At 38.0% G+C, this 252,448-nt stretch overlaps 6 protein-coding genes and 2 long non-coding RNA genes across 9 annotated transcripts; 3 read left to right on the top strand and 5 right to left on the bottom strand.

Annotated features, from left to right (window-relative positions):
- Positions 1 to 16,365: 16,365 nt before the first annotated feature.
- LOC119780460 lies at positions 16,366 to 18,010 on the bottom strand. Of its 2 annotated transcripts, none has more exons than XR_005280394.1 (4): positions 17,161 to 18,010; positions 16,944 to 17,064; positions 16,703 to 16,781; positions 16,366 to 16,619 (listed from the first exon to the last, which is right to left on the bottom strand). It is a non-coding gene; the product is annotated as an uncharacterized LOC119780460 (long non-coding RNA). The 2 variants fall into 2 exon arrangements; XR_005280393.1 differs by having other exon boundaries at positions 16,369 to 16,619; positions 17,146 to 18,010.
- An 8,851-nt stretch (positions 18,011 to 26,861) lies between these two features.
- Positions 26,862 to 31,320, top strand: LOC119780464. The gene is made up of 3 exons (XR_005280395.1): positions 26,862 to 26,912; positions 28,390 to 28,565; positions 31,171 to 31,320. It is a non-coding gene; the product is annotated as an uncharacterized LOC119780464 (long non-coding RNA).
- A 41,858-nt stretch (positions 31,321 to 73,178) lies between these two features.
- On the bottom strand, positions 73,179 to 96,683 carry syt8 (synaptotagmin VIII). The gene is made up of 10 exons (XM_038280465.1): positions 96,508 to 96,683; positions 93,764 to 93,823; positions 91,822 to 92,028; positions 89,345 to 89,508; positions 79,790 to 79,885; positions 79,390 to 79,557; positions 77,841 to 78,008; positions 75,955 to 76,072; positions 75,555 to 75,688; positions 73,179 to 74,407 (listed from the first exon to the last, which is right to left on the bottom strand). Exons 3-10 carry the CDS (start codon positions 92,015 to 92,017, stop codon positions 74,150 to 74,152), a joined length of 1,302 nt encoding a protein of 433 aa, XP_038136393.1. The 5' UTR covers positions 92,018 to 92,028; positions 93,764 to 93,823; positions 96,508 to 96,683; the 3' UTR covers positions 73,179 to 74,149.
- An 8,318-nt stretch (positions 96,684 to 105,001) lies between these two features.
- Positions 105,002 to 117,781, bottom strand: dldh (dihydrolipoamide dehydrogenase). The gene is made up of 14 exons (XM_038280506.1): positions 117,627 to 117,781; positions 116,239 to 116,314; positions 115,981 to 116,060; positions 115,756 to 115,824; positions 114,267 to 114,336; positions 111,579 to 111,679; positions 111,359 to 111,502; positions 111,149 to 111,250; positions 110,870 to 111,060; positions 110,609 to 110,779; positions 109,283 to 109,472; positions 108,627 to 108,764; positions 106,819 to 106,908; positions 105,002 to 105,701 (listed from the first exon to the last, which is right to left on the bottom strand). The coding sequence occupies exons 1-14, from the start codon at positions 117,663 to 117,665 to the stop codon at positions 105,636 to 105,638; spliced, it is 1,527 nt and encodes a 508-aa protein (XP_038136434.1). The 5' UTR covers positions 117,666 to 117,781; the 3' UTR covers positions 105,002 to 105,635.
- A 1,611-nt stretch (positions 117,782 to 119,392) lies between these two features.
- LOC119780419 (retinal guanylyl cyclase 2-like) lies at positions 119,393 to 160,280 on the top strand. Its single transcript, XM_038280455.1, has 24 exons — positions 119,393 to 119,492; positions 123,973 to 124,222; positions 126,741 to 126,971; positions 127,741 to 127,896; positions 128,692 to 128,834; positions 129,194 to 129,349; positions 132,454 to 132,603; positions 133,553 to 133,772; positions 133,980 to 134,055; positions 137,002 to 137,086; positions 137,618 to 137,734; positions 138,914 to 138,994; positions 140,740 to 140,916; positions 142,718 to 142,871; positions 143,928 to 144,071; positions 144,173 to 144,321; positions 149,088 to 149,251; positions 151,142 to 151,265; positions 151,333 to 151,401; positions 151,484 to 151,658; positions 153,638 to 153,736; positions 157,487 to 157,572; positions 157,680 to 157,765; positions 159,642 to 160,280. The coding sequence occupies exons 2-24, from the start codon at positions 123,985 to 123,987 to the stop codon at positions 159,727 to 159,729; spliced, it is 3,168 nt and encodes a 1,055-aa protein (XP_038136383.1). The 5' UTR covers positions 119,393 to 119,492; positions 123,973 to 123,984; the 3' UTR covers positions 159,730 to 160,280.
- Positions 160,281 to 168,043: 7,763 nt separating this feature from the next.
- On the bottom strand, positions 168,044 to 189,634 carry deaf1 (DEAF1 transcription factor). The gene is made up of 13 exons (XM_038280453.1): positions 189,384 to 189,634; positions 185,132 to 185,229; positions 181,751 to 181,877; positions 181,509 to 181,658; positions 179,053 to 179,192; positions 178,827 to 178,892; positions 176,655 to 176,699; positions 173,867 to 173,990; positions 173,010 to 173,144; positions 170,591 to 170,883; positions 169,862 to 169,960; positions 169,660 to 169,749; positions 168,044 to 168,628 (listed from the first exon to the last, which is right to left on the bottom strand). Exons 1-13 carry the CDS (start codon positions 189,574 to 189,576, stop codon positions 168,527 to 168,529), a joined length of 1,662 nt encoding a protein of 553 aa, XP_038136381.1. The 5' UTR covers positions 189,577 to 189,634; the 3' UTR covers positions 168,044 to 168,526.
- Positions 189,635 to 192,784: 3,150 nt separating this feature from the next.
- bet1l (Bet1 golgi vesicular membrane trafficking protein-like) lies at positions 192,785 to 199,137 on the bottom strand. Its single transcript, XM_038280535.1, has 4 exons — positions 199,066 to 199,137; positions 196,316 to 196,401; positions 195,398 to 195,454; positions 192,785 to 194,346 (listed from the first exon to the last, which is right to left on the bottom strand). The coding sequence occupies exons 1-4, from the start codon at positions 199,103 to 199,105 to the stop codon at positions 194,179 to 194,181; spliced, it is 351 nt and encodes a 116-aa protein (XP_038136463.1). The 5' UTR covers positions 199,106 to 199,137; the 3' UTR covers positions 192,785 to 194,178.
- A 3,085-nt stretch (positions 199,138 to 202,222) lies between these two features.
- LOC119780446 (plasma membrane calcium-transporting ATPase 1-like) lies at positions 202,223 to 251,546 on the top strand. The gene is made up of 21 exons (XM_038280505.1): positions 202,223 to 202,561; positions 208,617 to 208,908; positions 217,487 to 217,684; positions 220,562 to 220,819; positions 221,699 to 221,824; positions 225,103 to 225,273; positions 226,566 to 226,592; positions 233,796 to 233,942; positions 236,922 to 237,136; positions 239,209 to 239,451; positions 241,221 to 241,462; positions 241,543 to 241,780; positions 244,020 to 244,199; positions 244,335 to 244,422; positions 246,044 to 246,150; positions 246,369 to 246,560; positions 247,609 to 247,822; positions 247,926 to 248,137; positions 248,243 to 248,350; positions 248,641 to 248,829; positions 250,122 to 251,546. The coding sequence occupies exons 2-21, from the start codon at positions 208,713 to 208,715 to the stop codon at positions 250,506 to 250,508; spliced, it is 3,738 nt and encodes a 1,245-aa protein (XP_038136433.1). The 5' UTR covers positions 202,223 to 202,561; positions 208,617 to 208,712; the 3' UTR covers positions 250,509 to 251,546.
- Positions 251,547 to 252,448: the final 902 nt, after the last annotated feature.

The raw sequence follows: 252,448 nt of genomic DNA, 5'->3' as shown, positions 1-252,448 counted from the left end.
CATCGAAATTGGACAATAGAAGATTGGAAAAACGTTGCCTGGTCTGATGAGTCTCGATTTCTGCTGCGACATTCGGATGGTAGGGTCAGAATTTGGCGTCTACAACATGAAAGCATGGATCCATCCTGCCTTGTATCAACGGTTCAGGCTGGTGGTGGTGGTGTCATGGTGTGGGGAATATTTTCTTGGCACTCTTTGGGCCCCTTGGTACCAATTGAGCATCGTTGCAAAGGCACAGCCTACCTGATTATTGTTGCTGACCATGTCCATCCCTTAATGACCACAATGTACCCAACTTCTGATGGCTACTTTCAGCAGGATAATGCGCCATGTCATAAAGCTGGAATCATCTCAGACTGGTTTCTTGAACATGACAATGTGTTCACTGTACTCAAATGGCCTCCACAGTCACCAGATCTCAATCCAATAGAGCATCTTTGGGATGTGGTGGAACGGGAAATTCGCATCATAGATGTGCAGCCGACAAATCTGCAGCAACTGTGTGATGCCATCATGTCAATATGGACCAAACTCCCTGAGGAATGCTTCCAGCACCTTGTTGAATCTATGCCACGAAGAATTGAGGCAGTTCTGAAGGCAAAAGGGGGTCCAACCCGTTACTAGCATGGGGTACCTAATAAAGTGGCCGGTGAGTGTATATATATATATATATATATATATATATATATATATATATATATATATATATATATATAATGTATTACTAAAGCTGAAAAATGCAACAAAATACAAAAAAATATAGTTTTGCGGCGGACCACTGACTTTTGAATAATCAAAATGGAGAAGCTAAAGATAAAAGTACAAAAGTGTTATTTATCTGTTATGCATAAGTGTTATCGGTCTATATCTGGGGAAAAAAATGGAATCTTTTAAAATGCATGCACATTGCAAGAAAACATATGAGCCAATACGTTTTCTTTCATATAGTAGAGCCAATAAGTCAAATCTAGGTTGATCTCCGGTTCAATTCAATTCAATTCATTTCAATTCAGTTTATTTATATAGCGCCAAATTCACAACACATGTCATCTCAAGGCACTTCACAGTTCAACCAGATCATACAGTCAAATTGATACAAAGTTTTCTATCTAAGGAAAACCAGTTGATTGCATTGACTCATTGACTCAAATACAATCCCCCACACTAAGCATGCTTGTAGCGACAGTGGAGAGGAAAAACTCCCTTTTAACAGGAAGAAACCTCCAGCAGAACCAGGCTCAGTGTGAGCGTCCATCTGCTGAGGCCGACTGGGGTTCAAGGAGACAGAAGCAGAGATACAAAAAGCAGCTGTAAAAGGCGTCCCCGTGCAGGAAACACACAGCCAGGCAGACGAGCTCCAAGGCAGCTCCCATGCCAGAGGATGAAGAGAGCACATCCACTCAGTCACGGTCAGAGAAACAGGACCACACTGGAAAACAGGCCGATCTCCAACATCTATAAACAAGGGTGTTGATAGAAGCAGCACAGCTGATGTTTCTTTCCAGGATGACGTCACAGCCAAACAGGAACAGACGAGGCAAAGCTACTCTGAGGAAAAGCAGAGAGAGCAGAAGGTTAGAGATTGAACTAACAGATTCTGCAGAATAGGAGAACAGAGAGAGAATGAAGCAGAATGATGAAATGGGGGTCCCTATGTCCTCCAAAAGTCTAAGCCTATAGCAGCATAACTATAGAGATAGCTCAGGATAACCTGAGCCACCCTAACTATAAGCTTTATCAAAAAGGAAAGTTTTAAGTCTAGCCTTAAAAGTAGACAGGGTGTCTGCCTCACGGACTAAAACTGGTAGTTGGTTCCACAGGAGAGGAGCCTGATAACTAAAAGATCTGCCTCCCATTCTATTTTTAGAAATTCTAGGAACCACTAGTAAACCTGCAGATTGAGAGCGAAGTGCTCTGTTAGGAACATAAGGAACAATCAGATCTCTGATATAAGATGGAGCTTGACCATTTAAGGCTTTATATGTGAGAAGGAGGATTTTAAATTCTATTCTTGATTTAACAGGAAGCCAATGAAGAGAAGCCAGGATAGGAGAGATATGATCTCTCTTTTTAATTTTCATCAGAACTCTGGCTGCAGCATTTTGGATCAGCTGAAGGCTTTTAACTATAGTTTGTGGACTTCCTGATAGTAAAGAATTACAATAGTCCAGCCTTGAAGTAACAAATGCATGGACTAGTTTCTCAGCATCACCCCTGGACAGGATATTTCTAATTTTTGCAATGTTCCTCAGATGAAAGAAGGAAATTCTAGAAACCTCTTTGATATGGGATTTAAATGACAGGTCCTGATCAAAAACAACACCAAGATTTTTTACTTTATTATCTGAAATCAGTTTAATCCCATCCAAATGAAGTGACTGGCTAATCAGTTTCTTCTTCAGAGACTCTGGTCCAAAGACTATAACTTCTGTTTTGTCTGCATTCAGAAGCAGAAAGTTAAGAGTCATCCAGGTTTTTATGTCTTCAAGACATGCCTGTAATCTATGTAATGGGTTAGCTTCATCTGGATTTATAGACAGATATAGCTGGGTATCATCAGCATAACAGTGGAAATTAATCCCATGCTGTCTAATAATTCTACCAATTGGGAGCATGTATAAAGTAAAGAGAATTGGTCCTAGCACTGATCCCTGTGGTACTCCACAGGCAACCTTTGAGCGTGTTGAAGATCTATCAAAATATCTATTTATTTAAATATATTTAAATCCGGGAGTCAGCTTTCTATAAATAATCACCTCTTTTTAAGGAGAACTACATAGTCTGATACAATAAACAATGATGTAACACTGTCAACAATAGCATCAATTTAAAAAGAAAATTAATAAATTGTAGTCGTCAGCAGGGTTTTTCTGCCACACTTAAGAAATGAATTCAGGGACATACATTTTTATATATGTTCCAGCATCGTCTTATGATGAACAGCTAAAATTAAACCTTTTTTGGGGAAGAAGAACCCAGTTAAGTTCAATTCAAAGGTTGTTTAAAGGGATAGTTCGAGATTTTTGACATGAATCTGTATGGCATCCCCATCACCAGTGTCATGCAATCACACTGACTTACCCCTGGCAGCGTCCTGTGAGCAGAGTTCTCGTCCAGCTTTGGTCAAGCCGAAAGTAGTCCGGCAGGTTTGCTAGACCCAGCGAAATAAAACGTTTCTCTTCCCAAAACATTATGTGTTCAAAAGAGTGATATTTTTGCATCCCAAAAACATTGTAGTGGAAAAAGTCACACGTCGTTATCACTTGGTCCTATTTTCTCACTGTTCGTATCAGTGCGCGCAACACCATGACCTGACAGCTAGGGCCTGACAACAGCCAGGTGCATGTCTCGTTCCGCCCAGCTAGGAGCTAGGCGGAACGAGACATGCATCTGGCTGTTGTCAGGTTAGTAGGCCCTAGCTGTCAGAATGACGGCGCGCACTGATACGAACAGAGAGAAAATAGGACCAAGTGATAACGACGTGTGACTTTTTCCACTACAATGTTTTTGGGATGCAAAAATATCGCTCTTTTGAACACATAATGTTTTGAGAAGAGAAACGTTTTATTTCGCTGGGTCTAGCAAACCTGCCGGACTACTTTCGGCTTGACCAAAGCTGGACGAGAACTCTGCTCACAGGATGCTGCCAGGGGTAAGTCAGTGTGATTGCATGACACTGGTGATGGGGATGCCATACAGATTCATGTCAAAAATCCCGAACTATCCCTTTAACAGTGGTTCAACAGTTAAGGAAGCATGTATGTTAAGTCCCTAACAGCAACCCCCCACTTGTTGTTAGTCCCTGTCTCGTCTAATTGTTTGACTTTATTTATAAAGCTCCTTATAGAAAATACATCGTAATTTCAAGGCACTTTATATCATACTTGCCCTATATTTACAATATGAAATGACATTATTTATGTATCACAAACATTTCAAAATGACTATCCTATCCCTTTTCCCATAGGACCTATATCTGATTTCATAAATAATGTTGTAATTTGATGAATACCTTGATGAATTATATGATTTATGTAATATACAAAAAAAAACTCCCATACTCCCATATATATATATATATATATAATATAAATTTATATATAACTTATATATATAACTGAGTTTTCTACAGATGTCTATTTTTATTGGTTCTACACTAGTGAAACTTTGTTTGTTCATTTCATTTTATTTTTTAGATGTATATGAAATGAAAACATCACCAGAATACACAGATTCAATCAAACAGTTCTACCATTTCTATTTCGCCTTGCTTATTCATGACAGATTTGGCTCCAGCCAGTGAGGAATCTCATCACGATGTCGTTTATAACGTCTTAAATCTGTTCGGGCTTTTTTATTTCCTCTTTCTCAGGCAGGGTGGAATAAATAAGAAGAGAAAGTTTATGTTTATTTTAATTTCAAGAGGAGAGGGCGCGTCTTCTAGAAAATTCACGAAAATCCTCCACAAAATCTTTACTGCAGAGCGGGACACGAGTCCCTGCCTGTTAGAGAACTGTATGGCAGGCCATTTTGACATTTATTAGCTTGAACGAATATATATTCCAGGTGTTTCAAATGCATTTCTTTCTAGTCAAAATGAACATTTCAGATATCTGTAATGCAATTCTTACTAGTACAAATTACGACACTTGTCCCATTCATGCGTATTGGGCTTTTACTTCCAGATATCTAAAATAACTTTCTTCCTATCAAAAATAAACATTCTTCCTATCTAAAATGAATTCTGACTAGGATGAAATCTAATTTCAGATCTCCACAATAGAGTTATTGATCATAAGTCATTATTACTGCTTTGGATATCAAAAATGAATATAACATTACAGATATCTATAAATCCAATTCTTGACATTTAAAATATATTTCTGTGAGTACATATATAATTACAGATATCAACTAGTTATTTAACAACTAGTTAAATTAGAATTCCAGATTTCTACATTTTAATAATGCCTATCTAAAATTTTGTTTTAGATACTTTCAAAATGACATTACAGTGACATTACTCCTATCTGAAATATCTGAAATACAAACATTATATGTTAAAACGGTCACCTAAAATAAGTAAAGATTTGTAGATATCTGAACTTCATTTTTAGACATCCAGAATGTTTATTTTAGATAGGAGTAATGTCATTTCGGATATCTAAAAGTAACGGCCCAATACAGATGAATGGGGAAGAGTGACTAGTAACAATTACATTTCAGATATCTGAAATTATGTTTTTGGCAGCCTGAAATGTAATTTTTGCTAGCAAAAATGTAATGTAGGATATCTATATTTACAATTCTGCCTAGTAGGAATGTAGTTTTCACTAGGAATAATCTTATTCTAGAGATCAACAAATGGAACAATAGAGAGGACAGCGCTCCTAATAAATGCCAAAACGGCCTGCCAAAGCACAGTTCTATTACAAAGACAGACCGAAGTCCTCCTCTGGTCTGCGAACCATAGATATCCATAATAAAGGCTAGATGTTTTACGGCGGAGTCTCAAACGTCATCACCGGCGGCCATCTTGCCTCAGGCAGGCTTTCTGGTTTGCTCTGTGGTACCTAATGTAAGGTGAGTGATCAGCACGAACACAAATACTCTTATCTCATTGAATTCTTGACGGATTTACAAACAGTTTGGTTTCTTACAAACATTATGAACGTGGCTATAATTCTTGATGCTTGAACATGTCGAAATTGCAGATTTTCTTGTCGAAAAATGACTTAATCGTGCAGCATAGTTGTGCATCACGGCTACTTGCGCAAGTTATCAAGGCTGAGACTATTGGTCAATTATATAGGTTTTACTGACACCAATAACAATTGTATGACAATTAATCTTTGGTGTAAATTACAATCTTTGTGGATGTGGTTGTAGTTATTAGTTGGCTAATAACAATAATCTGAGTGCTGTTGTATTTTCATTATTAGCCTAACGTTAGCTGGCTAATAACAAGAAGCTACGAAGTGAGACCTAACGTTAGTAAGTTTAGCTAGCTGCTAACGTTAACCAGCAACTTTACATCAGTGGAAGAGGCAGAATTGCACCTGATTTCCAATCGATTTGGTTTGTCAAAACATCTTACATTATGTTACAGGAATTTGCTGGGTTTATTAAAAGGAAGATGCCAGACTTTTGCTATGACATAATAGTATTACAAGATTGTTGTTGACTCAAAGCTTTTATAAGTTTGTATTAGTTTCATTTGGACAACTTTTTATAAGTAGTTTGGTGTGGTTGTGTTATTTTCAAGTGCATACATACATACATACATACAATTACCCCAAACAAATTTCATTTAGGTGTGTCTTTTTGTGCTTATCCTTAATGTTGAAAGAACGAAAAAGGGTTGGAAATGTTCACAATAATTTATACATCTGGGAACATTTCTCACGTTTTTAAGGTTTCCCAAAAACAGAGAGATGAGGAGGCTGTGGGAACTTGCCCTAAGAAGGGACGGTTTTGTTGCAAATGACAGAGGTCTTCACTGCACTTCAGGAGTGAGGATTTTGACTGAACAGGGCAGACTGTCCGACTTAAAGATGGTGTTGTGCCAAACATTTCAGCTCATCTTCAAAGGGCATGTGTATCATTGAAATTTAAACACATATTGATATACCAATCTTATATACTGTGAATTGTTGTTGGTCACTTTTGTTTTTGTTTCTGCAGGTTATATAATGTGTAAGCAGGAGGAGAAGATTGTCCATCCCCGTTTGCTGACATTCCTGCGCTAGTACATGACCACAGCTACCTTCCTGTCCACTTTGATTGCCTTGTGGACAACGGTCTCTTGTACATTACACAGAAGCTCAATAAAACCTTCCTTTTCAAAGGGCATTAGGCAAGCTATGTTTTTTGGGTCATTTTTTAAATCTCTGTCTTCCATGTGTATACCATCACAGTAGTGTAGTTGGGGATTTCAACATGCTACATCTATATATACTTGTGAAGGGGACTATTGTACCAATTTTAATAGCAAATAAATGTCACTTTTATAATGGTTTAAAATTGGAACTTTTGTGTAATTACCCCTGATATATAATCCAAATAGTCTACATGAAACTTCAAAGTGTTACCTTTAATTTGAAACCTGGATTATGCTTCTACACCAAGAGGTTGCCACACAATAAGCCTTTTTTGTCAGTATTTCATATTTTTATTATAACAATAATATTCATATTATAAAAGTATGTATGTAAATATATATAAATTAGGACTGTGAAATAATTAATCACACCCAAATAAAAGTGTTATATATATATATATATATATATATATATATATATATATATATATATATATATATATATATATAGATATATCTATATATCTATATATAGATATAGATCTTTTTATATATATATATATATTTATATATCTATATAGATATCTATATATAGATATCTATCTATATAGATAGATAGCTATATATAGATAGATATCTATATAAATATCTATCTATATCTATATAGATAGATATTTAGATATATATAGATATCTATATCTATATATAGATATCTATATAGATATAGATATCTATATATATGTTGCCATTCAGTACACTGAGTTTCAATAGCATATTGATTTAACATAGATACCTTGTCCATGTGTATATTTATTGCACCTGTATGTTCTATTCAATGTTCTTTTCATATGAAATTCCATGGTTATAATTATTCATAAGTGTGCAGTGTCATAACTACACGTCTGACTTTTGTTTAACAAACCAAACAGTTTGAGAATCGTTAGACAATTGAGGAAGTTATGGTTATTTCAGTACATGCGCCCTTAAAAACACAATGTTACGAATGAGCGATATATATTAACTTTAGTTTATTACAAAAGTGCACTGTAAATTGTTAAACTTCAAATATAAAAAGTGAAATCTAGTAAATAATTAAACAATGTAGGAAGCCATATAAAAAATGTAATAGCCTTAACACATGCAGTGGAGATAAATTATACTAAATTAAATAAATAATTAAAAATTAGGCTCAATATTAGCGGGTTAGCTGCTAATATTGATGTTTCTTGTTAAGCAGCATTCATCATGATTAATTGTTAGCTACTGTATGTCCCTTTGGAGTCTGTGACAATACAGTAAGTCAGTAGGTAAAATGCTCTTACCACTGTCTTTCTTTCGTTTTTCCTCTTTTTCTTTTCTCTGTCTCTTTTTTTCTGCCCCACTGGGATAACTCCTCTTCATGACTCTCTCATGAAAGGTTGGGAAGCTTTACCATAAAAGTTCACCTTTTGCAGAGTCGCGCCAGCAGCGTCAGATGCAGGCTGAAGGCATGGGGTGGGGGCCCAACAAGGGGGTTTTTGACTACGGTGTCATTTCATTGTAAAGTAAATCCCCAGTCTTGTCGTTGCTGTGAAGTACAATTTGTCAGCCATTGGGGGCCCCCTAGAGGCCGGGGCTCCAAGCAACTGCCTGGCTTGCCTGTCCACAATCAGAATCAGAATCAAGTTTATTGCCAAGTAGGTTTGCACTTACAAGTAATTTGACTTGGTGTTGTTGGTGCAGACAAAAAACAAAACAAAATAGCAAAATAAGATAGAATATATATAAAAAATATATATATATATATATACACAGAAGCTATATACAAACAGTAGACTGCGTTAATGTAATGCAGAAATCCTGAATGGGGGAGAGAAACACAAGCCCCGCCCCTGGTGACGTCAGATGAGGGGCGTGGTCTGTGACGTCAATTCACATTCCAAGCAGACTAACAGTAGACTGCGTTAATGTAACGCAGAAATCCTGAATGGGGGAGAGAAACACAAGCCCCGCCCCTGGTGACGTCAGATGAGGGGCGTGGTCTGTGACGTCAATTCACATTCCAAGCAGACTATAGGCTCATTCGTTCCAGCACTTCAGTGAGAATACAACTGCTGAATTTTTCCACTAGTGAGTTCAGCAATACATATATTTAATGTATTCAGGATTAAAACCACAAACCAAAGGAGAAAAAGAAACCTGGCTTGGTGTCTTGTCACCAGAAATGGAACCTGTATGGGCAAAAGGAGGAACAACTAAGTTACCCAAGGGCACACGGGTTGAAATATTAGTGGAAAACCAGTCTGGTTTAACTTTAAATTTGGAAACCATTAAAACAGAACTGGACCGATTGTTTGAAAAACTCAAAGAGACATATGAATCTGAAGAGTTTTTGGACAAGAAAATTCTCAAGATGACAGCTTGTGGAGAATGCCAAAGATTTGCCAAAAAAATGACAACCAAGATATACTTTCAACTGAAGCACCATACCAACAAGCTGGTGCCTGTTTATATGGATGTTAAAAATCTGTCCTCGTCTAGCAGCGATGAGATAAACGATGCGAATGGGAGCTTGAAGAAGTCCGACTCTTCATCAAACCTTTACAAAATCGCAAGGAAAATATCCGAAACATTTACAAAGGTATTATTTAATAGAATGGTGAAATCAAAAGACAAGTGTAAAAGCCAAGAATTACACGGTGTAGTGAGGGAATTACAAAAAGAGGTTTCTGAAATCCCCACCATACTGGAATGCCTAAATTTTGACTCAAATTTATGCAATGATGGGCTTTCCAGATCAGTTCCTCAAACACCATGTCATTCCCCTAAGGAAGATGCACACAAGTCTTCTCTTCTAGAAGATTGTCCTCCAAATGAAACTTTAGCGACTTTGATCATCAAAGCATTTCAAGACAGCCGACCAGATATAGCTGGCTATCTTTCACATGCTTTGGTTAGCTCAGACAAAAGTTATCAGGAAGATGACAGGCTTTATCAAATTTTACCAGGAACATCTGGCAAATATGTTACCTCTGAATCCCAACAAATAGAGAAGAGGTACACCAAGCAATTTCAAGACAGCATGCCAGAAGTAGAGCCTGAAAAACCTGCTAACCATTTTATTAGTACAGACATGAGTGATCATGAAAATGACAGGATTTACCGAGTAATGCCTGTACCCTTTCGCCAACATGTTACCTTTACCCCCCACCAAATAGAGAACAGATACACCAAGCTATTTCAAGATGGCATGCCAGAAGTAGAGCCTGATAAACCTGCTAACCATTTTATTAGTACAGACATGAGTAATCATGAAAATGACAGGATTTACCGAGTAATGTCTGTACCCTTTCGCCAACATGTTACCTTTACCCCCCACCAAATAGAGAACAGATACACCAAGCTATTTCAAGATGGCATGCCAGAAGTAGAGCCTGATAAACCTGCTAATCCTTTTATTTGTACAAACATGAGTGATAATGAAAATGGCAGGATTTACCGAGTAATGTCTGTACCCCTTGGCCAACATGTTACCTTTACCCCGCAACAAATAGAGAAGAGATACACCAAAGAATCTCAAGACAGCCATCCTGAATTAGCTACTAAAAAATCTCCTAATCCTTTTATTAGCTCCAAAATAAGCGAGAGCCCATTGAAATCAGCCACCCCAAAATCGAAGAAGGTTGAGAAGCATAAACTTAATCCTTTTGAGAGCAGTGACTTCAGTGATGAGCAAAATAGGCCATCAAAATTAGCCTCTAGACAACCTAAGAAAGTTAAGAAGCATAAACTTAATCCTTTTGAGAGCAGTGACTTCAGTGATGAGCAAAATAGGCCATCAAAATTAGCCTCCAAACAACCTACGAAGGTTAAGGAGCATAAACTTAATCCTTTTGAGAGCAGTGACTTCAGTGATGAGCAAAATAGGACATCAAAATTAGCCTCTAGACAACCTGAGAAAGTTAAGAAGCATAAACTTAATCCTTTTGAGAGCAGTGACCTCAGTGATGAGCAAAATAGGACATCAAAATTAGCCTCCAAACAACCTACGAAGGTTAAGGAGCATAAACTTAATCCTTTTGAGAGCAGTGACTTCAGTGATGAGCAAAATAGGACATCAAAATTAGCCTCTAGACAACCTGAGAAAGTTAAGAAGCATAAACTTAATCCTTTTGAGAGCAGTGACCTCAGTGATGAGCAAAATAGGACATCAAAATTAGCCTCCAAACAACCTACGAAGGTTAAGGAGCATAAACTTAATCCTTTTGAGAGCAGTGACTTCAGTGATGAGCAAAATGGGCCATCAAAATTAGCCTCCAAACAACCTAAGAAGGTTGAGTATAAGTTACTATGCGTCTCCTGCAAGTGTTGTGTTGAAATTTCTGAGCTCTCAGACTCACTTCGCTGCTCATCGTGCATACACAGAAGCATCTTAAAACTAGTTTCTGCTGTGATTGATAGGCTGATAGAAAAATACCCCAGTGAATCTAGAAGCCAGTTGCTGGTGGAGAATTCTGATGAAATTAAAAAAGAAATCTGTCTCTACTTGATATCTAACTATGGTATCATGAAATACATCGACTTAATCGAACAAGTAGACACTGAGGCTCTTGCAAAGAAGGTGCATACCCATCTTCTTGGGATTAACAAGAAACCAAAAGACTTGATCAGAGAAGCAGTAAGACCACAGGAATGGTTTCAAGAGTACGTCTTAAAGTTTGTGCTAATTGAACTTGCACACAAAAGAACATATAAGGAGAAAGGCCCGTTTAAAAAGATGTTTTCTCAGTTCGTAAAACTCTTCCGATGTAAGTAAGTGGATTTATGATCATTGTGATTGAGGCACACAATTGATGTTAGACCTCAGCTGTGTTGGACCTTTGTTTTCTTAAATAAAATCAGAGATTGGAGGTTTGCAAAATTAGAAAAGCATGAAAAAAAGTATTACTTTTCCTAGCTTTCTTTCTTTCTTTCTTTCTTTCTTTCTTTCTTTCTTTCTTTCTGTCTGTCTGTCTGTCTGTCTGTCTGTCTGTCTGTCTGTCTGTCTGTCTGTCTGTCTGTCTGTCTGTCTGTCTAGCATGCATGGGTTCTCTCCGGGTTCTCCGGCTTCCTCCCATAGTCCAAAAAGATGTCTGTTAGGTTAATTGGCCTTTCAAAATTCTCCTTAGGTGATTTATGATCATTGTGATTGAGGCACACAATTGATGTTAGACCTCAGCTGTGTTGGACCTTTGTTTTCTTAAATAAAATCAGAGATTGGAGGTTTGCAAAATTAGAAAAGCATGATAAAAAAGGATTTCTTTTCCAAGCTTTCTTTCTTTCTGTCTGTCTGTCTGTCTGTCTGTCTGTCTGTCTGTCTGCATGCATGGGTTCTCTCCGGGTTCTCCGGCTTCCTCCCATAGTCCAAAAAGATGTCTGTTAGGTTAATTGGCCTTTCTAAATTCTCCTTAGGTGTGAGTGTGCGTGAATGGTTGTTTGTCCTGTTTGTTTCTGTGTTCCCCAGCGAAGGAATGGCGACCTGTCCAAGGTGTACTCCGCCTTTTGCCCGTAGACTGCTGGAGATAGGCACCAGCACCCCTCGCCACTCCGCTTGGCATAAGCTTGATGGAAAATGGATGGATGGACAATGACATATAATGATGATTTATTTCAATGAAGATTAAGAAAAAACTAGATGATTAGATGATAAAATAAGAATGGACAGACTGCACACAATAATGACAGGAACGCAAGAGAAACAGCATGCGAGGCCCATTTTAATATATTTTGAGAGGTGATTGTCTCATTCCCTGTCCCTGGTGTCTGCATCCAGTCAAAAACATTCTGTTCCACGTGCTTTGATTCATCACTGGAAGTATTTTCAGCTCATGGTTGAAGCTTTACATCAACTGCCCTCTGGTGAAGAAACCCTGCAGCTTTACTTCACATCTTTGGAAGATGTATATATAAGAAAATATCAATAAAGCAGCGTACAGGATTGCTCTGTATAAAAAACAGTCAAAGCATAACATTAGGACAAATAATAGCAGGTGATAATATTGTCTAATCTACTAATTCATAAGAATTCCAAAAGTTATTCTCAAACTACAAAAAACAAAATTTTTTACTTTCAGCTAAATAATACAAAATTTTATTTGTTTTAAATATACACCCTTTACAATTTTAGTTTTACTTAAATCGAATCCTTTAAATGTTATAAAACAATTTCATGCACGCCTTTACCGAGCTACAACAATAACCCAAAGCACACATTTAAATCTACAAAAGAACAGCTTCACTGGAATAAGACTGAAGCCTTGGAATGGCCCAGCCAGAGTCCAGACCCGAATCCCATCAAAGATCTGTGTGGTGATCTGAAAAGGGCTGTACAGAGGAGATGCTCTCACAATCTGTCATTTTGTTTTGGTGTTAAAACAGAAAAGTGGGCAAATATTTCCACATAAAGATGTGCCACACTGACAAGCATCTTACCAAATAAAACTAAGTTCTGTAATAACAGCAAAAGGTACTATTCGTTTAAGTAGGGTTGCCATCTCTTGGAAATGGAAATAAGGGATGCGTGGGTCCTAGAGAAACTTCATTGTCGCGGGGGTCTGGGGTCCTCCCCCAGAAAATTTACTACTAGTATTGGTCTGTGAGGCAGACACCTTGTCTACTTTTAAGGCTAGGCTTAAAACTTTACATTTTGATAAAGCTTATAGTTAGTGCGGCTCAGGTTATCCTGAGCTATCTCTATAGTTATGCTGCTATAGGCATAACTATAGACTCATAAAATTAACTCATAAAATTAACTCATAAGTGGGTTCTCTTCAGGTATTACAATACCATTCATATGATTTTATATAAGTAGCACCTATTTTAAACACGTGTGATCCCAAGACACTTTACAGAGACAATTTAATAAAAATAAATAAGCATTTTTTTATTTTCATTTTCAAGAAACGCAGCAAATTAAATGAAATAATTGAGTAACAGAATTTGTGTAGTGGCAGTGGACAGCTACTTGTATTGAGCAATTGACTTTGCATCAATCCCTCATACCAACCATGTATGTAGCAGTAATAGTAAGAATATAAACTCCCCTTTAACCAGAGGAACCTACGGAAGCGTACTGCATTCACAAAAGAAAAAAAATTCAGATGGCTTATCTCATAATTATGAGATACTGATCTCGTAATTATGAGATTTCGTAATCATGAGAAAATGTCTTATAATTAAGAGATCTTATCTATATATTTGGTCATGATTACTTTAGCCAGTAATCTAGCATCTCTCAGAAAACTCCATTTCATGATTACTTCTTAAAAATATCTGCATCTGTTCCTCTGAACAGTTCTCCGTACTAAGGTCTGACCTGATACGTGTTGGAGTTCTGCTCCTGTTTTTGTCTTCATCAATAAAGTACCCAGCTATAACCCTGGGATTATTACTTGTGGAGTAAGCATGCAGTCATATGACCATACGCTGAAATCTATCAACAGCTCCATTAATACAGATTAAGTATGGTTTTAGTTTCTCATATGAATCGTCATGCCGCATGAAGTTGGGACCTGGTCATTTTAAACGGTGCTGAAGCCTCAGTTGTACTCCTTGAGGATCAAGGATTTAGAGAATGTACTGGTGGACAGTTCTTTGGGACACCACCAAACCAGCTGGAATCTATTTCAGATGCATTCATTTATATCCATAAAGCATCCCATGCTAGTTTAATTGCTCCTGCAGGAATAGAGTGATTTCCAGCAAGTCAGAGTAGAGTGGGCTTTTTTTGCCTAAACAATTCTATGGACTTACTGTAAGGTACCTGCACAATGCTGACAAACTAAAACCAATTCCATCTGCATTGAGGCAAATCTGTATTTCCAGGTGTCGCATACCTAAAAGGAAATAAAAGCATATTAAATCTGACCATCCACTCATTGTTAATGTTTCATGCAGCGTAGCTCATCAATGGCTGTCCTTCCTGATCTCCTAAATATGATATATTATCTCATAATTACGAGATCTTATCTTGTAATTATGAGATAAACTGTCTGATTTATTTTTCTTTGGTGAATGCAATAAGCTTCCGTAGGAACCAGACTTGGTGGGACCTGCCATATGTCTAAACCGAATGGGTGCTGGAGAACAAAGACAGAGCACGGGCTCTTGCCAGCAACTCTCCACCTCGTGAGCCACCTTCACTCCTTAGGATAGATTAATCATATATAATACTGGGTAGGACATCAAAGGAATTAGGATAATTCCGTTGGGACCAAATCTAACATAAATTGAAGGTTTAGTTAAAATAAGTTTGATAAAACCAGTCCAAACATAGTTCATCCTTCTATGGTTTCCTATATGCTGGCTCACATTAATTAATTAGTTATATTTGGAAGGATGCAAATGATTTTATTTTATTAGAATCATTCCTATTTATTAAGAATCACATGAAGTCATTACTGGTCAAAGCTGGAGGATGGATGGCTAAACAGCGCTATGAAATTGTGATATATGTAGAGAAAGCTAAAAACTAAAAAACTAAAAATTGTGAATATATGTAGAGAAAGCTAAAAACTAAAAAACTAAAATTGTGAATAAATGTAAAGAAATCTAAAAACTACAAACTAAAATAAAATAATAATAATAATAATAATAATAATAATAATAATAATAAAAATAATAATTATTCAAAAATAATAAATAAAAAATCCGCAACTGCATTAAGCCGGTGGACAATGTTAAATGATTATAATAGATGGAAAAATTATGGAAAAGATTATGATAGCTAAAATATGTTGCCAATAAATAGAGCCCTGGAATCACATCTTAGTTGGCAAAAATATTTACTGTTTTTCCCCATGATGATACTTTTATGGTAAAATATCTATTTGCTGAAAATATAATTTTTAGTTCTTATCATTATCAGTTACCCTTTTTGTTTCCCTGGAAAGAGAAAAGTTCAAATCAGTCAAAACAATAGACCCCTTCATCTCTACAAAGCTTCATTAAAAGTAAAAAAAGATCAATCTCTATGCAAAATGTTAAAATCATAACACAAAGATGTTTCACGCAGATGACGAGTTCAGCTCTTCAGAATCAGGCTCAGTCAAAGCACACATTGAAAAGTTGGAGGATTTAATCTCAGCGCACCTCTTTCCCAATGGTAGCTGAGATGACCCAATCATCAAAGTTCATTCTCTGATCCAGAAATCTCTGCCAATACTGACCATCAGCCATCAGGTGGTCATCTAACACATGGACTTTCTTTTTATTATCAAGAAAAGTAATATCAAACACTTAGATACTAAAAATGTTAATCTTTGATTAAAATACAACACATCACAACACATTTCCCTTCTCATTCATGTTGTATAATTGAAAAATCAAAAAGCCAAAACTGATGTCAGACATCTTCAGGTGGTCGTCTTCATCTTTCTGTTGATGTTGGTCCCTTATACAGCTGCTTCCTAACTGTTTATCTGTGGTCTAATGGAAAAGTCAGAACTTCTGGTTCTGGTAAATTTTGGTTACAGAGATTCAAACGAAGGTGAACAATTAATGATGGAAAGATAAAGATTAAAGGTCAGACCACCTTGATGGGATGGTTGTATCTTTTAAATCTGTTTGTTCTGGATCTGTTTTTAATATCTCCACCAATACTGATGAACATCTGGAAGCAATAAAGGTTTGTTATCTTCTCTTACTGGGTGGAGCAGACTGATGGTTTAGCTGCAGGGTCGTCAACGTTTTTCAGTCCAGGACTCCAGCATGTTGGAGAGAAATAGAGGAGCCATGTTTCTCCTCCTTAGCGGTCTCTGTGCTCCGTCCTCTTCTTCAGCTCCTTTATCAATGAAAGCAAAGCGTCCTCAGAGTCTGAAACTGTCTGCATGTGATGCCTCTCTAGTCAGATAACAACCAACATACCTCCAAACACGTGTGGATGGACTCTGTTCCAATGTGATCCGGCTGCTAGAAAACTGCTCCCATGTTCAACCTGCTTTCCCTGCAAAAAGAAGACAAATGAATTTCCTGGAAACCAAGTTTAAATCTGGGCAGGATGTTGTTTTCATCATAATCTTGGTCTTTCTGTGTTTCAGTGACTGTTAGCTTTTAATCAGGCCTGGGAAGCTTGAGTTGTCGGTTTGTGGTGTTCATAAAGTCTTACTCCATGTGTTTTCTGTTCCAGTCTTTCTCTGTGCCGTCCTCAGGTGGGGACTGGGAAGCTCCTCACCATCCTGGATGTCCCGGTTCCTCACAGAAGTTCTGCTTTTGGACGTCCACAGTGTCTGAACATACATGAAAAACTAAGTGAGGCCACCTGAAATGTTAACGTTATATTTAAATGAAGGATTATTGTTGCTCCTTACTGAACATGCTCTCACTCTTTGTGAAGGTCAGCAGCTCAGATGATCCTCCTCTGGTTTGGTCGCTGCAGATCTCATCAGCATCTTCTGATTGGCCCAAAGCTTGTAGCGGCTCGGTCCAACATGGGATTCAAAAAACACAGAAGAGATCCACTGCGGTCAGAACAGGCCTAGATCATATGAAGAATATTTCTGCAGAGGGTTCCTTTCCCTCAAAGTAGGCCTGAAAACTAACTGACCAGAGGAACATCTAGAAGTAGACCAAGTCGCATCTGAAAGCTGTTTCTAACAGTCGGCTCCTCTCACAAACCAAATCCCTACATCAGTCCTGTCCTCTGTCTCAAACTGCTCTGAAATCAGTTTGTCCCTCCAAGCATCGTCTCTTTACCTTCTCACCAACATCCCAGAGACCAGTTCCACTGATGACCACCACAAGCTGTGCCACTGTTCCATTCTAGATCCAGTTTGTCCCCAGCAGCATCGTCCTACTCTAGATAATCTGTCTCCACTACAGCCTTGGCCCTCTGCCTATAGACTTTAGGTGACCTCCATTTTTAGACCTTTAAGATTTTTCTTTGACCTCCTGCATTGTCCTCAGCAGTGATGTCCAGCTGCTCCTTGGATTGGTTTGCCTCCTTGTGGTTCATCTGTTTTCAACCAGGATTCATTTTTTGTCTTTTGGTGTTTTTATTTTTTTGTTCATTTGCCTCCATGCTGTGTTTCTTCTTTTCAAATCTGGTTCTTTTATCAATCCTTTGTTTGTGTTGCCTTCTGTTAGCTGGCAGACTGTCCAGCTCTGACATAAGATGTAGAGCATGCTAGATTATGTCTGCCTTAGCCAGCTCTCATGTTCCACACCTTTTTTAAATGGTTGCCATGTCCTCAGTGCCTGCTCAAATGTCAGTGCTAAACGAAATTTCTAACATCTAAAACTTAAATCAAAATCTTGCAGCGGGGTAAATAAAAGCCACGGTGCAAGACGCTACCTAAGGCATCCCTAGACCTGCCAGATCCTGCCAGAATTCCTCTTCTTAAACATCCCTGTCATGACAAAGCCTCTTCCAGGGGAGCTCCTCTTCGTCGTCTTCCTCTCTTCTCCTCCTCCTGGAGACACGGTCTTCTTGGCACTCTAGGGACTCTTCTGGCTCTTCGTGGTTCAACGGGAGTCTGAAGTCGGGGGGAATCCTCTGGGTGAGCCGAAGATGTGGGGGAAGGTGGTCATCGTCTTCACCAGAAAAAGACCTGACTTCATCAAAATCATCATCTTCCCCCTCAAAAGACCACATCTCCGCCTGCTCATACTCGTCCACCACTACTCCTTCCACTTCTACCTCCTCATAGTCAACCCCTATTTCTTCTACTTCTATCTCCTCATTGTAACCGAGGAACAGATCTGTGACAATATGAAAAACATATTCATCACCTTGATCCTCTATCCAGAACCAGGGCTCCGGGTCAGGATCAGCTGGAAGCACAACGTCTAGAACTGTGAGGGAAAAAAAAAACATTAGACCAGGAACAATAATTAAGGAAAATTAAATGAAAAAAAAACTAAATGCTTTTTTTAGGTTGCTGGATGTGCCTGTGTGAGTTTTTCAGGTTTAAGTAGATCTAATCAATAAGACATATAAACAATGCTAACGGTCTGGTTAGTGTTAAAATAAAAAATATTAATATATATGTATATATGTGTTTATATGATTGTGTTGCCCTGTCCCCTGCTATTAAACTGTGCTCCCACTAGGGGGCACACATCCTCCTTTGGGAGCTACAGACATTTAGATTAGTTCAGATTAAAGAACATTTGAAGCTGTAAGTAAAAAACGTTTTTCATTAAACACAGACTACCAAATTAGAAATAGTTTTGAACTATTAGATATATCTCTTTACCAGAAAAAAGTTTCATTGGCTTACTAGATAATATAATCATAAATCTTTGAAGTTAATTTACTATAAGCAGAAAATTATCCTTATTAGGAGAAATAAAGGCTTAATAATATCAAGCTTTAAAGTTCAGATCTCTAATTTCTCAGAATCAGATTCTCAGCTTATCAGACCCTTCCTCAGTGCATCCTAGAGTAGAAATAAAGACCTTAATTAATACACATAGAAAGCTCAGAGCAGAAATGGACATTAGCAAACTTAATGCCAAACTATTTAGAACATTTTTCTTTTTCTAAAAGAAAGGGGATCCTATACAGAACATTTCATGGTTCAGAAGAAACCATCCAGTGTTAAATGTTTAGAAAATGATAGAGTCCTCTATGAACAAACTATTATTACTGATGATAGATGAGATTAAATGATTTACTTTCACCTGAAGATCCAAACAAGGGCTGCAGGAAAACCTTTAAATAATATATTGTTCTAAACTCATGTTTTAATTCTTACCTCCTCACTGTAAAATAAACATATCATCCTTCTTTCTGAACTCTTAATTAAACATTTTTTCTTTTATTTCTTTATCCTTATTATAAACTCAGTCAATTTCTAAACATGTTACAGCCAAAAAATGAAAAGGACCTGATTTTTGTTTTAGGAAACAAAAGCTAAAAACAAACAAATGATAATGTTTAGGGTTTTATTAAAATTAATAGTTTTAGTTTGTTGCTTAGTAGTTGCCTTTAAAAACATGATTTCAAAATCACCTTGTGCAACCTGAAAAAGTCCTAAAGTGGTTTAATGCATTCCACAAAGGTATCCATGGAGACCAATATGTTTACTACAGCATGTTTTAAAAAAGGCCTTCCTTTTCAAATTCCAATACCATCAATGAATCCATTTTATCCTAAAATAACTTATTTTCTATTTTTTCATCCATTTCCACATTAAAGTCACCATAGATTATTCTCTCAAACCAAACTTTGTTTCTGTTTTACATAATTGCATCTCTGTTATCATCCCTCCCATTTCCGATCAATAAAAATCTATTTAATACATAATACCCCTTAAAAAACTTTTTTGTATAAAAAACACGGGTTAAAAACGCATCATTTCCTAAACACATTTACTAAACTAAACAACTTGAAAATCTTCATCTCTTCTTTTTTTTTCAGCTAAAATTCAGTCAACTTTCAAAACACTACTTTTTATTAAATAGAAAAATAAACAGTTTGGCTTGATGATATATTATGTTAAATGTCCTTTAAATGTCTCTTTGTTTAATTTCTTTATTTAATGTATTTTCACCAACATTTCCATATAGAGCTAACATATTTTCAGGGCATTTTTTTTTTAAAAACAGACCTAGCTTAATCTAGTTTTCAAACATTTCACGTAAAATTCAACAAAGGTGTTTCTCTGAAATAAAAATAGTTTTTTTTTCCAAATAATTAAATGGCTGTTAACATTCCTAATCCGTGTATCATTCGTTCTTTCTATTTTCAATTGCCAATCAAAAAACAAAAAATAAAAAATTGACTGGTTATTTTGTTATTTGTTTTTTATGGTTAAACCAAAAACGAAAAAAGGATTTGTTTTTCATATATCAATTCTAAGCTCAGATCAAGAATACGAAATGGAAAAACGCAGAATTTGATTTTAATATTTAATCGGTACAGTTTACGTGACCCGGAAATAGCTCTTTGCGAGGCAGTGGGGTGATGAAGTGGCTACCATGGCGACGCTAGAACGCTGTTTGTTGTTGCTAGTTAAAAGTACAGTGCACAGAAAAGTTTCAAGAAAAAAGTTATACCTGGAAAATCCTGCAAATTTTCTCCGTTGTCATGTCCTCCTCAAGAGTCACACGCTTGGATCCTCGAAATAAAACGTAACTGTCCATGGCTGATAGGTCCGACTGCCTTATCTGGTGCAGTTTGATCGAACGTGGTGGGAGTAAGCCAATTGTTTTTTTAGCTAACGCTCCACCAAACTTCCGGGTCATGTAAACTGTACCGATTAAATATTAAAATCAAATTCTGCGTTGCTGTCCGTTTTTCCATTTCGTATTCTTGATCTGAGCTTAGAATTGAAATATGAAAAACCAATCCTTTTTTCGTTTTTGGTTTAACGATAAAAAACAAAAAACAAAATAACCAGTCAATTTTTGATTTTTTTTTTTTTTTGATTGACAATTGAAAATAGAAAGAACGAATGATACACGGATTATTCCTGACTAATTCAGTCGACTAAAAACACATTTAATCTCTGAGATGTCAAAGATGCTAGATGCTAAGCTAGCCTTCACAACTTCATGGAAAAACTTCAAAATAATCATTTAATCAAGTAACATTTTTTGAATTAGCATAGTAAAATAGTGATATTAACCTTCTAGCCGATCCTGCAACCTGTTCATCATCGGTGTGAAGCACATCTTTGGCAGGTTAGTAAAAACCACAGACTGCAGCAAGTCAAGCGTCCAGCTCAAGTTTAGAAAGTAACGGTTAAAGATGGCGGCGACGTTCAGAGGCCTCCGTTTCCATGGCAGCGGAAGCGCGTGCGCACGCACGCGTGCGTGCGTGAGAAGAATTAGGAAAAACTGGCTAATTGCACAAGCTAATTAGCAGAGCCTGTTTTTCTGCATTATTATAGTTCCATCCTGACCTAAAGGTGAGTTCAGTCAAAGCTTGCATTTAATAAGGCAAAGGAGCGAGTTCTAAAGCTCACTGGCCGCTTTCTAAGGTTTTCTACTGAAATATTTGACAATAAATCTGAATTTAGAAAGAAATTTCAATCCGAAGGAGAGTTGGTTTTTTTTCCAATCCATTTTGCAGCCATGTACACTGGAAAAACATCGAAATCTAGATAAGTAATTTTTTCTTAATTTGAGGAGGTAAGTGAGATACTTTGCCGACAGAATAAGATCATTTAAATACAAAAGAAAAAAAATTGCATTGTCTTATTTAAAGTGTATATTATCTAATTATCTTATTTTGAGAGTAAATAAATCTCGTTACATTGGAAAATCCTCTTATTTACCTGCTCAAATGAATGGTAAATACACTTAATTTAAGAAATGTTGACTAATTTCTTGATAGTTTTTCCAGTGTACACACCCATTCAGATCTTTGAAGTAAAATAATCTCCACTGCATATGTCCAGTTGTGGATTAAGTGCTCAACAGTAGTAATTGAGTAAAGTATTGCTACTTATACTCTAATCTTATTTAACTACAATTCAATGTTACTCGGTCAAACATCTACTCAAGTATTGAATTTTCTAAATATTCAAGTAGAGCTCTCCATGCAAAGCATTCTGGGATATATCTGCCCCTTCTGAGGCCTTCCTTTTATTCTCATACACTTCATAGACACTTTTTCTCTTACGACCTTTGGCAATTTTCAAGAACTGCAGTGATAAAGGTTAGCTTCAATGACTGAAACCGTACCTCACCACACATATGCGGCAGAAAGTACGCATGTGAGCAAAAAGATAGCTAACGGGTCGAGCATGTAGGATGGCCTTATGTAAACATGAAACCATAATTATGGACATTTAGGAGGACCACTTATTTAGATGATCCACAAGGAAATAAAAGAACGCCCTCTATGCCTTTAATGTATTTAAAAAATTGACTCAATTAACTGCATTTTTTTGATACATGCTAAAGTCCCTAGTGGAAACCTTTGTGTTTGCAAGCAACATCAGTGTTGGTCGGGTGCAGATATTTATTCTTAAAAACTATCTTAGTGCAGCAGAAGTTACTCCGTGATTTTGTGGCATCTATGTATCTACTTTGTTTTCTGACCTTAAAAATCAAAATTTCAAGTGTTATTGGAATCAGGACAAGATCTTATCACCTTTGTAACATTCAAAAAATATTAATATTTTGATGACAAAAATTAATGTCAATGTCATAACAAGAAACACCAACTTGCCCAAATATATTTAAAAAAATAACAAAAGTGCTTCAATAAAAAATTAATTTGAATTTAATGAATCTTTATTATTTTTCTTTTTAGAAAAAAAATCTGAAAACTTTCATCTAATTATAAATACATCTGTTTGAATACCAAGAAAAAAGGGCAACTTCATAAGACACAACTTATGATCACATAACTAGTATTGATTTTAATCCCCTTTTGTCTTTAAAGTGTCAAAAACATTCAACAGGGATTTGTACCATACTAACATTTTTTGTTCAATGGTTATTGATGGAGAAGCTGTTATGCTGCCATCTGCTGTGTCTTCCGAGTACTGCAGTTGTATTGTATAGGATTTCCTAAACGCGCGTTCATGAGTCTACGGACACCGCGGCAGACCAAACCAGATGAAAGTGCGCATTCAGCTCGGCAAAGAACTCATGCTCTTCCTCAACACTGAAGTCCTCAGACATTTTTCTTTCGTTGTTTCTTTCTTTGCACAGGTAAACAGCACATTTCTTCTTCCACGCTTGCATTATCGGCAGAGCAGCCGCTGAATGCGCACTTTCGTCTGGTTTGGTCTGCCGCGGTTTCCGTAGGCTCGTGAACGCGCTTTTAGGAAATCCTATACACGACTGTTTATGCTCTAAAAACATTCTAAATGACTTCGTTTCGAGTAAATTATGGACGCTACCCACTCAGGACACTTGGAATACATTGGACGAGCAGTATGGAGGAATATTGACACGTTTTTTGTGGACTTTTATGGACCTTTCTGTCTCGGGCACAATAGACCAAGGGACAAGGAAGAAGAGGATCCTCCATGTGGCTCGGGTCGTTTGGTGCATGGCGCGTGTTTTGAAGCTGCTCTGCTTGTGGAGAAATGTCCTGGGCCGTGAGTAGTGAGGAAACAGGAAGCGATTCTTGTGGGATGGAAGAGGGAAATAGTGACAATGAAGGTTGGAAGATAGCAGCATCAAAAAATGAGAAAAAGCGGAAAAAACAGAGATCAGTTAAAGGGGAATCTAGTTCAGAACAATCCAGTGATGATCAATCCATACATTCCACAGCACAACAAAATGAATTCAAAGTCATATTCAAAGTCGTTAATCAGGCAGACTCTTTTACAAACTGGAATCCGGTTCACTTAACAAAAACCATCAATAAACTTGTTGGAGAAGTCAGAGGTGCCAGAATTCTGTACAGTGGAGACCTGCTAATTAACTGCAGAGACAGCGCCCAGCAAGGCAAAGCAATACGTATTAACAAAATTGACGGGATAAGAGTTCAGTGCAGCCTAATGGAGAACAAAAAGATCAGCAGGGGAGTCATTGGAGGAGTTCCTCTGAAAATTTCTGAAAAAGAGATTCTGGAAAACATAAGCGGTGCAAAAGTAAAAGAAGTAAAACGGTTAAAAACAACAAGAAACGGAGAAAGATCTGACAGTTTATCTGTACTAATTAAATTCGAGGAAGAGCAATTACCAAGCAAAGTATTCATCGGTTACATCAGTTACAATGTCAAAATCTACAATCCACCACCATTGAGATGTTTCAAATGTCAAAAATTCGGACACATTGCAGCAGTTTGTAAAGGGAAACAGAGGTGTGGAAGGTGTGCAGGAGAACATGAATATGGTAAATGTGGAAAAGAAGCTAAAATAAAATGCTGTAATTGTGGTGGAGAACATACTGCTGCTTATCGCGGCTGTGAAGCAAGCAAAAGGTCTGAAGAAATAAAAAAAATGAAATTTGAGCTTGGAATAACTTATGCTGAAGCTGCAAAAAGGATCCCATCTCAGTCAGAAAAACCCAAACCTACAGTTCAACACACGGCAAATTTCAAACCTCTAGAGAAATCTCCAAAAATTGATGAAGACTCACTAATTGTTAAAAAGACAAATTTTGTTCTTTTCATGGTGGAAGTGATTAATTGTACTGCTCAGACGACAAAAAAAACAGAAAAAATCAAAATAATAGTGAAGGCTGCAGAAAAATATCTGGATGTTAAAGATATGAACTGGGAGATGGTTGGAAGCATGATGGAAAGACCAATGGGACCATCAGAAACTGGCAGAGGTACGATGACCTAGAGTAAATTAAAATTATACGGGCAAATGTAATTTAGTATAATTTAGTATTATGTGGGTTTAAGTTACACAGGTTATTTTATTGTATTTTTTTTTTTTTTTTTTTTTTTTTTTTGGGGGGGGTGAATCGTTTCCTGTTTCCTTGCTTTACTCCATATCAGTTGGTGGCGGTAATGCACATTTCACAAGTTTGCCAACCGCCATAAAATCTCATAAGAAGAAGAAGAAGAAGGGCACAATAGACCTCCATTATTTGAATGTCAGCAGACAGCAAGAAGCCTCCCAGATCTCCAGATGCATTTGAGATATCAAAAAAGTACTCCAGGGTGTTGTTCAGCATGCGGGGTGAGTAGAAAATGAAGGCTAATCATGTTTTGGGTGTACTATTCCTTTAATGTTTATAAATATTTATTTCACGTCAAAACTAGTGTAATTGGATGAGTCATAGAACGCAAACACTCATTGGTTAGCTAAAGGAAATCATCAGAAGCAAGCAGGTGTTCTTCAAACTGCAAACATGAATTGTCTATGCCATGCTACAATGTCGGATTCAGAAAAAGATGTTGAAATGTCTGAAAGGTCAGACACAGGCGAAAGCGTATCGGGAGACCAACAAGACCTCCCTCATCCTTGGCCCTATCTCAAAGAATTTTTCTAAATAGTCGAAAAATTGAGCTTTTAATTCACATATTAGCATCTGGCTGTTTTTTAAAAGGTTACTTTAAGTGGTTTCTGCAGCACATACTTTTCACTTTACTAACCATAACCCTTGTAAAGAACTTCATCATAAAAATGGCACAAAAAATAAAGACAGTTATTTTGATGATTATTTATTATTAAAAAACAAACCAAAAAGAAAACAGGAGAGTCTTGATTCTCAAACTTTCACTATTAAATCGAGGTTTAATGTTGAATCTATGATTCCAAAGAAACTACAACTCTGATTTGAGAGCTCATCTGAACAACCTGGCCACATGTCAACAACAAACGCTTTAATACAATTGATTAACTATAAATAATATCTGTTTCTCACATAAGGGACATTAAGGTAAGATGATTTATGATGATAGTATGTCGATTTTGTGGAACTGCAGTCCTGTGAATTCCTGGATGACTGCTAGTCACATCGGTAATAACATGAAACGCCAACTTGCCCAAATATATTAAGAAAAATAACCAAAGAGCTTGTATAAAAAATTTATGAAAAACACTCTGAGAGTAAGGGAAACATTTTTGTTTGGTACAACATAACCTTAGAGGCATTAATGCTGATACTGACACTTAAATTTTTTTAGTTAAACCTAAATATAATTGTTAACTTATTACATCTTTAACTTTTCAATTAGCTTTTTACCTTTTTTTCTTGCCTTGTGAACTTTTTTCCCCAACTTAATTTACAGTAATATAAAATTCCAGGGCGGGGGGTAGTGGGGGGTGCTCCATTTGTAAGGGGTATGCAAGTGATTAAAAACACTAACTTGCCCTATTAAGGGTTAGGGAGATCTTTTTAAATTGGGTTATGTTTTTAATTGCACTAAATGTTGCATATTAAATAGAAAGTGTTGAGCTCTGAACTGAACTTATTCAAATGATTGAGGGGGAAGCAGTCTCAGATATGTTCAAACTTCCCCCTCCTATACACCCTTTCCAGCACCTTTAAGGGAAGTGCAAAAGTTTTAAGACCCACAGTGAGACATAATCCATCACCCTGTCCTGGGCTGTCCCTGGGCCTCCTCCTGGTGGGAAGTTCTTGGAACACCTCCTGAGGGAGGCTCCCAGGGGGTATTGGAAGCAGATGTCCAAGACAAATCAGTGGACATGTGTCATGATTTGGTTAGAGGTTTTTGTGAGGACCCAAATGCAGAGGCAGGGAGGCTGAGGTGAGTTCTTGCAGATTTGATAGAATGATCACAGGTAGAAAAACAGGAATCCAAAAATCAAGGGCATAGGTCTGATTTAAACTTTGGTAGGGACACTATTGGTCTGGTGTCATTGGTGCTATGCAATATGCATGCCCTTTTTTATGCTCGATGTGAGCATCCGTACTGATAAGAGGAATTCATTGTTAAAAGAGAAAAGCAACATTTTGCTCCATTAATAAAAATGTTATATGCTCTACACTCATTAGATGCTGTTTATCAATGTTTGAAGTATCACCGGCTCTGATGAATGTGGAATTAGGACTGTTTTCCACTTTGAAAACGGTTTCATTTGAACGACTAAGAGAGAAGGTAAATACAGTATTTTCTTTTGAAGATACAGAATTGTGCAGAGTTAAACCCCACTCTAATATTTGTACCTACTATTCTCTCTCTGTATCAAGCAAAATAATACATTCATTAAAATATTTACTTCACTATAAAAGTTGAACATCTGGGCTGTAGTTACTCTGTGAAGCCAATATCATGTATTTCATCTGGGGCTGAAAAAAATGAATCATATTAATTGATTATTTCAATAATCGTCAACTAATTTAGTAAGTGATTCATCATTAACTGGAGTATAGAGACTTTAAAACATACAGTAATATAAATGTAAAATGTGCCTTTCCCCACAGAGCAACCCACTTAGATCAGTGATTATATCAAAATTGTAAAAATAAAAACAAAAAAAATGAAAACAGTAATATCAACTAAATATCGGTAAAAAGGAAACCCTCACATTTTCTTTTTTAGTTGGCTGTGGCTAAGAATCAGAAATGTTGATGGCTTACAGCCTTTATTTGCCCATTTTTCCAACAGTCTTCAGAACTCCTGGCTGACTCAGAATATTTCGTTTTATAAAAGAAAAAAAAAAGTTTTTTGTTTTTTAGTATACATGATATTCATTTTTTTATTGGGGCTAGTTTTGTAGCCTAATATTAATTGTAGTAACCGCTGCATTCTAGTGTGAATAAATTTTCAATGTTGTGCTCCAAGCACACGCGGACTAGAAAACAGCCAATCAGAGAGAGAGAAGGCGGAACTTAAGGCAGAACAACCAATGAGAGTTGAGTTAAACAGCGCAGCACAGTTCCATGCGCTGCTTCATGAAAGGGACAGGAGAGACCAGGCAGAGGAGCTGCGAGAGGAAAAGAAGCCACTGCTGCAACAACTACTGCTGTAAATTATAAACATGTTGCTCACATCCAATTATTAGGTCGGTTCAAAATTTTGGTAGGGACATGTCCCTATGGTCCCTATGCAAACCTACACCCATGCTCAGAGGTAAAGCCTGAGCTGTTTATATTTTAATATAGAGCTGACACAAATAGTGTTCTATGTGGCTGTAGTTGGTTCCTCTAAGTCTAATTTAATAAATGTTGCATATATTTCAGCAAATCAAACTCTACCCTCTATTTTTTTTTCTTTTTTTCAGATCAGGAGCTATTTGGATGTTCAGAATGAGTCGTCTGAGCTGAAAGTAACAGCCGACTGGGATATGGGGTTATGGTGAAAGGTTTCAGCTGCTGGGTCGATCATTTCTCCTGTAGACACGGTTTATTGGAAGCATGTGAGCTGTGACTGGATCGTTCAACAGGACATGGCGGTGAGGTGAGTTTAAATAAGGAATGTGGCGAGTTATATAAACATTCCTATTAAATACAACTTCTTTTTTTAATGATTCTATAAAGAAATGTATTGCCTCATTATAGATTTTGAGTGTTTTAGTTAAAAGCAAACGTATGAGGGTATGCATAAAAGTTAACACCCCTTGAACTTTTACCAGTTTTGCAAGAATCAATAATGTTTTAGTTGGTTTAAACCAAAATATATGTAATAATTAGTGTTGCACTGATGCCCTTTTTTGACCCCAGTACTGATACACGATACTTGGCTGTGCAGTATCGGCCGGTACCAATACAATACCGAGACCAACTGTTTGAAATGTATGTGTGTGTCTGTATAGGAAGAACTGCATGCTACTTGGATATAAAATAATTGCCATCATGGCTTTGTCAAGCTGCTGCCTACCTTTGTGAAGCAGAAAAAGACTAATACTGCCTACCTGGAATGGGTGACAATAGTTGAATAAACTTTTGGCTCTCAAAATGGCATCAGTGCCTTCTATGCCGGTGCACGCCAATACCGATACCACCACTTTAGTGCTGGATCAGTGCAACAGTAGTAATAATTAATTGTAATTTGTAGAATTTGGTTTTTCAGTGTAGATAGATGTCTTTTGAGGTGCGTCCCATTGGTTGACCATCAGATTCAGATTATTAATGGTAATTAAGTATATCCATTTCCAAATGACTGAATCTCATTTTGACTTGATGCTGGAGTTTGATAAGGCCATTATACCCAGATTTAGTTCTGGATGTTTCTTCTTGCGGGATTGCCCTGCATTTTACTACACCCATTATTTCTAACCAGCTCCTTGAAACAAATATTTCCACTGCATAATGCTGCCAACACTTTGCTTCATCGTGTTGAGGTAAAATTCAGAATAATGTGCAGAGTTTATTTTTAACCAGACATAGAATTACTGGATCTTATCCAAAACACATTACTTTGTGTTTTATCTGACCAGAGCATCTTCTTCCACATGTTTGCCGTTTCCTAAATGGTGTTTAACAAACTGCAAACAGGGGTTTATACCCGTGTTTACCCAAAATGCTGTTCTTTTTTTTTCTTCCTTTATTTACAAACACGGAAAATGCAGAGAAAATATTAATCTCAAAACGAGAAGTGATGCTCTGCACCAGTATTAGCTAATAGCTGTTTTCCATTTGTAGTCCTCTTCACTCTTTACAAAAGTGTTTACAACAGATTTGCAGCTTTCCCACCTGAGACATGAGTCTCTGCTGCTCCTCCCATTTAGATAGACCTTTAAGTAATTTCTCTGATTAATCCCCTTCTTCATCTGCCTGTCAGCTAAGGTGTAAAAACTTGCAGACATTTTAACTCTTAGCGTATGTTGTCCACAAATTTGAGAAGCATCCCGCTGCAGCCTGCAGCCCACATCAAGGACAGCCATATTGGAAATGCTCCCGTACCAGGGCAGGGAAGCACATAGACATATAAGAAGATATATATAAAGATATATGTAAAGATATGTTTTCATCTTAATTGTGAAAAGTTATCCCTCGAGCCCTGACATCAATAGTCCGTAAATTTAAACAAAAATACGCCGCACAGTGCTGAGGCATCATTAGTGTGTTCAGCTTGAATCAGCAGGTTTGAGTAGCAGGTCGACCGCCCCAACATGGCGGCCGTAATTCCTGCGCCGCAACAGCCAATGCGGGGTCTACTCATATTATATTATTATTTGAACTTCAGCACCAGCAAGTATTTGGTTATATTGCTTTTCGTAATCAACGCTGGAGATAGACACGAGCAACCCCCACGTCCCCATGCGGGATTAAGCGGGTCAGAAATTTGATGGATAGATTTTTTCTTAATCTGTGATGGACCGGGAATCTGTCCAGAATCCACTGCACCAGCCCTAACGACACCACTATAGGGATAAGTGTGCGTGTATGACAATTGGATAGATAAATGTGTCCTCAATGTAATGTTCATTTGTCTCTAAACTACCAATGTAATTTACGTTTTATGAAGTTTGTGATAGGGTTTGAGGATAGATAAATACATCTTCATAATAATTCCTTATTGTTGTTTATTTTAGACCGTTTGTTACTAATGTTATTTTAACATCTGAAAATTTAATAAAGATTTAAAAATAAAAAGGACATACCACGTGACAGACATACCATGTGACATAACACATTTTTTTGGCCATTTCTCTCGCCAGCGCCTATAGGCAAGAGCGGTCAGCATTTCCAATATGGCTGTCCTTGATGTGGGCAGGGCTTGATGTCAAGCCCCGTCTTCCCGCAGGCTGCAGCGGGATGTACTTGACAAATTTGGCCTTTATAGAAGAAATGTAAAACGAAAGCCAGTTTTGAGAGAAAAACATAAAAGATCTGGTTACCAGCTTCTCACAGCTTACAATATAATTTGAAAAACTAGATTTTACTGCTATTGGAATAAAGCAGGAAACATAAGTTTCAGTCTATCCAAAAATCCATCTAAAACCAGCTTCTGTTTGTAATATGACAAGATTTGAAAACATTTTGAAGCGTATGCAGACATATGTAAGTACATACAAACGTTCTTTCTGATCTCCTGTGTGGTTTATTTATCTCCTCTGCAGTCTGCCTGAGAGTCAGATGCCCACAGGCTCACCCGACGAGTGGGTGGACTGGTTCCTGTACCGTCTGCAGCTTGATCCATGGATGCTGGGCGGTTTGGTGGTCATCGGCTTGTTTGCAATGGGGACTCTTTCACTGGTGCTCTTTGCTCTGCTATACACTGCATGAAAAGTGAGATTTTCGTCCCCGTAAACTCCCGCAGATCTGCCTGATTTTCGTCAGTTTCCGACAATTTGCAACCCGTGCTTGTCCGCGTTTGTCGTGCCACAAATTGTCGAAAACGGACTCTGACGTATGTGGAGAGCGATCAGCTGTACTAATGGCCCTAATTAGCATATGAATGCAGCAAACCCGCGCGGCTGGCCAGGTCTGGCTTGAATAACCTACTCAGTATTGGCTGAAACCACTATTCTCAAACAAATTAAATCGCTCGTGATTGGCAGCAAAACCACACGTGGCCACGCCAGGCTTTAATTTTCTTACTGAGTATTGGACGGAACCACTTCTTTTTAAACAAGTAAAGTCGCTCGTGATTGGTTGGCATATATATATATTTATTCATATATATATATATATATATATTTATTCATATATATATATATATATATATATATATATATATATATATATATATATATATATATATTTATTCATTCATATATTTATTCATTCATATATTTATTCATTCATATGCTGTGTATTTATGTTATCCTACACTACTACACAATTATTATGCTACCATCAAGGACATGAATGAATTTATACAGGAAATGAACATTTGCCAGGAAGCTGTTTATGCAAAGAAAGAGCTTTATTGAAACACACACAACTATATACAACGCATATCCAAACACATGCGTTTCTAAAAATTAAAAGTCCGTGAACGGTCCGTTTGCTTCCTCGGGGTTGGAGGTAACTGGCAGCATTCCCTCCGAGGCAGGTCCGATGTGCAGACGCCTACTGTGCGTGGCCCTGTACTTCGGCATCGCTTCTAACCGGGACTGCAGCTTAACACAGAGTTCAGTGAGATCCGGCCTACGAAATGGTGGCGACCGGACAATCCATCCAGAGGCACCGCCGACGACGGCGGACTTCCAGAGTTCCACTTCCTCATCTGCTAGCACACTCTGCCTCGCTTTCAGCAGCTGAAAAAAAAAAAAACAATGAATCAGCGCACTGCGTATGGACACAACACATCTATTAATGCACCTGAAAAATAGTCACCAAATAAAGTCTTACCCTCTTTCTTCTGGCCCGACTCCGAGCAGATTGCCTCCGCACGCAGCGTGTTGGCTGGCTGCGTATATCTGAAGCTCCTGCGTACCGTCTGAAAATACGTCTTACAGGCAGCTGGAAAACAATTAAATGAGAGTGGTATAAATAAAAAATGAAATGCAAGTCACAGTAACAAGGAAGGAGAAAACATTAAAACAAGTCACTTACACACAATGTCGTCTTTATCAACATCGTGCAAATCTGGACTTGCTGATATGGCTCCGAGCAAATAGGAGGTCACCGCCTCATTGTGAGGCGACAGTAGTCTGTGAAAACAAAATGTAAAGCTATGATCGATATCTATCCGTATCCATTTCCTTTTACCGCAGAATGAAAGCATATTCTTTAAATCTTACCCTTGCTCCGGTTCATAGCGCCTGCAATTAGTCTCCGAGTTTTGAAGACGGCGTACTGCTTCCTGTGAATCACAAAAAATACACTTTAATAAAGCTTGTTCTTGCTAGGCTACTATTAGCCGTAGCTTAGGCTAGGCTGCTATTAGCCGTAGCTTAGGCTAGGCTGCTATTAGCCGTAGCTTAGGCTAGGCTGCTTTTAGCCTAGCAGGCAGTAATCAAACATATATTTACCGCTAGCATCTCTTCTTTGAGTTCGTCTTGTTCGATGCAGAGTCGCCATCGCGTCCAAGAGGAGTTTTACCCCGAAATCCAGACGCTCCAGACCGCCTGCACAAAGCAAAGCATGCATCCTCCACTGTGGCTCCAGAGCTCCGCTCTGAGTTTCTTGGAGATCGTAGGGAGCATGCGCGAGATGAACCAGGGTTTCCGCGGATCAATAAAAATAATAAAAAAATCATTCATTTTTTTAAAATCAAGGCCTTAATTGGCACTAAAATTTTTAAAATATGTTTATCGAAGTATTTATAATTCTTTAATAAAAAATGCTTATAAAAACAATTTCGTCAGATATATTATATCGCTGCAGGTGGAGAAAAAGCTAGAGGATATATATATACGTATATATGTGTGTGTTTACATACATACAGGAGTCATGGAACTGTGCTTACAGCTCCTTCATATTTCATGTACACTCAGGGGCGGATTTAGGAAATTTGGGGCCCCCTGAGAAGAAAACCCATAAAACAGACCAATTCTTCAGATAGAGAAATGTTAATAGAATAGACATCCATTATTTGTTCTAGGTTTTGTCCCTCTCTTCTTGTCCCTTTTTCCTCTCTATTTATCAGCGTTCTGATGGCATTTTAGCCAAAGGATTTTTATCAAAAACATAATTAATGTGCACAAATAAGGATTAGTTGTATTAACCATACATGGAAACAGAGTTTTATGGGGCCCCCAGAACTTGGGGCCCTAGGCAACTGCCTAGTATTGCCTAATGGTAAATCCCCCCCTGTGTACACTAATAACTTGTGTACATGGTTCTTGTTGATGGCATTAAAATCATTTCAAATAGCATTAAATTAGAGTCACTCATTCCTGTATGAACCCTGTGAGCGCTTAATTTAATATGACATATTAAAAAAATCCCACCATTATCCAGCATATGTTCAGTTTCTGCCCAAATATATATATATATTTTTGTAGATTTTTGTAACGGGGATAAGGATAATTCAAAACTGCTTTTTTTAAATAAACTTGTTCTCTTCTCCCAAACTCAGCATCTCTTTTCATTCCTGTAATAAGAAGTTTCTTTTGAATGGATTTGATTAAAGTTTAAGTCCCTCGGTATAAAATAAATATTTTGATGGAGATGAGAAATCTGCTTCCTCGTTGGTGAATAACCAATAGTTTGGATCCAATCATTTAAATAAACGGTGTTAGTTTTTTTTTTTTTATATATATATAAGAATTGTGCTATAATTTCTAGTCACCGATCTGTTGCTGCTATATTTTAATTTGACGAACCGGAATTTGTCGATGTTCTTTTTCCTGTTTGGTGCGATTGCAATTGCGGATCTTGACCTGGCCGGACCTTATGACCACAGTGTACCAATCTTCTGATGGCTACTTCCAACAGGATAATGCGCCATGTTATAAAGTGAATCATCTCAGACTCATTTCTTGAAACTTTTCCACTTAAGTTATTGTGAATTGAGCATATTGACAGACAACATTTAATTTTTTATCTTAAATGCAATTTTTTTTTTTTTATAATTACTGCTCTAAATGTATTGCTCTGTCAGCTAAAGATCTGTTTTGGTCTCTATACTTTAATTAAATAAATCAATTCAAGCTAAAATGTAAGAGGCTATACTGAGCCTGATCTCTTTGTATCAGAGATTTTCTTACCTTTTAGAAAAATGTCACTTGGAGTAAAACCCCCCCTGCAACCCTGATTTGCATTTGTATAGCTCACAGCATGTTCATTTACATGTTAAAGCCTCCCCTAGAATTCCATGGGGGGGAGGCATGGGGGGAACACTGCCTAACAAAGTCCACGTCAATTTCTGACAATTTACGGGAGTTTTCGGCGAAGCCTGCAAATTGTCGTAAACTGCCGCTAACCTGAAGTTCCACGACAATCTACAGTGCCGCATATTGACGAAAATCCCACTTTTCATGCAGTGATATGGATGCTGCTGTGGCTCAAAGGAACCCAGGCAAAAGAAGAGGAAACAGGGGAAGAATGCAGTGATTTAGTAATTTGGCTGGCTATCTTCACAGCAGAGGCATTTTTGTATATGTGGTAAAAAAAAAAAAATAAAAAAAAGAAAGAAAGGCCTGAGAACATAGAGGCTAAGTAATGTTTTTTTTTTTTTTTCTGTCAAATAACATTTAAAAACATTTCACTATTATTGTATTGTATTTTATTTGCACTTATTCCAGAAACTATGAATAGACCAAAAGCCAGTTATCTGTCAGATGGAACTCCTTTTGTCATATAAAAACATTATCCTAAGTCATAAGCAAGGCGGTGGCTGCATCATGTCCTGTGGATTCTTTTTCCCAGCTGGGAAGTTATGCAGAGGTCATGGGCAGACATTTGAGGATCAATACAGGCCATTGCTGGATATTCCTTTGTTGCAGGATGACTTCAAGCACATCCACAGATATATACTGATTTTTGTTTATGCTTTGGTAAAAATCCCTAAAGTCTACTATTAGAATTTGGAAATAAAAATAAATCAAGTTATGATTACTGTTGATCTTTTATACGCCACTGAAATAAAATGTATTTTATGGTAAATTTGTTTCCTCTCTTTTTAGAGCCAAAGCTTTAACTATTCATGATCTTAGTTCAAGTAGGCTGGTTGTATTGTCATCTGCTCTGTTACTATATGTAGCTTTAATGCTAAACATCCAAAGCCATCCTGTACAAACACATACATTTGGTGTACAGATCGATTTTTTTTATTTAATAATAAAATATTCTTTCACATTATGAGATTTAAAACGCATAACGAAGGACAACATCGCCAACTGGAACAGTTGCAACCAGGGGCGTTGCTAGGCACAAAGTTTTACTGGGGCACTGGCCCCCTGATGCATATGCCCCTCCTTCCATACATAAATACAGACAAGCACACTGCCCAACCCTGATACATTCCTACCAAAATTACCAGTTGAGATATTAATTAGTATAAGAGCATATTTGTTTTAACAAACATGAACATTTTCAACATTGCAGCTATAAAAAATAAGACATCAACAACTTTGACAAATAAAAAGTTTCCTTATACACATTCTGAAGTAATCATTCATTCCTAGGTTTCAGAGTTTTAGTTCGGGGGAAATTTTAACTCATCCTGAGCTAAGTTTTCCTTTTATTTTTTGAGCATTAAAGTGTACCTCCTATTTATCATTTTTGCAAAGTGGTCAATCACTTGTGACTCAGCTTAGAAAGTTCTTCCTTTTCAACTGATAAAATAGCAAGATGATGGAGCTTGTCTCATTGTGCACCTCAGCCAAGTGTGGATCTTTCTCAACACACTGAATGACCTTTCACAACTCCAGCTGTAGACTGGGATTGTGAGGTAGATCTGGATGACCTGCGTTAGTGTTGGGAATATGATGTTATCAAGCAAATTGAAAACACACTGCATATCCTTGATGACAAGGCTTTCTTTTTTAACCAGGAAAAGCTCAAACCATATTGTTTGTAACGTCCCTAATGTAACTGCTTAGCTTAAATCACTAATTCATTACGGGACCTTACCTCCCTCTCTCATATATCCATCTACAAACCAATGCAGTAATTTTCAGTTAGTAGCCTATAAATCATGTGGTTTCACTGGGAAAATAATAAAATTGACAGGTAAGAAACGTTACCAGAACTAATAAATGCGTCGTGGCCGCACAGTGTCCCATCCAACTCAGTTGAGAGCAGCGTGTTAATTTACCTGCAGTTCATGCAGTGACAAGCGCTGACGTGGGGGCGCTAATACATCCTCAATTTGGAGTTATGCTGCGTTCACACCGGGGGCAGCTGGCGCGACAGAAGCAGCGAGTTTACATGCAAAGTCAATGGTTGACGCGCGTCAAGGCGCAGCAAAAGGTCCCGCGGCGCGTTTTGAGCAGCAGGCGCAGCGCGTCTGAGCAGCTGAAGCAGCGCGTCGGGCGCGTTTTAGCATCTGACGCGCCGCAAACGCGTTGCTGCTCGAGATGGAAAAATTGAATTTTTGCTGCTCGACGCGCCGCATCAACCAATCAGAGAAGCTAATCTGGGAGCTGGCTGGGAGAGAGACACAGCGCTGATGACACAGACCGCTCTGATTACTCCTCTTAAACAGTTTATTAACGCATAATTAACTTAAAATATATACATCTGCCGGCAGAATATGTTTGCTTTTATTATTCTGGTGCCTGCAGATCGGATTATTTAGATGAAAAACACCTACCAGCCGCAGTGGTAAACCGCGAGGAGGCGACCCGGCCAGAGGCTGCTGATGAATGGATTCCTTCTGTCGGCGCACCGCCGGTATGTGGGGGTCTGAGCGGCTCCGACAGAAATAATATTGGGAGGCAGGATTGTAATCTGGATGAACTGACTGCACTGATGAAGTTTTCAGGTGTATTTTCTCACTTAAAAACATATTAAAACTACTTTATTCCCACTGATCACAGTAAATATAGCTGCAAGGCAGAGAAAGGATAGTGAAGCTCCGCCCAACGCGCGTCAGACACACTTTTGGACTGCGCAGCCAGAGCAGCAAAGCTGCTTCAGCCGCGCGTCAGAACTAACTGGTACAAGCAGCAAAAATGAAGCAGCAGACGCGATTTTGCTGCTTTTGCAGCGTCCGGTCTGAACGTAGCATTACCAACACACTTGCTGCGCATTTGAGTAGAAATATACGTCTCCTTCCGTTGGAATTATCTAAATTGATGCATTAAAAAAATGTAATACTGTTGCAAATATTCATGAGATTTATACTGGGGCACAGCTCATTTATACTGGGGCACGTGCCCCAGTAAATGGGGTCTGGCGACGCCGATGCTCTCATATCCATATGTATATACATATATATATATGTATATATATATATATATATATAAACATACATATAATGGCAAAATGTAGTTTTACTGATGTACTTTTAATGACCCGCGGAAACCCCGTATATATATATATATAGAGTTTCCGCGGATCATTAAAGAAAATAAGTAGGTATATATATATATATATATATATATATATATATATATAAAAACATACATATAATGGCAAAATGTAGTTTTACTGATGTACTTTTAATGATTTTTAATGACCGGCGGAAACCCTGTATATATATATATATATATATAGGGTTTCCGCGGATCGATATTTAATTTTTTGAGATTTTTTAATTAATTTCATAAAATAAAAAATAATAATTAATTTTTATGATTTTTATAAATTTTTTTATTTTTCTGTGTAACAATAAACATTTACCGAACCGAAAACTGTGACCACAGACCGTGAACCCAACTGAACCGTGGACAAGCGTGTAAGAAAATGGATGGATGGATATATATATATATATATATATATATATATATATATTGTAAAGGAAGAAAATATTCTAACATAGTTAACTTTGGAAAAAGATTGGCTTCTGATTCTTCCCTTCCCCAGGTCCACTCGGCGAGCTGCGTTTGGTAATAAAACCAACATTGCGTGTTGACGTCACAGAATTACAGAGTTTAATCCAATATAAGACAATGCATACACTTTAGAAATAAGACAATGCACAAACCTACACCAGAAACTGCAGAACAACAGAGACATACATTCCATTACCTGACATAGGAGGAAAGAAAGCAAAGACGTACAAGACATCTTTGGAGAGTTTGCAAGAGCAAAATCTGATCTTTTTCTTCTATTTAGAAAGCTTTATCCTCTTGTATCTAATCCATTCAAAAAGGGGCTGGCCCTCGGTCCTCCAACCAAACGCCATCTCTGACACTGCTAGGGCTTCCCCTTATTTACTGCAAACATCTGGGGTCATTTGCTTCTTTGTTTTAACAAGAAAAGGCGGAAAGCTTGTCCTGGCATCTAGAATTCCTAAAGTCATAAAACACAAGATAAGCTCTCACAGACAGCTTGTGGAATGCGGGGGGCCTCACCATCCCTGGTTGTTTATTCTGGAAGACTTTTGACCTTCTGTAAACCAAGCAGAAATCTCTCCTGCAGGCTTAACTGTTATTCACCCCCCAGGAGATACTCATTTTTAAGGCCTCCTGTGCTTTGAATACTTACCCATTAGTAGTTTTAAATCATTAACACAGCCTTGTTCAAAATTAAGAAATATGTTCAAGTGAGAGTGTTTACACATGCCATAAGATTAACTGTAATAAAGTCTAAAAAATAATCATTTTTCTTTAACAGTCCCCGTTTTGAGGTCTGAGACATACAGACCTCACAAATAAAATGATTAAGCCTTCTAATAGAGGAACCAAAAAACTATTTAGTATACTAAAAAACTAAAACATTAGCCCAATTTTATAACAGTCCCCTTTTTAAACAGCACCTCCTAGGTCCCCTGCCAGGCCATGTGTCTGAAGCTGAACTCCATAATCTAAACTTATCAAATGTATCTTGCGCTGTCCAACAATTTAATACTCACCTGATGAACCACAAAATTTTAACCAGTAAAAACTAAACTAAAAATACATTTCACTTATCAAACATGAAAAATCATAAAACTCAGTTATGTCAATAGAAGAAAACACACAATAGAAATATTAGCCCAAGTATAAAATTAGAAAACCAAAGCAAGATATCTCGAAATTACCAAAAAATGCTCAGCAGACTCAAAAGACAATACTCGCCACAAAAATTACAATTTGTCAATACAAAACAATAACAACATAAAAAATACATCATAAACACATAAAAATTACAAAAGACCTTTTTTTTCTTTTTTTCACAATTCAACAATAAGAAGTTAGAGTTCGTCTCTATGCTCCTTCGATAGTCTTTCAAAAATGAATATGAATTCTTCGTCAGGAAACGATCCAAAAATACGCGCAAAAAGAAACGAATGTTCTTGAAGAGTTCGCAAAAAACGAAAACACGCAATAAAAAGAAGATAAGTTAATGATGATCTTGTAGCTGGATCCTTCACGTGTTCCTCCTCGGTTGTAAACCTCAGGTTTTCACCTGAGTGTCCGTTGCTCACTGAAAATTGGGAGTATTATGCCAATTTAACAGTGAGTTTAAGGAGAGGGTGCAATCTCCTTTTCTCAATGGAAGGACACCGGAACAGGATTATTGTGCCTGTCTGGGCCTTTTAAGCCTTGTAATTCAGGAAAATGAAGTGGTTTTGGCAGACTTCTGCCCGGAAATGCAGATCCTCCTCCGCGCTGTGATGGCCCTCAGACACTCCTCGACCGCAGGTTGAGACTGTAGATTCTCCTGTATGCCCTGCAGCGTGCGCCGTGGCTCCTCAGCTGATGTGCACTGACTCCAATGGAACCACGTGTCTCCTTCTCTCTTGTAGACGGACAGCATGAGATGTACTCTCCACGACTCGGTATGGTCTGGCGAAGCGAGGTTCAGACCACTTTCTTTTGATGACCATCAGGCGCACCCAGTCGATTCCCCGAACTGATCCCGAGCCTGGACGTTCCTGTGACGTCTGGTATTTTGTAAATTCTGCTGCCAGGACCTGTAACTCATTGAAGAAATCTTTATGAGATAAATGTGCAAGCTTACCTTTCCATCCTGGAATGCGGGTAGCAGGTCCTGGAAACATCCGTCCTGTCTGGAGCTCATATGGAGAGAACCCTGTTGATTGGTTAATGATTGATCCTACACTTTATGACAGCTTCACTGTCTTCCTTTTGTATTATAAATCTGCTACTTTGGAGTTGTATTTTATCAATCCTTTGACCCTCTTTTTATGTAAGGCCTACATGAGAAATGAAAGTTTCCTATCATGTTAAACCCAAAACTTAACTGTATTTTAGAAGCAGTTCCATAACGGTTAATTTGTAAATTTCCAATTTAGACCAATTTAATTTCAATCATCATATTTTCTATTTTTTAAAACCTTAAAGAATGATCAGCCTGCTTTACATGAGTCACTAAATATCAAAAATGACCTACTTTATTCCAATCATATTTTAAATCCCAAAAATTTCAACCATTTTTACCTTTGATCCATTTATTCATTTGAAAACCTATTTATAAAATATTTAATTGAATAATGTATTACCCTTTTTATATTGTTTATCAATTATCAATGCCTTTTCAGTTTTGGAGAGAGATTCAATACAGCTAAATTTATTAAATGATGTAAATCTTTAGTTTAGACCTTCCTGGATGTCTTAGTTAAACAACTTATTTTAAAACATATGAATAGAGATACAACAATCCAATGATCACCTTCCTTAGTTTAAGAACACTATTTTATGTAAATTATTTGATAGTCAATATTTTGTTTAGTATATTCAATTTATACATTTTACTTATTTCATATCCAAATAGTTAGCTCATCTTTAATGCTGGTAATACACCGTAAAACATTTAATGTATTTTGATTTAACTTCAATAACCTCTTTTTCCGAAAAGTAAATGCAGAGATCCAAACTAAAAATTTGCCTATCAGATCAATTCCATTCATGTCCCCCTGTTTCTATAACAGAACAAATGTTCTGTCATAGAATACAATAAAAATCCTATACAACTCATTGAGATGAAATCCGCTATCACCACTAACTTTAGCCTCATGTAACACAGTTGGATGCAATTCAAACACGGTGTCCCAGATGCTGTTACAATCTGCACACCTCAAGCAAAGAATTTAATGTTTGATTAAATTTATGAAATCAACACAGAACTTGGTGTCATTTGCTCAGTAAGTCAGTCTATAGACACCCAATCCACTTTAACCCCCTTAAATTTTTCAAAATTCCATTTAAATTTAAATTTATTTTTTACTGAATGGTGCCACTGTACTATGCAAAAAAAAAATTTTAGATCATCTTCCTTAGTGGGATAAAAGCGTAACACAAAATTGCAAATTCAGTATATTTAAAAAAAATGAAATTTGCAATAGTTAGTCCCTCCCCATTTTTTTTCAGGCAGGAAGGGAAAAGACACCCCCTAGCATTTTGTGAGAAAAAACGGGAGGGGAATCATGGGGAATGCGGGTGCGAAAACAGTTGGTGCACCCCAAAACCCCTAACTGCATCGAAAAACCCTTGCCCCCAGGAGAGGGGAAAGTCCTCAACACCTTGAATTACACTGCGGGGGTTTGCGGGAAACGTGAAGAAAACAGGGCCCCCCCTCGGGTGCTATACTAAAAAAAGAAGAGAACAAGGCATCACCACAAAAAAAATTTTAAAAGAAAAGAACTTATTCACCACTACCAAGTTTTTTGTTGGAAACCCAATTTTGGTTAAAAAAAAACCTTTTGGGACTAAAGGGAAACCCCCGGGAGGGGGCCTTGGGGGGCCCGGGTCACATGACCCAGAGGTGAGAACCCAAGGTTTTCAAACATGAGAACCCCAAAAACAGGACCCCCGGCTGAGCAAACTTGCCATCCCCCCAATTTTTTTATTGCTGAATCAGAAGGGTTTTCTAGGGGAAGCAGTTTTTCCCAGCATTTGCAAAAAAACATCTGGATACAGTCCCGTTTGATGAATTTTGGCCAGCCTTTGGGGTCGACAAGCGGGACATAGAAACCAGAGCCCAGTCATCTATAAAGCCCCCTTTGGGGGGTTTTGTCAAAGGGATCTTTGTGGGCCCGGGCTCATGCTGTTTTTCCAGCCATAGAAGACTCCAAAATTAACCTGAGTCCCTTTTTTTTTCAGCCAGGCTTTGAAAAAGAAACCAGTCAAAGGAGACATCTGTTCCCGGGGAAAACAGTTCGCCTTCATGACCTTCGTAATGGCTAAAAAAGCTTTTGGTTTTTCATACGCATCCAGAGAAGATGGGCCACAGTTCAGAAACATCTTTTGTCTTTTTTCAGCAAAACAGGGGGCCTAATGCAGAAATTAAAGGGAAGACCCCTTTTAAAAATACTTTTCCCCATGATCTTTTTGAGCTCAAAAGCCCCTTTCCCCCCAAAAATTGCCATAAAGTCAGAAGGAAGGAGAACTGCCAGAGAAAAAAAATAAAAAGAAATTTAAAAAACCCAAACCCCCCCCCCCCCCTTAAAAAAAAAAAAAAAAAAATATTTCCCAAACATTTTGTTATTTTCACTACTATAAAAAAAATTTTATCTTGTGATGCCCCCTCCCGGTGGCGCTAGATTTGTTGTTTTTTATAGCACAAACCGGCCAACTCCCCCAAACCCCTGAACTCCCAAAAAAAAATAGATAGAAATTTTTTTTAAAATAGCCCACAAATTCGGATGTGCCAAAAATTTTTAAGGAAAAAAAATGGACATTTACTGTTCAAAATAAAATTAAACGTCAATACCTGGGATGCATTCACTCTGTTGTGCCAAATATCAATCAAATTTTTAAAAATCACAACCTAAACAAATCATTAAAAAATTAGAACAAAACTCTGAATTTTCCAAGTACTGATACTTTTTAAAATTTGTGAGGGAAATTCCCCTTTGGGGCCCAAATAATTATAAATTTTTTTATTGTTTCTAAATACCAAATTTCCTTATCATTGCCCCACGCTTCAAGACAAAGTCCTATTTAAAAAAATTTCAGAAACCCTTTAAAATTTTTATTAAATTTTCCCATAGCAGTTTTAACCAAAATTTTTCCTAAAAAAATCAAAAAATTTTACACCCAACTGTATATAATCAAAGGTCAGAGTGTTTTTCCAAAAATCTTTCAAAAAATTTTAAATTTTAAATAGACATGGCATAGATGTTATTTAAAAACCGGTTCAATTTGAGATGATCAAATCAATTTAGTAAAAGGGTTCTATATCACATACACCATATTGTAGTAAAGCAGGAAGGCCATATGACTCTACATTAAAGAAATCCATAATTCACTATTGTTGAATCGAAAAAATCAAAATTATTGATTAACTAATTTACCATTAACCATATCCAAAAATTTACCAGGAATTAGGGTCTACTTCTGCTTCTCCCCCTGTTGATATAATAAAATTCTCATTTTGAAAACAATTTGGAATCTATGTCACTTTTATATAATAATTTGCTGAAAAACCAAAATATCATAAGATGTTCCACCATTTCTCCAAATCTTCCATCTAGTATTCAAACTAGACTGAGATTATGTAAATTTCAAAGTTCCATCCGTAATATCTTATCTTTATAACATCCCCCTGTGTTTTCTTATTTCCAAAAGAAAAACAATTTAGAGGTGGAAAAACAAAAATGGAAGAACTTACCCCCATTATGCTAAAATTTCAACATGTCCAATCAGTCACCCATATGAAATATAAACCAAGTTTATTTAGTTAGAATTTAGGTTAGTTTATTAGTGTTGTTAGTCAAAGTGGATAACACAATTTCCTAATAACTACATCTATCTGCTTTAAGCCAAGGCTGAATTCTCGTTTCATATTAATTTCACTGCACAAGCAGAAGATTCAGCTTCAACCAGATTATGACACCAAAATATGAAATCGTCATTACCTTAAAATTGTCCCTTAAAGCAGTAATAAAAACATATTTATGAAACAAAACCTTCAGTGTACCTAAATAGTTTAAAATAAGAAAAATATCACACAGCTACACACTAAACTGAGGTCATATTTACATAGAGCATCCTAAAACCCATCAAAGGCCATCAGCCTACACATTCACTCTCATTCACACTCAAGCACTCATCAACACCCCATTGTAAGAAAGATGCAGGATGTTACCCCAGATTTCAAACCAAAATTCATCCTGTAAAAGTCTTAAACACAAATATTATAACACCATGGTTGAAAAAAATAATAAAAAGACATTATTATCCAATAGTTCTAATATTGTTCAGTTTTGAGTGAACCTTTTTAAAAACTCCAAATTATACACACAACCGTATTTCATGATAGCCCACTGTTATTAAATGGCTACCTAGACCCCCTGTAGGAAAACCCAAAAACCGTTCATGTGGTCATGTAATATGCGAAATGGGCTGCACACGAAGATCGTCCTACAAGAAACAAAGCCATTCATTAGCGTTTCAACATGTCCCACATTAACAGTGTAGAAAACACTGTTACGCAGAAAAACATCCATATGTTCTCATTTTTGTTCTCTTACAATCAGTGAGGGTGTTCCATCCTGTCAGGAAACCTAGAAATTTAAGTGATTGTCAATGTTACAGTATTATAATAAACAATTGGATCATTCCAGTGCTCAAGCCTGGAACTGATGCAACACATTTCACCCGCTGAGAAATTAAAAAACATCTGTAAATCTGTTATTTTGTACTTTTCATTTCAACACAAAACACAGTCCTAAAGCAATTCACATCAAAATCCAAGAATCCTGAAAGCGTGAGCTGGAAATAGCACAGAACTGAAGCACTCCCAAAATGCAAATAAGGGGGGTCAATCAGTCCCCCCGCTGTGAAACAAAACTTGCATCCAAAACGGAGACACCTCTGTCCCACAGAAGCACATTTTAACAGAAAGTTAGTAATACAACATCCAGCAAAAATATTTAACAATATTTCAGAACACAATCTTGAAACACAAATCACTTCCGCACAATCTCAGCACAATTCAGACACAGACAGACGAATAGACAGCAGCGCGTGGTGGGACATAGGCTACAGTATAACGGGGGAAGACAGACACACAGCCACAAACACAAAGAAACATACAAAACACAGAAACACAGACAACGTTGTAGTTCAGTCAAGAAAAGACAGAAAAAAAAGAAAAGAAAACGTCAGGAGCCGGCTAAAAGAATGTATGACGCATCTTTTAATTGTCCAATTTCAATTTTACAAATCCCTTTTATTCTCATTTCAACTTCTCAGTCCTACACTTCAGAGCTGGGTCAAGCTCGAGGCGAAAATAAGCCTCAATTTAGTTTATTCGATCACTCAATCCGCCCAGTGACAAAAGGTTTTTTCTTTTTCAGCTGGGGAGAGCGATTGAACCCGTATTAAATCAAATAATTTATTTTAGTCCTTTATACTATAAGCAACCCGCTTAAGGGTGCCAAAGAAAGGTGATCCAACCTGCTATTAGTCCTTTATTTCCCACGAGTGATACAACTCGGTCCAATTAACCTGCTATTAGTCCTTTTCCATGAGTGATACAACTCGATCCAATTAACCCAAATAATTATAAGTCCACTGGAGATGAGTCGAAATCTCCGGCTGATACAAGCCAAAACTAACCAATACACAAATTTCCAAAATACTTTTTCTAGAGGCCCAGGCATTGCTCCTCAGGGTAAAAAGAATAAATTAATCTTTATTAATTAATCAATTAATTAATTAATTAATCAATCAATAAAACCTTCTTTTAAAAAACCCAGCTTAAGTCAGAGTTAACGTAAAGGCTCTGTTTGAACTAGCCACAGTTCCCTGTAATGTGTATTTATTCAAATCCTTAAACAACCGACTCATTTAGGAGGGATCCTATCTACCTCTGCAGCTTCTGAATTCTGTGAGGCCGCACACAGCAAATGAGCCCCGGTCCGACCACACGGCGCTTCAGACAACTGAAAAAATAATCAAATACTGTCTTACCACACCGAAGCGTCGGGCCGAAACGGATCAATCAGGACCAAACAGCCGCGCGCCGAGATTCCAGAACCGGCACGAGCCCCCAATTGTAAAGGAAGAAAATATTCTAACATAGTTAACTTTGGAAAAAGGTTGGCTTCTGATTCTTCCCTTCCCCAGGTCCACTCGGCGAGCTGCGTTTGGTAATAAAACCAACATTGCGTGTTGACATCACAGAATTACAGAGTTTAATCCAATATAAGACAATGCATACACTTTAGAAATAAGACAATGCACAAACCTACACCAGAAACTGCAGAACAACAGAGACATACATTCCATTACCTGACATAGGAGGAAAGAAAGCAAAGACGTACAAGACATCTTTGGAGAGTTTGCAAGAGCAAAATCTGATCTTTTTCTTCTATTTAGAAAGCTTTATCCTCTTGTATCTAATCCATTCAAAAAGGGGCTGGCCCTCGGTCCTCCAACCAAACGCCATCTCTGACACTGCTAGGGCTTCCCCTTATTTACTGCAAACATCTGGGGTCATTTGCTTCTTTGTTTTAACAAGAAAAGGCGGAAAGCTTGTCCTGGCATCTAGAATTCCTAAAGTCATAAAACACAAGATAAGCTCTCACAGACAGCTTGTGGAATGCGGGGGGGCCTCACCATCCCTGGTTGTTTATTCTGGAAGACTTTTGACCTTCTGTAAACCAAGCAGAAATCTCTCCTGCAGGCTTAACTGTTATTCACCCCCCAGGAGATACTCATTTTAAGGCCTCCTGTGCTTTGAATACTTACCCATTAGTAGTTTTAAATCATTAACACAGCCTTGTTCAAAATTAAGAAATATGTTCAAGTGAGAGTGTTTACACATGCCATAAGATTAACTGTAATAAAGTCTAAAAAATAATCATTTTTCTTTAACAATATATATATAAATATATATATATATATATATATATATATATATATATATATATATATATATATATATATATATATATATATATTTAACATAACATTAGCATTGTTTTCAAAAACAGATGCTAAATGTCTCAGCTAACTCAGACCAATTCATACTAGGTAGCCATGTTTGTTGTGACTGTGGCCGGCGCAGCAAAAGGTCCCGCAGCACGTTTTGAGCAGCAGGCGCAGCGCGTCTGAGCAGCTGAAGCAGCGCGTCGGGCGCAGCAAACGTGCTGCTGCTCGAGATGGAAAAATTGAACTTTTGCTGCTCGACGCACTGCATCAACCAATCAGAGATGCTGATCTGGGAGCTGGCAGAGAGACAAACACATCGCTGATGACACCGAGCGCTGTGATCGCTGCTCTGAAACAGTTTATTGACGCATAAATTAACTTAAAATGCAGAAATCTGCCGGCAGAATATGTTCGCTTTTATTATCCTGGTGCCTGCAGTTTAGATTATTTAGATGAAAAACGCCTACCAGCTGCTGCGGTGAACCGCCAGGAGGCGACCGGGCCAGAGGCTCCTGTTGAATGGGATCGTCAGAACTAACTGGTACAAGCAGCAAAAATGAAGCAGCAGACGCAATTTTGCTGCTCTTGCTGCGTCCGGTGTGAACGTAGCATAAGACGCAGCCCTCCTCATTTGCATATTGAGGCAGATATACATACAGAAATGTAAATACGACAGGAAGAAATAACTAGCTTTGAAGAAATAAATAGGGTAAAAAATAAATAGGGTAAAAAAAATACAAAGAAAAATATTATTAGACAAAAATATTATAACATGCACATAAATAAAAAGTAATAAAAAAAAAAAAAACTATTATACGGAAAATATATATAGATATACATTACGTCTCACTGTGTAATTTAATTTATATTTACTTTTATTTATTTATCTTATTTTTGGGGGCACTTAATTGTATGTTTATTTATTTTTGGACCATTTATTTATTTCTGTACATATTTTTAATTATGGCAGAATTGGTCCTCCATACTCTCCACCTAAAATAAAAATTAACATGCACTTTCTCTTCTCATTTATTCCACCCTGCCCAAGAAAGAGGAAATAAAGAAGCCTGAAAGGATTTAATACGTTATAAACAACATTGTGATGGGATTCCTCACTTGCTTGAGCGAAATCTGTCATAGATAAGCAATGCGAAATAGAAAAGTCGAACAGTTTTATTGAATCTGTGTATTCTGGTGATGTTTTCATTTCATATACAACTAAACAAAGAATGAAATGAACAAATACACCGCAATAGACTACTGTAGAACCGATAACAATACACATCTGTAGAAAACTGAGTTATCAGCCAACATTTACCTTAGATAAACCTCTACTGCAGAATCTGTACCGCAAAATATGGCTATATATATGTTTCTACACACACACACACACACATATATATATAGTATTTTTTGTTTGCTTGTTAGCTCTGACCAGTAATGACTTCATGTGATTTTTCATAGGTAGGAATAATTCTAGTAAAAAAAAAAAATCATTTTCATCCTTCCACATATAACTAATTCATTAATGTGAGGCAGCAAAGAGATAACCATGTGAACTATGTTTTGACTGGTTTTATCAAAATTATTTTAAGTAAACCTTTAATTTATATGTTAGATCTGGTCCCAACGGAATTATTCTAATTTCTTTGATGTCCTACCCAGTATTATATATGATTAATCTATCCTAAGGATTGAAGTTGGTGAAAAGTTGCTGATGTCAGGCCGTGCTCTGTCTTTGGCTATGTTCACCCTGCTGGCCTTGATGCTCAATTCAGATTTTTTGTGAAATCCGATTTTTTTGGCCGTTCATAAATTCCAAATATATGCGACTTGTATGTGATCTCCTGTGTGAACTGTCATACAACGCAATTTCCCGCATGCGCAGTAGAGGACGCAATGACGTCACAGACCACGCTGGTCTGTGACGTCATTGCGTACAAGACATCTTTGGAGAGTTTGCAAGAGCAATCTGATCTTTTTCTTCTATTTAGAAAGCTTTATCCTCTTGTATCTAATCCATTCAAAAAGGGGCTGGCCCTCGGTCCTCCAACCAAACGCCATCTCTGACACTGCTAGGGCTTCCCCTTATTTACTGCAAACATCTGGGGTCATTTGCTTCTTTGTTTTAACAAGAAAAGGCGGAAAGCTTGTCCTGGCATCTAGAATTCCTAAAGTCATAAAACACAAGATAAGCTCTCACAGACAGCTTGTGGAATGCGGGGGGCCTCACCATCCCTGGTTGTTTATTCTGGAAGACTTTTGACCTTCTGTAAACCAAGCAGAAATCTCTCCTGCAGGCTTAACTGTTATTCACCCCCCAGGAGATACTCATTTTAAGGCCTCCTGTGCTTTGAATACTTACCCATTAGTAGTTTTAAATCATTAACACAGCCTTGTTCAAAATTAAGAAATATGTTCAAGTGAGAGTGTTTACACATGCCATAAGATTAACTGTAATAAAGTCTAAAAAATAATCATTTTTCTTTAACAATATACACTATATTGCCAAAAGTATTTGCTCACCTGCCTTGACTCACATATGAGCTTAAGTGACATCCCGTTCCTAATCCATAGGGTTCAATATGACGTCGGTCCACCCTTTGCAGCTAGAACAGCTTCAACTCTTCTGGGAAGGCTGTCCACAAGGTTTAGGAGTGTGTTTATGGGAATTTTTGACCATTCTTCCAGAAGCGCATTTGTGAGGTCGCACACTGATGTTGGACGAGAAGGCCTGGCTCTCAGTCTCCGCTCTAATTCATCCCAAAGGTGTTCTATCGGGTTGAGGTCAGGACTCTGTGCAGGCCAGTCAAGTTCATCCACACCAGACTCTGTCATCCATGTCTTTATGGACCTTGCTTTGTGCACTGGTGCACAGTCATGTTGGAAGAGGAAGGGGCCAGCTCCAAACTGTTCCCACAAAGTTGGGAGCATGGAATTGTCCAAAATGTCTTGGTATGCTGAAGCATTCAGAGTTCCTTTCACTGGAACTAAGGGGCCAAGCCCAGCTCCTGAAAAACAACCCCACACCATAATCCCCCCTCCACCAAACTTTACACTTGGCACAATGCAGTCAGACAAGTACCGTTCTCCTGGCAACCGCCAAACCCAGACCCGTCCATCAGATTGCCAGATGGAGAAGCGCGATTCGTCACTCCAGAGAACGCGTCTCCACTGCTCTAGAGTCCAGTGGCGGCGTGCTTTACACCACCGCATCCGACGCTTTGCATTGCACTTGGTGATGTATGGCTTGGATGCAGCTGCTCGACCATGGAAACCCATTCCATGAAGCTCTCTGCGCACTGTTCTTGAGCTAATCTGAAGGCCACATGAAGTTTGGAGGTCTGTAGTGATTGACTCTGCAGAAAGTTGGCGACCTCTTCGCACTATGCGCGTCAGCATCCGCTGACCCCGCTCCGTCAGTTTACGTGGCCTACCACTTCGTGGCTGAGTTGCTGTCGTTCCCAAACACTTCCATTTTCTTATAATACAGCTGACAGTTGACTGTGGAATATTTAGGAGCGAGGAAATTTCACGACTGGATTTGTTGCACAGGTGGCATCCTATCACAGTTCCACGCTGGAATTCACTGAGCTCCTGAGAGCGACCCATTCTTTCACAAATGTTTGTAAAAACAGTCTGCATGCCTAGGTGCTTGAATTTATACACCTGTGGCCATGGAAGTGATTGGAACACCTGATTCCAATAATTTGGATGGGTGAGCAAATACTTTTGGCAATATAGTGTATATATAAATATATATATATATATATATATATATTTAACATAACATTAGCATTGTTTTCAAAAACAGATGCTAAATGTCTCAGCTAACTCAGACCAATTCATACTAGGTAGCCATGTTTGTTGTGACTGTGGCCGGCGCAGCAAAAGGTCCCGCAGCACGTTTTGAGCAGCAGGCGCAGCGCGTCTGAGCAGCTGAAGCAGCGCGTCGGGCGCAGCAAACGTGCTGCTGCTCGAGATGGAAAAATTGAACTTTTGCTGCTCGACCCACTGCATCAACCAATCAGAGATGCTGATCTGGGAGCTGGCAGAGAGACAAACACATCGCTGATGACACAGAGCGCTGTGATCGCTGCTCTGAAACAGTTTATTGACGCATAAATTAACTTAAAATGCAGAAATCTGCCGGCAGAATATGTTCGCTTTTATTATCCTGGTGCCTGCAGTTTAGATTATTTAGATGAAAAACGCCTACCAGCTGCTGCGGTGAACCGCCAGGAGGCGACCGGGCCAGAGGCTCCTGTTGAATGGGATCGTCAGAACTAACTGGTACAAGCAGCAAAAATGAAGCAGCAGACGCAATTTTGCTGCTCTTGCTGCGTCCGGTGTGAACGTAGCATAAGACGCAGCCCTCCTCATTTGCATATTGAGGCAGATATACATACAGAAATGTAAATACGACAGGAAGAAATAACTAGCTTTGAAGAAATAAATAGGGTAAAAAATAAATAAATAAAATAAATAGGGTAAAAAAATACAAAGAAAAATATTATTAGACAAAAATATTATAACATGCACATAAATAAAAAGTAATAAAAATAAAAAAAACTATTATACGGAAAATATATATAGATATACATTACGTCTCACTGTGTTATTTAATTTATATTTACTTTTATTTATTTATCTTATTTTTGGGGGCACTTAATTGTATGTTTATTTATTTTTGGACCATTTATTTATTTCTGTACATATTTTTAATTATGGCAGAATTGGTCCTCCATACTCTCCACCTAAAATAAAAATTAACATGCACTTTCTCTTCTCATTTATTCCACCCTGCCCAAGAAAGAGGAAATAAAGAAGCCTGAAAGGATTTAATACGTTATAAACAACATTGTGATGGGATTCCTCACTTGCTTGAGCGAAATCTGTCATAGATAAGCAATGCGAAATAGAAAAGTCGAACAGTTTTATTGAATCTGTGTATTCTGGTGATGTTTTCATTTCATATACAACTAAACAATGAATGAAATGAACAAATACACCGCAATAGACTACTGTAGAACCGATAACAATACACATCTGTAGAAAACTGAGTTATCAGCCAACATTTACCTTAGATAAACCTCTACTGCAGAATCTGTACCGCAAAATATGGCTATATATATGTTTATACACACACACACACACACATATATATATAGTATTTTTTGTTTGCTTGTTAGCTCTGACCAGTAATGACTTCATGTGATTTTTCATAGGTAGGAATAATTCTAGTAAAAAAAAAAAATCATTTTCATCCTTCCACATATAACTAATTCATTAATGTGAGGCAGCAAAGAGATAACCATGTGAACTATGTTTTGACTGGTTTTATCAAAATTATTTTAAGTAAACCTTTAATTTATATGTTAGATCTGGTCCCAACGGAATTATTCTAATTTCTTTGATGTCCTACCCAGTATTATATATGATTAATCTATCCTAAGGATTGAAGTTGGTGAAAAGTTGCTGATGTCAGGCCGTGCTCTGTCTTTGGCTATGTTCACCCTGCTGGCCTTGATGCTCAATTCAGATTTTTTGTGAAATCCGATTTTTTTGGCCGTTCATAAATTCCAAATATATGCGACTTGTATGTGATCTCCTGTGTGAACTGTCATACAACGCAATTTCCCGCATGCGCAGTAGAGGACGCAATGACGTCACAGACCAGCGTGGTCTGTGACGTCCATGCAGTTACGCTGCATGAAACATGAAGAATGAGCGGATTGTCAGATTTAATATGATTTTATTTCCTTTTAGGTATGCGGCACCTGGAAATACCAATTTTTCTCAATGCAGATGGAATTAGTTTTAGTTTGTCAGGATTGCGCAGGTAACTTAAGTCCTTAAAATGAGGCAAAAAAGCCCACTCTACTCTAATTACACTAGCATGGGATGCTTTATGGATCAAAAATAACACCAAGATTTTTTACTGTATTATCTGAAATCAGTTTAATCCCATCCAAATGTAGACTGACTAATCAGCTTATTTTTCCAAATGTTCCTGTTTTGTCTGCATTTAGGAGCAGAGAGTTAAGAGTCATCCAGGTTTTTATGTCTTTAAGACATGCCTGTTATCTATGTAATGGGTTAACTTCATGTGGATAGTTTTTCTGAAAGTATATTATGATCAACTGTATCAAATGCAGGACAAGTACAGACACAAGTCCATTATCTAAGGCTATTAGAATATCATTAGCGACTTTTCCCAGAGCTGATTCAGTGCTATGATGAGCTCTAAAGGCGAACTGAAACTCTTAAAAAAGTTCATTATGGTGTAAGTGGTCGCGCACTTATTTGGCAATTACTTTTAAAAATTTTAGATAAGAAAGGAAGATTTGATATAGGTCTATATTTGATCAACTCATCTCGGCCAAGAGACAGTTTCTTAAGTAAAACTCTTAAGTTAAAGCTCTGAAAACAGATAACTTTTATTCAAATGATCTAAATTTAAACAAAGATCTGCCTCCCATTCTACTTTTAGAAATTTTAGGAACCACTAGTAAACCTGCAAATTGAGAGCGAAGTGCTCTGTGAGGGACATAAGGAACGTTCAGGTCTCTGATATAAGATGGAACTGGTGATGGAACTGATTCAGTGCTATGATGAGCTCTAAAGCCAGACTGAAACTCTTCAAAAAGTTCATTATACTGTAAGTGGCCGCACACTTGTTTGGCAACTATTTTCTCAAGACTTTTAGACAAGAAAGGAGGATTGGATATAGGTCTATAATTGATCAAGTCATCTCTTAAGTAAAACTCTTAAGACAACTTTAATTTAAACAATCTAAATTTAAAAAATGACAGCGGGACAAATAATTTCACAAATTTTTCCACCTTTAATGTGACCCTTAACCTGAGCAAGGCAAAACCTTGAAAGGTGACAAATATAAAATTAAAAACTAGCCTAGTTGAGTAAATATGCAAACCCTTAAGCTTAGGGTTGCAACGCCTTCCTTGAAATATGGAATCATCCCGTATTTGGACGTTAAATTACGCTTTTCGTACTGAACTTATAAGGGACGCTATTTGTTATGTATTTTCACGAATAACTAAAAAATACAGTAATTTCCGTGGTACTTGCGCACAGAACAACTCTAACTTGCGAGTGTGACCCATGTCTGCACATCCCGATTCTCTCACCCTACCTGTCGTAGCTAAAGCTTAGAGTTCTACTGTTCTTGATTTACCTTCCCATTTTGATGTCTGTCTAAAGCATTCTTCACGCTATAATCTCTCTTCTTGGGGTGTTTGTCAATGGTTTGCTTCAGTGAACGGCAGTATTGTCGTAGACCCTACAAGCAATAGAAGCTACAGATGAACAAACCAGTTACCAGCTGATCATAGGGTCTGGGGCCAAAGACCTTGGTGGGCCACAGCAGGTTGGCAGGAAAAGTATAGCACAACAAAGTGAGTCATTTGATAAACTGGATAACTAACAACCAAATTAAACCAAAAATAAGCAAAAAACAAAGCATTAATATGATACCGGTAATCTTCCCTATAGCCTAAAAAAATTCTACCAGGCCAAGCACACCATTGGTTTTTTAGGGGATTTCTATGCGCGATAATACTGTCCAAACCTAAAATTTCCATTTATTTATTATTTCAATTGGCTGTACCTTATTGCAAGACATAGAAGCCATACTCAAAAAACAAAATAAAAGTATTGTTTTGTGTTGAACTGAAACGGGACACAATTTGGTTAAAGTGCAGGAAATTGCATCTAAGAAATACAAAATTTTTTGGGGGAGGACCCCAGACCCCCGCGACAATGAAGTTTCTCTAGGACCCACGCATCCCTTATTTCCATTTCTGAGAGATGGCAACCCTACTTAAACGAATAGTACCTTTTCCTGTTATTACAGAACTTAGTTTCATTTGGTAAGATGCTTGTCAGTGTGGCACATCTTTATGTTGAAATATTTGCCCACTGTTCTGTTTTAACACCAAAACAAATTGACAGATTGTGAGAGCATCTCCTCTGAACAGCCCTCTTCAGATCACCACACAGATCTTTGATGGGATTGTAGCTCGGTAAAGGCGTGCATGAAATTGTTTTATAAAATGTAGCAGATTTAATTTAAGTGAAACTAAAATTCTAAAGGGTTTATATCTCAAAACCCTTTAGAAGTTTTTTAGCTAAAATTAAATATTTTTGTTGTTTGTAGTTTGGGAATAACTTTTGGAATTCTTATGAATTAGTAGATTAGACAATATTATCACCTGCTATTGTTTGTACTAATGTTATGCTTTGATTGTTTTTTATACAGAGGAACCCTGTACGCTGCTTTATTGATATTTTCTTATATATACATCTTCCAAAGATGTGAAGTAAAGCTGCAGTGTTTCTCCACCAGAGGGCAGTTGATTCAACCATGAGCTGAAAATACTTCCAGTGATGAATCAAAGCATATGGAACAGAATGTCTTTAACTGAATGCAGACACCAGGGACAGGGAATGAGACAATCACCTCTCAAAATATATTAAACGCGTTGAAGGTCATCTGACGTCACGGTTGGCAGACCAGAGGAGGACTTCGGTCTGTTTTTGTAATAGAACTGCACTGGCAGGCCGTTTTGACATTTATTAGGAGCGCTGTCCTCTCTATTGTTCCATTTGTTGATCTCATCGCTGCTAGACGAGGACAGATTTTTAACGTCCATATAAACAGGCACCAGCTTTTTGCTATGGTGCTTCAGTTGAAAGTAGATCTTGGTTGTCATTTTTCCAGCAAATCTTTGGCATTCTCCACAAGCTGCCATCTTGTGAATTTTCTTGTCCAAAATCTCTTCAGATTCATATGTCTCTTTGAGTTTTTCAAACAATCTGTCCAGTTCTGTTTTGATGGTTTCCAAATTTAAAGTTAAACCAGACTGGTTTTCCACTGATATTTCAACCCGTGTGCCCTTGGGTAACTTACTTGTTCCTCCTTTTGACGATTCGGGCTCCATTTCTAGTGATACGACACCAAGGCAGGTTTCTTTTTCTCCTGTTGTTTCTGGTTTTAATCCTGAAGACATTGAAGATATTTATTCCTGAACTCACTAGTGTAAAAATTTTAGTAGTTGTTCTTCCACTGAAGTGCTGAGAACGAGTGAGGCTCCTATCAGACAGCCCTATTATATAGTCTAAGTGTAGAATGTGAAATGACGTCACAGACCACGCCCACGCGTTGAAGGTCATCTGACGTCACGGTTGGCAGACCAGAGGAGGACTTCGGTCTGTTTTTGTAATAGAACTGCACTGGCAGGCTGTTTTGACATTTATTAGGAGCGCTGTCCTCTCTATTGTTCCATTTGTTGATCTCATCGCTGCTAGACGAGGACAGATTTTTAACGTCCATATAAATAGGCACCAGCTTGTTGGTATGGTGCTTCAGTTGAAAGTAGATCTTGGTTGTCATTTTTCCAGCAAATCTTTGGCATTCTCCACAAGCTGCCATTTTGTGAATTTTCTTGTCCAAAATCTCTTCAGATTCATATGTCTCTTTGAGTTTTTCAAACAATCTGTCCAGTTCTGTTTTGATGGTTTCCAAATTTAAAGTTAAACCAGACTGGTTTTCCACTGATATTTCAACCCGTGTGCCCTTGGATAACTTACTTGTTCCTCCTTTTGACGACTCGGGCTCCATTTCTGTTCACACGACACCAAGGCAGGTTTCTTTTTCTCCTGTTGTTTCTGGTTTTAATCCTGAAGACATTGAAGATATTTATTCCTGAACTCACTAGTGTAAAAATGTTAGTAGTTGTTCTTCCACTGAAGTGCTGAGAACGAGTGAGGCTCCTATCAGACAGCCCTATTATATAGTCTAAGTGTAGAATGTGAAATGACGTCACAGACCACACCCACGCGTTGAAGGTCATCTGACGTCACGGTTGGCAGACCAGAGGAGGACTTCGGTCTGTTTTTGTAATAGAACTGCACTGGCAGGCTGTTTTGACATTTATTAGGAGCGCTGTCCTCTCTATTGTTCCATTTGTTGATCTCTTCACTGCTAGATGAGGACAGATTTTTTACGTCCATATAAACAGGCACCAGCTTGTTTGTATGGTGCTTCAGTTGAAAGTAGATCTTGGTTGTCATTTTCCGGGCAAATCTTTGGCATTCTCCACAAGCTGCCATCTTGTGAATTTTCTTGTCCAAAATCTCTTTAGATTCATATGTCTCTTTGAGTTTTTCAAACAATCTGTCCAGTTCTGTTTTGATGGTTTCCAAATTTAAAGTTAAACCAGACTGGTTTTTCCACTGATATTTCAACCCGTGTGCCCTTGGGTAACTTACTTGTTCCTCCTTTTGATGACTCGGGCTCCATTTCTGGTGACACGACACCAAGGCAGGTTTCTTTTTCTCCTGTTGTTTCTGGTTTTAATCCTGAAGACATTGAAGATATTTATTCCTGAACTCACTAGTGTAAAAATTTTAGTAGTTGTTCTTCAGTGACGTGCGGTCAGGGGAGGCAGGTGAGGCAGTGCCTCACCAGCCATCATGGAAAGAAAGAAAATATATAATCATAAAGTAATTTAAATTGTTATATTCATCCGGTGGTTTGTACTAAAAAATATTCATTTTTCATGTAGCTTCACCAATTTCGATTTTTATTTGTTCAAAATCGCTGAATTTTCTTATTTTCCCATTCAAATGCTTGGAAGCGATGCCGGTGAGGCAGCAGCGAGCTCTGCCTCACCTTGGATTGCGCAACCCCTGGCTCTGCGCTGGCTGCAAAGCGGAGAGAGCATGTTGCTGTACGGCGTCAATAAAATGGTTTAAACAAATGTAATATGTGAACTTATTTCTAATAATTTGGCTTATGTATATAATGTACAGAGCTTTTTGTCACCAACTGTGTTTGTGTAACGTGTTTCGTGTAATGAGCGATTATAAACGGCAGAGAACAAGTTCGAGGTGAGGCAGGCAGTTCTCTTGCCTCATGGCAGGGGGTGCTCAAGAGACTGAAAACATAAGGCAGGAACAGGACGGATCAAGGAAGGCTTTCTTCCCTGGCAGTGATCTCCATTGAGACAGAGAGACTTTTAAAACTGAAGGAAGATAAGGAGGACTTCTATTCATTTATAAGTAAAGGTAAGACAGTAATAACGTTTATTTTGTTTTGTTTTTTAAGGAAATGTGTGTTTTGTGAGCTACAGTTTGTATGTGTAAGGATGCAGAAGTGAAACATAACCTGTAAACTGCTGTCAATCTATGCATCTATTTGCAAATCTGATTCTGATGACGTCAGTGCCTCACCAGCTATGAACCTCACCGCACGTCACTGTTGTTCTTCCACTGAAGTGCTGAGAACGAGTGAGGCTCCTATCAGACAGCCCTATTATATAGTCTAAGTGTAGAATGTGAAATTACGTCACAGACCACGCCCACGCATTGAAGGTCATCTGACGTCACGGTTGGCAGACCAGAGGAGGACTTCGGTCTGTTTTTGTAATAGAACTGCACTGGCAGGCCGTTTTGACATTTATTAGGAGCGCTGTCCTCTCTATTGTTCCATTTGTTGATCTCATCACTGCTAGACGAGGACAGATTTTTAAGGTCCATATAAACAGGCACCAGCTTGTTGGTATGGTGCTTCAGTTGAAAGTAGATCTTGGTTGTCATTTTTCCAGCAAATCTTTGGCATTCTCCACAAGCTGCCATCTTGTGAATTTTCTTGTCCAAAATCTCTTCAGATTCATATGTCTCTTTGAGTTTTTCAAACAATCTGTCCAGTTCTGTTTTGGTGGTTTCCAAATTTAAAGTTAAACCAGACTGGTTTTCCACTGATATTTCAACCCGTGTGCCCTTGGGTAACTTACTTGTTCCCCTTTTGACTATTCAGGCTCCGTTTCTGGTGACACGACACCAAGTCAGGTTTCTTTTTCTCCTGTTGTTTCTGGTTTTAATCCTGAAGACATTGAAGATATTTATTCCTGAACTCACTAGTGTAAAAATTTTATTTATTTTATTTTATTTTACTTAAATTTTTATTAGGAGCGCTGTCCTCTCTATTGTTCCATTTGTTGATCTCATCGCTGCTAGACGAGGACAGATTTTTAACGTCCATATAAACAGGCACCAGCTTGAAAGTAGATCTTGGTTGTCATTTTTCGGGCAAGTCTTTAACCCATTTGTTCATCTCTAAAATACGATTCTTCCTAGTCAAAACTACATTCCTACTAGCCAGAATTGTAAATATAGATATCCTAAATTACATTTTTGCTAGCAAAAATTACATTTCAGGCTGCCAAAAACATAATTTCAGATATCTGAGATGTAATTGTTACTAGTCACTCTACCCCATTCTTGTGTATTGGGTCGTTACTTTTAGATATCCGAAATGAATAACTGAATTAACTGAATTAAAATAAACATTCTGGATGTCTAAAAATGAATTTCAAATATCTACAAATCTTTACTTATTTTAGGTGGCCATTTTAACATATCATTTAATTGTATTGCAGATATATTTTAGATAGGAGTAATGTCACTGTAATGTCATTTTGAAAGTATCTAAAACAAAATTTTAGATAAGCATTATTAAAATGTAGAAATCTGGAATGCTAATTTAACTAATCATTAAATAACTAGTTGATATTTCTAATTATATATGTACTCACAGAAATATATTTTAAATGTCAAGAATTGGATTTCTGGATATCTGTAATGTTATATTCATTTTTGATATCCAAAGCAGTAATAATGACTTATGATCAGTAACTCTATTGTGGAGATCTGAAATTAGATTTCATCCTAGTCAGAATTCATTTTAGATAGGAAGAATGTTTATTTTTGATAGGAAGAAAGTTATTTTAGATATCTGGAAGTAAAAGCCCAATACACCTGAATGGCACATGTGACGTCATTTTTCCTAGTAAGAATTCCATTACAGATATCTGAAATGTTCATTTTGACTAGAAAGAAATGCATTTGAGACACCTGGAATATGTATTCATTCAAGCTAATAAATGTCAAAATGCCCTGCCATACCGTTCTCTAACCATCTGCCTGTTCTAAAAATAGAACAGGCAGGGACTCATGTCCCGCTCTGCAGTAAAGATTTTGTGGAGGATTTTCGTTTATTTTTTAGAAGACCCGCCTTTTCCTCTTAAAAATAAAAATGAACATAAACTTTCTCTTCTCATTTACTCCACCCTACCCGAGAAAGAGGAAATAAAAAAGCCCGAACAGATTTAAGACGTTATAAACGACATCGTGATGGGATTCGTCACTGGCTGGAGCCAAATCTGTCGTGAATAAGCAAGGCGAAATAGAAATGGTAGAACTGTTTGATTCAATCTGTGTATTCTGGTGATGTTTTCATTTCATATACATCTAAACAATAAAATGAAATGAACAAACAAAGTTTCACTACTGTAGAACCAATAAAAATAGACATCTGTAGAAAACTCAGTTATATATATTTATATATAAATTTCCATACATTGATGAATCATGTGATTTATGTAATATACAAAAATAAAAACTACTATACATATATATGTCATGATTGGGTTTCTGAGAGTAAAGCCCAAGATGCAGAACACACACGGAGACACTGGTAAAAGTCCAAAGAGTTTATTAAAGGGCACAAGCACATGGATAGTTAACTGGAACAGTTCAGGCAGGGGGCTGGTTCACTGGGGTCTGAGCAGGGAACGGGAGATGGTTGGTAAACAGAGTTTATGAGAGGCTAAGCTTCTAGCTTCAGGCTTAGCCTGGCAGTCCTGGGTTTGAGCTTCCAGCTCACTGCAGAGAACAACAGGGGAAAACACGAAGGATTTTTCAGGCTGAGCTTCCAGCTCACCGCAGGGAACAACAGGTGAAAATCCACATGGGAACCTCTAGGGAAACTCCACGAAGAAGTCGTCAGGTTTCATCCATGTAGGAATCTTCGGTTGGCTCACCAGGGCAGATTAGCAGGTTAGACTTTCCAAGAGCTTCAGGCTTGAGACTGGTTTCCTGTGATGCAGCTCTCCCAGAGCTGCAGACCAGAGACAGGGTTCCAGTGAGGTTGCTCTTCCTGAGCTTCACGAGGAGACAGGTGGTTTAGCTCACCCAGAGCTTCACGAGGAGACAGGAGGTTAAGCTCATCCAGAGCTCATCCAGACACCTCGGTGGTGGGACTCATCAGGGATGAAAGCGATCAGAACTACAGAGAGGAGGTGGAGCAGCTGGTGGACTGGTGCAAAGATAACAGCATGATCCTGAACGTGGAGAAGACGAAGGAGATCATCTTGGACCTCAGGAAGAACCGGCCTAAACACGCTCCACTGGTCATCAACAGCTCAGCTGTAGAGGCGGTCTGTTGCTGATTCATCAAGGTATGGAGCGTTCTGACTTGCTGTCTCTCTGTGTGGTGTGGAGGCTGCAGCGCCTCAGAATGGAAGAAGTTGAGAATAGTGGTGAGAACAGCAGAGTAGATCATCGGGGCTCCTTGTTGTGGGAAAATTTATATCTTTCTTCTATTATATATTAATATTCATATTTACTCACTATAAAAGTTTTCACTCAGTCTATTTCTCTCTCAAGGCCACATCATTCCCTGCAGAATGTTGTTTGTAGACCAGACATAGCTTCTTCCCATAACAATCCAGATTCTTTCTCAAGGTTTATGACTCTGACTGCTTTCCATTGTTGTAATTAGGGGGGGACGAACCCTGCCCAGATCAGAACAGAGCAGAATGCTATGTCATGAAGGCTTCATGATGACTGTTCTCTCTTTGCAAAGATTTTTAATAAATGTGCCGATTGAGTGAAATCCATCGATCTCCGTTTATTTAACTACGATGAATAGCTGAATACTTTTTTCCCACGACACTCCTCTTCCCTCCATTAAAGTCATCTCATCCCAGCGCTTCCTGTCCCAAGCCCGTAACATCATCAATGACCCCTCACACCCCCACCATGGTCTGCTCTGCCTGTTTCCCTCTGGAAAGAGACTTTGTAGCATCTCATGCTGGTCCAGCAGATTCCAGAACAGTTTCTTCCCCTCTGCCATTGAACTTGCTGAATGTTATGTAAAATGGGTTATTAAAAAACGTAGCATTAGATGAATCCTTAAATGCTCCCTTAGACTCAAAATGTGCAGAGACCTACACATTCATCCCTTTATACTTTGAACCTTAAGTTGACATATGGCATTTAGTGTGAAAAAAAATAAGAGCATCTTTTCATAACCCTGGCCAGGCCGTTTTTAAACAACCTTTGAATTGAACTTAACTGGGTTCTTATTCCCCAAAAAAGGTTTAATTTTAGCTGTTCATCATAAGACGATGCTGGAACATATATAAAAATGTATGTCCCTGAATTCATTTCTTAAGTGTGGCAGAAAAACCCTGCTGACGACTACAATTTATTCATTTTCTTTTTAAATTGATGCTATTGTTGACAGTGTTACATCATCATTGTTTATTGTATCAGACCATGTAGTTCTCCTTAAAAAGAGGTATGATTATTTATAGAAAGCTGACTCCCGGATTTAAATCAGAGCCGTATACCACACTAGCAATTTGAAGAGAAGTGGCAATCTGCACATCTATAGAAATCCTACTTAATCGTAAAAATTGTTTATTATTTTATTATAAAGACCATTCACAAAGCTTGAGGTATTTTTTAATAATTAAAAGAGGAGCAGAGCTAAAATCCAGTTTCTTCTACTTAATTTATAAACAGTCATAGCGCTGTTTAGCCATCCATCCTCCAGCCATAGGCGGATCTATTGGGGTGGCATAGGGTGGCAAATTCCACCCTAAAAGACAGCCTTGCCACCCCTGCTGCCACCCCAGTTGGTGGTAGGGGTGGCGAGGCTTATAAATTACCGACCGCTAATTTCCAATGTCGTACTGCAGTGAATGCAGCACGAGATGACGCGAGAGCGACTGAGACTGATTAGTTTTGAAAACCGAATGGGGCAAAGTGAGGGAGCCAGGGGTCATGGGGAGAGGAGACACGGGATGAAACAGGTAAAAACTGTCCAGAAATGACCTGTATGAACCTACTCACAAAATGTTTTGCACTTTTTCAGACTGGAAGCAAAATGTATTTTTAAGTTAATTCTTTTCAGATTTGTGGAGATTTTGATGTAACATACAGTACCTGCCTTTTTGTTGATTTGTTGATACAACAGCTCTATCTACAGCATATTGACATGCATGAAATGTCCCTTTCATGTTGCCTTAACTGCTGTATGTCAAGTTACTGAGGAACAAATGTGGTAAATGTGTGTTCAGAGTAAACAATACATGGATGTCTGGGACCGTCCAGTTAATGGCGGTAATGCACACAGGATGCAAACTGCCAGAAAACTCAATAGAAGAAGAAGAAGATGTTTTGCAAAGGAAAACAGAGACATAACGTTACCTGAACGCACGTGTAAGGTATGAATGATGCGTTTTTCCTCTGTGCTTGAGTTAGCCTCTCCTGGCGTCTCAAAGTGTTGCGGGCCTTGGCACGGGTAGATGGATAACATCAAATATATGGCGATAATGAGTCCAGTTGTTTGAAATATTTTGGTTGGTGTTCTTGATTTAGTCTTCTTGGTAAACTTCAGGGGAGGATCTAGGATTCTAGGAGATCAGGGGCTTAGCTCTGAGGGTGAAGATGAGAGTGCAGACTTTCTGGTAAATCCCGTTCTAATGTAAAATATGACAGATTACAGGATTAAAGAAATATTTTAGTATACTACATGCTATCACACATATTTTTTTTACATAATTTGGAAACAGTTGCTCTTTATTTCCCAAAGATATGTGAGGAGGAGAGGAGAGAATGGATATTACAGCTGCCTGAAATAATCCGTTCTCCTCCATAACATGGGATTGAATTAATTTACCTGCAAGTTTTTAGCTGTGTTTATTCCTCTCTTCATCAACAACAAACTCTGTGGATTTGGTGACATTTGATCATTATTTGCCAAAGTTATCAGAGGGAAATCAAATATTTTAGCCACCTGATATAATCTATATGATATATATCCCATAACATGGGAAAAAATAAACAAATCCTGTGAATTTTTAAACTATTATATTTCATATTTTATGTTTGAAACATTTATTTTATATTTTAAAATCCAAAATAGTAAAAAAAAAAATATGACTGTTGGTTTGATGATCTTTATGAAATGTATTTTAATTCTTAATTCATAATGTCTGCAGTAGCATTGCTTCAGGTTTTTTGAATGGAGAAATCTTTCTGGATGGAAAGCGAAACATCTTTAAATTTGGAAAACACAGTTCAGTGGTTTTGTTTTTAACTTTTATTTTGAATATGTGTTAATTGTTAGATTAACATTTAAACAGAAAATATATTCCATAAAGACAATAAAAGGGGGACAGATTATTTCAGTCAGCTAAAATATATTGTTCCCGTCCTTTAATTTTTGCAAATAACGATCTCATGTGATCAAATCCACAGGGTTGTTGATGAAGAGAGGAATAAACACAGTTAAAGACTTGCAGGTGAATGAATTTTCTCCCATGTTACTGTATGGAGGAGAACAGATTATTTCAGAGCTGAAATATCCATTACTATCTCCTCGCCTCCTCCCGTATCTTTGGGAAATACAGAGCAACTGTTTTTAAATTCCTAAAAATTGTTGTGTGATAGCATGTAGTACACTAGAGATGTCCTTAATCCAGTAATCTGTCATATTTTACATTAGAAAGGGATTTACCAGAAGGTCTACACTCTACAATCTCATCTTTGCATAAAGTTTTAATTTTTGTGTCCTGCTATCAATCCTTTTCCATCTTATATCACTAATGAACAATTATAAATACACACTACGAGTTGGAAAACTGAGGTTGGTAAATGACTTTTATTTCTCTCAGGCTGAAGTGACAGAAGTTGGAGAAAACTCAACAAAAAACAGCTTAAAATGACCTCGTCTATTTATTTATTTTAATTCAATTCAATTCAGTTTATTTATATAGCGCCAAATTCACAACACATGTCATCTCAAGGCACTTTACAGTTCAACCAGATCATACAGTCAAATCGATACAAAGTTTTCTATCTAAGGAAAACCAGTTGATTGCATTGACTCATTGACTCAAATACAATCCCCCACACTAAGCATGCTTGTAGCGACAGTGGAGAGGAAAAACTCCCTTTTAACAGGAAGAAACCTCCAGCAGAACCTGGCTCAGTGTGAGCGGCCATCTGCCGAGGCCGACTGGGGTTCAAGGAGACAGAAGCAGAGATACAAAAAGCAGCTGTAAAAGGTGGCCCCATCCAGGAAACACACAGCCAGGCAGACGAGCTCCAAGGCAGCTCCCATGCCAGAGGACGAAGAGAGCACATCCACTCAGTCACGGTCAGAGAAACAGGACCACACTGGAAAACTGGCCGATCTCCAACATCTATAAACAAGGGTGTTGATAGAAGCAGCACAGCTGATGTTTCTTTCCAGGATGACGTCACAGCCAAACAGGAACAGACGAGGCAAAGCTACTCTGAGGAAAAGCAGAGAGAGCAGAAGGTTAGAGATTGAACTAACAGATTCTGCAGAATAGGAGAACAGAGAGAGAATGAAGCAGAATGATGAAATGGGGGTCCCTATGTCCTCCAAAAGTCTAAGTCTATAGCAGCATAACTATAGAGATAGCTCAGGATAACCTGAGCCACCCTAACTATAAGCTTTATCAAAAAGGAAAGTTTTAAGCCTAGCCTTAAAAGTAGACAGGGTGTCTGCCTCACGGACTAAAACTGGTAGTTGGTTCCACAGGAGAGGAGCCTGATAACTAAAAGATCTGCCTCCCATTCTACTTTTAGAAATTCTAGAAACCACTAGTAAACCTGCAGATTGAGAGCGAAGTGTTCTGTTAGGAACATAAGGAACAATCAGATCTCTGATATAAGATGGAGCTTGGCCATTTAAGGCTTTATATGTGAGAAGGAGGATTTTAAATTCTATTCTTGATTTAACAGGAAGCCAATGAAGAGAAGCCAGGATAGGCGAGATATGATCTCTCTTTTTAATTTTCATTAGAACTCTGGCTGCAGCATTTTGGATCAGCTGAAGGCTTTTAACTATAGTTTGTGGACTTCCTGATAGTAAAGAATTACAATAGTCCAGCCTTGAAGTAACAAATGCATGGACTAGTTTCTCAGCATCACCCCTGGACAGGATATATCTAATATTTGCAATGTTCCTCAGATGAAAGAAGGAAATTCTAGAAACCTCTTTGATATGGGATTTAAATGACAGGTCCTGATCAAAAATAACACCAAGATTTTTTACTTTATTATCTGAAATCAGTTTAATCCCATCCAAATGAAGTGACTGACTAATCAGTTTCTTTTTCAGAGACTCTGGTCCAAAGACTATAACTTCTGTTTTATATTCAAGTCTTTCTAAAAGAATATTATGGTCAACTGTATCAAATGCAGCACTAAGATCCAACAGGACGAGCACAGATACAAGTCCATTATCTGAGGCCATGAGAATATCATTAGTGACTTTCACCAGAGCTGTTTCAGTGCTATGATGAGCTCTAAAGCCAGACTGAAACTCTTCAAAAAGTTAATTATGGTGTAAGTGACCGCACACTTGTTTGGCAACTACTTTCTCAAGAATTTTGGATAAGAAAGGAAGATTGGATATAGGTCTATAATTGACCAAGTCATCTGGGTCAAGAGACGGTTTCTTAAGCAGAGGTTTAATTACAGCAACCTTAAAAGCTTTAGGTACATATCCCTGTAACAGAGATAGATTAATCACATCTAAAATGGAGGAGGAGATCAAAGGGAATACCTCCTTAAATAACCTGGTTGGAACTGGATCTAACATACAAGTTGAAGGCTTAGATGAAGACAATAATTTTGCTAATTCAGAAAGTTCAACTGGATCAAAGCAGTCTAAACCCGGTTCAGATTCCATGACTACCTCAGGTACAATCACGGATAGAGGAGTGCTTATGATCTTATTTTTAATAAGATCAATCTTATTTATAAAGAATCCCATAAAATCATTGCTGCTAAGAGCAGGTGGAATGGACGGTTCAACAGAGCTATGGCTCTGGGTGAGTTTGGCAACTGTATTAAAAAGAAATCTAGGATTATTCTTATTCTCCTCTATTAATGAGGAGAAGTATGCTGCTCTTGCTTTACAAAGGGTCCTCTTATACAGCAGTAAACCATTTTTCCAGACTAGAAAGGACTCCCGCAGGCCTGTGGAGCGATATTTTCTCTCCAGTTTCCTAGCATTTTGCTTCAAAGTACGCAGCTCTGCATTAAACCAAGGAGCAAGCTTTCTATTTTTAACGGTTTTCATTTTCAAAGGAGCTGCGTTGTCTAAGGCAATACGCAGAGAACTAGCAACCCCATCAACAAAATCATCAACCTGTGAAGGGGAATAAGCTAAGCTTTTGCACTCTGCAGCACTGCTCAGTGACACAGAGGAGAGAGAAAGTGAAGCAGATTCTTTAAAATTTATAACTGCACTATCTGATAAAGATCTACTAAAATTGAACCTTCTTTTGGGGGAGGAGAACTCTGTTAAAGTAATCCTGAAGGTTATTAGAAAGTGGTCAGAGAGGACAGGGTTGTGAGGAAATACTGTTATTTCTTCACATTCTATGCCGTATGTCAGCACAAGATCCAAAGTATGAAGATGAGAATGCGTGGGACCACTCACACTCTGAACAAAGCCAATAGTGTCTAAGATAGCATTAAAGGCTGCTCTTAAGCTATCGCCTTCAATGTCAGCATGGATGTTAAAATCTCCCACTATGATGACCCTGTCAGTATTTAATACCAAATCAGAAAGGAACTCTGAAAACTCATCTAAAAATTCAGAGTAAGGACCTGGTGGACGATACAAAGTTACAAAAAGAAGAGGTTTTCTTGCCTTGAAATTTGGATCAGGGAAATTAAGGGTTAAATGTTCAAAAGAGTTGTAGGTATTAATTGTTTTGGGAGTAATCAGTAAGTCAGACTGGAAGATTGTTGCTACTCCTCCTCCTCGCCCAGAACTTCTGGGTATGTGAAAATTTAAATAGCTTGAAGGAGTTGCCTCATTTATGCTCACATAATCCTCTTGCTGCAGCCAGGTTTCTGTAAGGCAAAACAAGTCAATGTGATTATCACAAATCAAGTCATTAACTAGTAGACTTTTAGAGGAAAGCGATCTTATGTTAAACAGACCGCATTTAATTGTTTTAACTTTTTCCCCAATTGGAGTTATTTTGATTTTAATTAGATTATCATGATTTACTCCTTTGGGAATCTTTGCTAATTTATTAGATTTTGGTCGTGGGCAAGACATGGTCTGGATGGAGTAAAGAGTGGGTAACAGTAGAGAAGCGGCAGAGATGTGTGTTAAACTACAACTCTGCTTCCTGGTCTGCACCCTGGGTGGTCAGGGTTTTGGAGGACTAATAAATGTGGCCAGATTTTGATGTTTATTTTATTTTTAAATAAGAATGTAATTAAAGAATTTGATTTAAGAGAAGGAAACTGTAGCATTAACCTTTATAGCAACTAAATCTTTCTTGAGAATTACTATGATTATCTTATTAACAATATTATATGTATTCTTTAGTTTCCAACAATTATTTAGGTCTCGATTTTTATATAGATTATAAATTGTATTTCCTTGTTTAGACCTAATAATAGATCTGGTGTTTTTAGACAGTTGAATAGAATAGAATAGAATAGAATAGAATAGAATAGAATAGAATAGAATAGAATAGAATAGAATAGAATAGAATAGAATAGACTGCTTTCGTTGATTAGACTTTTTTTTTATATTCCCCCCTGCAATTTTTTCCACTAATTGAAATGTCTTTAAATACACATGAATTCAACACACTGAAGTAAACAGATAAATGGAGGCAGATGTCTCTCATTTATCAATGCACACATTCAGCGACACACAGGAGCTCTTTCAAGCTGGCCACCGTTTTATTCACAACACCTGACCCATCAACGAGGAATCAGAATCAGAAATACTTTAATAATCCCAGGGAGAAATTACTTTCATTACATTACTCCATCTGTAATAGAGTGACTATAGGACCAGTTTGATATAACACAATTTCATACAATATATATAACTAGGGGGTCCCTGCTCCATCTCGCCATCAGTTTAGGGGTCCTTTGCCTGGAAAATATTGAAGACCCCTGGAATAGAGAGTTCTGTCATGATTTTCATTTTGATTCAGTGCTCCATAGAACAGGATCCTAAAGCCTCTGATGCCAGCATATTTATTAAGACTTGAAAAAGTTGGGCTTTACTTTTTTTTTTGGAGTCTATTGTTGTTTGTCCTCCAAAATGGCCACTCAAAGAGGGTCCTGCTGCAGTTCTCTTCTTAAAGGGGGGTTGTTATTTTCCACTGTCATCACGTACTTGGTCAGTATGAGAGATTGATGCATAGCCACTGCCTTTTTGTCATTTTGCATACACTCTGTGCATGCACTCTGTGCACGCAAAATGACAATGAACATTGTCTAATTCTAAGTCTAATGCAAGCAAATGCCTGCAGTATTTTGCATGCTCCTTCAAGAGGATAGGCTGCTGCAATCAGCTCTTTTTCTAAATCACAAGAATATACTAAAACTGAATGCAGTGTATGATGACTAGAATCAAAGTGGATTTTATCTAGTTTTGGAGGTTGGATGGATGTTTTAAATAAAACAATATCACATCTGTTTTCTTTTGCAATGTGTCTTGTGATTACATTATTCGTAAATTGGCATTAAATAATAAACGGATATGAAAGAGGCAAATCCTTTCATATGCAAATGTTTTCGCCTTAATCCAAATAACTCATCAACATTAATCAAACCACCTGTTCTCTAAAATGAGTCCACTCCTACTTTCTGGGATGTAGTTTCTCTGATGTCGATCTGATGTTAAGGGCTTGCATCAAATGATGTCTCTAGATGTTTATATAAAATGGACTGTACATATTGCAGTATTTTGCTTCACACAAGGTGCCAGAATGTTCAGGAAAGCTTCAATGAAAAGCCCTTCCAAGTTAAATTCCCTGAGATTCAGCCCCCAATGTACCCAAAACCAGGAAAGGCCCCTGATGGCACAGACTGAATGTCAGCCCTGCTTCTGTCAGTGTTCCCCAGGGCTGTGGGGTGTAGCTTACCACTATCAGTGTGTCCATGAATGACTGAATGTAGAGTGAAGGGCTTTGAGAGTTTTGGACTCTGTAAAGCGCTCTATGCGTAAAGGCCAATTACCATTAGAACCAGTTGAACAGCTCATTTGAACTTGAAGTTTTAATGTAAAAGGCTTTTAAATGTTTTAAGGTGATCATTTAGATCTTACTTTGGTCCAGTTTTACTTAAAGGGTCAACTGACCGTTTCTTAATTCTGGAGCACATTTCCTAATTTCCTATGTGTTTAATTTATTGCAGAAAACATTAGAATCCTCTGCCATGTACAGGATTGAATAAAGTCCACAACATTTGATAGGTCGGTCTTCTGGAAGAAGTTCTGCAACCTGTTGAGGTAAGGGAGGAACCAAAGAGGACAGAGAAAGATGTGACCACAGCTACAATAATAATAATACATTGGATTTGCAATGCACTTTATATTTATACAAATCCCAAAAATGCTATATAGTAAATCAAGTAAAAAAAGATTAAATAAACAGACAATAAGTAAAACGGCAAGAGTTGATCTAAAAGCTCTCCTAAAAAGGTGGGTTATAAGGCCATGTTTAAAAGCATCCACAGGCTGTGGGGTCCTCATGTGGTCTGGGAGAGGATTCCACAGTCTGGGAGCAGCTGAGCAGAAAGCCCGATCTCCCATTGCACTTTTCTTTGTCCTTGGTGGTTTCAGCAGATATGTTGAGGTAGATCGGTGGGTGCGTGTTGAGGTCTGTGGAGTGAGAAGTTGCTTGAGGTATGGTGGGACTTCACCATGGATGCACTGGTGGGTAAAGAGGGAGACTTTATGCTCAGTTCTGAGTGGAACAGACAGTGAAGTGAATTGAGTATGGTGGTGATGTGGTCAAGTTAGCGCACCCTCATCAGGATCCAAACAGCGCTGTTTTATATCTACTGCAGATTCTGAAAGCTTTTCTCAAGGGTCCAATAAGCAATCTCCCAAGACTAACCTAACCCTCACTTTACTCCATATGACCCCTCTGGCCCCACTATAGTCCTCTCTCATGGATTTCAGTGAGGAGAGTTGATTAAAAACAAATCAAATTTCTGCATAAATATGAGTGAGTACATAGATAAGCCTAACAGAACACCAAAGCTTTCATTTAAGGGCCAATATCTGCTTTCTTAATATTTAGGTTAACAGGATGTTTCAGTGTTTCCAGTTTTTTGCTTTGACTTCGTTTTATTGTGTTTAAAATCACAACATTGGATACTAGTTAAAATCGTAATTCTCAGATTTCCACATCCATAATATAAAAGTGAATATTAAAGGTAATGAGGATGATCCTTTATTTCTGGGTGGATCATCTACATAAGTGGTCCTCCTAATTGTCATTCTGGTGACATGTTTACGTAAGGCCGTCCTACATGGTGGTCCAGTTAGCTATCTTTTTCTACGCAAGTCTCTACGAAGTGTAAGAAAATAAAAGAAAGACCTCAAAAGAGGCAAATATATCCAAGAATGTTTTGCATGAAGAGCTCTCCTTGCAAAGCATGATGGGATTTGCTGTTACAGCGACCCGCTGTCGCCATAGGCTGTCACTACCAGAGAGCAGCGACTATTAACAAAGCTGGCACAGGCACCACGCGGGGGAGGAGGAGTTACTTGACCAGTGAAGCAAAAAGCAGTGATCATCTGTCCGAACAGTAAGTTCAATCTGAAAAACTCACACGAAGTCCACTATATAATCCACGCTCTTTAATAGTGATTGAGGGATTTAGGGGTTAGAGCAGAAGGCAATAGTTACACAGGTTTGGGTAGAAAGTAGTTGTTAGTTACACCATTATTAAGTTACAAATTTATTACATTATTGATAAGATTGGATAATCAGATTAAATTTACTTTTAGAAGTATTCCTGGTTAAACTTGTGTCGAATCTCATTATATTATGTTTAAAAATGAAGCAGCTTAGGATAATAAATATTTTTCTCTCATCTCGGGGATAAGTCTTCAAAGCATTTTTAGTGTGATGGTGATGTTGCTGGGTCCTCTTTGTGGAGTTCGATCTCCATTGGTCATCTTCCTTTATACACCGGCATTGAGGTCCAGGCCAGACATCTTCCTCCTGAAGTCAGTGATCATCTCTTTGGTAGTTTTGTTTGATGCCCAAGTTATCATTATCACATCAAACCACCATCCTGTTTACCTTATCTATATATTCTGTCCTGTCACCCCCGAAGATGAGCCTAACCATAGTGGTGTTGTTAAGGTGGCTGCCAACATAATCTGGTGTTAGGGCTTGATAGAGCTAAAAGTTAAACACATTTTAACCAAAGCTTTGTCCATCCAGAATTAAAGTCAGTCAGTAGGGTTAAAGGAAGAGGGAAAGACAAAAAAGATTCCAAAGATGATAGATGTTAAGACTTCCTTCATTGGGAAAGAAATGTAAATATCAGCACATAAGCTGGAGGCAGACATGGGCAATGTGGAGTCAACAAGTCATCTCCATGTCATGTATTTGTTCTACTCAGCCACTGAAGCAGGTGAGTCCAATCTTCACCATGAATTAACCTGTGCAGATGGGACTCACCTGGTTAATTGGCTGGGTAGATTAAATACATGACATGGAGATGACTTGTTGACTCCACATTGCCCATGTCTGGCTGGAGGTGCATACATGAGATATGCATGGGGCTATATACAGTGCTATCCTTGTGTAAACCTGTTAAGAGCTGCAAACCATTTAAAAGTTTAGTGAAAGGTTAACCCTCCAGGATAATAATGTCCCTTTACACTGCAGCTCTAGCAACAAAAATTGTTTAAACAAGAGGTTAGAAAATAATTACAGAAATATCCTGTTACAATCCGGCAATGATTCATAGGCATTCCCAACCCTACTAACTTACTAAAATAACTTTGAGTTATTTTGCAAAGAAGAATAAGCCCAGATTTTTGTTTTTAGATGAGCAAAGCTAGTAGAGATATACTCCAAAAAAATTAAGAAGTCGTTCTACAAAGAACACTGTACACATGCATTAAGCACCTTTTGGATAAATTGTTAAAAATCTACAAACAAACAAATCTTATCCATGCATTATGTTTGTACTTCATAACCCCTTTTGTTGGTCTGTCACATAAAATCACAACAAAATACAGGCTGTTGTATCTTGGTCCTTGTAACTTTATAGTGTAAAACTGGTTAAAATGATATGGAGTATGTTAAATTAATTGTAGATATAATCCAGGGTATTTTCACAAGTACAAAATCTGGTGATGCAAACATTTTTTGCCCATAGTTAATTTAACTAAACATCAATCCATCTTCTCCCGCTTAGTCCTCATCAGGGGATACACCCTGGACAGGTAGCCAGTCACACATCTAGGGACAATTTAGAGGAGCCAATCAATTTTGGACTGGGGAAGGAAGCCGGAGTACCAAGAGAGAACTCACACATGCACAGAGAGAACATGCAAACTCCATGCAGAAATCAAACCCAGGAATCAAACCCAGAACTTTCTTGCACAGGGAAACAGCGCTACAATCTGCACCACCGTTTAGCCGTGAAAGCTTGTTCTCTAAATACAATTCATAAGTTATTATAGTTGAAAATGAATAACTTCACAACTATATCATAAAATGATCTTCTAATGACCTTTTTTTAGTTTATTTTCTATAAATTTGCTGGGGATTGGGAATTTGTTTTTCAGCGAAAGGGTGGAGTTAACCTGCTCAGCTGACAGCAGGCTGTGCCACTGAGCAACCGGACGACGGGGGTTGGACAGCATGTCAGCCCAGTGCCTCAGTTGATTTCCTGTGGAATCGCAGCCGAGGAAAACCTTTCCCATGGGATCATTCCTGCTAATGGCATCATGGTCCCACACAGAGATCACCAGGTTCGCCCTCTGAGCACAGTGGACAAAAATAACACAACACCATCAGGGATGAAAAATCACATGGGATGTATTGCTGCTTCAATACTGATACTGCCTTTGGCCACTATCTTTACAAAAAACACTTCACCTGGATTAACGAGGATCAGACTGGGTCTGTGTATGGCAGCCTCTCTGTGGTCAGTGTACCTCAGGGCAGCCATGAATGTTGTGTAAAGTACAGTTGGCCGATAAGGGCTCAGCAGCAATGATCCATACTTTCTTCTGATTTTGTCCGGTGTATGAAGGCCAGATCAGGTAAAGGATTTCTCATAATCTACTATGATTAGCTCTGTAGTTTAATCATAGATCCTTACTTTCAACTCCCAGTCAGTCTCAGCAGAAGGCCGCTCACAACGAGCCCAGTTCTGTTGAAGGTTTCTTCCTGTTAAATAGGTATTTTTTCTCTGCAGTGTCACTGCATGCATGCTCAGTGTGAGGTATTGCTGCAGAGTCATTGAGACAATGCAACCAAATGTCTGCTGTCGCCAAATGCTCCTCTAGGAGGAGCAAATCCTGTAAAGTCAGTGAACTCACTTCATTCAATCAGCTGAATTACCAATCTGACAGGATGATTTAGTTGAATTTACACTGCAAAGCACCTTCAGATTACATGAGTTCTATACGGTGCTGCATAAATAAAATTGAACTGATTTATCTTTGCTGAGTTCCAGTCATGTTTTTGCTTATATTCTGCCACATCAACAAGTTCTATTTACCACAGAACTGGGAGCTCATATTCTCCACTGATTGCTCAGGACTGCCAAGGCCACCGTTACAACAAACTGACTGGGCATCATCCCTGAACGTATGTTTTTAAAAGCTATATAACCTGACCCTGTGTTTGAAGGTGTTTCTTCTTGTTTGATGAAAAAAGCTTCTTTCCTTCCTCTCTTTTTATCATTGCATCATCTCTTATTATAATATAAAATTTTAAATCCTCGATGGTGTCTCTAATCATAGTAGGTGCACAGCTGAGTATTGTCTTGAAGAGGTGGCTCTCCTGTGTTAAGCATGGATTAGCTTTACTCCATATAACAACCTGGAGATTCCGCGCTGCCCTGATCTATATTAACATCTCCACTAAGATGACTGGATGGATGAATTGTAGATTTCTCACCTCTATTTGATCCAATGACACATCAAATGTAAAAGACTCGTTGAAATAGGGGTTCAGTGTTTTCTTTTTAACGGATGTCATTCTTTTCTGCCACTTCCTCTTGTCCAAAGCCAGCTGTACTTTCACATATGGATCTACAAGCAAAACCAAATAGAAGAAAATCAAAGTGTTTCTGGAATTAGAAATGTCTTCAGATTTCATGAATGGACTAGCTGGATTGCTAAGACATAAATTGACTTGGTTTTGAAATTGATTTTCTTAACTCTGTAAATTGCTGTTCAAGTGCTTTAAGTGCTGCTGTTTAAACATGCTCCATAAAGTGTTCTTCTAAAATCCAAAAACAGAGCTTTAGCTGACTAATCATACATTGTTATAGGATTACCAGCTTTTTCAGTCTTACCTGAGCTTCCTCCTATGTCCATGCTCTTCAGCTCTTTGGCCTCCAGGATTACGACGCTGAGCTTGCTGGTTGTTGGAACATAGCAGAGGGAGAAGCAGATCTCTCCTAAACTTTCTTCCTGAAACAAAAATAAGTCATACTAAAGATATGCAGGATGGCTTACAGGTTTAAGTTACACTTAGGTTGGCTTAAATGCTATCCGTCATCTATCCATCCATCCATCCATCCATCCAGTCATCATCCATCCATCCATCAACCCACCCATCCTTCATTCATCCATCCATCCATCCATCCATCCATCCATCCATCCACCCATCCATCATTCATCAATCCAACCTACATGCATCATCCATCCATCCATCCATCCACCCTCTAAGGCTTGCTTTCTTACTTATCTTTTCTTGTATTCTGATTATGATGCTTTTTTTTGTTCTGTTCCGTGAATCATTTCCTTTAGGTAGAGATTCTGTTATTTGTGTGTTTTACATAGAATCCATTCTAGTTATCGCAGTTTCCTATTGGCTTCATGGCACTGCAGCATGACAGAATCTCCTACTCCATCAGAAATAGTCTATTCTTTAATGGATGAAAAAACAACCAATTACATACACCTGCAGGAGCAGGTGTATGTAATTGCAGCTTGCAGCAGAGGGTGGCAGTTTAAATATCTGAGGCTTGATCAGAGTCCGAAGAACAGGCTTTGTCATGCAGGGTAAAGCTAGACAAGGCAGATAGAACTGGTACGGTTTAGGAGAGATTGCGATCATGTTTTCAACAGAGTTGTGTGTAAAAAAAAAAAAAAAGAAAAAAGAAAAAGAAAAAAGGCCAGTGTGAGGAGTCAGACAACGGTAAGGTGAGAGTGGCTAAATCCAAGAAGTGAGAACTTTGTCGTGATCAAACAAGAACCCAGGCAGAAAAAGTTGGACAAGTACCCATCTAAACTTTTAAAACCTGGCATTGACTGTCTGACAGAGATGGGAAGTAACGAAGTACAAATACTTCATTACTGTACTCAAGTAGATTTTTCTGATATTTTTACTTTACTTTACTACTTATTTTTATGGCGACTTTTTACTTCTACTCCTTACATTTTTACATGAATATCTGTACTTTCTACTCCTTACATTTAAAAAAATTGGCTCGTTACTTTAGTTTTGAATCATTTCAATGGAGTTACCGTTATTATTTTTCACGTCATCAATACCAAATTCAATCTAATTGGATGGGAATCTACGTTGCATTTGACGCACCACTACAAGATGAATCGACAGATTCGGCGGTATTCATTCGCGGCAAATCATTGCAGCTTGGTGGCGGTGGCGTTAGCATAGTAGCATGGACGACGAGATGATTGAAAATGAACACAACGGAGATCTAGTCCTATTGGCAGACATCCATTTAAAATGTAGGCAACGGCATGAAAAAAGTGGTTTCTGCTTTTACTTTTATACTTTAAGTAAATTTACAAGCCTGTACTTTTTTACTTTTACTTGAGTAAAGAAGTTTAATCAGTACTTCCACTTTTACCAGAGTATTTTTTTTAACACAAGTATCTGTACTTTTACTCAAGTACGGAAAGTGAGTACTTTAGCCATCGCTGCTGTCTGAAAAGAGAAGCAGTATATAGATTTTATATTGCTGCCATGGAGGGTGCATCGGATGGTTATTGGCTAAATTCACTCTGTACATCTTGATGTGCCCTTTGACAAGGCACCTAATCCCAAATATTTTACAAATTTGAATACTGTTCTGTAAGGAATATGTGTGCAGCTCGCTCAATTTGTATTCTAGAAATGAATAGAAAACTATACTACCTATAGAACATTCCTATTTGACCTCAATGGTGGCAATCAAATTTTTAGAAAGAGAAAGTAAGAAAGTTAAACCTCAAACTTTGCTGGCTTTGCCAAGTCTTGCCACTCTTCAATAACATGGTTCCAGTCGATGCTGCAAAGCTGCACTCTGAGCTCACCGATAAGCCCATGTTTGGTGAAGCGATTAAAGTCAAACACCTTCATTACTACTGTGGACTTCTGAAGGGAGGACTTGGATAGCTGAAAAACATATACTATATATATTAGGCAAACATTTGATTACATGAAAAAAACATTAAATTTTTACTACTTTAATGAGTTATAGCATCAGCTATAATAATATCTTATGATTATGGATATAGCTGTGTATATGGTTTTCTATACTTTAAACTCTTTCTTACTGACTAAACTATTGACATGTATTACTGATAACACACAGGCACATATACAGCTAAACTCAAAATGTATGCATCTTAGATTTAAATTTATTTTTGTTCAATTGAGAGGCTTATCATTCCAACTTAAAACTCCTGAAATGTTAATGTATCACAGCAATTCTCTATGGAACAGTGGGTCAAAGATTTTTAACAGCAAAATGAAATATGCATTGCCAGTTTTCACAGATGCTCGGTGTCAGTTTCTTCTAAGCTACCAGTTTATAGAAAAAAAAAATTTCCCCATTGGGTTATTTGTACAAATGTGGTCACTATAAATGTTCCTACTGCTATTTTTTAACAAGATAAACATTTACAATAAGATTAGCATAGCAAATTCCCTTGAACTGAGTTAATATTAGAATCAAACATTAATGGATTCCAATATTATACAAGTTTCGTGAATTTTCTTCTGTCAAAATTGGAAACTAGTTCATGCATTTGTTACTTATGGGCTGGACTATTGTCATTGTTTACTATTAAAAAATTCACAAACTGTAATTAAAAGCCTTCAATTGATCCAAAATGCTGCAGCCAGAGTTCTGATAAAAATTTAAAACAGAGATCATATTTCTCTTCTTTTAGTCTTCATGTTTTCTATTCATGTTAAATCCAGAATAGAATCTAAAATTCTCCTTCTCTATAAAGCCTTTAATAACTAATCTCCATCTCATATCATAGATCTGATCCTCAAGAGGATATTTGTAATGATTTGGCCATAAATAAACTGAATTTTTCATTTAGAATGGATAATGCCTGGTCACTTTGTAAGTACATAGCTGTTGGCTAGGAAATTAAGATCAGTGTCCAAGATCTCAGACAGTGTTTTAATTAAAATATGCAGACTTTAGATGCCTATATTCAGGGTAGTTTTGGTGTTTAGGATAATAAAAATGAGAATGTGTCTATCAAATTATTCAGGGCTAGGTGATAGTGATAAAACTCTATTGTTGATATGTGAATTCCACTCTGATATAAAGATTTAGAGCTGTCAATGATTTTATTGACAAACCTTTCTGATTCTTTGTTCCTCATGTATCAGTGTGAAATATTCTCTCTCAGTTTGTTATAATAGGAGCCTTTAACCACATTAGACTTCCACTGGGATAAAATATGTAGAATATAAAATTGGGGGATTTTTTGTTCCCAAGGCAATGAAAAGGTATTTAAAAAAAACAACCATCTACCTTGAAAGTGAACTGCTCATTGAAGAAAGGGTTGAGTGTGTTTTTGAAAACTTTAGTCTCAAAAACCTTGGACTTTTCAGGGAGGATGTAGACTTTTACATATGGATCAGAGCTCTTTCCCAAATCCATTGCCTTTAAAATGCCAGCTTGTTTGATCCCCACTGTAAGCTGTAATACAACAAAACACAAGATTAATTTGTGAATTTTATCACTGCTACAAGGCTCACAGAAAATCATTGTTCAACTATAAGTTCATTTACAGGACAGTACATGTGAAACGGTGATGGAAACTAAATCTTGCAGTATAACACATAACCAAAATGCCATGAAAATGAGGGTGCAGTGACAGTTTTATTTAGTAGAGATCAACCTTAAGCACAGATGCATTACATTTAAATACCTCCGACAAAGATGCATTGTACTCCAAAGAGTAGAGCAACTTTCCCCTATATTGTTCTGTTGTACCATAGCCGATACCCCTGATGTCTGGCTGAACCTTCAGAGAAACACAATAAGAATATCAGGTTAGAATAAGTCAGCTAAAACTTTAAAGGTCACATAAATCTATGTGGTTTAATTAGTCATTGCGGTATAAAATGGATGGTTCCATAGCTATTCAGTAAAGAGAAAGGGTCATATTCTGGTTGCTCCATGTTATGGAAAGAAGTTTTAGACTCCATCAAAGTCTGCAATCAAAACTACATTTTCTTGTGAGCCTATTGAAAGCCCCAATCTCACCTACCAAATGCTCGGGTTTGCCTGTTTCACTGATGTCACTGGATTGGATGGAGGTTGATGCATCATGTTTGCACTGGTTAATTTATGGGGACTTCATCAACAATTCAGGGTTAATTTTTAATTTGGTTCAGCCACTGAGTGTTCATGGGCACAGAGGCACAAGAGCACTGGTATGCTGGCACTGCCATCTCAGTACTTAGCAGAGGTGTTATTTATAAAAGGGCCTGAAACTGGCATTTTTTGATTTCCATGCAAATGTTGTGATGTATAAAATATTTAATTTGACAGGAGAATGTACAGACTCTCTCTCAAACTGTAACTCATGCGTACAATTGTTATAAAAATGGGGGGAAACTGCAGCACAGATGGTAAAGTGAGGAATTGAAGCCACACTGATTATAATTTCTTTCAGGCATTCAATTTCCCTCTATATCAAACTCTAATAAGAGATTGACTTTATCTTAAGGATTTAACATAGCATTATTTACGCTTACACTGTTGAGTCTAAGGACGTTTTTCTTAAACAGGCTATAGGCAAACAAGAATGCAGTTTTTGCACCCTAACATTCCCACCCAGATGGGACAGGATGATGTTTACTATAGATTAACAAATTAATGATGAAAAGGAGTAAGGCCATCCCACTGATTCCTGTAAAGGATTTAGATACCATTTTATGATGTATGCGTAATGCTGCTCAATAGATTCACTGACAATTCTGGAATACCTTGATTGAATGATTTTTAAATGGGAATGTGTTCTTAGGGATTGTCACATGCTTGTCAGGAGGCCAAGCAGTCTAGGAGGTGGGACCCAAACTGTACAACCTATTCTCATTATGAGTGCGTATGAAATCGTATGGAAAGTTATGCACCGTAATTTCGTACGTTTTGGACATTTTTTTCGTCGTATGCACATGCGCATCTGACGCACCATTCACGAATATAGAATATAAATTACAATTAGCCCTAACCCTGACCCTAACCCTAAGATATAAAACAGCAAGCAACATAGTTAGAGACATGAATAAGTGATGATTGCACTGTTTTTCCCAGTTTTACGTCCGTCCGCGGATCTGCTTTTTTTTTTCTGTCTGCCAGCGCATGCGCACTGATGTGGTTTTTTGAGGAAAAACGTCCAAAACGTACGAAATAGTGTGCATAACTTTTCGTACGATTTCTTACACACTCATAATGACAATATGTTGAACTGGTTGAAAGAAGAACAGGCTTTGAAGAGTTTTCAGCAGACAAAACTTTAATTTCTTCTTGTGCAGGACATCAACCAAACCACACCAACCAAGAACAATGGCAGACATGTTTCTTAAATAGAGAAGGAACTAAATTTGGAAGAAACCATTTTTAAAAGGCTGTTCAGCTTCACAATAAGAAGAAAAGGACAATTTGGTTTAAACAAACAACTACTTAAGAAATACTTTTACCAATAAATACGGAAACAAATATTTTAATTCAATCCAAACAAATACTCAAACTCAATATAGAAGACACCATACATCAGATCAACCTCCCCCCCTTCAATTATCCAATGGTACAGTGCTGTACACACCTGCTTGGAGAGTGAAACAGCAGAGGTGAGTATTTCAAAATATATTCACTCTTTAAGCCATGAATGTCCCTTTTATGAAGAGTTAAACAAAAACAAAATTTTGTAAAGTGAAATCAATTTACCTTTTTACAAAAATGAAAACAAGATGTGGCCAACCAAAGAACCACAACCCAAACAAATCCACTTCACCCAAAACAACAAAAAAAACAAACAGATGCTGTGTTTAGCTGCTACTTTGGCCAATATACAGGTAGCAATGGCTCATTGTTACAGGGATCATCAAGCCTAGCTAATTCATTAAATGAGTGATTTAGACTCCATAGAATCTTGTTCTTGAATCTATGTGAGTGCTGAACTGGGTCTAGTATTAAAGAGAAAAAACAGATAGTTCCATGCTATCCCTGTTCAATTACAGGTAATAACAACACTGGGGTTCTTGGTAATCGGCCCTTACCAGTAGGCTAATATACCCGTATATTAGCCTACAGGTGTTTGTTTAATATAAACAACAACTTATTAACTCTGTGCCTAAAGCCACTTTTAGGAACAACATAATATATGTGGTTATCCATTGGTCTGGGATAACGCAGCCAGGATTAAGTGCAATAATTCTTGCAATCTTCGATGGCATTGTTGATTAGACCAATCCAGAAAGCTTTCTCAATTTAAAATGTCTTGAGTAGCGTGTAGCTCCAGGCTTTATAGAATTGCCCATCAAAAGCCTTGTTATGGCTTAGAAAACATAAAAACTGAACAAAAAAAACAGGTCCACCCCCTAAGCTAAGATGAGTGGAGTGTTGTATGCAGTTCAGTGCAACAAGGAATGCTCTGATCTTTTTTTTTTTTTACTTTTTGTTTAGTATTTTTCCAATTTTACATTAAAACAAGCAAACAGACAAAAAAAAAGAATATGAACAGATAAGGGCGATAAAAATATAGCAAAGATATAACAGAGTCCGAGTTTAGTGAATGTAGGGGTCCCACAAGTCTTAAAAGAAAAAGGGTTTATCTGTCGTTCAAGTCTTATTGAGGGTAAGTCCTTTCCGATTTATGTAATCAAACCAATTCCTCCACTGTTCTTTTAGGTATTTGTGCTTGATCCTTAAGTGGTAGGTCATTTCCTCCATCATGAAGATTTCCTCTACTATTAAAATCCATTGCGTCAGGTGAGGAGGGTCACTTTTAAACCATTTTCTGGTAATCGCTTTTTTAGCTGCCACTATCAAGATTTTGAGAAGATAGATGTCTTTCCGTTGTATTCCTTCACTCACCAGCCAGCCTAAATACATTATTCGTGGGTCCTTGGGTATCTTGTATCTTATTATTTCTTCTGTAGCCTTTACAACTTGATCCCAGAAGGTTTGTATTTTTGTACATTGCCAAAATATATGAGAGTGACTGGCATTCATCTGTCCACATTGCCTCCAACATTGTTGTTGAGTATGGAATAATTTATTTTGTAATTGAGGTGTTATGAAGTAGCGTATTAAATTTTTCCATCCAAATTCCCTCCTGCCTCTGGAGCTTGTGGAGGAGTGTTGTGTTTTGCACATTGAAAGCCAGTCACTCTTTGACAGTTTCACTTTTAACTCTGCTTCCCATTTGGACTTTATATATAATGAGTTATTCCCATTTCGTTTTTGTAGGCTTTTATAAAGTTTAGATACAACTTTTATTGGGGTTTTCGTGTATGCATCTACAAAGAGCTGAATCAACTCATTTCCCTCTGGTGATAATTCTTTCTCAACCTCATTGGTATAGAAGTGTCTTAGCTGCAGGTATTTGAAGAAATCTCTGCTATTCAGCTCAAATTCTCTTCTGATTTTATTGAATGTTTTAAACGTTTTTCCTTCTACTAGTGTGCTGATAGCTGTTATCCCCTTTCTACTCCAATCTATAAATGTGCTATTCGAGTCTTTTGGTTTAAATCTCTTTGACTGAGAGGGCCACATTAATAGTTTACTATCCCCTTCTGATTTGTATTTTTTAAGTACTTCATACCATATTTTAAGAGTTTCTTCTAAAATTGTGTTTTCTGAGGTTTTACTTATTCTTTTTCTCCAAGCCTGTTTTGTAATTGTATTTGGGATATGTTTAATTCTATTTGTTTCCATTTGGCTTCGTATTTAAGAGAACACCAGTTGATTACGTATCTTAGTTGTGCAGCATAATAATATTCTTTAAAGTTAGGGAGTGCTAAGCCACCATTTGTCTTATCTAGTTGAAGAGTCTTAAATTTCACTCTCGGTCTTTTACCTGCCCAAATAAACCTAGATATTTGTTGGTTCCACTTATTAAACTGAGTTTCTGGAATCTTAAATGGTATTGATAGAAAGAGGTATAGTAATCTAGGCAGTATATTCATCTTAATTATTTCTATTCTCGAGCTAAAATCCAGTAATAACTTTGACCATTTCAAGAAATCTCTTTGTATTGTATTGTTAATTGTGGAATAGTTAGTTTCCTGAATTTTGTCCAGATCTTGCATAAGTGTGATTCCCAGGTATTTAGTTGATTTATTTTCCCATTTAAGTGTGTATCTTTGTCTAATTTCCTTACTTGGAGTATAGTTCAGTGGTAGCAGCTGTGTTTTTGAGATATTAATTTTATATCCTGACATCCTCCCGTATTTCTCCAGTTTTAAAAACCATGCTGGAAGCGTTTCATTAGGATTCTGTAGATATATAATTACATCATCGGCGAATAGCCCTATTATATGGTCTTCTCCTGCAATGTTCACTCCCTTCAGGTGTTTGCATTGCCTTATAAATTGTGCTAGGGGTTCTATGTAGATGGCAAATAATGAGGGGCTGAGGCAACAGCCCTGGCGTGTGCCTCTAAATAATTTGAAGCTTCCCCCAATGTGGCCATTAATTTTAATCCTTGCAGTGGGCTCTTTGTATAACGATTGAATACAGCTTATAATTTGTTTATTAAACCCTAATCTCTCTAATACTTTATATAGAAACGGCCATGAGACCCTATCAAAGGCCTTTTCGGCATCCAGACTGATCAAAACTGCTGATAATTGCTGTCTATTTATTTGATCAATAATATGGAGAGTTTGTCTTATATTATCTTGTGTTTGTCTTCCCATGATAAAACCTGATTGGTCCTCGTCTATCAAGTCAGGTAACAGTTGTTCAAGTCTTTTGGCTAGAATGGAGGTAAATAATTTATAGTCTACATTTAGCACAGAGACTGGGCGGTAAGATTGACAAAGTGTCTTGTTTTTACCTTCTTTTCCTACAACAGAGATTACTGCCTCTTTCCAAGATGGAGGGGTGATGGCGTATTGTGGCGTAAAGTTAAATGAATTTAACATTACTGTGGAAAGATCTTCCTTGAAGATTCTATACCACTCGTTGGGAAAGCCGTCTGCCCCTGGGCTCTTGTTTGGTTTTAATTTGCCAATTGCGTTGTTTAGTTCCTTTTTTGTTATGGGTGCAGTTAATTCCTCATTTTTTATTTTTCCCAGCGATGGAAGGTCTAGTGAATGTAGGAATTCTTCTATGTTTACTAATCTGTTTGGGTCTGGATGAGTATATAGAGACTCATAATATTCTTTGAAGACAGTATGGATTTCTTCTAAATTGTTTGTTACCTTATTCTTTTTTGGGTCCAATATACCATGTATTGATTGTTTAATTTGTTGAGATCTAAGGCGCTTTGCCAAACTTTTTGTTGCCTTAGAGCCGGATTCATAGTAGTTTTGTTTTACTAATCTCAATTTCTTTTCTTGTTCATCTTTCAGGATATTCTCTATTTGTTTTTTGACCACTTTTATTTGATTTAATGTTTTATCCTCCCTTTTCCTTGAATGTTGTTTTTCTAGGTTTCTTAAAGTTTCAACTAATTTGTCATATTCAGCCCTCTTTTTTTTCTTTAAGTAAGCTGTTCTTTTAATTAATTTCCCTCTCATCATTGCTTTTACAGTGTCCCACAGTATGGTGGGGTCCACTTGGCTGTTTTGGTTATCTGTTATGGAATCTTTTATTTCTTTTTTAATCTCTTTTACGACAGTTTCGTTGTTTAAGATGCCAATGTTTAGTCTCCATAAAGTATTTTTTGGTGTGTTGTCTAGATTAATGGATAGATAAATAATGTTGTGGTCTGATAGGTCTGCTGCTCTTATGGAGCATTCCTTCGCCTTGTGTCTGTCTGCTTTATTCATTAGGAAGAAGTCTATTTTAGAGTGGACTTGGTGTGTAGCTGAGTAATGTGTGTAGTCCTTCTCTGATCTATGTAGGTCTCTCCATACATCATAGGTTCCGGTCTCTTTCATTAAGATATTTAAATCTTTTGATTTAGTGGATTGACGCCTGGTGCTTGTAGTATCTAGAGAGTTATTTAATACTGTATTCCAGTCCCCTGCACAGATTAACGTTCCTTCACTTTCAGAGGCTATTTTATTGAATATATTTTGGAAAAATCCTCTTTCACTTTCTGGTGGCACATATATGTTTATCATGGTAATCAATTTATTTTCTAATCGGCCTTTAACTAGGATGTATCTACCTTCTTTGTCTCTTTCTTCATGTGTCAATTGAAAGTCAACTGAGTTTGAGATTAATATAGCCACTCCCCTTTTACGGCTTTTTTTACATGAGCTAAAGAATGCATTCAAAAAACCGAACTTTTTTAATTTGTTATGTTCTTGTTGCGTCATGTGTGTCTCCTGTAAGAATATCACCTGTGTTTTATCTTTTTTTATTTTGGTCATTACTCTGCTCCTCTTGACTGGATTGCGCATGCCATTTACATTTAAGGAAGCAAATCTCAAACTATGTGACCCCATGACTCCTGAACTGAGTTGTATAGGCGATGTGGGCCCCATTCAAACCCTTCAAAAATGAACTTAAGAACAATACGAACAGAAATATGTACAATAATGGAACTAACCTCCAAGGAATGAGGGGGTTTTTATACCTCCTCACTAATGACCCCACTGGTAAGTCGGGGGGGGGAAACCTCAGAACTAGAGAGGGTCCACCCATAAGAGTGGCTACGTTGTTAAAGATAAACAACTCTGCCATCTTTTATAGTCCAGCGGTAAATATTCAATATCTAAAACCAATTCTCCCAAACAGTTTTACTGAATTACACCAAGGCCTTCTTTAAAGAGCCATTTCAAGTTAACTAACCAAAAAAAAACCGGCTACCCCACATTAGATGTTCTTGCTGTACCCCCTGTGGTACTCTTGTAATTTTTCCTTTGCTCTCTGTGCGGTGGATGTCGCCGACCCGCGGCTGCCAACTTGCTGCCATCCCTGCAGTTCCCGAAATCGTGATCCCAGGTCGCTGTCCTCCGCTGCGGGCTCCGGTTCCTGCACGTCAAATCCTCGAGTTCTCATATCCCGCAGCGCCTCCTGTGTGCTGTCGTAGGTCCGTGCTCCGTTGCTCCAATGAACTCTCATCTTAGTGAGCGGTGTCTGAAAGCGGATATTTTTTTCTTTCAGTGCTTTCTTTACCCCAGCATACTCTTTTCTCTTTTTTACTATCTCTGCCGGGTAGTCGTGATCAAAGCAGAGTGACCTGTTACTCATCTGAATCTTTCCTTTTTTCCAAGCTTCCCTCAGCACCGTCTCTTTGGTGGTGAATTCTTGAAAGTTTACTATGATGGCTCTTGGCGGTGCGTCAGGTCGGGGTTTGGGAGCCAGCGATCTATGGGCTCGCTGTATTTTCAGGTCCAGATCCGGGGGTAAAGGCAGCTCTCTCCGGAGGAGTTTTTCAATGAATTGAGGAAGCGAGTTTCCTTCTTCTCCCTCCGTTAAACCAAAAATGCGCATATTATTTCTTCTGGCTCTGGCTTCTAGGTCCATAACTTTGCGCTGTAGCTCTGTTTGTTGGTCTAAGCTGTTACAGAGCGCCTCAGTCACCTCCACCGACCACCGCTCTACCTTCTCCACTCGATTCTCCATCTCGCACGTTCGTTCGGGCAAGTTCTGTACCTCCGTTTTCAGGTTGTCGAGTTTGCCTTTTATTTCTTCTCCGAGTTGTGCAATTTCACTCCTGAGATTCCCGTTGTCCCCCTTTAAGTCTTCTTTTAATTCTTTTATTGCTTCTAGTATGCCGGCAGGTTCCATTCTAGCGCTATTGCTAGCTTGTGCAGCTTCGGCTTTAGCCTTCGTTATAGAAGAGCCTTTATCTTGAGGTTTTGGCATTTTTATCTTGAATTGGCCTCTGGTATGTGTCTTTCCGTCCCTCAGATATTTATATCCGTCAAATGTTACGTTATCAAATTGATTAGAGGGATTTATGATTTCAGTTTGGAAGAGAAGTTTCTCGTGCGTCTGTCTACTCCATGCGTTAAACCGGAAGTGGAATGCTCTGATCTTTATATTGGAGAGACCAAACAACCTCTCCACATATTCATGCCTCGACACAGGAGAGCTTTTAATTTTGGAGATTTTTGTACTGGTCCTGTCTGCTCTGTCTGCTGTGTTTTTTGCACTCTTTTCCTGGATCTTGCTGGTTACCGAACCTGGCCTGTTTCTCTGACTTCGGCTTGGATTCTCCTTAAAGACACTGTTGCTCCCTCTGCATCAACTATCGTCAGCTCATTATCATTCGGGGCGCTGGAAGCGGCTACGGCTGCTAACTATCGCCCTTTCATCTGGGATCGGATTGGACTTTGAACCAGGTCAGTGACTTTTGCTCTTTGTCATTATTAGCCCGATATCCCTGTCACTGACCTGTGTTTTCTACCTCTGCAGTGAAACCAGTTATCCGCCCCGCTGATTATCAGCTGCTCGCTGCGTTATTGGTTCTAAATAAAGCTTGTTGTAAACCGTCCTGAACTGTCTGTCTGAATATTGGGTCAAAGTTTCTGAGGTCGTTACACTAAAATCTCAATCCTCATTGCCATACAGGCGAATAATGACCCTAACAGCTCCCCATTACAAAGGGGGGGACCTGTTTCTGTTCAATTTCCATGTTTTCAAAGGCACAACAAGGCTTTTGTTGGGCTACCCAATAAGCCTGGAGCTCCACATTACTCGAGACATTTTGAATTGAGAAAGCTTTCTGGATAGGAAGCGAAATGAAAAGTCCAGTGGTTTTGTTTTTTTACTTGTTTTTGGACAAACAGAGGTCCTTAGAATCAACCATGTATGGTTAAATGATAATTCAATCAGATCATACAGACAATTCCATCTTTATGAAACACCCCATCACCAAAAAAATCACAGCAGCATGTTGTTTATATCTGAAAGAGATAGATATTAAATGGCAGATAGTTGTACTATACCTCTGGTAGAGCTTTTACAGACCAAAATAAGATAAAAGTTGTGTGTTATTATTATTATTATCATCCAGGTTGTGCAATATTAATTTATCCCTCTGTGTTGAGTTACTATCCTGCATTCCATTCCTGCACCAACACCTTAATTAAATTGCTTAAATCTCTCAATAACCTTTTTTTTTTTTTTAGCTTTAAAGAGGCCTGCTAAATGTCCAAAGTCCAAGCAGCTCCCATCCGGCCCAACCAGAGTAGCAGATGGCAGGTTGCGCCAAGTGGATAGCTAGCTGAGAAGTTATCCACATTGGTTTAAATTAGAGCATTTGATGTTTAAAGTACAGACAGACCAAATGGATAGACTTGTTAATAGTCTGTGCGCCGAACGAGCTAAACTAATTGTTACATTGTCTTACCCGTGCAGTGGCTGTTTTTCCATTTAATCCCTTCAAAAGAATCTGTTGATCCTTTTGCCGTCTCTTCTTCCTTTTGCAGCAACATTTAATCCAGATACACAGGCAACAAAGTAGAACAACTAGGCTACAACTTCCAAAGATGGTGTAGATTGCCCATCGGGGTACTGCAGAATATAAAAGGAAAGAACAGTTAGATGGGATTGTTGTAGTGTTTTGTTTTTTGTAATTTTTTCAGGTCATTCATGGCATTGAAGTCCCAAACAAACAATAAAAAAGATTTTGAATTTGAATTTCAGCTGACAAGTCTCCATCTGCACATCATTTATTGAAAGCCACAAAATGTAATACGGTTTAACTTACAGCGTTTAAATTTCTATTATATAGGTGCTAAAAGCCCATTATCATAAAATGTTTGTTCCAACCTAAAATGTTGGATAATAATTGTCACTGTGTTATGCACCAGAAAGAGAACCTGAAATGATTGCCAGACAGAGGCAGTTGCAAAACATTTATACTTCTGGGAGTCAGAAAGCATTTACAAGATCGAACATGTTAGGAAATGGTGGTCAACAGTTTGGTGTCTATTCCTAAGATTGTAAAGGAGGAATTGATTAAACTGGTTTATTCCTTCTTAAAAGTCTTTACCTCCAAACAGCTCCTCTTCAATCTGCAGTTTATGTACCCTTCCTAACTTCCTATACTTCCTAAAATCAGGTAGCGGCTAATAAATGTTATGTTACAACAGAATATATAAGCCAGGCACAAATCCTAGCTAAGATTACAGAGTTAAACGGGAGGCAGGGAGGAGTCCTACACAAATAGGCAGACATCAGCTTCTTATCCAGGCACTTTACAAAGAAACAAGGTCTTTGTCAAGAAAATGAAAACCCAGTTGTAAAAATAGTAAGGGCACAGAAGCATGGTTGTAGTGAGGAGATATGGTAAGGCCAATGAAGAAACCGTGGACATCAATAATCAGAGACTTTCGATAATCTGGCAGAATATCGATGGCTTAAGCCGGGCGTACACTGTGCGATTTTCGGGGCGATTTTCCAGTCGTGCGAGAATCTTTTGATCGGGCCGACTTTCAGCTTGATCGTGCGTCGTGTAGTGTACAGGGGGTTACGAGGGGCGATCAGCCTCTCACGACCACCTCCCGATCAGGAATCATAAGTTTGGGAGAAAATCAAACATGTTTGATTTTTTCCCGACTGCATGGGCAAATCGCTCAGTGCGCATGCGCAAACAAGGATTCTTCTGTAAACACAGCAGCATGGCAGAGATGCAATGAGTGAAATGCAGTTCTGTCTGTAAAATTGACAGACCGTAGTAGCCACGTTTGCTCAGCCATGTCTTTTTCTCAAATACGTTGTCGCCTTTTCTTTTCAGGGCTTTCAGCACAAAATTGCACAATTTACCAAGGCAGTGCGGTTCACTATAGTGAGCTTAATATTCCCCTTCTATTTTTTTGGCTTCCGGATAGATGAGTCAGAGCAGCTCCATCTCACTGCGGAGCTGAATCCGACGTGGTTTTAAGTTGCACAGTTTGAGCAGGCAGATCGCATAAGAGCGTTGGGCCGAACATCAATCGTGAGCTGTAGCTGCGTGCAACGGCTGAAAAAATTGCACAGTGTACGCCTGGCTTTAAGTAGGCCAGCTAAAAGGTAAGGGGATTGACACTGACTGAAGCAGAGCATACAGCTTTTTAACTTGCAACTGAAATGTAAAGGTGAAAAAAATAAGTTTCACTCTTGACCCAGTAAGTCTACTTCTCTTTGTTTGGGCATCCATTTGTGTAGCTTTTATTAAGAATACATGGAGTAGCAGTCTGAACACCTCTCTCTGCAATGGATTACATCTTGTGTTTTGGCCTTTTATCTTGAGAATGAACAAGATTTTATTTTGAGAGTTTTGTTGGAATGTCCCAAAGAAAAAGCCTCCACCTCAAGGTTTTAAGAGAGTGGCGAAAGAAGCCACCAAGTGTATCACCAGTTAAACATGAAAAGTCAACACTATATAGAGGTGGCCTAGAATTTAGCCTTCTAAAACCTATTCCACACCATCACCTCCCCAGGGAATTTAACGCACGGAGAGGTGATGTTAAATGGATAAGTGACCAAAACAACTTACCTCACTGCATAGATAGCATAGGAGAGGAAGGTCAGGCTAATAACTAATGTGAAATACAGTAATTGCCCCATCAGTGACATTAAAGGCCCTATTAGAGTTCAGAATATAAGGTAAAAAGCCTTCTACTTCTACTTCCAAACATTTCCAGAACAATTTGCAGACTTTTGGATGATATTTGAAACAAGAGAAGAAATCATACTCAATATTTTAGGATGGCTAAAGTACATTTTCAGTTCACCTAGATATCTTATGTCCTTTATACATTTACTGAGACTCTTTTGAAAAACAACCATGAAAGTAGAGAGAAAAATAGTAGAAAAAAGGGAAGCTCCTGGTTGATAACTTACAGTGAGAGTGTGTCAACAGGTCTTCAAGGAAGCCAGAAGCTGTATTAGCGGAGCCATTAGTGTGGGTGGACGCTGTGGTGATGATGGGTTGATTGGTGACTTTCAGATTTAAGGATCCACCTTTTATTAGAGCCTGCAATTTTGGGGCCTTTGGTGTTTGCAGATTTGAAGATCTTGACAGTTGGATTACAGGCATTTTAAAAAGGTCTAAAAGCAAGAGATGTGGGGAATAAAAACATCCATTTAATAATCTATGTAATCAAATATTTTTATTTCAACCATGTGATAATACAAGAATCTAACAGACAACAATAAAACCAAGTGGGCTGCAAATTCAAGCAAAGAAAACCAGGGAAGTATCTGGTGGACATGTAATCAGAAGTTACTCTTAAGTGTAAAAGAACAAAAACAATTAAGCAACATCGGGGGAAACCTCCACCCAAGTAGCACAAGCCCAGATTAATCCCATGGCACAAAAAATACCAATGAAAGGCTAAAGACATGAACCCGAATGAAAACCAGAATCATTTAAGGATATAACATAAAGTGAGCATCTTCTTATTTAACTCTAGGTTATTTGACTTTCTGAGAAAAACTAAAAGCTATTACTTACCTTATTCGGAAATTTTATGTATATAAACTCAAGGATACAAAAATGTATTTAATTATAATTTATTCTGAGAAACATAAGGCCATCTCTCCAAAACTGGAATCTTCGAAAGAACCAGGACATAACAGAGGACAGAGTTAAGATGAGGGTACAGTACACAGGGTGGTAGCAACTTGTAGGTCCCACACTTTGCATGGTTTTTCTTACTATTACTGGTATTGTGCTGATGTGAGCTTGTTAGAGTGAGCTAAGGGTTTTTGTTAAGAGAGTATGGCCAGGTCAGACATACCTTTTAAGAGGCCAAAAAAACAACTAGCTGCATTAAGCAAAGAAGCACAGCTTGACACAGACCTACAGACACAAGTGCTTGCATTTATCTGTCAACCTCAGGACCTTAGAGTTCAATATCAATGTTAGTGTTCACTGAAGCAAAGCCTCTAAGTCGATAGAAACGTAAATGTAACGTAAAGGACAAAATAAACACTTTGAGAAGGAAAACTTCCTGTAGATTGCTTTATTTTAGCAATATGTGTCTTTGTGTTTTATAATGAACTATATGACTGCTCCTCTTTAAAACTCCTTGCCAGGGGTTTTAAGGCTAAGTTGACAACTCTTCAATACAACAATCGGTTTTAAAATGGCTCTTCTGTAAGCTTTTCTTAATATTGAGTCTGCTGTACCGATCAACCTACAGGAGCCACAGGAAGTTCAGCACCTACATATAAACAAAATGCATACTAACATGCATGGTTGAGGTTCCACCCAGAGGCCTCCACCCTGAATAAACAGCTAAAAGCAGCACATTAACCCTCTGGCTGATCTTTCAGCTGATAAGTCTTTTTATACCCCTTGCATCTTAGAAAATTTCCAAAAGCTTTAAAAAAAAAAAAGCTTCAGTACCACAGATCAACATTATGTAGTTCCTTTCTTCAATTCTGAAATAGGGAGTCAAATATTTAACCCATTATGTTTTCATTTTCAGCTCACCGGTCTCCTTGTAGATGTCTTATTACAGACATTATATATAACGCAATTTGAAAAAAAATTTTGTAAAACTCAAAGAAAAGTGTGGAAAAAAGTGAAATATAATATCTCTAAAAAGAAATTCGAAAATAAAAAATCTATAAAATTAATTTAGCTATAAGAAGAAGCAAAAATGTAGAATCCAAAAAAATACATTTAAAATATAACATTTTAAAGCTATTACTCAGATATTGAGAGAGGCATGTACAATAAACAGTATAATGTAACTGTACATAACTGTAAAAGACAAATGTCCTCACACAAAAAAAAACTTTAGTATTCTTAGTCTATTCAAAGTGTTGTACTCACTTGTGGGTATGTTTCATCCATAGGTTAACTTGTGTTCCCAAACAACTGGTTGTAAGATTTCTACGAAAAAAAAGAGAAGTTGGGTTAGATCAGGACTAAAGGGGAAGGGAGGGACGTTTAACTGCTGAGCTGAAATGGAGTCGAGGTATTTTAATCAGAGGGAGGAAACGTCTCCTTCCTGGATTTACACCCAGTCTTTTGTATTGTATTAGCAGGAAAATACTTCAGAAAAAACACTTGTGAAATTTGCTCTTAATGGTAATGTTGACTGCAAAAGAAACAATTTCATTAAGAAAGACCATTCATGTTTGCCTACATAAAATAGTAAATATCAAATCTGTTAAGCAGCTTCTTTAAGTTTACTCTTGTCTCTGAAGCAAAGGTTTATGGACACATTGAAACATTTTTGTGACATGAGCATCATAGCTTACATTTGCTCTAGGTTTGCCTTTTAACATCTAGGGCAGTTTAAAAGTATTTTTCCCGAAGACCCAACAAATTTAACATAGAATATAAATTAAAAAAAGAGAAACAAACGGTGAATGGTTTGTACTTATTTAGTTTTTTTTTTTCAAGTCAGGAGACTTGACCAAAGCGCTTTACACAACATTAACTCATTCACACAATGCCGTTGTGTGAGGGTGTTTGTAGACCAGACATAGCTTCTTCCCAAAACAAGCCAGATTCTCTCTCAAAGATTATTCATAACATGTTACTGTTTAACCAAAGTGTAATTTGTTTTGACTCTGACTACCTTCCAGAATTGTAAGTAAAGCATAGCTGAAATTATATAATCAGCTTAAATAGAACAAAACTCCGAACCTTTACATATCAATGTCTTTTGCACCATGATATTAAACTGGTTTCCTTTTCTCCTACACTGTTTACATTCTTGATGACTGCTGCACTTTATAAATTGTAATGTTCATTTTACTGTTATAAGCTGCTCATTCACTGTTGAAAAGCTGTATGCATCGAAATTTCATTTTGTAAAAACACTGTGTATACAAGATAAAAATAAAACACTACTTCACTTTTTTAAATCGACTAACTTTAAGGGATTTAAAGGGCCCTTGGCAGACCAATTTATTTAAGTGAATTTTATTTTCAGAGCTGTGGGACTTGACTGCGGGAAATACGGCCAAATCATTCTTTACCCTTAGACTCTGTTGGTAGAACCAATCCCTCTGTGCGAATTACTGCCAGAGTTTCTATTTTACTTCCTTCAAAAATCTTTGAAGTTTTTATACTGCTGTTTCACTTACCGTCATGCTCTCTGTCCTCCCAGATTAAAATTACTGTTCCAAGATGGGATTCTTACCAACTTCGCTCACATCACAGGAGATGGAGTTGGTTCTATTTTTCAGTGCTCAGTTCTGTTTCTCTTCCATAGTTATGCACTCAGTTTTTACTGGAACTAACCATGATGCTCTTAAATCAATTTTAACTTGAAAACTAGTTCAGTTACTCTTACCTTAGGAGGTATTTATGTTGCAAGTCTGCTTCTGTCTCCTTAAGCCTACATTTGGCCTCGGCAGAGGGTCATTCACACCAATCCTGTTTCTGCTGGAGGTCACTTCCTGTTAATGAGGTTTTTCCTCTCCACTATCACTGCATGCATGCTCGGTGTGAAGGATTGATGCAGAGATGATACAACCCAAGCAAATCTACTGTTGCTACTTTCTCATCCAGGAAGTGCAAATTCTGCAAAGTCAATGATTTGATGCTATCAGCTGGGTTTCATTAGATGGAAAAGCTTTAAGCAAGCTGACTGGATGATCTGATCAAATTGTCACTTTTAAGATTACATATTTTGTAAAACGCATGCGTGCATTTCACAAAAATGCATGCCTGGGTTCTTTCCAGGTACCTGGACTGTGGCTTCCTCCCACAGTTGAAACACATGACTGTTAAGGTTAACTGGTTTCTCTAAATTATACTTAGGTGTGAGTGTGTTTGTGAATGGTTGTTTGTCCTGTTTGTCTGTGTTGTCCTGCGATGGACTGGCGACCTGTACCCCTCCCCTTGCCCCCAGACAGCTGGAGATACAGTAGGCACCAGCAACCCTTGCGACCCCACTTGGGATAAGCGTGACAGATAACTGGTAATTGCACTATATAAACAAACTGGATTAACTGAAAATAGGTCATGCCTACATATAGAAACTAACATTGATAGCAACTTGATGAAGAGACCCTAATATTAGGCAGGCAGAAAAGAGTAGAGAGGGGTCTGTAACCTGTGTCTCAAAGCAGCATGTGGATCTTAATAACTTTGACCAAAAAGATTAAAGTAGTAATGTAATGTTTTTTAAATGTTAAATTAATCAGAACTATAACTTTAAAAATAACTTTACCAGTTTTTCCTGGAAATGTTCTTGCAACAAACGCATCTGATTTAAACAAAGGGAAATTACACATTTCAAATAGGGGTTTTGGACTGTACTACTGGTAAAGTTTATTAAAATGTTTTTGTTTTTTTTTTTAAAGAAACTGATTCAATTTAAACATAAAAAAATTTATTATGAACTTTAGACTCAACTGTCATAGGTTCAACAGAAAAGAGGTATTCTTTTTAAAAGTAAATCTTTAATTCGTAACAAGTAAAAATAGGCTTCCAATGTACAGAGAGAACATTCTAGCAGTAGCAATACCTTTACTCATTCCTGCAGATCATATTATGTTAATGTGACATTGCTGACTTATATATTTGTATAGAAAAAACAAACAATAAAACGACAATACCTGAATCAGTTGGCTCAAAATGCTGTATTTTGTTGTAGAGCTTCATGTGTTCACACTATTGGCAGATAAGTCTGCACTGCTCTGCTGAGGTCCTTCATCTCCAGCTTGCTGATCGTCCTTCAGCTTGTAGCAGCCACCACACCCTAACCCTGCACCATGTTCAAACACAGGTGGAGTTTCAGGAGTACTTCTTATTTATTGAGAGCGTGTGTAATCTACCAGAACGGCTTCAGTGAACTACCAAAACAAACAGGACTCTTTGCCAGAACAGAATACAAGAAGCTTTTAAAGGTGTTTGCTTTAATGAATTGTTTCCAGCTCCCCCGGAGGAAGCCTAAGGGGATCTAGGGACAGCCGAAGGACATAGTCCCTCCAGCGTTTCCTGAACTATGCCCTTCTTCAAATGCCAACTTCACGTAGTGGATGGGTTTCAGTGCCCAGATGATCCCAGAAACTATAATGCTTGGGACTTAAATGTTCCTTGTAGGGTCTCCCAATGCAAAAAAGGTTCTGGGTGAAAGGTGAGTTAAAGAGTGGTTCAAAAAGCTTTAAAATAAAGGGATTGAGCCAAGAGACACTGTTTGGAATGGCGAAGCCTGAACCTTACCCTGGAGCCAGGCCTGGAGTTTGCCAGCAAGCGATTGGTGGTCAGGTTGCTTTCAGAAGATATTCTTGATCTACCCTCCACAGCAAACACATAGGTCATGTGAGAGGTCATCAATATTAAAGCCAGTTTAAAGGATACCTCCTTAATTGCAGTAATAAATCAAATATTGTGACTTTTAGGGGAGGGGCTTCTTTAATTAGAACATAGGATGAAGGCACATAGGATGTTCTGCGGTGGTCTGTCTGACAGTTGATACGAAGAACCCTCAGATTTAAGACATTTTGTTGTAGTCCAACTTTGATCCATAATGTCCTTTTCCATTTGTGGCCACATCCACATGGCAGAGGAACCAATGAGAAAAGGATGCACTCTTTGAATGGGAAGTGGTCGCCTAGTGATTAGGGCATTGTACTTGGAATACAGAGGTATTGAGTTCAAGCCCCACTCCCACATACTGCCAGTCTGGGTCTCTGAGCAAGATCTTTAACCCCACATTGCTCCCCGGGCGCCCGCAAGATACCAGCCCACTGCTCCCCGAGGGGATGGGTTAAAAGCAGAGACTGCATTTAGATGCAGATTTAGTGTGAGGGATTGCATTTGAGTCAATGCAATCAACTGATTTTCCTTTTGAATGTATGATCTGGTTGAACTGTAAAGTGCCTTGAGATGACTTGTGTTGTGAATCGGCTCAATATAAATAAACTGAAATTAATTGCTCTGTACTTGTGACATAATGACAATAAAATCAAGAAAAAATACAAAAAATATTCCTGCTTTGGGGGGTGTAGCCACAAAAAGCTTTAAAATAAAGGGATTGAGCCAAGAGACACTGTTTGGAATGGCGAAGCCTGAACCTTACCCTGGAGCCAGGCCTGGAGTTTGCCAGCAAGCGATTGGTGGTCAGGTTGCTTTCAGAAGATATTCTTGATCTACCCTCCACAGCAAACACATAGGTCATGTGAGAGGTCATCAATATTAAAGCCAGTTTAAAGGATACCTCCTTAATTGCAGTAATAAATCAAATATTGTGACTTTTAGGGGAGGGGCTTCTTTAATTAGAACATAGGATGAAGGCACATAGGATGTTCTGCGGTGGTCTGTCTGACAGTTGATACGAAGAACCCTCAGATTTAAGACATTTTGTTGTAGTCCAACTTTGATCCATAATGTCCTTTTCCATTTGTGGCCACATCCACATGGCAGAGGAACCAATGAGAAAAGGAGGCACTCTTTGAATGGGAAGTGGTCGCCTAGTGATTAGGGCATTGTACTTGGAATACAGAGGTATTGAGTTCAAGCCCCACTCCCACATACTGCCAGTCTGGGTCTCTGAGCAAGATCTTTAACCCCACATTGCTCCCCGGGCGCCCGCAAGATACCAGCCCACTGCTCCCCGAGGGGATGGGTTAAAAGCAGAGACTGCATTTAGATGCAGATTTAGTGTGAGGGATTGCATTTGAGTCAATGCAATCAACTGATTTTCCTTTTGAATGTATGATCTGGTTGAACTGTAAAGTGCCTTGAGATGACTTGTGTTGTGAATCGGCTCAATATAAATAAACTGAAATTAATTGCTCTGTACTTGTGACATAATGACAATAAAATCAAGAAAAAATACAAAAAAATATTCCTGCTTTGGGGGGTGTGGCCACAAATTGAGCTCCTCGAGGCTTCCAACCTGCTGTTGCCACAGTGAACATTAATGAGAACTTCTTATACACTCAGGCTTGCACTAAATTCGGTTAATGAGATTCTATTTAGTTACCCATTTGGCATCACCTGTTTAAAACCGGAAAACTGAATTGGAAAGAGAGGTAGAGCTACTCATAGGCTGGAACCCAAACCAGACCATTACCACTGCACTTTAAATGTCAAGTGTCACTTGCAATAATGTCACACTCGCAGCTGTAGGGAGGTATAAATGTAAAGAGGTTCCAGTGGAAAGGGAGATCCATCGTTCTTTTGGCAACACAGTGATTTGAAATGAATAAATATACTAAATAATAACTTTACTCTCTTTTGTAAATCCCATTTCAACTAAATTCCCTCTATAGATAATATTACTCATTATCAAGGAGCAATCCTTAAAAATACTGAATAATAATATACTCCATATATATTTGTATATTTAATAATTTATTAATATAAAAATTTGTGTTTACCATATTAATATTTAACTGCAAAATATATAACTTTGTATATATTTTATCCAGATTGAGTTCAGTTTAAATGTTTTTAATCTGAATAAAAATTTCTAATCTAACTGAAAGGTTATTTTAAAATTTGTTTTGTTCTTTTAAGGGGTTGTGACATGTAAGAGATTATTGTGATATTCAATTCAATTCAGTTTATTTACATAGCGCAAGTTCACAATACGTCATCCCTAGGTACTCTACAGTTCACCAGATCATACAGTCAAATTGTTGTCTAAGGAAAACCAGTTGATTGCATCGACTCATTGACTCTAAGGCAATCCTTCACACAAAGCATGCTTTAAGCGACAGTGGAGAGGAAAAACTCCCTTTTAACAGGAAAAAAAACTCCAGCAGAACCAGGCTCAGTGTGAGCGGCCATCTGCCGAAGCCGACTGGGGTTCAAGTAGACGGAAGCAGAGATACAGAAAGCAGCTGTAAGAGGCGGCCCCATCCAGGAAACACAGCCAGGCAGACGAGCTCTGAGCTAACTCCCATGTCAGAGGATGAAGAGAGCACATCCAGCCAGTCACACTTTAGAGAAACAGGACTACACTGGAAAACAGGCCGATCTCCAACATCTATAAACAAAGTTGAGGCTGCAGCCAATGGGGGCCAGGGGAGTTTTCTGCAGGGGGCGCTATATATTCAAAATAGACATATACCAAAAACCAATTAACGTAAATTAAGTTATCATGCCAGTATATTTATATCAATGCCAACAACAAAAAACATTAGAAAAACACTTATGAAAAAAAAAACTTAAAAAAAAACATAATTTCATGCATAGGTTTACTCTTTGAACATAAATGTTGCCCTTCTGAGGCTTTGTGAAGGCAAATCTGTGTTTTGCATTGTCCAATATTGTGTCACAAATCTAAAAAAAAAAAAGTTCCTGTTTAATAGTGGAGAAGCTATTAGTCAGCTTTATATTTTTTTAATATATAAAAACTATTTTCTGAGAATGTGTTTATTTATGAGCAACTATGCAAATTGACAAACGTCTAGAATAAGTGCAGTATATTATATTATTTTCCGTGTGCATCCCAGATAGTTCATTCTTCATTGCCTTTTCTAGAAAGTGTTTTAAATCAGTCCTAGCTGTCTTTATCCATGCTGGGTTAGATCCTGATGTTTGAAAAAGGAGGCATGGAAAGCAGAATAAAGCTAAATGCTACTAGCCAAGCCTTCTTGCTAAACCAGGTCCTGCAAAAGGACATTTCTTGCACCATTTCTCTCTCTCATCTCTGATGCATATCCAACCCCGCGACTCGACCTGTCAATGTCAAACCCGCAAAACATCTGCGCTGTGTTGGGAAGTGGTGAGCAAATACAATTCCTGTCAGCTTGGGGTGTAGCTCTGGTGCGCCTTTGTATTGCAGAGGAGCTACTGCACATGTACAAGTTTTAAGGAGAGTCAGGCTCTGTTCGAAAACCTAGGACGCATCCTTAGAAGACCGGATTCGAAGGCCGATTACGTCATAGCGCGGCGCCGAGGTCTGGTCGGATTCCAAGAGTCCTCGTTATGCGGCCTTAAAATGTGTCCTTCTTTTTGCCCGATTTGAAGGACGGGTCTGATGTATCCTCGGTATTCTTGGATATCCCAGGATTCATTGCGAGACCAAGCAAGCTGTGATCAGAGTAAAGGTTACTTGGCGCCGAACAGTGGTGAAAATTGGAAGTTCAGTTTAATATAATACAAGTCATTTAATAGTTCCGTCTGAGATTAATGAAAAATTGTTGTTTTAATACACTATATTGCCAAAAGTATTTGCTCACCTGCCTTGACTCACATATGAGCTTAAGTGACATCCCGTTCCTAATCCATAGGGTTCAATATGACGTCGGTCCACCCTTTGCAGCTAGAACAGCTTCAACTCTTCTGGGAAGGCTGTCCACAAGGTTTAGGAGTGTGTTTATGGGAATTTTTGACCATTCTTCCAGAAGCGCATTTGTGAGGTCGCACACTGATGTTGGACGAGAAGGCCTGGCTCTCAGTCTCCGCTCTAATTCATCCCAAAGGTGTTCTATCGGGTTGAGGTCAGGACTCTGTGCAGGCCAGTCAAGTTCATCCACACCAGACTCTGTCATCCATGTCTTTATGGACCTTGCTTTGTGCACTGGTGCACAGTCATGTTGGAAGAGGAAGGGGCCAGCTCCAAACTGTTCCCACAAAGTTGGGAGCATGGAATTGTCCAAAATGTCTTGGTATGCTGAAGCATTCAGAGTTCCTTTCACTGGAACTAAGGGGCCAAGCCCAGCTCCTGAAAAACAACCCCACACCATAATCCCCCCTCCACCAAACTTTACACTTGGCACAATGCAGTCAGACAAGTACCGTTCTCCTGGCAACCGCCAAACCCAGACCCGTCCATCAGATTGCCAGATGGAGAAGCGCGATTCGTCACTCCAGAGAACGCGTCTCCACTGCTCTAGAGTGCAGTGGCGGCGTGCTTTACACCACCGCATCCGACGCTTTGCATTGCACTTGGTGATGTATGGCTTGGATGCAGCTGCTCGACCATGGAAACCCATTCCATGAAGCTCTCTGCGCACTGTTCTTGAGCTAATCTGAAGGCCACATGAAGTTTGGAGGTCTGTAGTGATTGACTCTGCAGAAAGTTGGCGACCTCTTCGCACTATGCGCTTCAGCATCCGCTGACCCCGCTCCGTCAGTTTACGTGGCCTACCACTTCGTGGCTGAGTTGCTGTCGTTCCCAAACACTTCCATTTTCTTATAATACAGCTGACAGTTGACTGTGGAATATTTAGGAGCGAGGAAATTTCACGACTGGATTTGTTGCACAGGTGGCATCCTATCACAGTTCCACGCTGGAATTCACTGAGCTCCTGAGAGCGACCCATTCTTTCACAAATGTTTGTAAAAACAGTCTGCATGCCTAGGTGCTTGAATTTATACACCTGTGGCCATGGAAGTGATTGGAACACCTGATTCCAATAATTTGGATGGGTGAGCAAATACTTTTGGCAATATAGTGTAGTTATTGAGTCAGATATGTGGCGATAATGTTTGGTTTATCTAAAGGTTTTAATCTGTTACTGTGTAAATGGGTTTGGCTGTAATTTAAGGACAGATTCTAATATATCTGCAGGGTGGGAACTATAAATCTGATAGGATTTTTATCTTTTTATTGCTGTTTTGCACAATATGCTTAACTACGTATTTTTTGTTGTTGAATATTAGAGATTTTGCAGATATATTTTTTATAAATACATTGTTTAGATTTACTTATATATTTTTACCCCTTTTATAGAATAGAATAGAAAATCCCTTTATTGTCCCACAATGGGGAAATTTACAGTAACAGAAAGATTATTGAAAATGGTCACACAAATGTGGACCTTAGAAAAATGTATAAGAATAACATAATAGGGAAGAGTTAAAATATAAACAATAAAATACTGTAAAGTGTTTTAACAATATAAAACTGGGGAATAAATAACCAATATGCAGCTATGGACATTTTTACAGTAATGGATATTTGAAAATAGCAGCAACATCAGAGATGTGCAAAATAACAGCAGCATGTTATTTAACTGACTAAGGTTTCTATCATTACATTTGATTTTATTTGTTCCTGCTCCCGGTGGTTGGAACATTTATTCCATTCTGGATTCTTGTGAGTGTAGTCTTTGTTCACTTCACAATAAAAAAGAAATAAACAGTTTTGAAAACTTCTGTATTCATTCTTTTCCTGCTTTGTGTGTCAACGTTTACGGTTGCTAAGCAACAGAGCATACAGCGGTAAAACCCGCCGAAGGGTAGACGTGGTCAAATTTACAGCCAAAACTCTTCCTGTCTCCTTATTATCAAGGACTTCGAAGGATCCAGTCTAGGTAGACCGCGTCTTTGGAGGACACGTCCTAGGTTTTCGAACAGAGCCTCAATGGTCAAAGATTTTTGCGCCCTAGGGCGGAAATACGTCACCAATCCAAGGAAATATGGAATGACGCTTTACTAGTAATTAAAGATTAAATATTTATCTTTATCTAAAAAAGATATATAGATATATTTCAAAAATATTTTACATTTTAAAATAAAATTATAAAGAATATGTCTTGATAAGGGTCATTGGGTGTGGGTGTCTATTGGCCAGCCGCCACTGGCAACAGAACAGCTGATATTTCTCTCCAGGATAGTTTCACAGTCAAACAGGAACAGACAAGGCGAAGCTACTATGTGAAAAAGCAGAGAGAGCGTAACATCAGAGATTGAGCTAACAGATTCTGCAGATTGGGAGAACAGAGATAGAATGAAGCAGAATGATGAAAAGGGCTCCCTATGTCCTCCAACAGTCAAAGCCTATAGCAGCATAACTATAGCGATAGCTCAGGATAACCCGAGCCCCTCTAACTATAAGCTTTATCAGAAATGAAAGTTTCAAGCCTACCGTTAAAAGTAGACAGGGTGTCTATTGAAATGTGGACTCATCAGACCACTTTTTAATCTGTCCATCTAAGATGAGCTTGGGCCCAGCAAAGCCGCAGCGTTTCTGGATCTTGTTGATAAATGGCCTTTGCTTTGCATAGTAGAGCTTCAACTTGCACTTACAGATGTAGTGATGAACTGTAGTTTCTGAAGTATTCCTGAGCCCATGTGGTGATATCCTTTACATACTTATGTCGGTTGTTGATGCAGTACCGCCTGAGGGATCCAAGATCACGGGCATTCAATATTGGTTTTCAGCCTTGCCCTTTAAGTGTAGTGATTTCTCCAGATTTTCTTAACCTTTTGATGATATTACGGACCGTAGACGGTGAAATTCCCAAATTCCTTGCAATAGCTCGTTGAGAAATGTTGTTCTTGAACTATTCAACAATTTGCCCACTCATTTGTTAACAAAGTGGCGACCCTCGCCCCATCCTTGTTTGTGAATGACTAAGCATTTCAAGGAAACTACTTTTATACCCAATAATGGCACCCACCTGTTCCAAATTAGCATGTTCACCAATGAGATATTACAAATAAGTGTTTGATGAGCATTTGTCAAATTTCTCAGTCTTCTTGTCGCTTGTGCCAGCTATAACAAAAATAAAAGTTTACCAGTTTGAACGTTAAGTATGTTGTCTTTGCAGTATATTCAGTTGAATATAGGTTGAAAAGGATTTGCAAGTCATTGTATTCTGTTTTAAGATTTACACAACGTGCCAACTTTTCTGGTTTGGGGTTTTGTAATTTAATAGATTTTGATCATTGGCAAGAAACTGTCTGGATGGAGTGACGAGTGGGTAACAGTAGAGAAGCTGCAGAGAGTTGTTTTAAACCGCGACTCTGCTTCCTGGGTTGTCAGGGATTTGGAGGACTAATAAATATGGCCAGATTCCTAGAAATAAGAGCTGCACCATCCAAAGTGGGATGGATGCTGTCTCTCCGAATAAGACCAGGCTTTCCACAAAAGGATTGCATATTATTTTTTACTTGGCTTACATTTCATTAAAATGAGATTTAAGGCACCTCCTCTTCATTCTGACAGCAGCTGTCTAAACTTTAGTCTGACCCAAGATGGCCACCCTCTAGGCATGTCGCCTCTCTATAATGTCTATGTGTGTAGCTATGAAGATGACACGAGCAAATTCTGTGCTTTGGGTTTGATCTGGTAATTAATTTACTCTTCTAGAGGGAAAGTTTATTCAGCTGGCTGAATCTTAAAAACTTAAAAAAATGCAACAAAGATAATTATAGAACTGCATTTATTGGTTTGGATGAATACAGAGCAGTCTCTGCCTGACTCCGGAAAAAACTTTCCAGCTGTTTGATCTTTAAACGGAGTCCAAAATGACCTAGAAGTAGTAAATTAATACAAGAATTGTAGAGAAGACAGCATGTGTTGTTTACATGTGGGGAACAGGTGCAAACATAGAGACTTGTTTTTCCAAAACCTCTGATATAGTAGAAAGGGCCTCCATCTTGACTGGGAACTATTTCTGATGCATTGTCCGATTGGAATATTCGCAACCTTTTCACACAGTAAAAAAAAGGAACGCAGTCAAACACATCCTTGTCTTCCGTTAGAGAAGAAAACCACCTTATAGTTTCATCAAAGTCTCTGTTCAAAAGTAAGGTGGAGGAAAACAATCCAATGGGAAGTTTATAGCATCTGCTGAAAAGCAGCCAAATAAGCGTTTTTTTTTACCAATAAAACCCCTTTCCTTTTGAAACACTTAAATAACATGAAATTAACTAAGCATCCTGCTGATATGGACCAAGGGCCAAGGGTGGTCTATGCTAGTGATGGCCATGATGCAGACATTGAGCATCTCGTTTCTCAGTCGCCGTGTCCGTTCATGGTGCAGCAGCTGATGGGACCTTAAAAGTTGATGGCTTTGCCGAACGATGCTGCCAGGTTGGCTTCCCTAAAAGCCTCAGACACGGTCTATAGGAAGATATCAGACAGGAAATTAGGTTAGGAACTGATGACTAGAAACATACCAACAAAAAGTAGTATTTAATATACCTGTAATTAATGTTGGACATCAGATTTTTTTCGGTAAAGGCTGTAGAATAGCAGGTCTGATTGCTAAAAAGGCCCTATTCAAACAACTGCATAATTTCTGTTTGCAATAAATTCACCATGATGCATCCAGCTAATTATTGGGCTTTTATCAAGTAGAACACATGGTTAATTAAAGGATGTTAGTTTATTACAATGGTTTTCATTATTTTTGCCTTTTCTACGATATGGATCTTATCAACCTTTTGAATTGGCTTTAAAATATTGTCTGTTGAGCAGCACTCGTCCTGAATCCTGTCATCGTTGATACAGATGATGTTGCTACCAATGGGTCGCCATGCAAGACGTAGTTCCACTCTCATATGGCGTTTTCGTGCCATAGGGTGTACATACAGTTATTATTTTGACCACCACCCTTCCTCCAACATTTGACAGGGAAGCCAAAATTCTCCCATGCAACTTAAAGGATGCAGGTGCTTTTTTAAGCTCCTCTCTTCCTCTGCTAGCTATGATCACTGCTCTATTTTAACAAAGGCCTCTACGTGAAGACGCCTCTATATGTATTTATTTATTTTGGTTTACCAATCCACGGACCACTTGCTTGGCGAGCTGCAGCGAGAAATCCGTAAGGATCACAGATTAGTAATGATCCGTTGCACCACTGTTAGTGGGCATCAGTTTTCCCCCTGTATCCATTAAAGCTGCTAGCCCAAAAAAGATGTAGAATTAGTGTAATGAATTTGAACCGTTACCAGATGTTGCAAAGCACTAATCATGGTCATCCAACTTAGATTTAAGTTAGGGGATAAAGTTTAAGTACTCATTCTGCTCTCCGCACCTTATTGATCTGCATGATTTAAATGGTTAAAGTGATGCAGGATATGGGAGTTTATACCAAAGCTGAGAAGCTTTAGGCTTTTCATGAAAACAAAAGTGTCCAAAGTAGAGGAAAATATCGCTTATCGTCCATAAGGGCAAACCTAAACGGTGCATCCTTAAATCAAACCATGCCTTGGACTGAGTAAAGTAGGGAACCTACAGGATGTGCGTGGCAGACCCGAGCGACGTCCTCGCAGGAAGCACCGTACTCCATGGCTAGCGCTGCCTCATTGATCATCTCTCCAGCTCCCTGCATTGAAACAAACATGTTATCAGTTTATAAAGCTGCTTCATTTTGTTTTCATTCCCTGAGATGTTCTTTGATTAGTTCAGATTTTACTGACCTCTGACCTCAAGGCTGAGCTAAAATGTTTGCACGATTTACTGGTTAAACTTTTCCACTACTGACAGTCTCACCACCTAATACTTTTTCACCTTCTTTGCTATTTACTCCTTTTTATTGCACATGAAACTAAAAGACAAAGATGTTCAGTTATTAAAAAAGAAATGAAAACTTAACCAAGTACCAACATTTCCCCAGTTGGACATCAACTTCTCAGCCAGAGTTCTGCTACTTAGTTTCTCCTGCTAACAATTTGATTTGAATCTGGAGTTGAATCTTGACGTGAAGCATTTTCCTCATTTAATGTAGTTTGGTTTCTACAGGTGAGTTGCATTGTCTAAAAATCTGTAAACATATTTGTTTAAGTTGCGTTCTCAGTGCACAGGACACTAATGAAGATCCCCTGCTACACCACTAGGAGGTGGTGTTGAGACCTTAACAAAACCTAATTTCACCATCCAACTATTTACTAGGCACAGAATGAAGGCGGCATTTATGATGTAAAATTCCCTTTATAAAAGGGAAACAATAACTAAGAAGGACTGAATACAAACCTGTTGATCTGTGATTTCAGTTATCAGATAACATAAATAAAAACGACCTCTGCCAAGCAGCAAACTTTGCCCCCAATTGTGACTTAGACCTATAGCTAAAACTGGTACATGATACGGATCATCTCCCAAATGTAATTGATTATTCGTTGGCATGAGGGACAACTATGGTAAAAAAAAATAAAAATAAAATTCATATAAAATACCTTCAGAAGATTTTAGTTGATCCTGCTAAGGAACTAACAATATTCCCTTTTCCTGCGTTTCTGTCCTCAGTAAAATCCCTCCAGACTTTTTGAGTCTGATGCTGAGGCTTTCAGTGCTCATTGCTGCCACCTTCTGGTTTAATGGGGAACTGCTTGTTCAGCCAAATATCCTCATCTCACAAAGTTAGAAAATCTCTAAAAACATTCCTGTGTCCAGATTATGAACTGGATCATCAGCAAAACTGAATGGGTTGCTCCTTGGCATGAGAGACATCTGATAAAACATTAACATGAGTTCATAAGTTTTGAAGTTATCCTGTAGGTATGTGCAGACAAATTCTCCTAAAAATGTTATAATTATTAGTAATATTAATAAGAAAATGGACCAAGTGTCATAAAAATATAAAATTAAGAGAGGTGTACGTTAATGTGCACTTCTATAACATTTGTGGCAGAACAAGTAAGAAAGACTGTAGATCGTATCGTGACACATGCTAAATACGCTAAACATCGTAAAAATTCTTGCCAATTCACCAATAGTGACAGTGCTATCAGTTAACCGTACATCCAACACTGCTAGCATAGCAGGATGAACAACTATTTGATACACTGCAGATTTTCCCTCTTGCCAGATATGAAGAAATCTATATTTCTATCATAGCTAGTCTTCAGCTACAAGTGATGGAATCCGATACAACACCAAATTAAAAGCAGTCAAGTTTTTTTTCCTGCATCAGCTTAGTTTATGTTAACTCAAAATTAAGGAAAAAAAGGCTTATATCGCCTAATTTATCAGAATAGATATAGACGCCTGCAGCAGGGCACTCAGTCAGTGGTTTTTAACATGAGTGCTGTTCTGCGCCCTTACAGTTCCGACGATGTGCGCTCCGAGCATCCGATCCGTTTCCTTGTGACTTAGAATCTTCACCAGGCCATCAGTGTCCGCGTTGGTCTTAGCCCGGCTGTTGGCAGCAAAGGGAAATTTGCCAACTTTGTATGGGACACCCTGGGGAGACCAGAGGGGACATTAAAAAAACTACTTTAGTATTCTGATGTAATTGTCCCTTAACATGAATGAAAACAAAAAAAAATTGAAGAAAGAAGCAAAATCTACTTTTATTGGAATTATTATATAGTCCACAGAAAAAGGATGCAAATGCTCATGTATTAAGGAAGGGTCTGAAGCTAAACTGGGCATTTTCTGAACGATTAAACTGGAAAACAGCTTAATTAACATAAATTTATTGAATAAAACAATGGATCAGTTTTCTTGAGTCCAACGACATAAATCTTTCCCTTGTGTCAATACTTACCTCTGACACAGGCTTATTAACTAATCCAACATCTAATTCTCCTATGAGATCAATGAAGTCCATTTTTTAGTTAAACTGAACTGAAATGTTAAGCACCTACAGCTGTGTGGCTCAGAGCTTTGATTTTTATCATCTTCCAATTCTACTGGGAAATAAAAAGCAAGCAAACCATTAAGCTGGAGAGATCGTGTTTTCTGAGGCGGACTCTTACCTCCTGTTTGAGCTGCTCTTCTGTTTTTCCCACCCAGGCCACCTCAGGGTGAGTGTAGATGACAGAAGGAACGCAGTTGTAGTCTATGTGTACTGCTCCACCAGCCATGCCCTCCACGCAGATGATGCCCTCATCCTCAGCCTTGTGGGCCAGCATTGGGCCGGCGACCACGTCCCCGATCGCATAAATACTGAAAAAACATCCAGAATAACTCAGCCATCCGTGCATTCTTTTATCCAGCTAATTTCTAGATGGGTTTAGTGTTTTAGAGTCCTGAGCTATCATTTGTATTTCTGTGTTTGAGTAGGCTCTTTATTTTTTACCAAACGAAAACTATGGAGTGAATTTTGTCCCTTTATTGTTGCAAAAAAAAAAAAAAAAAAAAAAAAAAAAGCATGTTTAGTTAATGGAAATTAACTAAACATGCTTTAGTTAATTAGCAATCCAGAAATTAAACTTAAAAAAAAAAAAACGTAAGGTTTTGAGAGAAACTTTGTTGTTTTCCGAGGTTCATATCTTATTTCATATATTTTATTTCTACAAATTTCTCATTAGGATTGGGTGTTAGAAATAGCAGTCATTACAAATCTGTCCCTTTAAATGAAGAAAGAACAATTTTTTTATTGATTTCACTATGTAATGTCTATTACCTAATAAAGCAGGCTTAGTTTGTATGAGTGAGATTCATTTAGAAAATGTTGCAGTGAGAGCCTAGGCCAGAAATCAAATCCATGACTGCAAGGCAACAGAGCAACAAACAGCAGCTCTCAAATATGGTAATAAATAAAATTAAAAACTGAAAAACTTAAATATACAAACAAAAAATTAGAAAAGTTATAAAAAAAAAAAAAAAAATCCCCTTTTTTTTCATTTACAACATGTTTTCTTTGCTTGCGGCAATAATGGAACAAAATTCAATCAAGCAGTATTTTGGTATTTCAGCAATAAGCATGTGCGGGCCAGGTTGTGACAAACAGGATTTACATTCAATAGATGCCATTAGTCTGATGTTGACCAGAACCCAACATATCACTATATTTTCTATTTTATCACAGTTCAGTAGGAGACAGCAGGTGAATTGTTCAAATGGCATAAAGGTAGAAATATTCTTGACTAAATTTCTGATTCAATGTGATTTAATGTGTTTAATTTGCTTAAATCTGTATATGTGAGCAAAAGGTTGGATGCCTCTTGTTGTCAGTGATGGAATGGTATCAGCCCAGACTCCTGTTCAGCGGTTGCCAAGACAGGCAGCAGATGGCCCTCTGGTAGGACCAAGCAGCTACAGAGAATATGTATGTAAGGATGTGGATTTAAAAGTTATACCCGTGTACTTTGGTCTGGAAGCGGTTGTTGACTGGAATACGACCTCTGTTGTCCAACTCGATACCAACACTTTCCAAACCCAGTTTCTCGGTATACGGCCGTCTGCCGACGCAGACCAGCAGCACCTCACATGTAAGAGTCTCATTCTTCCCACCAGCTGCTGCCTCCACCCTGCAACATGACACCCTCACAGTTACAAACATCCATTACTAAAAGGTCCAAAGCTTTTTTCCCACCTTTTCCTTCTCCTTACTAACTCACGTCACATCGATCTTGCCATCAGGCCTCTTGGTGGCGCCCATGACTTTGGTATTTAGCTTGAACTTGAGCCCCTGCTTCTGGAGAATGCGCTGAAAGTTCTTAGAGATCTCCATGTCAATGCCCATGCCCCCGACATGGCCCAAGAACTCCACTGCCGTTACTTTGGAGCCGAGGCGCTGCCAAACTGACCCCTGCAACCAAGGACAGACATGTCCATGAAGACTCCGTAATGAAAAAAATACAATAAACTGCTGCTGAAACTAAGTCCAGGTAACTAACCAGCTCCACTCCAATAACTCCAGCCCCGATAACAATCAGGTCTTCTGGCACTTTTTTTAGGGACAAAGCTCCAGTCGATGACACAATAGACTCTTCGTCGATCTAATAAAAAAAAACACAATAATTGTTTCTTTACCAGAACGTGACATAATGCAGGAGCTTTTTGTAGCTTTGAACAAATCAAAAAGCTTATTCGATATAAGATGCTACCTGGATACCAGGAAAGGGGGTGACTTCCGAGCCTGTGGCGATCAGGATGTTCTTACTGTTGATAACCTGCTGGGTGCCATCTGCTGCAGTAGCCGTCACTTGATTTTTACCAGTTATTTTACCAAAACCATTAACGTGGGTTACCTGAACAGAGGCGTCATAAGAAATTTACTACAGTCCTTTTTCATTACAAGTGAAGCCATAGATACTGAATTCTTACTTTGTTCTGTTTGAACAGATGTGCAATGCCTCCGGTCAGCGCTTTCACTGCCCCACTCTTCTGGGCCATCATCTTCTCCAGGTTTAATGAGATTCCTGAGACTGAGAGAAACAGAGAGCGGGAATGAGATGCCAATGAGCATATTCAAGTCAGCTGACATCACCATGGTTACACTGGGTGAAAGGTTAAACCATCAGTGATCTGTAAATGGGGTTAAAAGCTATTTACAGGAAACTGAAGGGTGTAAAAAGGTAGAAAACTCCACTATAGACAGTGTTGTCACCGGCATATTTCCATGTTCCAGTTAGCATTGGAACAAATAGTCTGACAGTGTGTCAGAGCGACACACCCTGTCCTTTAATTATAGTTTCACATTTCAGTACACTGGAAATCAGAAGTGTTTCACATTATATTAAATAACCTAGATTCCTTTATTTTATAAATATCTGGTAAATAATCCACAGGACTTTGTTTCCATGTTAGAAGATGTTTCGCTTCCCATCCAGGAAGTTTCTTCAATTCAAAATGTCCGAAATAGCGTCGAGTTCGAAGCTTTATAGAGTGGACCAAAAGCAAAACCTTTATTTTTGGCTTAGAAAACATGCAAGAGAAGATTTTTTTGTTTATTTGGTCAGTATTTGATACAGCAGCACAATAAAATGATGTACTCTCATGTCTTTTAACTCAGCATTTTGCAAGACAAAATATTTAGGCTCTTATGTTAATAGAAAGACCCTCTTGATACAAGATTAAACTGAGACTTATTGTTACTCATTAGACGACCAATAAGATCAACTAACATTAGATTATTTCATTGAATCATAACTTGCAGCGCTAAGTACCATCAAAAGAATAAAAATATATAAGAAAACAAAAACCTTTATTTAAAGGTACACTATGCAACCGGTGTTGATTTTCCAGTGAGGCTCCCTCCAGAGGGCGAAAGTAAAAGTGCACTGTCGTAAATATGCACAGCTGTTCTCCTGGTTTCTCCGTCAAGCCAGGCGCGGTTGTTTTGAGCTTAGCAGCGAATGACTAACGCTGCGTTCACACCGGGGGCAGCTGGCGCGACAGAAGCAGCGAGTTTACATGCAAAGTCAATGGTTGACGCGCGTCAAGGCGCAACAAAAGGTCCCGCGGCGCGTTTTGAGCACCAGGCGCAGCACGTCTGAGCAGCTGAAGCAGCGCGTCGGGTGCGTTTAACGCAGGGAGAGAGACACAGCGCTGATGATCTCTCCTCTTAAACAGTTTATTGACGCCTAAATTAACTTAAAATGCAGAAATCTGCCGGCAGAATATGCAGTTTGGATTATTTAGATGAAAAACACCTACCAGCTGCCGCGGTGAACCGCTGCTGATGAAGGGATCCATACTGTTGGCGCCCCGCTGGTATGTGGGGGTCTGAGCGGCTCCGACAGAAAAAATATTGAAGGCAGGATAATAATCTGAATGAACTGACTGCACTGATTACGTTTTCAGGTGTATTTTCTCACTTAAACACATATTAAAACTACTTTATTCCCACTGATCACAGCAAATATAGCTGCAAGGCAGAGAAAGGATAGTGAAGCTCCGCCCAACGCGCCTCAGACACAGCCGGAGCAGCAACGCTGCTTCAGCCACGAGTCAGAACTAACTGGTACAAGCAGCAAAAAGGAAGCAGCTGACGCGATTTTGCTGCGTCCGATGTGAACGTAGCATTACTGCACAAAGATCGCCACTTTGCTAGCAACGAGAATGCTTTTAACTGGGGGCGTGTAGCAGTTCTCGCCGTAAAGCAAGACTGACTCTCACGAGACTTCTGAGCCTGTGGGTGCGGGTCGGTGCTCCTGCAGTTGCAAGTGCAGTATTTCCCCCACAGACCACCAGGGCGGCCGAGAATACCTTTGTTCAACCTGAAATGACTCATTTAATCATCCAAAACGTTATGGAACACATTAATTAACTGAAAAATGTTGCATAGTGTCCCTTTAATGGCACTCTTCGTTATGTCTGCAACATGATTTTAGTCTTTATCATGTTTGCATAAAAACCAGCCTCTGTTTCCTCTAAGAGTAACAAGGAAAGTCTGATGACTTGAGAGACCTTTGTGATCATATTAGCGAGAAGCTCAAACATATCTCAGCCCAGGACTTTTTGGTGCTAGCAAACCAGTAGCTACATCTAGTGGTGGAACCTGAGCATAAGTGCTTCAGACGTTCATCTTCAATAACCAAAACCGCTCAGATAAGCATCTCAAGTGTTACTGTTACAAAACCAGCAGGTTTGTTACATTTACTACAAATGGTTAAACAGCAAAAATACCCTTCTCTTAAATACCTGCCAACTAAAAAAATATATTTGGTGGAAGGTATTTAAGAGAAGGGTATTTTTGTGGCATTTTCAGGATGAAAGTTAAGATTTTAAGATAAAAAAAAAAAGAAAAAGGAGAAAAATCACACAAATTTATGCAAATAAATCATCTCATCAAGGTGTATTAATTACTTCAAATGTATAACATAGGAAATACAATTTACTTTAAACACTTGGGACTTACATCACAGATGGAAAGTAAAGAGCTTCCCCAATATTATAACAGAAAATTCATATTAGAAAGACAGAATTTACTCCCATTTATAGGTAGATCTAGACTTCGGGAGTATTTTAATAGTTGAAAAAGGAAAATAAATTTCTTAACAAATGACTTACTTTCAATGCCTCTACTTTCAAAGTCTTTCCCATGCGCCATGTGGTACAAATAAGAGTTGTTTAGCAAAGCCTGAAGAAACAAAGGAATTCAGGTTTAGACAAATATTTCTATCCAAAATAGCATCAATTTCTATATAATAAATCTCTTAATGAAACTTGTGCAACAAACACATACGATTTAAATAAGTCGTCAAAATAAGAGGTGCCAAAGAGATAAAAAAATATATTTAGAAACAGCTCTATTATTCCTGGAACTGGACCACCCTTTATTAGCTTGCTCAGCTTCACAAAATCACCCGCTCTTATGCCAGTGTCCTAAACAAATGAAAAGCAGATCAGGAAGTAAACTCCTCCGGGAAGTAAACTCCTCCGGGAAGTAAACTCCTCCGGGAAGTAAACTCCTCCGGGAAGTAAACTCCTCCGGGAAGTAAACTCCTCCAGACTTACAGAAGATGAGCTGCAGCAAACATTGAAGGTCCTAAGGTTTCTAAAATGGGTACAGTGTGCTTGGTCTCCTTTTTGAAGACACAGTCCCTACTACTTCTTTCTTTTTACTTTATTCTTAACACCAGTTGTGTACAGTTTTTCTAATCTCCAATTTGATTTTCTTTCCGTGTCACACTGACTGTGTATAGACAGGCTCTGACTTGGCAGGGTGGTCAGATCTGTGCAGATTTTTCACTTCTGTCTTACATTTGATTTGGACAGATTATGAAAGTAACTTAAAAAAAAAAAAACACTGCCGCATTCTATAAAGCAAAGCCCCACTTAACGATTTTGTGCAGCATCTCAAACCAGAACATATAGAAAAGAGAGAAATAAACACAGAGGGATGGTTTATATGCTGACTAAGGCAGTGAGAGGTGATTCTGAGAGAGAATTGAAAAGTTGATCGAAGGTTTTCTTTTTCTCCATAGAGTTGAGACAGATACGCCGCGTTTACCTGCTTTGTCTGCCCCTTATATTGTTTTTTGCAAGGCTCAAAGAGCATCGCTACTTTATCCTTTTCTGTCCTCCCGACCTCCTATCATGGGTATTCTTTTTTTTTTATATTTCATTGATTGTTTTTGCATGAGTATGTCCCACTATACGCGATGTGCAACTCAAAAAGTTGACTCTTTACCTGTGCAATTAACAGATTTTATTTTGCATTTTCCCCCAAAGCGGACGCGTTTTACTTTATACCCACGTCTCTCGTCCTGTCAGACCCATGAAATTGCAGCTGAATTGCTGCGTAGTCCTACTAGACATGGAGTCATTCTCAGCCGACCTACCCAACCCCCCTTGTGTAAAACCATGTCGGGTTTGATCATCCCCATTAACTCTCCGTGAACGCTACACGCCACGACCTCGTCCAACACAATTTTCTGTCGGATCGCAAACAAAATCAGATTCGGTGTGTTCTGGCCTTTATATTTGCATGAAGAGCATAAATACTAATGAGAATTTGAAGTTAAGTGATTGATTTAAATAAAAATCTGCTGATTACCTTTGAGGGGATGCAGCCAACATTGAGACAGGTCCCACCCAGTGTGGCATTCTTCTCAACACAAACAGTCTGTCAAAGAACAGAAAAGGGTATAAAATTATAAAACAAATGATTAAAAAAAGTATTGTTTTTACATAAAATACACATCTACAATCAAAGGTTTCTATATAGTCAAATTAGCAAGAGATAAAAAAAAAACAATAATTCATCCATAGGGCTGCTCACCTTGAAGCCGAGCTGTGCTGCTTTGATGGCTGCAACATAACCGCCTGGACCAGAACCTACCACTGTGACATCTGCATCAACTACAGAGAAGCAACACAGGAATTTTTACTCCCAGCAGGAAACAGCACAGAGTCAAACTGGCTCTTATTTTCTTGCCTTGCATTGAATTGAATTAACAGTAAAATCAAGTTTTCAGCACATCTCACGTGTCTTAAAGTCCCCCTTTAACATAAAATAATAGGTTTGAAATGTGCTTACTTTCTGCTTTATCGGCGTATGTTCTGACAGACAAAGCTGTGGCCCCATGGAGTTTGAGGGGCAGATGGTGAGTCCTCTGTAGTACAAAGGATACTATGTTAAAAACATATACTTAATAAAACAACCATAAAAGTCCCTATTAAGTTTCAAGATAAACAATTCTCTGAGGAGTAGATTGTGCAATGGTTAAAAATAGGGTGTATATAATTTTCTATAAAGTTCTTGAATAGAGAAGCAAATAAAGTCTATATGCCTGTAATTAAATAGCTTTTAAAGGATTTTTTTTTTCAGTTAAAAGTTCTAAGCAGGAAATAACTCGTAGTTCCTTTTATTGTACATTTGAAATAAACATGTTTCACATTAAAACGGCTATTGGTAGATTGAGGTTGGATTCAGCTCAAACAGAAAGAATCTGTATTCCAAACGCAAGAGATTCTTGACGTATTCATCAGAATAAAGCATCACTCACGTTTTGAATATAATTTCTTTAAAATCAGCTACCAGTCCTGATAGAGAATAATTACTGTCAGAGAAGGTTGTTTGTCTTAAACATTAAACATATATTAACAAAGTTGTTCATTTTCAGCTCCATTACATCTCTGATTGACTTGGTCCTTCAGTTAATGCCAAAGTTATTAGTGTGTGTGTATATATATAGCGCTGGGTGTTAGATCTAAAGAAACAGGTTATTGCACAGGGTATTAAATAGTAATTGCACATTATACATTGTACACGTTAATGCCGTTTTAAGCACAACAACCAAATTGAGGTGTTGACTTTAGCTTCATATTATTCCCTAAAATAATACATCAGTGGGTTAATTAGTTATGTCCAGCCTCGGGCCTTTTAGCACCTAATGATCTGAGAATATCTGGTCTGTTTACAGACACTCCTTCAGGGGCTACCTGGCATTAACAGCACCGATCCGGCTTGTGTTGACAGCAATACGGATTATAACACCATTTATTTAATTTGATCAATAGAAATAATACGGAGAATTAAGTACAAACGAAAAATCTACACGTGGCAATGATAAAATCAAAAACGTGTATTTAACACTTAGAGGGTTGCAGGCTGAAACCTTGCTAATAAACAGTCTTATTAGCTGTTATTATACATGTGAACCTGACTTTAAACCATATAATTATCTACACGAAAATCAATAACATATTCATTTGTTATGTCCAAATTTTATGGAAGGCTAACATTTTTAATGGAAAGCATCAGTCAAAGGTTTTAAACATCACTTCGCTAGAGAAAGGTTGTTAGCTTAGCTGCTATCAAACCACAGGCCGCTAGTCCAAATACAGCTATAAACCCGCAGGCTGGACGAGCCACAAGTGTTTAAATTACAGTCTGAAAACACAATGAAAGAAGCTCATCCTTACCGTGGCAAGAGAGCGATAAAGCTGTGTGCAGCTCTGCATTTTGTCTGTGCCCCTAACAGGGAGGAAGTAACCTACAAGAAGGTTAGCCGAGCGAGGAAGGACTTATGAAATGCTATTCTTCTTTCTAAAGGACGTTTACGAAAAACTTTCATATCTAGTTAGCGCCCCCTCTGGATCGGAGTGGAACTCAAGAATGGCCGATGTTAAAACGCTAAAGACCAAGCCAAAGTTAGAAGAAAATACAAGTTAGTTAGCTCAGTTTGTCCAATAAAACACTGCGATTAACATCAGATCCACAAAGAAAACGGTCCAAATGGCTTATTATAAACCCTACCAGAATAGAATAGATTAGAATAGAATAGAATAGAAAATCTCTTTATTGTTCCACAATGGGGAAGTTCTGGTGTTTACAGCAGCAAAAAGATTATAAAGAAAATGGTCACACAAATGTGTACCCTGGAAGAGTCTATAAGTATAACATAATCGTGTAGAGTTAAAAAAAATTACAAATAAAATACTATACTGTAAAGTGTTTTAACAATATAAATACTGTGCACCTGGAGAATTAATAACCAATATACAGCTATGGACATTTTTCCCATCCTGGAAGCTCTTTCAATTCAAAATGTCAGAAATAGCATTGAGTTTGAGGCTTTATAGAGTGGACCAAAGCAAAGCCTTGTTTTGGATTAGAAAACATGAAATTGAACATGACGAACAGGTCCGCCCCTTTGGAATGGGGGTCATTTGGGATTATTGGATCTGAGTGTTATGTTTGATTGTGCGTCCGCATTACTTTTTTTTTCCCCACAGAGACTGTGTCTTGCGAATGGGGGAATAGGGTGGGAAGTTGTGATTGAGACTATCTATTTTTATTTATTTTTTTACTTGTCAGGTTCGGGTCTGAATTGCGGAGCCCAGATTAAATAATACTACTCATACTTCAGCAATAGCATAAAGGTGTTACTTTATTGTATCTCTTACTCTATATCCGTTGGTTGTGCTGTTTTTTTTACATCCCTTTGCAGGTGATGAAGCAGACTGAAGATATTTTATCGTTATCTCCCTTTTATCTCCTCTTTATTTCATCTTTTCTCCTTTTTCCTGTATTTCATTTCCTGTTCTACTGACATTGCAGTGCCCATATAATCTGTAATACTCCTTTTATAATTATAATAAAGCTATTTATATGCATAAATCAAGTGGAACACTATGGCAATAGCTGTACTGCTCCACTTGTGAAAATAAAATCTGTTGGGCTCTCTTTGGCGTTAAGACAATTATTGTTATTGCCACATTGCCGGAGAGGACACTGTTAAAAAAAAAAATTAAAAGGAATGGGGGTCGTTTGGTTTCTTTGTTACCCTGTTATACCTGAAATCTGTCTATGTCTCTGAAAGGGGGGATCTATAAAGGGAATTGTTGGCCTGGCTGAACAGGCGAGGTGTCTCCTTTTTCTTTGTTATCAGGCAGGTGAATTTTTCCTATCGGGGATTAATAAATTATTTATCTGTCTGTCTGTCTGTCTGTCTGTCTGGTCACAATGGAGCAAATGCTTTTTTTACCCCATAAAGACTTCTTGTGCATATCTGCACAACTCTGCCATTTCATACAATGACATGAAATTGTTGCTTGTGCAAGCTGATAAAGTGTAGTTGCATATCTGGAGAAAGATTTAAATAGAATCACACGGCACAACCCCTGATCGCACGCTAAACATCCTGAATGTTTTTGAGCTTTTAATAGGATTAAAGTAAATCCTCAGAGGATTCCGGTTGCAGCCCTCTGGTTCCTTCATCTCTGTCCTTCACAGAAAGCCAAGAGAGGATGAAGATTTCTCTGGATTCATGAAACTCTAAGACAAAGGTAAAACCCTTTTAAAGCACTTTTCCACTTCCAGATTTTTTATTCAAGTTCTAAGAACTTTCTCTATATTTTTTTATGTTTTTGTGCATAGCATTTCTTGAAACACACTAATAAAACTATTAGTGGTTCCCCTTGGATTGTGCTTCATTTATTTTACTAAATCATATGTAGAGGAGAACCGGATTATTGTAATATAATATCTACATACCATGGTAATTTCCTTAATTAGCTGCAGATTTCTCAAAGCAATTAGTTGATTTAAAAACTCTCATATTGTAGTTTTATTTTCCAAAAAACCCCTACATCACAGCAGTAATGTAAAGATATTGTTCTATGGATTTTGCCCTCAACTCAATCATCAGTGGTTCCAGTTTAGACTTGAGATAACAGATGATCTGATTGGTTATTTTATATGCTGTATGAAACATTTATTTATAAAATATATTTGCTTACATTAAATTAGTCGTGATCATTTAAATGTCTGAAAATACAACAAAGGATTGTCTTTAAGAGTTATTTTTATATATAACAGAAATTTTTGGTGTGTGTGATGTCATTAGCTAACCTAGAGAAGCTCATGTTGTGATTTCAATTACGCCTCCTTCTCTACCATTTTTGGGAGCATCAGAGTCCTTTACTGATACAGTCCATAGTGTTCTGAGAGGCTCAAGGAGACAAAAATATTTCTATGATGAAAGGTACTCATCATATAGTGATTTAATATCCACATTTAAATCAAATGATAATAATATTTATAATTAAAATTCGTTCAATTTAAAAATATTTCATTAATCCCTGATGGTGTGTTCAGACCAAACGCGGTGTCGGCTGTGTTTTCCGCGAGCCCTGTGGGAAGTTCACCGCTCTGCGTTTAAGATACACAGTTGGCGTGTTTCAAATGCGAAGGCTGTGTCCTCCGAAGGACATATTTGTCATCATACCTGTTCTGATTGGAAGACTCCTCTCTTAGTAACCCTGTATTACTACCTCAAAATATATTAAAGGTTTATTTTGGTTCCCTGAAAGTATAATATTTTAATTTTCATTCTTAATTTCTGTCGCTGTTATCTATGGATCTAGATCAGTCTCAATTTTCACAAATACACACTTGAGATTTATACATGCACAGGACAAGATCCACACACACACATACACACACACAAGACAAGATCCACACATGCACAAAATGATTCACGCAAGCACAAAAAAATCCACACACATGAAAAGATCCACACATGCATAGAACAATTTACACAAGCACACAAGATCCACACATGCACGGCACAACATTCACCAAAATATTTCTGGTCCATAAAAAAATGATAAATGAAATCAGAAAGTACCGGTGGTCTTTAAACTTCACTGCATTTATGTGTTGAATTTTGAGACTACCCTTACTTGCCTCGATACATAAGTGCATTTTTTAAAATAGGTAATGGTTTGCCACCAAACACAAAGCTCCCTTGTATAAGCTAATTACAAGAAAGAACTCTACGTGTAACTTACTCCCAGATCCCACATCCTCCGTCATCCCTCCTCTCCACCCCGCTCACATATGTCGTGTGGAGCACTTGCTCACTCATATTAATCACCGAGAACTGTTCTATCACTATTCCTATGCACATCACCGTCTCCAAGTATGTCTCCTCCATCCTTCACTGTCAAAATACAGAGCACAGCTATTTTTTGCTCCACTCCCTTCCGGCCAGGTCAAGATCCGCAATTGCATTTGCACCCAACAGTAGAAAGAATGTCGAGATTATCTGGTTTGTCAAATTAAAATATATTAACGACAGATGGGTCACTACAAATTAGAGCATAATTCTTATATATTCAAACAAAGAGGGTTCCATTATTAATTTGTAGTCATTTTGGGGGAAAACCTCGTCTGATTTGGAGAGACGGCATCCATTCCACTTTGGATGGTGCAGCTCTTCTTTCTAGGAATCTGGCCAAATTTATTAGTCCTCCAAAACCCCAACAAGCCATGGTGCAGACCAGTAAGCAGAGTCATAGTTTAACACACCTCTCTGCAGCTTCTCTACTGTTACCCACTCATTGTTCCATCCAGACAGTGTCTAGCTCATGACCAAAATCTAATAAAATAGAAAAGAATCCTAAAAGGAGTAAATCATTAAAATCTAATCACAATTCAAATAACTGAAATTAGGGAAAAAGTTAAAACGATTAAATGTGGTTTATTTAACATAAGATCTCTTTCTTCAAAAAGTCAGCTAATTAAAGACTTGATTTGTGATAATCACATGGATTTATGCTGTCTTACAGAAACTGGGCTGCAGCAAGAGCATTTAAAATATTTAAATTTTCACATACCCAGAAATTCTGGGCAAGGAGGACGAGTACAAACAATATTTTAGTCTGACTTACACATTAACCCAAAGACAGTTAATAATTACAACTCTTGAACATTTAACCCTTAGTTTCCCTCATCCAAATTTCTACTGTAAGCAACAAAACGTCTTCTTTTCCTACCTGATTTGGTGTTGAATATTGACTGGGTCATCATAGTGGGGGATTTTAACATCCATGCTGACATTGAAGGTGATAGCTTAAGTGCAGCTTTTAATGCTATCTTAGACACTGGCTTTGTTCAAAATGTGATTAATCCGACACATTTTCATCTTCATACTTTGGATCTGGTACTTTCATATGGCATTGGATGTGAAAAAATAACACTATTTCCTCACAACCCTGTCCTCTCTGACCACTTTTCAGTAATCGTCAAAATTACTTAAACACAGTTCTTCCTCTGGAACCTCAACATACCAGGAAGCAGATTTCTCATCTCGAACAAAATATTTATTTCATGTCGAGAGGCTTAAAAGTTTAATGAAATCCAGTCAAAACAGCTTCCAAGTGCGCCTCTCACAACTTCAAAATAAACTTCTTATCGCAAGCATCAATGAAGAGATGCCGAGTTTGGAGATAAAGAACAAACCAATTTTTTTATGATTATTCCTATTACAAAGACCCACAAAAAAAAAATAATGTTTTGGCAGAAACGTGTGTGATTGATGCTGATGGTGAAGTTTAATTATGTTGTATTAAATTAAGTGTTCATTAAAGCATTTTTTTCTCCCATGAATTAAATAATATAGAGGATGCTCTACTCCAGCTTCAAGGAAGTCAGAGCAGAGCAGAACAGGAGGAACTGCAGAGGCTGTAGGCTTTGCTTTGTGCAGGCAGTCTGGAACAGAGCGGAGGATGCGGGATCTAGGGATAAGTCATGCCACATGGAGTAGTTTCTTGTGATTGACTTATGCAAGGGAGCTTTGTGAGTGGTGGCAAACCATTGCAAAAATGCATTTGTGTATCGAGGCACGTCAGGGCAATTTAAAAAAATCCCCACACAAATGCAGTGAAGTTTAAAGACTAGTACTTTTTAATTTAATTTATAACTGTTTATGGACCACAAATACTTTGGTGAATCTTGTTCTGTGCATGTGTGGATCTTGTGTGCTTGCATGAATCGTGCTGTGCATGTATAGATGTTGTTCTGTACATGTATGAATCACATATGTGTATTTGTGAAAATTGACACTGGTCTAGCTCCAGAATTATCTGCCATTTCTCCCCAAGCTTGACTAATCATCTTCAACTCAAACTAAATCATGGGAAGTGATAGGCTATGAAGGATATTCCTGATGGTGTCATGGGTTAAGAACTTAGGACCCAAAATTTGAGGGGAGAAAGTCAGTGGGAATTATTCAAAATGTTTATAAAAACAGAGCTGTTGATCTGCAGCAGCTGCAAGGGGAGGCAGGGCACTGCCCATCACTGGTAACTCTGGTTTAGGGAGAAACACAGGTAAGTGACCATGATGATCTGATGGAACATGATTATCCATGTGAGTCACTTACCTGATTTAACAGTTCAGTCCAACTCCTTAGAGCAAGGTAGGATCCAGCCAATGGACTGCCAAAGAGATGCGGTGGACGCCGCCCAAAGTGAAACCAGATGCAGCAATCCCAGTAAACAGACAGGAGTCCAAGCCAGGTCAGGGAAACAGTTCAGAACAGGAAGGTTCTCAACACTGGCCTCCGAGAACGAGAACATGAACTAAAGTAAAACTCAGCAACAAAGTTAGAAACAGCAACAATGATCTGGAAGTCATCTCAGCAACAATGATCTGGCCCAATAGCTGGGTTGAGCCATATAAAAAGCAGCAGGAGCAGGTGATAAGATGAGTCATAATTAGTAACCGAGCAGAGTTAGGCAGGTGAGTGAAATGAGCAATTAGCTCAGCTATCTGTTTAGTTTTTTAAAGTGTTATTTCTGTTATGTCCAGCATTTAAAAAGTTTAAATAAAATCAGGAAAAGATTAGACAAATTAATAAAAAAAATTATATTATAGAATTCTATATTTAACCATCGACTCTGTCAGCCACTCCAATTTTCATCTAACTACTTAGATTAAACGAAGCAAAACCAACATAACAATTATTTGTATGTCATGTAGGTGCTCACCAAGATGCAGCTTGTCTCTGTGCTGGGGCTGTCTTTCTGGTTGCTTTTTATTAAGGATGTGGGGGCAGCAACCTTTAAGCTTGCCCTTGTTGGCCCATGGTCGTGTGACCCGCTGTTCTCCAGAGCAATGCCGATCGCTGCAGCTAACCTGGCATTGTCACGACTAAGAGGCGACAGCTACCTGAAGAGAGGATACTGGTACGATGTAAAACTTCTCAACGAGGATTGCTCTGTTTCCAGAGGTGTGTCACCTACCAGCATCCAAATATTAACCAAATAATGAGAATTGCATGAAGTCATGAGAAACAGCATGTCAGAAAGACTATCAGACACCATAGACGTACAATTACGAAGTCAGGATTCTGCCAAAAGATCATGTGCCCATACAAGCAGCTCTATTTAACACACACATGCACACACGTTAAACACGCATGTTGACCATGTTGTATATTGCACACATGAGTGTTCAGAGAACTGAAAATATTTGATCGACAAACTTCAACCTTTTGAGCGGCAGATTTGGATACAAATTGAAAACTTTTCAAACCCAGTGTTACAGTACTGTAATTTGTAAAGTAGAGCAAATTAAAGATGCATAAGGGATTGAGGATAGTGGTTCAATGGCCTTATAGGTGTTTCTCAATTAACAAAGCTGCAGTCATAAGCCAACTTCAGCTTTGTGCTTCTATGGTAGTGGATGACCAGCCAAAGCATGCAATCCAATACTAACACAAGCCTCTTCAAAGCTAAAGCAGGATAGTTTCCCCTTAGCAGTGCTGGACGCTCAGTTACTGGTGCCAGCCTATTATTACTCAGATCAGTAGCTGGAATCAGAAAGGGTATAGTCAGCAGCGCTAAGGTAATAGAATGGATGTGCTTAATTTTTGCACCAATAACACTCCATAATTTTTCAGTTTGGGAATTAGCTTAATTATTTAATTTTTCCTTTCAAGTTTGACATATTTTTAATATTGTTATTGTAACTTGAAATGCTGAATTATTTTCCTACTTACGTAAAAAGAGAGGTGACTTAGAGAAGGTAATGGATAAACTAAAAATCTCAAACTTCTTACTTAAGTCATACATTAATTTAGATACTATTGTCCCTTAGTGGGGAAATTTGTCATCAACATTTTTTAGCTATTTCTTTTTAGTTCAGTGACAGTAATACTAAGATTTGAACTTCTGACCTTAATGGTTGCTTCAAGAAGAAAACGCTTTTCTTGGTAACCACTAGGTCACCCCATGGCATTCCCAGTCCCAGGTCACTGTTAACCTAATTATATGTCAACTTTAAACCTAAAGTAGAATTAAATAAGCTTTATTGTGATTGTACAAAACATTCTGATTAGCAGCATCTCTACAGGACTACAGGATCAATTGAACATTAAAAGAACATTGAGCCTCTAACTGAAATGCCAACTCTAAAACCTGATTCCCCTGCATTTCACAACGAAAACACAAAAAGTGGCTGGACTTTCACCCATTAAAATACTAAACAACTTAATAGCATAATACTATAATTTATTCAATAAAGTTAAAGATTAAAACCAACTTGTTTTTATGAACTTACTTAAATTATTGTCCCTATATTCAACACTTAGTTTTTCAGGTTTAAACAACTGAAAATTGCTTTTCAGCTAAAAAATTAAGTTGTTTTTTTGTTTTGTTTTTTACACTGTTTTGACATTTTAATCCAACATGCAACAGCCATGTCTGTCATCAAGTGACAATTTTCTAGACACAACGCTGGACACAAAAAGAAAAATGATTAACAGTAGATACAAACTGATTGTAAAAGTTCATACCTGTGTTCAGAGATGAGAGGTGTTCATTCAAACCTCACTTTTCTCAATATAAACAGCTAAGTTAATGTTAGCTTGGTTCATAAATCTTATTTTAACATTAATCAAATATCCATTACTGTAAAAATGTCCACAGCTGTATATTGGTTATTTATTTTCCAGGTGCTCAGTATTTATGTTGTTAAAACCCTTTATAGTACAGTATTTTGTTTATTTTCTAACTCTTCAGTAATATGTTATTTCTATTCACTTTTTTAAGGTCCACATTTGTGTAACCAGTTTTTCTATAATCTTTTTGCTGCTGTAAACATCAGAATTTCCCCATTGTGGGACAATAAAGGGATTTCTATTCTATTCCGTTCTATTCTATCATTTCAGAGCGTATTGCTACCGCTATCAGAGCAAATTTATGACTGCGTTAAACTTCATTATTTATGATAACTTTACAACCAATTTTTATTCTTTAACTGACTGATTAGCTTGAATATAAGATTTGTAATCATTACTAGCTACAGTGAGAAGGGAAACATTTTGCTTCAAGAGGTGGGATTTTGTGAAAAGAAGCAAATAACCAATTGTTTACTTTCTCTGGTTGGTTCCACCCTTAAAGTTAAAATTGGTGGCATGAGATAACACACAAACTTCAACATCTTTTCTCTACATGCAAGTAGGAGAATCTACAGGCGCATTAAAAGCAAGCAAAATAAATAAAACGGCTCAAATTATTATTTATGTTTCGGTCCCTTTGGCAGAATTCTGACTTTAGTAATCATTAATTAAAGTTATTACTTAAAAGGGCAACTTGATTCTTTAAACCATTCAATTGTAAAATAGCTTATATAAAAATGCTTCAGATTTTTTTACTTATATAAAACATCTTTTAAACTTAGAATGTAGTTATTATTCTAATAGAAATACTATCTTAATCAAGCCCGTTGAACTGTTCTCCTTTCAGCCTTGACCGAGCTGGGGGAGATGGAGGGTTATGGCCATGCCTATATTGGACCTTTTAATCCCACCCTCTGCCATGCAGCATCCTTATTCGCCCAGCATTGGGAAGCTGGGCTGGCGTCTCCAGGCTGTTTAGATGCTGATTGGTTGAACCTGCCACCCATAACATCCCCTGTTAAAGTCCTTTTTACAGTTCTCCGATTTTTCCGCTGGGCCCACGTCGCAGTCATTTCAGGTGAGGATTTAACATCATGAAAAGTCTATTTTAATATAACATAGGCTTTTTAAATTCTTCCATGCTAGATGTTTTGCTGTGAAAAAAACTTATTTTAAACAAAACAGATAAACAGTTTATTTAATTTCAGAATTTTGAGTGATAGTATGGAGGTACCATAGTTTTATTCATGGAGAGACAGGGGCAGCTTTTTTATATAAGGAGATGATGCAGGTAAAGAATAAAGATTGGAAAATGGCCAACTGGTGAGAAAAAGAAAACTCCAACTCCACTATTTCCTGAACTTCAGCCAGCTCCTTTGATTCATATCTTTCATTAATCTTCCAACTCATTAATCAAAGTGTTTTTGGACACTTTCGTTATGGTTACTGAGCTCAGACACACCTGGATTAATCAATTGGTAATGAAAAACAGAAATACAAAGGAGCTGGCTGAAGCTCAGAAAGTAGTGGACCTGAGCATATATTGTAGTACAGATGTTTGTAAAGTAGGATCTGATCACTGCTGTTTGTGCCATTGTGGAAAATGCATATCAAAGCATTGTCGAACTCCCAGCATTCATATGAGCTGCTGTTTTTGTATTATTTTACAGCTTAACACTCCTTCAATAATCATGTATTTCTCTTTAAATATCATACAGTACCACCTGACCATCTACTTAAATTCAAGTGCTGCATGTTATTATTCAATTAGCATTTTATGCATGACTTTGAATACATATAGTTGTTTTGTTGTCTCTCTTTCTATCATTTTTGTCTATCATTCTCAGCTCCAACTGATCTCTGGGAAAGCACTGGAGAAGAAGTGTCCTCTGCACTCAGGGCTATGGGCCTGCCAATTGCTCCCGTGGTTACAATGGAAACAAATAACAGGGAAGGGGCTCGGAAGGCACTGAACGTGATAAGGCATGCCAACAAGGCCAAAGGTCAGCTCAAAGTCCTGAACCTTTCCTTACAACCTATACGTAGATTAACTTATAGTAGGCTACCTGGAGCCAGAAAGAAAGGCCCCAAAGACCAGAGGTCCACAATGATGCAAAAATATTATAAAGGTTTTTTTAACTGCTATATTATTACATTACATCATTATTACTTCATTTCGGAATATTAATTTTATGAATATATCTTGGAAAGTAATGTATTTTTCTCTTGTATAAAAATTTGATATATCTATCTGGTAACTGGTGTCTGTCCTGTCTGGTTTAATCAGAGACTATTATATGAAATGGTCAGATCATAGCAAACATATTTTCATGTAAAAAAAAAAACCTCAAAAAATTAGGTCCAGTCTAATAACATGCAAAGGTAAGAAATTAAACAATCCTTGTCAAAACAATGCAATTTTATGACAATTTTATGACTTGTGCAAAGATGTCTATCAAAGGAAACTGACCTGAATTGTTGTTGTGAAGTAATCCTATATGTTATGAAAGCATAAGATATATATGGAAATGTTGTCAAGCTCAGAGAAATTGAACCTAGTATTCAAGGCAGACAGACAGCTGGATTTCTCAAAACGCTTATTAAAAACGGAACTGCAAAGAGCAATGTCTGCTTCTAAGGCAGAAACCTCTGCAGGAGGAGATCGCAAGTTAATGACCACATCTATCTGGCGGATAGATAAAAAGAGACTGCCAAATATCTTTTTTCAGCTATCGTCAGACATTTTTTTTGCTTTGGAATAGAAAACAAGCAACTAATTAACCTTATTTCCTTTCAAGTGGTCATCATGTGTATGAGCTCCATCCTGATTGGTGGAGAAACCCAGAAAGAACTCTTGTTGGCTGCTCTAGACATGAGGATGGTCGCTGATGGCTACATCTTTATTCCCTATGATGCCCTTCTATATGCCATGCCTTACCAGGTAAAAACAAAAAACAACAAATATGTTTTTAAAGGATAAATCGTTGTATTTCACAATATAGTTTGCCAAGTTTAGTCAAATTTAGTGAGACCTGTTTTTTCTGAATAACTGTAAATCCACTTGTGGCGTATTATACCACCACTCCTACATATTAGAAATAAGCTGATCAGTCTCCAAGGTAAACTCACACTGCATCATACTAATCTATTAAGGGAAATTTTAGCAACAGCTTAATAAACCTACATTTTTGTTATTTTTCCTCTTGTTTTCTCTAAACATAAGGAATTGATTTGTGAAAATGTTATTTTTTAATTTATATTCCTGTTAACTAATTTTGCCTTTTGATTTTTTAAAATTAGGATATAACCTTCCCCCTGCTGACCAACAATACACGGCTTCGTCATGCCTACGGCGCTGTACTGACAGTTACCATGGCCTCTGACCAGAGCTTTTACGAAAGTTTTCGCCAGGCTCAGATGACCCGGGAGATCCGTTCTGCCATCTCTGCCACAGAGGTAAAGAAATAAACAACAAATCATAAACGTGAAGATTAAGTACTGCACATCTATCATTAGAAAGTCATATGCAAGCACACAGGAGATGTTTAATCAAAAACCTGCTCCTAGATTTTTTTTTCTTCTATGACTCCATTGCATTTCATCGGTTTTGCTGCTTAGTTATAGTTAGCGTTGCTTTACTGCCTTGAGCACCAAATGTTGGGGAGTGGTGGCCTAGTGATTAGAGCAGTGTGCTTGTGCTCTGGGAAGGTTGCAAGTACACGGTTCGAATCCTACTGCCTCCACTCTGGCTTTTTATAATTTCAATAGATTAACTAAAGAGAATACTTTGTACATAGCAGCATAATGAAGGAACGATTTTTGGAAGATTTTGAATCATTTATTATGTTGTCACATGAACAAAGCCTATCCACTCTAACACCTTAACTCAAACCAGTGCTCCGTAAAATGTGTTTGAAGTTTCAAAGTCTTCTAAGATTAACCCTGAATAGATTTTCTTAGTGATAGGCTCCTGTCTGGGAATACTCCTCTAGCTTCAGCCAGCCTACATCCAAATATTACAGCCTGTTAAATTCCAAAATAGTCATTGAGTAGCCAGCAACTCACCACCTCAACCAGAGACTGGCTGGGTTGAAATTCATCAATCTTGATTTGGAGAGGCTTAAATTCATCTTCCATGACAGATATAAGTGAAAACATGATTTTTCTATGCATCGTGGTTTATGAACCCATTATTTGCAGAAAAACCCTTAATCAAAAATTAAAACTGCATGAAAAATTGAAACTGCAACCAGGACAGCTGGAGATAGGGACCAGCACCTCTCGCAACCCCGCTTGGGATAGGTGTTAGGGAAAACAAGAGATGTTTTCTTGAAGGTTTAATGATGAAATTGGTGGCAACAAAAGCATAACCCTGGACTGAAGAGGCAGGGAAAATAAGAACCAAAAATGAGTCCAGCAATGAGTAACTGCAGAGAAGTATATGGTAGACAGAACAATGAGTGGATTGATCAGCTATTTGGGAGCAGGTGTGGACAGAAGTAGCTAAAGCAAGGCATACACTCAGGGGCGTGCATACATAGACACTAGGTGGTGCTAAAGCACTAGGAAGTTTGCCCTTTATCAAAGAAAATGCCCTTTTGAAACTCGTTTTTTTTTTTTTATTATTAATATTATTAAGATTTTACTGAGGTCGGTTTTGAAATGATCTTTTGAAAACCTGAGCCATTAAAAACGACTGAAACAATGCCCTGAAATGAGCCACTTACTTAAGCACACCCGACCAGCCTATCTCTCTTCCTTTGTCACGTGACCTCGCGCGGTCGCCCGCAGGGCATACCAGATGCGCAGCATCATAGCAGTTCAGTAGCGTCTTCAGATAGCAGGAACGGTCGCTGACAGGCTGCTTCTCCCGTGCCCCATTAGCCAGGTAATATACAGATCAAGCAAATCATTTTGTTGTGCATTAAAATGTCTCATTCAGCAGCACCAAACAAGCATTTTTGCCGACTGGTCACCCGATAAACTAGTTGTCTCTTTGTAAGATGCTATTTTACTTTTTATATTTTATATCCATATTTTTATCTTAAGTGTATATATTAGTCTATTTTATTGCATGACGTATACCCACAGTTTTTAGATATTTTTATAATGTTATTTACCTATTCCTTATTATATGTTTCATGTTGCACGATTGTACCACAAAAAATTCCTAGTTTGTGAACTCCTTCCCTAACAATGGCAATAAACCTGATTCTGATTCTGAAAGTTTTACACTGTAGCCCAAGCCAATGACAGATAACGTGAGGACGACCACATAGGTCCGAAAAACTCTACCTCCACATAGGTAGAGTTTTTCGGCTCGAAAAGGGCAAAAACTCGTACCATGTAAGCCTGGCCTAAGGTGAAAGGAGAGGGGCAACAAAGAGTAAACAGGGTTAAACTAAAACTAGAAAAGCTCTTAAATGAAGCAAAAGGGAAAGAAGACCAATGACTAGAAAATAAAGAATTACCAAGGGGAAAACTAGAGGATAAGACAAGGGAATTGAGATAACTTACGATAACTAAGAAGCCAGGGAAAACATAACCTAAAGATAAGAGAAAGAATTACTAAAACTAGACATAGTAATAAATAGTACCAAAATAATGAAAACAGATAACTGAAAGAAGGAAGGAAGAGTAAAACAAATAATTAAAAAAGGATATAAATCTTGAAAACAACATAGAATAACATAATTTAAAGTATAACTGAGAACCCCAAAGGAAAACTTAAACAGAACCAAACAGTTGTCATAATTTTAACAGTCTCCAGAATAATAGGTCTACTTCTTTAATTAGTAATTACTAGCATGGTTTGTAACAAAATTAATTCAACAATAAATTAAAATAAAAACATAAAATAGAACGAGATGAATAAACATAACCGTCCCTATATGCAGATGTTAAGGAAATCTAAAACTATATTTGTAACTTCCTGGAGGTTTGACTACACTTAATTGACAGTTTATATAATCTCCAATTAGCTAAAACTGATATAGATGTTGTATATATTCTATAAATTGATCATAATAATGAATATTTTCTGTTTTATTTTACTCCTGACAGGTCTAAGCAACATCATACATACATACAGGGAAAGAAAAAAGGTACAGAGATAATTAATTTAGTTGTACTCGCGAGGAGAGTAGGAAGAGACTGCAGAGTTTACAAATCTCCAACCCACTCTGGTCCCAGCGTTGTCCTCGCAATTTATTGAAATCAGGGGTCCCTGGTTACAACAGCTGAGACTACACTAGGGAGGAGAAACAAGATAGGAATTCAGACTTGCAGTCTCAGTAAATATATCCACTAAATCTCAGGGTTCAGTCAAAGTTTAAGCTGTTGAAGCTGTTCACCAAAGTTCAGCAGGTTTAATGCTGCTCGTAAATTAACCACAACCTTCCCAAAAAGAAGTCCACAAATCACAGTATACTTTAGAAAAGGGTGGCTATGAACACATGCACATAGCACACAGCTTTATGCATTATAACACTACACAGATACATTTATATACAATTATTCTAACAACTCCATTATTTCTATTTCCTTGATTTTCCTTAAAGGTATCTCCACTATTTGGAACTATCTTTAATATGGTTTACTATGTTGCTATGGCTGTGGAAGAGCGCCGCCAAGCAGGCGGTGGGCACTGGGTGACAGGAAATCAGCTCTTCAACTCAGATGGAGGCTTTGACTTCAAGGGCTTCAACCAGGTCAGTAAAGAAAACTAATATGACCAATTGTTGTCATTGTTATGGGATAATGTCTCAGTCAAGCTTTCAAGAGATGAGGAGGCAACTGGAGAGAGTGATTCATAATAAGTCACCAGATCCTGATGGTGTAAACCCCAGAGTCCTGAATGCCTGTGCAGAGCAGCTCTGTGGGAATCTACAGCAGCTCTTCAACCTTAGTCTGATGCAGGTGGTAGTTTGAGTGACGTGTAAGACCACATGTCTTGTTCCAGAACCGAAGAAGACTCAGCCAACAGTCCTCAGTGACTATAGACCTTTTGCCCTAAAATATCACAGCATGAAGGTCCTAGAAAGACTTCTGTTGGTTCACCTCAACAAACCAACAAGCAGCTTTCAGAACCCCTGCAGTTTTCTTGTCGCCGTGAAGTTGAAGATACTGTCAAACAACTGCGTAAACAAACTCACTCCCATTTAGACAAGGCAGACAGCAATGTGAGGGTCATGTTCTTTGATTTCTGCAGTGCATTTAATATAATTCAATCTGACTTACTTTGTGACAGTCTCTGGCTCACACTGAGCCTTGTTCTGCTGGAGGTTTCTTCCTGTTAAGAGGGAGTTTTCCTCTCCAGTGTCGCTACAAGCATGCTTGGTGTGAGGGATTGCTGAACAGTCAATGAGTCAATGCAATCAGCTGGTTTTCCTTAGATAAAAACTTTAAACCAGTCTAACTCTAAGATCTGGTTGAATTGTCTCCTTAATGTGCCTTGAGAAGGCATGTGTTGTGAATTGGCCCTATATAAATAAAACTTAAAATAAAATGTTATAAAACGTTTTCAATTACGCAAACAAATTATGATTCTAATAGCAAAGCTTCAGTCTTGTTTTTCTAATTTATCTTTTTTATCTCAAACCATATTAACTGTGAAATTGTCTTTACCATTGGCTTGTTTTTGTCCTTTGCTTTTCATAGGTGTTATATGGTGGTAAAGGTGGGGCTGGCCTTCAGGCCAGGTATGTGGTGTTGGATAGTGATGGTGATCGGCTTGTGCCCACGCATTCACTTGGACCGAAACACATCGATGGAATGGTTGGGGGTCTGACATCTCTGAGCAGGTCGTTCTTCTTTCCAGGAGGAAAACCTCCCAAATCCCATTTTTGTTGGTTCAATCCAGAGGAAGCTTGCAGTGCAGGTAGGGTTATTGATTAAAATGAGAAGGTTGGAGCTTTGTGAATGTTGGAACATAAAGTTCTGTGTAATATCTTTCTCCCTTGTGGTTGTTACAAATGTATGTAAGGGGTATTTTGTTGCATACCCCTACTACTGCCATGTGGCTGTGTGTGCTAAATGTTTCAAGGATCTTGTTTAATAGATCTAAAGACATTGTTTTCTCTTTAAGGTGTGGATGCAGTGACAACGTTTTTCATCTTCCTTCTGCTTTGTGGACTGACAGCAGCTTTTTACTTTTGGATCAGGTACTGGTACACACACACAGACCCAAACTGTGTCATACTGTCCTTATTGGGACTCTCCATTCATGTCCCACTCATTCATATGGCCAACCCTAGCCTTTACCAACACCTTCCTAGTCCCAAACCTAACCTAAACCAAATTCCTACCTTAGTCCTGAACCTTACCTCTACCCCAAAGAAGAGTATTTCCTCATGAGGACCAGTCGATGGTTCCAAAATCTCCAAAGTCCCCAAAATGTAGCATATTGCCTGAAAATCATCTCCCCAAGGTAGAAAAACACGGTAGCACAAACACACAGACACACCAACAAATTTTCCCTTTTTAACACAAACTAAACATAACAGATTGTGATGACTATGTAGGTGGACATTAAGAAAACAATCATATAGAAATAGGTGTGTGGCGTATATATGTGTGTGTGTACTACTGCTCTGTTTTAGGCTTTTATTCAAAGAAAAAGGGATAGTAATATATAAGTCTGTCTTCATGGTTTAGATGTTTGTTTGCTATAATAAGCCTGAATTCAGATTATTGTATTTAGCAGAGCCAATTAATAAGCCATCAGTTGGAATCAGTTGTACTTAAGTTGGAGAACAAAAAAAAACAAAGAAATCTGCAGGATATTGTGCTTGAGGACCAAGATTAGAATAAAGGCTGCAATATATCTATGATAATCACAAAAAATGACAAACATTTATATTCTGCGCTGATCATAGTTGCTCTTCTTCTTGCTTAGGAATTGATTTTTCAAAAAGTTTATGTTCTGCTGTTCCATGAAATATATAAAGGAGATTTAAGAAAGATGACATGTTAATCCACCAGTCTTGTTGGATAAGTGGCCAGTCTCTTTTTTACTTTTTTCATTTCTCAGGAATATGCTACATTTTACAGACTTATAGGTACTTGTGGGGACCAATGAGGGTCCCTGTGAGGAAGGTATCTCTTCTTGGGGTGGGGATTAGGAATAGTCTTATTCCATTAACAGAGTGTCTTACTGACCCATTCAATTCAAGAAGAAATGCACTTATTTTAAGAACAACTAATTTACTTAAGTTTTTAATTTGTACAGTACATTCGCTATTTAGGTTAAAGTACAGAAATCTGTGTCGAAGAAAAACCAACTCTGGTAAAAGTGAAAGTACCAAGTGAACTCTCTTACGGTACTTACGTAAAAGTAGAAAAGTACAAGCCTACAATTTACTTAAGTATAAAAGTGAAATTTAAGTTTTTACCCTAAATGACACCAAATAACTTTTAAAAAACGCGATTCTGAAAATTCAGTTGTCTGCACTTAAAATAGCTTGTTTTTCTCCTTTTTTTTTGTTCAGTGTTGGTAAAGAGAACATAAAAAATATATGTGTAATCTTGTTCTATATCAAAATTTTAAACAGGGTAATAGATTATACAAAACTTAAGCAGCTGAATACTTTTACAGCTCACATATTTAAAGTGCTGAAGTTGTAAATAACATTAATACTGAATTCGAACATGTAAGATAATCAACATGTTCATTTTGGAAAGGAAAGGAAATGGGTGGGAAATATCTTGCATCTCAGAATCTCATCCATCCTCATCTACAATGTTCGCCTGCCCCGTAAAAAAATAAATAAAAGTTTACCAGTCTCGTTCAAAAAAATTAAAAGTCCTCGGAAAAAACAAATACTCAGGTAAAGTGGATACTAAAAAGATACTGAGGTACAGTACATATTTGTACTTAGTTAGCTGTACCTCTTCATAAGTACTCACAGCCTCTCATTTATACGTTTTTGATCCACCTTTGGCGGGAAATAAAGTCTCAAGTCTATTTAAATGATGCCACAAGCAAAGCATACCTCTCCTTTGGGGGTTTGGCCCAAACTTCTTCAATACCTCAAACTCCATCAGGTTGGGTAGAAGATGTCTTTCCTCAGCCAATTTTGAGGTCTTTCCAGAAATCTTCAATCAGAATCAAGTTTGGATTTTTTGTCATCAGACTATTAATTTCTCAAGGGCTGAGAGCCCTTCAGGCAATCTTACAAGCCTAATTGGTGGTTGCTGCAGGGATGCTTGTAGTTGACTCTCCAGAGAGAAAAGCTTGAGCTCAGACATAGCGATCATGGGGTTCTTGGTCACCTCCATGGCTAAGGCCCTGTTCTCCCAATCAAAACAGTGTACACCTTAGCTTCATGGTACAGACTATGAAAATTTACCTAAACGTGATTTTTCTTGTTTTCTTTTTTTGTTTCTTAGGAAGTTGCAGTAATTAAAAAAAATCACATCTTAACATCATAACAGTGTATTATATGCAAAATTTTAGGATCGAGTTAAATATGCAGCTCAAAAAATAAGCGGAACACGTTAACAAAAACAATATAACTTCAATCAAATAAAACCTCTTTGAAATCAAACTGTCCACTTAAGCCGGTCATACACTGTGCGATTTTTTTCAATCGTTGCATGCAGCTGAAGCTCACACTGTATGATGAAACCCTGTGGTTTCGTCGTACAGGAGATGTTGAAGAGGTCCTATGGTCCTACTACTTGACAACAACCCAGCACTAGGACTGCTACCTCCACCTTTGTGCAAAGATGAACAGGAGTTGCCTTGCCAGAGCCCTACAAAACGACCTCCAGCAGGCCACAAACGTGCATGTGTCTGCACAAACAGAAACTGACTCCATGAGGATGGTATGAGGGCCCAACATTCACAGAGTGGGTTGTGCTCGCAGCCCAACACCATGCAGGATTCTTGGCATCTGCCAGAGAACACCAGGATTGGCAATTTCGCCACTGGTTCTCTGTGCTCTCCATAGATGAAAGCAGGTTCACACTGAGCACATATGACAGACCTGACAGAGTCTGGAGACAACATGAAGAGCGATCTGTGAATACTTCCAATATGGGCTGTCACTCTATGAGTATACATCCCATCAATTCAAATAATTCTTTTTTTTTTTTTTTGTTCATAGGAAGTACAAGAAATCAACAAACTTTACTAAATTGATCCTGACCATGGATGACATCGTTTTCATTGACACTCAAGTTAGTAAGAAGGTCAGCAAATGTTTATTTTTTTTTTCTGTCTGAAACGTTGTTTGCTTGTGTTTGTATAAATTTGACCTAAATACAGAATTAAACGGCTTCAACGTTTTAGTGTTTCCTTTACTTTTGCTCTTGGTGAATTGTTTATTGAAATAATCTGAAACAAACCATTTGTGAAGAAAGAAAAACAATGGTGATAATGATGCAGAACTCGGTAAACTCTCACATGATTTAATGGAAACCCCAAATAGCAAAGACCACAACAAAAAGGGAAAACACGGAAAGATTTTTAAATCTGAATGAAATGTATATATATGCAGAAATAGTGGTTTCATTTGAAATATATTCATACACTTTGAAATATATACAATTATTTAGAAGACCATCAAGATCATTTTCTAATGACAATAGATCCAGTTTTGGATTTTAAAAGGCTTGTTTTATTAGCCATTTTTTTATACTTTTTTCAATTGTTCATACAGTTTGTCATGTCATTTAGGGTCTGCTTACAATATTCCTATGATAATCACTTTTCTTTTTTAGAAGCTAAACGACGAGTCAATCATGAGGAGTCTTTTGGAAATTAAAACTCCACTTCGTTCAATTGCCAGAAGTTACATCCTGACAACGCCTGAGAGTTCTAACATTGGGATATTGGAGGTACCTATGTTTGTCAGTGTGCACATTGGTTTGCATCAGTGGAAGGGAATACAAATGTGTAGATATCCTTAAAATTGCCTATTAAGGAAAAAAATACACTGAAAAATATTAATTCTTCAAAATCATCAGTGTGACACTGGTGTTTGGATCAATTAGGAACTGAGAATTCAATGAAAGGTAGCATCCTTTTTTCTGTTGATTGCACATATGTATGGATCACTGTTTTACTTAAAAAAACAAACAAGTATTTTAATTTTTTAGAGCTTACCATTATTTTACAATTCTGTTTATTTAATTAAAAAGTTCTGGAAACAAAAGTTTATGATCACAGTTACATAGATCCCCACTGTAACTAAAAGTGGGGTGGAGTTTTTATTACTAGTATGCTTACCTTCACATAGTTTGGATCTTTGATTTTAGAGCTGAAAAATATATTTTCCTTTAAAAGTTTCCAAATGTTTCATGATTGACCTATAGGCCAAGAGTAATAGTTGTTAATGAAACTTATAAGGCGAAAATTGTCACTCTTTTCACATGATTGCAAGATGAACATGGGAGCTTGAACAGGTTTGTTTAGCTCAGTCCCAATTGGTTTAAAACTTTTTGTTCCTTGACTGTATGGAGTAGACAGCTGAAAATTAACAGTCAGCCCTAGGTCACAAAATATTCACTTCAATTCAATTTATATTTATATAGTGCCATTTCACAAGACTTGTCATCTCAAGGCTCTTTACAGTTCACCAGATCATACAGCCAATTCGATTCAAAGTTTTCTAAGGAAAACCAGTTGATTGCATCAACTCATTGACTGTTCAGCAATCCCACACACTAAGCATGCTTGTAGCGACAGTGGAGAGGAAAAACTCCCTTTTAACAGGAACAAAGCTCCAGCAGAACCAGGCTCAGTGTAAGTGGCCTTCTGCTGAGGCGGACTGGGGTTCAAGGAGACAGGAGCAGAGATACAAAAGGCATGAAGAAAGAAAAAATGAAGTCATATATAAATCAAAAGTTCCTATATATTTTGCGCCACCATGAGCCTAATGTATGAACTCCAGAGAATACATCAATTCCACATACTGGGGTAAAGACTAAGGCATTATATGTCTATCTACCTCTAAAATGATTTGTTTCTCTTTGTTTTCTGACTAATTCTGCTTCAACTGAATGGTTTGTTTCCAGGGAGACTGGGTTTGGCTGAAAAAAGTTCCTTTTGGAAAGACAACAGCTGTCAACCAAAATACCCAGAATCTGTTCAGCCAGGTACGGAGAGCGCCCTTCAAAAATACAGTAATCACACAGTAGATGAACAAGAGACACAAACAGCTCAGGAAAACACATACACACCCCACAGATGCAAAATGGTAGAGGAAATTTGAAGCAGGAAGATAACATGCCCAAGAAGCTGAGGACCAACATTGTCAAATAAAATCTTATTTTAATAGCTTTTAAATTAAAAAGCCATTTTATTGTCGGTAAGGTTCATCACAGGCACACTCAGTAGAGTTAGACAAGCGCACCCTGTCTGAGGCTGACGTTCTATTGGCTGGAAAGGTTGCTAGGCGACGATCCGATCCAATCTGAGAGAGAGCAAAAAAAATCCGCAAGCAGAGCCTACGGGTTTGCGAGTGTATCTGAGACTCGAACAGAGCGCGGTTTGTGCGCGAAGAGAAGGAGGCAAGCGAGAGGAGAAAATATCTGTGCAAGAAGCATTAAATCTGAGAGAAGAAACAAAGATTTGAGAGAGAAGAGAAAATATTTGAGAGAGAGCGCATGTTTTGATTTTGAGCATTATAAGTTTTGAGTGCAAGAAGATGAAATTATTTTCTCAAATTGAAATTATGTGCTCTTGCATTATGGCAGGATAATTCTACCATAGAAAAGCCGCTCTCTGCCATTGAACACAGGAGCAGCAGAAGCATCAGACACATCTGGACACACTTTACTTGACTCTGACCTCAATGTGGACAACCATCAAAAATGAAGCAGCAGGACTTTTTTGCTGCTTCCAGTGCTTGCGGTCTGAATGTAGCAATATTCTATAAAATAAACCAAGCAACACTCTCGATTTCATCCACAATTGTTACAGGCAAAGAAAGGACAGGGTAGCTCCCACCAACACGCATCAGACCCACTTTTCAGCCAAGCAGCTAGAGCAGCAAAGATGCTTCAGCCTCGTGTCAGAACTAAACTCGTACTGCATCAAAAATTAGGCAGCACACACATTTTTGCTGCTTCTGCTGCCTGTGGTCTGAACATAGCATTATAGGCATTATGCTAGCTCTTGAACTGTGTTTTTATTCACTTTCAATCTTTACAAATGGCAATTGGAAATCCCCATCCGCCTGGCCACTTTCAGGTAGCTTTTAGTGGGAACTTCCAACTCTGTCATCCACCGTTATATGGGGAGTCTGCAACTTTTCCGCTCAAAAACATGTTAAAACATTTTTTTTCCCAACTCATCAAAGCAATTAAATCAAACCAATCTCTAGATCACAAGGAAAAAACAGAGCAGCTTAATGTCAAAGGCATCCGATGCATCTAATTTCAAAGTGCACAATCATTCAAATTGAGCCGTTGGATGCCTTTTTGACACTTTTTATTGTGAATGGAGCATTGCACAAGTACTGTCTGTGTACTTTATACACACCAGGGCCAACACCTACACAACCACATGGTGGCATGGTGTAGAGTAAGTAAAAAGACAAAGAGAGGGTCAAGATTTAGAACAATGATGAATAAATATATGATTTGTTTGCCACCCAAGATGTGGAATGACCTTCAATCTCAGTGTACCAGCCACTTTAGCCAGATTATGAAGGGGAAATTATTTGAGATTGTAACCAAATCAAGATTATTAAGGTAGGTACACAAACCAAAGAAGATGGTTTACAGTCCCAGCAAATACATATAGAACAGGTACACAACCTCTTGTCAGTAAATGCTAATTTCATCAGTTTCAAAGTTGAATAACAGTTCTAACATGGTCTTATTGTGTTTGTTTCCAGCTGCGTGAAATGCGTCATGAGAATCTGAATCTATACGTGGGTTTGTTTGTGGATTCAGGGATTCTTGCTCTAGTGGTTGAGCACTGTCCACGGGGAAGTCTGGCAGACCTGCTGGCCGACAGTGATGTGAGGCTGGACTGGATGTTCAAATCTTCATTGCTCATGGACCTTATTAAGGTTCTTCCAAAATCACTTACATCTATATACACATACAATTTTTGTTGCTAAATGAGCCACATCTTAAGCAGTTCACCCTATATTAAGGTACAGCACACTGCCTTCATTGATTGATTGACTGACTTTACTGATCTCAAAGTGGAGAATTTTACCCTTTACATTGGCTCATGATTAGATATCCATCCTTGCCTCTGCTGAGTGTTTAGCCAGGCTCAGCAATTCTGCAACCACCTACATACTTTAGCTATACCTATTCAATGAAAGATCCCATCTCTATTGACAATATGAAATTGTACTAGGCAAGAAAATGAACAAGTGGCTTAAAATAAATAATAATACATTAAATAGAGCAGACCACACTAGTCTCCCTGAAAAAAACTCCAGTAAACATAACATTGGTAGACATCCGACAAAGACTCCCAGGTATGAAGAACTAGACAACACCAGGCCCATTGATTAACGCTTACTGGTTGAAGAAACTGACTCCTCTCCATCAGCACCTTATGGCACAAAAGAACTAACTGCTTAAGAATGAGACAAACGAGGCACAGCTGACTGAGAGCTAAACATTCCTGATAACAAAACGACAACAGAAGGGAATGACCACGACCAATCATAAATTCAATTAAGTTCAATTTATTTCTATAGCGCGAGTCTACAACAAGTCAACTTAAAGCCCTTTACAGAGATAATTCAACCAGGTCACACAGTCAGATTGGTTCAAAGTTTTTTATCTGATGATTACCAGCTGATTGTGTTAACTCGAAAGCAATCCCTGGCTGTGGAAAACCACCCTCAATGCAAAAGTCAAGCCAATTGCTCAAATATCCATCAAATGCAGTATATATCAAGGAGATACTATACCTTCTCAGTTATGCTGCCAGGGTCTTAAGCCCCTCAGCTAGATACTTGATAAGACTGGCTATGAATACAGACTCACATATAGGGCCACTATCAGCCACAGTCCATGTATGACATTAAGATATATGCCAAGAGACAGCAAGAATTTGACTCTGATTCACACCACCAACAATCTACCACAGGAACATGGGAATTTCATCAGGCTTGAGAAATGTAGCCGGATGATGACCAGGAGAGGGGACGTCCGCTATTCTCACTTCTGGGATTGCACTCCCAGAAGGGAAGAAAGCATATGTTAAAGAGAGCTACATGCACCATGAAATTCAGGCAAATGGCACCATAGTGCAGCAATAGCAATATACCTGCAATAGGATAAGTAAGACAGGTTCTGAGAAGTCAGCTTAATGGGGAGAACAGGGTGGGGGCACTTAATAATTTCGACTAGACAGTAATCAGATACCTTGCTGGGGCTAATAAGTTGGCACAAGTAAAGGCTTCTGAAACAATCATGGGATGTACTAAGGACAGATAGCTGAAGTTGACAATATGACCAAATCCTATCAATGGCTAGAGAGGGCCTAACTTAAGGACAGCACAGAAACACTGATCATGGTAGCACAGGAGCAGGCCTGGAGCACCAGAGTAATAGAGGCACAGGTCTACCATGCCATGCATGACCTAGGTGCAGACAATGCAAAGAGCCCCCAGAAACAACCAATCTCACAGCAGGTTGTGAGATATTAGCAGGGCAGGAAAGGAATAAATGGAATGCCATAATCATGCCATACTTTTTTCCCATTAATGCACTTTGATAATGCCCACTCCCATCTTTCCAACAACCTTTAAAGCACACTTACTCTAACACCATCCCACTATCAAGCTGTAAGTCTAGCGTCAGATGATATGCATGACATCTTTTTTTGTCACCCCTGTGTTATAGGGTATGAAGTATCTTCATCTGCGAGGATTGACTCACGGTCGCCTGAAATCCACAAATTGCTTAGTCGATGGACGATTTGTTTTGAAAATCACTGACTATGGTCTGCCTATGATTCTTCAGTCACAAAGTGTCACTCTTCATGATGATCCACAAGGTAAAACAGAATAACCCTATTTATTTTCTCCTTAAAAATTGCACCAGCTACTTGAAATATTCATTACCGTCATTAGTGATCTACTTATTTTTACCAAAAAATATAATTATTTATATTTAATTGTTTTAGTGTATTTTCTCCATTTGGCATTAGTTTTAGTCTATGTAAGTTTAGGTATACAGTTCTCCTATGTGATTCATGTCTAAGGTTTAGAAACCTTACACGCAGACAGCATATAACATCCTAAAGATTGCTGTATAGAGTAACAACAGTGAATGTGTAATACTCTATATACATTTGCATTTATTGTTTAAATAATCAATTTTAAGTTGGCTACAAATGTACCACAATATAGATCATAAGAATGTTTATCTTAAATTAATTCAGTTTGATGTAGAACCTCTGTCCAGGTCAGTGGGATGATATACTTTAAGTTCTTTCACCATATCCAGAATATTTCTGAATTTACACTTAGAGCTCCAACAAGGTAAAGTGGTTAGTTTTATTACCTTCTCATATTTGGTTTGTTGGAAAGTTGGAAAACAGAAGTTAATAGGCCACTGCAGTTTTCAGCTAGAGGTTGAGCTAACCTTAACAATGGACATGTGTAGTGACATTTTTTTTTTTTTATAAAGATGTATTTGTTATTTTAGCCTAAACATGTTTCACGAACTACCAAAATTGTAAAAACTGAGCAAGTGACTTGTAGTTTTTCTGTCACATCCATAGTTATCTGATTCTAACCTGATGATGATCTTGTAAGAACATTAAAATTTAGGGGTTTGTCTTAACTGAATGTAAATCAATCCACAAAAAACGGATTAATATTTAGCATCTTCAACAGACAAAAACAAGCATTTTTTTTTTTTTTTTTTACCGGGAATAGATTCCTTCTTCATCCGCTCTGCGGCAGGTTTTTTCTGAGAAGTGTTTTGAGAAGCTGGTTTCCATTTTAAGTAATATTGCTCTTTGTAGAAGAGTACATAAATTTACTAATGAGATTCAAATGTTTACATTACAGCTAAAGTTGCCTAAGCCGTCTTACATTTTCCTCAGATCTTCTTTGGACGGCTCCTGAACTTCTGAGGAATCCAGTTCAAGCAGGTTCTTTTGCTGGAGATGTCTTCAGTTTCTCCATCATCGTTCAGGAAGTGATTTCACGAACATTGCCATATGCAATGATGGATATGCCCGCTCACGGTAAGGATGTTTATCCCATCTATTCACCTGTTTACCAACTGAACCCCTGTCTTTGGGCATGCCATCCCTGAAACCTTTCTCCATGCCTGTCTAACTCTCAGAGATATTAGAGCGTTTGAAGAAGCCCCCTCCTCTTTGCAGGCCTGTTGTTTCAGAGGATGAAGCCCCTGTCGAGTGTATTAATCTGATGAATGAATGTTGGAGTGAAGATCCGAGCCAGCGACCTAGCTTTCATGAAATCTTTAAACAGGTAAGATGATCATGACCTGGCAGTAGCCAGATTGACGTGTAGAACTGAGTTGAGTTCTCATTATCAGTGAGGTGGCTGTTGTTCAATCCGTCTGTGAAAAGGAGGGATGTTTAGTACAATACTTTGAGCTGATTGGGTGACCTGCCAGCTGGTACCCACCTTTCATAATATGCTCCCAGCCAATCGTACCAGCGAAATGTGACATTTCAGATGTGCACCAGGAAGCACAGGTGGAACTTTCATTCCTACATGCCCCGCCCCAAATAACACTGCTGGTGTGTCATTGGTCCAACTCGCTGGTTGTTATAAATCAGAATCAGAATCAGACATACTTTAATAATCCCAGAGGGATATTACAGTTTCAGTATAACCATTTGTCACAATACATCACAAACATTAGGGTGGAGGGTCTGGGGGGCTGAGGCCAAGCTCCCGGGTTCCCACCAGTTATCTGGTTGCCCAAGTCCAGGCAGTTACCAAGTGCTGCCATTGTCTCTGTGGAAAGATACGAGCCACATTGGGGACAAGAGGGCAAAAAAGTACATATTTCACACTTTATCCTTGACAGGATACAGTTGAAGATATCAAAAAAACTCGCACAAGAAAGCACATGTAAACACAAGACAGACATTTAAGCAGAGGGGTCACATCTGAGGCTTAGTCACATGAAGTCAACCTGACATATTGAAACATTAGTTGTGTATGTAAGATGAGTGCATTCAATTTGTCCATAGATGCTGACCACAGGCAATGTCCTTGATAAGATAGAAGTTTATCAACAGAATTAAAATGGAAGTATTGGCAGGAGTCTTTCAAGATGGATTTGTTGGGAGACATAAAACTCAGATCTCGCAACAATCCACTTTTCAGCGCAAGGATTAGATGATCATTGCTGTTTCTCTCAGTCCCCAATTTTTGGAACCCTGATACAAAAAAAATTGAGAGGAAAGTCACAGTAGTATGAAAAATTGTGTACATGTTCAAAACTCTGCAGTGATAAGGCCATCGCCAACAAAGCAGGAAGAGTTTACTCTAACTGGATCACAAACCCTGCTAAAAAACAATCTGAGAATTAAATACAAAATTATTAAAAAGTATAAAAAATCACTTAAAGTAGGAAAATGAGCTGAATCAAAAATATGTTTGATGTGTGTAGTCACAGATAAAGAGGGTGACGGTTTCTAGAGAAAAGGGATCAGAAATTCGAACGAAGCTGATTCTGCATAACTTCTATCATAATTTTCTCTGCCTCCTTTCACCCATCACTCTGCTGTCAGACCGCAAACATTTTAACGGCTCATGACACACATAACCCTGTTTTGATATTTCCTAAAAGTAGTTTGAAAGGTGAAAGTAATATTCAATTAATAATTACAGTATTTATTACTGGTGGGCATAGATAATATTTTTCAATCCAGATTAAACTCATTGTAATCTTTGAATTAATCTAGATTAATCTAGATTAAAATTGCTCATTTGAATTCTGCCAAAGAAATTCATGATATGTCTGTGCTACCTAAATAAAAGGTAAGTAAAAGTCTTTGAACAGGTTTCTCAAGCCAGATTTTCCTTGAAGCGAACCCGGCGTCTTTATGGCTGTGTCCATGTTTAAAATGTTCTCAGACGCAGGTGGAGTTTCAAGGTCAGATATCATTAATGATCACCAGAGATGGGAAGTAACGAAGTACAAATACTTCATTACTGTACTCAAATAGATTTTTCTGATATTTTTACTTTACTTTACTACTTATTTTTATGGCGACTTTTTACTTCTACTCCTTACATTTTTACACAAATATCTGTACTTTCTACTCCTTACATTATAAAAAATTGGCTCGTTACTTTAGTTTTGAATCATTTCAATGGAGTTACCGTTATTATTTTTCACGTCATCAATACCAAATTCAATCTAATTGGATGGGAATCTACGTTGCATTTGACGCACCACAACAAGATGAATCGACAGATTCGGCGGTATTCATTGGCGGCAAATCATTGCAGCTTGGTGGCGGTGGCGTTAGCATAGTAGCATGGACCAAGGGCGTAGGTTTGATTTGAACTTTGGTAGGGACACTATTGGTCTGGTGTCATTGGTGCTATGCAATATGCATGCCCTTTTTTATGCTCGATGTGAGCATCCGTACTGATAAGAGGAATTCATTGTTAAAAGAGAAAAGCAACATTTTGCTCCATTAATAAAAATGTTATAAGCTCTACACTCATTAGATGCTGTTTATCAATGTTTGAAGTATCACCGGCTCTGATGAATGTGGAATTAGGACTGTTTTCCACTTTGAAAACGGTTTCATTTGAACGACTGCGAGAGAAGGTAAATACAGTATTTTCTTTTGAAGATATAGAATTGTGCAGAGTTAAACCCCACTCTTATATTTGTACCTACTATTCTCTCTCTGTATCAAGCAAAATAATACATTCATTAAAATATTAACTTCACTATAAAAGTTGAACATCTGGGCTGTAGTTACTCTGTGTAGCCAATTTCATGTATTTCATCTGGGGCTGAAAAAAATGAATCATATTAATTGATTATTTCAATAATCGTCAACTAATTTATAGTGATTCATCATTAACTGGAGTATAGAGACTTTAAAACATACAGTAATATAAATGTAAAATGTGCCTTTCCCCACAGAGCAACCCACTTAGATAAAAGTCTCAAGAACCAGGGATATTAGATTTTTTATTTTTTTTTACTCAAAGCTGAATCCCTTCTTAAAAGCAGTTCATCTGAGGTTCTTCTGTTATGGTGGTTTAGCTCACAATCTGAACTGGGAATCGGATGCAGAACAGGTCTTTGTTGTCTTTATCTCTCAGCTCCCACTCCACAACACATTTGATAGAAGGATACTCGCTCTTTACTGGTAATGAAGCAAAATTGTAAAAATAAAAATAAAAACAGTAATATCAACTAAATTTCAGTAAAAAGGAAACCCTCACATTTTCTTTTTTAGTTGGCTGTGGCTAAGAATCAGAAATGTTGATGGCTTACAGCCTTTATTTGCCCATTTTTCCAGCAGTCTTCAGAACTCCTGGCTGACTCAGAAAATTTCGTTTTATAAAAGAAAAAAAAAAGGTTTTTGTTTTTTAGTATACATGATATTCATTTTTTTTTATTGGGACTAGTTTTGTAGCCTAATATTAATTGTTGTAACCGCTGCATTCTAGTGTGAATAAATTTTCAATGTTGTGCTCCAAGCACACGCGGACTAGTAAACAGCCAATCAGAGAGAGAGAAGGCGGAACTTAAGGCAGAACAACCAATGAGAGTTGAGTTAAACATGCGCAGCACAGTTCCATGCGCTGCTTCATGAAAGGGACAGGAGAGAGCAGGCAGAGGAGCTGCGAGAGGAAAAGAAGCCACTGCTGCAACAACAACTACTGCTGTAAATTATAAACATGTTGCTCACATAAAATTATTGGTAGGGACAATTATGTCGGTTCAAAATTTTGGTAGGGACATGTCCCTATGGTCCCTATGCAAACCTACGCCCATGGCATGGACGACGAGATGATTGAAAATGAACACAACGGAGATCTAGTCCTATTGGCAGACATCCATTTAAAATGTAGGCAACGGCATGAAAAAAGTGGTTTCTACTTTTACTTTTATACTTTAAGTACATTTACAAGCCTGTACTTTGTTACTTTTACTTGAGTAAAGAAGTTTAATCAGTACTTCCACTTTTACCAGAGTATTTTTTAACACAAGTATCTGTACTTTTACTCAAGTACGGAAAGTGAGTACTTTTGCCATCTCTGATGATCACACAGATCCCTTCACTTTCAAAAAAGTTCATCAACAAACATCCTTCTTTGCCACAATCTTTTTTCAAAATCAACAGCTTTGCTTTCTGTAGTGATTCATTGTTTCTCTGCAGCACATCAGCGATTTCATTGATAAACTCAGTCAGCTGAATTTATTCACGGCCTGTTGGCTGCTTTCGGCTGGATCCCCCAACCTTGTGCTTTTCTTCAAGTCATCAGTGAAGTTTTTCTACTTGTTATGGCTTCTCTTGCAACCTCATAAGTTCCCAAAAGTCAGAAAAAAACGCCAGTGTAGTTTTTTAGGTTTTCGACTCATTCATAAATAAAAAGCACTCGCAGAGAGTTTTCTGGTTTCAGAAGGTGTTTTCTTTACTTATAAAAATACAAAATACAAAAAAATTGTATATAAACGTTAATTGGTGGTAGAAAATCTGTTTCACCAAACAATCAGATTAACCACAGCAGCTGCTTCTGCTTGTTAATCACAGCAGGAGGCAGACTGACGGAGAGGAGGGTCAAATAAGATAAATAAATATTAATAGATCTACCATTCACATAAGCTAAGATCTGTAACATTAATTATTTACCAAAAAAGAAATGTATCTAATTCTTAAGAGTCTCCAACAGCACATCTTGGTTAATGTGGTAATCTTACAGTATAGGCTCGAAGACTGAATGGTTCTCGCCCCAGATATAGATTCCCATTAAAATATCAAGGTGAAAGTCATCGTTAGTATAGACCCCGCTCCCAACCCAACTGTTAGAACAGATTAACAGCGATTTGTTTTATCGCCCAATAAGAGACTGGCGTTAATACAGCCATTAACACCAATAACGGCCCAACACTAGTATTTATACAAATGATAATAACCAAACAGTTTATAAACCAGATCAGCCTTATGGAGAACCGCTGAGAAATCTACAAATGAGGATAAGACTATTCAAGCGTCTTTAACTGTTTTTCATGTTTGTGTTTTTAGTTCCGAGGCATCAGCAGAGGGAGGAGGGCAAACATTATTGACTCCATGTTACGGATGTTGGAGCAGTACAGCTCCAACCTTGAGGATCTTATCAGGGAACGAACGGATGAACTCGAGGTTGAGAGAAACAAGACGGAGAAATTAGTTGGACAGCTCTTGCCAAAGTAAGACCTGCTTCATGAAAAATATTTATATGTATTTATTATTGTTGCATCGATACCAATACCAGTATCGATCCAGCGCTAAACCATGATCCAGCACTAAAATGGTGGTGTCGGTATCAGCGAGTACCAACAAATAAGGCACCGATACCATTTTTAAAGCCAAAAGTTTATTCAACTATTGTCAACCATTCCAGGTAGGCAATAAAAAGTTCTACTGGATTCACTTTTTATTAGCCTTTTTCCTGCTTCACAAAGGTAGGCAGCAGCTTGACAAAGACATGACGACAATTATTTTACATCCAAGTAGTATGCAGTTCTTCATATACACACACACATCAATTTCAAACAGATGGTATCGGTATCGGCCAATACTGCACAGCTAAGTATTGGGTATCGGGGCCAAAAACTGGCATTGGCGCAGCACTAGTATTTATGTAAAACTAAAAAAAAACTCTGTTCGTATTATTCCTTGGACAAGAGGTGGGGGTAAATGCTAGACATGTCATTATTCTATCAAAGGGCAAAATAGTACAGGGCAAACAAACATTGACAAACACATAGTAGGTAAAGGCAGTTTTTCATATTTTTGGACGCTACGATGAAGCCAGAAAGAACTCCTATACTTATGGGGAACACCATACAGAAAAGACCATGGCTGTTTTTAAATACTCGATTACACAAGCCTGTTCTTGTGTGCTTGTAAAATACACTGCATACTTGATGATCATCTATCATCACTGATGATCCCCTATAAGCTAAGATCTTTGAATGAACCTTTTAAACAGAATTTTCTTTTTATTTTACAAAAATCAAATAAACATAATTAGAAAGAAGAAGTGTATGAATGTGCAAACACTCTAGAAAACTTTAGAGATTTCATTTATTGAGAGATAGACAGACATGCAATGGTGGTATGCCGTATTATATTACTTTACAGACTTCTGTTATCTGTGCGGTTACTTTTTTTTTTTTACATTCAAAATTAAAAACTCTGCAGTCTATTCCTTTTTCTATTCCTTAAGGTGTCTTCAGATATTTGGGGAAATTATTTTACATTTTTGAAATTTTCTTTACTAATGGGGTCTCTAAGGAGACTGAATCCTGACATTACGATAGGGTATCTATTGTATTTGGCCAAGTACGCTCTCTAAAGCTTAAACAAAGAAAAATAGTTTTAGTAAATGATATGTATTAGAATATTGCAAAATGAAACCAACAAGAAATCTGGTAGTCAGGTTATTCTATCTGTTATTATATGAATACACCAGAAATCTGGCCTTTATAGAAGAGCGATGAAAGGAAAGCCATTGGTGAAGGAAAGCAATAAAAAGTCCCATTTGAAGTTTGTAAAAAGTCATAACCAACACGTGAAAGAAGGTTCTCTGATCCAATTTGCTTTGCATTAAATATATTGTGTGGAGGATATAACACTGTTGGATCTCCATCAGCAAAACATCTCCGCTGTGAAAGATGCGCTGGGATTATCCTGCTGTAGGAATATTTGTCTTTAGTCAGGAAAAATTAAACTGAAGCAGATTACCCAAAACTTAACACAGTGGCTGTGTTCATTGACTTCAGGCATTTGACACCATTGACCATGAATGTCTACTGAGAAAATGTAAACCATTGATGTATGAGAATTCAAAATTTTATTTTAACAAAACTCATTTAACTCTAAGTTAAACTTACGGCATAAAGAGGCTTTGACAAAGTTGTAAACGGCTATTTTCTATTTCTTCTAGTAGTGTGGTGTTCAAAGCTTGCTCTTTGTGTTGAGCAAGCTGAAAGTAACTTCTAGTGATTCCATTTTAAGATAAATCATAGAAGTCCTTAAAGAATTTTTCTTCTATTTTGCCTCAGATTTATATAATTTTTGTTTAATTGTTTCAGGTCTGTGGCTCAGGCCTTGAAAAAGGGAAAGCCTGTCCAACCGGAACATTATTCAGACTGCACGCTTTACTTCAGCGATATCGTTGGATTTACAACCATCTCAGCTCTGAGTGAACCCATTGAGGTAAAAACAGTTTAAAAATCTGCTCATTTTGTCAATTTTCACGTTTTAATTGAAACAGTGTTTTTAGGTGGTCGACTTGCTAAATGACCTTTACACCATGTTTGACGCCATAATTGCGACTCATGATGTCTACAAGGTAAGAGCCTCCCTCCATTACCATTCTCCCTACCATTCTTTATTAGGGTATTGATCTAAATGATCATGTGTTTTCTGTTTAGGTGGAAACCATTGGGGATGCCTATATGGTGGCTTCAGGGGTTCCCAACAGGAATGGGAATCGACACGCAGCTGAAGTGTCAAATATGTCTCTGGACATTCTGCATTCAATAGGAGCATTTAAGATCAAACACATGCCTGAAATCAAAGTGAAAATACGCATTGGACTACACTCAGGTACATAACTATAATCATAAACAAGTAAAAAATTTCTTCTTCCTTTTCCATATTAATACTCACATTTACACATTTACATGTTTCTTACAAACACCAAGAGTCTATTGTGTCTTTGCTTTTGAAATTAACTTCAGACTTGCACCAAAGTGTGTAATTCCTACTTTATTATTTTGTTCTCACTACACCAAATGCACATCTGCAATAAAAAACAGCGTTGAGTTTGAGGTTTCACTCTATAAAACCTCGAACTCAACGCTATTCCTGACATTTTGAATTGAAAAAGCTTCCGGGATGGGAAGCAAAATGTCTTCAAACTTGGAAACCAAGTCCAGTGGATTGTTTTTATCTTTTTGGAATGTATATGACAATAAAGTAGTGAATCTCAGTCTATTTATTTATTTTTATTCATTGTATTTTAAATAGGCCTAACATAGGCTCATAGCTCTTTTGTCCCAAAAAAACCCCCCAAAACATTTTCATAGCACCCCGTTCTCAAAAATACTTCCAGCTGCCCTGCTAGGAACTGTTGTTTCCAGTTCTGGAATATCTTGAAACTTACTTCCAAAGTTGATCTAGAGCTCATCATTTAGGCTTTTGTATTTTCTTATTTGTTTTTTTTTCTTCTGTAAACAAAAAATAATTGTTCCAAAATGCAGCTGCTAGGGTGTTGATCCATACCAACAGAAGGGGCCGATTTAAAAATCTCTCCTTTGGCTCTGTCGTGGGAAAAAAGTATTGAACTATTCACCCTAGTTAAATAAACAGAGATCGATGGATTTCACTCAGTCGGCACATTTATTCGTATCTTTGCAAAGAGAGAATAGTTCATCATACAGCCCTTATGGCAGAGCATTCAGCCCTGTTCTGCACGAGCAGCGTTCGTTCCCCTTTACTTACAACAATGGAAAAGTAATCAGAGTCAAAACCAATTACAGACACTTTGGTTAAACAGTAACATTTTATGAATAAACCTTGAGAAAGAATCTGATTTGTTATGGGAAGAAGCTATGTCTGGTCTACAAACACCATCCTGCAGAGAATGGTGTGGCCTTGAAAGTGAAACAGACTGAGTGAAAACTTTTATAGTGAGTAAATAGGATAAATTAATATACAATAGAAGAGATAAAAATTTTCCAACAACAGGCTCCCAGTGCTTTCTCTCCTCAATTTAAAAACTTGATTGTGGTTTTTAAAGCTTGCCATGGTCAGGCGCTCCAAGACATTAGAGCTCTGTTGTGCCCCTAGATCCCTTCTCAAAGGCTGAGGTCATTGAAAAAGAATTTTTAAATTTTCCCTTATACCTGTTTCTGAGCTAGAGGCAATCGCTCCCTCCAGGCTCCCGTACTAAGGCTCCGAAACAATCTCAACCTCTATTATGCTCTATTCATTCTGCAGATACTATTAAGAGCAGACTCAAGAATGATCTCATAATCAAATGTGTCCGCTATTTCATTTTGTCTATTATGTTATGATGATTTTTACTGTTTAAAGCACTTAGTGACCCTAGTGTCTGTGAAATAGGCCATATAAATAAACGTTTACTTATTTAGTTTCACTGGAGTAGCCTCTTTCAAATTCTTTTATTCTATTTTCTCTATTTGCTTTGTTTCCAATTTATGTTTTGCTGCTGTTTTGCTTGATCCTTTTTGCATATGCAGTGATATGGACTGATCCAGTATAGGGGAGACTAAAGACATGCTTTCCAATGGCATTTTGGTGAAAAGATTTTAGCCAAAAACACAATTAAATAATAGCTGCATTAACCATATGTTATGAGGCCCTCAGGAACTTGGGGCCCTAGGCAACCCCCTAGTCTTTCTCCTATTGGTAACTTTGTCCCTGTGTTTTTTCAACACTACCACATTCTGTAACTATGAACAAAGTGTTTTGTGTGAAATGTAAACATTTGTACCTTTCTCTGGAGTACCAGGCAGTTGCAAACCAAAAGATGAAAAAAAAAAACGTTTTAATGTGTTCAGGCCCAGTGGTTGCAGGCGTGGTTGGACTCACCATGCCAAGGTATTGTCTGTTTGGAGATACGGTGACCACAGCGTCCATCATGGAATCCAGTGGGCTGCGTGAGTACAAATAAACCCATGGAACAACTTAAAATTTAGTTTAATACTATGTTTTTCAAACATTGAATATTTACAATAAAGTATATCTCTGTTATGAATACAATAACAAGGGAATACAGTTTAACAGCTCTTTTTTCACTTGATTGGATGATTTCTCTCATTTGAAGAAGAAATCTAATATCTTTAGATATTCTCTTTGAAATTACCAGAGAAAAGAGAGATATCAAAATATCTTTTTCCTCATGATGAACACTAAACTACACTTAAATTAACTAAAGTAAACCTTTGAAAAAATAAAAATCACCTGTTAGTTTTCTTACTTGTATTGCTTTTACTTGAGTGAATTATGATGAATAGTATTTTTTAAACAGAAACACACCAGAGACAATCCCACCCACAGGTTTTCTTTTAGCCTGATTTATTTTTGGTTCCAGCTTCATTGGTTTCATGTTTTTCCGTCTGCTGATCATGCCATGTCATTTTGCCAGGACTGGTGAACATACAGTAAAAGCGATATATCTAAACTATTGGTGGTAACATTATATTGGGGGTACCTAGTTTCCAGAGAAAAAGCAGCATATTCTATAGCTGCTCCCCAAATGTGTTAATTTATTGTATAAAAATGAATTATCTAATCCAAACCATCGGTGAGTAACAATAATTGATTAAGTGGATATGTTTGTGGCGTTTTTAAGCTGTAAGCGTTTATTTAACTAGATGGTGACTAAAGAATAAACAGTGAAATTACTTAAGCTCAGACTAACACAGGATTTAAATGTCTTCACTCAGAGATATCATTACAAGGCTGCTGTGGTATTATTAGTAAGTCTAATCAGATGTAGCATCTAATCAGTGATTGATTTCCCACAAGGGTAACTTTATTCAAAAATGTTCTTCTTTTCTTTGAGGTTTTACTTTTGTATTTTCAAAAATCTATTAACAGAAAATTAATGTCATTAAGCTGTAAGCAGGGAGTGAAGAAGCTAAATAGAAACACAACAGAGGGGATGGTTTCTCTAATATTGGATTAATTATAACAATGGCTACTAAAAACCAAATGGTACACTTTTTAATAACATTTATATAGAAAAAAACATTAGCAATATGTGTGATTTGTTGACTTGTGGTTGACAGCAGTTTTTGTATTTATATATATTTTTATATATACATACAGTTGTGCTTGAAAGTGTACATAAACTTACATTAAAGACGAAAACATTCAGCTGCCAATAAGGTAGATTGAAATAATGATAAATAAAAATAATAAAATATTGAAGTCTTGAAATGAATATATATATATATTTCTGCACCTGTTGACAGTTATATTTGTTCACTGTTAAAGAGTAAGGTGCTTTTATTTGTCTGGGACAGTTTGTTTTGCCAGAATTACTTAAACAAAACTCAAAATCTATATTTTATTTTACAAGTTTATTTTTTAATTGTGATTTTTTTTTATAGTTTTATTTTATTTGAATTACTCATGTGAATTTATCACTTTGTTTAATAGGCTGGTATGTAAACCTTTAAGCATAACTGTAAATGTATGTGGGCATTTACAGGTGCTGGTCATAAAATTAGAATATCATGAAAAAGTAGATTGATTTCAGTAATTCCATTTAAAAAGTGAAACTTGTATATTATATTCATACATTACATACAAACTCATATATTTCAGATGTTTATTTGGTTTAATTTTGATGATTACAAATGACAACAAATGAAAATCTCAAATTCATCATATCAGAAAATTAGAATATTGTGAAAAGGTTCAAAATTGATGGCCCCTGGTGCCACACTCTAATCAGCTAATTAACTCAAACCACCTGCAAAAGCCTTTAAATGGTCTTTCAGTCTAGTTCTATAGGCTACACAATCATGGGGAAGACTGCTGACTTGACAGTTGTCCAAAAGACGACCATCGACACCTTGCACAAGGAGGGCAAGACACAAAAGGTCATCGCTAAAGAGGCTGGCTGTTCACAGAGCTCAGTGTCCAAGCACATTAATAGAGAGGCGAAGGGAAGGAAAAGATGTGGTCGAAAAAAGTGTACAAGCAAGAGAGATAACCGCACCCTGGAGAGGATTGTGAAACAAAACCCATTCAAAAATGTGGGGGAGATTCACAAAGAGTGGACTGCAGCTGGAGTGAGTGCTTCAAGAACCACCACACACAGACGTATGAAAGACATGGGTTTCTGCTGTCGCATTCCTTGTGTCAAGCCACTCTTGAACCACAGACAGCGTCAGAAGCGTCTTGCCTGGGCTAAAGAGAAACAGGACTGGACTGCTGGTGAGTGGTCCAAAGTCATGTTCTCTGATGAAAGTAAATTTTGCATTTCCTTTGGAAATCAAGGTCCCAGAGTCTGGAGGAAAAGAAGAGAGGCACTTCATCCACGTTGCTTGAAGTCCAGTGTAAAGTTTCCACAGTCAGTGATGGTTTGGGGTGCCATGTCATCTGCTGGTGTTGGTCCATTGTGTTTTCTGAGGTCCAGGGTCAACGCAGCCACATACCAGGAAGTTTTAGAGCACTTCATGCTTCCTGCAGCTGACCAACTTTTTGGAGATGCAGATTTCATTTTCCAACAGGACTTGGCACCTGCACACAGTGCCAAAGCTACCAGTACCTGGTTGAAGGACCATGGTATCCCTGTTCTTAATTGGCCAGCAAACTCTCCTGACCTTAACCCCATAGAAAATCTATGGGGTATTGTGAAGAAGAAGATGCAATACACCAGACCCAACAATTCAGAAGAGCTAAAAGCCACTATTAGAGCAACCTGGGCTATCATAACACCTGAGCAGTGCCACAGACTGATCGACTCCATGCCACGCCGCATTGCTGCAGTAATACAGGCCAAAGGAGGCCCAACTAAATACTGAGTGCTGTACATGCTCATACTTTTCATGTTCATACTTTTCAGTTGGCCAACATTTCTATAAATCCTTTGTTTTTATTGGTCTTCAGTAATATTCTAATTTTCTGATATGATGAATTTGAGATTTTCATTTGTTGTCATTTGTAATCATCAAAATTAAACAAAATAAACATCTGAAATATATGAGTTTGTATGTAATGTATGAATATAATATACAAGTTTCACTTTTTAAATGGAATTACTGAAATCAATCTACTTTTTCATGATATTCTAATTTTATGACCAGCACCTGTACTTGTCCATGAATAAATAATATTTGCAGGTATACAGAAATGTAGCTGTTCTGTCCCTCTAGGCAGAGCTAAGGCTTTATCCAAATACTTCAGACCGGTAAGGACACATAGGCCACAGCAGAAGTGTGTTCCCTGTCACCATTATAAGTGCTATATGAATAGTACTGGAAGTTTGGAAGGAGATAGGACGACATTGTGGAATTACCAAAGTTCCTGAGAATGGGGTGAACTTCGGTGCTGCAGTGGGTAGCGTGCACAACACATGTATAGAGGCCTTTGTCTTTGACTTGGCTGACCTGGGTTCAAACCCGACCTGTGGTCCTTTGGCGCATATCTCTCCCCCTCTCCTTTCCTGTCAGCCCACTGTACAAAAAAAACGATCTGCTAGTGCTGTAAAAAATGAAGAAAAAAAAGGATGTTGGGTTTTTTGTTGGATTCCTTCTCCTTTTTGTTGCTAAACACCATGTTTTTTAACCATAAGCCGACCTTTTGTTGGGCCAACTATTTGTGGCAAAATCAAACTATATTGTGTCTGTTTTTTATAATGAGATAGAGTCTTAATTTAATCTTGTTTTATTTAGCTTACAGGATCCACATTAGTCTGAGCACTGTCAAGGTTCTGACCAGTCTGAAAGTGGGATATCACATTGACACCAGAAAGGCACAGGTAAACCCACCGACTGTGATACTAGTGGTTTAAATTGCTGCACATTCTGTTTTGAACAAGTCTGCAGTTTGTCTGGTGAAACACTGATGTCTGCGTGTGTTTTAAAGGTAAAGGGCACAGAGGACACATACTGGCTGATGGGTCGAGATGGCTTCGATAAACCTCTTCCTGTTCCTCCTGATCTTGCTGGAGGGTAAAACACAGAGTTGTCTCCACATAAATTTTTTCAATTAAAACCAAAAAAATAGTGAAAATAACGTATGTCAACTGCTGATATTAGTAATATATTTCTATAGGGAGTCATATTTAGAGTCACTGACTTTATGTATGTTTTTTCATTATTATATAGTTTCCTTTATTGTGAAACACAAATTGTAAATATACAGGTGCTGGTCATAAAATTAGAATATCATGAAAAAGTAGATTGATTTCAGTAATTCCATTTAAAAAGTGAAACTTGTATATTATATTCATACATTACATACAAACTCATATATTTCAGATGTTTATTTGGTTTAATTTTGATGATTACAAATGACAACAAATGAAAATCTCAAATTCATCATATCAGAAAATTAGAATATTGTGAAAAGGTTCAAAATTGATGGCCCCTGGTGCCACACTCTAATCAGCTAATTAACTCAAACCACCTGCAAAAGCCTTTAAATGGTCTTTCAGTCTAGTTCTATAGGCTACACAATCATGGGGAAGACTGCTGACTTGACAGTTGTCCAAAAGACGACCATCGACACCTTGCACAAGGAGGGCAAGACACAAAAGGTCATCGCTAAAGAGGCTGGCTGTTCACAGAGCTCAGTGTCCAAGCACATTAATAGAGAGGCGAAGGGAAGGAAAAGATGTGGTCGAAAAAAGTGTACAAGCAAGAGAGATAACCGCACCCTGGAGAGGATTGTGAAACAAAACCCATTCAAAAATGTGGGGGAGATTCACAAAGAGTGGACTGCAGCTGGAGTGAGTGCTTCAAGAACCACCACACACAGACGTATGAAAGACATGGGTTTCTGCTGTCGCATTCCTTGTGTCAAGCCACTCTTGAACCACAGACAGCGTCAGAAGCGTCTTGCCTGGGCTAAAGAGAAACAGGACTGGACTGCTGGTGAGTGGTCCAAAGTCATGTTCTCTGATGAAAGTAAATTTTGCATTTCCTTTGGAAATCAAGGTCCCAGAGTCTGGAGGAAAAGAAGAGAGGCACTTCATCCACGTTGCTTGAAGTCCAGTGTAAAGTTTCCACAGTCAGTGATGGTTTGGGGTGCCATGTCATCTGCTGGTGTTGGTCCATTGTGTTTTCTGAGGTCCAGGGTCAACGCAGCCACATACCAGGAAGTTTTAGAGCACTTCATGCTTCCTGCAGCTGACCAACTTTTTGGAGATGCAGATTTCATTTTCCAACAGGACTTGGCACCTGCACACAGTGCCAAAGCTACCAGTACCTGGTTGAAGGACCATGGTATCCCTGTTCTTAATTGGCCAGCAAACTCTCCTGACCTTAACCCCATAGAAAATCTATGGGGTATTGTGAAGAAGAAGATGCAATACACCAGACCCAACAATTCAGAAGAGCTAAAAGCCACTATTAGAGCAACCTGGGCTATCATAACACCTGAGCAGTGCCACAGACTGATCGACTCCATGCCACGCCGCATTGCTGCAGTAATACAGGCCAAAGGAGGCCCAACTAAATACTGAGTGCTGTACATGCTCATACTTTTCATGTTCATACTTTTCAGTTGGCCAACATTTCTATAAATCCTTTGTTTTTATTGGTCTTCGGTAATATTCTAATTTTCTGATATGATGAATTTGAGATTTTCATTTGTTGTCATTTGTAATCATCAAAATTAAACAAAATAAACATCTGAAATATATGAGTTTGTATGTAATGTATGAATATAATATACAAGTTTCACTTTTTAAATGGAATTACTGAAATCAATCTACTTTTTCATGATATTCTAATTTTATGACCAGCACCTGTAATTCTAAGTAAATGTTTTCTAGCATATTAACTCTGCCTTTCTCTTTTTCCATTCCTCTTTGCTCTGTTCCAGGTCCAGTAACCACGGCATATGTCTTGATGAGATTCCTGTTGAGAGGCGGCAAAAGTTTCTTGACAGACAGAAGAAAGCGAAAAAATAGACCAATTTAGTGCAAGTTTTACTCTGAAATTGGAAACTTGATAATCTAGAGAGATTTAATGTGAACCCAGATTCTTTCCTGGTTATATTGAAAAGAATATAGCAGAAAAAAAAAAACTGCAAATAAGACCTTTAGAGTTCACTGAAGACGATGTATACGATTAGAAAATGCAATATATTTCTTAAAAAAGTTTATTTGTACATTGTCTCTAAATTCTGTGTGTTTATTTAAAAAAGATGGTTAAATGTAATATTGACAGTATGTTGAAAAGGATTTTGACAGCCAAAGAAAACCGATAATTTAATTAGAAGAACATTTACCAAAATGCCAGATCATTTGTGATGTATTTCCTTCCAGCAGAGACAGTTGAGCCCAGAATTAATCATGCCCTATCCAGATTTTCATTCAACAGACAAAAGTAAATGAAAACATCACGCCAAATAATATTTATTACCTTCACAATTATTTTTTTTATTTACTTAACTTGCATTACTGCAGTCAAACCCTTCTTATAGGTGCTGACCATTCTTTTGTATTATTTTAACTGGCATTTCATTTATTTTTTTTTTATTTTTTAGATGAGCTATAAGCAATTGAGATTTGACGGCTTTCTCTTCAACATAAACTTTAGGTTTTCCTGTGGATTCTATGTAAGAATGTGGTTTTTACTCTGGCTTTCAACACTGGAAACTTTCAGTCATACAGCGATTTATAAAAATCTTGTAAGTAATATGAAAAAAATTACCAAAACTCTGCTAGTGGTAAGAATAACTGTGGGCTCATTATCCTTAAAATTAATTTTATTTTTTTTCTGTTGCATTTTTTTTCTTGCAATAGCAGAAGAAATAAACTTTATAAAATCAGGTAAAATTATGCTTGTTTTTTTTATGATTTATAGCCATGTAATGCTCCTAACACGTTGTAAGGGTTTCTGGGACTAAATGACTAAATGTAGGATTAAAATAAAAAAATTGTCCCAGAGAGCACGAAGTAAAAATATTTTATAGAGTACAGGAAAGCTCTCTGTTTACATCTTTAAGCTTTCTATCCCCAAATCTTTCCTGAGATGAGATCACTAGGAACTAACACATTGAATAACTGTTAAGAAGCAATAAGATTTTCTATAATGTTCAGGTTCTAGAGTGTGTGTATGTGATTCTTTTGTTTTTTGAATTGTTTGTTACCTTTGTGGGTGTTTCCTTTTTAGAAGCCATCTTGGAACCTTGCTAAGGAGGAGGCCAGCCTCAAACCCAGCTCTCTTATAGAGGGAGCCATGATGGCTGAACTTTGATTGGCTGTGGGTAAATTGAGAAGGCGGGGATAACAGTATATAGGTGGACTGATTGCTGTAGTAAGAGTCTGATGGGAAAGCTGCCATTTTGTGTTCAGTATAACCATGCTCTGATGGAAGAGCCTTAATAAATGACCTTTTGTTTTTGCTCCAACCAACTTTGCTGGATTTTTCCTTCCACTCCACACCTCTCAGCGCAACAGTGGTGTCAGAAGTGGGATCTTTACGCTTTTGCTTGAAGGAGGAAATCAGGCTAAATGAGAGGAGTAGGACGTGGAAGAACTCGAGGAACAAAAGCCCTCTTTCTGAAATGGAAGAAAGAGATAGTGGAGGAACAGCAGAACCAGATCCACCATCTGAAGGAGTCATGTCTGGTGAAGATGTCTTTGAACCAGTGGTGCGGCCTAAACAGACCACAGTTGGTACTGTGAGTAAAGAACTTTGTGAAACTGACATCTTTGATGAAATAAGAGAATTTATGCGACATTCTAAACGAACCGAAGCAATTTTGTTTGAACAGATTAAACAGTTGCGCAGTAACATGCCAAAGCTGCAAAGTGATGTATATACTGAACTTGATGAGACGATTGTACAGACTGAAGTTTCTACAGAAGCAGTTTTCCCAAAGCGAGAGAGCAGAACACTATCTCAGCTATTAGCAACAGAGCAAGCCCAAGGAGCCTCTGGTTACCAAGCTGAACCTCGTTATCCATCTCAACCACTTCCTGCACAGCCTCAGCTGCGTGGTGCGCATGATGTTCCAGGACAAAGAGTGGAACCAACCCGTGGAGGTGATCCTAGGATACCTGACTTCAAGGAAGGTGAGGATCCTGAAAGTTTCTTCATACGTTTTGAACGCATAGCTAAAACATGGGGATGGCAACCAACTGAATGGGCTGCTAGAGTGGTCACATTATTGACTGGAAAAGCACTGGAGGCCTATGCTGGTATGGATGAAGACCAGTCTGACTCTTATGAATCTATTAAAGCTGCTGTGCTATCTAAGTTTAATGTGACAGAAGAGACTTACAGATACCGGTTTCGAAGCACCAATGTACCTGTGGGAGAGAGTGTACGTGAAACCTACAGTCGGATAAAGGGACTCTACAAGCGATGGATGCGGCCTGACAGTCGGAGTAAAGAAGAGATCGGGGAAACCATCATCTTGGAGCAGTATCTACGTGTGCTTCATCCAGACGTCTGCACATGGGTGAAGGAGAACAATCCAAAGACCGGAGAGGAAGCTGCAGATCTGGCTGAACGTTACTTGGCTGCTCACAGAGAACCTTCAAAGTCAAGAGTAACTGTGGGGAGACCAAGGTTTGTGGAGGTAAAACCTCCAGATGCAATAAAGACTGACAACTTGGACATGAGGGGTGGTAAGAAATCTGAACAATCCAGACTAAAGTATAACCTCACTTGTTACTATTGTCAGCAGCCTGGTCACAAAGCTTCTTTATGTCCTTTAAGAAAACCTAAGTCAGTAGAGTTATGTGTGGTACCCTCCAAAGAACATAATTATGAACTTTCTGATGGTTTGATTCCACATAAACATGTGGTAGATGTGATGATAAATGGCAAAGCTGTAAAAGCTCTTGCAGATACGGGTAGTTCACAAACTTTGGTGAAATCTTCTTTGTTGAACAATGTAATGCCTAACTTTAACAAGCTGGTAAACATTACTTGTGTTCATGGATGTCAGAAAGAGTATCCAACTGCAGATGTCACTATTGAAGTTGAAAGCCAAGCTTTTATGTTGACTGTTGGAGTTGTGAATCAGTTAGCATATGATGTTATCCTAGGGGAAGATTTACCAATCCTAGACAGTTTGGTTCAAGAAAATTATGTGGCATATTCCTGTGCTGTCATGACACGATCTATGAAAAAGGGCTTAGAACCTCTGCCAGATGCAGATGATGATTTGTATGAAGGAGGAAGTAAAATCAGGAAATCAAAACGACAGCGTAGACAGGAGAAAAACAAAAACAAAAGCAAGTCAAAACTTCCTGAACCTACATTACCTTTAATTCCATGTGTTGAACTCCAGTGGCAAATTCCTAATAACTTTAAAGAAAGACAAGAAAATGATCCATCTCTGAAACCTCTCTTTGATAAAGCAAACAAAGATGGTGAAAAAGACTACTGTGGAGTTCAAAAGTTTAGCTGGAGAGCCTTTTATTATAAAGGATGAACTTTTGTATCTAGCAGACATTGATGAACCCAGACTTGTTGTACCAAAAGAATACCGTTCAGTAATTTTGCATTTGGGTCACACTGTACCATGGTCGGGGCACCTAGGACAGGCAAAGACATATAATCGTGTTGCTCAGCGTTTTTATTGGCCAGGATTATATAAAGATGTGATTGAGTACTGCAAATCATGTCATGATTGTCAGTTAGTAGCCCCCACTAAAGTTTCAGACCGTGCCCAGTTGCAGACTTTACCAATAATGACTGTTCCTTATGAGAGAATCGCCATGGATATTATAGGTCCTTTACCTAAGAGCAGTAATGGTCAAAAATATGCATTAGTTATCTGTGACTATGCAACCAGATATCCAGATGTTTTTCCATTACGTTCTCTCCAGGTCAAACACATTGTCCGGTGTTTGGTAGACCTTTTCTCCAGAGTTGGTATCCCAAAGGAGATTCTAACTGATCAAGGTACCAATTTCATGTCACAAGTGATGAAAACTCTTTATGATCAACTGGGAGTAAAAGGTATTCGTACTACTCCATACCATCCAGAAACCGATGGTTTGGTAGAACGATTTAATGGTACATTAAAACAAATGTTGAGAAAGTTTATTGATGAAACTGGGAAAGACTGGGATAAATGGTTGCCTTTTCTTTTGTTTGCATACAGAGAAGTACCACAAGCCTCAACTGGTTTTTCTCCTTTTGAGTTGCTTTATGGGAGACACGTTAGAGGCCCTTTGGACATGCTGAAGGAGAACTGGATGGCTGGAGGGGCATCTGGATCAAGTAAAGGGTCTTCACCAACAACAAACGTCCTCTCCTACATACTGCAAATGAGAGACAAACTGGAAAAATACAGAGAACAAGTTAAAGACCATATGCAGAAAGCACAACACAAGCAGAAGGTATGGTATGACAGACATGCCTGAGAAAGAGAGCTGAAAACTGGCCAGAAAGTTTTAGTACTTTTGCCCAGTGGACCAAGTAAGCTACTAGCTAAATGGCAAGGACCCTACACTGTGATTAAAAGAACAGGTCCGGTAACTTATGAAATTGCTTGTCCAGAAAAACAAAAGTCAAAGCAATTGCTCCATGTAAATCTGCTAAAGGAGTATCATGAAAGAAATGTTCCAGAAATGGATGTGAAGCAAACCCTGATGGTACAAGACATTCAGCCTGAAGACAGTGCCATGTTGATGGATGGAGAAGCTGAAATGAGTCCATGCAGAAAGCTGGCCAAATCTGAAGAGGCTCCAAAGCATCTGACTACAGACCAGTGGCAACAGCTGGGTGAGATTAAACAATCTTTTCCATCACTGTTTGCAGATGTACCTAGGCGAACTGATGTCATAACACACAAAATAACCTTGAAAGACACAACACCCGTTTGTCTTAAGCCTTACAGGATTCCCCAACAGATGATGGAACCACTGAAACAGGAGGTCCAGACAAGGCTGGAAATTGGAGTCATAGAGCCATCAAGAAGTGAGTGGTCAAATCCCATTGTGCTTGTTCCCAAGAAGGACTTATCTCAACTACGCTTTTGTTCTGACTTAAGAAAGTTGAACAGCGTTTCTTGTTTTGATTCTTACCCCATGCCACGCATTGATGAGCTACTGGAAAAATTGGGGAAGGCCAAATACATCACAACCTTAGACTTATGTAAAGGTTACTGGCAAGTACCTTTAGATCCATCCTGTAAAGAATACACAGCTTTTCAGATTCCAGGAATGGGTTTATTCCATTATACTGTTTTACCCTTTGGTCTTCATGGGGCACCAGCTACCTTTCAAAGGTTGATGGACATTATTCTCAATGACTGTTCAAAGTTTGCTGCTGCCTACCTGGATGATGTTGTGGTATACAGTGAGACGTGGGAGGATCACCTACAACACCTTAAGGATGTGTTGGCAAAGATCCAGAGGGCTGGTCTCACTTTGAATGTGAACAAGTGTGCATGGGCGCAAGAAGAAGTTAAATATCTGGGTTACCTTGTTGGCCATGGACAAATAAAGCCACAACTTGAAAAAGTAAAAGCCATTCAAACAATCCCCAGACCCAAAACAAAGAAGCAAGTGAGATCATTTTTGGGCTTAGTTGGGTGGTATAGGAGATTTATACCCCATTTCTCAACTTTAGCAGCCCCTTTGACTGAGTTAACAAAAAGATCTACTTCTAAAATCATGTGGAAGGATGACTGTGAACATTCATTCCAATCTTTGAAGAAACTGATCTGTCAAGCTCCTGTTTCGCAGAGTCCTAACTTTTCCAAGCCATTTATTGTTCAAGTGGATGCTTCAAATGTTGGTCTTGGAGCAGTGCTCGCTCAGGGAGAAGCTGGTGAAGAAAAACCTGTCCTTTTCTTAAGTAAAAAGCTGTTTGACCGGGAGAAAAAGTACTCCACAGTAGAAAAGGAAGGACTTGCAATAAAGTGGGCTCTGGACTCTTTAAAATATTATCTCCTAGGAAGGGAGTTTACTTTGCAAACCGATCATAGACCTCTGAAATGGATGCACTCCAAGTAGCATCAGAATGCACGGATATTTCGTTGGTGCCTTGCCCTTCAGCCATACCAGTTCACCATACAGCATTGTCCAGGTAAAAATCTGATTGCTGACTACCTTTCTCGTTTGCCTGAGTTTTGTGAACCAGAGGGGGGAGGAAGTGAGTAAATGTTAAGAAGCATTAAGATTTTCTATAATGTTCAGGTTCTAGAGTGTGTGTATGTGATTCTTTTGTTTTTTGAATTGTTTGTTACCTTTGTGGGTGTTTCCTTTTTAGAAGCCATCTTGGAACCTTGCTAAGGAGGAGGCCCGCCTCAAACCCAGCTCTCTTATAGAGGAGCCATGATGGCTGAACTTTGATTGGCTGTGGGTAAATTGAGAAGGCGGGGATAACAGTATATAGGTGGACTGATTGCTGTAGTAAGAGTCTGATGGGAAAGCTGCCATTTTGTGTTCAGTATAACCATGCTCTGATGGAAGAGCCTTAATAAATGACCTTTTGTTTTTGCTCCAACCAACTTTGCTGGATTTTTCCTTCCACTCCACACCTCTCAGCACAACAATAACACTTCCTAATGTATATGTATTAAGTGGGAGGCATGATGAGAGATTTTATAGAAATTGTAATCTTAGACCAGATTAGACCAAAGAAACGGGTGAGGTTACAAATGGCAGCGTTTATCACCAATCTCGCTCAAAGCCGACCAAGAATAACAGTTAAAGAAACATTTTATACATCTGCAGGGTCTCCACCTGACACATCATGGCATATGGAATGTACTTATATAGCGCCTTTTTTCAAGCCAGGAGACTTGACCAAAGCGCTTTACACTACATTCATTCACCCATTCACACACACACCGATGGTGGCAAGCTACATTGTAGCCACAGCTGCCCTGGGGCTCACTGACAGAAGCGGGGCTGCCGTACACTGGCGCCACAGGGCCCTCTGACCACCATCAGTAGACGATGCAGGTGAAGTGTCTTGCCCAAGGACACAACGACAATGAAAGTCAGAGCAGGGGCTTGAACCGTCAACCCTTCAATTTCAGGGCAAACTCCTACATCCAACGCCACTGTCGCCCATCATCACATGCATCACATCATAAATGTTTGTGAATAAGAAGAGACATCACTGGTTCCAACCATATCAAGATATTAGTGTTCTACGTTAAGGATATTTCAAATGCACAGTGACAGAGAGATGGCTGTTAAGATTTATACACTGTGCTCCCATTTTATTGCCATATCTTTTATGTACATAATGAAGATAACTTTCAATGCCACAGGTGTCAAACTGGTTCCAGAAAGGGCCGTGTGGCTGCAGGTTTTCTTTCCAACCAAACAATAGCACACCAGACTCCATTCATCCCATCAAGTTTCTTCCAAGTTTGAAGATGTTTTTACGGAAGATGAATAGGGCCACTGAAAAAATTATAAAAGTTAACTGATTTTTACATTTTATTTCTGTATAGTGTAAGAAAAAATCATTTTTTCTGAGAATTCTGACTTTAATCTCAGAATTATGACTTTTATCTCAGAATTCTGACAAACAAGTTTGCAAAAAGTCATAGCCACGTCTGTTATAGAGACTGAACTATCTCTTGTTTTGATCACCTTCTGTACTTCCATTAATTAAATAGCATCACTGAGGACCCCTCGGTCAATGTGTCACTGGCCCTCCCAAACAACTCATATCTTTGTCAGTGAAGTTAGGTGCTCCCCGACATCTCTTCCTTAATGATGTCCATCTACATTAAGATCCACAATTCTGAGATTCAAGTCAGAATTTTTCCAATATTAAACTGAAATAATATTAAATAATCAGTTAACTTTTTTTTTTTCAGTGGCCCTAATCCTCTTCCGTACGTTTTGCTTCCCATCCAGAAAGCTCTCTCAATTCAAGATGTTTGGGAACCGTTCTACTGTGTTGTATCACCTGCCATGATGATGCTGCAGTCACACAAACAGGAAATGAGTGCGAATTATTTGGATTCATCTGAGTTTCTCCATTCAGCTTTATAAAGACCTCTGCTCTCCTGAGCTTTGCTCTGAGCAAGCATGAGGGCAAAGTTCTGATTTCTAGAATGTTCTAGAAATCTAAATCTTCACAGCTATTGTGTGATGCTGCTGTTTCTTTTGTACATATAGTTCTGCTGCTATTGTTTCAGAATAAATCTAAAAATACAACCTTATAGCCCTGATAGGTCCCTGAATACCACTTCGCTAACACATGAGCATCAGGTTCTTTTACTGATGGAAGCTGATCTGGAGTTACACAAAGAGGCAGATCCTGAAATCATTTGACAAACGCAACAAATTGCAGTGATTTGCCTTTATTTCTGTCATAGAAAATTGGCACACAAAAAAAAACAGGACGTAAACTGAAACTTTTTCATCATAATACTATAAAAAACATTATAGGAATAAGAACAGAAAGCAAAAAAAACAAAACACTAACCTGGCACGGAGGTTGACTCTTATACAAGATAAGTGCTTTTATCTTTTAAGAGCAAGGTCACAGTAACTTACCATATCTAGAGTAACATATCCTTGACTGATGCTTCATGATATATTTAGCAGAGCTGCTGCTGAAAATAAATATTTATAGTTGAACTTACCAACTATACCATCATCATGTTGGTATAATTACTGAGCTCCACTGAACTATAGTGATCTGCTGATCTTAAATCTTCTACTTTGTTTAAATGTAGTTCCTCTCACAGACACTAGGGGCTGCTGTAAAAATGTGATTTTAGAGTATTTCATCCCTAGGAAAAACTCCTTTTTTGCATCATCCACCTCATTTCACTTTGTCCATGTCCATAGCCTGCATTTGCTCCTCCTCTTGAACAGCTAAGCCGCCCGATGATTGCAGGCATACATGCTGATGATCCTTCCAGTCCTGAATGCATGAAAAATAAAGAAAGTTTTCTATAAATATACTGATGCAACTTGTCTTCATTAATGCTATTAATTAGGGATGCACGATATTGGGATTTTGGCCGATATCTGATATGCCGATATTTTAAAACTCATGTAGCCGATAACCGATATCGATACCGATGTTAAAGCTGGACAAAAATAAGTAGTCATTGAAAATAGCAGTTTTATTATCCATTTCTGACACTTTGAAATATAATATACTCAAATATATTTTCATATGCTGATATCAAATTGATTTTTAAAAACGTGGTATCGATCTATTTTACTTTCAAAATCTCGTGAAATTTCATTGCTCTGTTACAAACTCTCGGGATATTTTGCAAATTCTTGTGATATTTTGTTAGTAAAATAGATCGATACCGCGTCAATATATCAACATATAAAAATATGGCAAAATTTCGTGAATTTTTGGGGGATTTCGTAGCATAACGATGACTTATAGCAATATTTCATTAGTAAAAGAGATTGATATGGTGTTTTTAAATGGCAATATATCAGCATATGAAGATATTGTGATATTTTAATGTATCAATGTTTTTTCCCTCGTCTTTAGAAGTTTTTAAGTCTGTAAAAAAGAAGTTTTTGAGGAAGAAGAAGAAGTAGTATTTTTTAATTTTTTTTAGACTTTAGAAGCTGATCAAATATCTGGTTAAATATCGGTGTGGTTGCCGATGTCCGATATTCAGTTTTAAGGCCGATACAGGCCGATACCGATAGGGGGCCGATTATATCGTGCATCCCTACTATTAATATTAGTGATAGCAATATTAACAGGTCACCTTTTACTTTTCTATCAGTAATTGCTTCAGTTCAATGAATACTCTAATCCTTCTCAGACATTTATACTGATTTTTTTATTATTTTTGTATGATTTCATAAGATCTGTCTATGCTTTGTTGTGTTTTTGATCTCTGAGTATTTTGGAAAAGGCATTACTGGATTAAACATATATTTACATAATATATTTAACAGTGTTCATGTGAAACTCACCTTCCTCTGACAGAACGTGGAGCAATAATTGACTTTGTGACAGCCAGTACACTCGCTTATTGCCTCCCGACCACAGTTCACACACATCTCCTGTAAATCCAGAGAAAAAAATGTTCAGGCTGCTGGGAGTACGTTTTGTCGGGTGAAGTACTGAAGGTATTCCTTGCCAATTTAGTTAGCTTAAAAAGTTAGCTTTGCTTACGTTCATGATGATCTCTGTGAGGTCGGAGTTCCTTTTGGTTTCTGAATCATCTGCATGATGAAACGAGATCTGGTTCTGAAACGGCGCACCAAGGCCGCACTAAAGACCAAAACACACATATTCAGACAATTATACAGCTTTATCGTACAAACTTTATAAAAAAATTACCACCCATTATTGTGCTAAGTTATTATTAACCCTTAAGACTTTTATATGTCATCAGATTAAAACCACTTCAAAAGTTAGATGAAAATAATACTTGGGTTTAAAACTTAAAAAAAATAAAACCTTAAACAGGGCGCACCATTACAGTTAGGCAAAACAGAGAAAATTTTATTAAAATCTAATTAACTACTTTCTAATGTATAAGTGAGCCTGGATCTAATCCTCTATTTGATGCCCTTCTTAAAGGGAACTGCTTTTTCACAACCTCTAACAGCTTTTCCATTGAGTTTAATTTGTTATCCCACCAACTCTGACCAATATCCTCATAAATACAATCATATATATATCAATACACACACATATATATATAAAAACTATGCAAAATTCTCTTAATCTCTTAATTTAATCGCTTATTTTTATTTTTTTTTTCTATATATATATTTTTTTTTTTATTTATAGTTTTGTCATCACATAGAATCCAAATAAAAAATATCTCAGGTTGTGAATGTAACACTTTCTGCTTTCCATCTACTTCTTTGGGTCTGGTTCAGTTCTTGGCCTCACCTCTTTTCGGCCTCCCTGACCTTTGACCCCTCCCGTATCTCCAGCAGAGCTTTTGGCCTGCTCTATCAGAGCCTTCAGCTGCTGCACGTTGTTCAGCAGCGTGTTCGCCAGCTCCTCCAGGTAAACCCAGGTGTTCTTCTCTCCCTCGCCCGCCGTCTGACATCCACCCCCGACAGGCGCCACCTGCAGTCCCGCAACAAGGGTTGCAGATGGAGATGACGCCGCTGAGGCCACCGCTACTTTGGCTTGGATGGGTTGAGGAGCCACGGCGAGCGCAGGCAATGCGGTAAGCACTAAAAGAAAGGAAGGAGGAGGATCACAGGATTTTTGGGAAATAAACAGCTAAGCACCAATGAGAGCATTAGCTTTTTAAGACAAACGACTGGACAGTGATGGGCAGCAGCGCCGCTACATGTAGTGAAGCTATTAGTTTAACTACATTTTCCAGTAGCTTGACCGTAGCGTCGCTGCTTTATTTATCAAGTAACTTTCCAGTAGTGACGTTATTATTTTTATCAAGTAGCGACGTAGCGTCCACAAACGCTACAAAATCCAGGGCATAGCTAAGAAATGAAAGTAGGTTTTCTATTTTTGAAACAACAATTGGAGTTTTTCGTTGGACATTTACGCATGAGCCTCTATTCTGCCTCTCCTGTCTGTATCTACGAAACATGCGCACTGTAGTGGAACTCAAAGAATAACACCCACAGACACACGCAGACACACAGAGCCACACACACAGGATGGAGGAGGAGACAGGAGCAGAGCGCCTTATCTTCAGAGATTTTGAAACTTGTTGAACCCTCTGATAAAAAGTACGTGTTCAAATTTCGGTTCTTTGCCATAGAGAGCTCATGTGGCCAAGACTAGCCATTTGTTTTACATAGCCAAACACTCATTAAAACAGTCAACTACAGTATATTTTTTGAAATAAAAATGAGAAAAATATATCAGCTTTAACTTTATTGGCGCCTTTAATTTCCAGATAGTTAAATCTGATGAGTGCCACTAAGATATTCTCATTAGAGAGCAGTAGCCAAACTTAGATATTGTATTTTCATGGCCTAATTTACCAGACAGGATGTTTACATATATCTGTTTTAAAGTTTATTTGCAGAGATAAGATTTTTTAGGTATAGAGGAACAGCTCTCCCATATATAAAAATAAATACATAAATAAATAAATGCTCAATAAATAAATAAGCATTCAATTAATTACCCCCCAAAATACATTGAATAAATATGTAGGTAGAAATTAAATTATAGAGTGAGACATAAATGTATATATATCTCTTAATTAGCTTCTTTATTTTTTCACCTTTTTTGTAAACAGTTTCATTTGTTACTTGAATCGACTGTTTAATTGAGGTCTGAAGAAGTTTTCTCTAAGGGAAACCCTAAAGAAATAAGATGCCTTTTGTAGGCTTTTGTTTTCCCTAGAGATGTCCATTGAATGTAAACTCATAGCCATGTCTCCATGTGTAGAACACTACACTGTACCTTTAATTTGGTTCTAAAAACAGCAGATTGTTTATTTTTTTGTCTACTAGTAATAACTTTTGTTTTTTTTTATTATGCTGATCATAAAACAATTTTTACACTGTGTTATGGCATTGGCTGATCAATTTAAACAAATACTTTTTACACCAGTTTGAATCAGGTTTCTGCCCCTTTACACTGCAATAGGATCGATTTTCAAATTCCAAGAACATGTTTGAGCACTTTGAATGACAACTGTACAATTTATCTTAAACACATCTTTGAATGCAGGATGTCAAACTTTTTTCAGTGCAGGAATCTGTGCAGCTCTGTGGTGAATATATTTATATAAATCCTTTAATTTTTTTTTCTCTTTGTATGTAGGACTATTTAACAAAACAAAATATATATGTTATTTTTTTATGTATGTGTTTTTAAATGTTTTTTTTTTACAGTTGCCATATTTTCTAACTTTATTTATTAAAATCTTGTTTCTTATTTTACAGATAGAGTTCTTCACTTCAAGCTCTATGCAAAAGAGCTTGCTTAGACCAATGAAAGCAAAACGTTGCTCCTAACATCCTACAGACCAACAGAAATTTGCCTCATGCTAAAAAAGAAAAAATGTGATCTGTAAAAAGCAATAAAAAACAATGCAATTCAGAAAAGCAATCTTAAAATAGGGAAATAGAAAAATTATGAAAGAAAAAAAAAAATCGGAGATTACGTTACTCCAAAAACTTTTATTTCTACATTCAAATGTATTATTTTTTCTTTATTTCTCCCCATTTACAAAACATGTCTTTTTTTGCACAGTAATGAAACAAAATTCTCACCATATATTCCATTAATTCTCAGCAAAAACGACTTTTATGTTTGTCTGGTAAAAAAACATTAAGTTTTAATGGTAAAAAAAAACTTAAACATGAATAGAACATACCTGTGGTGTTGGCAAAGACGTCATTCTGCGCTGTTCCATCTGAGATGATGGTAGCGGAGGCAGCATCGCTTGTTGGTGCACGGTCAAAGGTCAATGTGGAAGGTGTAGCAAACTGCCCCGACGGGGTCACTGTGACTGATAGAAACAGACAGAAGTCAGGCACCAATGTGACAGCACAACAATGTCTTCTGTTTCTTCAACTCAAGTGCAAAGCTGCAGTTTCCTCCAGCTGCACAAACTTGGTTTGTCTCATATGTCAACTTCCAGTTTATAACCAATCACACAATATCTGCTGAAAGGAAACAACGTTTTGCCAAGAATGTTTCCAGAAAAAAAATGTCGTTTTTAGTTGCTAATGAGATCAAACAGCAAAGCATCCACTATCACTATGCCTAAACTAATGGGCTTTAAAGCATCAGAGCTTAAGGTAACCCTCACATTTACCCTGGGCTTACACAGCACCCGATCTGTTGGAAAGCCCGGAGGAGCCTCAGATAAGCCAGCAGAAATATAACATCTGTGGATTTTAGAACCATCTAATCTGCTTTTTAGACATCCAGGTATTTTCAGAAGTTACAATGAGTGAGTGCAACAAGTTAAGCAGTTGTATTTGTTACTCACTCTGATGCATTTGATGTATAAACCTTTTTTTCTGATAACTAAATGCATAGTAACTAATTTAACGTTTGTAATTGTTAACCATATGTTATGATTTGTTTTGAAAATCCAGATGTGATCTTTCAGTTTCCTGCTTGCATTTGCTTGGTTTCTGTATATTTGTTCTGGCTGTGGTGTCCAAATCCAACCCCAAACAATAAATGTAATTTATTCTGATAAAGATGATCATTCCTACATACATGTGGTTCCTGGAGTCAATTGGATGTTCTTTAGGGGGCTGAGTTCCTTCTTGACTGGTCCCACTGGAAGCTCATTGTCTTTCTTCCGTCTCTTGTAGGGGACAAAGAGGCGCACAGGGCCTGTCTGGACAATAAAATAACAAAAAAATAAAAATAAAAGAAACGAAAATTCACTGACATTCATGGAGAAAATTATTTAAGATCGAAGCATTTTAGATTTACTTTCTTCTCACTTTGCTTTACGTTTGAATGGTTGCTGTGAGTAGAAACAAAAAGAGTGATTAACTGGAAAAATATAGAAAGCAAAGAGCTTTACAACAGGGAGCATTTCACCTGTTAGGCCTGACTATAAATGCTGAATATCTGAACCCCTCCCATTGCAGCACTTTCCAACAAAGTCCCACCGAACAGATGAGAGTAGAAAGGAGAAGCTCCCTCTGCAGAATTACATGGCTTAACAGGAAAAAAAAAAGGAGTTCTGTCTCAGTCTGTAAACATTTGTAGCCAAAATATACCCCAAAAAAATCTATATCTGTGACCATCTTTCAAGGATTTCCCTGGCACTGGCTTCCATGTTTTACAGCTTCTGAGGTGTGAGGCGTGAAAGCTCCGATTTGAATCAAAACCCAGAGTTCTAGAAAAATACTTCCAATGATTTCTGTTTTCGCAAAATGTTACAACAAACTCACTTATAGTTTCTATTAAAGATCCATTGGAACTTTATTTGTGATAATTCGGGCTTTAGAAATAGAGATACTTCCCATATTTTTGACTGATATTAGCTTTGATGATTCATGACTGCAGGGATTCCCAAACCACCACCTGTAGGGGGCACGCCACATTTTAGTGGAGAATAATAGTAATAATGGAAAAACATGCAGAGACCAATAGGGTTCTCTGATCTTTCTTTCTGCTCCGTGGGCTTGGAACTCTAATAAATGGCCCAGTTTTAATAATTCATTCATATCAATGTTGAATTTGGTTAGAAAGGAGAATAAACAGCTAAACTTAAAGTAATTGTACTTTAAAGGTGGTAGTTTAAGTGATTCAAAGTAAATATTGCAGTTAATTTTATTGCAATATTTATTTAACTGCTGTTAACTTTTCTTCAGTTTTTCAGCTATTAAAAAGGTTGGAGCGGTGTGAGAGACCGAAGGGGAGCAAAAACTTCCTTTTAAACAAAAGGGTTTTTTTGAGAACCACTGCATTATTGCATTCAGAAGCCATGGCTTAAGATTACATTAAGCACATGCATTGATTCTGCCTCCTTTTACTATTATGTTAATGTTTGGTTTAGTGTTTTTACCAGATGTTTGCATCATTGCATCATTTTTGTCATAGAAACGCTGAAAGAGAAGGAAATATCAGCTCTAAGAATCGGCCAAAAAACCTCTGCACAGGGCAGCGAATTTATTCTTTAGCTAACATCTAAGGTCTTTGACTTTGCTCAGCCTTTAGAAATGGTTTAATAAGGAGGAATCATGAAAATGGCAGCACCCAGATGGAGACAGGCTGCTCTGCTTTAAAAGCAAGTGTTTATTTTATTAAGGGATGGAAGAAAACCTCACCTAACCTGCATCGCCTACTGATTGTGGTCAGTGGCCCCTGGCGGTAAACGTTTTTAAAAGACGCTGAGGGTTGCTGACAAAGTTTGCAACATCAGATGGGGAGTCAAAGAGTTGCTGACATCCTTTTAGGCCCAAACGGCTATAGAACTAATTTCCACCTTAAAGAAAAATACTTCAATCGAGAATATTTCCACATTTAGAAGGTCTTACTGCAAACTATCTGTACCTGTGGAAATGACACAAGTTTTCTTATTTAAATGTAGGCATTGGCGTAACTATAAGCTATAATCTATAAGCAGAGACTGCAGTTGCTTAATGGCCCCATTACTGACACCTGGTAGGGCCCCCTTCACAATTGTGGACTAGAACGTCTCATTGCAGACATAGTGGTGAGAAAAATTCCTCTTAATACCCACCTGATACTAGGTTGACTGTATTTATACAGCAACACATGGCAGATTTCAACATGATGGTGAGCCGTTTAAACATGACACCAATAGCAAAGCAGACAGTGGTACTTTTAATTACCATGTTTGTTAATAACCCTGTATAGTTCATTAGGCGGTTGGTAAAAAAAATACACTCATATATGTTTCAAACCGCAATAAAGATCTTAAAAGAACTATGTTTTTGAGTATTTTATTTTTTACAATACGAATTGGTATATTAAAACCATAACCGTTACGTACAATGTGTGATGATGGTTACCAAAAAGAGGTACTTAAGCAGATTCCAGAAAAGAAAAAGTAAAGACGAGCTGCTGGAAGAACGGAAAATGTTTTTTCAAAGAACCAAAGAGGGAGAGGTGGACGTTGCTGCTGCAGTGAGTGAAGATTGACCAGAAGCATGGGTGAGGAGGGGGCTTTGAAACTTATTGTTGTGTCGTTATGCCATTAAATTTAGGGAAGATTGCCAAAGTAACTGAGCCAGACTTTTTTTGTATTCCCCTGCGGTACCTCCTCAACCCATCAGGGGGCGGCAACTATTGGATGCAACCTTTTAGAGGTACATTGAAACAACTCCCAAGCAGTTAATAAAAGTTTAAATTAGATTTATAATCAACCTACTCTTTTTAAACGTATTACATCAGGGAAACCTTCTCCTAATCAGGAAGACTTAATTAATAAAACTAAAATCAATTAATCCATCCAGATACAGGCAACTGGTTAAACCTTAATTGAATTTACACCTCATACAAACAAAAAACAATCATCACTTACCATGGTGACACTTTCTGGCGTCAGAGACTCCCCATCCTTTGGTGACTAGAAAAGAAGCAATACATATTATTATTATATCTGCTTAAAAACAATCTTAATGTTGATACTTGAACAGTTGATAAACCTGTTCAGCTCACCAAGGTCTTTAAAAATAATAACTTTTTAGGTTTATGGTGGTAAAACCAACAGCAATTTTACAACAATGGCTTCTTCTTTGTTTTTCTTCACAAAATAACTCAGATTTCTCAGATTCCAACCTGTTCTTCAACGCTTCCACAGAGTATTTTTAGCTCCAAATACATCCGTCCACTGCGATGCATCTCTGTGTGTCCCTTCACTAAATTATCAACATTTTCTCCCCCATCTCCTTGTTTGCTGCTGTCAGGAAATGTCCCTTTGAATGATCGGTTCCTGAACAAGCATAGCAGCTTAATGAAAGCATGGGGCTGTGACATGCCACAAAGTTATGAAACGGGCAACTCTAAATGGGCTTAAGGTAACAAGAGGCAAGATGATCTAAAATTGACGTTGTTTAGACATTGGAAGGATGTCCGAGTAGCTAGAGAAAACCCACGCTTGCAAAGGGAGAACATACAAATCTAATGCAAAAAGAAAAGAAAAAAAACATACTGAGACCCAGATTTAGGACCTCTCTACAGAAACGAAACTATTCACAACATTTCCACCTTGAAGATCCAATTTTATCGGCTCTAGTGTCCTTAATTTTGATTCAAATGAAACAAAGATAGACAAAAAGATATCTAAAAACTGTGATATAATCCTTTACTTTACATTTGAACGAAATTGGAGCTAACTTTAGCGGCAAACCACCAGTGTTGTTTTTGACAGCCAGATTTAGTCTTAATCTTTAGGACGAAAACTATTATTACGGTAGTCTTACTCGCATTTTAGTCATTATGATATGATAGTTTTAGTCGGTTTTAGTTGACAAAAACTTTGAAAGGTTTTAGTCTAGTTTTAGTCAGTTTTATGTTGCGAAAAACAGTTAACATTTACAAATAGCAGATCTAGTTCAACACATCATATTGGTTCAAATAGCAGACTGACAACCTAACAAAATGTCCAATAAAGGAACGGTTTTAAACGTATAAGGTTTCCATCCCAAAGAAAACACTTCCTGATCTACTATTAATTCATTGCTCCAAAAAAAGCAAAGAACGAAAACATTCTTCTTTCTACTTTGGCAATTTTGGCTTTATTTCTTCAAGTTGCCCCTTAGTTACCGCAGCTCAGGGGTCAAAGTAGTAGTAGGGTTTTGATATAAAAAAAACAAAAAAAACAGAGAGAACCTACATAAATGCCTTGTAATGCCATGGCAATCCAGACCTAAATTGAACGAATACGCTAACTAAAATGTTATAGTATTCTTGTACATTTTAGATGCGTTTCTGCTCCTCCACTGCAGATTTAGCCTTATTTAGATTTTTAGCGTCTCAAGTTCTCCAAGAAGATTCTGGTTTGCTGAACCAAGGAAAAGTCTAAAAAGACCCAAGCTGGCCATCAGAGACTGACTTTGGACACCGCTGCACTGATGACAGTAGGAGTTTAGATTATTACACCATGACCCTTTGATTTTTATACTGGATACTAAAAATGCCATCAAACAAGTGATTTTAAAGTTGTAAAAGTTTCTTTGATGCTTTTGCAACCAACTGTTTCCATTCAACCCATTAAGAAATCTTTGTACTCCAACTCTGTATAAACAACATGACGGCTCAAACATAATTTCTATTTTATCCCAGAATAGGAATCTTGAGAATAGCTACAGGGATGCAGGTTCACCTTTAACAGAAAGCATTGTGATCTTTTGATACCATGGCATAAGATTATCTATATTAGTTACTTAAACATTATAATAATTGTTGTTTTCTATTAATTTAGATTAGCCATCTATGAGAGCTGAAGGCATTTTTATTTTTTCCTGCTACTGCAACTTTTATATTTTAGTCATGAGAGGAAAAGAGGAAAGATGAAACTCTACTTTACATTAAAATTTAAGTTTAGATTTAGACAAACCATGGATAAAAAAGGAACAGCTGAACAGGTAACCCAATTCCATTATTATTCCTATCATTTATGTGTTTTTTTGTCTTGTTGATGAGAGCTTGTCAGAGTTCTAGAGACCAAGCAAGACCAGTTGTGCTCACTCACATGTGTCAGGTCATCACAGCAGGCTGCACAGGTACAGGAAGCAGCATGAGGGTTCAAGATCTGCTCCTAAAAAAACACAAACAGGTTTTAAAAATACAAATAAGGCAGAAAAGTATCTCAGCTTTCTGTTTGGAACCAGCAGACCTGCATAGCAGTGGGAACAGAGAGAAGCGTTGGTCAACATGAAACCATTCAGTACAGCAGTAATCCTACAGCTGGCAGGTACCTGAATAAGGCAGAGCAGAGGTCTGCCAGCATATCTGATGCTCCTTTTCCAGTCTTTGCTGCTCGCTCTTCCCGATAGAGCTTCGAACTCTGTCGGTGTAACCCACTGCTGATTGTGTTTGATACAGCGACCTTTACCCCCTGGACAAAAACAAAGCGATGTAAGAGTAGATAACAGAAGGAGGAGGATGAATTTAAGAACTCTGGACTGGCAGAGAACAAAAAGGTTCATTTGGGTTCCTTTTCTCCAACTAAAAGAACTTTCTGGGTGGATTCATGTTTTTCAATACAAAAAAACGTAAGGGTAAAAACATACTGTAAACACAAAAGCTTTTAAAGGATTGTAATCAAGAATCAACATGGACATGATCTGGTTTTCTGTCGAACAAATGGCCACTCAGAGTTTTCCTCTCCACTGTCGCTACAACTATGCTTGGTCTGAGGGATTGCATTTGAGTCAATGAGTCGATGCAATCAGCTGGTTTTCCTTAGAAAGAAAACTTTGAACCAGTCTGACTGTATGATCTGTTTGAAGTGTCTCTGTAAAGAGGCTTGAGATGATATATGTTGTGAATTGGTGCTGTGTGAATAAACTGAAACGAAGAATGGAAAACTAAATTTACCCAAAGCAATGAGAAAACGTATTTTCAATCAAGTCCCAGTAACTAATGCAATTGAGAAATTGATAAGGACAATTAAGTCAGAAACTGCAGGAAAATCTGTTGAAAATGGGAGACCTTGGGGGTGAAAACATTAAAGCAAACATACCAGGTAAGGCAGCTAAGCTAAGAGGGGTCAATGTTCCCTTGGAAATGACAGAAGATCCGAAGAAAGTAATAAGAGGTTGAAAAGTAGTAGATTCCACAAGCATTAAGGTGCTTTAAACAGTTCAACACTGTGACAAACAGCTCAGTTGAGCTCAGACTGAGACAAATGTGCAAAATGATGGAGAAATTTAATAAAAAATGGAAAACTGATTGGGACATTAAAAAAAAAATATGTAGAATATCGGCAGAAGCAAATACAATTAGGGATGTCCAAAGCCGATATTAATATTGGTTATCGGTCTGATAACCGATTATATCAGCCGCCATATAAAATCTTCCATATCGGCATGGTGATAGAGACACTCGGCTTCTGCTTATAATTTCTGTAACCCACTGGTGAATATTATGTGTCAGCTCTTCTCATACCTTCTGTTGTTCACTGTGGTTTTCTGTTTTAGTAACGACACTTGATCAAGCTTTTTATGACATTCTACAGGATAAAAGAAGTAATAAATGTGTCCATGACTCCTGCTAATATCCGATCGGATCAATATCCGTATCAGAAATGAAAAATGTGTATTACAATAGATGGATGCACCTCTGAAGTTACTCATCTGATTTTAAATGCAGCATTAAATAGCATATCAACTAATATCAGAAAGGATCTTTTATATCAAATGAGGAAGAAGGATATTAGGCCCAAAAGCTTTGGATTGGTAAACCAGCAGCAACAGCATCATAGCAAGTCTTATTCAAGTTGAAGGGGAACAACTATTCTTCAAGAGGCTGGCCAATTATACTTTATTACTGTGTTTAACACTTTATATCGGCGTTTCCCATAAGAAAATCAAGATCATGTGACTGAAGGTAGGACGCTTCGTGTGCAATGAGTGAACAAGGAAATAACAGAGGCAAGGACTCTGCAGAGGAGTGAAAGAGTGTGAAAAAGTGCAAAAAAATATTAGATATCAGGGAGAAATAATATTAGATATCATTTGCTGTTTTCTAATATTTTATCTCTAAAATATATTTTTGTAATGTTTTTAAATCTTTTCTCATTTCAAATTTCTCTATTTCAAATTGATTTTTTATGAATTTTTCAAACAGTGTTTTACAGACAATCTTTTCTTTACTTCAAACCCAACACTAATACTCACTTTGGAACACTGACAAATAAAACAGTTGCTGCCAGCAGACCAATAGAAATGCTTACTGCTCCTCCCTCCAGAGGAAAGCCAGAGAATTTGATCTGGAAAATGCAATTTGAAAAATAAAATAAATAAATAATCCTTTGAAGAAAATAAAATCTAAAAAAAAAAAGCAATTCTACTCTACAAATCTTTTTTTTATTATTAAGAAGATTTTAAAGTTTGATTTATGGTTTGCACTTTTTGAACATTTTTTATTTACATATTATGTTGTTATTATGAAGCGATACTGGAACAATATTCAGTCCATAGAGCTAAAGCAGCAGAAGATGCAAAACTGCTTGATGTGTGAGTAAGTACTGCCAACAGATGGCGACAATTCTCCATTGGGATTAATGAGGTATTATGGAATAATAAGTAAAAACCATCAGGATGATTGCTTTCCATATAGTGGATCATTATTATGTGTTTTTTTAAGTTTTTTATGTTTATAGCAGGTAACTGGGCACCTTTAAGTTGATAGAATCATCTGGAAGAATCACCTGAGCCCAGTCGATTCTTGTAGAGGACTCCGCTTGTGTTCCTGCAGCGGACTGGCAGCTCGTTGTTATACACCGATGGGTCCCAGTTGTATTTGGAGCAAGAATCTTTGTCCTGCAGCGGAGTCAGAGGCGTCGAGGGATTCTGTGGGCCTTCAGGACGCGCATAGAGGGACACAGATCATTTGTGATCATACACAAATGGTGACACTAATCATCTTTGCAGGACACCGACGTGCGTATACCTGATGTGATTGTGGCAGCGGATTTAAGGCCTGCTGCTTCCACTATGCTGCCGTCTGTGTGAACCACGATCAGAGTGGCCTTCTGGGCACTGAGACCTTCACCCAGCTGGAGAGTGGTTCTGCCACTCTGTCAACACACACATTACACGGTATCAGCAATGGAAACCATCAGTGTTAAAACTGCCACAGTAACATACATAACTTATCCATCCAACCATCCATTTTCTGACACGCTTAATCCCAAGTGGGGTGGCGAGGGGTGCTATCTCCAGCTGCCAATGGGCGAGAGGCGGGGTACACCCTGGACAGGTTGCCAGTCCATCGCAGGGCACATAACTTATCATATATGCTAATTAAAGCAACATGGTGTAACTTTTTGGCCACCAGGGGGCACTTGATCTTAAACTTCCAGGTTTAGCCCACCTGAAGGCGGCTGGTAACACTACACTGTAACTAAATTAACCAGTCTGACTGGACCAGCAGACGGGGAACTTATGAGTTAAATTCAAGGACACATTCGTCCCTTTAGATTAAATCCTACATCAGAGAAGAAGAAACATGTCTGCCTAAAAACTATGTTTTAAAGTTAGCTCTGGTGTTTAAGGGAAGCTCAGACAGCTGTAAAGTGGAGCGCTGGGTCACATTACTCATTCAGCGACAGATGGAGTTTTTTAGAAGAGCAGCCCACATGGGGCATCGATACGCATCAAGCGCTGCATATTGACCAGAAAAATCATTTCAGGTGTCTCAAATGAAGCAAACACTTGGATTCAAAATTCTGCTTGACGTTTTCTTTCCTAGACAGAGCAACCTGTGAAGTTTACCATCACCTTCTCTAACATACAGAGCATTTATAGATCAGTGCTTCTATGTCTTTTTTATATCTCTGCTTCTGTCTCCTTGAACCCCAGTCAGCCTCAGCAGAAGGACCTCAAATTGTCCCTGGCTCTGTTGGAGGTTTCTCCCTGTTAAGAGGGAGATTTTCCTCTCCACTGTCACTGCATGCATGGTTGGTCTGAGGTTTCAGGGATTGCTGCAGAGTCAGGGACACAATGCAATCAGCTGGTTTCCCTCAAATAGAAAAGCTTGAACCAATTCATTCCACTGTTTCTGTAAAGTGCCTCTAGATAGCGTGATGTGAATTGGCTCTGTATAAATAAATGGAATTGAACTCAAAAGTTGTGTAGTGTTGCTTTAAAGTAAAATATATTTGTGTTTCTATGTGTTAATGTTCACTAGGGCTGAGCAATACTTTGAGATTTCAAATTAAATCAAAATGTTTTTCAACACAGATATTAGATTAGACTGTATCGTCTATATTCTGATACTCTATGCTGAGCTATAATCATACTTTTACATGTATATGTTGGGTAATTCAATTGTTTTTTGTTTATCTACAATTATTTGTTAAAGATTTGACTTTTGGATACTTTTGGGACAAAGCTTTGATACAAAAGTCATTTTTTTAACTTGATGAAAAGAAAATCCAATCCAGATAAATATTGTATATCACCATTAAACTTAAAAACATGGAGATATTATTCTGGGACTATGTCACCTCACTTTAATGTTTACTAACTAGATGTTTAAATAGTAGAAATATTGATCCACATCGTCACCTTTAAATCAGACTAGTTAAAGCTGTACAGTGTCAGAATGTGAACAGATTTTTTTTTTTTTTTACAGATTTTTTATTACTTAAAAACAATCCTGTTTTTAGAGCTTTTGGTGATCAGATACAATGTTCATGTTTGTGTTGGATACACAACTGGCAATAATTTTCCAAACAAATTGATATAATAATGAATAAATATAGAGCTGCTGATCTAAAACCCTAATAATTAATACATAACATTGGAGGAAATTCTATGTTGAAATAATATAGGTTTAGAATATAGGTTAATTTTAACTAAAGGCATAGTGGAGGATGATCTTTTTCCGGGTGGATCATCAAAATAAGTGGTACTCCTAATTGTCAATCATTCTGGTGATATGTTTACATAAGGCTGTCCTACGTGCTCGTCCCCATTTTCACTTTCCGGTGGTGAGTCTGACATAGTGGAAAAATTGTAAATCTTCTCTTTGAAAGTAAACCTCTATGAGCGATGCAAACAGCAACTTTTAAACAGAGCGTGCACGAGGAGAAATGTGCTCGTGAATGCCCTCGCACGCGTTTAATAGGCGTTTCCTCTCAGGAGCAGGTAGAGGGTTGTGCATGCACTGGAAAAAATCAAAATCTAGATAAGTCATTTTTTCTTAAAATAACTGCATTTTCTCTTGGATTGAGGAGGTTAAAGAGACATCTATCCAATGGAACAAGACAATTTACACTTAAAATAAGCAAACACAATTGCATTGTCTTATTTTAAGAATAAAAATACCCATTTCATTGGCAAACTATCTCATTTACTTATTCAAATTAGGGGAAATACACTTCATTTAAGAAATTTTTACTTATTTCTAGATCGTTTTTCCATTGTGTGCATTTTGTTTTACATTGGAGAGGGCAGGTCGTTTAAAAAAATCCTCCACTATAGTTTTAAGAAGGACTGTAGTGATAACTAGGTTCAGTGACTTTGAATGTGCGGCGTTTTTTTCTAAATAAAATATTTCTATTAATGACCACAGGCAGGTGGAGCAGCTGAAAAATGCCTTAAAATAGCACCACGTTAACATATTTTTACTGAAGCAGAAGTGAAAAGGAGCCATCCAGGAAATTACTCAAGTAAGAACTAAACTAAGGGCAGAGTAACTTATTATAAGAAAGACTAAACTATAAAGTTCTGTGAAATGTGGGTATTTAAAAAGAAAATGAAGTAATAAAAGAAACGAAATCATAAAAAATTAACTTCTATCACTTTAAGTATCAGACAAACAGTTTTTTTTTTTATCCCAAGCTGGGAAATTGCTGTATTGCTCTCTGGATTATATTCTTTCATAATACACTGCGGATGGCATCAGGTCCAGGTTTCTGGGATGCTGCGCTGACCAGCTGTGTGGCATTTTATTACAGATTGAAAGTAACTTTTGAAAAAAAAACCTAACCCTGAACAGGTAATGTACAAACTTTTAGCACTGCAGCAAGGATAGTAAAAAATTCTAACTTTACTGCAAATAGTATACTATTATTATTAATAATTTAAAACCTGAATGAATAAAATGTTAACAGCTTGTTTTTATATAACCTATCAATGACCCTGATGAGAAAAAAAGATATAAGAGCTAAACGGCGTTTTTTGAGGATTTACTAATAAAATTGAGTTTGTTTTTTTTAAAGAGCATTTATAAAAGTGGACTTTAGTCATATATTTCTCCATTAAATAAACTTAATTTTAAAAAAAACATGGAGATATTGGCCACATCTGCCAATGAGATATTTACCAGCACGTGCTCAGGAAGGCTTCCTGATGTGGCAACGGTGGTGGTGAAAACATTGTCCTCTGCAGCTTGCACATCTCTCACCGTCACTGACGTCACCTCTGATCAATCACAAAAGAAAAAAACTATTAAGGTACAAAAAAATTACAATGAAACAATTAATCGGATTAATCCATTACTGAAATAATCAAAAACTAATTTAATAATAGATTTATCGTTAACTCGGGTATAGAGACCTTAAAACATGCTTAGAGCAGTAATTACATCAAAGTTGTAAAGAAATATATAAACATTTTGCATGGAAATAGAAACAACTTTTTCATCTGTCAATATGCCCTATCCAGCACTCCTCGAGTGGTTTAATTTTGTAAAAAATGTTCTTTAAGTAACCTTTGGCTACCAGATCATTAATTAATTAATCGAGAAAATAATTGACAGATTAATCGATTTGCATAATAATCATTAGCCGCAGCTCTGCAATTAATACAAGGAAACTACATTAAATTAATAAATAGAGACAATAAAATAAAATTAAATACCAAAAATGTTTAATTTTTGAAGTGTTCATTTTTTAAGTATTTCTGAACTAATTTGAGCAACAAGCAGTTGTATCATAAAGTTAGGATAATGTAGGGGGAACAACTCCTCCTCTTCCTTAGAAAGCCGAAAGGTACTAGTATTCCTATGCAGCTGTTCACAAAATATTACAAGGTGACGACTGAAGGCCTCCAGGAGAGGAAGGACTGAAGACAGAACAGGATGCTGCCTTCTACTGGATCTGGACACATCGCTTGCAGATCCAGTCTATCCCAACAACCCACTGTCTCCCTTCATCCATTCTGAAAAACATTTAGGAAAGTGCAGCCTGACACAGTTTTTTCTCCCCTAATGATGCTCACTTTTGGTCTTTCTATAAGTATTTTTATGTGTGTCTTTACATTCATACATGCACCTATATATATATATATATATATATATATATATATATATATATATATATATATATATATATATATATATATATATATATATATATATATATATATAAAAATCATGATTGTAACATAATGATAATAAAGACGTAATGATGCGAGTATTGAATGCAGGTATCTGGTCCCTGTTCACAGTGGAAACAGTTTGGATGTTAAGAGGGTGGAAAAAGGATACATTTTTCTTCTGTAGAAATAAAAATAAAACATCTATGAATCTCCCTCTGGTGGTTAACTAGGTTTCGTACCTGTCTAGGCATCAGAGTGAGGACCATTTTTCCAATTTCACCATCCGGATGAGGACCAGTTGTTGTGAAGTTAGGACATTTTGATGGTCCTCACAAGGTATTTTGCTAATGGATTAGTGCTAAGGTGTGAATTGTGTTATGGTGAGGTATGGATTGGTAATGGTTAGGTTTAGGGTTAGGGAATTGAAAGGATTAAAAATGACTGAAAATCAATGGAAGTCAATGGGAGTAAACACATGGTCCTCACTACATATAGCAGAACAAGTCTATTTGTATGTGTGCAGGAAGTAATATGCCAGAAGACAATTAAAGAAATGGTTAAAAAAAAGGCAAATTCTAATTTGAAGGCAGAAGACAGAAATATGAAACATTTTAAATGTTAAAAATAAATAGATCAAAATGTATAAAAAGCACTTAAATCCATTTTCTTGTTTGAGTTATCTTGGAAACGCTGTTTAACAGCCAGTAACTACTTTATCCACACACCCAATGTATTCTTGGAAGGAGATTTTTTCAAACAACTTGGGGCCCCGAGTAGCTGCAGGGGCCTCATCTGAATGTCCTAAAGTCTTGCTTACAGTGAGTCTCAGATTTTATGGTCAGCCTCCAAATTTATTTGAATAGAAAACTGAATCAAAATTAATCAAACTCTGACTTCTCAGCCAAAAGGTCTCTCTCATTTATTCTGATAACCTCTGCGCTTGTTAAAGTTGCAGTTTTTAATTTACATTCAGGTACATATATTCCCTAAATGTACATATATTAATGTACACATATAATTTTGTACATCTATGATTAATGTACTACGGAAGAGGATTAGGGCTACTGAAAATATAAGAAAAGATTTTAAAAAGATTTTATTTCAGTATAATATGAGAAAAAAGAGAATTTTCTCAAAATTCTGACTTCAATCTCAGAATTCTAATTTTTTTCTCAGAATACTGAGATTAAAGTCAGATTTCTGAGAAGAAAAGTCAGAATTCTGAGAAAGAAAAGTCAGGATTCTTAGATTAAAAGTCAGAATTCTGCGATTTCATTCAGAATTATGAGGAAAAAAGTCAGAATTATGAGGAAAAAGTCAGAATTCTTATATTCAAGTCAGAATTCTGAAAATCTTGGCATATTAAACTGAAATAATATTTAAAAATCAGTTGTTGTTTTTTTCAGTGGCCCTAATCCTCTTCCGTACAAGTGCATATTATCTAGTTATCTCCGTTAAGAGTAAAAATACTCATTCCATTGGCAAATCATCTTATATACCTACTCAAATTAAGGACAAATACACTTAATTTTAGAAATCTTGACTTATTTCTAGATCTATTTCGTAGTGTAGGTGAGTTTATAAAGGTATCTTGCTGGAGAATGTAAGCTACATTTGAATAACGTTGGGTTTTACTGTGAACCGTAGAGTTTTGATGGTTGTTTTAAAATGCAGCATTTTGCTCTGTGTGTTTTTATGTGAGACATAAAATAAATAATGCTACATCGGGCTTCTAACTGTCCTGAATAGCCATAGCCTTGAGCCAAGGGCGTAGGTTTGATTTGAACTTTGGTAGGGACACTATTGGTCTGGTGTCATTGGTGCTATGCAATATGCATGCCCTTTTTTATGCTCGATGTGAGCATCCGTACTGATAAGAGGAATTCATTGTTAAAAGAGAAAAGCAACATTTTGCTCCATTAATAAAAATGTTATAAGCTCTACACTCATTAGATGCTGTTTATCAATGTTTGAAGTATCACCGGCTCTGATGAATGTGGAATTAGGACTGTTTTCCACTTTGAAAACGGTTTCATTTGAACGACTGCGAGAGAAGGTAAATACAGTATTTTCTTTTGAAGATATAGAATTGTGCAGAGTTAAACCCCACTCTAATATTTGTACCTACTATTCTCTCTCTGTATCAAGCAAAATAATACATTCATTAAAATATTAACTTCACTATAAAAGTTGAACATCTGGGCTGTAGTTACTCTGTGTAGCCAATTTCATGTATTTCATCTGGGGCTGAAAAAAATGAATCATATTAATTTATTATTTCAATAATCGTCAACTAATTTATAGTGATTCATCATTAACTGGAGTATAGAGACTTTAAAACATACAGTAATATAAATGTAAAATGTGCCTTTCCCCACAGAGCAACCCACTTAGATAAAAGTCTCAAGAACCAGGGATATTAGATTTTTATTTTTTTTTTACTCAAAGCTGAATCCCTTCTTAAAAGCAGTTCATCTGAGGTTCTTCTGTTATGGTGGTTTAGCTCACAATCTGAACTGGGAATCGGATGCAGAACAGGTCTTTGTTGTCTTTATCTCTCAGCTCCCACTCCACAACACATTTGATAGAAGGATACTCGCTCTTTACTGGTAATGAAGCAAAATTGTAAAAATAAAAATAGTAATATCAACTAAATTTCAGTAAAAAGGAAACCCTCACATTTTCTTTTTTAGTTGGCTGTGGCTAAGAATCAGAAATGTTGATGGCTTACAGCCTTTATTTGCCCATTTTTCCAGCAGTCTTCAGAACTCCTGGCTGACTCAGAAAATTTCGTTTTATAAAAGAAAAAAAAAGGTTTTTGTTTTTTAGTGTACATGATATTCATTTTTTTTTTATTGGGACTAGTTTTGTAGCCTAATATTAATTGTTGTAACCGCTGCATTCTAGTGTGAATAAATTTTCAATGTTGTGCTCCAAGCACACGCGGACTAGTAAACAGCCAATCAGAGAGAGAGAAGGCGGAACTTAAGGCAGAACAACCAATGAGAGTTGAGTTAAACATGCGCAGCACAGTTCCATGCGCTGCTTCATGAAAGGGACAGGAGAGAGCAGGCAGAGGAGCTGCGAGAGGAAAAGAAGCCACTGCTGCAACAACAACTACTGCTGTAAATTATAAACATGTTGCTCACATAAAATGATTGGTAGGGACAATTATGTCGGTTCAAAATTTTGGTAGGGACATGTCCCTATGGTCCCTATGCAAACCTACGCCCATGCCTTGAGCTGCTGCTGCCTACCTGCGAAAGCCGCCTCGGCCTCGTCCGGGTTCGGCTCGGCTCTCATGTCGATGTTTGGCGGTTCCGCTATAACAGACATCGGAGCGGCTTCGGCCTCCGATTCCGTATCCGAGCCCACTCCCTCCACCGGCGACCCGCCGATGGGCGGTTCATCCAGCCCGAGTGCCTTCGTGGCCGAGGCTGCCTCGTCCATTCTTTCGCTAAACGACAAGAACCGAATAGGGCCGAGCAGCTGCGGAACCAAGAAGCACATTCAAGGTTCCCGGAGAGCCGCATTAAGTGACGCACAGGTGACGGAGCCGACCAGCCTTTCGCTAACAAAAAAAAAAAAAAAAATAGACACATTTCGTGGAGTATGCAAGTAAAGGCAAGCGTATCCGGATAAATTTAAGGGAACTGTAATTTATTTTTATTTGAAATCTACTGCAAGCGATAAACCGGAAAACGCCGACGGAATTCGAGTCGACGCGATGGCAAACTGGCCAATGATAATGGGGGTTTTTCTGTGTTTCCTCTTTCAGCTCTGACAGAGCGCATTAATGGTGATTTTTAAAATATACAGGTGCTGGTCATAAAATTAGAATATCATGAAAAAGTAGATTGATTTCAGTAATTCCATTTAAAAAGTGAAACTTGTATATTATATTCATACATTACATACAAACTCATATATTTCAGATGTTTATTTTGTTTAATTTTGATGATTACAAATGACAACAAATGAAAATCTCAAATTCATCATATCAGAAAATTAGAATATTACTGAAGACCAATAAAAACAAAGGATTTATAGAAATGTTGGCCAACTGAAAAGTATGAACATGAAAAGTATGAGCATGTACAGCACTCAGTATTTAGTTGGGCCTCCTTTGGCCTGTATTACTGCAGCAATGCGGCGTGGCATGGAGTCGATCAGTCTGTGGCACTGCTCAGGTGTTATGATAGCCCAGGTTGCTCTAATAGTGGCTTTTAGCTCTTCTGAATTGTTGGGTCTGGTGTATTGCATCTTCTTCTTCACAATACCCCATAGATTTTATATGGGGTTAAGGTCAGGAGAGTTTGCTGGCCAATTAAGAACAGGGATACCATGGTCCTTCAACCAGGTACTGGTAGCTTTGGCACTGTGTGCAGGTGCCAAGTCCTGTTGGAAAATGAAATCTGCATCTCCAAAAAGTTGGTCAGCTGCAGGAAGCATGAAGTGCTCTAAAACTTCCTGGTATGTGGCTGCGTTGACCCTGGACCTCAGAAAACACAATGGACCAACACCAGCAGATGACATGGCACCCCAAACCATCACTGACTGTGGAAACTTTACACTGGACTTCAAGCAACGTGGATGAAGTGCCTCTCTTCTTTTCCTCCAGACTCTGGGACCTTGATTTCCAAAGGAAATGCAAATTTTACTTTCATCAGAGAACATGACTTTGGACCACTCACCAGCAGTCCAGTCCTGTTTCTCTTTAGCCCAGGCAAGACGCTTCTGACGCTGTCTGTGGTTCAAGAGTGGCTTGACACAAGGAATGCGACAGCAGAAACCCATGTCTTTCATACGTCTGTGTGTGGTGGTTCTTGAAGCACTCACTCCAGCTGCAGTCCACTCTTTGTGAATCTCCCCCACATTTTTGAATGGGTTTTGTTTCACAATCCTCTCCAGGGTGCGGTTATCTCTCTTGCTTGTACACTTTTTTCGACCACATCTTTTCCTTCCCTTCGCCTCTCTATTAATGTGCTTGGACACTGAGCTCTGTGAACAGCCAGCCTCTTTAGCGATGACCTTTTGTGTCTTGCCCTCCTTGTGCAAGGTGTCGATGGTCGTCTTTTGGACAACTGTCAAGTCAGCAGTCTTCCCCATGATTGTGTAGCCTATAGAACTAGACTGAAAGACCATTTAAAGGCTTTTGCAGGTGGTTTGAGTTAATTAGCTGATTAGAGTGTGGCACCAGGGGCCATCAATTTTGAACCTTTTCACAATATTCTAATTTTCTGATATGATGAATTTGAGATTTTCATTTGTTGTCATTTGTAATCATCAAAATTAAACCAAATAAACATCTGAAATATATGAGTTTGTATGTAATGTATGAATATAATATACAAGTTTCACTTTTTAAATGGAATTACTGAAATCAATCTACTTTTTCATGATATTCTAATTTTATGACCAGCACCTGTATTTACCTCATAAAATTATAAGATCTTATAGGTTTAAATCACAAAGACCAAAGAGCTACACTAAAATGTTTTTTAAACCAAAATTATAGTTCGATTTTATTCGTTTTACCGTTTAATACCAAACATATTGCATATTAAGACATGACAAATAATGCATACGCATATACTATTTAGTTATTACAATAATATTATATATTTACATTATGGAAATGAAAATAAATCAAGCTAATTTTGGAATAATTCCCCAAACTCTTTCTAACCATTTTCATAAATCAACCTTGTTTTTACATTTTTAGAGAATAAATATTGATCAGATTAGAATTCAGCGCAATCCTTTCATTTCTATCATCTATTTTTAACTTTGATGTGGCTATTCAGCTTTTTCCTCATATTGCTGGTTAGTGATGAACAATATGTTTGCTTATCAAGGACAAAGGTATGAAAAAATAAAAAAACTTAATTTATCCTTATCAGAAAACTGAAAACATACAGTTTCTATGTGCGCTGTAACATCAAAGTCAAATTCCTTGATTTTCTTTACAATCATTGTTAAATATCTGATCCTTAGGAAAAACGAATTTATCAAAATGAACAAAACCAAACAATTTTCTTATACCAGATTCAGTAAAGAGGTTTTTCATTGGTTGAATCTTATTGAAGAAAGAGCTGAAAATGTACTTTCATTTTAGCCCATTTCTTTGAATAAAAGGCAACTAATTTCTTTATCTCAGTGGGAAACAGACCTTCTATCTAAAATTCACTGTAAAACCTGCAGTCTAACAACTGTTTTACACAGAAACATTAACACACACATAACTCATTAAAACAAATAAAATAAAGTAGGTCTGCAACTGACAATTATTTTGCAAATTAATCTGTAAATTAATTTTTTTTTATTAATCAATTCATAATTGGACAGCAAAAGGTTCCTTTAAGAAGACTTTTTACGTAATTAAACCAAGTGAAACTAAAACCTTTCAATTGAGGAGTTTTGGATAGAGCATATTGACTGATGGAAATGTTTTTTTTTTTTTTTTTAATGCAAAATATTTACTTTTTTTTGTTGATATAATTGCTGCTCTAAGTGGGTTGCTCTGTCAGCTTAAGGCATTTTTGAGAGTCTCTACTCCAATAAATGATTATCCGATTACCAAATTAGTTGATGATTATTTCAATAATCGATTATTCTGATTAATCGTTTCAGATAAATAAAAGCCTAAAATAAAGTCTTCTTTCAAATCTGTTTAATGAACTAGGAGGGGCTTGTAGCAGCAGTGGAGCCGTTTAATTTTCTACCTTGTCAAGAGATCAATTCTGTCACACCACCAACAAGATTTATTATTATACAAAATGCTTTAGCACTATGTACAAATAACCCAGCAGAAAATATTAAACATTTCCTGGTCAAAATCTAAATAATCCAATATAAACAGTAAGTAAACTTAATAAATCTCAACTAGTTTTCTCCCTTGGGTTTTTAACACCAGCGTTTAGGTAGGACAAGCAAAAAAAAAAAAAAAAAGTTGCATTGGAATTTACTGAAAACATGATTATAAATCAAACTATCTGTATATTTTGGTCAGATTTCTTCATTTTTTCCTAAAATAATAAACAGCTAAACAACCTAAACATTAAAAGGGTACTAGTTAGAATCTCATGAGCAAAGATACATTTGCTGAAAGTAATGACAGAATTTTTAGCAAACATTGAATAATATTTCCCTCATTCAATGTTTGATAGAAATTCTTTCAATACTATCAGCGAACATTAAATGCGGGACTTTATTGTTAGTGGTTCTTAAATGCACAATTCTGGCTCTCCTGAATATTCATAGACTGCAGGAGAGCAAATTAGCATTAACTGGATGGATACAGAGCTATAAATATAACACTAAGTTTAAAGTCAATTGGATCAGATCTTAGTTTTTAAGACCAAAGTAGTAAAAAAAAGAAATTCAATCAGTTGGCAACAGGTGTTTTTGTTTGAATCTAAATGTTGGACAGGACTAAATGGAACAGGACTAAAGTTTTTAAGCTCAAAATGAGACATTCCTTCAATTACTCAGCAATATAAAGCCAAAATCAACCCTTGTTCTGTTATTAAATCGTATTTGGGAGAAATTCTGATCATTAGGCTTTGCCGCTCAGCTGTAACCACAATTATTGGCCTACCTGGTTCTCATAGCCGTTATGTTGCCATGACTTAACAGAGTGAAAATTCAGTCCATTTAAAACCTCTGTTCTGCGTCAATGTCTCTTAGTTGATCACAAGGACGTTTAAAGGTTGTGTCGATCCCAGTCCACTCTTCGATGTGTTTGAATAAAGCTTTCTTCCTCCTGAACTTTGGATTACTCAGGGTTGCACAAAGGTAGCATAGCTATGTTGATATGCTCCCCGCTCACCATCTATAGACTCCAAAAACGTTTGCATAAGAACACCCCTTATAGTTTCACCCGCGCTGTACATCAATTCAATTAAACATACACATATATACATCCAGTTTCTTTTCTTATAAAGGGATTATCTTAGCAGATAGCCTTAGAGATAACTCCATCCTAGCTAAGATTTTTCAGATTAAGTTCGGCATCAGAGTGGCTCCCTGGTTGATGATGCTGTCCTGAAATCAGCTATGGATCCTGGAAATCAAGTAGTAAAGAAGAAAAAAGGCCAGGACTAGCCCCCCGGACACATAGCAGAGGAGGCGTCTGTTGTCTTTGCCGGATCGGACCATTGTGGAAAACCGCTTGACGCTGCCGGTTAGCAGGCCGGTCGCACTCAGGAAGTTGGAGTCCTGAAAGTAGAAAGTTATTATAACTTCAGTTTCTGTCAATATAAAGCTTAAAATGTCTACCTGCACTTCGTTAGATGGGCATGAACGTTAATCAGAGCTAAATGTTTCACTTTGTAAGGAGTGCTACCCTTATGCTACGTTCAGACCGCAAGCAGCAGAAGCAGCTAGTTTACATGCAAAGTTAATGGTTGACGCGCATCAAGGCGCAGCAAAAGGTCCCGCAGTGTGTTTTGAGCAGCAGGTGCAGTGCGTCATGAGCGTTTGGGCATATGACACACTGCAAACCCAGCTGCTGCTGGAGTTGGAAATTTTAACTTTTGCTGCTCGACGCACCGCATCAACCAATCAGAGAAGCTGATCTAGGAGCTGGTGGGGAGAGAGACACATCGCTGATGATACAGATCACTATGATCACTCCTCTGAAACAGTTTATTGACGCCTAAATTAACCTAAAATGCCGAAATCTGCCAGCAAAAGATTTTCGCTTTTATTATCCTGGTGCCCGGAGTTTGGATTACGTACATGAAAACCGCCTACCAGCCGCTGCGGAAAACCGCGAAGAGGAGACCGGGCTATAGGCTGCTGTTGAATGGGATTCCTACTGACAGCGCATAGCCGGTATGTGGGGGTCTGAGCGGCCCCGACAGCAAAATAATATTTGAATCAAAGATCGTAATCTGGATGAACTGACTGCACAGATGACGTTTTAATGTGGACTTTCTCAATTAAAAACATATTAAAACTACTTTTTACCCACTGATCACAGCATATATAGCTGCCATTGTTACAGGCACAGAAAGGATAGAGTAGCTCCACCCAACACGCATCAGATCCACTTTCCCACCGCGCAGCTAAAGCAGCAAAGATTCTTCAGCTGCACGTCAGAACTAAACTGTACAAGCATCAAAAATGAAGCAGCAGACACGATTTTGATGCTCTTGCTGCTTTAGGTGTGAGCATAGCATTGGAGAAGAATATGAAAGGGACAAACATCTTAACTTTACAGAGAAAAATATTCAAAATAAATATCAGCGAGGCAAGAATGACTCACCATGTTGTCCAAGTAGTCGTTCTGATCCTCCGCCTCTCTGTCGATGTCATAAGCCAGCTGTCAGACAAAGATTAAGTAAGAATTCGAGATCGACCGATGCATGTTACACTTTGACATCCGTCTAATCAATCCCAGATACATGCTGCCAAGATTTGTGGGATGATTCTTAGCTGATTTTGGTTCTCCTTCCTTCATTCGCAAGATAAAGAATGTTAGATAAGGCTCAATTTAAACCAAACAGAAACATTTATTAAGCAATTAAATGTAACATTAACCATGGATGAGAAGTGGAGGGAGCAGCAATGCATGCGCTACACGTGATCTCAAAGCACTGAATGCATTAATGAGTCAGCCAATGCATGAAAATACCGAATAAAAAGAGCCAAATCGGCCACAAATATTTGCTGTTTACTGTTATTTGAGTGCCTTTCTATGGAGCTTTCTAAAGTAAAGAATAAAATCTGCAAACTGTTAAGATTTGTTAAACATTTATCTGTAAGTTAGACATTGAATCATTTTGATTCTTGTATAAAAATTTCAAGGAACTCGGAATTTCTGAGTAGTGTCCAATAGCTAGCTTAAACGTGCTTGTTTTGGATATTTAGTAAGTTTCCATGTATCTGACTGATCTGCTTCCTCCAGCACTGGACCAAGGCTCCAAATCCACACCAGGATCTCCCTGGGGATGGTTATCAAAAATGTAATTTCTTAAAAAATGTGATGATGACCAGTTAAAACTGCTGATGAAGTCAAATTAAAGCTGGCTGAGAGCTTTAAATTTCAAGAAGAGACACTGATAGAAGTTTAGACAAAGATGCGGAAACTGGAAGCAGAATCACTAAACAACCAGCAGGTAGACGGACATCCAAGCACAATCACTGACAGGGCGGTAGAAGAGGTTTAGTGAGCCTTACGCACAGATTTCAACCTGGAGACTTTACTGGCCAAGTTTTCAGCCAACCGCTTGTTTTCAGTATCCAGCATGTCGTCCATGGAGCCATGACCTGAACACACACAGATACAAAGGATCATATGTGATGCACATGATACATGATTGGTGATATTTTACAAATTACTGGATTAATTTCTTATTGATTAGACAGTTACTGCAATCTCTGATGCCAAGCAAACAATTCATTTCAACACAAAGGAGCTGGGCTTTAATAAGCTAAGAGAGATGTTCATTCTAGGGATGCAACTAACGGTTATTTTGCAAATCGATGAATCTGTCGACTATTTTTTCAATTAATTGATTCATAATCGGATAGGGAAAGGTTCCTTAAACAAGATTTTTTAGAAATTTAAACAACATGGAACTAAAACTATTTAAGATGACGAGTTCTGGATAGAGCATATTGACAGAAGAAAACATGTCTAATATGTTTTTTATTTTATTTTTTATTTCCTGCTCTAAGTAGGTTGCTCTTTCAGCTAAAGGCATATATTATAGTCTCTATAACCCAGTTAACGATTACTAAATTAGTTGACGATTATTTTGTTCAGCCCTAAAAATAAACTAAATCGATTAACTAGTCGTATTGTTTTAAAGTGGAAAGTTTGTTTTTAAACCTGCAATAGAAACCACATTTAAGTCTGTCGTGTGAAAAAAGTTTTCAGCTATACGGTCCAGTTAAATAAACAGAGATTGATGGATTTCACTCAGTCTGCACTTTATTTACTTTGCAAAGTTAATTGAGAACAAGATATTCAGCACATCACATCAGCATGATGGTCTGCCCTGTTCTGTCTTTAGACAGAGTCGCTCCCTTACTCAAAGTAGGCAGAGTCAAAAGAAATTACAGACACTTTGGTTAAACATTAACACGTTAAAATAAACAAAAAGATGGGAATAAGGATATCTTGTCGACACGCCCTCATCTCACTCAGACATTTTGTGGCCTTGCAGGTGAAACAAACTGAGTTAAAAACATTTTTTCCAGAGACTAAATAGATTAACTCAATATATGAAGTAAGAAATGAATAGAAATCTAAAATTTCCGATGACATAGTCCTACTATGAGCTGCTGTATTTCTTAACTGTTAAGTTACTTTCTTACAACTCCTAAATACACATCATTAATTAGAGTATCTGTTCAATAGTTATGTTAAAGCTTTGTCACTCAGGACAAACTCTTTAAATAACACTTCATACATTATATGTATTAAATAACAAGGAGACATGACAACAGATTCTGATAGATATTGTAATCTCACTCAGAGCAGAGAAGTTGCTTAGATGTACAGAAGGCAGCTGCTCACCCCCTGGCTCACTTCTTTGGAAGTGGCCCCGACTAACGGTTAAAGAGGCATTTTATACATCTCCAATCTGCCACATCATCACATCATTACATCACACACGTTAGCAGGTGAGTAAACATCCATGGCTCCAGCCTTATCAACATATTACTTCATTCTTAGCTGAAGAACACCGCTTTCATTTCATTCCCAAATATTTGCCACATACAGAATGCAGAGGCGTAGTCAGAACATCGTTATAAGGGTGGCCAGGCAGTAACCAATGTACACTGAGGGGTGGCCGAAAGTGGATTGGCACCAGAACCTTAGGGTCAATCTATACTGATCCAATAGGAAAATTATTGAGCAAAACATCCATATTTTCTAAAAAAAAAAAAAGACAAATTATACTTTCCTACATCCTTTGCTAACTAATAGACACATATATTTAAAAATCTGTAATTTCTAGATAAAAGGTATAGTGGATAAATTCTTTCAGTTTTGAGTTCTGGGGCGTAAATTTTTTCCATTGTCATTACTTACCTATTTGTGTCAATAAACATTCTGCATAAAATTGATATTTAAAAGCACTAATATCTTAATAAATGTATTATTTGATAAGTTTTTATTAAAATTGTTATTTATCTATGATTTCAATGAAGACTCCTAGATGACTTGCAGAGACACATCATTTTCTCCTTACCCCATATAACACAAAATCTAATCTAATAATTATGTACTTATCATCTTTGATGTTAGTAATTGATGTGTATAATTAACCACAAAAAAATGTCAATTAATTGAATATTCCACTCCAGAGTTTTACTGCTGCCACCATCTGTATTAGATGTAAATAAATGGTAGGGTGGCCAATGAGTGGGTAAGGGTGGCCATGGCCACCCCTGGCCCCCCATCTAGCTCCACCCCTGACAGAATGAAGATTATAACTGAATACTCGGATAGAGAAACTGTCTTAATTCAATAAATTATTGGGGAAAACATCAGTTCTGACCCGCAACAGGCAGCTAATATTAAGGTCTAATAAAGTCACACATCATCAATGATAATTATCCTAACAGTTCCCTATGCAAATTTAAACCTTTTTTTTTAAAGAGCGAACTAAACGCTTGGACAAAAAGCGAAATCTTGGTTTAGTTCAACATCTGCCGACAGTATTTTCTTATTTCGTGTGAGATAGAGATATTCTGTGAAAGCAGCCATCGACCTACATCTAGTGCTGCTGGACAGAAACTTGGGAAGTGTTTAGCTTCATAAAATTAAGGCTTAAACCGCGCATACAATCCCGCACACAGTACAGGAGGGATTAAAGGAAAATGTTAGCAGATAATTTCCCCATTAAGGAATAAAACAAGTTATTTATGTTAACAACGGTTAAATATGTAAAGATGAATACATGTCGAAAAACAAACTACCTCGGTTCCAATCCGCCATGTTGGTCGCCAACGTCACCATCAGCTGTTCGCGCGCACGTGATCACCTTCGGGGTTTTTTTTTTTTTTTTTTTTTTTTTTTTTTGTATCAACAAGTTCTTACAGAACAAAACTGTTTGCCAGGGACATAAATATTAAAAGGGACACTACAAGAAATAATTTATTAGGTTTAGTATAGCCGATAGAAAGAAATTCATTATTCGTCATAAAAAAAAACTACGGAAGATGATTAGGGCCAAAAAAGAAAGTTAACTGATTTTTAAAATTTATTTCAGTTTAATATGAGAAATAAAAGTCCGAATTCTGACTTTACTCTCAGAATTCTGACTGTAATCTCAGAATTCTGACTTTGATCTCAGATTTCTGACTTTTTCCTCAGAATTCTGACTGTAATCTCAGAATTCTGACTGTAATCTCAGAATTCTGACTTTAATCTCAGAATCTTGGATCTTAACGTAGATGGGCACCATGAAGGAAGAGATGTGGGAGCACTCAGCTTCACTGACAAAGATGTGAGTTGTTTGAGAGGGTCAGTGACGCTTTGGTGAAAAATTAGGCGACTTTTTACGTGCCTAACGTGTCCCCGTGATGCTATTTCATTAATGGAAGAGCAGAAGGTGATTAAAACAAGAGAACTAGTCTCTAAAACAGACATGGCTATGGCTTGATTCTAACATGTTTGTTATCTGTCAGAAAACAGTCAAAATTCTGAGATTAAAGTCAGAATTCTGAGATTAATGTCAGAATTCTGAGATTAATGTCAGAATTCTGAGATTAAAGTCAGAATTCCATGAAAAAGTCAGAATTCTAAGATTAAAGTCACTTTTTTTCCATATCAAACTGAACAAACATCAAACTGAAATAATATTTAAAAATCAGTTGACTTTTTTTACTTCTTGAGTGGCCCTAATCCTCTTCCGTAAAAAACGGTTACTAAATACATTTTGCTGTGAAACCTGTGAATCTTCCAGATTATTGATAATTGTGCTGAATTGAGAAAATTTGTGCATTTCCCAAATAATTTCTTATGTATTTTTTTTGAAATTTTTTTTACCATCTAAATATCCCATGATAATACTGTTCCCAGAAGCTTTCATTAAAAGCCCGCCTGTAAATCCAACAAGGAGCTGTAAAACATTCATTGGGATAGCAGCAAAAACCTCACCATATTCCTTTAGTGTAACTGCAACGTTGAATTTAGAAATAAATTATTTGAAAAGTAATAGTTGACCCTCAGATTTCCTAAATCGTGAAACTAAACCATAACCACTATCAACCCAGTTTTGTTCTACAAAGATCTGTTTTTATACTAAATAATCCTGTTATTCCAAATGTAATAGCTCCACCGGCAGCTGAAAAAGTTCAACCTGCCAAGGACAGTGATGGTGCAGTTCTACTCCTCCATCATTAAGTCCCTCCTCACCTCCTCCATCACCATCTGGTATGATGGTGCCAACACAAAGGACTGTGGTTGATTGGCTGCAATCTTCGTTCTCTCCAGAATCTGTACGCCTCCAGGACTCTGAGGCATGAAGGGAAGATTTTGTGTTTATATTCTACATAGCTTTAGATAGATCCTGTATTCTGTACAAATATCTAATTTGTCTGCACCATCAACACCAACCCAAATTCCCTATAAGTGCAAACCTAGTAGCAATAAACTTGATTCTGATTGTAGGTGAGAAATTAAAATTTGTTCAGCATCCTTCATGCCAGCAGAGCTTTCTTGGGGAAATTTGCCAACATGTATGACATGATTTTAATACCTAGCTCCTATCCCTTCACCATTTGCAGGGTCAACGGAAAGCACACCATCCAGGTTGGGAAAGGAGCTTCAGCCTACTGTGGTGAATCAGCCTTAGTGACGCACGAAGGATGCAACCTTCCAGAAAATAATTACAAAACACCAAATGTCTATGTAATAGGTAATGAATAATAACTCTGCTGATAGCCATAGTCTAAATTACTAACTTGAGGAAAGAAACTCAATTTTAAACAAATAATCAAAAAGTGGGTAGAAGACTCAAATACCTTGCTGAATAAGCAGATTTCTGTTATAATAATTTAACTCACAATCATTAATAGGTTTTACCCTTGATTTGAATGACCTATTAATTGACTATAACTTCCAGTTCTAGTTATTCAATATATTTATAATCTGCTGGAACAATTGCATAACAATAACATATCACCAACAACGTGTTTCTCTGCACTGTTCTGCATTTAGTGTCTAAATAAAATTTGGCTCCTGGATTTAATTTCCTAGCTAAACACAGCCCACAGCATAATTTATTAAATGCCACTTCTTTGTACACATGTAGTTCAAAACTCCTCCCAGTATTCTTTAGATTTTTTGGCGAAGACCAAATAAATAGTTATTATATTTTACTATTTAATTATTGATACTGGAATTCTTGCATTTATGTTCAAATGGAGCTGTCAATTCTGCTAATCTTAATGAACTGAAACTGTAAACAGTATTATACTTAGTAGTGTACTGATGATATATCACCACTGGGGGACAGCAAATATATACACGCCATGCAACTATCACACACCAAGCATGTTGAATTCCAACCTAAAAACATTTTAAACAGAGTTAATTTAATAGACCTCTGTTAACTGTTTGAGTCTGTTATAGTGAGCGGTCTGATGCTAAGGCAGACATGAGGGTGGTACAGAGGTCATCACTACCTGTAGAGGGGAAACATTTGACAACATTGGAAGAGAAAAAAAGAGTGATATCCTTGTGCATATGTTTGTGTGCCTCTGTGTTCAGTTAATCCTCCTCTATCACTATGGGCTGTAATCTACCTGTGTGTGTTGTGCCATCTGACGTCAGACTGCTTCTCTAGTTAGGCACTAGATGAGGGGGGCAGAGCACTGAGAACTGACCGTGTCACAGGGTTTTTTTAAAGTTTAAAGCATCAGTTCTTGATCTGCTTGCTTTGCATTTGAAATACTTTAATTTCTTTTTTATAACCGCTTTACATGCTGACCCAACTGTAGGAAACTCAGCAGCTAAGAGGATATACTAATATTAATTTAGGTTAATGCATTTCTCTTAAATGCAGAGTGAAAACAGGTTTAAATGTGTGCACAGACACCTGCACATCCCCTCTCAACAGGAGGAGCTGCAGGAACAGCAGCGGTCTCTATGGAGCTCACTGAAGCCACAGATTGTCTAATTAGATTAGGCAAGGCTTTCCTCAGATAATCATTTAGCCAGCTCTGTTCTATTTTGTGTACTTTTTTCTTGGTTTTCCTGCAATAGAGCGCTGCTCATGCCTGTCATCATGCTGAAGGTCAGGCACATTTCTCCTCAGTTTGATGAGCAAAGCGTTGGTCTGCAGAATGATGGCTAATGTGCTGCTGCTGGGTTATACACTGGTTCTGGACCTGTGGCTGTCTCACTGATCAGAGTAATCGGACTGCCACTAATACCTGCTGCTAACCGGAGGCAATGGGGGAAGTTTGTGTAAGTACAGCCTTTCTTCTTCTCAAGGCTTCTAATGCAAAAAAATTTTCAATTGTTTTAATTAGATATGATTATTTAGTGACAGAGCTGCAATCAAAACACATTTGAAAGGTTTCACTGAACTGATAAGCAGGAGAAAATAAGATTTCCAATTATGTCAGTGCAGTTTTTGCTGTGGGAAGATTAGGGTTCTTTTTGATGTGACACATTTACTATTATTTTTTTATTTTAATGGATTTTTGTTAAAGCCTTGGAGAGTAGTTACTAGTTTTATCCACTAATTTGACAGTCGTGACTTGTCTTGATTATGGCTCAGTTTTCTCCTCTTCTTGAGCCTCCAACAGGCTGCCTGTCCCTCCTTCAGATTAAACCGGTCTGACTGATTGACACAGCAGCTTACAGTTGAAGGCACCGAGGTCACAACCTGTAGGAAACAAACATAAAGACGCTCACAGTCAAACAGAAGGCTAGAAGTCATACCTCTACAAACTCAAACTTAGTTACCTTTTAGAATTTGTGTTTGTTTTTTAGAGGAGCAAATGTTGCAATATTAAGTGACCTAATCCTCATTTTCTGTTTATGTATTTATTTACTTTATTGGGCATCGTATGTAATATAACAGCAAGAAGTAGTTAAAATAAAATAAAAATGTTAAAGGCAATTTATGGATATAGCAGGTATGGAATAACCTTACCTGCAAACTACATTTTTGCATTATCTGTGAGTTTATAAACCCAAGAAAATCCATCTTGTAGGCACTTCGGCTTGAATGGATTGAGTCCGACCCCAGGGGTCAGCCATTCATGCTGCAGTATTATGGTTTAAAAGGATCCATGATTTGTTGTAACAGCCGACTTTTTTTGTGAAATATTTGTTTTAATGTAGGCCTAAATACAATGCAGTAAAAATACCATAAGCTGTTTAGTTTATATAAATGTGAATAAAATATTGTCAGACAGAATTCATCATGTTGTTTACACTGCAATGCATTCTGGGTAGCTGATGTATAGTAGACTATGTCGTTTAGGGCTAGCTCTGTGCAGTCAAAACAGCAGTTAGGGATGTTGAGCCTTTTAAATTGAAATTGATGAAAAGAGGGCAGAAATGGCTGAACAAGTTGTTCTTTGTGTGGCTGCTGCTAGGAGATGCTAACCTATATGGAGAGCTATGATACAAAGAGGCTGTTTACAGTTTGCATCAGGATCAAAACTGTGTTTTAAAACGAATTAAAGATTTTCAGTGGCTGTGTCTGAACACCCGCCCTAAATCCCCCGATCACTATATAGAGTGGGGACTATATAGTGGACCTTATAGTAAACTGAGTTAACCGACTATCCGGACAGATGATCACTACTTTTCGCTCCCCGTTGGTCACATAATGCCTCCTCTCCGACAGTGCAAGCACCATCTTTGTTATTTTTGGCCGCTCTCATTACCTGACAGCTGGCTGCTGTCACAACAAATTCCATGATTCTTTGCAAGGAGAGCTCTCATGAAGCAATCTGGGATATATCTGCTTGTCTAGAGACCATGGATGAGCACTACTTTTCAAGGTGCATTGTGGGAAATTTCGAGTCCACTACTTTTTCATCTACTAGAGCTGTGTCCGAACATCCGCTCTATCCCCTAGATCCCTCAATCACTATATAGAGCGGGGATCTATATAGTGTACTTTATAGTGAACTCAATTAACCGACCGTTCGGATGGATGATCACTGCTTTTTGCTGTCTGTTGGTCAGGTGACTCTGCCTCCCTGCACGGTACCTGGGCACTCATCTAAAATGGCGTAATCACTATATTGTGCCCTATGTTCGGACACAGCCGCTGTCACTTTAAACAGTTATTGATTTCTATTGCCTTCCACCAATGATATTAGCTCTAGCTAATATAGTTACCAGTAGATCGCAAACTGAATGTATTTGTTTGTTTCAACAGATATTGTGTGTATCACTCTAGCCTGATAAACCAGACTAAATGTGAGATTAAAGTTGTTTTTCAAACCACTGACTGTGCCTATTGGCCAACGCTCTGACTGATGAGTGCAACTGACTGTGACATAGTAAGGGCGACAGAAAGCTGGTGGGGGAGTGTAAACAAACAGCCTGTCAGTAAAACAACGAATACGTCCTTCTTAAAAAACAATGAGCATAGAGCCTCTTCCTGCTCACGTTTCAACGAAAACCCCAAGTCTAATCCTTCTAAACTGATTCCAAAGCTGAGTCAAACGAAAACTGTTGAATAGTTGTTGCCATCTTCCTTGTTGTGCTTTCTCCACGACAGCTTTGTCGTCACGCATCTGTGCATTGTGTTTGGCCCACCAGTTCTTGGGCCTGGGGCATTGATCGAGGTTAGACCACTCGCAGGCAAAAATGATTTTGGCTGCTGGCGGGTGGGGCTAGTTTACTAGTATAGTATGACTCATGAAAACTTTGAGGGAGGGACACAGTGTGGCGTCTAAATTTACACCAGTCAGATGGAATACCATAAAAAACAACTCTGGTAATGTTAGCCTCACTGTGTTTTTATTGAGGGTTCCAGTCCTGTAAGACCTAACCGGGTTATCAACCCAGCAGGCAGGTGAAATAATGGCACCAAAAAATATCACAAAGTGTTTATGGGCTTTTATGTATCAGAAATGCCAATTTTAGGTTAAACTAGTCATTGATCCTTTTAAGGCGGAAACATATATCAACGATGATAACAAGGAATGCAGAACCCATGGCTGAACCAAAATAAACATGGCAGTACAGTCCCCATTTAAGAAATTAACAAACCTGCTTGCCAGGATAGGTTTTTTTTCTGCATTTAATACTCGGGAAAAAAATGTGATATAGGAAATTTAAGCATTACTTTGGATTTCTGGCTCCAGTTACTAAGAACAAATCTCCTAAAGAAATGAATGATTAAGTAATATTTGTGTTAAAATTGGTAATTACTAATTCCTCATTGTGTCCTCATTCTTAATGGCTATAAGCTGAAGACATAATGATAGTACCTTACAAAAAAAAAAAAACAGTCTCACTAAAGTCATGATTTGGATTTGTATTGTCTGTACCTGTATAGCTGACTCTTAGTTTACATCGACGAAGCTGAAAAAGTTATTAATAATAATTAGGCAATATTTTTCAAAACACCTTAAGGATTGTCCAGTTTAATAATATATTTATTGAGCCATCAAAAATTTTGTTTATATATAAAAACATACTTCCAGTATAAAAACATACTTCCATTAAAATTATGACATGTATCAATTTCATAGTGAGTCTCTTCCAACGCTGTTATCTGGGCTGCTTCAGATAAGGAAGCTAAATGTATATGCAACGTTTCTTACTTACAGATTTGTTTCAAGACAAGATGTTTTTTTGTATTTTTTCTCAACAGAAATTAGATCAGGCAGTTTTCAAGTCCTGCCACATATCTTCCATATGATTTAGGTACAGATTTTACTCTATCATTTAAAAACATAATTACACCTTTATTAAAACCATCACATTGTGTCTCACTCTTAGCATTCTAGTTTTTATCCAGGACTAATTTTGTAATTATCTTCATTCATCCATCCAAAAGTTTGTTTTTTAAATTTCTTACTTAAACTTTATTTGTCCCAGTATGTCTTGTGACAAACCCTGAATGGAGCTTTTTCGAGCTTCTTTCAAAAGCCATACTTTTATAGGAAAGGTTTGTAGTGCTAAGGAAACAGCAAGTTCACCAATATTCTCTTCCAAACCTTTGAAGCCTTTATAGATGATTTATGTAATGTAATCTCAAGAAACTTTAAAGAGATAATTCCATCAAATCATCCAGTCAGGTTTGTTAAAAGTTTCCATCTAACTAAAACAGATTATTTCATTCAGTCACTGAATTTGGTACTCTTATAGCAGTGACCCCTAGACAATAAATCAGAATCAAGTTTATTGCCAAGTAGGTTTGCACTTACAAGGATCACGGTCATGGGTAATATTGGTTGGACCAGAAACAGTTTTGACTTCTTTTTTCCTTCTAATCCCAACCTAAATGGATTATCAGAATAGAATCAGAGATAGGGTTGAGACAGAGAAATGAAAAGTGGCTAAAAGTTTGTTTAGATTCACATCAATGTCCCTGGAAGAAATATTTTGTGTTGCTCTTAAATTTGTATGTCACAAAAGCATTGTTGTAATTTTTCCTAATTTAAAAGGAAATATCTCAATTTGTCTAAGGAAGCTGGGATTTTGGTAAAATTTGTATCATTCTTGAATTGCTGTTGAGAAGCCTCTCAGATTTCTTTCCAGGGCCCTAATTAGCACAGACTCAACACTCAGAGAAGTCGTCATCCTGTATCATACAGTTTATAAAATGGAATTATTATTCTCTTAAGTCTCTCAGCTTTCTCAAGGGACAAAACTTAAACACCCCTGAGCTAACACTGTCACTGTTTGGAGCAATGTTCCTTCGAACTCTATTGAAAGCACTCTGTAACAAGGCTTTACAATAAACAGATTTTAACCTGACACAAAAAAAGGATGAATTAGAAACTTAAAAACATTTATTTGAGACAAAAAGTGCACAGTCTGTGGAATAGAATATCATTAAATCAATGTAACCCTGATACAAAATTCTCACCATGATTGTTTTTATGAGCTTTTATCAAAAGCTAATTGGTACATCCATCTGATTTTCAGCATTTTATTTCAGCCTTACGGCCCATTACGCTGAAATACCCTCGCATGAACCTCCAGTCACCTGATGGATTTTAAGCAGATTTAAATAGTCTTTTTTTTCTATTATTATTAAAATGTATAAAATCATTTTTTTGCTTGTATTAAGTTTAATGAATGTATGTAAAGGCAATTGTATAAGTGACATACAGTAATGTTTATATGTAATTTCATGATACACTATGTTATGTTTTCTTTTTAGCAGTTCCAACCGATAGGTGACCGGTTCAAGGCCTCGCTCAGTCCACCTCACTTGTTTTGTCCTTTGGAAAGACCCTCCTTGCCTGCTGTTTGTTAACAGAGTGGTGTCCGTTGTGTGGTAGCCTCACTTCTGTCAGTGTGCCCCAGAGCAGCTTTGGTCACAGAGACTTGATAATGCTCTGTACGAGTACAACCTATCTATTATGAGTTTATATGATTTTACTTATCAAAGATTATCCTTGGATAACCATAGGAGCTGTAAACAAATTATTTTATAATGAAGAATTCTGATGAATTATTTGTTTGTTAAACAGCAGCATGTTGGGCAAGGTTGTAGCACTTTTGCCTTGCAGGAAGAAGGTCCTAAGATTGATGCTCAGCCTAGGCCTTAGGGTCTTTCTAGATGGAGTCATAGGCTGTTGGAGATAGGCGCCAAACCCCCTGATCCTGACAGAACAGTGGTAGAAAATGATGGATAAATGTTGGCTCAACTTTAAACTTGGTGTTCTCTTTGCCTTTTCTTGTCATGGTAACTACACCTGAACTAATGCTCTGTGTAGCTGTCACACCATCCTGAAAGGAGGGATCAGCTGGGCTGCTGCAGTGCAAATCTTCATGTTATAGATGATACAAGTGTGCCTGTTCCTTAGCTTTTAATGCAATTTACTGATGTGTCGTCTTTCATCGTTTTGATGAGAAAGCCGTCTCAGAGCTCACTTGCTTAACTGTCTCTTTCTTAGACAAAGCCACTATGGAATTACTTAACCTTTAACTTCTCCAACATAGAAATTATACCTAGATCAGAACTTCTGTGTGTTTTGTTTCGGACTTTTAGAAGAACTAAGAAGCCCAACCCTAGAAACAATAGTGTTTTCCATTAATATCAGTAGCAGAAGAGGTCTGTGAAAAGACGCTGAATGCAGCTGATTCTCAGGCAGTCAATACTAATGCTTACATAACGCTTCTTCTTGGTCCAAGCTGGAACTTGATAACTGGGACGCTGAAAATCCAGAAAATGCATGTAAACCTGCACCTGATGACTAAATACTCTCTTGGGAACATAAGGAATAATCTTCCTCATGGTAACAAAAGTTACCAAAACAAAAGTTCAATTTTTCTGATCACTCTAATCTCTGTTTTTCTTTTTAATTTACAGTCAAAGAGACCTTGTCAGGCTGGATCTACACCTCAGTCTTATCACTGAGTCTGCGTTTTTTGATAGAGCGCCCACCAAGCTCCAGACCAAGAAGACATGGCTAGAAACTCTCTTCGTGGGTCCAAACGGCGACGCAGTGCTGAGGCCAACCATGAGCCAGAGTTCAGCTGCTCCCTGCAGGAGCTTCGCTTACTTATGGAGCTTCGAGGACCTGATGCGGTGACGAGGATACAGGATTGCTATGGAGGTGTTAACGGACTGTGCACGAGACTCCGGTCGTCACCAGTTGAAGGTAATTATGTATTTCTTTCTTTATTTTTTTTTCTCACAAGCTATTTTCATCCAGTAACAATAATTTTTCTTTTTAAGCATCCTGACCCGACAGCTTCATCCTTATATCAACCAGAGCCATTTGCTGGGTGGAAATCTAAAGCAACTTAACTGCAACACAAAACCATAGGGACCTCAGAGACATTTAGGCTGAAAGTTCCTCTGACTGAAATGTTTGGGGGGTTTTTTAAGGTGACAAAACCCATAGTCAAAACTCAGTCCAAATCTATTTATATTGAGAATGACTGCAGGTCTATCAGGAAGCTGACCAAACATAATATGGTCTGCAGGAAGATTTAAGTAGACAAATATTTTATTTTGATAAGGGACTCAGAAACTTGCCTTCTCTTTCTGGGTCTACGATGACTTAAAAAAAAAAAAAAAAACCATATGTTCAAGAAAGGTGATACTCTAGACCTTTCTCCTGATAATGTTTACCAAGTTATTTTTGAGCCGGGAAATAGTTTTTGCACCGGTTGCTATCAACAGATACAAACATTGTTGTACACTGTCACCCTCTTCTGGCAGTAATAACACAGCTTCAGCAGCTTTAGCAGCTTTAGCTCCTGCTTTAATAAATATCTACATCTGTATTGTGTTCCACGTCCTACTTATTATCCTACATGCATTATTTTCCAAACGATTCCCACTGGGTCTTAGACTTTTCCCTCTTCCATTTCAAACCTCTGCTGAGAAAATGCTGACCTGCTGCATGCATGTGCAAAACTTTACATATAGTTATGTGGTCTTTTTAAGGTAAAATCTGAAAATGATGAAGTTTAACAACAAATGGAACAAAACAAAGTAAGACAAAATAGGATATTTAATAAGCCAGCAAGGTACTATCATTTATTCAGAAAACCTGTGTATGCAACCAGAGTGAGCTACTGGCGTAGATATTTGTGAATTCATAATATTTGAAAATGTCCCTTTAAGGTCAGATCCACCCGGATTCATCTAATTTAAGTGTCTTTTCAGAAGAGAATAGGAACTAAAGGATAGAGCTCATCTGACATATCTGTCGGTTCTTAATAGTTGGACTAAGAATGAGAAAAAGAAATAGAAATGGAATAAATTACCATTGAAAATTGGGCTTGTTGGTACCATAGAGAGCCTTGGGGATTATTTTATGCACACATAACACGAAAAATGGCTTCAAAATAAATAAATTCTGTTTTTGCACATTTTGAGGTAAGCCTCTAGAGGGAACTGAAAGCGGGAACTATTCAAAGCGGCATAAATGATTGCTTCTGTGTATTCTGGTGACCTTTCTTACAATATTTTTTAATGTTCTTGATACTGGGATTTTATTTGCGTTAAACTCGTTCCTTTTGGATGAAACGGTGCTGATGACTCTGTGTGACTTTGTTTTGGACCACTGTTCATGTGACTCACCCCACCCCCCCCGGCATGAACTCCATTAAACCAACAGAGGCCATGTTAGGTTAAGTCTGTTCTTTAGTTTGGCTTAGGGGACTGTTAAGCATGTGATGGCCAAAGTCAACTGTAACCTGCAGCCAGTGTTGATCCTGGTCTGAACAAATTCAACCTTAATTGGGGGGGGGGGAATTTTTTCCTAGTGTTCCTAAGCTCCGGCTCCAGTTTTTTTTTTTAAGTACACCATGCTTACAGAATATTAGTCTGCTGTAGTTGGGAACAAGGTTTTGCTCCAGAATTAAATGGACTGAAACATCAGAAGGCAGCCTTAGTCTACTGGTTTTAATAGTGATGCTGATTGAGTGCAGTCACTTTGTTACCTTTAGGCAACTACTTAACCAAATACTTATGAAAGGAGAGTTTTGCAAATGTAAAATAACCCCTTTTCAATTTTATAGTACTCGACTGCCTTTTCAGTGTGTTACAGAGTCACAGAACACATGGTGGTAACTGCAGTTTTTAAAAGAAAGATTAAAATGGTGGTCTATCTTGTCACCCTTCTCCAAAAAAAACCCTAATCACAATATTTTTCTTATTCAATGTCACTCCTTTTTATTAGCTTGAAATCCCAGTGATTAGATGTACACTGCAAATCGGTAATTACGGTATTAACCTAACAGTCATCTTTTTGGACTGTGGGAGGAAGCCGGTGTAGGTACCACATCTGCTCCGGTGGTCAGATCTGCTCGGGTCCCTGTGCATGCCAGTGACGTTACGCTACAGGATTGGTTTAACGTTCTCACATGATGTAAAATATTGTGGTTGTCCTGACAACGATAATAACATCACACAGCGTCCGTTTGCCAAGTCAGGAGCATTTGCATTGCTATCATGTCTTGGTCACTTAGCCATATTAAGCTACACTACTTTAAATTTGTGTCAACAACAACCGTTCGTTTCCTAGAGTAGAATAACTGTTTTTGTCTAAAATCTCTATGAAAGTATTTTTTAGATGTCCCATTTGTCCTCCCCTGCTCTCGGTAAATAGCCGAGCGCAGTCTTAGAAAGCAGTAGTTTCCTTCATGACTGACAATGAGTTTTTTCTACTGTCGGCTACTTTAGATCACTAATGAAATTCAAAATAATAGCCAATATAGAATATAAGAAACAGGTGCAATAGTTTGTTCGAGTGGAGGGCCCCGAGCAGATCTGATCCCCCCCCAAGCAGATCTGGTAGCTACACAGGAGTACCCGGAGAGAACTCACGCATGCTCAGGGAGAACATGCAAACCCCATGTAAAAAGACCCTGAGCCAGGAATCAAACCCAGAACCTTTTTGCTGCAAGGCAGCAGTGCTATATGTGTGGTAAAATATGCCATCCGGAAATTAAATATTGAAATGGTCTTAAATCAAACCAAGGTTTTGAGAGTAACTTTGGTGTTTTTCTCAAAAGCAATGTTTTTTATTTTACTTTTTCAAATTTTTTGTATATTTTATTATTTCAAATATTTTTCAAACTTTATTTTCCAGATTTTTCAAATTTGTATTCTTTTAGTTTGACCTTTAGGAATTACATTCATTTGAACATATGTATTTACAAATAAATTCTTTTCAATCAGAGCCCAATGCATAGACTGGCTCTTAACTATAAAATGGATGTTGCTAACGTCCTGCAGATCAATAAAAATGTGTCCTTTATCTTCAGTCCAGAGGAAACCCTGCCCCCGGAAGGAGAATGTGAACTGTGAAAAAACAATTTGAAGAATGAATTAAACATGAAACATGAATTAAAAGCTTTTAACCTTTATTCATCAAGAACTGTTTTATACTTTATTTTTGGATTGCACTTTTTGTTTGTATTTCCATTTACAAAAAAAAAATTCTTGCAACAACAATGCCACAAAATTCATTTGATGGTAAAACAAGTTAAGATTAATCAACATTTAAGTGGAGCTGCAAAAATTAGCATTAAACTTTTACAGTAATTTGCCAAAAGAGGAAAAAAATACACAGTAAAAAGTTAACTAAACCTTTTTTCACCAGGTTGGGGGGTACAGAGGAATGAGTGTCATGTTTGTCTTCAGGGATCTAACACACATACAGAACACTCAGAGGCTGGGAAAAAGTTCACAATGTTTATTTGTACAGTTCACAATAAATGCACAATGATTCTGGGATTAATCGTGTCCGGGTCTGGTCACGAATGGTTTCACTGCAGAGAGGGACAGATTGGTTAGCAGTCTTCCAGTGAACTTGCAGATTGTGTGTTTGCAGGTCTATACCTGATCAGAGAATGAGCAGAGCGGTAGAAGGGGGGAACCGGGAGGGTCCAGAGGCTGAAGGCAGGCAGAGGGCTAGGCAGAGGCAGGGCTGAATTGTTAATCTTACAGAGCAGGTTCGGAGCTTCTCTCTCAGCTCTTTCTGAGAGCGGGCAGGCAGGTATCAGACTGATTCGAATTTCCAGGGTTCTTCTGAGAACAGACTGCTTGGTTTCACGCTTAAGAAACTCTTCTAGGTTGCAAGTTTCCAGGCAGGATCTTCCTGAGAAGCAGTGAGGACAAAAAGCAGATTAGGTTCAGATTCAGGCTTCAGGGGAGTCAGAGATTCAGACAGGCAGGTTGGCTCAGGCTTGCTAACCATAACTGGCAAAACACTCTGGCGTCAGAGCGTTGCTCTGCCTCTCCTTAAATGCCGGTCTCCTGATGAGCTCATGAGCCGCAGGTGTGGTGGTCAGCTTCAGCTCCAGGAGACCTAGAACGCCCTCTGCTGGAGAAAGGTGGACAGACCTCCAGATCCCAACAATGAGTCTTTGACCCTTCCTCTTTCAAAAGTCTGTATAGTTTAAATATGCTTCCCTCTCTTTAGCACCACCACCTCATGTTTTCATTTTCTTTGGATTTGGGACTGGGATCTAGGATGATAGGAGAGAAAGGTTTATGTAAGTGTTATTTGGGTTGATTTACCATTTGATATCATCAAAGACCCAATGACAATCCACTTCAGCCAGATTTTGATTTAAAATCTCCTGGTATTTTTAAGAGAACCAGGCAAAAATAATCACAGACTCCCAATCACACTTAAAAATAAGCTGAACGTTTGTTTTTTATTTGTTTTTTATTATTTCAAACCTATAATTTGCTGTTGATGATAAATAGAATCAACTTGTGTGTAATCGAGTCGGCGTATAAATGCACGTGCTTGTCACGATCTTCCCTGATAGCTGATAGTTAATTTCACTTATCTTCCTAACTCTGCCCGGTCTCTGATTATCACTCATCTCATCCATGCACAAATCTTGCCTTTATGGAAGAAAGCCATTTCTTAAAGGTCTTAGCATGGTCGAGTCTAAGTCTAGAAATCAACAATCTATGGAAAGAACTGCTGGTAACAAATGCTCTCCATCCAGACTCACTGAGCTTGAGTGGTTTTGTCAACTTATTGTCACTTCCAACTCATCACAAATTGACTCTTGGTCATGTCCCCTGCTCATTAGATACTGGCATGACCGGGATACCCCTGTTGTCAGTATCTGGCGTGCAGGATTCATGACAGTCTGTATTAGGAACTTCCAAAAAAATCTCCATGATCTGTGAAGTAATGAAATAGCACTAACCCAGCCCTTACCCTAATCCTAACCCCTAAACCTAGAGGAACAGTAGTATACATGTTACCATACACTTCTAAAGCTATCACACTAACTTTGTAGGCTAAACTTCAGTTTTTCTTTTGTTGGTCACGTGACTCACTGTCCACAACCTGTCATTTACCCTGTGCATCAAATACTGATGCGAGGGGTACCCCCTTAGCATGACTATGTGACGCATAGGGGACTTTGACCAAGCGTCAATATGTGACGAGCTGGGAGTGAGAATATGTTGGTTTTGTTGAGAAAGAATGGGCCAAAATTTCAGTCACTCGATGTGCAAAACTGAGAGAGACATACCCCTAGTGAATTGTAGCAAAAGGTGGTGCTAAAAAGTAATAACTGGGGGCGGAAACATTTAGCATACCCAATTTTTCAATTTTTATTTGTCAAAAAGTTTTAAACATCACATAAATTTCATTTCACTGCATGATTGTGTCCCAGTTTTTGTTGATTTTAACCCACAATGTCAAAAAATCTAAAGACATAAAGACAGCTGGGATTCGTTTTTGTAGATGGAAAAAATATTGACCTTTATCCAACGGAGCTTATCCTTTCAAAGTTGGTTAGTGAGGAAGTTCTGGCTTTTCAGCTTGTATTGGCCATGCTGATCTGCTGATGTCAACCACTGATCTCCATTTATTCACTGGATTGCTGGTAGGCCATTGGTAGAATACGGTGCTGTGAAGTCACCAGCTGCCATATTGGTACTCCCTAGTTTGACCAGTCCGAATGTAATACATGCACTACAGTATCAAACAACGATGATGTTCTCATTTTCTGGGAGGCTTAAAGGGGTCATAGAATGATTCTATAGGGTATTTGGTGCTGGTCCTTAGGGTCTCTGACTAGCGTGTGTAACATTGGTTTCGGCTAAAAATGGCATATTTACTGTTCTATGAGCCCTAATGCAAGCCTGGTTAAAAGCCATGGAATGAAATGATAGGTTTTCTTCCTTTTATGGTATGCTCAAGAATTTCTAGATGAGCTGTGCTCTGATTGGTTGGTTTACAACAAGCGAATGTGCTGAGCAAAGACGCATCATAGCAGCAAGCACTCACTCACTGAAACATCAAAATTGTTGATATGATCGGGTGACCAGACATCCTCCTTTTCCTGGACATGTCCTACTTTTCATAACTAAAAAAATGTCCGGGAGAATTTCAAAATCGCCGGGGGAAAAAAATCTATTTTGGTCGACTAAAGTGCAACACCTTGTTGTCTCTGCAATCCAAGTAGTTCTAATCCCACATGGTTCACTATTTATTGTATTGCCTGCATGCTCTCACTCGCATTAAAAAACCACCACCTCACATTGTCTGAAATCCGGGATAATTTATTCGACTCGCGGGCATCCGTGAACAACTATCTATATCAAGGAGAATCCTGGAACTTCAAGGAGACTTGGGATGTCTGTTATCAGCCCCCAGCCTCCCTCCTCCAGCTGAGGAGGGGTGGCTCATGGCTCTCTGCTGAGGTCCGGTCCAGTCAGCGGCCCAGCAGTCAACACTTCATACACCCCAGGAGGTGTTGATGGGGTTTGAAGTTCTCTGTACGTCCATTTCACACACTGAACTATAGTTATTCATCTATGACAATGTAAACTCGGTTTTGCATTCTATGACCCCTTCAAGACTTTTAAAATAAAGATAAAGTCATCACTTAGACCCACACTTGCTGTTTCATAATCATAAGTACATTACTGTAATTTATGGTTGGTATCTGACAGCAGTGATGCCAACTTACATGCATTGGACATGATTAGTGTTGTTCTTTGGAGAGGTTGTCCCATGTGAGGCTGAACCAACAGAACTGAAGCCAGGTGAAGATAAAACTATGTCAGTTTATACATAACGTAAAACCTGATACAATCCAGCTAATTTATATCACAGCAGGGAAGCTGAACACTCCTGCTGTTAGGTGTTGTTCATCTTGACAAATGGATTGTCTCTAAAGAGCTGACCTGGAGGTAAAAGTTCAGACAGAATGTGTCCAGGATGTGTGGGGTCTGCAGAGTTGTTACCTGTGCTTTTCCTGATTACAGACATAGAAAAGATGTGGTTGGGTCGAAGGTCAGCCACACTGATGCTCTCCTCCCACCCATTTGTTCATTGCAGTTTGGACATTTCTTTCTTTTGTTTGTTTGTGTTTGTTCTTTTTTAAGTAGACAGTGCAGAGCGCTAGCAGCTCCTCTGGGATGTTAAACTTCTTGAAATCCTGTAGGAAGTAACGTCTCTGCTAGGCCTTCCTCTCCTCAGAACCGCAGATTGTGCCCTTCTCCTAACCAGCTGTGATCAGCAGTGATCCATGGTAGACAATGTTTCCTAGAAGCTGCTGGTGGTTCTGTCTGCTGTGGTGAACCAGATGATTTGCATCAAGTCCCCTGCTCCAATCTGATGATCTTAAAAGTACATTCAGGGATCAATTTCCAGTATGAACCCACTGATTTTTTTCTTCGTCTATGTAAATTTAATTCATTTGATTGAATCACAGCTGGACTCATATTGCTCTGACTGTGTCTCCTACAGACCCTGAGAATTTTTTTTAAATCTGTTTAGTAGACTTTGTATAATGACATTTTCACCTCTTTATTAATTCATAAAGTTTGTCCATCTTTCACTCGATCAGTAAACACTGCTAACGATTAAACTCCTGCTGACAGAAAACAGCAAATGTCAGCAGCAGCATGAAACCACAGGAATATCCACGCTGCTGCTTTACTTCTCTGCATGTTCTAGCAGGGACAGCTGGGGACAGACACATAACTTTCAGTATTGTCCCTCTTGCCTGAAGTTCCAGGGAGTGCAAAGAAAAAAACAAGGAGAAATGTTTGGCTGGAAAGCCGCCCATTCTAGATGTGTCAGAGCAGCCAAACAGCAGCGTCTCTAGAGGGACTTGAGTTTGTCTTAACATGTTGCTTTGTTCCACTGGGGGTAAACAAGTCTGCTCTTTGCTCACGCACACTGGACTATTGTTGAAGGGCAAACATCATGCATGCTAAATGTTACTTCCAGCGAGTACGATCTGGTTTAAATGGAGGGATATTAGTGTATCAATAACAGATTTATGCCAAATCACAGTTTAACAGAATCCTCTGTTACTGTATGCCTTTTTTGCGTTTAATTATAACCACATCGAACTAACCAAAACCAAATTGTAATATTGTTCTTCTTTTCTTTTCTACACAAGCCTAACTTTAATTTACATAATCAAAGGTAAATTTTATTCAGATTTTATCTCTGTTCTATTGACCTTATGTTGACTACATTAAATGGACCAACCAAGCCTGACTTTTAGTGTCTTTGTTGTGGCAAAATCTGGGCAGAATGCATAATTTTTTCCAATGCTAAAGATTATTCCTGATTTTCTAATGAAAGAAAATGTCATGTATTCGGAAATCAATGGAAAAACCCAATTTTTCACATTAACTAGGAGATTAAAAGACGAATCTAGCTTACGATGAGGATGATATTAATGCGTGGACCACGTTTTAGCATATTGTGTTTTATACCACTGCAGGTCTTGAAGGAAAACCAGAGGACATCAGCAAAAGGAAACAGGAGTTTGGCCAGAACGTCATTCCTCCCAAGAAGTCTAAAACCTTTTTGCAGTTAGTATGGGAGGCCCTGCAGGATGTCACTCTTATCATCTTGGAGGTGGCTGCAGTCATTTCCCTCAGCCTTTCTTTCTACAGTCCACCTGATGCAGAAAGACAGAGTGAGTATTTTGTCTGTTCAGAAGACATGAGGGTGAATATCAGTGTAGCTATGGGGCAGCAAAGTCACTTTAACAGTAAACATGTTTAGTTACCAGATGTTCCGTCTTTTTTTTTATTGCAGTTACTGATCTCAATAAATATATTGCCTGCCATGAATGCTCCTACTAACCTGACAACAGCCAGATGCATGTCTAGCTCCGCCTAGCTAGACTGTTGTCAGGTTGTCAGGTTATGCTCCTACACCTACTCACTGCAAAAACTGTAAAACTAGATAAGTAAATCTTTCTGAAAATAAGTGCATTTTTTCTGGAATTGAATAGGTAAGTTAAACACTTTGCCTATGGAACAAGGCAATTTAAATTTGAAATACGAAAAACCAATTGCATCTTCTTATTTCAAGTGCATATAATCTAATTATTTTTTTTTAGAGTACAAATCTTCATTCCATTGAAAAATCATCTTATTTTCCTACTCAAATTAAGGGTAAATGCATTTAATTTAAGACATTTTCACTTATTTCTATATCGTTTTTGCAGTGCTGTTCATCAGGACCAATGATTCAAATCTTTTAACTGGATTTTATTTTTATAAAAAAAGATTATTTTGTGCAGTTAATGGTTAGCAAAAAGATGAAAAGGAAGAAGGAAGTGAGCTCCTTTTTTAAAAGACCACCAAACAGCAGCTGACCTTAGACAAATACTCATCCAGAATACTTGTTTACTTATTAAAAACAGTTTATGTCTGAAATATAAATCTATTCATCCCCCATTCCTCAGACTACTTTTTCGCTTTTCACTTCCTACATCATTATGCTACTTGTGCACATCTACAAAACAGTTTCCTATTCCTTTAGATAAGTTAGAAATTACTAGCACATCCATACTCATGATTGTGTATAACTCTCTGCTTTGTCTTACATTATCAACTGCTTATGCCATGTTGATTAAAATACTAAATGAGGATAATAATAAATGAGGGTGCACTTGTGCATGTAAAGTGTATCCAAAGGAAAAATGCTCGGAGGACCGAGGCAAACACCAGGGGACCCAAAACCCCAGATGCCCAAAGGGACCCCCAGGGCAAAGGAGTCCAGGAGGGCCCCACACAGGAAAGCTACCCCGCCACCAAGGGAGGAAGAGAGACGGCTCTGAGGAAATGACCCAGCTGCCGCAATGCAGAAGCCCTCAGGAGCCGTGGGGACGAGCCTGCGGGCTCCACCGGCAGCCAGCCACCCTGAAGTGGAACTGGCAATGGACCCCAGGGACCCGAGGCCTGGCAGGAGCCCCGACCAATCCCCGGGGGGCCAGGCCCCACGAAGCAGCCCCCAAGAATGAGCCAGTACACGTCCAGGCACCCACCCCCAAAATACCCAGGGGGGCAGGACAGGGGGAAGGGGCTCCACACTTAGCCGAGACTTAAGATGTTCTTGGGAGAGGGAGCAGTTCAGACCCCAACCTGACAAGCAAACAGAAGAGAGAAAAAGAAGACATACACAGTTTAATCACACCTTCCCATCCTAGTGCACCTACCTGACACTCCACACACAGACTCTCCAAAAAAAGAAACAGTACAAATAAAAACGAGACTCTTTTCCTGTACTTACACTCAGATCTAACTTCCCCTTAATAGTAACTATCATAAAAACTTTAGCTATAATTGACCTAAGAACATCCTACCAAAGTATACTGTTATACTTTTGTGACTAGAATTGTGATTCTTGCATATTTATTTTCAAGAGACCAACTGAGGATTTTTGAAAAAGATGGGCTTTTGCAAGTCATCCATGGTTTTTGCTTTTTGTGCGACTGGTTTTGAGAAAAGCATTTACTGCTTTCGAAATGTTGAATGATCTACAGTAGGAAATGTACCAAAGTAAGAGAGAACTTTGTAAAACTGAGCTGAATGACAAATCTAATGAAACTTCCTATTATTTGTAAATAGCAATCAAAATTTTAGCTGCATTTGTTTTAACCAGGGATGCATTTCATAGATTAACTATGGCCATTTATTGTAATTGCATATAAACCTTCAAAAATTTATTTTAATTTATTTAAACATCAGGGAGGAAGTTTTGGAACCCTACAATCATATCAAATAAATTAGAGTATTTCAGAGAAGTTAACTTAGTTTACTTTGTCTTTCAAAAAAGGTAAAAACAAAACAAAAAAAACACTGGATTTTATTTTCCAAGTTTGAAGATGTTTCGCTTCCCATCCAGGAAGCTTTTTCAATTTAAAATGTCTGAAATTAGCATTGAGTTTGAAGCATTATAGAGTAGCCCAACAAAGCCTAGTTTTGGCTTAGAAAAAATGCAAATTAAACCGGAAGAACTGGTCCATCCCTTAGTAATAGGTAGTCGCTGTGGTCTTTGTTAGCCTGAAATACCCAAGTTTAGTTTACTTAGTGAAACACATTATATGGATTATTACTCAAGAACTGACAGGTCTGTACCTCTGTTATCACACATATTTTCCTCTTACAACATTAAAAATTTACATTTAGGATAAGAATATTACACCAGAACAACAGAAAATAATGTTTAATAAAAGTGTATTTGATACATATTTATAGGATAATTTAAAAATGTACTTTTGAACAGAACTATGAGCTGAATATAAATTAATAATTGTTTATTGTTGAACAAGACAGCCAGACCAAATAAAGCTGAGAAATTATCTTTTTTAAATTTCATTTATTCTCAGTTTAAATTGAAACAATTTCATATAAAGTAGTAATACCAGATTACATGGGACGGGAGGAGACAGTGCCACAGCTGCTTTAAAGCTTTTTTTTCTCCATAGCTTAGAAAACTCAGGCAAGGTTTGACACAGCATTGAGTGTCAAAAATGCCACATTTTTATTTTATTTCTGTTCAGACTGTGGAAAAGCAGCTGGCGGCATAGAAGAAGAGGGAGATGCGGAGACTGGATGGATCGAAGGCGCTGCCATTCTCCTCTCTGTGGTGTGTGTGGTGCTAGTTACGGCCTTTAATGACTGGAGCAAAGAGAAGCAGTTCCGTGGCCTGCAGAGTCGTATCGAACAGGAGCAGAAGTTCACCATAATCCGGGCGGGGCAAGTGTGCCCCATCAAAGTGTCTGAGATCGTGGTCGGAGACATCGCTCAGGTCAAATACGGTGAGCAATGCATGAGTTTGCATATGGCAGAGAAAAATGGTTTGGAGTTCTTTTGACTTTTGTTAATGACTTATGTTAGTGTCATCTTTTTTTATTTTGAACATGAAGTAAATAATACTTTTTGGTTTATTTCTTTTTCTGTTTTAGGTTTTTGCTTTTTAAGTTTTTATTTAATAATTTCAACAATTTTGAGTTTTTGCCCAAAGCGTCTTTTTGGTTTGCTATTGGGGTATTGCCATATCCTGTTACTTGTGCTGTTTGGGGTTTGCCATTTTGGCTCAGAGTGTTTACTTTTTTAGACAAGGAGTTTTCAAGTCTATTGCTCTTGCTTTTTTCTTATTGTTTTTATTTGGTTTGTCTTTACTTTCTTTTGTTATTAATTCTGGATAATTGGATTTATTCTATTATTCTATTCTATTATTATTATACTAGATTGTATTTCAGTACCTTCCATTGTTTATCACTAATTTAACATTTTTCCCTTGGTAAGAGACTTCTGTTAACAAGTCACTTCTCTGCTCCTGTGTTTCCTTTTTTGTTCTTCCATTTGCATCTGCTTTGCCCTGTACTTAAGGTCTCCGTTTGCCAGAATTAATCTCATCCTCAGTTCTTTTCTGCCTGAAAGACTTCATTAAAATCTTTAAAGACCTATCACGTGGCTCCCATTTTGATCCAGCACAACCAATCGTGACAGAAGCAGTTTGCAAAAAACTAAACTGGAAATATTACCATCTTAAAAAACCTTTTTTTCTTTGAATAAAAATGACTGTAATTTTTTTATGTAACCCCCTTGCTTACTACAGATTGATGAGATAATGATGATGTCACCTAATGCCCTAATACGAGTGTGCAAATATTACTTCTTTGCTTCTGTTGCAGGTGACCTTCTTCCAGCCGACGGGATCTTAATTCAGGGCAACGATCTCAAGATTGATGAAAGCTCTCTGACTGGAGAGTCTGATCATGTCAAGAAGGCTGTCGACAAAGACCCCATGTTGCTCTCAGGTATTTTTTCTTAAACTCAAGCATATACAGCTAAGTTCACTCTGACCTGTACCTGCAGAGCAAAGTACCCAGAGCCAGATCGGATTATTTCTCTGGTTTTACACCTTCATAGACGGGTGGTAGAGATTTATTGGGAGCTTTGAACTACAACGGTAATGATAGAGTACTGATAGAGGCTAAAAAAAAAAACATATTTTACAAAGTAGAACAGCACAGTGGCACTGTATATGGTTCTTATGGGCCTTACAGTATAATGGTAAGGTAAGGTAAGGTAAGGCCATGGTTTCAATTTCAGGCTTAGGGTGGTTGCATGTTCTCACAACTCAAGCTCCATTTCTCCCAGGAAGCTTTGGTTTCCTCTCAAAGTCTTAAAGAATTACTTTTAGGGGAATTGGTGTCTCTAAATTGCCCTTAGAGAAAGCGTGTTTGCACATGGTTGTGTGTCTCCATTCTGGCCTGGTATACATGGACATGTCCTGTCCAGTGTGTAAAAAGTTAAGATTATGTTTGTAGCTGTGCACCACAAGCTAAAGATGTACAGTACCGAACATCTGCATTATGTCCCCCTTGCAGTTGCATGTTATGTGATAACTTTCTGTTTAACACGTCCCCGGTGGAGGTGGCATATATGTTACATGTTATTTAATCCATAATTTAGGACTGTTATATTTTCTTGTAAACACATGTCCAGCTTGTCATGAAGGGTTTTAAGGATCTCACCCACATGCAGCAAAACACTCAGAGAACCAAGGGTAAAAGTTAACATGTTTATTGGCAGATTTACAAAGAACAGAGAGAGAGGTATTCTGCAGGGTAAACTCAGCGGACTGGTGAACCGGAACCGGAAACTAGGAAGGGGAGATCACAATGATGAGTTCAGGGCCCGTAGGAATCATGACTTAGACCTGTGATTTGCAGGTATGGGACTCACGTTTGGGGGGTTCTTGGTTTTCCCTCGGATTGAGTTTGTGGGGTTTAATCAAGAGATGAAAGAACTTGTTGGAGGGCGGACAGGCAGACTACCGTTGGGTCCAGAGGAGTAATGGAGTGGACTGTCACAGGGGTTTCCTGAAGAAGACTTCAACGGATCTGGTGGAGTTTTCCCCTTGCTTGGTGTGACTCTTATAATTCCTTTCAAGGGGAGTAGAAGGTCCAGGCTTATCGAGTGGATCAGGAAGGCTTCCTACCGGAAAACAAAAGACAAGGCAAGCTTGGACTCAGAGAGACAAGGCAATAGTTACACTCAGCAAATCTCAGTTTGGCTAGAGTACCCAATACTGGCAAACACTCTGGCGTCGAGGTAGTGACAGCCCGCTGCTCAAATGTTCCTCCGGTGATGACCCAACGTGCCGCAGGTGTAGGAGGAGGCCCAAACAAGGACAGGGCACCATCTAGTGGTGGAAAGGGGAGAACAAAAGAAAACACAAAACTACCCACATAAACTGGAATCCTAAGACAGCTGCCTGTGGGTTAACAAATGAAAAGATGAAATGAACTCAAATAACGATTAAACAGAACTGCACACATATGGAATAAATGTACAACATCTATTCAAAATGAAATAATTTATTAACAAAAATAATTCAACTCTGAGTTAAATGTATTTCAGTTAAAACTTTACTATACTCATCACACTAAACTAGACTAGTACAAAAAAAATGAATAGAAATGGTAAAAAACCATAATCAATAATATTATGCATTGGTATCATGTCAGATTTTATGTTTGAGAACCAAAGTTTATCTTAAAGAGTTAAGGATGATGTCAAGTTAGCGTTTAAACTTATCTATTCAAAATAAAATGTAAATAAAACTTTAAATGATTATCTTAATCTGAAACATTTTGTAAATTGATTCTTAGGTTTATTTGTTTGTTCTCAATAGAATATGCAGAGTTTGTTACCCTTATGCCTTTTCAGGCTTGGTTATGAAACAATGGAGCTAGTAGCTAGTATAAACAAGGGCTCTCATTTAGAAAATACATTTTGGCAATCAAATATGATTGGCATATGAGGGATCGCATAAGCATTAACATTATATCAGTCTTTGTGCTGCGTTCAAATATTATCAAAAGCTTTTAAGGCTTTCCCTAACTTTGCCCATTCTGTAACCTCTGACGTTCTTTTTGGAAGGCCGAGGCATCCAGAAAGATCAGGAAAGCTTAGCATGTCTGGTCTGCCGAAGCTATGTTAATTTCTTTTCCTCTTAGATAAAAGCCTCCTTGCTCAAAGTTTTCTCTAAACTCTGAGAGAAAGAGAGTCTGGTTTAGAGGTTTCAATTCCTGGGGCCTGCATGGCCTTCATTTATGGGATTTCTTCATGTGGCTGACTTGAGAGGAGCCGAAAAAGAAAAGACAAACATAAGGGAGCAGCGTTGTCCCCAAACACGGTGGGGGACATGATTTATGTCTCTTTGGCAGTGTCTTGTGGTGGTCTTGTGAGAGATGGGGATGTAAGAGTTGGAAAGGAGAGTATAGCTGAGATAAACTGTATTTTCCATCATCATTTATGAAAGTTAACCAGCCTGGATATTGGTCCAGGTTAACATGATATAATGGCTTTTTGCATTACATAGCCCTCTGGTTAAAAAAAGTATGCCCCCTTTAAAAATCACAAATTAAATTAACTGTGATTGAACTACATTTTTACAGAGAGCTGTGCTCAATTTCACCACGGTAAAAAAAGGACATCTTTAATATCTGCAAGACGAGGGGAAATTTAGGGGTTTTACAGATCAAAATTTGGATTGTATTAAATGTTGCGTCATGTTTACTACAGTGAGACCATAAAATGAATATTCAGATCAGTTCTACTCTAGTCTGCGTACCAATTCAGAAAAAAGACAATTCTGATGGGAATGTTGAGTATTTGTGAATGCTTTGCTTTCTCAAGATTAAGATGATCCGGCATATTGCAAAAGTTAGTCTTTATTCCAAAATGTCGTGCAGGGGAATGTTGCCAGCAGCACAGAACTCAATGTTTTAAGTGGTCTAACCAATATCTGGACTTAAAACCTAACGAGAAACTAGTTTTACCTTAAAGATGCTGTGCTTACTGAGAACCCACCTGTAGATGTAGAAATGTAAGTTAAACATGATCAAAATGGATGAAAAAAGCATGACTTACAAAATGTAGCTTCAATTTAGAACAGTGCCGGATGGGCAAGCATTGGCTTTAACAGATTTGACAGGATTCATAGATTTAAGTTCACAATATAACTTGTCTACAGTGCTTCTTAAATTAAATATACATGTTTGTTTTTTTTCATGTTTCCCCTCAGGCACACACGTAATGGAAGGCTCTGGAAAGATGTTAGTCACTGCTGTAGGTGTGAACTCTCAGACTGGAATCATCTTCAAACTGCTTGGTGCCAGTGAAGATGGGGATGGCAGTGGCGAGGACAAAAAGAAAAAAGAGGAAAAGAAAAACAAAGACAAAAAGGAGAAGAAGAGTAAGTTTCAGAATACTGAGAAGAAAAAAATGTGGTGTCCATTAATTACTCATCCAGAATCCCACATTGCACAGACAGGTTAAATAAAAATATGGTTTTACACTGATGGCCAAATATTTTGAATTTCCTTTTTTTGTAATGTAAGTTGGTCTTGATCAACAGACTTTTAGATTTTAAGAAGGCTACTTTAAAGTACATTTTTTAAAGCTGGTTTCAGACTGAATTTCAAATCTGATAATTTTTAAAATATTACTTTTTTCCCAAGACATTTTATTGTAATCTATGAATAATTTAAGCTTAAATGTTTTAACTGTAAAAGATGGAATACATGAGTTTTGTGAAGTTTGTATTGGGAACATCTTATTTCGTTAAATTTGTGAAAAGTATCTTGACCTTAAATGAGATTTTTCCATCCAAATGGTTGCTCTCAAAGATGTTAGGTTAAACCTGCAGTATATACTGTACATATCCAGTATACTATATGGCAATTGATAAGGCATCTCTTAGGTCCTTTGTGAGGTCTTCATAAGATTATTTTTGCTATTTCTTCAAGACATGACTTTCAAATACTATTTATCAGCAGGTGTTTTCATCCAACAGCACCTGAATGAAAATGGAGCTAGGTAATTTTAAATAGTTTAATGTTTGACATGAAAACCAAAGCAGGGTATAATAAGCTAAAACTACTAAATCTATTTAAGTTAACTAATATCATTCATTTTAAAAAAGGAAAAATGTTTTGTTCATTATAAAGGCAGAAAATAAACGAAAAAAAAACATAAAGGTGGTGAATATGGTGATGTAGTTACGTGGTTTTTTTGTATATGCAGATGGAAGACAATGTGTGTAGTAAAGTTTTAGCTGTCAGAAGTTTTATATTACCTGAGACAAAGAGTCGAACTTATGCAGCATAAATTGTACAAGTTTTTGCCCTTTTCAGGCCGATTCTCCAGTCGTGAGAGAATATTTTGGATCAAGCCCAGTTTCAGCCTCATCGTACATCCTGCATCATGTATTATACGGGGGTAATGAGGGGCGATTAAGCCGGGCATACACTGTATGATATTTTCAGTCTTTGTACTTTGCTATAGCTCAAACTGTATAATAAAACTGCAGGGTTTAAAGGTTCAGTACTTACGATTTTTTACACTGTACGGAGCGCCCAGAGATATTTTTTAGTAAAAACTTACATAATGTCTCTTTATGTTAATTTCTCTGGATTAAGACATCTTTTTTAGAGTATTTAAAAACTGTTACATTTATTTGACTAACTAACTCTGTGTTCTTTGCAGATAAAAAGGAAGACAAAAACATGAAAGGTAGGCATCACATCATAGTTTCCTACTAACAGTCTAACTGACCTTTTAATGCCTATGCAGATGTGAGCTTACTTCTTCTCTTCAAAAAGGTTAGCAATGTCCAGAAATATTGCAGCTGCAACCCAGAATATAATGCACTATGATATAGACTCCCAAACTCCATCATGCTCATATGTGCAGTAAAACCAACAGTAATTCAACCTGGAGAGAATCACACAGAGAAAGAAACAATTGGAAAGATGTTATTGACATAAATCAAATTCTTTGGCGCTCAGACCCCAGCAGAAGATATGAGGATTAGAGTAGTTTTCTCCTTCTTACCGATTACTTCTTTTCAGTGCCATTTTCACAAAAGGAAAAAAATCTTTACCTTCACTGTGACCCGCCCATTTCATGATGATGGCCTAGAGCAGGGGTCAGCAACCCAAACTGCTCAAAGAGCCATGATGGACTAACAAAACAAAAATTAAATCTGTCTGGGGTCGCAAAACTGTAAAAGTCTTATAAATGTCTCGTATGGTAACACAGGCTCTAAGTGTATTATCCCACTATAGAAAAGGAATATGTGGGCTTGAATATATAATAGGCATTCATTATATAATAATAAGCATTGATTAAATGTTTATCCTTGAGCAAATGTCACATAGTAACATAGAACAGCTGCTATCACTATGTATATTAGGTGCTAGAGCCACTTCGTCTAATTTTTTAGCAGAAATGATCACGTTATGCTTTACTGATAGTAGAAAGTCGGTGTGTTGTTTACTGACTAAGTATAACGTAGTTAAAAGCTCAGAGAAGTTGAATTTCCATGATTTAGGACTTTTAATCTGCAGTTAAGGTAATACAGGAACTGAAATAAGGCCTCATTCTGTGATAAAACTTTGCTTTGATATCAACTGATACAGTATGTGTCTTTTTAAAATGCAAATAAGGCAAATTTTATTTCCACTTAACTCAAATTACAATTGAAGTGTAAGGTTGACAGTGTTGAAATTATTAACTCTTTGTTTAATCTCAGAAATCTGCAGCCAATAGAGGAGCAGGGGCAAACATCTTTTGAAGTTGTGTGCTGTTCGGCTAAATCGCCACACTAATGTAGAACAAGGGCAGGTTAGTTGGTTGATCCTGCAGAAAATCAGGTTTGAATTTTTTTTTTTAGATCTTTTTCATATTGTCCAAAAGTGTGGTTGACGGCAGGTGATACACGAAGAATCATGAAAAACATGTGTGCAAGTGTTGCAATGTTAAGTATTACTAAGGTCGCTGTATGATTATTTTTGGCCTTTCCTCTTTTTTGTGGATCTGTCTTACAAGTAGGATAATTTCTACAAGTATTTGGTTGTAGATGTTCATCTTTATGCACAGAGTTTTATAAATGTTTATCTTTTTCTTATGTGAGACATTAAAAAGCATGGGCTTGATTTGACAATAAATAAATAAATCTATTTGGTTACCGGTAATTCATATAGCATAGCTTCACAACATTTGTTCAAGACTTTACAGAGACAATTCGATCAAGCCATACTGTCATGCTTTATGGAGGACCGAAACTGGCAGCGTTAGGAATAAATGTAGAAATAAATGAATGCACAATAAGTGTGATTTATTGGAATCTTTGCTTAATTATCTCTTTGTTTATTCTTGAATTTGTGTTTTTGCTCATCAGTTTTTTTATTTATCCATCTGTATGCATATTCGCCCCATTTTGCATATGAGGAGAGGCTTCAGCTCCGACCTTTAGACACATTTCATTGTTATTTCTGTTTTACTTTCCCACCGAGCTAATTCTGCTACTATTATCTGGATAAATAAGGATTTCGTTTATTTATGTTGATAGAAAGGGCTCTAAAATGGATGCATTCTCATTTATTTCTTATAAAAGAATGTTTGTTATCAGAAGAGTCCATGGCGATAGACAGGAACATCAGAAGAATTTGAAAAGCCAGGATGCCTTTAACAATTAAATAGTGCCAAAGTTGTGTGTTTGCTGATACAAAAATTAGGCAGTTTTGTGAACATGAAGGCAGAAGTTCTACCAAGCCAGTATCTGGATGATTCCTGCTTATAACGCCATAAATGAGGAGATGGAGAATGCATCTCTACAGCTGGACCCAGCGGGTCATGCAGCCATGCAGCAGCTGTTCTATTGCCACAAAGTTCACACTGTCACCCCAATGCAACTTTGAAATAAGAAATAATAAAAACAATCCCTCTGTTAATTCAGAGCCCCTCTTTCTTCCTGCCATTCTTCTAGACATGGGGTCACAAGAACACAGAGAAGAGCAGATAGCTGCCAGAGGTGGACAGGTCCACTCGGACCAGAGGTACTTTGTTACATGACTCAGAGATGTCCACCAACAAGGCTCATTGCAAGCATGGATTAAATTTTAGGTTCTGGTTCATTTTCCTCATTCTGTAATAATTGACTGCTGCAGGTAAGATTCCTGTATGGCACGTGCTTTAAAATAGCGGGGCAAGATTCCCTGCTATTTTCATTGAGTTTTATGTGAGGTAGAGGACAGCTCACACAGGTGGAAACAATATGACTGGTTTGGGGGGATTTTTTCTTTAGTTTTTTTTCTTTGAGTTTTTACAACACTAGTGGCTCGTTTTTTGGACAGTAGGCTAACAAGAATGGGGGAGGTAGGGGTATGAGAGAGAGTGAGAGACATGAGGGAAAGGACCAGAGGCCGGATGCGAACCCAGGTCGCCTGCGTCGAGGACTAAGGCCTCCATACATGGGTTGAGCCAAAACAATGCAGCACCTGCACGCCCCAATATGACTGTTTTATGATTTTAATTAATCCGATACAGAGACTGCCTAGACTGCAGACCGAAAGCTCTCCAACACTGCCTCCCACATGCCACGAGTGCTCTTCAAGGCACTCCCCAAAGATCTTAGCAGAAACCAACAAAATGGTGGCCCCCATAGTCCTGTAGTCCTTGCCAGGAAGCATGTCCATACTAACCTGAAAAAAATAAATGGAGGGAAAGTTATGGAGACTAGAGCGATGCAGTAATATCTAACCACCAACAAGTAGAAATTGAAGCCTGAAAACACCCTTATTTGCATGTGAGGTAGAAAAGGCCAGCTCAGAGATATACTCCCTCCAGCGTGTCCTCCTCCCAATGGGACATGCCTGGAACACCTCCCGAGGGAGGCGGCCAGGAAGCATCCGAAACAGATGTCAGAGCCACGTCAGCTGGCTGGAGCATATAGAAATGTAAAAATGATTATGTATAAATTAATTAATTAACCTCTCTGTTTGTGGGTCTCCTTAAGGATGATAGGGGAAGGTTTTTGATTTCCAGATGCCCATCATTGTAAGGAGTTCTTTTATGACCTTTCAAAGTCTCACCCTTGGTCTGAATGTATGTGGGCAGGCAGACCATAATGGACAAAAAACTTCTCAGAGAAGAACTTTGGCAAACATAAAAGCCTTCTAGTCTTTTGTAGAAAATGCCTGTACTTATTGTGTATAATAGTCTGTGATGACTACCACATTTGTAATGCCCTTAGAGTTAGGTTCAACAGAGAGAAAACCAATGCATACTAAGTCTAAGGGCCCAGTACTTGCGATGTGTTGCAAAGGTGCAGCTCTTTGAGGAAGTGTTTTCCTTGCTATGCACCTCCCCAAAATTTGGGACATATGCTGAAATCTCTGGGACCATTTTTGGCCAACAGAACCTTTCTCTGATGAATTCTGTGGTTCGTTCAATGCCAAGGTGGCCAACATCATCATGCACAGACCCTCAGGACCATCGAGCGGTACTGAGCAGGCAGGACAAGCTGATGAAGTTCTTTTCCACAGGCTCTTTTGGATGTTCTGTAGAGCAGGTTATGTCTAATGCAAACCTTTGGATATTCTGTCTGCAGCAACCCAACATCTGGGTTGTGTCTGTGAGCCGACATACGCTGACCTATTTCTATATGGTGTAGAACAATGCTGATGACAGGGTCTGAACTTTGACTTTGTATTAGTTCGTTGCGGCTAACCTGCACCAGTGGGCTTAAACCAATCAGTGTCAGATATGCATAAACAGCTGGAACAGCACCTGGGGGATCTCCAAGTTGGTCAACAACTGGTTGGATCACTTCAGCTTTCTATTATGGATTGACATTACAATACCCTGGGCCCCGACGGTAGAACATCAACCCACTCGCCATTGCTCTCCTGATGGTTTCAGGAGTGCATATATATATATATATATATATATATATATATATATATATATACACTCACGGGCCACTTTATTAGGTACCCCATGCTAGTAACGGGTTGGACCCCCTTTTGCCTTCAGAACTGCCTCAATTCTTCGTGGTATAGATTCAACAAGGTGCTGGAAGCATTCCTCAGGGAGTTTGGTCCATATTGACATGATGGCATCACACAGTTGCCGCTGATTTGTCGGCTGCACATCCATGATGCGAATCTCCCGTTCCACCACATCCCAAAGATGCTCTATTGGATTGAGATCTGGTGACTGTGGAGGCCATTTGAGTACAGTGAACTCATTATCATGTTCAAGAAACCAGTCTGAGATGATTCGAGCTTTATGACATGGCTCATTATCCTGCTGAAAGTAGCCATCAGAAGTTGGGTACATTGTGGTCATAAAGGGATGGACATGGTCAGCAACAATACTCAGGTAGGCTGTAGCGTTGCAACGATGCTCAATTGGTACCAAGGGGCCCAAAGCGTGCCAAGAACATATTCCCCACACCATGACACCACCACCACCAGCCTGAACCGTTGATACAAGGCAGGATGGATCCATGCTTTCATGTTGTAGACGCCAAATTCTGACCCTACCATCCGAATGTCGCAGCAGAAATCGAGACTCATCAGACCAGGCAACGTTTTTCCAATCTTCTATTGTCCAATTTCGATGAGCTTGTGCAAATTGTAGCCTCAGTTTCCTGTTCTTAGCTGAAAGGAGTGGCACCCGGTGTGGTCTTCTGCTGCTGTAGCCCATCTGCCTCAAAGTTTGATGTACTGTGCGTTCAGAGATGCTTTTCTGCCCACCTTGGTTGTAACGGGTGGGTATTTGAGTCACTGTTGCCCTTCTATCAGCTCGAACCAGTCTGCCCATTCTCCTCTGACCCCTGGCATCAACAAGGCATTTCCGCCCACAGAACTGCCGCTCACTGGATGTTATTTCTTTTTCAGACCATTCTCTGTAAACCCTAGAGATGGTTGTGCGTGAAAATCCCAGTAGATCAGCAGTTTCTGAAATACTCAGGCCAGCCCTTCTGGCATCAACAATCATTCAAAGTCACTCAGATCACCTTTCTTCCCCATACTGATGCTCGGTTTGAACTGCAGGAGATTGTCTTGACCATGTCTACATGCCTAAATGCACTGAGTTGCCGCCATATGATTGGCTGCTTATAAATTAAGTGTTAACGAGCAGTTGGACAGGTGTACCTAATAAAGTGGCTGGTGAGTGTATATATATATATATATATATATATATATATATATATATATATATATATATATATATATATATATATACATACGCATATATACTTGCACACATCACTTATCTCTTAAATACAGGACAAAAACTCTTCATCTACTTTTGACACTTCTTGGTAGTGCCTCCTTCCAAAGTTCTACTTTTGCTGCCTCTCGCGCTTTTTCTTGTTATTCCACATTATCCATCTCACACAGTGGCTATGCCCCTGTGGTCTAAAAAGGCACCAGGTGCTCCTGACTTTGTTGATGGTGATTAGGAGCAAGAAGATTATCGGCATTAAGCTCGACAGCTGCTTTCCTCTCCTCCCCGCTGCTGGTACCTTCTTGTCCACTAATAACCTTATTGCATAGATAAGATCAGCTTGCTAGAACACATGCTTGCTACAACACACACACACACTTGCACACACCAACACACATTTACAAACAGACATTGAAGCACACACACCCTTCTTTCTGACAGTGTTGCATGCTAACCCTGCTAGTAGTTTTACTCATAAAACCATGGTAAGATGAGGAATAATCTCCTTTGGTCAGGGACTTAATTAACAACACTGATAATATGTTGTGACTCAACACATCACAAGAAAGTAACACTGGGATTAGACTACTTTATCCATGATAAAAAATTAAGAGTTTATATTTACACTGTTGCTGTGCTGGATTGGACATCTTTTGTCTATTATTTTGAACATGCTTTGTTAATGTGACTGGCCATACTTAGAAAGGAAACAGTTCTGTTATAACTGAGTCAAGAGGCGGGATTTGCTGAGGAGTCGCCAATTAAGGGCAGTTTACTTTCTCTGGTTGGCTCCACCATCAAGGGGGGGGTCAGTATTCAATTGAATGAATCATCCAGGTTGTCTCTCAAAACGGATGCCCAAAAATATTAGTTGTAGTTGTAGATCAATTCGATATAATTGCTTTCCATAAACGTCTCCTTTCTGTAACTGTACCTTTTAGAAATATACTGTATGTTCAGTTTATATACGCAGATAATGTGCAGTCAGGTTACGCTAGGGAAAATGGCTCTGGTTGAATGTGATAATCCTGACTTGCATTCGGATGCTTTCATGCCAAAAAGTTGGCAAGGCTCAGTTTGCTACGTCCATCTAAGGTCCCGTTGTTTTGAGGACGATCATCAATCAACATGTGAGGAGTTGAATGTATGCACAGGAAGCACAAGGCATCTCACAATCTGTACATCGGAATGTGTTGCTACTCCAAGCACCCAAAGCATCAATGAGTCAGTAATGCGGTCAGCTAAAAAATCGTCTTTGTAGTCATTTGGGTTATTTATTTATACCATAAAGACACACATTAAGTTCATTCAGTTGTAGCATGTTTCTCATGGCACAGACACTCTTTGTTTGGGGGGGGGGGGGGGGGGGGGGGGGTTGTATCCTTTTTCTGCTTTTGTTTATTTCTATATTAATCAGTCACATTTGCTTAGCCCCAGCTTGGGTTCCTGCCCAGCTATTCTGCATTCCTCTATCTAGGCTGCGGTCCATTGGTCCTCAGAAGTCTAAATGATGTTTGATTCTGTCCGGTTTATTTATTTAGGGCCAAATCACAACAAATGTCAGCTCAAGGTCTTAAAAGAAGAGGCTCGAGTCTCTTTATAGTTGCTTTTACGGTTGAGTCAGATGTCATGACCAAGTAAAGCAGGGGAAATATTGTTATTAAAGCTGAATCAATTCTTCCTTTGTCCACACAGGGAAAAACAAGGATGGACCAACTGTGGAGATGCAACCACTTAATGCTGATGGAGAACCAGAGAAGAAGAAGAAGGCTCTGCCAAAGAAGGAGAAATCAGTCCTTCAAGGGAAGCTGACCAAGTTAGCTGTACAGATCGGCAGAGCAGGTACAAAAGGCAGCAAGGGGTTGATTTTATTTAATTTTTTCATTTTGAATTAGAGTTCTTGCATAATAAAAATAATTTTGATATTTCTATACACTCCAGAATTTGTATTCATGGTGGTTGATTAGTTATATTATAGTAAGTTAATGAAAGATTTGAAACCTTGCATAAGGCCTCTAAAAGCCCTAAGCCTCCTTTGCACTGATTCCGTCATTCCTGCATTTCCCTCTTTGTCACAAATAGAAGGCATTCCTGTGGATGAGTCAAATCCCCCCAGCTCTATTGTGCAGTGGCATGATGGCAAGCCCTTCTCTGTTGTCTGTCAGGAATATAGATCTAGGCTATTTTTGATTAATGGAGGAGCAAAACACGTCAGTGTCTAAAAACCAGATGAGCCAGAAATGAAATCTGAGATGCGAAGAATAAAGAGTACCTGGTTAAATTTAGGGGACTGGATGCAGGAACAGATCAGAGATGTTAACTCTGACTGAACTCGAGTCAGACCGGAGTCACAGATTTGAAAACTCTCCACTTGACTTGGTTGTATTGAAACGATCTTATCACTTAACTTAATTACTAATGACTTGGACTAAATAATCTACAATTCTATGACTTGATGCTCTAAATAAAGTTATAAAAATAAATCATCCAAAATGATGCCATTTATAACTTAATATTTAGTGGACTGTTTACTCAGTTCATTAAAACCACTGATCTCTATTTATTCACTGGATTGCTCATAGACCGAAAAAACTGAAATCACCTGCCGCCATCTTGGTACTCCCAACAATCAAAAAGTCATGCCATAAAAATGTAAAATGTGAAAATCTGGCCCTTTTTTTTTTAGCTGTTATCTGTTCAATTGAATGAATCATCCAGGTTGTCTCTTAAAACGGATGCCCAAAAATATTAGTTGTAGTTGTAGATCAATTCGATATAATTGCTTTCCATAAACGTCTCCTTTCTGTAACTGTACCTTTTAGAAATATACTGTATGTTCAGTTTATATACGCAGATAATGTGCAGTCAGGTTACGCTAGGGAAAATGGCTCTGGTTGAATGTGATCATTCTGACTTGCATTCGGATGCTTTCATGCCAAAAAGCTGGCATTATCTTTGTTAAATGCTGTAGCGCACGTTTTGTTTACATTACGACCGTTCTAACTAGGGAGTACCAACATGGCGGCTGGTGACTTCACAGCACCATGTATTACCAACGGCCTATCGGCAGTCCAGTGAAAAAATGGAGATCAGCGATTAAAACAGCACAGCTATTTCTGAGTGGTACAGGACCTTTTGAAAATGGCAGTCGTGAACACAGACTGTTTTCTGCCTGCCCTGCACCCTACGTATACAGCTCACTGTCATTTTCAGAGCAGTTGGAAGATTCTCACCACAACAAATATATCTGAGAAAGTGAGTAGTAAAGTACATTATCTAATGTAAACAAGTGTAAAGCAGCGTTTTTGCTGCAAATTGTTACTTTTATACAAGTCAGTTAAAGGAATAGTACACCCAAAACATTATTAGCCTTCATTTTCTACTCACCTCCATGCTGAACAACACTCTGGAGTACTTTTTTGATATCTCAAATGCATCTGGAGATCTGGGAGACTTCTTGCTGTCTGCTGACATTCAAATAATGGAGGTCTATGGCGCCCGAGACAGAAAGGTCCACAAAAGTCCACAAAAACTTGTCAATATTCCTCCATAATGCTCGTCCAATGTAATCCAAGTGTCCTGAGTGGGTAGCATCCAGAATTTACTCGAAACGAAGTCATTTAGAACGTTTTAGAGCCTAAACAGTAGTGTATAGGATTTCCTAATAGCGCCCCCATGCGCGCTCACGATTCTACGGAAGCCGGCAGACCAAACCAGCGCATTCAGCTCGGCAAAGAACTCATGCTCTTCCTCAATACTGAAGTCCTCAGACATTTTTCTTTCGTTGTTTCTTTCTTTGCACAGGTAAACAGCACATTTCTTCTTCTACGCTTGCATTATCGGCAGACCAGACGCTGAATGCGCACTTCCTTCCGGTTTGGTCTGCCGGCTTCCGTAGAATCGTGAGCGCGCATGGGGGCGCTATTAGGAAATCCTATACACTACTGTTTATGCTCTAAAAACATTCTAAATGACTTCGTTTCGAGTAAATTCTGGATGCTACCCACTCAGGACACTTGGATTACATTGGACGAGCAGTATGGAGGAATATTGACACGTTTTTGTGGACTTTTATGGACCTTTCTGTCTCGGGCGCCATGGACCTCCATTATTTGAATGTCAGCAGACAGCAAGAAGCCTCCCAGATCTCCAGATGCATTTGAGATATCAAAAAAGTACTCCAGAGTGTTGTTCAGCATGGAGGTGAGTAGAAAATGAAGGCTAATCATGTTTTGGGTGTACTATTCCTTTAAGTAAATGTGTCAATTGATCTCATAAGGTGATTCAGACTTACCATATTTTATAATTACTTACTAAGCAGTGATGACTCTAAAGTCACTATAGTAACTTTGTCTACATCTACACGTGAGTAGGGGCGCGACAGACGTGTCTACTGATGCTAAAGGCCTTACATCGAACATAAATCTCTTCACCTTATCCTGAGAATGAGAGCTTGACATGAAGTTGCAAGAAGTTGGAAGTGTGGTTTTCTGACCAGACACAGTAGGGGAAAATGTTAGACCTTTTCCTCGTCTCATAAACACTTCAATTATTATAAGTTCTTACACCAGTATCGATTAAAAAGGACCTAGGAGATAATTTATTAGATATTAAGGTAAAAATGTTTTTTAGGGATCCTTTATTATTGTTTTTGATTTGGACTTAACTCGATATTTGCCCGTCCTAACTTGAGATTTGACTTGGTCCAGTTGTGCAGAGAAGACCCAGGCAGTAGTTGGTGAAAATGATAGGTAAGAATATAAAGAATCTTATAATGTATTCACTGTACTCTTTCTTGTTCTTTTCTCTCCCTGTGATCAGGTCTGTTAATGTCAGCCCTCACTGTCATCATTCTAATCACTCGCTTCCTGATTGATACCTTCTGGATTCAGGGACTTCCTTTGTTGCAAGAGTGTATGCCAGTCTACGTGCAATTTCTAGTCAAGTTCTTCATCATTGGCGTGACAGTGCTGGTGGTCGCCGTGCCTGAGGGTCTCCCCCTGGCCGTCACTATTTCCCTTGCATATTCGGTCAAGGTCAGTTTTACAAAGGCCATCAGCTTAGCTCTCTTTGAGGAAAGACAGACCAGTTGTGTCACAGATGTACGGATGTAAAACCAATAACCAACTTATAATTCATACAATTTGCTCCACCTGAACGTTAAGTTAAAAGTAATCGTTTTTGATGTTGTAGTGTTGCTGCTTTCCACTGTTGATTTTTAACCAGAGCCTTCATGCAATTTGCAACTCCAAAGCAGCAGAAGAGCATGCTAAGGCAAAAACTTTGGGTGCACTCGATTTCATAGGCTGCACCCTCCAAGGACCTGGTCTATCTGGACTGGATCCTTAGAGGTCCATGAAAATAAGGAGAACAGAAGAGTTTTGGCTGTGGACTCAAACAGGTCCAGCCTTCCAAACTTCTTACTGCTGTTTCTTTTTATTTATTTATTTAACATTTTCGAGGAGCTTCAACAGAGGTACCGTATCAGATTTATAGTCGTGACACTGCAGATATATCAGAATCTGTCCATAATCTGTCATTTACACAATGACAGAAAAAACCTTTCAATAAAGCAAATATTACCTGCCACATATCTGACTAAATTACCATTTAAAAACCTATTTTCATTGGTTTCAGATGGAACTATATTATTTGATTGATTCTGGTCCGTGAATCTATGTTTAAAGGAGACTAGGATTTAGAAAGAACTTTAAGTGGTTCTGTTCGTAAATATAAAAACATGATAAACTCCTTAATTTATCACTTGAATAGTGCCTATTTAGCTGTGATACACAGTTAGAGAAGCACCAACTTCTCTGCTGCCCTCAATAGGTGAGAATGAAATGATAAAACTTAAGGACATTACTCTAAATGTTTGTAACAGGATAAAAAAGACATGGTGGCATTAGGCACTGTAGGCTTTTGTGAATCAATGGGCTACATGGAGCCAAATTTGAACAATTCTCTGCAAGCAGAAGCTCTCATTAACAAAGGCTCTCCTAACAGCTAACGCTGATTTCACTAAAAACCGAGCTAGGACACAGGTCCCATCTACTTCACTGAAACAAAGCGGTAGCCTGACAGCATATCAGAGTGACATACCCTCTCTATTCATTATCTTTTTACATCTCTGTAAATTGGAAACTATGAGTGCTTTACATGCTTATGCATCATTTCTTTATTTATTAACTTAATTGTAACATGTTTTATCTCTTAATATGTTTAATGTGTAAGATTTATTTTAATTAGTCCTTATAAGACAGTTGGCACACTACTCAGTCTTTCAGGAAAATTGCAGCTTATTAATTAATAGTTAGTCAATCGGAAAGAATTAGTTGGTAATTTGTCACATAATATTCCCTCAAAAATGATTTGTAGTCTTTGGTAAAAAAGTAGCAACAGGTTAAAATTAATAAATGTTTACTTCAATAAAGACTTGTAATAATTAAAGCTTATTTCTCATTAGTCAGTGAAACCTTTTATAGTATAATGTTGCTCTAATTCCTTTAACCCTTTATAGGGCACGTTACCGTTTGACCAATTAGATGAGCCCTTGAATGATATATTACCCACTGTAAATTAACTTGAAAAAGAAAAGTTTAAAATTCAAGAAAAAAAAGGTAAAAAGCTAATTGAAATGTTAAAAAATAAAGTAAATAGTTAATAAGCCTAGTTAACAATTAAATTTAGGTGTATAAACAAAAAAATGTAAGTGCCAGTATAAGCATTAATGCCTCTAAGGTTATGTTGTACCAACAAAAAATGTTTTTCATGAATTTCTTATAGAAGCACTTTTGTTTTTTTTCTTAATATATTGAATCAAGTTGGTTTTTCTTGTTATTACATTGCCATTAATTTTTCCCACAAAAATATCCATATTTTTTTATGTTACAAAGGTAATAAGGTCTTGACCTGGATCCCAATAACACTATTGGCTGGAAATTTGGATTTTTAAAGGATTTCACTGAGTGCCCTATAAAGGGTTAACTGGAGCTTAAATACGGTTTGAAAATGATCTGCGGTAGTTTAACTCCCTCTAGATAATGGTGCTTTTTTTTCCATTTACCGAATGTCTATGTTTATTTAAGTGTTAAATGAAATGTTTCAGAAAATGATGAAAGATAACAACCTGGTCCGCCACCTGGATGCCTGTGAGACAATGGGCAACGCTACAGCAATCTGCTCCGATAAGACGGGGACATTAACCATGAACCGGATGACTGTGGTGCAAGCCTATATCGCAGGGCGACACTATAAAAAGGTGCCAGAGCCAGACCTCATCCCAACCAAGATTCTGGACCTGCTCATCCTTGGCATCGGGGTCAACTGCGCCTACACCACCAAGATTATGGTGAGCTTTAAAAATAGATGCTCATTCAGGAAGCTCTGTGGGTTAAGTCTTTAGCGCTGTCACAGCAGCTCAGTACTCATCAGATCACATTCTACAGGATTCACTCTACAGAGCACAGCGTAAAGCAAGCAGGTTAGGTGAACATTTGACTTTTTTAACACTGCAGAGATGTACTACTCCCAAACTAAACTTTTACTTCCTGTACATCACACACGTTATACATCATCTCTCTTCTGTTAACCAATTATAACCTTTTATTACCTTGTATAATCAGGTGCACAATTTACATTCTATACACCCAGAGATTCAATCCTGATATTAATGAAAAAATACAAAAATTCAAGCCAAATTTATCAAATGATACAGACAGACAGACAGACAGACAGACAGACAGACAGACAGACAGACAGACAGACAGACAGACAGACAGACAGACAGACAGACAGACAGACAGACAGACAGACAGACAGACAGACAGACAGACAGACAGACAGATAGATAGATAGATAGATAGATAGATAGATAGATAGATAGATAGATAGATAGATTGATTGATTGAAATTGACAGAAGTAATAATTAAAACATGGAAATTATTATATAAAATGCATATATATATATATATATATATATGCCTGTGTTAAACTGTTTTCTCACCCCTCGTGGGGTGGTATGTGTCATCCTCAAGCTCGGGTCCTCTACCAGAGGCCTGGGAGTTTGAGGGTTCTGCGCAGTATCTTAGCTGTTCCTAGGACTGCGCTCTTCTGGACAGAGACCTCTGATGTTTTACCTGGAATCTGCTGTAGCCACTCTCCCAGTTTGGGGCTCACAGCCCCCAGTGCTCCAATTACCACTGGCACCACTGCTGCTCTTACATGGATAAGATTACTGGATAGCTCAAAGCTCAGTAGGTAACACCGATGACTCCGGTACAGGTGACCGTGGGTTCAATTCCCGGCATGGACATCCAGGTGGACCCTTAGTGCTTAGTGGCTTGAGTGAAACCGCAAATACAAGAGCCATACTGGCTCGGACATCGCCCGGGTTAACAAGGTCTGCGTCAGTTGCTAGGGGACCAGGGCATTTGATGACAAATTGGCTACTGGAACAAGACATAGATAGACTAGAGCAGAAAACTTGGAATTGCATGAAATGCTACTATACAAGCGTCCCCAGTGAGATATGTATATGTGATTTTTCAGGCTCTCTATTCTATTCAATTTTACCTTTCCTCAGTGTCCAAACACCAGGGGACCAACTAGGCTAGTTCTTTAAACTATAGACTAAACAAATATAGAGCTTTAGCCTGAACCCTTGAACTAGCAGCCCAAAGTGTCAAACACTGAATATGAAATGATGGAAGTGACAAGGTAACAGGGTAATAAGTCACATAATATAATTGAAAGACATGAACATATATATGCTAAACACCAATATTTTGTTGCAGGTGCACAGGTGTAAGAAATCAATGAAGATACAGAAAAATGGCATGAACTATAACTACCATAGCAGCTTTATTTGTAAATAATTAAAACACATCTGCCAACTGTCTTCCAGTGCTGCAGCCTGGTCTCTGCCCTGACACATGGCTTTAAATCAGGATTGATTTTTAAATAAGGATCAAATCTACTAAAAATAACATCATTTCTTTATTTAGGCCAATTAGAAGAAATACAAAGGCTATGCCTGTGTTTTTAAAGTTGCAGACCATTTAGCTCTCTTTAACTGCTAATCCTGTAGAATAAATAAATGTGCTTCTTGCTTTCTGCAGCCTCCTGAGAGAGAGGGTGGGCTGCCTCGCCAAATAGGGAACAAGACCGAATGTGCCTTACTGGGACTCAGCCTAGACCTGAAACGAGACTACCAGAGTGTCCGCAATGAAATCCCAGAGGAGAAGCTGTTCAAGGTCTACACCTTTAACTCTGTGAGGAAATCCATGAGCACAGTGTTGAAGAACTTTGATGGCACCTACAGAATGTTCAGTAAAGGTGCTGCTGAAATCTTGCTGAAGAAGTAGGTTTAATGCTTCTGGCCGTAAAGCTTTACGCTCTATCACAGCTGTACTCTGATCCAGGACTGGCGTCTGGTTTCAGGTGCAGTAAGATCTTGACAGCCAGTGGCGAGGCCAAAGTCTTTAAACCTAAGGATCGAGACCAACTGGTGAAGAATGTGATTGAGGCGATGGCGTCTGAGGGGCTGAGGACAATCTGTCTGGCCTACAGAGACTTCACTAACAGTGACGTGGAGCCTGATTGGGACAATGAGGCCGAGATCCTCTCTAGACTCACATGCATCGCCGTGGTTGGCATTGAGGACCCCGTACGACCTGAGGTTTGTCATATCCCCTGGTTAAACAGCTGCAGCTGAACAAGACCATTCTGAACTACAAACAATATAATCTGTGCATTTTGTGGTCATTTGATTTTTCTTTAAAAAAACAACAACAAACAGTGGCTTTTAAATTTTTTTTTTGTTTTTGCGGCACTAGTGGCTCATTTCTCGACAGTAGGCTGACATGAAAGGGGGTTTGAGAGAGGGGGAGAGACATGTGGTTAAGGACCTCAGGTCGAGGACTAAGTCCTCCACTGCGCCACCTGCAGACCCCGACATCACCCATAAAATTGACAAACAGTTGTACAAAACAAACAATCATGAAAATAAAATTCCACACAATAAAATACATAAAATAATAGCAATACTTGGCCAAGCGCTAATTCTCAGTTTTATATATTTAGTGTGCACCCTGGTAATCTGAATTCTAATTTGTAATAGAAAACAGATTGATTAAGTTCAGTTCCAATTCAGGTTTGACTTAACATCATTCACCTGAGGAGAATGTCCACCACAGCGGTCTGTTGTAATGTCCGAAATAAAATAGTATTTATGTTTTACTTTGAGTAAACCTGTATCTTTATTGAATTACTTTTCGTTTATAATTTTACTTATCAAACATATTGATCAGGAAAAAGAAAGCAATAAATAAATGAATTAACTGATTGATTGATTAATTGATATTGGGCTACTAAATTCTTTTAAATACTGCTCTCTAAAAAATGTTGAGAATCAGTACAGAAACTATGACACCAGCAGATTTGATAAATTGTCCCAGTTTAATGAGCAACTGTACTGACTGCAGCCATGTGTTGATCTTAAGGACCTTTAATGTGTTTAGCTACATTCAGAGTGAATGGTTTGATTTTTCACTGTAATGGACGATATAGATCAACATCCTCGGACCAGCAAACTGTTCTGCCCGTTAAAGATCAGACAAACTGCCAGCACGTCCTTGCATGTGCACAGAGTTGTGTAACCGACGTGTTCCATTTTTTTTTTTTGTTAGCCTTCATTGTCAGATTATAGGAGTTTGGGTAGAAATATATGTAAAGTGATAAAGCTATATTTAAATTTGATGTAATATTGCGGCCTAATGGATTTTTTTTAAACAGACATTTTTTTTTCTATCGTGAGATCTGGGTTTTTATAGAAAACATACAATGATTAAGCCAATATTAGTTTTATATATACTCCCACTGCTCCACACTGTGTCTTTGGATGTTTTACATGATGGGAAGGACCGGCCTGTTTTTGTGTTTGGAAAGTAGAGCAAAGAAGTTTATGGGGTTTTGACTAATGCTTTTTTGTGATTGTTTCTATGCTTATCAAACGTATTTTATTCCAAACATGTATAAATATACCACGTTTGTTGTTAGAGGAGTGGGCAACCAGTAGGCCCCTCACAGGTGGGGCCTCTTGCTGGTTTGGGGGCCCAGACATTTACCTTCTTCACCTGTATGGTAAGTTTGCCCCTGATACCATGTTAACTTATGTAGTACTTTAAAAAAATCAACACCTTTTTAAACAAAGCACTATCAGAGTTGAGCTATACATAAATATAGCCCAATTAAATCTGAACAATGCTTTCCATATCAATGTGTTTTTTGCACCACGTTTTTGCTCCCACACTGTTTACATTTGATCACTGCTCCACTTCAAGAAATGTCATGAAAGCTGTACAAAATGAAATTACAATAAAAGTTATTTAAGTCTAAATCTAAAGTAACCAATGTCCAACCTAGTGTGTTGTACCGAGTAGACCCAGTCAGTGTAAAGACTAGACAGGGCTGGATAATCGGCCCCAAGGAGGCCCGGATATCGAGGGCTCTTGGAAGGGGAAGAATGTGAAGATATCAACACAATTTTCTTTCCATGTGAACCAGCTCTAATGCTAGCGATGTACTCTTGTTCTTTTTTATCTATTGAAAATCCCTTTTGTTAAAAGAGAATAGCAATAATCCATGGATTACTCTCGGTGGTAACCAAATCTAAATCTAAGGGCAGCATATGTATTTTAAATCTCCCATGTTGGAGACTACAGACATAAAACGGGTTCGGAGTTGAGAGATCAACACAGCTGGAACATCTGAAACTGAAAGAATGAATTTGGTCGACATAAATGTTGAAGAAAGAATTGTAATTTCTTTGCGTTGCATATCCCAGCTACGCCAACTATCAACGATGATTTCATCGTCTTTTACTCCGTGCTCATGTGTTTTCTGCTCTTCCCCAAAAGGTACCAGAAGCCATCAGAAAGTGCCAGAGAGCTGGGATCACAGTCCGCATGGTGACCGGGGACAACATCAACACAGCTCGAGCCATCGCCTCCAAATGTGGCATATTGCTGCCTGGAGATGAATTCTTATGCATAGAAGGGAAAGAGTTCAACAAACGGATCCGTAATGAATTGGGAGAGGTCAGACAAATGGCGACAGAAAAGGCTTGATGCAGGGAAATGTGAAAACGAAATTCCTCTGTAGCCTTTGTATCATTCCACATGGTGACCTGTTGCATATCAAATTAAATGCCTTTCTCTCCTTACTCCCATCAGATTGAACAGGAGCGGATTGATAAAATTTGGCCTAAATTAAGAGTCCTTGCTCGATCCTCTCCGATGGACAAACACACTTTGGTCAAAGGTTAGTCATGTATTGATTGACAAAAGAAAATAACAGGGTTTGTTTTCTGTTTGTTTGTTTTGCGTTTTGTTTTTTGGTTTACCAAGTTGCCCAGAGCTATGAAATCCTGCCCCATTTTTTTATGCATTTTCTTTCTTTCTCACCATAGTTTCCGATCATTAAAAATGTATATCTGATAGTATAAGCTGAGTAAAGACCAGAAAGCAGTTTTCAACTGTTTATTTCATTCATTGACCTGATGTGAGCATAACAATGGATGCAATGCATTGAGGCTCTTGCTCCACTGGGGGAATGGATCTCCTCATTTGTGTGGGACCTCTTTCCTGGTATCCCACCGATTGAAACATTGTCCTGCATTTGACTGGGTTCAATTACGGTATGAGGGGCATTTAACATGTTTGATCTAGGTAAAATTTTGCATGTGTAATTATTTATCTCTATGGATTAAGTGACAAATTACAGCTACTACAGTACCTTATGGTGATGATTCCCCATCATGTGGCTTTGTAAAACATTTTACAAGAGTCTAGTCTCAAAAGTCTCCCGTGGTGTGCGTCCCTTCGAATACAAAAAACAGATCACTGCCTTAAAACTCAAGGCTCGTTTATACTTAGAAACCATCTTGTCTGCGTGTGTGTAGCAGTTAAAGCAGATATGCCCCCCTCCCCCTTCCTCAGACACTCTGCAACACCTCTCCCAAATTGTAGGTGACCGCAGACAGGTGGCCTCTGATTGGTCGGATCTACATTCGCACTACACTATGCGTATTTCCTGTTTGGTACCTTACCTGCTTGTTTTGTTTGTATGACCGCCATTGTGGAAGACGACGCGTGAAGATGGACCAGCTGAAGAGTGGGGTGCACAAGAACGCTGGGAACCTTTTTCCTCATGGATCCCAGCTCTTTTTCACCCTCATGTCTCTCTGTTGTCCCACAAACTTGCCCCCACTTCTTCACCACCTCGGTCGTATCTAAACCCACAGCTAGTTCGTGATTGTCCCTCTTGCGTTGTGGTGTGGAATAACACAGCGCAGACCAAATTTCAATATTGGGCGTAAATCAAAAATCATCATACCTGCGACAAGCTCACTGTGACACACTGCTGTGGGAGTATAACCAGTCCTTCAACAGGCTCCATTTCAGACTTGACTGAGTTCAAACGCTGTAAATCAGAAACCACCATTAGTTCAGAGCTGTCATTTCCCACTTTCTATAGAGAGATAAATAATTGCACATGTTAATTTTCAGCTAGATCAAGCTACTGGAAGTGGGTCTGGGGCATTACTTGTTGAATGCCCCTCATAAAAAAAAAAACAACATGGAAAATCAGAAGGTGATTTTTCTTAAATGTCATTCAACATACAAATGCTTTTAATTTGACTTTGACAAGATTGTTGTGATAATCTAAAAAAGTAAAGGATCAAAGAACCAAACTAGCACCGATATTCACTTCATTGAAGCTCTCTTAAAAGAAAAATCTGAGCTAACTCTTTTAACTAGTTTTCATAAATGAATTTATAGGTCAGTATTGTATAAATTGTTGTGTTAAAAAAAAGTAGGATGTGATTGTTTAGAATGGTGCCATGATTGACCTTCACCTGTTTGATCTGTTTTGTTTTAAGGTATCATTGACAGCACTGTCCTGGAGCAGAGGCAGGTTGTGGCGGTGACCGGAGACGGCACCAATGATGGTCCCGCTCTCAAGAAAGCGGATGTTGGCTTTGCTATGGTATAGCAGTTGGTTAAACCTTTACTCAACCAGGCCTAATTTCTCATTTTGCATCAAGAACCTTTTCTTATCTACAGCGTCAGACTGAAAGTGCTACATCATTTTCCACATTGTGATCATTTTATTTTTATTTTTTTTACCAATGCTGATTTTGACATTGCTAAAAGACATTTATGAAACATTGGCCCTGATATTCTACTGCATGCTGTGATCCTCAGGGCATTGCCGGGACGGATGTAGCGAAGGAAGCGTCTGACATCATCCTGACAGATGACAATTTCTCCAGCATCGTTAAGGCAGTTATGTGGGGAAGAAACGTCTATGACAGCATTTCCAAGTTCTTGCAGTTCCAGCTCACAGTCAATGTCGTTGCTGTCACTGTGGCCATCACCGGAGCCTGCATTACCCAGGTCAGATTCAAATTACAGCTTCAAAGCATGGTATTCCCTTTCAGAATAGAGACATATTATTGTCACTACTCTATTAACAGAGTCATAGCAAAGAGAAATTATGAGTAAATTAGGCCCATCTAGCTACATTTATAGAGTTTAACATATATCTGAAATTTTAGTCCTCAAGAACCAGTGTCCTGTATATTGTTTATATTCAGAAGGGTCAGCATTCCTCTAGTCTATCAGATGAATACAGACAGTAGTTATGTTATGTTACATATCTTGTGGACAGAGGAATTTGGTCATTAATTGAACTGTGATGGCAATGTGGAATTGGATGCTGGCTCCTGAGGTATGGATGTTTGGGTTTTTCATTTTTTTCATATCATTTATCTTCATCACCAGTTATCATAGTAGAAAAGCTTCCTCAAGCAGTTTGTGATGCATTTTGGAAAGACTTACTTTCACTTATTTAGATAGCACACGCATACCATCCTTATCTTATTTAATTGTTATTCTTATTTAATTCTTACCTTTATTTTATTCTTATATCTCATTTGTACTTACAATCTTATTTTTCTCCCTTCTGTAAATGGTTCCACGGGATTAATAAAGTAATTTTGATTCTGATTCAGGAATTACTTTGGCAGAATTCAAATGAGCTATTTTAATCTAGATTAATTCCAAGATTACAGTGAGATTATTCTATATTAAAAAAAGAAATTCTATGCCCATCTCATGTTTAAAGATATATTGTTGTGGAAGCTTAAAAGGCTGCCACCTGTTACTGTGGTGAATGCCCTGTGTTTAGTGTTAGCCCTGTCCTGTAGTCCTACTCACCCATACTTTTAGATCCCTCCATTCTCTAATGTATCTGAACCAGGTTTCCCATTTTATTCAGCTCCTGCTAAACAGCCACTCATTTAATCCAGGTTTGTCAGACATCTAAAAGTTGCAGAAGGACTGAAACTGGGCAGCACTGACTTATTAACTAAGACACATGTAGAAAATTAGTTTGATGGACATTTTTATTACAAATTAAAATTTAATTTTGTCACATTTGTAGGATTCGCCTCTAAAAGCCGTTCAGATGTTATGGGTCAACCTCATCATGGACACCTTCGCCTCTCTGGCTCTCGCCACTGAGCCACCCACCGAAGCATTGCTCCTCAGGAACCCATATGGCCGCAACAAGCCGCTCATCTCACGCACCATGATGAAAAACATTTTAGGCCACGCTGTCTACCAACTGACATTGATCTTCACGCTCCTTTTTGTCGGTTAGTCAAATCTCCAATTCTCTGTATGTTTGAATGCAGATCAGTGGCAAATTTTAAAACCCTCAGACACAGGCACATTGACCTCTGTCCCATTCTTTTGTAGGTGAGAAGATGTTTGACATCGACTGTGGCAGGAACGCCCCACTTCACGCGCCCCCCTCTGAACACTATACTATTGTTTTCAACACGTTCGTCCTCATGCAGATCTTCAACGAGTTCAATGCTCGCAAGATCCATGGAGAAAGGAATGTCTTTGAGGGTGTTTTTAACAACCCCATCTTTTGCTCCATTATCCTGGGAACACTGGTTGTACAGGTAATCATTCACTGGCAAGGCAATTGTACTATTGTTTCTGTAAATACCCTATTGACATTGGTAATGTTCTTCATTTGTGTGTTTTTTTTTTTCTGTACTCTCTAGGTCCTAATAGTGCACTTTGGTGGTAAAGCATTCAGCTGTGTGCCTCTGACCCTAGAACACTGGCTGTGGTGCATCTTTCTGGGCATTGGAAGTCTCCTTTGGGGGCAGGTAATTATTAAAATGAACTATCAGCCCTGTCTGACCTAGCTGTCTATAGACAGACAAAATAAACTCAACTCATATTTGATGAAAAATATAACATTAAATGTACTTAAAGGTCACCATGCAGGCTTAACAAGCCATAATTTTAATAATGTATCATCTTGCACTTGAATCTGACTAATAGGCAGAAAATCCTCATAAACAGTGTTAAAGCAGTCCTGAACAAAGCTGTTCATTAGTTCGCCATAGCTGACCTCAAAGTAGCGGACTAGCTTTTAATCTTATTCCTTTCCCAGCTGGTGTCAAGCGTCCCCACCAGCTGGCTGAAGTTCCTGAAAACAGTCGGCCATGGCACACAGCAGGAGGAGATCCCTGAGGAGGAGCTGGAGGAGCTGAAGGACAAGGATGAGATTGACCACGCTGAGATGGAACTAAGGAGGGGTCAGGTGCTGTGGTGCCGTAGCCTCAACCGTATCCAGACGCAGGTAGAGTTTGGGTTTTAAGCAGGTTTTATTGGGATAGACATAATCAATCAAACATGGTTATTATATAAAAGGAATAGAATAGAATATATAGCCTCCTATTTTACTAGGAAATCCCTCGAGTTTAAATCTCTCTTTTTGAGGGAGACCTCACTGAAAAAAATAATGCAACCATTTTTGGCATTTACTTAATCATATGTTAAACTAAATATGATTGAGTAAATGCCAAAAACGGTTGCATTATGGCCAGGAAGAAGTCACTTTTTAAATAATAAAACTACAAAAATAGGAAGATTAAAATGCATATAAATTCCCTTATCATGGTCCAAAGCTCCTGGATGTGTAGAACTGGAAGCATCTCTGGTGAATCTGCTGGACCTACAGTTTCTGGCAGCTTTGTCCGTCTTTCCATACCAAGTAAAATCTGATTCATCTCCAACAAGAATTAGACAACCAGCATATGCAGTGATGAAGCGGAGCCTTTTGGCCACCGTCTAAATTTCTGTCGCTCAGCAGACACGTTTCTGGTCAAATGTAGGACGAGCTAAAGCTCATGAAACAGCAAATTTTTCTCAGTTTTGACTAGAGATGGGCGATACCAGGGATTGTTAATTGATATGATACCAAGTAAACACAGGGTCAGTATTGCCGATATCAATACAATACCGAGGCTTTTTAACGTTTAAACTTGATGTATCTTGGAACCTTTCAGTGTTTTCATGATTGTTATTGTTTACTGTTACAATTGAATAATAATATTAATTAACTTCTGCTCATAGTGTTTTTTTTTCCTAATCCACATCTTATGTTATATCTTTTAATCTTTATGTAACTTTGTTTGTATTGTGTGCATTTGTTGCATTGATTCCACATTGTGGAATAAATAAAGGATTAGTTAATATTAGCTGCTGAGCTGGTGATGAGAGGGGAGGGGGAGCCGTAAAGTGCTGTGACAAAGACGGGGAGACTGGTGAATGTGCTGCAGCTAGTGCATGAGGGAAAGAATAAAAAGTATCGATCTTGTTAAATTAATATTGGTCAATATCAGTACCAGCGTTGGTATTGATAGCATCGATCCTATGATCGATCCGCCCACGTCTAGTTTTGACGCTCGTTGTGAACTCCCCATAAGACTGCACATATTTCAATTTTATGCTTCTTATAATTTATTATTTCTTTAATCTGAAATACCCAATGAGGCGTAAGGTATATGAGGTAAAGTTTAAATGAGTTGGGCTGTTAATGAAATGAAGGGATACATTTCATTGAATAAAAACCTCCCTCTTGTCCCTTAGATCCGTGTTGTCAATGCCTTCAGAGACAGCGTGTCTCCTTACGAAGGCCTGGAGACACCAGAGTCCCGCAGCTCCATCCACAACTTCATGACTCACCCAGAGTTCCGGATCGAGGACTTAGAAACTCAGATCCCACTCATTGATGAAAACGAGGATGAGGACGATCCACCTACCAAACGGAACTCCATTATACCTCCACCTCTGAAGCTGGGCGGACTCTCCAACCTGCAGCCTCTCCCATCCTCATCCAACCAGAACAACAATACATTAGAGCGCATCATTCCGCTGCATAGGGATGGCTCCAGGTCCGGTCTAATCCCACCTAACTCTGCAGGACTGCCACCCTGTCCCGGGAGCCCCCTGCACAGCCTGGAGACATCACTCTGAAGCAACCACAGTGGGGAAGGGTACTTCCTGCTCTCATTGTGGTTTTTGTTGTTTGTTTTTTATTTCAACAAAGAGTTTGGGTTCTCTAGAGAGAAAGAGGTTGATAAGCTCGACTTTTTGATTGGTTCAGGATTTCCGTCTGGTTTAGTTCGGACTGAACCCTGCTTAAACAGACTTTTTTTTTTCTATTGATAGACATGAACTCTTTATATGTAATTTAGAGATGTGTTTTGTGATTTGAGTCATGTAAATTTAAATTAAGTTTCATGTGTAAATATTAATTGAGTCGGTTCATTTAAATTATATTGTTTTTCGTAGTTTGCCAGCTGTCAAACAAAAGTCATCTGTTAGAAACAGATTCAGATGCGTTTTATGTTAACTATGATAGTAATGTTAAAAAGATTAGTCAGTGAGCTTTTAGAAATCTATTGTATTTTATTACTTCACATATTAGTCAGTCAGTTTTTAAGTAAATGTCTTGTTTCTTTTTAATGTATTTTTTATGTCTTAGCTTAATGTTTATAAGATGGAGGAACAATGTCATTAAAAGTTCAAAAATTACCCTAATGAGCAGCAGGTTGTGGAAAAATGTATTCAACAAATGTATTGCCTTTTTTGTTCTTTGTGTATTATTGGTGAAATTTTACCTTTAGGTTTCATCTAAAACAGAGCTGGGTTATGGGTTTCACCCAACATGCTCACTATTCACAACCCATTTACAACAAAAGTAATCTCTCGGACAATTCAAATAATTTATACAGTCTGATCAGGTGAAGGTTTTCTATCTAGGAAAGCCCGGCTGATGGCATTGAGGATTGCAGGATTTTCTCCCCCTGGAGGAGCATACTTACATTGTGTCCTTGACTCTACAACAATCCCTCACACCGAGCATGCATGCAGCAACAGTGGAAAGGAAAAAGAATCCTATAGCAGATTCAGACTCCGTGTGAGCGGCCAACTAAGCCCCACTGGGGGCTCAATGAGTAGAGGTGTCATATCTTAAATAGACATGTAGGCAGTAGTCAAATTGTAAAAAAAGAAGGGAGATGGTGGATTTTTAATTTTTTTCTTCGGAAGTATACATAGCCTAATTAATATATTCTATTAACCTAAAGCACTATGCATGGTATGGTTGTTACATGTCAGGTACGCAGGTCATTGAACTTGACCATGGTTAACATTAGAGTAGAAGTGCAGTCAGTCCCTGGACTGGCATGGCTATCACTGCCCCTACATAGTTAGGGACTAATTTACCACTAGGATCAGCTTCATAGTCATGGTAGGACACTTCTTTGATTTTACTTTGGAGAATCTTTTGGCAATGAATCTTTGAAGATTTGGAATAAAACCTCATAAAATATTGCAAATTATTATCTGAATCTTTTCAAGTCAAGTATATTTTTATTCAAATTCAATTAATTAAATTGAAACAGCTGAAATAATTTTCAAAATCTGAAAAAAAGGTAACAAATTCAAATGCATTAGAATTAGCCTGAAAGTGAAATAGGCCTATATAAAATATTTTAATTTTCAAATATTCATTTAGAGTATTTATTTTATAAAATAGACTGTTTATCAAAAAGTACAGTATTGCTTCTATTGGCTAATTTAAAGTAAGCTAGACTACATACTGGCAATAAATGAGTTAAAACTATTCTAACAGGTCCGTCGAACTGAAGTTATTGACCATTGATTGGACGACATTCATTATCTAGCATGTTATAGCGCATTTTAGGACAGCCAATAGTGGCCTTTCTTGCTGTGGAGTTGGCAACACTGGTGAAGGGATGAGAGGAGCAGAGAAGAGAAGCTATTGAAGGAAATTTATAAATTTTGAGCAAAAATAGTGTGAAAAAAATGTATACCGTAATTAAATTGATTGGGTCTTAGAGTTCAAAAAGTTCTTGTTCTCTGCACATCCCATACTGCTGAGTTCTTTC

The sequence above is a fragment of the Cyprinodon tularosa genome, unplaced genomic scaffold, assembly GCF_016077235.1.
Source record: "Cyprinodon tularosa strain WSP-4 unplaced genomic scaffold, ASM1607723v1 ctg160, whole genome shotgun sequence".
In the NCBI taxonomy this organism is placed as follows: Eukaryota; Metazoa; Chordata; class Actinopteri; order Cyprinodontiformes; family Cyprinodontidae; genus Cyprinodon; species Cyprinodon tularosa.
Note: the sequence above shows the minus strand (reverse complement) of the source record. Positions and strands in the feature narration are given on the sequence as shown.

Excerpts from the sequence above, each read along its gene's own strand:
- deaf1 (XM_038280453.1), bottom strand. The coding sequence starts at position 189,576 with ATGGACGAGGCAGCCTCGGCCACGAAGGCACTCGGGCTGGATGAACCG. Across the intron at positions 170,884-173,009 it reads CGTCTTTGCCAACACCACAG|TGCTTACCGCATTGCCTGCG; the intron begins GTATGTTCTATT and ends CCTTTCTTTTAG. Across the intron at positions 169,750-169,861 it reads TCACAGAGATCATCATGAAC|GAGATGTGTGTGAACTGTGG; the intron begins GTAAGCAAAGCT and ends CTGGATTTACAG.
- dldh (XM_038280506.1), bottom strand. The coding sequence starts at position 117,665 with ATGCAGAGCTGCACACAGCTTTATCGCTCTCTTGCCACG. Across the intron at positions 115,825-115,980 it reads CAGCACAGCTCGGCTTCAAG|ACTGTTTGTGTTGAGAAGAA; the intron begins GTGAGCAGCCCT and ends GTTCTTTGACAG. Across the intron at positions 111,503-111,578 it reads ATCTGTTCAAACAGAACAAA|GTAACCCACGTTAATGGTTT; the intron begins GTAAGAATTCAG and ends GCCTCTGTTCAG.
- LOC119780419 (XM_038280455.1), top strand. The coding sequence starts at position 123,985 with ATGCAGCTTGTCTCTGTGCTGGGGCTGTCTTTCTGGTTGCTTTTTATT. Across the intron at positions 129,350-132,453 it reads CTGCCATCTCTGCCACAGAG|GTATCTCCACTATTTGGAAC; the intron begins GTAAAGAAATAA and ends TTTTCCTTAAAG. Across the intron at positions 137,735-138,913 it reads CTAACATTGGGATATTGGAG|GGAGACTGGGTTTGGCTGAA; the intron begins GTACCTATGTTT and ends GTTTGTTTCCAG.
- syt8 (XM_038280465.1), bottom strand. The coding sequence starts at position 92,017 with ATGCCTGTAATCCAACTGTCAAGATCTTCAAATCTGCAAACACCAAAG. Across the intron at positions 89,509-91,821 it reads CCTGTTGACACACTCTCACT|TACCCCGATGGGCAATCTAC; the intron begins GTAAGTTATCAA and ends TATATTCTGCAG. Across the intron at positions 79,886-89,344 it reads GAAAAACAGCCACTGCACGG|GTTCAGCCAGACATCAGGGG; the intron begins GTAAGACAATGT and ends GTTTCTCTGAAG.
- LOC119780446 (XM_038280505.1), top strand. The coding sequence starts at position 208,713 with ATGGCTAGAAACTCTCTTCGTGGGTCCAAACGGCGACGCAGTGCTGAG. Across the intron at positions 244,423-246,043 it reads CAAACACACTTTGGTCAAAG|GTATCATTGACAGCACTGTC; the intron begins GTTAGTCATGTA and ends TTTTGTTTTAAG. Across the intron at positions 248,351-248,640 it reads GAAGTCTCCTTTGGGGGCAG|CTGGTGTCAAGCGTCCCCAC; the intron begins GTAATTATTAAA and ends TTCCTTTCCCAG.
- bet1l (XM_038280535.1), bottom strand. The coding sequence starts at position 199,105 with ATGGTGACGTTGGCGACCAACATGGCGGATTGGAACCGAG. Across the intron at positions 196,402-199,065 it reads CATGGCGGATTGGAACCGAG|GTCATGGCTCCATGGACGAC; the intron begins GTAGTTTGTTTT and ends GTGTGTGTTCAG. Across the intron at positions 195,455-196,315 it reads AAGTCTCCAGGTTGAAATCT|CTGGCTTATGACATCGACAG; the intron begins GTGCGTAAGGCT and ends TTTGTCTGACAG.